General features: G+C 41.5%; 11 protein-coding genes across 12 annotated transcripts; 10 read left to right on the forward strand and 1 right to left on the reverse strand.

The window, feature by feature from the left end:
• Nucleotides 1-4,289: 4,289 nt before the first annotated feature.
• On the forward strand, nucleotides 4,290-7,698 carry cmtr2 (cap methyltransferase 2; the record flags this gene model as incomplete). The annotated part of the gene is made up of 2 exons (XM_083969301.1): nucleotides 4,290-5,567; nucleotides 6,622-7,698. The coding sequence occupies exons 1-2, from the start codon at nucleotides 4,302-4,304 to the stop codon at nucleotides 7,696-7,698; spliced, it is 2,343 nt and encodes a 780-aa protein (XP_083825427.1). The 5' UTR covers nucleotides 4,290-4,301.
• Nucleotides 7,699-31,160: 23,462 nt separating this feature from the next.
• LOC311007208 (calretinin-like) lies at nucleotides 31,161-45,478 on the forward strand (the record flags this gene model as incomplete). The annotated part of the gene is made up of 11 exons (XM_084000315.1): nucleotides 31,161-31,254; nucleotides 37,808-37,884; nucleotides 38,249-38,338; nucleotides 38,487-38,567; nucleotides 39,545-39,601; nucleotides 40,695-40,772; nucleotides 41,354-41,409; nucleotides 41,520-41,559; nucleotides 43,796-43,849; nucleotides 45,113-45,184; nucleotides 45,362-45,478. The coding sequence occupies 11 exons, from the start codon at nucleotides 31,161-31,163 to the stop codon at nucleotides 45,476-45,478; spliced, it is 816 nt and encodes a 271-aa protein (XP_083856441.1).
• Nucleotides 45,479-49,573: 4,095 nt separating this feature from the next.
• Nucleotides 49,574-61,734, forward strand: LOC311008250 (aspartate aminotransferase, mitochondrial). Its single transcript, XM_084001748.1, has 10 exons — nucleotides 49,574-49,735; nucleotides 53,342-53,498; nucleotides 54,119-54,247; nucleotides 54,339-54,398; nucleotides 54,488-54,649; nucleotides 55,604-55,708; nucleotides 55,949-56,099; nucleotides 56,743-56,908; nucleotides 57,073-57,223; nucleotides 60,369-61,734. Exons 1-10 carry the CDS (start codon nucleotides 49,653-49,655, stop codon nucleotides 60,489-60,491), a joined length of 1,287 nt encoding a protein of 428 aa, XP_083857874.1. The 5' UTR covers nucleotides 49,574-49,652; the 3' UTR covers nucleotides 60,492-61,734.
• A 1,064-nt stretch (nucleotides 61,735-62,798) lies between these two features.
• On the forward strand, nucleotides 62,799-72,034 carry slc38a7 (solute carrier family 38 member 7). Its single transcript, XM_084000345.1, has 12 exons — nucleotides 62,799-62,859; nucleotides 63,902-64,357; nucleotides 64,880-64,933; nucleotides 65,617-65,761; nucleotides 66,273-66,414; nucleotides 66,513-66,611; nucleotides 67,207-67,264; nucleotides 67,367-67,481; nucleotides 67,892-68,039; nucleotides 68,887-69,086; nucleotides 69,185-69,236; nucleotides 69,958-72,034. Exons 2-12 carry the CDS (start codon nucleotides 64,103-64,105, stop codon nucleotides 70,058-70,060), a joined length of 1,371 nt encoding a protein of 456 aa, XP_083856471.1. The 5' UTR covers nucleotides 62,799-62,859; nucleotides 63,902-64,102; the 3' UTR covers nucleotides 70,061-72,034.
• Nucleotides 72,035-74,122: 2,088 nt separating this feature from the next.
• Nucleotides 74,123-79,729, reverse strand: LOC311005765 (lysosomal protective protein). The gene is made up of 11 exons (XM_083998322.1): nucleotides 79,499-79,729; nucleotides 78,320-78,431; nucleotides 78,085-78,222; nucleotides 77,833-77,991; nucleotides 77,572-77,663; nucleotides 77,197-77,281; nucleotides 76,957-77,109; nucleotides 76,709-76,854; nucleotides 75,724-75,886; nucleotides 74,748-74,837; nucleotides 74,123-74,648 (listed from the first exon to the last, which is right to left on the reverse strand). Exons 1-11 carry the CDS (start codon nucleotides 79,663-79,665, stop codon nucleotides 74,565-74,567), a joined length of 1,389 nt encoding a protein of 462 aa, XP_083854448.1. The 5' UTR covers nucleotides 79,666-79,729; the 3' UTR covers nucleotides 74,123-74,564.
• A 2,449-nt stretch (nucleotides 79,730-82,178) lies between these two features.
• On the forward strand, nucleotides 82,179-85,491 carry LOC311007392 (transcription factor E2F4-like; the record flags this gene model as incomplete). The annotated part of the gene is made up of 7 exons (XM_084000547.1): nucleotides 82,179-82,396; nucleotides 82,853-83,013; nucleotides 83,772-83,881; nucleotides 84,024-84,179; nucleotides 84,457-84,506; nucleotides 85,109-85,173; nucleotides 85,291-85,491. Coding segments are annotated over exons 2-7 (741 nt in total), but the record flags the coding sequence as incomplete, so codon positions are not given.
• Nucleotides 85,492-86,369: 878 nt separating this feature from the next.
• On the forward strand, nucleotides 86,370-91,144 carry drc4 (dynein regulatory complex subunit 4; the record flags this gene model as incomplete). The annotated part of the gene is made up of 10 exons (XM_084001534.1): nucleotides 86,370-86,382; nucleotides 86,472-86,575; nucleotides 87,599-87,694; nucleotides 88,181-88,378; nucleotides 89,108-89,308; nucleotides 90,051-90,206; nucleotides 90,320-90,400; nucleotides 90,567-90,776; nucleotides 90,898-90,963; nucleotides 91,064-91,144. 10 exons carry the CDS (start codon nucleotides 86,370-86,372, stop codon nucleotides 91,142-91,144), a joined length of 1,206 nt encoding a protein of 401 aa, XP_083857660.1.
• A 3,896-nt stretch (nucleotides 91,145-95,040) lies between these two features.
• On the forward strand, nucleotides 95,041-110,418 carry LOC311003942 (stereocilin; the record flags this gene model as incomplete). Its single annotated transcript, XM_083995859.1, has 29 exons — nucleotides 95,041-95,140; nucleotides 95,240-96,382; nucleotides 96,946-96,970; nucleotides 97,066-97,645; nucleotides 98,389-99,279; nucleotides 99,407-99,469; nucleotides 99,567-99,692; nucleotides 99,876-100,042; nucleotides 100,441-100,627; nucleotides 100,780-100,895; nucleotides 101,114-101,246; nucleotides 101,353-101,535; nucleotides 101,805-101,843; nucleotides 101,938-102,114; nucleotides 102,296-102,442; nucleotides 103,507-103,565; nucleotides 103,704-103,827; nucleotides 103,959-104,041; nucleotides 104,137-104,272; nucleotides 104,711-104,913; nucleotides 105,766-105,856; nucleotides 105,965-106,136; nucleotides 106,259-106,428; nucleotides 107,256-107,411; nucleotides 107,526-107,668; nucleotides 108,072-108,220; nucleotides 108,482-108,579; nucleotides 109,930-110,077; nucleotides 110,297-110,418. 29 exons carry the CDS (start codon nucleotides 95,041-95,043, stop codon nucleotides 110,383-110,385), a joined length of 5,898 nt encoding a protein of 1,965 aa, XP_083851985.1. The 3' UTR covers nucleotides 110,386-110,418.
• Nucleotides 110,419-114,564: 4,146 nt separating this feature from the next.
• furina (furin (paired basic amino acid cleaving enzyme) a) lies at nucleotides 114,565-200,952 on the forward strand. 2 transcript variants are annotated; one of them, XM_083998837.1, is made up of 16 exons: nucleotides 114,565-114,920; nucleotides 122,589-122,911; nucleotides 159,208-159,306; nucleotides 165,740-165,835; nucleotides 168,932-169,060; nucleotides 169,340-169,416; nucleotides 178,478-178,566; nucleotides 183,355-183,527; nucleotides 184,715-184,927; nucleotides 187,046-187,146; nucleotides 188,209-188,312; nucleotides 188,580-188,697; nucleotides 191,796-191,975; nucleotides 192,097-192,221; nucleotides 194,069-194,191; nucleotides 195,678-200,952. In XM_083998837.1, the coding sequence occupies exons 2-16, from the start codon at nucleotides 122,702-122,704 to the stop codon at nucleotides 196,298-196,300; spliced, it is 2,460 nt and encodes an 819-aa protein (XP_083854963.1). In that variant the 5' UTR covers nucleotides 114,565-114,920; nucleotides 122,589-122,701; the 3' UTR covers nucleotides 196,301-200,952. The 2 variants fall into 2 exon arrangements, with proteins under 2 accessions (XP_083854963.1, XP_083854962.1); XM_083998836.1 differs by lacking the exon at nucleotides 114,565-114,920 and adding an exon at nucleotides 117,638-117,785.
• A 5,105-nt stretch (nucleotides 200,953-206,057) lies between these two features.
• fes (FES proto-oncogene, tyrosine kinase) lies at nucleotides 206,058-220,909 on the forward strand. The gene is made up of 18 exons (XM_084000298.1): nucleotides 206,058-206,404; nucleotides 207,390-207,563; nucleotides 208,786-208,882; nucleotides 209,079-209,262; nucleotides 209,959-210,096; nucleotides 210,247-210,366; nucleotides 210,545-210,667; nucleotides 212,279-212,474; nucleotides 213,556-213,636; nucleotides 214,580-214,786; nucleotides 215,144-215,266; nucleotides 216,107-216,160; nucleotides 217,029-217,147; nucleotides 217,244-217,338; nucleotides 217,506-217,629; nucleotides 219,779-219,936; nucleotides 220,083-220,205; nucleotides 220,315-220,909. The coding sequence occupies exons 1-18, from the start codon at nucleotides 206,180-206,182 to the stop codon at nucleotides 220,455-220,457; spliced, it is 2,484 nt and encodes an 827-aa protein (XP_083856424.1). The 5' UTR covers nucleotides 206,058-206,179; the 3' UTR covers nucleotides 220,458-220,909.
• Nucleotides 220,910-234,459: 13,550 nt separating this feature from the next.
• rhcga (Rh family, C glycoprotein a) lies at nucleotides 234,460-238,558 on the forward strand (the record flags this gene model as incomplete). The annotated part of the gene is made up of 11 exons (XM_083995351.1): nucleotides 234,460-234,685; nucleotides 235,214-235,406; nucleotides 235,855-236,005; nucleotides 236,118-236,265; nucleotides 236,519-236,685; nucleotides 236,821-236,958; nucleotides 237,457-237,593; nucleotides 237,863-237,987; nucleotides 238,156-238,229; nucleotides 238,359-238,432; nucleotides 238,525-238,558. 11 exons carry the CDS (start codon nucleotides 234,460-234,462, stop codon nucleotides 238,556-238,558), a joined length of 1,467 nt encoding a protein of 488 aa, XP_083851477.1.
• Between the last annotated feature and the right edge of the window lie 30,804 nt (nucleotides 238,559-269,362).

Below are 269,362 nucleotides of genomic sequence, written 5' to 3' on the forward strand. Positions count from 1 at the left end.
CAAGAACACTATGGTAAGACTGCAGTTTGCCAGTCAACCTATCGGCAAAGACCAGAAACCTTTTGGAATAATGGTCTTTGTACAGACGAATCAAAGATGGCGTTGTTTTGTTTGGCCACAGTAACAGTAAATATGTTTGCTGCAGACCAAAGACAGCTTTTCAGGAAAAGAACCTCATACCGGTCGTGAGACACGGTGATGGATATGTTATGGATTTGGTTGCTTTGCTGCCTCAGGGACTGGGGCAGCTTGCAGTCATTGATTCAACTATGAATTCTGCATCATATCAAAGAGAGCTGGAAGTTAATGTGAGGCAATCTGTCTGAAAGCTGAAGTCGAACTGAAGAGGACCTTTCAACAGGATAATGTTGCTGAGCACACAAGCAAATCCACCAAGAAATGGCTCAAAAAGAAGAAATGGTGTGTTATAGACTGGCCCAGTCAAAGCCCAGATTTGAATCCAATTCGAAACGGGCAAGTAAACCCACAAATATCTTGCAGCTGAAGGAATTTTGCATGGATGAGTGCATGGTTATAAAATCTCAGCCAGTCAATGCCAGAGCCTGGGCTATATGCAAACTGCCTGGCCTGCACAGTGTTAAAAAGGCCAATACAAGCTTCTGTGGCCAACAGTGTACTCATTTCTTCATTTTTTTTTGTTGAATAAATGATTTGAAAAGCTAATTTGTTGTTTGTTAGTTTGTTTAAAATAATAATGTGCCAAAAACAAGCAGAAAGAAGATCATTGCCTGCTGAGCTGAGAGGGCTACCAGATTCATTAAGAGTTAAAGTTAATCGGTCGATAAATAAAAAATAAATAGATATTGGAGTTTTGTTAATAACATAAAAGTAAAATGATGAATTAAGAATATTAATGCAAAATGAACCTTGAGGCTCACGTGTTTATTTACATAATTTATGTATGGCTAATGAATTAGTCATCTGGAGCTTGAAAATTCACATTATTCACACTAACATTGTTGTTTTCATGTCACTTATCTGATTTTGACTTGAGGCGATACAGCAGGAAATTATATGTGTGTTTACGCCTTTAAATGACGCTCCGCGCGAGCTGCCAGGACGCACGCGCAGTGTTGTTCCGAGTCACGTGCCGCTTGGTCCATTTCCTGTTATCAGCTGCTGACCGGTGAGTTTCCAATGTGCTGCTGTTTTCAGGCTGTTTGTGTTTGTGCCGTCGACTCACAGCTGCTCAGACGGAGGCACAGACACAGTGAGATTAATCTGAAGTGGTTTAATGAACCAGAGGCGCCAGCGAGTTCACACACGGGCCGGTTTTAGGAGCCGCAGCTCGGCCTCCAGCACCGCGGAGCTGCCTGGAAGTGACCCATTCAGCTGCAGCTGCAGGAAAACTTTAATTTGACTAAAGTTTGTTCATGTTTCTCCAACAACAAGAAGCAAAATTTATCATTTGGGGGAAACTTTGAGATGTAATTTACAACCACAAAAACATGCAGCTACATAGAGAGCCTGTTTTCCTTAGCATACTATATAGGCTAGGTGTTATTGATACACTGATTGTTTTCCTACTGACTGTGGTCATCAATATTGTACCTGATATCCAGTTTGACAGGGACCAGCCCAGCTGCCAGTATTAACTATAACTTAAACTTCCTTTTGAGTTGTTTTCACAAAACTTTATATGAAAATACATGTCACGATAACATCTTTTAAATGTGTCTAACATTAGGCTATAGTTATTTACTGTCCAGATTGGTTTTCACAAAACTTTATTTGAAAATACATGTCTTGTCACAATAACATTTTTTAAATGTATCTATAACATTATTTACTGTCCAGATTGAGCCAAAATGATCAAATAGTGTAAATGTGACTCTGTGTAGATGGATGCAAAGCTGTCACAACAGGAGATGCCTTAACATATCTTTGGAAAATTGCAGTGTTTTGATCATCTGAATATTGTACTGGATATTATTAATTAGATTGGATAGAAAAGGGGTTAGATTTTAGTGCAGGCAGCAAACAAATATGAACTCTTACATCAAATGATGTGGATTTTTTTTTTAAATGAATGAATTAATGCTCAACTAAATGCTTACTCAACAAAGTGCCCCAGGCTGTCATTTGCTTGTTTGTTATTTATAACAAGGGACACACTTGTGAAGCTGCTTCGTATCATTTTTTATTTGGTGTATTACGTAACACTGTTGTTATAATTTTTTTTCGACAAGTCAATTAATCAACTGTTAGATTATCACTAATTTTAATTTTCATATGTAGCTGAGTTTGAGCTCATGTTCAAGTTTCAAGTTGACTTTTATTTGAGGGCTGTATTTATTGAGCTACAGCCCAGCTCTGAGCTCTGAGAGTCTTTATAATCTTACAACACATCTGGGATTATACATGCAGATGTAATTAATTATCACTCAGTGTGAAACTGACTCTCACTGTTTTTTTTTATTGTCCCTCTGTGTCTCTTTCATGGTTTGAATAGAAACAGTGAAATCTTCTTTGCTAGTTTATGTTAACAACAGCCGAACCATTTACAAATGGCACCGAACGGACGACTTTACATAAACAGCAGCAGTGCTTGCTTATCAGAGTGATTTACGATGGATCGTTGATGAATGTGCTGTCATTACCTATATGCCGTCTATTGCCATCCATCACTGAGTCACTCCAGACTAATCAAGAAATAACCCAGAGATACGCTCCCCCCCTGCCCAGTGTAGTCATCTAAATCATGTGCACTTGAGTAGAGAATTAGCTCAGGGGTTAATATGATTCTGACTGTAAATTATTTTTATGTCATGGATTAGAAATTGCTCAATAATTACACATATTTGTTCCACATGGAGGGAAAAAAAGGCAGGAAACCATCACAGACTGGTTTGAATCTAGTTTGCGACGACTCGACTCGACCATGCGTGTTCTTGTGTCCCCTCTCATCACTGTGGGGATCAATAATGTCAAAGATGCATTGTCACTACTACTACTACTACTACTATGCTGCAAGCTCAGGCTGTTTGTGTTTCCTCAGCTCGTGTCATGAACAGCTGACGATGCCGAGAGTCAAGGTTCAGGTTTCTTTATTTGTCCATTCACACATATATACAGTAACATTTCATCACACAAACCAGAAACCATGATAAAGTGCTTCATAGCTCAAGGCTCCACCAATAGATTCACAGATTGTGGAGATTCATTGTGCAGCAACAGGAATATTTTAAAGGGGTAGTTCAACATTTTGACAAATTGGCCCATTGTCATAATCCCTATAGTCATAGCAGTAGGTTCGTTACCTTTAATTGTCGATGCAAGCTATTTTTAGAATGGCGGAGCAGAGCCGCGAGCTGCTCAGAGCTATGCTACGGAGGCTAATGGGATTTCTTAGTTTCCCTCATCAAACTCATAAAATACACAATCCAACAACTCCAAAACGCTCTGGTGGACAAGTTGTGACCTGCACATTCACCACGCTATGACATAATAACGTAAAGTTACGAGATGGAGTTGTTTTAGAGGTAAATTCATGCAAAACCGCTGATGCGCGTTCCCGTCGGGGGCAGGTTTTCAGCAAGTAGTCTCTACATTTGCCTCGAAAACAACTCTGTTCTGTTATTATCTCATAGCGTGGTGAATGTGCAGGTCACAACTTGTCCACCAGAGCGTTTTGGAGTTGTTGGATTGTGTATTTGATGAGTTTGATGAGGGAAACCAAGAAATCCCATTAGCCTCCGTAGCGTAGCTCTGAGCAGCTTGCGGCTCTGCTCCGCCGTTCTAAAAAATAGCTTGCACCGACAATTACACGTAACGAACCTACTGCTATGACTATAGGGATTATGGCAATGGGCCAATTTGTTGAAATGTTGAACTATCCCTTTAAAACAACATGTAGTCGTCATGTGGTGGTGAATGAATTCAGACGTGACTGTGTGTTTTTTAGGTGGGTGTGTGTGGGTGAAGCCTCCAGCCTGGTGGGGTAATCACCACCAGTATTTACAGCCCCGTCCTGTTGCCTGAGGGCACCACATCACAACGAGCTGACATTAGTAATTCAGCACCACTCATGCATGTAGAGAAAGTAAAGGGTTGCAGAGCTGAGCCTTGATATAATTCACTGAGAAATGTAGTGTCTGCAGATTTCCCTTCCCTTACGGATCGAGTCTGCGCTCTGTGCCATATGCTGGAAGTGGAAGCAGCAGCGCCTCACATCAACGCCACAGTCACAGCGGCCGTCTGCTGGATTAAACAGGAAATTGATTTTTTAATTGTGTGCGTGCATAAACTCCTCTCTGTTTGGTCGACAACAGGTGTGGAGGATGAGCTCGGGCAATGGGACCAGGAGGAAAGTCGGCAAACAGCAGCAGCAGCAGCAGCATTTTAACACCATGGTGGCGCCGGACGCAGAAACACTGACCGAGATCCGAGGTCAGTTTAATAAAGTTAAAACCTACGTGAAACCGAACAACGGGGAGTGGAGCGTCCCCGAGGCGAACGCCGCTCTGAAGCACCGAGCCGAGGCGCACGGCCGGCTGCAGGCCCTGAAGGCGTCGCTGAACGCCGTGAAGAACCGGCTCAGCGACAAGAACGTGCAGGTCTGGCACCAACACACCAACTCCACCAATCGAGCCGGGAAGGTGATCGCCGCCGTGCGCTCCGCCGCCAACCCCGAGATCTGCACTCAGGCCTGGTGCAAGTTCTACGAGATCTTGGGCACGTTCGACCTCCTTCTTCCGGACGAGGCGCTTCGGAGCGGCGAGCTGAACACGATCCATTTGTGCGAAGCCCCCGGCGCCTTCATAACGGCCCTGAACCACTACGTCAAAACCAGCGAGTCGACGCGCTACTGCGACTGGAGCTGGGCCGCCAACACCCTCAACCCGTACCACGAGGCCAACGGCGGCGGCACGACGATCGCGGACGACCGGCTGATCGCCAACACGCTGCCCTGGTGGTTCTTCGGCTCGGAGAACACGGGCAACATCATGATCCAGAAGCACCTGCTGGAGCTGCAGGTGTTCGTGTCCAACATGCGGCGGGTCGACCTCGTGACGGCCGACGGCAGCTTCGACTGCCAGGAGAACCCGGACGAGCAGGAGGCGCTGGTGGCGTCGCTGCACTACTGCGAGGCCGCGGCCGCTCTGCTGCTGCTGAGCCCCGGCGGGTCCTTCGTGCTGAAGATGTTCACCTTGTACGAACACTCCTCCGTGTGCCTGCTCTACCTGCTGAACTGCTGCTTCCGCTCCGTCAGCGTGGTCAAACCCGCCACCAGCAAGGCCGGCAACTCCGAGGTCTACGTCGTGTGTCTGAGCTACGACGGCAAAGAGGCGGTGAGGCCGTTGCTGTCGAAGCTCATTCGCAATTACGGACCGCGGCTGGCCGACCGAGAGGCGCTCTTCCCCAACGCGCTTCTCCCGGAGTCGTTTCTGAAGCAGCACGAGGACGTGTGCTCGTACTTCCACGCGCTGCAGGTGGAGACGATCACGGAAAACCTGCGGCTGTTCGGAGGCATGAGCTCGGAGCAGAGGCAGCGGCTCGACCGCGTCAGGGACTGTATGGCCCACGAATACCTGCAGCGATTCCAGGTAGGACGTGAGTCAAAGCTCAGTCTCTGAACTCATAAAATACTCAAATGACTTAATTAGTTCTTCGCATATTTTAGTGAATGACTTTTTAAAAAAGATCAACTTCAGCATTTTCTTCACTTAAAGGGATAGTTCACTCAAAATTGAAATTTCACTCATTATCTACTCACCCTCATGTCGACTAAGGGCTGGGAGAAGTTTCAGAATCCTGCGTGCCTTCTCTGAGTTAACAGGGGGGCTCGGCGCAGCACTGCATGTCCATATGACGGTTGCGAACGGAGCTCACTTTTCTTCGTCCAAAAAGACACACCACAAAACATCCAAATACCTCCATGCTGCTCGTCTGTAATGTCCCTCTTGTATTGAAGCCCCAACATGAGAAATTGTTCTGAAAAAAATTAAATAAGTCTATGTTTTAAGCTTGTTTGTAGCGGAAGCTCCCAGTGTCTCAGTTCACTGCTTTGCCTGTGTCGATGCAAATCTTGCGCGATTTGCATCGACACCCAGTTCACGGCTCCGCAAATCGCGCGAGATTCCGGCAGAGCAACACTGGGAGCTTCCGCTACTAACAAGCTTAAAATATAGACTTATTTAATTTTTTTCGGAACAATTTCTCATATTGGGGCTTCAATACAAGAGGGACATTACAGACGAGCACTATGGAGGTATTTGGATGTTTTGTGGTGTGTCTTTTTGGACGAAGAAAGTGAGCCCCGTTCGCTACCGTCATATGGACATGCAGTGCTGCACGGAGCCCCGCTGTAACTCAGAGAAGGCACGGAGGACTCTGAAAATTCTCCCAGCCCTTAGTCGACATGAGAGTGAGTAGATAATGAGTGAAATTTCAATTTTGACTTTTAAAAGTATAAAAAACGTTAACTCTTCCTCTGTGATGTGCAATGCAACTTTTTGCAGGTCTGAGGATTACATAACCTTTGTCTGTTCTGTTTGCAGTTTTCTTCTACTCGGCTAAAAATAACTGCATATTTGTCTCAGGTTTTCAAAAACTCTCCGTACGTTTGAACTTGATCATGTTTCTCTGTGTGCACTGCAGGTGAGCTTTCTTCCACGGAGCCGATGGATCTCCCGCAACACGGTGAGTCCCGCCTGCTGCAGCGTCTCGGCGGGCCGGCCCCTGGGACAGAAGAAGCAAACAGGCTCCTTTAACGAGCGGAGGGAGCTGCAGACGCTGACCTGGAGGGAGCGCGTCCAGAGGGGTTACCACGCCGCCTGGATACAGAGACACTGCAGCGAGGCCGAGGGGACGGGCGCCGCGCTGGAAGGCCCCTTGTCCGGCTGTCACGTGGGCTCCTGGTACGTTATTGTCGGGGCTGCGCTGCCTGCTCTCAGAAACTCTCCGTTCTGTGAGGGAGGACTGTTGAACCACCTCAACGAAGCGCTGGCGGACGCCGCCGTGGACTGGTGGGCTCGTGTGCCTCCTTGTGACTCCTGCCACGTGGCTTGCACAGCTTCCATTTTGTCCAGCGTTGCAGAATCTTTCATCCTCACAGGCGACGGGGAGAGAAAGAAGAGCCGGTGTTTGGTGTTTGGCAGCCGCTCAGTGTGGGGCGGCTGCGAGGGCCAAGTTGGGGATTTAGTCTTAACGTTTTCTGCAGAGCCTTCGTTTCCTCAAAGAGGCTGCGTCGCGCTGCACGATGGGGAGCCGCTGTACCAGCAGCAGCTCCTGGGCTGCGTTGTGTCGTCCCTGCAGACCCTGAGCTCTGGGGACGCCCTGCTGCTGCCTGTGCTCTCTGCCCTCACCCGAGTCACGGCAGCGGTCGTGCTGTGTCTGCATGTGTGTTTTCGCTCCGTCACGTTCAGGTGTCCGCCCCCCTCCGGCGTCGTCGGGACGGTGCTGGTGTGCGTCGGTTTCTGCCCCGAAGCCGCCGCTCGTATCCTCCCCGTTCTCACCGACGTCCACGACCGCATGAGTCGGCTGGGGAGAGGAGAGGAGGAGGCGGAGGAGGAGGAGGAGGAGGGTGAGAGGAGGAGGAGTGAGTCGTGCTGGGACAGACAGGTGCTGCAGTTTGTTCCCATGGAGGAGCTGCTCAGCGGAGGACTGACCGAGTTCCTGCGGACTATGAACTCTGAAATCATCCAACAGAAGCTGCACCTGCTCATGCAGTCGTAGTCGTGCAGGTGGTTGAGCTGCGACTCTCACAAGCAGCGATTTCAGAATCTGTGTCATTATGTTACAGCAGTCAATTAGTGAGAACTGAAAATCCACAGATGAACATCACACTCTTGTAACAATGTTGGACTACTAATGGGGGAAAAGGATCAACATTTATTCAGCTGAAACAAACATATCTTTATTTTTATTTGATGCATTTTTCTTCCTGGTTCCTGTATTACCCACAATGCAACTCAACTGCCGATAGCTGACAGTCTGATTGATAGTCACACTATGACACAGCGATAGCAAAAATGTTCATATAGCCCCTTTAACGGAATATGTCGATGCTTTTTTTTTTTTTTTTTTTACTTTTGTAGGATATTGTAACAAAGACGAACATTAAACAGATGCTACACCTTTTAGATTAATGTACTACTGAAAAGTTTTATGAATTAAAACCAGATGGCAAACGGAAACTGCTATGCAGTTTGTAGCAAAAATAAAATTTAACCCTAAGCCATTCAGACAATAAATAAGATTTGTTGTGGTCATAACAGCATTACTATTGGCCATCAGGGTTCAACTCTTCAGGACAAAGCATCTCCACACAAACAGATTCATTCAAACAATGTGCAAAATGTTTAGTCCACAGACTTTTGTTCGTATTTTAGTGATATACGATAACATATAACGTTATGGCATTAAAGTAACCATATACTATTGGTTATTAAAGAATTGGACTTAAAAGCAATTCAGCCTTAACTTCACAAATTAGTTCCCAATTTAGTTTCTCATTTGTACTGGTGCTACAGACACAGGAAATCGACAACCTGTTGGTGACAACATGTCTGCCTGATATTAAAAACTGACAATGCATGAAGATGCTTATTATTTCCAGCGCTGGATCAGCAGAACTCATCCGTGACTAAATTCGCTGAGGATTTTAGGGGAAGTTGAACAAACAACGGCCCAAAACCTCAGCACCAAACCAAACCTCCTGTCAGTCACAGATGGTTTGTGTTGAAATCCACATCGCACGGAGCCTCGAGTTTAGCCGCAAGTGCCTGTTGTCTTTAACAACACATTAGTTCATCCCAGGACGTTGAGGAGATTTCTCTTTATCTTTCAGCTATCGTGCAGCTTGTAGGCAGCTTCCTGTCTGCCAATTAAATTCTATATAAAAGGACAGTCTGAGGGCACTAAAGCCTTTTTTACTGCTTAGTTTATACAACTAGGGAGCTACTGAAAAAATAAATATATTAGCTTCAATAAAAACATGCTTTTTGTTTATTTGTACTTTTCATGTTTGATCTCTGGCTTTTAATGTGAGTATAAGAGTTTATTTTAATAGAAAAATAAAAAATATGCTTTGACAAATGATATGAAGTCAAAGTTTCCTGAAAGCTCCAATGTCACAATATTGTTAAAATGTTTTTAGAAACCACACAAAAAATTAAATATTCAGGTATGAGAGAACACAGATTATCATATGCTAAATTTGTTTCTTATTATGGAAGATGTCCCATGTCCCTGTTTGATAAACAAAAATGGGTGAAAACTGTCTTTGTTATTCTGAGATCCTGAGCACACGCTGTCCTCTTGCAGCTTCACTGGAGGATACTTTGTTTATTTTATTGATTCAGATCTATTTTCAAACATTTCCTATATTAATTCCACTGGTGGAACAAAAGTGTAACATTTGTCCGGAGGTAATAACGAGACTGAGGTATTTTTATTCACACGGTTTCTCCTGCAGCATGATTTCACCTTCGGCACCTGTTGATGAAAACTGACCCGATGTGCCGTATGTTGACTTCAAATATCCCAAACAAAGCAAACAGGAAATAATATACACATCAACATGAATAAAAGTGAATCAAAATCTACAATCTGCCTCTAGAACTGATGCATAAGAAGTCGGCCCAAGTTATCATCAATGTGAAACTGTTTTTATGAACCAGAAAAATCCAAACTTTGTAATAAATGCAATAGTTCGCATTAACAATTTTCCTTTTTATACATGAAACAAGAGTAAATACCGTCTAAACATAAAAACAGAAGTAAAACGCTACAAACTCTTTCTAGTCGGTCAAATCAGGGATATTTATATCTAATCTGGTCAACACCACTTGTTCCCAGCTTATTGGTTTTTGGCCTTTGGGCCGTATCTACTACAGGTTGGTATTTTGGGTCAGCCTGAAAAAAAGGGTAAAAAAGCACTCATCACCAAAGGTTACCGACAAGGTTTTCATTTTCTCAGATTAAAACCTCAGTTCTCTGCTCTTGTGATATTGTGGATTACACAGTTGAAAAATGGATTAGAGAGCAAATCATCAAGTCATATTCCACTAATATGTCTCCCTGTTTGTCTGACACCAGCTACATCATGGCCCACAAATCATACAGATTAATATTAATGACACAGATTAATACACGTTAAATATTTAAGAGACTTTCACATTCTTTACACGAAGAAAAGAGGACGAGAGGGAGAAAGAAAACTGGACACAGTGAGACTTGAAAATGTCAGTGCAGCGTGTGAGACAGAGAGAGTGAGTGTGTGTGATTGACTCAAGCGATTGGGTTGTCTTGTGTAGCAGGAATGTAATCCTTCCTCAGTGCAATATTCCTCTGTCACCGGTATGGCCTTTACAGACACACACTCATAGACACACACACACACCAGCAAAGCAATATGTGTGACACCGATATTGAATAAAGTCCAATCTGTGTGGATGAAGAGATGTGATGCTGAACTTGTGAACTCAGTTTGAATTTATTTAGGTCTGAAGCTGAATCTAAGTTGTTTAACTTTGCTTCCAGAAAAAAAGGTTGTTGACCTACAAAACTGGTCAATTATTATTATTATTAACTCTGACACCATTGATATCGATTTACTGCTCAACAGTTTTTATGATCAAACACTATATATACATAGACTGATGACAATGTGGTGAGGTCAGTTGGTATCATGGGTATTAGAGACTTAATTAATATAACTCAGATGCTAAATGTGGCCAAAAGTCAGGCCAATAATTAATCAAATCCATATCAAGAATTGTAAAGCAGTAAATTAGAGGAAAATTAAACATAATGCATTTTAACACATTTTACCGATGTCAGTATTCGTGTTATAAAATGCAGTAAAGCCCTCAGTGTTTTTGTATTCTCATCCTTTCTTGTTTGATGCAGACTCGCAGCTTGCTCTGCTGTCTACATAGAAAAGATGTTGACACACCAGGTGAAGTGAAACTCTCATTATGCAGCGAAAACAAGGCAGCAGGCATTAACTTGTGGGAGAGTGGTGTTCCCTGCAGAGCAGGATGTGTTCATCAGAGGAATTCAGCTCAGTCAGACTTTTGTCTCTGATCTTGTTCTAAGAGGAGATATCTTTCTTCTTGACTACTCTAAACTGTGTAGTGGAGAAAAACAAAGCAGGATGCAGCAGAACAGACTTTCAAAACATTATCATCGTGTTAAAATGACCAGTAAACTCAATGTTTTTCGATCCTGCCAAGGGTGAACAGTAAACCTAATAGATACAGATTTGCAAGACCTGTCCTGTGCCAATAATTTCTTCATTGCTCCAGGATTCACACAGGTCAAACCTGATCAATTCTTGTTTTCTTTGAGTCAAGTCTGAAGTCCTCAATTTTGGGATGGGAGTCGAGTCACCTCTCAAAGGAGCAGCCCTGTGGGAAACGGGCGAAAGGTGTAGTGGTCCCACTACAGATGGTACACCTGTGACCTGACAGTGTTGCAGGTTTAATTGGGCAGGAGAAGGAGCATTGTCTTAATAAATGTTTCCACTCTACTGAACCTGGAAACCAAAGTTTGTAAAGGTGCATCATTTATAAAGTTTACTTCAGATTGAAGGTGAAGCTGTGAGGGCAAAGCAAAGTGATGGTGGAATATATTCCCCAATGTAAAATCTATTGTCAAGATAGAGGAATTACCAAGAAAGAGTTAAAGCTCAGAAGAAAAAAAAGTGTTGCAGTAACAACAGAGTGTAGAATAGCCTACTACCATTGTTAAAGGTTTCCAGTGATGAGTACTGCACGTTTGGACGGGTTAAGACATTCAGGCCTGCTGCGACTGTCCTGCACCACGAACGACAGGTACATGGAGAAGGTCCTAACACAGTCTGACAAAGGTTAAAGCAGATATCAGTGGAATGTTTTTGTTAATATAAGTCCTAAATAGTCCTATTTTCCGTCAGCAATCACTTACATGAAGTATTTCAGCCTAAACACGAGTCTCTCCGTCACTCTGCTCTGCTGTAACCCGAGGAGAAAATTTTCCTTGTGGGATACAAGTGTTATCCAATGAGGAGAGAGAACGGCATGAAGGGCTGTGTGTGCAGCCAAGGGATGCGCGTGAATGTGGTGACGTAGCACGAGGACCAATTGATGCCTGACAAGGGCGGGGGCTGCTAACTCATGGTGCGTTCAAAGAAACTCGTACTTTGTGTTTTTCCTTCCTGTGAAGTCATACCAGTTCGATCTGGTACGAGTTCACGGGTCGGAAGTTACGAGTGGCCGTTATAGGGAACTTTCACAGACAACAGGATGGTAAAAACACGAGCTACGGGTTACCTGGAACGCTACCAAGTCGTAGTTGTGACTTGAAGCTGTAACTTACGGTTTCAAAAGCCTGCCTTGAACGCAGCATTAGCCGAAACGGCCGTGAAGCTGATATCTGCTTTAAAACTTTACATGAATGTTTTACTCATCATATCAATGTCTATGGTTTTAACAGTGCTCTGACCACCAGATCTGGTAGAAGCCCAATGCTGCGGTCACTATGGCCTGTCCTTGGAGAGTTGAGAGGTAGCCTACAGTATAAAGAGACGGATGTGGAGTTTGATCTGTTTCTGCTCATCAGGTGGGTAACATTAGCTTTGGCCAAAGGTTTGTTGTTGTGTCTTGATTGCTAATGTTTGTGATCATTTACCCAACTGGTTAGATAGCGAACAGGTGTAGGCCTACAGACGTGTGCTGGTGATTTTGGTTTCACAAGATATATTGTTGGTGTGTGATATTAGCTTTATTAGCAAGACGAGCTAGTTTAGCATGCCGGCTAATCCTCTGCAAACTGTAGCTACACTCGGCTATTGTATTTGATTATTTATCTGTTCCATTTGCAAAAGATTGTATAGTCACAAAAATAAACACAAGTTTGCTCAATTATTTTGATACATAGCCTAATTTAAAATGTTGTGTTAGCTCAGGAAAAGGCCATCTTGTTCTGTCATTGCAGTTGTGTAAACAAATCTCTTTAGTTTTAAACCACAGTCCTTATGGTGTTGTGTGCATGTCATTTGTTTAATGATGTTTTATATTATACAATTTGTTTGGCTTCAGTTTCTGTATGCATGAGTATTCATCCCCACGCTATAAAATGCATGGATTATAACACATGCTGTTCGGTCACAGCTGATAAGGCGGTGATGAAACTGTATCAGATCCTTGTCCCCAAGCTAAGCAGCCATAGCTAAACAAAACAAAATGTGCAATGTATGCAGCTAATTTTGTCCTATAGCACAACAGATGCAATAGTAATATCTCATTTTAGTATCTGTTGTTGCTATATTTGATTCATGGTAACTATGACAAAACTTCACCTTATGCACAAACAGCAGTAGCCTACAGTACCATTTTATTGTAACATATTTTACGAATATTATTGTTATTGTAACAAACAACTTGTTTGGTGAAATTTAATGTAAATTATGTGAGATGTATGAAATCGTTTGGGTATTTAACCAACAAATGTAACATTAATAGCCTATTAGTAGGGAGGTTAAGCCCAAAAAATAGGCCTTTGAATTCAAGTCATGATGCAAAGGTCCCCTTTGGCATGGAAGTACCTTAGGGTCATACAAATAAATCTATCCAAAGACACAAGAGAGATCACACTTTGTATCCGAAATAAACACGTTTTTAAAATGCCTTTTTTTAATTGAGAAAACCCATGTTAAAAGCACATTCCATTTAGAATGTCCATATAAACTCATGCAGATCCCCTGATGCCTTCAGCTCCTGGATGAGATCTACAGCTTCTGAGACAACATGGAGCTGCTTGTGTGACAGGATATTGGGCTTTATTAATGTAAAAACATTAATAAAACTATACTGATACTGATTTGTTGAACATCAGACGGAGTGCAACAAATATAGCCTACAAGTAGTTAAATAATAAGATGTAATTCATACCACAGTAGTGTCAGGAAAGACCAATTAGCCAAATATTGTGTTGGTCAAAATATAAGCCTACCTAGAACTAGTTCCTGCTTGTGTATGTTGATTTAAAAAAAGTTGAATTTACATGTATGACCCATTCTGGGTCATATTAGAAGTCAACTTAAAGTCAAAGGAAAAATGTTTTTTACTGTTCTCAAATGTAAAAATGGGTCACATTGGACCCTGTACATTATTTAAGGCTTATAACCTGATGCTGAAATCATTTTACATTGTGCTCCTAAAGTAAACTAACAAATTTTAGTGTAGAGCGCCCTTAATAAGCAATGTTCAGCTTTTATATACATATAGGGAAGTTTAGGTTCACAGCTCCCACATAAAGCATATGATTAGGACTGACCTATTTCACCTGCACCGTATCGGGGGCTAAGATCCTCCCTTAGAGTGATGTTGATAAACTGGTAAGCTTCATTATTTTGGTAGATTTTTACTTTTGTGAATGCTTGTTAATGCTCATCTTATCTATCTCATGATGTTACAGTATCTTTATTTCTTATTTCAAATGAGCCATAATGGAATGTCTTGGCTGGACTTTAGGCTTCCTATGTGAGTCCGCCCTAAAGATTGAAAGGCAATAGATCCCTGTTCATCATTCAAATTGAGAAACAATCCTGAAATATTGCAATCGTGTCACAAATAAGCTGTAGATAACATCCAGGAGCCTAAACATTGTAGTTTCTATGGACATTCTAAATGGAATGTGCTTTTAACATGCGTTTTCTCAATTAAAAAAAGGCATTTTAAAAACGTGTTTATTTCGGATACAAAGTGTGATCTCACTTGTGTCTTTGGATAGATTTATTTGTATGACCCTAAGGTACTTCCATGCCAAAGGGGACCTTTGCATCATGACTTGAAGTCAAAAGTCGCTTAACCTCCCTACTATATATAAAAGTTTGGTTTTTAACTCAGAGAAGTGAAAAGAGTGTTGCCCCCTAGAGCTAAAATAATTAGCTGAATGATCAATTAACCTGTTAAGAAAAATGAATTTGCTGCAATTTTGATATTTGATTAAACGTTTGAGTCAGTTTTTAAGCAAAAATATCGGAAATGAACTGCTACCATACTTGTGGTCTGAGTTTTTAAGGATATATATTTTCCAATATCTTTTTGACAAGACAAAAAGTAGTTTGAATATGTGTCTAACTATTTTGTGGACATACATGTCATAGGCTACAACGAACAATGATCATTTGATTGATACATGAAATAATGAAAACAGTTCTGAGGATAGAATAACACTGCAGTACTTTCACTATTATTTCTGTGTGTTGTTTGACAGTTTATTAAAAAGCATTTTTACACCAAACAAGCTCAATAAAAAAGTTTTTAGGACTAATTAGACCACATTGTTTTTCCACCTAGATAATTGACACAATCTGACACAATATTGATGAATCACATCACATCAGTGATCTTTTTTCTTTTCTCCGGAGTCGTCGTAACATCACGACAGACGGGTAAATACATGTACAGCTTTTAAAGGATGGGCGATTTTGAAATAGTGAGTGCTGCGAGTCTTTCTGCAGGATAAATGTGGAGGATGACAGTTATGTTTCGGCTCCAACAAGATGAGGAGCCGAGTAGAAATAAACACACCACTGAGCAATCAGAGTGAACATCTGCTCTCTGTCACAGCGACACTGCAGCGATGCAAACGAGAAAACGCTCTCTCCTGATGCAGCTGTTGTCTGACAACGAGCCCCCTTTGTCCCGCTCAGAGACGAAAGATGGATCATCTAAAAAAGCACAGAGAGGGAAAGATCAATCTCTGAATTAGAAGAGATGACATCTGGTAGACACAAACCAGACTTTTACATTATAAACAAGAGAAAATATGAAAACAACACATTTTAATTTGTGTTAATAGCCTTGGAGAGAGCGGTTCGAGAAGTTGCTGTCATGGCTGAAGGCTTTTGAAATCCAAAGCAAAGCTGCTCTGAGGTCTGCGGAGCGGTTACTGATCATCATGAAGCTCAGCTGTTTTCTGTAGTATTAGTGGAAATATGAAAATGGACGTAGATAAGGAAAAAAAAATAGAACTGGGGAGATGTAATCCAGCCAAACTATGATGGGTCGACTTCAAATACTGCGAGATAACCCACTCCTGCTTTTAGAAACTGTGACTGCTGCAGATAACGTCTGAAGTGATAAATATATACTGCTCTATATTCTTGCATTAATCCTCGAGACCTTCCTAAAGGAGAATGTACAGTCGGGGAAAAAAAATCCATGGGAGGAAGGAATTAATTAATCCAACTTTCATTTGTGTTACAGGCTACAGCAACGGCTTTGAGGTTGTAGATACAGCTTAGGACTCTGTGGGGAAAAATTAAAAACTCAGCGAAGGGGAAAAGAGAGATTTGGGGTCACAAATCTCTCCATGTGGCAGGTGTTTTCCATTCATAAACAACAGCAGCCAATTAACCTCTGACACTTGGCCAGAATTGGAGTGTCAATCTTTGTCGATTCTTGGAAAATATTGCAGTTTAGTTCCTGTTCTAATGGCTGCTTTTATGGATTGAGTATGTAAATCATGTTGGACGGTCGTAGATTTATCGCCATAGCACAATGGGGTTGTTTTTTTTTGGGGGGGTTTGTCTTTTTAAAATGCTAATCAGTTTCAGTCTCCTCCTGCTTCGTTGACAAGCGTCTTCTGTGCAGAGAGGAGCAGGAAACGCAGGTCGTGAACTGTGACTCACAACATGTGCTTTATGTTGGACGGTCTATTCAATATCAGCTATTTAGAAATCTAGATATGTAGATAGATTAATACTGCATGATTTCCATATGGTGCACTGGACAGGAACCTGGGTTAAACTGTCAACTGCTTCAATACACACAGATTAGTCAATGTCACTAAATAGGAGCCATCCAACCAGCAAAATATTATTAAATATATTTTTTACAGTGTAATATACTGTATTTTACGGAAGCTTATTGCATTCATTCAATAAAAAAAAATACAGATCCTGTTTTTCTGAGTAATTTTTTCTGTTTTTCTGAGTAATTTTTTTTAAAATCAGTTTTTCTGAGTAATTTTTTCTGTTTTTCTGAGTAATTTTTTTGGATCAGTTTTTCTGAGTAATTTTTTTCCTGTTTTTCTGAGTAATTTTTTTGGATCAGTTTTTCTGAGTAATTTTTTTCCTGTTTTTCTGAGTAATTTTTTTTGGATCAGTTTTTCTGAGTAATTATTTCTGTTTTTCTGAGTAATTTTTTTTTCCTGTTTTTCTGAGTAATTTTTTTTCCCCCTGTTTTTCTGAGTAATTTTTTCCCCTTGTTTTTCTGAGTAATTTTTTCCCCTGTTTTTTTGAGTAATTTTTTCTCTACTTCGAAATCTCGCGGGCCAAGTCCGTATACATTTTTTTATTATCGTTTTCTCGTGATAACGACTTATTATTTCGTTATCTCGAGATAACAAAGTCTGTTTTCTCGTGATAACGAATTAATTTATTTCGTTATCTCGAGATGACAAAGACCGTTTTCTCGTGATAATGAAATAATCATAGAATGTGTGGTTGACATGGTTGCCTAGCAACATGTTTCCCCGGTGCAATCGCTTCTGCTTACGGGGAAGTAGCAGCTGGTTAGCCGCTGTATGTTCGTAGCAGGGGGCTAATACGTATTAACTGACTCGCCGCTCTGTGTGTGTGTCGCGGTGATAATTTAACCGTGAAAAGTAGGCTACAACACACACAACATAACGTTACAGCCGCAGTGTTGTGAGTGAATCATGTCGGAACAACCAGGCTTCATGAACCCGCTTCACAGACCCCGGTGCTTGGCCGCCGCCGCCACCGCCGCTGCTCTAGTGGCGGCCGGGCACCGGGGTCTGTGAAGCGGGTTCATGAAGCCTGGTTGTCCCGACATGATTCACTCACAACACTGCGGCTGTAACGTTATGTTGTGTGTGTTGTAGCCTACTTTTCGGCTACAACACACACAACATAACGTTACAGCCGCAGTGTTGTGAGTGAATCATGTCGGGACCAGAGCGATTGCTGGTCTGGACAACTAGGCTTCATGAACCCGCTTCACAGACCCCGGTGCCCGGCCGCCACTAGAGCAGCGGCGGCGGCGGCGGCGGCCAAGCACCGGGGTCTGTGAAGCGGGTTCATGAAGCCTGGTTGTTCCGACATGATTCACTCACAACACTGCGGCTGTAACGTTATGTTGTGTGTGTTGTAGCCTACTTTTCACGGTTAAATTATCACCGCGACACACACACAGAGCGGCGAGTCAGTTAATACGTATTAGCCCCCTGCTACGAACATACAGCGGCTAACCAGCTGCTACTTCCCCGTAAGCAGAAGCGATTGCACCGGGGAAACATGTTGCTAGGCAACCATGTCAACCACACATTCTATGATTATTTCATTATCACGAGAAAACGGTCTTTGTCATCTCGAGATAACGAAATAATAAGTCGTTATCACGAGAAAACGATAATAAAAAAATGTATACGGACTTGGCCCTTTAGGGCTTCCGTAGTTATCGCGAGATTTCGAAGTAGAGAAAAAATTACTCAAAAAAACAGGGGAAAAAATTACTCAGAAAAACAAGGGGAAAAAATTACTCAGAAAAACAAGGGGAAAAAATTACTCAGAAAAACAGGGGGAAAAAAATTACTCAGAAAAACAGGGAAAAAAAATTACTCAGAAAAACAGAAATAATTACTCAGAAAAACTGATCCAAAAAAAATTACTCAGAAAAACAGGAAAAAAATTACTCAGAAAAACTGATCCAAAAAAATTACTCAGAAAAACAGGAAAAAAATTACTCAGAAAAACTGATCCAAAAAAAATGACTCAGAAAAACAGGAAAAAAATTACTCAGAAAAACTGATCCAAAAAAATTACTCAGAAAAACAGGAAAAAAATTACTCAGAAAAACTGATCCAAAAAAATTACTCAGAAAAACAGGAAAAAAATTACTCAGAAAAACTGATCCAAAAAAATTACTCAGAAAAACAGAAAAAATTACTCAGAAAAACTGATTTTAAAAAAAATTACTCAGAAAAACAGAAAAAATTACTCAGAAAAACTGATTTAAAAAAAATTACTCAGAAAAACAGAAAAAATTACTCAGAAAAACAGGATCTGTATTTTTTTTTATTGAATGAATGCAATAAGCTTCCGTAGTATTTACATGGGCTGCAAAAGTATTGTTTTAAATATAGATGTGAAATTTCTACAAAGTTGTTCAGACCATTTGAAAGTTAATAAGCGTGCAATGTAAGAAAAATGCAAGTATATAGTATATATTTTACAATTTTTCTTTTATGACATTATTACATGATCATTTAAAAGACAATACCAAAAACATCACCATGTAATTCACCACATAATTACATCCTCTACCGTCAGTGATGGTAATGAAAACATATTGTGCTTCCACTGCAGCCAATGATGTGAGTTCAGTTGTTGTCAGGTAATTAAACAGTCAGAGATAGAGAAGAAAAGATAGAAGTGAATTATTTTACTGAAACCTCAGAAATCTGCTAAAAATCCAGTTGTTTTGTTGTTTAAGCCCTCAAATCATATCAAACTTTATTAATGGCTTCAAATTATACGATTTGTGATTGAATTGGTATCATAGTGTGCCTTTGTCCCACTTCTCGACCTGTAGGATGAAAGACTGGAGTAAATGAGAATATGAGTTTTTTCAGCCTTCAGTCTGTCACATGGGGGCTTAGGACCAGAGTGATGGGTTCGCTGTGGATAACTTCTCTGGGTCAAATATACCTGTATAATCAAATGTTATGCAAATAACTCATGAAGCAGTGTTTGTGTGTGACAAGGTGAACATGTCCAGTCACAAATGTCTCCTGCAGGGTTCATTTACTGTATAGTTATGTATGTACACCACCAGGAAATCCTGGATTGGATGTTGGAAAGGAAAAACTGGGTGACCCTTTAATTCACAGGCCACTAATTACATGATAATGTCAAGAAATAGCCAAGAAATAACAAGTAATTGCATCATAATGTCTAGAAATAACCTAGAAATAACAGTCAGTTTCATAGTAATGTCGGGAAATATAGCCAAGAAATAACTATTGATTGCGTAGAAATAGCCCAGAAATACTGTAACAGTCAATTGCAACGACTTGGTGGAGAAAAATTCTGGCCCTTCCCAAAAAAATCAAAGCATGCCTTTATGAAAAATATGGCATTACTATGAAATTGACCGTTATTTCTAGGCTATTTCTAACATTACTACACAATTACTTGTTATTTCTTGACATTATCATGTAATTATCACGTAATAAGCGTCCTAATAAAGGGTTACCAAAGATTTTATTAACGTTGATTTGAATAATGTCAATATATCTCAATACAATATCTTTGTGTATTCATATTTACTGCATATTAAATTGAAAATTGAGCACAAAATGTAAATGCACACCTTGGTGGACAGGTACCGGACATGAAATCCTGTGTGTTTAGTTAAATCTGAAATGTTGGAACCTGTCCGGCAAAACAGATTGTGTCAAAAATAAAAACACGCCGCCACCGCCAAAGCTTTTAACTTGCAGCTGCCAGGACAGTGAGTGTGTGAAGCTGTTGTTGGGTGTGTGGTCTGTTGGGTTCACACACACGTTTGGCAGATTAGGTCCCATATGGCCTGAATTGGCTTTAGTTTAGTTTAATTTGATTAATTTGTTTCAACACTTGTAATCACAGGGAGCGATTCCACTGAATTCGTCTTCCACGCTGCGTTTGAACAGTCGTAGTCAATGTATGGCTGATAGATTACGTAGATATTTGCCAGTGCTGTTTACTACACATTGGTCTCCCTCTCTCTCTCTCTCTCTCTCTCTCTCTCTCTCTCTCTCTCTCTCTCTCTCTCTCTCTCTCTGTCCTTATCAGTCTCATAGTCTCTCGCTCTTTGCTTGAAGGCACGTCGATAGACCTCTGTTCACCCGCTGAATTCAATCGACTCAATAAAAGGGATTGCCTGGACAGAGGTGGGGGCGGAGACCACAAATCAGGCCACGGGGACACTTGTTGTTGGCATTCAATATGTAGGCTGCACACACACACACACACACACACACACACACACACACACACACACACACACACACACACACACACACACACACACACACACACACACACACATGCACACACACACATACACACACACATGCACACACACACATACAGTACACATCCATCTGAGGATATGTTTGCTCAGGTATGCATTATATGTGCGTGTGGGAGGCCTCTGTTGTGCTCCAGTGCGTTTGTTTATGGAGTCCTGTCAACACACGGTGATTCACGGCAGCGCTGAGCTCCTGTGGTCTTAAACATCTTTGTTCCTCCACGCGTGTTCGTCGTCTGCACAGATTCATATTTCTCCTCCCTGAAAAACACTGATGATGAAGAGCAGAGCAGGTCCAGGTCGGGTGTGTTGTTGGATGTTGAATGAACCTTTAACCTCAAGTCACTCACTCACATGTGATTGTGCGGCCTGCATGGGACTGTCATGGCCCGTGAAGTTTGATTTGTTGTCTTGTGTTTTCTGTTTCCCTGTGTGTATATTCCCCACTTCCTGTCTAGTTCTTCTCCCTCTCTTGATTGTTGATTATCTGCACCCTCCTCTTACCCCACTCTCCCCCCTGTGTCTTTGTCACTTCGTCTGCGTCTGTGACTGTAGCGTTACGGCTCTATTCCTCGTGAGTGACCTGTTGTTTCGTATTGACCCTCGCCTGTTTTTGACCATGCCTCTGCCTCGCGTTCTTTGTACCACACTGCAAAAACTCAAATATCTAACCAAGAATATTTGTCTTATTTCTAGTCAAAATGTAATTTCTAGTCAAAACAAATCTCATTATACTTGGAAAAAAAACTCATCATATAAAAAGTAGTTTGTTTTTTAGACACTTTTTTACTCCTTTCAAACATATTTTCACTTGAAATAAGTAGACAAATCTGATAGTGAAAGCACAAAAAAACTTGCTTTCACTGGCAGATTTTTCTACTTATTTCAAGTGAAAATTTGTTTGGAACAAGTGAAAATGATCTAAAAACAAGTTAATTTTTAGGTGATGAGTCTTATTTTAAGTGGAAAGAGATTAGTTTTGACTAGAAATGAGACATTTTGACAAGAAATAAGACAAATATTCTTGGAAAGATTTTGAGTTTTTGCAGTGCATAGCCCTTTTGACTGACTTTCCGTGTACCGACTAATAAACACCGTCTATTGGATCCGTTTGCCTCTGATCGGCTCTGTGGGTCCTCATGTCCGTCTGATTCTGACAGTGACACTTGGAGGGATCCACTGCCTGTTTGATGGATTCTGTCTCTCATCAACAGTTTTCTGAGTGAACATCAGCTCGTCATATTTCACTCTACCTCTGCTTTCAAACCTTTTATCTGCTCACTTTTCTCTTGCTTACAGTATAGTTTTTAATACAACCCATAGTTTGCAATTAAGCTCTTCTTATTTACATGATTTTCTTCTTACCGTATGTTGCACTGATTTAATTTCGAAAGAGCAAAGGCCAATCGGGACACCTCAGTCATGTGTCATTCCTCTGGCCAATGGTGGATCTATGTCACTCAGTCACTCAGACACAATCTTTAACTCTTTCGCGACCATTGACGAGTAAACTCGTCACAGCCTGCCGAACGTTCACGACCATTGACGAGCAAACTCGTCAAAACCGTTTTTTTTACAGATTACGATAATAGACACTCTGAGGTAGGCTACCCTGTGTGTGAATATGGTAGTCCTCTGATATGTAAAACTGTTTTAAACTAAAATCAAAACATAATATTTTTTATAAACTGTGTGATCTTGGTTTTGTTTGAGTAATCGTTCTCCTTGAATGCTGCTGTGGGGACGGCGTGCAGCGCTGTGCGGCTGTCGGCTACAGTGTTGCGACTTTCTCGCTGAATCTGGCGACTTTCCAAACCCTCTTTTGACAAAAGCGACCGACGACAAATGTGGCGACTTTTACCGGTGCTGTTACAAACGTTTATGGTTTGGAGACTCGGATATGAAAGCCCGTTATCACGGCTGTTTTCACGGCGCTGTGCAGCAGAGCGGGCGCTCTGCAGCGGGGGCTGTGACCGGCCGCCCCCGCCACAGAGCACTCATCGCCGGCCAGTCACACAGCAGTGTCCCGGAGCTGCTGCGCTGCAGCCAGAGACCCACACCGCTGCACCGCTGCTCTCCAGGCTGCCACACCCCCCAGATATGCCTACAAATATATTTATTTAGCCGTAGAAATGATTTGGGAGACATGCCACACTGCAGAGTAGCGGTAAAATGAGCAGATTGCCACTTGACACAAAAGTGCGTTTTTCTCTGAAACTAGAGCGGGAGCTCCGTTTTTGGAGAAACCCAGCTCTCTTCTTCTACTTCGTCCTCACGAACGAAACGGCGGAAAAACTCGCCGTTTTTTCGTGGAGCACGTTGTAAAGTCACTCTTCAATCACGTGAAGACCGTTTGTTTCTAGGTGACGTACAGAGTTCGGTTCGACGTGAGATAAAAGGTAAACAAATAGCCAAAAACATGTGGTCCTGAGCGGATGTGCTGAGGAATTAGTGTGGTCGCGAAAGAGTTAAAGAGGGTCTATGCAGGATTTTTACCTTAATTAAACAGCTTCGCAGTAATTTTGATGGCAAATGCAGAAACTGCTTGCCGAAAAACTGCCGCAGACGGTAATGGTTTTGCATGAATTTACCTCGAAAACATCTCGGTCTTGTAATGTTCTGTTATTATTTCATAGCGTGGTGGATGTGCAGGTCACAACTTGTCCATGAGAGCATTTTGTAGTTGTTAGATTGTGTATTTGATGAGTTTGATGAGGGAAACCAAGAAATCCCATTAGCCTCCGTAGCGTAGCTCTGAGCAGCTCGCGGCTCTGCTCCGCCGTTCTAAAAATAGCTTGCACCGACAATTAAAGGTAACGAACATACTGCTATAACTATAGGGATTATGACAATGGGCCAATTTGCCAAAATGTTGAACTATCCCTTTAAGCAGTCAGCAGTAAAACTGGGTTTGGGTCGTTGCTTTGTCTTCCAACACGACAATCAACAAAAACATATAGGAACGACCTCCAGAGGACCAAAGTGAATGTTGTTGATCGGCCTGCACAGAGCTCTGACTTGGATCCCATTGAAGATCTGGCTCGCACCGGCAATTAAAGGTAACGAACCTACTTCTAAAACTATAGGGATTATGGCAATGGACCAATTTGCCAAAATGTTGAACTATCCCTTTAACTATTATACATGTTTACCTTAATTAAACAGCTTAGGAGTAATTGTGATGGTTAAATAAATATTCATTGAGAACAAATGCACATGGCCAGGAGGAGAGTTAGCAAAACAGCAGAAAAGCAGCTGGACTTGCATAGTTGCCCTTTAATCATTACAGCCAGCCAGCATTATTTTTTTGTGTGTGGGGGGGTTCAGTCCTAATCTTTTACATTGTTGTCCCATAAAACACACACTAGTCAGTTGTTCAACCACCATTTATGTAATTCCTTCACTCCCAGTTTACCAGTTCCCCAGAGGGACGACTGCCGGTATAAGCGCTTTAAGGCTGAGGTAAATAAAATGAGTATGCAAATTGTGCAATCCTGCCTTCTGACCAAATGGGTAGACATGATTCATTTTTATAGAAATATATGCGCCAATTCCTCAATTTAACGGGCATAACCTGCCAAAACACAGAGGACCTGCACACAAACCTGTTCCCAACAGCCTCCTGTAGCACACACAGACGCTACTGACGCTACTGACTCATGCTACAGTTTCACCTCAGTGTTTGAGACTGATGATCCTGTGCACTCCAGGGAGTCGCTGCTCCCAGTCAAGAAATCATGCGGCTAATAACATAACACCACATGCACCACAATGTGTTGTTGTTTTTACACTTTGGATTTCACGTGGATTAAGATATTAAGACGTGAAATGTGAAACAGTGAGATTTTAACCCTCCTGTTGTCCACCTGGGTCAAGGAAGGAAGGAAGGAAGGAAGGAAGGAAGGACAAAGGAAAAGTAGGAAGGCAGGAAGGACAAAGTTAGTTAGTTAGTTTAGTTTATTTCGGACAAGTTAAAAGAAATAAAACATAATACAGAAATGGACAGACATAATAAATAAAAACTTTGCAAAGAAAACATATGAACAAAAAATAATAAAATAATTGAAAATAAAGATAATTTGATTTTTGTTTGTTTGTTTTTTTCATATCCGAAAAGGAGTGGGAAGAAGTAAAACTTATTTACTCCTACCCCTTATTCATAAATTATCTATCAAGCTATCTACAGTAGTCATTATAGTAGGAAAGGAAAAGTAGGAAGGCAGGAAGGACAAAGGGAAAGAAGGAAGGAAGGACAAAGGGAAAGATGGGAGGAAATGGGAAGGGAAACAGGAAGGAAAGATAGATAGAGGGCGGGAACAGATTGGGTCAAAAAGGACGGAAGAAGGAAGGAAGGGAAGGGAGGGAGGGAGGGGAAAAGGATTGTGGAAAGAAGGAAGGGAAAAAGGGAAGGACAGAAAGATGTAGGGAGGGAACAGATTTGTTCAAGGAAGGAAGAAGGAAGGAAAGAAAGATGGAGAGTCAATTGGATTAAAAGAGGAAGGAAGAAGAAGTAAGGATGAAGGAAGGAAGGAAAAAAGGATTGTGTAAAGAAGGAAGGGAGAAAGGAAGGAAAGAAGGAAAGATGGAGGAAGGGAACAAACAGGAGGGTTAAGGTGCTATCAGGTGGATTTGTGACAGGCTCGCTGTTGTTGTGCCGTGTATTATACACATGTATGAGAGTTGTATCGGTCTGTACATCCAACTATTCCTTCGAGATGTTTAGCCAACTTTGAAATCTTGTAAAATCGTCAATACATTCCCCATCACATTTCTTTTAGTGGATCCATGGAGTCGTTGCCTCACAGCCTCATTACTGGACTCACCGTTGCATCATGAATACAAATAATCACTTCTTGTCTCCAGTGACGTTATTACTCGTGGTAGGGTTGTTTTTGCAATTGAGAAAAATGTTCCCACAGGAGATCCAGCACCTTAATGGTTCCCTCTGGATGAGGGACAACACGTCGCTCTGCCTGCATATAGGGAGATGTCTTATCTCCTGCTTAACTGTTCAACCAAGTCAAAAGTACAGTTTCATACAGTCGACTTGGCTGTTCAGCTGTGCATCGCCGTATGTGGTGATGTGATGTTAGCATTGTGTGAATTCAGCGGGCGATTGTGGCGAACCGCTGCTCCTGTATGTGATTCTCCACATATTTGTTGCCTCATACAAATGGCACGAGGTATAGGCTAAATGATGATGCAGTTGTTCTCATTGTAAGGGTTTTTTATCTTTTCTCCAGCGTTGGGCAGAGGAATAATCACAACACAATCTGCCAAATAGACTGAAAATTGCATTCTGCTTTATCTGATTCCACCATAGGTTTTCCAGCCCCTTTAGCAAACGGTAGCAGTCTCCATCTCCGATGATCCCACTATAGTCCACAGTGTGCAGCTGATAAAAATGGCTGATTACTGCAATGAGGCACCCTGTCACTCTAATTTACACAAGTCATACACTCCCACTCTGACTGCTGCTCAACCGCATTAACACCGGAGCAAATGTCTCTGGCAGTCAAACCCTGAAAGCCTAATTTAATCTACATGCACACTTCCACACAAATAAACCCACACCCTGATATTCATCCCTACCAACAATATGCACAATTTGGTATATATTGTTCCTTTGAGCGTGTAATTATGCGGTTTTAGATGCTTGTTTTCTCAGTGACACCGCACCAGTGAGAAGGACTTTGGTGTAATTTATTACGGCGCTGATGTGTTTCAGGTGATATCTGATTGGCTGCGTGACAAGAGGCTGCGGCATCCGAGGCTGAAGACGACGATTTGCAGGTTTGGAAGTGAAGAAATGAAAGTTCAGCTTTGGCTTTGGAGATGTCCTGCTCATCACGGAGCACATTAACACGAGAGTCCCGAAAGGCTGTGCAGCAGCTAATGATGACAGGTGGGTAAGATAAACAGCCACATGGGTCACTGCTCTGTTATCCACCGAGGGCTGTGTGAGCGCCGGCGTCCCGGGCCATTCACAAGACTGATTGTCTGCTGAATTGTACAAGGCGTTGTGTGTACTGATGATGCATGTGGTGAACGCCAGGTGTAGGCGTGTTGAAAGTGCAGCGTTTAGTGCACAGTCAGTGAAGAAGCCTGCAGTTATCTGTAGTGTGTGTGAGAGTGGGAGACTGAACTAACATGGGTCGTTCCCACCTAAACAAATTCATCCAGCTCTCCCTTTTGTTTGCATTGTGGGTTATGTTTCTGTATTTCTATAGGCAGGATGGAAAGGTCCACCACTTTTAGCACTGAGCAAAATGTCTCTTGGATGCATTGTCATTCAACATGGTTTAGTACAGAGGGAAACATGGACAGTAACTATGAGAAAGATGTCATGGTGTGTGTTTTTTTGTTCAAGTCATACTTCCGGTTTTATTTTGAAATGTCCTGTGTCGCCTGTTTACCTGCTTAACCCACATGTCACACACATACACTAAGGCCAATACCATAGATACTGTATATGTAAGAAGACACTGCTGCCCAATGACACAATGTCACCACACGGCCGCCATCTTGGCTCAGTCCGCTCCCTCAGAGCATTATGGTTCATGTTCTACAGAAATAACCAGAACTTGTTTAGTTTTTGACTGATTTTCAAACAGTTTGGTTTGTTATGAACGTCAGAAATGCAGTCATGATACTGCAATAATTCTGTCAATGTACTTTTCTATTAAAGTAACACTGACGTAACATTATGCAAATAGTTAAAGTAATATACGGACAAAATTTAACAGAGTTATGAATAGTTTTTTTTAGTGCAGATGACTGGATCACCCATCTACTGCAGCCAGAGTGACAGCACGTTGACTGAACCAATATGGCCGCCTGTGAGTTACGTCTGCGCTTAGTCCGATCATCCACCCCCTTGGCCAATACAGCCACACAGGGTCAGCGTTCAGGGTTTAAAAGGGAACTACGTATGCAAGTCGGTCGCTTTTTCACTGTTTTGGTCGCTTTCCCCCCCCCCTACAGTTTTGGAGTGCATATTTCTTTAGGTATTTTTTTTATAAAACTCACTTCATACCACTGAAGCTGTTTAATTAAGGTCAAAATCTTGCATAGTTCCTCTTTAAGTCCATCTAATTTGGGCAGAGAGCTTTGTTGTAGGAGGATACATTAGAAATAAAGACGCTGCACGTTAGTATCATGCATCCTCTAAACTCTGACCAGATGGGTTGTCTGTCTAACTGGTTTGTGTGTTGCTGATGGATCAGATATAAGATGGAAGCACAAAGAGATTCAACCATGACACCACAGCAAACAACAGTGAGGGGCTCATCACACACACACACACACACACACACACACACACACACTGGAGGCTACATTAAAACACAGACCACAGTTCACTGCGTTTGATGCATCTGTGTTATTTAAAAGACACTAATGTTTGATTTAATATGTTTTGCCTTCTACGTTTTTCTCAAGCACATAACACACAATAACACAAAAAGATGTTGCATCATGTAAACCTCTCGCAGCATTACACAACACTCCTTAAAATATGAAACAAAGTCAAACAAAACCTTTGGCGGTTTCTGCCTCATTCGTCCTTCTGAGAAGTTTTGAAATAGTGATGACTCTTTGAGAAAAAACTGCTTCCTTTGGATTAACATCAGTGTTTGTAAGAAGAAAGGAAGAGGAAGCCGTTCCTCGGAGGCTGGATTACATCATGACTAAACAACTTTAGGTTTTTAGAGACGCTGGAAACACACAGCTTTATGTTAAAGCGGCCAGAGTGTACATCAGACTTTAATTAATATTCACACAGTGGCCGGAAAACTTATGACTTAAAACCCGGTGTTGAAGCTTCGGTTGTGCTTAATGTTGCCTGGTGGAGAGGGAGCAGAGAGAAGTGAGAGATGTTGGAGCAATGATTTTCATTGATTAAAGCAGGACACATCGAAACAGTGGCCGACACTGGCGGTAATAATCATCCATAACAGAAACCATTAACCCACCGTTTCAACCTGTATTCACTAACTTATCTGTCTTTGTTGAAAATGGGAACAGGCTGTTCTCAGACCTGTGCAAGTTTATCATTTTATCACATCTCAGTGTGACCGGTCATTTTCCATTATGTGCGAACACAGGATTTGTGCACTTGATCCTGCATAATTATGAAAAACTGTAAAGGCACGACAACGTCATCATCATCATCATCATCGTCTCCCTGCATTTCAGGAAATTAAATCAAAGTGAACTGAAAAGCCTCTTAAACACCTGCACGCTTGCTTTCCTCATCCCTTACCCTCTCGCTTTCATTTTAATTATCAAACGTAAACCGTTTTATCTGAATTTCACACAATGCGCATAATACAACATTAGCAGGATTGCATAATTATCCATAATCCACGACCCACGAAATATATAATGACTGGCACACACAGAAACACAGCCCCCCACTGACTGCCTGTTTTAAATTCATCCTGTCAGTGTGTGTGTGCACGTACAGTATACTCTCTGTGTGTGTGTGTGTGCGCATCACGTGTCAGTACTTAGTGAGTGCATGGATGTGGAAACTCGTATCCATATGACACTTGATCAGAGGTCCATTAACATCTTTTTCCCCTCTTCCATTATTGTCGTTGTCATATCATACAACTCTCCATTATTCATCCGTCCCCTCCGACGCTCTCAGCGGGGAGCGCTCGGGGCTCTGCAAACAAATCCTATAAATTCTCTAATTAATATTCATACAGTTTAGGCTTGTGATCAGAGTTCCTATAAATATCAGCCCCCACCCCTCCTCCCTTCCTCCCACTCTCACTCACTCCCTCCCTCCCTCCCTCCCTCATAGTACATATGCACTTATCCAACACACACATATGCACACTTTTTATCTGCCCTCTTTGACTCTCTCTGTTTTTGTTTTCCTTATTTTCTATCTGATCAGCAGCACACAGGTCTGCAGGGAGGAGATAAAGTCTCTTCGTCATCTTCCACTTCTTCTTCCACTTCTTGTTCTTGTTCTCCATCTAAACCCCTCCCCCACTGCCCACCACTACAGCACCCATCCTTCACACCACAGCTTATGGGGACCAAACTGGAGAGGGAGATGCACCAGAGTAAAGACAGTATGGAGGGGGAGATGGAAAAAAAAAAAAAAAAAAGATAGGAGCAATGTACAGCTCGTCCTGCAGAATGAACAAAGGCGTGTTGGTGATTTAGTGGCCATGCAACAGCCACTGCTGCTGCTGCTGCTGTTGCTGCTGCTGCAGCTGCTGCTTGGATTTACGCCAAATGTGCATTTCGATTGACCAAAGAGCGTGAGTGTCCCTCCATCCTGCACAGGCCGGGAATATGGAGGAGTGTGAGAGGCAGGTTGGGGAAGGAGAAGAGAGTAAAAGTATAAAAAGCATCCAGAGAAGAAGGTGTATAGTGTCTGTCATCTGTAGGAAAAACTGAGGAGAGATCTGATTCCTGTGCATCATCACTGCACATTTGTGTTGTTAAAGATTTCCTCTTTCTGAAGTGCTGTGGCCCCTGGGATGCAGATGTTTAATTTATTCAGGCTTTATATGATAATTCACAGCGCAGGGATGGGATGGGATGGGATGGGATGGGATGGGATGGGGTGGGATGGGAGGGGAGGGGAGGGGGGTGCAGGGATGGGAGAGACAGGGATGACACAGAGCCTTCAAGATCCATCTGAGCCAGCAGGGGGCTTCGCTCAAGAATAAATAGTTTGATGTCATTTTCTCCTCAGGGGAGCAGCGGGACCGGATGATGTGTGATGATCCCACTATCAAAGCTCCTGCCTGGACAGGACAGCACTTCATGGTAACTCCTATGTGCAAAATAAATAAATAAAAAAAAGAAAAGAAAGAAAAAAAGAAAAAAAAGCAGGAGAGTCCTCTTCCCACCTCCTCTGTAATTGGTCCCCTGTTGCAGCTCTGAGCTCGGTGCACGCGCCCCCGTGCGGTGGGAAGCGGAAGCGCGGGCGCCGCGGGGGGTTTAAAAGCCCCCGACTGAGCCGGAGCTGCCCACAGTAGCTGCCACGGAGCTCCGGGAAAAAGTTTTTACCTCCAACTACCACGGTCGACGACACTTCGAGGAGGACGAGGCAGCAGAGAGACAAAGAGACAGAGAGACATGGCCACTCAAGCACAGAAGCCGCCACACCTGCACCTGGCCGAGCTCACCGCGGCGCAGTTCATCGACATCTGGAAACACTTCGACGCAGACGGTCAGTGTCCAGCTGCCTGATAGTGTGTCATTCATAAATTAGTTTTTATTAGAAGATAAAGATGTAATTGTGAGAGGCATGTCAGATTCGTGTTCTCTGTGTGTTAAAACTATTTTATTTTCAGATAGAGTTAACATTTTATCCTCTTTTGCTTTTTAAACTTGAATATCATCCAATGAAGCGCTGAAATCAGCAACATATAAATATACTACGATATCATATATCACTAACTGCTGTAAGAAAATTTACATATTCAATCCTGTTGATCTGAAAAGGATATTTTAGATTCAGTATTTGTTGTTCGGTGTTTTCATTTTTCATATTTTTTCATAATCTTTTCTGCAGTAAAAAAAACCCCAAAACAAACAAAAAACCACACACACAATTATGAGATTTGATTTTAATGCTCTTACATCCGATGATATCATTTAGTCACTTAGTCAAGCTATATTCACTGTGATTACTGTAAATGTGTGAGGATCTGCAGCGTTTTATAGACCATGATGAGAAAAAACGAAATAACTCTCAGTTAAAGTTAAGTTATAGAGAAGGGGAAGATGAAAAAGAAAAAAAAGATAATGTAGGAGAGGGGGAGGGAGGATGAAAGATAAAAAAAAATGAGAGAGGGAGAGAAAAGAGGAGATGGGGGAGGGATGGATAGAAGAATGCAAGAGAGAGAGAGAGAGAGAAAAAAGGTAAGAAGGGTTTTGTTGGGAGGAGCTTCTGAATCTGAGAGCTTAGACTGGGATTGAACTGGTGTGTGTGTGTGTGTGTGTGTGTGTGTGTGAGTGTGAGAGAGAGAGAGAGAGAGAGAGAGAGAGAGAGAGAGAGAGAGAGAGAGAGAGAGAGAGAGAAGCAGTGATTGATATATAGGATATATAGTGATAGATTATTATTAATAGGCACAACAACTTAATGAATGGGCAGAACGGATTTTATATTTTTAATTAATGATGTATTGGAACTCATTTATAACAGAACTGAAACAATCAGTCGATTAATTGGTTCGTCAACTTGGCCCGCATTAATTGATCAATTTAGAAAATGATAAACACATTAATTAGATTAGATTAATAATAGAAATAAGCATTAGCTGTTGCAGCCCTGATCACATTATTTTATTATGTGATTAAAGCTGAGTTATGAGCTCATCATCTGCTGCTGTTGGATCAGTGTGGTGGATTCACTCTGAATTTGACAGAACTTTTTTCTTTTTCTTTTCTTTTTTTACTCAAATGCAAGTTATTAAAAAATGTACAGTGTGTACTGAGTTACACTGCATCACTGTCAAACAGCAGTCACGTGTGTGTGTGTGTGTGTGGCAGCCGAACTGCAGAGCAGCGCCGTCATTGTCCTGCTCCGTTTCACTACAAGCCTCTTCAGCTTTAGTGGTTTCATGATCCAACTACAACTGAAGGATTATTTTATGAGGCCATTCAAAAAAAAAAAAAAAAAAACCCAATGAAACAACAACGAAAAACCCTGTTAAACCCTTTGGAAACTCTCACTGTGTTTTCATCAACAACTGTGTCAGTGTTGGTCTGTTTTAACCACAACCACCATCTTTCTCTAAACTTAATTTAAAGGGATAGTTCAACATTTTGGCAAATTGGCCCATTGCCAAGCTATTTTTAGAACGGCGGAGCAGAGCCGCGAGCTGCTCAGAGCTACGCTACGGAGGCTAATGGGATTTCTTGGTTTCCCTCATCAAACTCATCAAATACACAATCCAACAACTCCAAAACACTCTTGTGGACAAGTTGTGACCTGCACATTCACCACGCTATGAGATAATAACAGAACGTTATGAGACAGAGTTGTTTTCGAGGTAAATGCAGAGACTGCTTGCTGAAAAACTGCCTCCGACGGGAACGCGCATCAGCGGTTTTGCATGAATTTACCTCTAAAACAACTCTGTCTTGTAACGTTTTGTTATTTTCTCATAGCGTGGTGAATGTGCAGGTCACAACTTGTCCACCAGAGCGTTTTGGAGTTGTTGGATTGTGTATTTGATGAGTTTGATGAGGGAAACCAAGAAATCCCATTAGCCTCCGTAGCTCTGAGCAGCTCACAGCTCTGCTCCGCCGTTTTAAAAATAGCTTGCACCAACAATTAAAGGTAACGAACCTACTCCTAAAACTATAGGGAACTATCTCTTTAACCCATTTTATGGTGATCAATCAAAAATAATTAATTAATTAACTAATTGATTAATTAATTGGTCATTTTTGTGACATTTTCCCAACAGTTTTGGATCAGAAAATACTTAATTGACATTTCTTCTGTCATTTCAGATGCCTTGGATTGTCAAAAACCTCTCATATTAAATCAGGTTACATTTTAAAACAATGTATTGATCAAGCAATAGATGGGAGTGTAAATATCCAGCCGATCAACAACTTATTGATCCAGAGCCTTTCAGACCTAGACAATCCAGAGGTTGAGGGTCACCACACTAGTGGAAGGTGCAGAGGAGACACCGGTTAACCAATCAGTTAATTTTCTTTGGGGCTTTTAAGCCTTTAATTGATTGGACTGCTGTAGAGAGACATGAAATGGGGAGACAGAGAGGGGGAATGACCTGCAGCAAAGGGCCGATGGAAGGTCAGCAAGGACAATAGCCTCTGCATATCGGGCACCCGCTGAGCTAAACACCCCATAAAGTGAATTTTCATAGCTGATGAGAAACGTTTTTGGAGCCCTGCAGCGATGTGAATAAAGTGAACACCTCACCCTCCAAAGTGAGACCAATTGTTTTATCTGTGACATATTATAGAAATGTCACTTTTTGAAGGCTCTCTAACACGTATTTGGGTGTTTGTCTTGCCTTCCGGCCCCCAAAATGTGAGAATTGACAAAAAAATCTGTAATTTTCCATGTGGTTCTACGAGCTGTTCCCTTGGTTGTCTGACAATGATTTAATTAGTTTTCAAATTTGCATAAAACCACCCCTACCTGTAAGTACAGGTACCAGTAGAGGGGGCGGGGCTAGTGAGCAGTGGCTCATTTGCATTTAAAGGGACAGACGCTGAATCCAGCCGTTCTGAACAGGGCTGTTTTGACCAGATGAAAAGAGCTGTGATGTTTGATCCTCGGGGTATTTTGACCGAAGCACGTCACAGAGATGTCTTGAAGACACATGAGAACTATTATAATTGTGGAAAAGGGGCATATCATGTCTCCTTTAAAGGAAAACCTTCAATAACTTTATTGATAATCAACCATTATCCTCAGCAGATGTGTCCGGATCAAAACCTGATGCTGCGAAATCGGACATAGAACAACTTTGACTTTGAGTAAACTAGGATCAGTCTAGTTTTAGTGTGTTTGAAGGACTGTTGTTGCAACTGGTCGTTTCCGCAGCGAGGCCACAGGACAGCGCCTCCTACTGGCTGCAGTGAGTCCACTTCTGCAGGGAAGCTGCTACACACTGGATGAGATACAGAGAGTTCCTCTTGATCATATAGGAATAAATCCCACTCAGCTCATCCATATTGTGGCTCCTCCTTTTTCGAAACCATTCTGTCTTTTTGGTCGTTTCCACTCGTTATGAGTCAGGCAGCTGCTGGACTGTTGTCGAGTTGCCGTTGAGCAATCGGCTGCTGAGCTGTGGTCGAAAATGTTTTGGGCGAGAGAGAGAGAGAGGGGGAGCTGCATCTGCTCAGTGTGCAGTGGTGCGCTCCATGTGGCAGCTGAGATTTGTGCTGCAGCTAAACTCGTCCCAGTGAACTGAGAACACGGGCGACGACGACGACGTATGTGGGCTTCAATACAAACCGTGGGATTTGAACACACTCATGCCTCATCACAGGTTATCTGTTGTTTGCCCACCTGAGATACTGTAGATTTGGAGTGGATTTAATCCCCTCTCTCACTTTGATTATGTAACCAACTTCATGGGAGAAACTGGACGTCTGTATGATGCAGAGCTTTACAGTTTATTTAAACACGACAATGAAGATCCCTTTGTCTTTGTCCATCTTATTTTTATTTCTCATTTACTTATTCACTTGACAGAGATAGAGCATATATAAAAAAACATTTCTGCAAATATGCCAGATTTAGCCAAAAGGCTCGTTTCCATCTGTCTGGGCAGGCCTTAAAGCAGAAGTAAGCGATCCGGTCGTTTGGCTAACTTTCTGTCAGCCGATGGAGTTAGCAGTCCCCACCCTCGTCCCTACGTCACCACATTCACGCGCATCCCTTGGCTGCACACACAGAGATGACTGCCCCTTTATGCCGTTCTCTCTCCTCATTGGATAAAGGTTGTAGGATACAAGGAAAGTTTTCTCCTCGGCTTACAGCAGAGTAGAGTGACTGACAGACCCGTGTTTCAGACCAAACACTCTATGTAAGTGATTGCTGTCGGAAGATATAACTATTTAAGACTTATATTAACACAAATATTCCGCTTACTTCTGCTTTAATTTCATACATAGGCTACATGTATAATGACAATAAAGTATCTTAAATCTTAAAGGCTGAAACAAAACAAAAACAGAAAATTTAAAAAAGACAATCTTTAAAAAGCCGATCAATAGGCTACAACTAGTCAAAAAAGGTTAAAACATCTGACCTGTAGCTATAGGTACAGACATCAGCAGTAGCTTCTCTCTATTGGGAAATAACGTATAGCCTACATGTGTATTCTCCTTTTTCTTGCGGCGCACATTTGTGTCACACTTTATCACACTTTATCACACTCTTTTCCCCTCTTTGCTGCACTTGGTTTAACTTAACCACCCTCTGCCGACCCAGCTGGAAAGACCCAGCCAAGCAAAGAGCAAAGCAGCACTCAGTAAAAAATAATTATTACTGAGTGAGTCAGTGATCACAAAGTCAAAAAGAAAAACAATCTAAACATTTTCTTTGGACGACTGAGGGAACATTTATTTGTAGCACTGGTTTTGATATCATGAGACTTTGAATTTATCTTCTGTCGTCTCCATCCATCCACCCCATTGGCTGTCCTACTGCTTATCTGTGCAGGGCTGTCAAAACCCTCCTTTAAATGAAATATCTCCACAACTAATAACACAGACATCTTGACGACTATTGTAGATGCTGGTCATTACAGACGCATAATGAGCCGTGCAGTGATGAATAACTGTAATGAAATCGAGGATGAGTGTCAGGTAATAACGAGGCCCTTTTTTTTTTTTAGTGTTTGCGTTGTCAGCGTTGTTTGGTCTCCTCCTCTCCTCACCCAGAACTTTGCGTCCCATCATCTGAAAACAGCAGCTCAGCCAAAGCACAGATGGTGACATGCATGGAGCACCTATCAAATACGACGTGGCAATGAAGCTATGCAGACTAGAGGACGGGGGGAGAGAAGAGGAGGGGGAGGTGGGGGGAGGTGAGGGAGAAAACGATCAGAAAGGAAAGGAGATGAAAGGATAAGAGATTAAGAGATAGAGATGGGGGGCAGGGTGGATCTCTGCATTTTATTCTGTACATCAGTGTTTTATTCTGAATTGAAATAACAATTTTATTAACGTCTATTTTTGTAAAGGGTTCAAACCTGGCCCCCTCCCCTCTCCCACCCACGCCCCCCCCCCCCCCCCCCCCCCCCCCCACCGTCCTCCCCGTGTCCTCGCTCGGGCTGCAGACAGATGGAGCTCATTCTTGTGATTAAAAAGAGAGTGCTGAGTGTCCTATATGTTTCTCCCTGCTGTGACTTGCAGGCAAACCAGCGGAGTAAATTATTGTATTAAATTAAATTAAATTATCCCCCCTCCCACCCAAACCCCCCCTCCCTGATCATGTGACTTGTTAGAAGAAAGTACAAATCCGGACACAGGACAAAACGCTCCAGTAAGCATAAGTCTGATTGCCCAGTTTCACCCTCTCAGGCAAGAACTCACTCGTTATAGCGCTCGCTCACTCTCCAACTGTGTGTTTTTTTGGGGGTTTTTGCTGCAGCACATCACTCAATCTCCAGAGTCTCTGCCACGGCTAAATGCAACATTTGGCAACAGAGATGTGAATATATGAATATGAATATGAGACGTTATATATGGTATACACCCTCGTTGTTGTGCAGGCTAGTGCGCCTTCACTTCATCAGAGTGGGTTTGCAATTAAAAGTTGTTGTTTTTTTAGAGGTGATGTAACGTGTTAATCGTCCTATTGACCAGCCCTGAGCCGTGTTTCGCCTCGTCTTGTGCCTCGTCAAAACTTCAGGGCTAAACGGAGCAAATACTCTAAGAAGAGCTCAAGCTGATGCAGGAACAGCTGTAAGCAGATGTGCAGTCTGGATGCAGTCCAAGTGAGCCGCTCTGCAAACTGCTGCTCACTTGGATTCAGTCACACACCACTTGACCGGACAAACACTCGAAGTTTGGCAAAAGACGCCCTCCCTCCCTCCCTCCGCCTCCTCCCTCCCCCTCTTCCCCCCTCCTCCTTCTTCTCCTTTAGTGACCTTTAATCTTTCATCCAGATCTTAACTCTTTTAATCAAACTTTTGCACAGTCAACAAAAGCTCCAGGCGACTTAAAAGCTTCACAACATAATTTGTGCCAAACTAATTTAGTTCCCTCTGCTCGCTCCGCAGGAAACGGTTACATCGAAGGGAAGGAGCTGGAGAACTTCTTCAAAGAACTGGAGACCGTCAGGCGAGGAACCAGCGTGGTGAGAGCGGCGAGCAGCACGCCACGGAAAACATGTGGTCACATTCACACAAAGTGACACGAGTCAAAACAATACAAGAGCATATTAATCACAGTTACCAAGATGCCAAAGTTTCCACTGTGTTTTTAAACCATTGGACAATAAAGTCTTCTTATCTTATCTGTTATCTAAATTACATTACAAAACAAATGAAATATATTGTTAGTGAGCGTTTGGTTGTCATGCATTACGTTTCATACATAAATGACTTGCAAACAATAAGTCTATAAATCTTATCTTTAGGGTTGATTATCTTGAATATATTTTTAAATAAAAATCTGCATTATCTTAAGTGTCTTTGAACTGTGGTTTGGTTTACATGCAGGATCCTTCACATGCAGCATTCAAAGAGAAGTTGAAGGAGTTCATGGCCAATTTTGACAAGAACACTGACGGGAGGATCGAAATGTCTGAGGTGAGAGAGAAAAAATCAAAAACAGCTTATTTAACTTCGCAATGCGACTTTTGTTTCCTGTGTTCATAGATTGTAGTTGATGTCTATCTTCATGGATAGACAACTACGATATTAATCTCTTCATGTCTCTTCATCCTCCATCCTGCAGTTGGCTCAGATTCTTCCCACAGAGGAAAATTTCCTGCTCTGTTTCCGAGAGTTTGTTGGATCCAGCTCTGAATTCATGGCAGTAAGTTGCTCTACTGTATATTCATCTGTTTATTTTTTTACCATATTATATCAATGCCTAATGATGTCATTATAGACTGTAACTATATATTAGATCTGCTAAGTAAGGCTCCCCCACACATCAAATCTGATTCAGTTTAATCATTGTAAAGAGGTTTGAGTTTTAAATAACGTTTCCCAAACAAGTTAGGGTGCACGTTTAATGTGGAAACAGCCAATAAATGTTGGATATTAAACTAAAACTGCACCATGATTGATATTAAAAGACATAACTGGTGTAAATTCTCTTCTGAGTAAGTCTTTAAGCTTTTTATTTTATCCATAAATTAGTTTTGTCAGCGGCTAACGACGGTTGTCGTTTACAGTCACTACACACATAAAGCTTTAAACTGCATTTAAACCTCAGCTGTCGGCCTGAAAGCATCTAAATATTACACACGGTGAAGGAGTTACCTTAAACTGAACGTTTTAATATTTAATACCTTTTCCAACATCAAAACACTGCCATGTTTGACACGCACATCTCGATCAGTCGCCTAAACCGCACAAAAGAGCAACTTCAGCTGCACATGTTAGAGAGGAAACTGTGAGGCATTAAACATCTGGACCTCTGTGATATAAAACAAGTGCACGTACAGTACAGTAGGTTACACTGACATGGCTGCACTGTGATTGAGCAGAGCTTTCAGTGGTGTGATGTTCGGGCGGCTCAGCGTGTTCTCAGACGTCCATACATTATGAATGGACCGCAGCTTTCTGCAGGGGAAAGGCAGGGCGAGTGCTGGAGGGTTTTAGGTATCCATCTTTGATGAGGCCTCGACAAATTCTATAATTACACAATGTCGGATGACACCGCTGTCATTTCTCTTTATTGTAGTCTTTTTTTTCTCTGACATGTATTTCTCATTTTGTCATTGTGGTTGATGTGCACGTGTTTTTTGAAAGCAACTACAACAACACAACTGTTCCCTCCCACAGGCCTGGCGGAGGTACGACACCGACCGCAGCGGCTACATCGAATCAAACGAGCTGAAGGTAAAACACGTCAAACTCTGCAATACGACTAATTAACGTGGAATGATTTAATACAGCAAACACTTACTGGTCTTCACTCCGACTCATGACCTTTAGTTTGTGACTGAGAAAGACCCAGTGATTGGTTGAAAGATTCAGATTTTAAAATGTTTTTGTCTCATCTAAATCTGTTCTCCTTTCCATAATGAGTGGGTAATTTCACACAAGAGAGATCAGTGAATACAGTTAGTGGTTAATATAGGGTGACCAACCATACTTTGATTTCCAAAAAGGAGGACACTTGGCTCTGCCTCACTTGAAGTTTACACAAAGTAGGCTATGCCTCATCTGTATGGATAGAAAATTCAGCTATACAAAAAAATAATAACTCTCTATAACCAGAGAATAGTTAATACATCTGAATGGTACAAAAATAAAATAAAAACATCTGGAATTAAATAATGATAGAATGATAGTTTTTTGTTTTGTTTTTTGTGATGAGCTCCCTGACATTTTAATTTCTCTGAGGGATGAATAAAGTTTTACTCTTCTCTACTCTCTAGAAACGATTCTGTATTAGAAAATCAACCTATAACAAATTTGTCAAGGAGTCTTTTCTGTAATTCATCAGTATAGCTACACTCAAACCTGAGGCGCTGCAGTAAGGAGTCAGCCTTAATGGTTTGTGCTTCACTGCAGCATCTTGTAATCAGAGTCAAAGCTGCTCCAGCGCTTGTTCACAGACAACAAAGTACCGTAGTCTCCTGTGCAAGATCACACTTAATGGCCTCGTGAAAAACAATGAAAAAACTGGACATTTTCACCCTAATTAATACGTTTCATGCACCGTGTGTGTGCAGCACTTGGTGGTAAACAAACCTCAGCTGAGATAATGAGAAACCTCTGTGTCATGGCGGTGATATAACAGGTGCTACAGTCTCTATTGAATCCGCATGAAAACAAACGCTTTTCCTCTTCCTCTTCCTCCTCTCACATCATGAGGTCCGTGTAATGACACCAGCTTTTTCTGTTTCACCACAACGACTGCAGACTGAGATCATCACATCATCCGAGCACTGACCGTAGTCGTTCTCTCTCTCTCCTCTCTCCTCAGGGTTTCCTGTCAGACCTGCTGAAGAAGGCAAACAGAAACTACGATGACAAGAAGCTCAATGAGTACACACAGACTATTGTGAGCATCATTAGGCACAGAAATTGTTTGTCTTTTCGCTTTGTTTTCGGACTTTAAAGGCCAAGACTTTCACCACCATGTAATATCCTCCATCTTTTCTCTGTCAGGACATATTCATTTAAACATAACATTGACGACTGCATTATCGCTTATGCAGCCCATAAACAGAGAAGAACTGTGCACTTCCTAAACCAAGAATCATTTTATTGGATGTATTACATTATATATTCATTACCGTTAACTTCGTCCACCTCTCTGTCAACAACGATGCCTTTGTGCTCATATTTTCCCGTCTGTATCTTTTGGCTGCAGCGTTTCGACACAGTGTAACTCAAGTCGCTGCCCTGAAGCTTTGAATTTTAATGTCTTGTTTAATATCTTGAGCGACATAACACACTTCACCTGTATTGCTGAAACATCACTTTTCGAGCCACCAGCATCAGTCAGCCATCCGTGGGCTGAACTCACTTAACTGCTGCCATTTAATCTCACTCCAATGGTTATGTCTTACATTTGATGTGTGTGTGTATGTGTGCAGCATTTTTGGTGACAAAATCCTTGTTCATTTTTTTTCTGCGCAGCTCAGGATGTTTGATCTGAATGGAGATGGCAAGCTGGGCCTCTCTGAGATGGCAAGGTGAGTGTTACTTCACTTCATTTGTCTGTTTTTTTAACACTTTTTTTCCGCCCCCAAGAACATTGACAATATAATACAACTAATAACATAAAACCTTTTCTTTACTCCAGGCTGTTACCGGTGCAGGAAAACTTCCTGATGAAGTTCCAGGTAAGTTTGGACTCAAACACACCAGCGTCCTTCTGTCAGGTAGTTGAAGAGACAGGACCCAAATGCAGACAATTTATTTATTTATTCACTTACTGACAAAAACTCAAGGAGCAGGAACTGAAGCAAAACGCAGGACACAGAACACAGGGTACAAGTGCAGACGATTCGACAAAGACAAAGGGAGACATTGAGGTTAAAGGGATACTTCATCCAAAATCGATAATTTACCAATTTTCTACTCTCCGTCATGCCAAGGAAGGGTTCGGAGAACTTTCAGAGTCATCAAAACGCTTTCATATAATGGTGGCGGATAGAGTTCACTTTTGAATCGTCCAAAACACACACTATGAAACATCCAAATACCTCCATACTGCTCGTCCGTACTGACCCAAGTGTCCTGAAGCCGCCACATGAAAAAGTTGTTGGAAAAATTAATTTGATCTCTGTTTTTAGCCTTGTTGTAGCAGTAGCTCCCAGTGGCTGAGTGAGATGCGTGAGATTTGCTGTGAGATGTTCTTCCGTGTTTACATCATACATCCAATGGTTTACAACGACGAACGAACATCTCGCAGCAAATCTCGCGCATGCGCACAAACATCAACAGAGCCACTGGGAGCTACTGCTACAACAAGGATAAAAACAGAGATCACTTGGGTCAGTACGAACGAGCAGTATGGAGGTATTTGGATGTTTCATAGTGTGTGTTTTGGACGATTCAAAAGTGAACTCTATCCGCCGCCATTATATGAAAACTCGTTGCCAGCCGGACCCCCCCTGAACTCCAAAAGCATTTTGATAACTCCGAAAGTTCTCCGAACCCTTCTTGGCATGACGGTGAGTAGAAAATTGGTGAATTATTGATTTTGGGTGAAGTATCCCTTTAAATAGGCAAGTACACACACGTGGTGGTGCAGTCACAAGAGGGAGAACACAGGAAGACAAGACAGGAATTTCAAAATAAAACAGGGAACAACACGTCAACGGAAGTGACACCAAGACTTTCACAATAAGACAGGACGCCGACCATGGCGCCTTCGAACCGAGTGCAACAGCGTTCATATGAAACGTTGTGTCGAAGCAGCCGAAGATTCGTCCTGCTGACAGTGACAGATTCAGAATAACACAATGACACATTATTGGATTCACTACAAGAGGATTATTTGTCATCAAAGGACTGAAGCAACATATGGGGCATTGACACAAATGCGTGTTTACTGATGTTAAGTCCTTTGGGAATTAAATATTTCAGTGTGACATTTCTTTGAAAACATCATCATGTTTTCAATCCCATTAAAAAAATCAACACTGGACACAGATATTATCTATTAAGTGATTTGGATAATTGGAGTCAAATTATTCAGATTAAAGACCGAGGACTTTAATTTGCGTCTTAAAATAAAATATCTTATTCTGCTGTTTGAGGCTACACTTCGTCACTCTGTCCGCTGTTGTTTTGATCGTTAAAGACAAGGGGGCAGTTGTGGGTCTGAGAAGTGAAGCTCACTTCCGCGTTCAAAAAACTGCAATCCCCTCGGATTCCTCTGGGGGCTGGTGTCAGAAGGGAGCATTCCCCATAGACCCCCATGTTAAAATCGCCGATTTTACATCCTCAGTAAACATGTTAAAAGCCTGGTGTCAGAACGTTTTTTTTTCTCAATCGATAGTTTCTACCCCCGCACACACTCTGAGGGGGGTGAATTTTTTTTTAACTCTACCGTTTTACTGTTATTAGGTTAAAACTCTGGCCAATTAGGGCGCGGAAACGTTGAGTGACAGGTCCGAGCAGCTCCGTGGACAGCTGCTTCGAGGCCAGTGGGCGGGTTCTCGGCCGGCCAATCCAACATGGCGCTGTTCAGGCCGCCATATTTGAGTCACAAAAACGACTCCCCAAAACCAATGGGTGACGTCACGGACGCTACGTCCATTCTTTTTACAGTCTATGGTTAAAGAGCCACAGTTTGCAGCACAGCGGCAACGTTAATCTACATAGATCTGCCGCATGCATTTTGTCATGAACTGTATGTTCCCATATGTACATCGTGGCTCCGGAGAGCAGATCAACAATTCCTTTCTGACAGAGGATTAGTCTGTCTGATCAGGATTAACTCAACTCTAGTCCCAGTTATCATAATCTCCATGGATTAATATCAGTTCTGGATCTGGTGGGGCTTTTACCGCTGTCTAGAAATATCCATCCATTTCTAATAATTTTCACCGCTCTCTCTCTCTCTCACAGGGCATCAGGCTGACCGTCAAAGAGTTCGACTCCCTCTTCACCTTTTATGATAAGGTGAATAGTGCATGGGTGTTTGTGATACTACTGTATGTGATATGTGTTGGTTATTGTGTGATAGAGTGGCTCAGTGAGGCTCAGGCTAAATGTTTAATTTAAATACATTTCATGATGGAGGAAAACTCGCTAACTTAAGGTGGATCCTCTGGGGACCATGAATGTCTTTACAAAATACATTGGTTGTCCATCAAATAGCTGTCAGGATCAGACTGGATGGCAGCAGGGAGACAGAAAAGACAGGGAGACATACATCACCAGATTTTCCACATTTCTAGACTTTATTGTCATACACCGTATGAAATATCTCAACAACTGTTCATGGAGGATGAGTCTCTGTGCAGATTTATTCTCTGTCCATCTACTGTCACTGTGAGATTTGAATTTGTGAAAGTGAAATGATTGGAGAAAGATAGATTTTCATGTTCCCCTCAGGATCATCTTCTGATTTTTTCCTGCAGCACCATCGTCAGCCTCAGTAGTATGGTGTTTAAAGGGATAGTTCAACATTTTGGCAAATTGGCCTATTGCCATAATCCTTATAGTTTTAGGAGTATATTTCATTACCTTTAATTGTCAGAGCTGTTTTTTGAGGTTTCCCTCATCAAACTCATCAAATACACAATCCAACAACTCCAAAACGCTCTTGTGGACAAGTTGTGACCTGCACATGCAAAACCGCTGATACGCGTTTCCTTCGGGGGCAGTTTTTCAACAAGCAGTTTCTGTATTTGCCTCAAAAACAACTCCATCTCATAACGTTCTGTTATTATCTCATAGCGTGGTGAATGTGCAGGTCACAACTTGTCCACCAGAGCGTTTTGGAGTTGTTGGATTGTGTATTTGATGAGTTTGATGAGGGAAACCAAGAAATCCCATTAGCCTCCGTAGCGTAGCTCTGAACAGCTCACGGCTCTGCTCCACCGTTCTAAAAATAGCTTGCACCGACAATTAAAGGTAACAAACCTACTGCTTTGACTATAGGGATTATGGCAATGGGCCAATTTGCCAAAATGTTGAACTATCCCTTTAAATAAGACATGTGGTGTGTGTGTGTTTGTTTGTGAGGTTGTTTGTCTCTATATGTCAGCCCAGTTATAAAATAGTGGCCCGTCCACGTCTGATGGGATTGGCTGCGTGGTAAACTGGTGCAGACAACGTCAGCACGGTGGCACTGTTATAGACTTAAGTCTCGTTCGTACATAAAATACTTTTAGGAAGATCTGTTGAGCTTCATCTCTCCCTCGTTGTCTCTTTCACCAGGACGGTAATGGATATATTGATGAGCAGGAGCTGGATGCGTTGCTGAAGGACCTCTGCGACAAGAACAAATTGGTAATGAATAGTTTTGCCTATTGATTGATCAGCTCAGGTTGCTTTTCTTCTTGCCAAATATAGAGCTGAGATTAAATGGCTGCCTACTGTACCATCTGTACAGTAGACGACTTTGTTCCCGCTGACTTTTGTGACTTTTCTTTGTAAAAAAAAAACCAAAAACAAACTTGTTGACAGGACGTGGACTCATCAGGAGTTGGCGGCTACAAGAAGAGCATCATGGCTCTGTCTGATGGAGGGAAGATGTACCGCACCGAGCTGGAGATCGTCCTCTGCCGCGACTCCACGCTGTGACCTCCCTGCCCGGGACCCCCCACCCCCACCGCCCCCCCTCCCTCCCTTCTACCTCCTGATGTAATCTGGTGCATGTGTGACCCTGAACCTCGCAACACGCCGCTTAAGAGTGAAAACAAAAGTCTACTACTGACCCTGCTCTTTTAGCTTTATACCCTCCGATTTTTTTTTAAAATTATTATTATTTTTATTATCATTAATAATAATACTTTTCAAGCAGTTCCATAGTGAAATAGCCACTTTCTATACTTAGAAATATATTGTGTTATTTATTATTTATTTGTTTGGATTCCTGTTTTTAATAATATGCATTTGTAATTTTTAAATTAATCTCATATCTATATGTTCTTCTCCCCCTGAATTTGAAATGGATATTTGTTCTGTAGCATCTCTTCATTTATATTATTATATTTATTTCTATTTAATTTGATATAATATTATATAATTTGATGAGGCTTTAACTGTTCAATCAAAGACATTATACTGAGAGGTGAATAAATATAACATGACAACTGTTGTCCCATTTCTTCACTGGCACAGATGTTCATCCAAATGATCTTCTGTTACAGCTCAGCCACTTCACTGCACCTACAATAAAAAGGTTTGTTTAGTGTTTTCTCTCAGTGGGATGTAAAGAAAAAATAACCCCCCACCCCTCCCTTCGCTCCCTCACTCGGATTGGTTCCGGTGAAGATTACAGCTCTAGTGCAGATGCCCAGAGCAGAAATGTTTTCTCCAGAGTGCTCCACCTTCACTCTCTAATCTCCTGGTAAAAGAAAATATGAAGTGGAAAAAGCTTGTGCTGCTCCATTTTTCATAGAGGAGGGTCTCTGAGGCTTCTGTGGCACTTTGAGATGAAGCGAGCAGAGGAGGACGAGCTGAGAGACGAGGGACAACGAAAACACACACACAGCAGAGCGATTGTCTCACTCCTGCTTGCTTGTGTATACACTATACACAACACCAGAAAACACAACATGACAACCAAAGATCTGCAGTTAATTAACTGAATCATGTGTATCTCACCCAAAATGTATCTGGACCTACAATATAATACAGAATAATATATGTAAACAACAGTATATCTTTATTATACTGTATTTTATATAATGTAGTTCATTCTCAAGACGACGTCCTTGTTTACTTTTCCGTTTCTCTCTATAGGACAAAGTGTCGACACACCCCCGTGTTTCACTCTTATGGAACAGTCTACCTTCCATAAATTAATCATCAGCTCTTTCATCTTTAATTGAACTCACTATCTTTAAAGCACATGCCTTCACACACACTCACACACACATGCACACACCATCACTGCAACTACACAGACACTCACTCATACTCAAAAACAATACAGCGCCCACACACACACACACACACTGCACACAGGAACACACAAGGGCACACAGCGAAGTCCAAGCTGTGTGAACTGCTGACAAGAAGGAAAAAGAAAGTTACATCCGCTCTGATTCCTTCACACACATCAGCCCCATTCACGAGTGAGACACAAGATCGAAAAAGACAGATGAGATTCCTTCTGTTATCTACACTCTGTACAGCTGCACACACACATACACATACACACACATACACACAGACACACACACATACACCACACAAGATGCCATCATGCTAATGTTTGTCTTTCACTCTGTCATCATTGTCTTTATCGTGGCTACTATTAAACACAACACACTGTGCTAAATGTTCCATAAAATGAATATTTTTTTTGCTGTTGATGGATCCAAATGTTTAACATAATAATAACATTGTTAATGGAGGAGAGTGTTTGTCTCTGTAAAGACATACTGTAGATGCTGTGAGGTTTTCAGGGTTTATGTTGCCCTAGAAGATCCGTGCAATTATCAGTGATATTTTTGGATCTGACTCTCGGGGGATGTTTTTTTTTTTTCCTTTTCTTTTACCATTGAAAATGCATAAACCATATTGCAGCACCCATCATACAGTATATGTAATCCACTTCTTATGTTACATTTACTATGATTCCAGTTTCTGCTCCTAGAAAAGTGCGGCTCAGGGGAATATTACAGTAATAAACACCTTCTACACATGCACAGGTGTTTTCAATTGTTGTGGTTGATTAGGTCTCTGCTCAGGTGGAAGTTGACTGGAAAGATGCTGGAATTACATGAGGTCAGTAAGCCAGTCCTTGTAATAGTAAGAATACTAAAGGTGCATTAGGTAAATTATAGATTATAGATAAATCTGCTTCAAATCCAGGTCCTGAGATGGTGAAAATGTCCAGAGAAGATTTCTACACAGCCTCTCTTATGGGTTTGAAACAGGTGTACAGCCCTCTCATTGTAAATTAAAAAAAAAAAAGGCATCCTCCTATAGTTTTATCTTTACTGTACATCTATAATTCTTCTTAAATACACATTCACCCAATTCTCTCGTCTCAGTTTTATCCATTATTCTTCGTCTCCTGCTTTCATTTTAATGCTTCTTTCAGCTCTGCTCTTTTTGCTCCACAGATCCTCAAGCTCCTGCTTCTCATGAGATATTAAACCATCATTAGTTCCCATGGTTTAAGGACAAATGGAGAAAGGGTTATCGGGTTAGGATTAGTTAGAGAATTGCAGAAAGATTTAGATCATGTTTATACTAACTTCAGCTTATACACTGACAGACATATAGCACAAACACTGAGATGTTAAACCCACTATGAGACAAAGGTAAAAAAAGAAGAAGAAAGAAACGCTGCATATTGCAAGCAAATACAAAATGTAAAACTGTAAAAGCAACATTTTTCTTCTGTTTCTCAAGATATATGAAACATTGGGTATGTGAGTGAATTCTCTTTCACATGATAGGTTTTTGGAAATAGCTATATTTCCTCCAGTCCAACAGCTGTTGTCTGCATGGTTGCAGGAAAATGTTTCTGGCTCTGTTGTGTGATGCTCTGACAATGAGGTTGTAATTCTTGTAATTTCTTAGAGACAGATCATACCTGCCATCTTCACTTACTGCAGTAGCACCTAGATAAAGGTACTTGCAAGTGGGAATTTCAGTGTGTGTCAAACATAAATCTTCACTCTTCATGTCATTTTTAAGAAAACATTTCAACACCGGTTTAAGCTGCTGCCAAAGAAGCAATAGGTGCTGGTGGTGAAGGTCTCCACCTGGTGGGAGGAAGCAGGCGCAGCACTCATGCACAGAAAAAGTAAACCGGTGATGTTTGAATGTAGTCCATACACTGTTTTCCTGAAATGTATCACAATTAATCATTAAATCTTCTTAGACCTGTAAAAATCACAATGGCCACAAACATTCAAATTTACCTGCATAGATCTAGAAAGGTCAAGACTGCTAGATTAACATACAATACATACAAAACAGCTGCAGCTCAAAAGATGGTGCCATGTTTATAGTGTTGTACTGTCCTCAACTGGACATATCGAGTAACTACACAATGCTACTGCTAAAAAAAAATATTTCTGCAATCAAAATAGTGTCACATAGTTGTGTGAAGTAGCTGTAGCCATAATGTGGTTGGGTTGTGTATTATGTAACCGACTTTGCTGGTTATAATAATCACTTGGAAAGACAACAATCGTCATGGGAGATAAATTGCTTTAAAGCTGAAACACCTCTGCAAACTTGTTTATATCTAGTTAAAGAGATTACTGTCAGGCTTAAAGGTGTTCAGAAATGGCCAAAACACACTATTCAGTATTTTTACACTTTAAGAAAGTAGACTTGTTTTAATACAATGGTCATGGCTCCTTCCTACACAGAATATAAAGTCGGACGCACCTTTTTTTTTCCTCAATGAAAATCTTATTTAACATTTGGAAATATACAGACATTCAGCATATAGAAATAGAGTCATATTTACACTGAGTAATAAAGAGTAGTCTATAAATATACAAAAAATACATGTAAATTAAAATACAAATGTTTTAAATATTCATCTTATTTCGTGGTTACTAAAAATGAGTCTTTAAAGTGCAGCAGTGCAGTGTGCGTTCACTTTTCTTGTTTGACATTAGCTCTAAAGTGGTTATAAATCGCACGCACCTAATCTCAGCAGGCGTCGGCTCTGACGTCAGCGCGTACACGTCGAAGCGTCACGCCGCGCCGCCGTAGCCGTCCCCTGCCCTTCACATCCGTCCACATCCTACCAGGCTCGACTCCCAAGTGCAGCGCAGCAATGGCCCTGCTCAAGTCCAACAAGGTGATCTACTGTCTCGGGAACATCTCCCCGTCCCTGGGAGTGCTGTCCACCCGCCACAGGTAAACAAACACTCACCTAAACCTCCACACTTGGCGCACGTTTAAAACACAGCAGCTGTCTTGGGTCATTTAGCTGCGAGGCGCGAGCTACCACCACCACCACGTTAGCTCGACCGAGGGGGCGAGGAGCCGTTATTTTAAACGTGAACGTAAACGTTGCGTCAGTTTAAATGATTCGAATGGAAGCCTCGGTGCTCCACGGTCGCTTTAGCCACATTAGCAGGCTAGCTTCCCTCACACAGGGGTCAAACGTTTTCAACAGGGCCCGACTGTCCGCTGTGTTCATGTGGGGAAAGCGGTTTATGACCGTGTAGCCTCCCACTCGGGTCAACAGCACCTGCTGCTGCTCCACACACCGCCCGTGGAGGCTACTGACGCTGACCTTAGCGGACAAGCAGGGGATGATATCAAAGAAGTGTGCGCTAGTGATGAAAGTCACGTTGTGATGTGTCAGGAAGCACAAGTTCCGGTGCAGCGTTAAAGATGCGAGTAGGAGTAGAAACAGCAGCTCGGCTCGGTTTGGTTTGTTGCATACAGATAATACGTTTATATAAAATATATATGTGCGTTTTTGTTTATGGTTGTGGGTTGTCTTGCTCTGGGTTTCGCTTTAGGATTTACACGATCGCGCTGGCTTCAGTCTTCAGATCCCCACGCACAGTTTGAGCTTAGCGACTTGTCGTAGTTGGGGGGAGCCGTGCGATCTGATTGGCTGTCGTATTCCGCCTTCGATAGCTGATTGGCTGATTTTCTAGCGGTGCTGCTCAGACGGAGGCCGACCGGTGTCCTTTCTGGCCCCACTTGGAGGACAAAGTAGTTGTGGTCTCCCCGTTGCGCCTTTTATCTGCTGAAAACCTTTTATATGGAGCTCCTTTACACAGAACAGGTGTCACTGTCTGGACCTTTCCCCTTGTTCTGCCGTCGTGTCCACAGCACGGATGTTTTATTATGTCTATACTGAACATCCATGGTGCGCATGGCCAACGTCAGGTTTCGTTTTGCTCACGTATCACATTGCAGTCAGTCAGTGTGGGTGTGTTTCTTCACCAACACTTGACTCATCTCGTCTTCTCATGTTCAAGCTCACTGGCTCGATTCCCGAGAATACATCAATGACAATAGGCTTTTCCCCCCCTCCAGTCGCAGTGTTGTAAACCCAGCTATCCTACCAAATAAAGGCCTTTGGTCTATTGATCACTGATAAGTCACCAGTCGCTGTGATGTTTATGTAAATGCTGAAGTCCAGCTGTTCAAAGGTTCTGTGTGCAAGCATTGACCGCTTGAGCCCAAATGGTCCCTTTACGCTGCCCTTAGCATTTTTGTTGCTGTGATTCTCAATTAAAAAAAGCTACAAGATGCAGCTGCAACCTCTCCTGTTTGCACAGACACATCTATCTTATTGCCATATCTATCATACGTACCATGCATTCAATTGCATCCCCTTCATCATCCATATAAATAAGAACAGGTCTCAGATTATTGACCCCACTGTACCCCCACACCCAGATACAATTTTTTACTCTACTTGAGAAATGAAAAGGTGGAAATATTATCTAATCTCACTTAATAAAACATAGTAACGACCCCTGTATATGACATAATCACACAAAGGGAGTCGAAACTACACCCAAGGATCAGAGCTTAAGGATCAGATACCGATTGTAGTCAAGTTAGCAGCTGCAATGCTGAACTCATCTGTCAGCTGCAAATAGTGTGACCTGCATTTTCATGCAGCAAACATCTGTTTGGCAGTGAACTGTATTCACTACTAAATAGACAAGTGCAGTCTTTTTTTTTTTTTTTTAAGCGATCAACAGGGGGTTGGAGACTCTTACCCTTTGCAAAGCATTCAGTCCTAAATTTAGCTGCAAAGTTGTGGGTTTACAAAGTAGAAGAAACCTGAGATGATACACGAGGAGCCAGAGCAGTGAAGGTCGCAACACACAACAATCTACATGAATCAAGCAGATGTGTGACTTAACACATTTCATATATTTATGTAAAGCATAAAATGTTCCAGCCCCAAGTCAACTATATTATTAGCAACCCGTCCAGTAGCAGAGCAGGCAGCAATGCACAGATTTTATAGGCGTTTTATACACACACAAGTGGTATCGACTTGAGCTGTCCTCTGTTACTGAGCAGAGACTTTCATTTTAAATGGTTGTTGTTGCACAAATGGCACATAATATACATATATCCTCTGATTTAATCTTATGCTGCTTTACCTTTTAATGCACACCGGCACTCATCATGCACATGACTCAGATAGTGTTTGACTCATACCGAGAAAAACGCCACCTGAAACCTCTGTTGAGCAGGATTTTTTTTTCTTGGTCTGGTCCCTCCCATTTCCACCCACATCAAGTTTCATCTGCTTTAGAGGCTGTTTTTAGGTGTGATCCATTATTGTAGATCTATATATACCACAGAGAGTGAGTGTTGGGGAATAGATCAACTGTACAATTCAGAGTAGATTCTGATCCGGTGTTTGGGTTTGTTGATTTATTTATGAGCGTCTGTTGTTCTGTGATCCTGGTCAGGTTTGTTAAGTCGGGCCAGACACAGCAGCACAGTGTGTAGTACGACATTCAGCTGGAAAGAAACTATTTTTAAAACAATTCACATCTGAAAGTAGATTTCTTAATTTCTATCAACTATGACAGTGATGTACATAAAAAAAACCTGATGAGCTCTAATCCATTTACACCGTCTGTGACACTCGTGTACAAGATAAGCTGTGGACTGTCAGACTGAGGTCAAGAGGTCAAAGTGTGTGTGACCTACTTAACATTTGATATAGCTCATGTTTGCTGCCTTTAATCCTGATCTATTGACTCGTCTGCCTTTTTACCTTTTTGTGCAGCAGCTATCACCTAAAGTTTCTGTTTCCATTGTTCATTTATCATGTGTTTTGCATGTGATTTCTTTCTCTTTTTCATTAATTGGCAGAGAGCAGCATGTCAATAAAGTTAACAACTCGTAGGAGAGAAAGACGATCTGATAATCAGCAATAAAAAAAGTAGCAGTCCTGATAATGATTAATCAGAGGTATTATGTAATTACACTGTAAGCCTGAAGTAAAGAAAACAGACATGTCAAATATAAGTAGCATTTTCTTCTGTGATACGACACAGATAGACTTACAGTCTTCTCCAAACTCAGCAGGGAGCAGTGACTCAGAGTCAACGAGGGAGGGACTTTCTGAAACTGTGTTTTTTAGCCTCAGATTAACTGTGTTTCTTGTTGTTGTTGGACTCTGGACCGACTGGACGGATTACAATGTTTGTTTCATGAAACTTGTGTCCACTGAGCATGTGGTGCTCGTGAGATCTACGTCAGCGAGGTCTCGTCGTCGGGTCACATGAGGAAATAAGCTCAAGCATTAGGTCGCCAGCGTGTCACAGGAGCACGGCTAATACGGGCGCAACATTTGTGTGGCCGGGGGTCACTTAAGGTCATGAAAACTTAAGAAGCGTCATAGTTTTTATCAGTGCCGGACGGATGGACACACAAATAAACCCTTATCAATGAACTCCTCGTGCTCTGCAGTGTTTGTACTTCTGCTCATATCGTTGTTCACCTCCTCTCCCATCTCTCCTGCAGCTCATGGTGGGGCGGAGTGCAGATGGGTCCCCCCGATCCCATCCTGGGGGTGACCGAGGCCTTCAAGAGGGACAGCAACCCCAAGAAGATGAACCTGGGAGTCGGAGCCTACAGGGATGACCAGGGAAAACCCTTTGTCCTCAGCTGTGTCCGCAAGGTACAGCTGTCACCAAACCCTCCAGGAAGACTCTAGTGTTGTTTCATGTTTATTTATTTTATTTATTCATAATGGGACTCTGCATATATTCATGAACATACAAAAAATAATTAGTTGTAAATATGCCAGATTTACCTCGAGCTAATTTCCATCTGTAGTCCCATGGTCCATAAAATTACAGTAAGACAAAAACAAAACAGATGATAAGCATAGTACAAATACAATAGGTAACACAATGGTTGCATCAGTTGGAAAGAACAAAAAGTGGTGAAATGTTAAATGTCTCACACTTTAACACACTTCTGACACAATGCAATAAGTGTTTTTGTGTATTCTGACAGCACAGAGAGGTCATAAAGTTTAATCGTTTAATCGCTGCTCGGGGTCTCGGCATCTGCAGCTCTGTGAGCATCAGCATTTCTGAGCCGTTGAGTGTATGTTGGGGTTAAAACATGTGTCGATAATTAGGAGGGTTTCTTGTTTTGCCTAGTCACCATGAGAAGGGAGTATGCATTTATCTTGAGCCTTGGAAAATAAAATAAAAAACTAAATCACATATAATTGGAGATGGTTTTAGTGGTGTTTTATACCGTTTTTTAATTTCCACGCTGTGTTCTCAGGCGGAGGCTCTGATTTCAGCCAAGCAGCTGGATAAGGAGTACCTCCCCATCGGAGGTCTGGGGGACTTCAACAAGGCCTGCGCCCAGCTGGCTTTTGGTGCTGACAACGAGGTCCTGAAGAGCGGCAGAGTAAGTCTGGATGTTAATTACTCCTCCTAACTTAATGAAGGTCAAATCGTCGCTGACAGGTTTAACTCCAGCTCTCGTCTCTCCTCGACAGAACATCACGGTCCAAACCATCTCAGGAACTGGATCTCTGCGTATTGGAGCCAACTTTTTGGTGAGGTTCTGTCATATTGGTTTTTTTAAAGCACAAACCGACACTTGGGTCAGACGATCTCACCGGGTCTTTTTCCTTTTGTCAAACAGTCTCGTTTCCACGGAGGCCCACGTGACGTGTATCTGCCCAAACCCTCCTGGGGAAACCACACACCCATCTTCAGAGACGCCGGCATGCAGCTCAAAGCGTACCGGTACTACGACCCCTCCACCTGCGGCTTCGACTTCAAAGGAGCCGTGGAAGACATCTCTGTAAGACACTGACTGAGAGACTCACACAAAATGAAGATGATAAGAAACAATTTTAAACAACATTGCTTTCCAATAATCAGCCCCATAGTGTTTTTTTTGTTATATTATTTTGTAGAATTGTGCTTAGTTTTTGGTTAAGAATTGAGGTGTTCAACATTCAAGGGGTAGTTCAACATTTTGGCAAATTCGCCTATTGCCATAATCCCTATAGTTTTAGGAGTAGGTGGCTCATTACCTTTAATTGTGGGTGCAAGCTGTTTTGAGGGCAGACGTGAGCTCTGCACGGCGTGTGGTATTTCCACATTCTCCTCATCAAACTCATCAAATACACAATCCAACAACTCCAAAACGCTTTCATGGAAAAGTTGTGACCTGCACATTCACCACGCTATGAAATAATACTGTAACATTACGAGACAGAGTTGTTTTCAAGGCGAATATGTAACCGGAACTGCATCTCGTACACAACTGCTGGGCGGAGTGACTTAAAAAGCGAAAGTAGTTCTGAGTATTTGCTTCATGTGTCGTAATGTTACATAATTATACGTGATTATTTCATAGCGCGGTGAATGTGCAGGTCACAACTTGTCCACGAGAGCGTTTTGGAGTTGTTGGATTGTGTATTTACATAGAAATCCCATTAGCCTCCGTAGCGTAGCTCTGAGCAGCTCGTGGCTCTGCTCCACCGTTCTAAAAACAGCTTGCACCGACAATTAAAGGTAACGAACCTACTACTAAGACTATAGGGATTATGGCAATAGGTGAATTTGCCAAAATGTTGAAATATCCCTTTAAGGTCACATTTAGTGGCAAAGATGTGGGTATGTGGCATCAAGTTGATCATAATTGACCTTAAAAGAAGATACAGTTTGTGTAAAAAGTAGCTAGATCCAGTCAGCCATGTACTCTCTGTTGCTGTTGGTCATTGAACCAAAACCTCCTTCCTCTTCACAGAAAATCCCAGAGCAGAGTGTGATCCTGTTGCACGCTTGTGCCCACAACCCCACCGGTGTGGACCCCAGGCCCGAGCAGTGGAAGGAGATTGCTGCGATTGCGAAGGTGAGTTATGCATCATCATTGTCTAAAGAGTGCAGCGACAGATCTTTTTGATTTCGTGCTCGATGTGCACTCGCATTTTATCTCAAAATCAAAAGATCTTTCACAGTTCAAAAGCCGCAGTAACAAGACGATAAGCTCTGTACTTTTAATTGAACTGTTATCAGTTGAAAAAATATTAACTGGTTGTCGGTGTCTGCCCCTCCCTCCTTTTGTTCTCCACCGTGCCTCGTCACCTCACAGAAAAGGAACCTGCTGGTGTTCTTCGACATGGCCTATCAGGGCTTCGCCAGCGGAGACATCGACCGCGACGCCTGGGCCGTGCGCTACTTCATCGAGCAGGGCCACAACATCGTCCTGTCCCAGTCCTTCGCCAAGAACATGGGACTTTATGGTCAGTTATAAACCAACACATGCTCTTCCTAAATAAACAGTAATAAAGATTATCTGCAGATAACAGGCGTGTAAAATAGAGGAGCTGAATGAAAAAACCTTTTACTGACCGCTGGGTGAACTTTAGTTTGTGTTTTACCACCACCCAGTGGTAAAAGTATGATAGCAAAACATTTTCTAATCAAATAAACATTTCGATTTTTGCGGTGGTGTTTTAGTGAACTATTGACAAGTCAATAGATCAGGATTAAATCTGACATTTGAGATTTACATGTCAGGCCAGCACAAAATCTATTTTGGCCAACAGTTCAATGCGTAATCTTAAACCTAATTTAAAATAATCTTGCACTTTACTAATCAAAATTGATAATGTTGTAGTGGATGTTTTTAAGACGCAGCGGTCTGTCATTTTGTTGTTCTCTGATTTAAATTTGAGCTCGAAGCCTCAGCTCAGTCTTGCTTCAACTCTCTTGTGCTCTTATTTTCCGTCCGTCCTCATAATTGAACTTGATTTAAGTAGTTAAGTCACGACTCTGAGTAGATTAACAGACTTTACGTGAATCAGTGTGTTTAACCATTTGTGTGTGTGTGTGTGTGTGTGTGTGTGTGTGTGTGTGTGTGTGTGTGTGTGTTGATATCCACAGGCGAGCGTGTGGGAGGCTTCACCGTGGTGTGTAAGGACGCTGAAGAGGCAAAGAGAGTGGAGTCTCAGCTGAAAATCCTCATCAGGCCCATTTACTCCAACCCACCGATGAACGGCGCCAGAATTGCAACAACCATCCTCAACACACCTGAGCTGCGCTCCGTGTGGTATGTTTCTATAGATCCAATTCACACTAACTGTTTATTACCTTTATCTAAACGTGTAGTTTACGCTTCAGGTTCCAGTTTGCATCTTTCATTGGCACCAAACTGGTTAAGATCAAATTCAAACTGTATTTCTTAATGTTTCTGACCCTGTCATCATCTCACAGGCTGCAGGAGGTCCACGGCATGGCGGACCGCATCATTAAGATGAGGGAACAGCTGGTGGCCGGTCTGAAGAAGGAGGGCTCCTCTCACAACTGGCAGCACGTCATCGACCAGATCGGCATGTTCTGCTTCACAGGACTCAAACCCGAACAGGTACACACACACACACACACACACTTGGCTTTGACAGCTCACACCAGACAACTAATGACACTAATGGTTAAAATCTAAAACTGAATCAACTTAAGAAAGTGATGCCATGAAAAAATTCAATTCAATAAACCGGAAATTTCCTTGTAGAGAAAAACAGTTTCTGTTGGTTTTCTGGCAATTACTGCTCTGGCACCCGTCCCTGGTAAATGGCAAATTGTTCTTTTTGACCCAGATTCATTGAAATTAATAATTCATTATACAGACAGGATATTTTTTTAAATCAAAATATCCTGCAGAAAGTGAAAACCTTCCCCCACAACACATCTCTTGGAAATGATCTTTCAGACAAAGGTTTGAAAGCTGAATCGCGCACAGAGCCTGGCTCCCTGGATCGGCAGATTTGCTCAATGAATCTTTGTCACAAATGGAAACACTTCCTCTAATGAATCGAAAATCCATCTTTAATCCATCTGTTTTCTTTCCAAATACATTGTAAATTTGTTTGATCAAGATTTGAATATTGAATCATGTGTGCTCTTTTTATATTCTTATGCAGCACTATTAATCTGTGACATGTTTCCCAAAGAGTTTGTGATCCTTTGATGTCAGTGAAAAGCTTTTATTTTAAAAGGTTAGGTGCAGTCAAACGCTCTTTTCCTTTGAGTCAGTAAGTGAAGTGTCTGAATGTTTTTTTTTTTCCTTCAGTCAACGTCTCACAGTCGGGAGTCTATGCAAATGAAAACTTAGTCACTGAAGGTTTCACAAAGTGAAGTGATGGACTGAAATAATAATTGTCATATTTGTCTCATGACGCATTGATCAAAGCAAAAACTAAACTGCTGCTGGAGAATAAACGACTTTCTTCAGTTTGTATTTGCATCACATCTTCTGGAAACAGTCGACACGACTCTCAGATTATTTCCCACAAGCCCCGAGAACTGCAGCCGTGAAGTCGCTCTCAGACCTCGCTAATGAACACCGACAGACAGTAAACATCCTGTGTCCGACTAAAATCACTGAAAGAGCTATTTTTCAACAGCGTAACACACGACTGACGCTTTCATATCATAAAACACAGGAGGTGACAAACTTTCAGTTCACTTTGGATTATCAATCATCTCTATTGGACAGATCTATCAGTGCTGTGTCAGTCGACAACGTATTACTAGACAGACTGGAAAGGTGGGTTGGCACTTTGCGGTAAACCACTAAACAGGTTTAAATCCTATTTGAGGGACAAGATCTAACTTGTGTCAGTGATGACTCTACACAATAATGTGACCATACAAAAATCACAGGGGGGTTTCCTAAAGCTCCATTCTCGGGCTTCTTCTGTTCCTGGGCTCTCAGATTGTTGAAAAATGATCATTTCTTATCATAATTATGCAGAACAATAAAACCTTAAAGCAATACTAAAGAACTTTCAGTTTTGGTTGAGTTTGGCGGCGCCAGTGGACCAAAGCGGTAGTGTTTTGCCTGAAGGAAGACTCCATTTCCCATGAACACTAGCGTGAAGCCCTGTAAATATCCTGCATTAAAATTAACAGAAGACATCAAAACTAAGTTTCTGTTTCCAGTGGATCATTTCAAAGTGAAAACACAAACATAATCGATTGCTAAAGTGCCGTTTTGCCTGTTCCCTCCTTGTTGTGACTCGCAAAAGTGAAGTGAAAGTAAGTGAGAGCAGGGTTCCTACCATGCTCCTCAAAGCTGCTTAGTGCCAGAGAAAGAGATACAGACCCCCTCAGACCATGACAGAGGTGTCATTCAACTTGTTGTAAGTCGATGTATCATCACAAAAGTTATGAAAATATTTCATGAAGGTTGAAAAGTTCCTTAGTGCTGGTTTAAAGCCTTGTTTGTGCTGCAGTCTGAACTGTTACAGTCTGTTTTACTCGTCTGTAACAACACAGATACAGATAAGAGATAAAACGAGAGCAAATCTCTGTGGAGAGGTTTGTTGAAACGTGGGTTTGTTGTGTGTTCAGGCGGGTTCGGGTCGGCTTCTGTGCTACACTTTGTGTCTTCTTAACTGTTGTGAAGCATGCGCACATGCATTGTCCAGTTTAACTCAGATTAAGGCGTATATGTAGACGGGTTTCTTGTGTACAAACAATACTAGGTGCGCACGCAACCAGGGGGCAAAAGACTGCTTCGGAGTGCACTGATATCAATGTAGATGCCGTACTGTTTGTAGGGCTGCAGCTGATATACCCCGACGAGGGGCGGATAGCAATTTGAACACATTAGCTAGCATTAGCATGTTACCATCACAACGCCACCTGCCATGTGTGTAACTGCCTGTGTGTGCGAGGAGAGAGAGAGAGAGAGAGAGAGAGAGAGAGAGGTCGCGGCCGCCGCAGACTCGTTTATTAATGGTAAATGCTGGATGCGCTGGTTGAGGTTAGTTTCATTTTTATCAGACCCATAGCTATAATATTCCCAGTGACGAATGGATTTCAGATATGTCCAAATGGCCAGCTATCATGGCCCGACAGCTATCAGTTATCTCATAGAGAAGCCCAGTGTGTACACAAACAACAATTTGCATGCATATATCTGTATGTGCAAAACTTTTTAATTTTTTAAAATTTATATTTTTTTGTTTTATGACACTGGTGCTGCACAGACTCTCGCTGCCTTTAGGACCTTGGGGACCCCAATCCGCCCTTTCAATGGCCTGGAGCCATAATCTTCTTCTTTTTTGGCAAACGGATGAGATCCCCTCGGTTTATTAAACAATTTCCATCCATCCTTTTGCCGGTTTGTGCAGTTAACAGCACAACAACTCCTTGTCCTTTTCGTTTTCTGCTTGACTCTGCTGGTAAACAATGAGAAATGTCCCGCTCTCTGCCCCCTGGCTGCGCGCGCACATCTGCAATGACGTTGCACAGAAATCGTCTATACATTCAGGAACAAATCGATTTCCAAACTTATTATCTGGGTGTCTTAGTCCGGTATTAGTCGGACTAACGCGCTTACATTCACTTCAGTTGTCCAGTTGTAGTCGGTTATGTCAATAATTAGTTTTTTCTAGCTTTCATGTAAACGTACCGTGTAGCAACACAGTTAAAACGAGAGCAAATATCAGTGGGAATGTTTGTTGACACGTGGGTTTGTTTTGTGTCTGTGTGTTTTCCTGCAGGTCGAGCGCTTGACAAAGGATTTTTCCGTGTACATGACTAAGGACGGCAGAATTTCCATGGCGGGCGTGACCTCTGGAAACGTGGGCTACCTGGCGCAGGGCATCCACGCGGTCACCAAGTAGAGAGGATCCTGCTGGGAGAGCTACGAAGTCAAAAGCAGCAGTGTCGATGAGGAGCTTTATGTGTCACTTATTCTCTCTGTCTGCTCCATTCCACCGTTAGAGAAGAGCTCAGTGTTTAGTTAGACATTTTCTTGATTGGATTTCATCATGAGTTCAACCTTGTCCCAGTTTGAGCGGTTGCTGCTGTGTTCTCATTTCTTTTCTAAACATTTCACCGATTGGGCTCCCCTTGCGAAATTATAATAGACATGATTTCTCCCTCTTCTGACTGAGCTGATGCTTCATTTCTGCTTATTTATTCTGTGAAATCATACGTTGGTGTCCTCATAGATGTGCGCTGTTTATCTGCTGTGGACCCACTCACTCACCACAAAACATTGAAGTACTAACACAGGGGTAATGTTTCGGCTGTACGTTAGTTGCCTGCGGGAAAAAAATGTGAGCTCTTATTTCTTCCTTCTTAATTTTAAAAGTTAAGTTGTAGCACTTTATAAACTGTAAGGCACTGTTTGTTTCAAGACGAGGCTGGAAATGGCTGTCTTTATCATCGGACTTTACTTTATTAACAGGTATTTGTCAACAATCGGTTAATCAGTTCATTATCAGGTTAATCTATGGCTGTTCATCTGAACTAATCAATCATCTGGTAATCCAGTCTCACCGACTCTGTCTGTCACCTTTCTCCCCTGTATTCAGTACTTTTCCAGTAGTACTTTTTTTTTTTTTTCTTTCCAGTCGCAGGGCAGCAGTTTCTCAGCCAGTCCCTCTACCAAACAAGCACACAAGCCAAAAGACTTAAACTACAGAGTACAAAGAAGCGATCAATATCAAATACACCTTCAATGAATTACACTTTTTCCATTCATATTTCACCTGAGCCCTGCTTTGTTTTTAATTTCCATCATAAAGACTTTGTATATTTTCTTGTACAAATGTCTCTGTTTGGTCGATAAGTGGGAACCCGGTTGTGGCGGACACTGGACGACTCATGGAAAACAAACAAACACATGCATTCGCTGCTCATTCACTCAGACATCATGTTTCAGTGTGTGAGTCCGTTCATCATTATGACTGTAAGACACAGATGGCATTTAGAAATGTGGGGTTTGACTCCAGTCGACTCAAACTTTCAGAAACTTCTGGCACTTCGCCTCCATGTTTTTGCATTCTGTCAAGTAACAATGGATCACTGGTCATGTACCTTATTGAACAAACAATAAATTATTATAGAGGAATGATCTACTCTAATGTGTTCGTGTGTATTGTTTTTGTCATCACTGATCTCATCACTTTGTTTCTGTATTTTTGCTTAATATTCTGATTGATGCATTATACAGTCAGAAGATATATTGTTCATTGCTTGCACTCAACTAAGAGTGTGTCTGGATTACCACACTAAAAATTCCTCTGCGCATCAATACTGAGCTGTGAGCCCTTATTATTTGACACATGGCCGGTCTCACAGTGCTAATCATTTCAGTTTATCTTGGCACATTCCTCCATGAAGCTGCAATCTACCACGTTATGATTTACACACAGTGAATCTGAGGCTTCGGGGATCCCGTGGAAAGTTCCACTATAATTTGGAGCAGTACGAGGAGTTTGTGTTTACCGCATTTTACTAATTACATCAATTACTAAAACATCACATGAGACTTCACTTAGAAAATAAACAGCGGCATGTACAAAGTTGTTTCCTTAAGTGCTGCACGTATGCTGAAATTTGAGGCACTTGTACAGTTAGAAGAAGATTTTTATATGCAAAACATGTGACAAGTCGTATAGCACATGATGCTTGATTATAAATCAAACAATGGTAGGTTATACAAAATAAAACTGTAATGATCACCTGATTAATAGAAACTGAATGGCCACCTGTTCTCGTAATCATTTAAATTTTTCACACAAACCCATTTTGGCTCCAGTTTTTCAGTTGTGAAGATTTGCTGCATTTCTTTTATAGTTACTTTGCTTTTTTTTGCTTTTTTTAAAATCATTTTTCAGGTTAGAACAGTTGGTTAGACAAAAAAAGTCTCACTATTTTCTGAATTTTACGTATTTTACAAACCTAAACACCAGATTAATTGAGAAAACACTCAATAAATAATAAAAAATATTAATTAAATACTAAATTAAAAAAAACAACCTACTCAATGATGCATAATTTAGATATTTTGAAGAAGTAGTTTCTTCTCAGAGCTCCTGAACACAGAGAAACTACAATACCCACAATTCCAAGCGGAAGCGAAGCCACGCCCAGTTCTTCGGTCACGTGACGCGGTGTCACATGTTTCTCGGCTTTCTACAAGCTGCCAAAACACAGAGGGCTCAGTCATCCTGTGTTGGCTGACAGGACAAACACTGACAGGTATCGTATCTAATTTTCTTGTCTTTTATTCTGCGATTCTTCACTTAAAAGCGACGACGTTACTCTGAGTTTAACCGACAAATACATTTTTAATCACCGGGGCCCAGTGGTTTTATGTGTTTTAACGGCTGTTACCGTTTCGCTAACAGGCTATTTATTGTAGCACAGCAGAGAAACAAAAGGGTCAACTGAACTGGTGTTATTGTTTGGTGAATGAAAAGAGAAGCGACAGATAGGTTAATCTTATCAGAAGCTCGCTTAATTAACTATTGTTTAAAGACATGGGTGTTGATTAATGTTGTTATTGCCCCCTCTCATCATCATGATACCGGTAACGTTAGCTTTACCTCTCTCTACAGTAGCCTACAGACACACACTGTGATCTAATGCTGCTGTGTTTCAGGTAGAGATTTAATAATGTTTGTGTAAAAATATGGTGCACATCTTGTATTTATCTGTGCAGCTTGACAAGTATAAAACATTTAAGGTTGATGTGTAAAACCTGTGTCTTTTGCTGGTCTCTCAGCTCAGATGTGTGACTGGTCAGGCTGTTACTGTATATTTAAGATCAGAGTCAGGCTCAAAACTAATTTTCTTCTAGACAGCATGCTGGAGAAGTGGATGTACTGTATGTAATGTATTTTTTTGCAAAATGGAAACAATTCAAGAACTAAAAAGAATCAAAACTTTATTTTAAGGAAACACAGATGATCAAAACCCCCAGAGACAACTTCTTACATGTTGACAGAGGGGCCAGTTTTGCAGGTTTTTTCCTTTTATGCCAGGCAGCCATAAACTAATTAGCCTGCTGTTGCACAATAGAGAGGGATATTTGGCTGTAACATGGCAAAAACCATAATAGTCTCACATTAAATCAGTCACCTATTTGAAGTCATCGGCACTTTCAAGAAAATAATCTGGGTTTTCCAATGATTACTTCTTTCAAGATTACAGTAATTTACAAAGTATGTTGGTATGACAATGCAGTATTTGGCTTTTCCCAGTGCAAGTATCAATAAATTCAACCAATATTTCATTACAGATCAGTCCCTGAATGGCTCCACCATCTCACTGACCCTGCTGACGACCCTGCTTCTCCTCAACATCGTGGATCTAACAACACCGGACGTAAAGTTTCAACTGCACTCGAGTGATTTCTCGTCCCTTTGGATCCAGACACTTGGAGATTTAATTTCCTGGGTTTACGTGAGGCTTCACAGGCCGAGTCACAGCCGGAGGACACATGGCGATTAACGCCGATGTGGAGGACTGGGGTGGCGTTGGCAGTAATGACTCTGGGGAACGGGCGTGGCTCCTGCAGAGCCCCAGCGTGGACTCGGTGCAGCACCTGGACGCAGACAGGAGGCGGAGCGGCGGGGTGTCGTCTCTGGGAGCGGTCTTCATCGTGGTCAACGCAGCTCTGGGAGCAGGTCTGCTCAACTTCCCCGCAGCCTTCAACATGGCAGGAGGAATAACAGCAGGAGTGATGCTGCAGATGGTGAGGACATCCCAGTGAAAACACCTCGCTATACCGGTTCTTCCAGGGCTGAGAGCCTTTAATTCAGGGGGATAAATTGGGCTGCAGCCGACTTTCATGTTCAGATGAGTTGATCCCTGTTTTGAATAAAACTGGTTTGGTCTGTAAAACCAGATATTAGTGGGGGTGGTTTGGTTTCTTAAAATGACTCTGTAAGTCTGCCCACCAGGAAAAAAAACACAATTTGACTGAGAGATGGAAATAACTCTGGGCATTAAGGTCCTTGAAATCTGAAATGTTCGTGACTGATTAAGCAACAATCGAAGTTCAAAAACAAATTCTTGGTTGTTATTCATCAAGAGTTTTGAATCATATTGGTCAGATTTAGTGGCAACATATCAAACAGACCTGATTTTATCAGACTGAGGTTTATATGTTGCCAAACTCTGATTGGTGCACAGAAAAAGCTGAGGTCTTATTTCTACTTCTCGGTGTGTATAGACATAATTTAACTTGGTGCTTTTCTCTTTTTTTGTGTTTCAGTTTATGCTGATCTTCATAATCAGTGGACTGGTGATTCTGGGCTACTGCTCCCAGGTTTGTGTCACTTCAGGACTGTTGCACTCTGACTCCTTCATCTCTTACTGTTTGACTTTGTTTCTGCTTTTCTCTCACTTCAGTATTTATCCGTCATGAGTAGTAGCAGATTCCTCATGCAACACCTTTTTTGTTCTCTTCCCTATTCCTGATCAAATGTTCACATGCATTGCACAAACTAGGACTTTCACTTCCTGAACAGCTCAGTCTTCTGCTTACATGCTAAAACACATACAATACATACAACATAATAGAATAGATTTTACACTTTATTCACATTGTACTTTACAGATGATATTCATTAGAGACAGTAACAGTATCAACTTTTGAATACAAAAATCACATTTGTGTTATAAAACAATAACTTTCTCTTAAACTGCCAGAAAGACAAGACAGATTCATCTATACTGTATAGCACCATTAAGACACAAGGCAAAAGAAACTGAAGTGCTTTATAGAAGTGACCAAGTGTGTGCTCTAATGTAGGATCAGGAACTAATGTTGCCGACCAGATAGATAGATAGATAGATAGATAGATAGATAGATAGATAGATAGATAGATAGATAGATAGATAGATAGATAGATAAATGCTTTACTTATCCTAAAGTAAATTCACGTATGAACCATGTCCGAGCCCTGGACGCCTCAGTTCACTCCGGCCTGTCCTGTCTGACGTCCTCAGGTCAGTAACGAGAGCACCTACCAGGAGGTCGTACGAGCCACTTGTGGGAAGGTCACGGGGGTAATCTGTGAAGTCGCCATCGCTATCTACACCTTTGGCACCTGCATTGCTTTCTTTATTGTCATCGGGGACCAGCTGGATCGCTGTGAGTGCAGCCGGTTGTTATTACTTACAGCACTTTTTCCATCTGTATTTCAGTGGACTTACTGCTTTTGTGTGTTGGTGGTGCTGAGTGTTAAAATGACACAGGACAGTGGCGTTATTGAAGAGTGCAAAGAGCGTCGAGGATGACACCACTCAGCTTTTTTCTGCTCAGTAAACGTTTCCCCTCATGTGATTCACTCCTACACTTCTGTGTAGGAGACGCTGACGCTGTAGAAATGTTACTCTCTGCTGCCAGTTTCTGCAAGTTGACGTGACCTCTCACCTCGTTTTTTTTTTTTGACTTTTTGAACTGAATGAATGGAGCGGCTGTGATTCATTCATTAACTACTTTACTAAATCTCTGCCATGTGTGCAGCAGTTTGGAGCTAATTCCCACTGTGGCAACTCTGTAGGATTTCTCCTGCTGCCTCCTCCTCCTCCTCCTCTGTCCATCTCATACATACATGGTTGTAATTCCTGTTTTTCATCGCGGTTTTTCTTTTTTTTTGCAGTGATAGCAGCTGTGGCTCATGACACAGACAGCACCGGTGGCTTCTGGTACACTGACCGCAAATTTACCATCGTTGTCACAGCTGTCTTGGTTATTCTTCCACTGTCCATCCCCAAAGAGATTGGCTTTCAGAAATATGCCAGGTACGGAGATTTGTCGTGTCGTCTGCTTTTTCTCACCGAAGGTTGCTCTCTCACTTTCCAAGGTGATCACGTGTCGGTTTTGTCTCTCTTCGTTGCAGTGCGCTGAGTGTGATGGGAACCTGGTACGTTACCATCGTTGTCATTGTGAAGTACATCTGGCCAGATAAAGACATGATCCCGAGCTACGGTCCCACCAGGTGAGGAGGCCTACACACACTCATCGGGACACTGCAGCTAAAAAAAGCTTTTCTGAAACGTCTTACTTGTTGTTTCAGAATCAGAATCAGAACTGTTTTATTGCCAAGAGCAGTAAAGGTCAGTTTACAGCACGAGGAACTTGTCTTGGTGTCAGATGCAAACATGAAAGTACCAAAAAATAGAATAGAATAAGAATTTAGAGAATTAAACATTTTAATAAAATAAAATAGAAGGAATTAAAATATTCTATTGCAAAAGATACGCATATACTATATACAAAAAGGAAATATGCATACCGTATACGATAAATACACATATACTATATAAAATAATAGAATAAAGGTATATACAAATACTACTAGATAAGTTATTGTGCAAAATGTTGTAGTGCAGAGTGACTGTCCATAGGTTTAGGGTTATTTAGGGGGAGCTGGGCCATTGTTCAATAGGCTGACTGCAGAGGGGAAGAAACTGTTCTTGTGGCGTGAGGTCCTCGTCTTTTGTGCCGTGTCTTCTGATTCATTTGAGCAGAAACACCTTCATCCTCGTCCTCTTCCTTTTGCTTGAGTCGCTAAGTCATTGTGTTTGTTACAGCTCGGCTTCCTGGACTGCAGTGTTCAATGCAATGCCCACCATATGCTTTGGATTCCAGGTATGGATGATGATGATGATTTGCATTTCTTACAGTATAATATGGATGGTTTTCATTTATTTCATTTTGCCTCATCTTATTTGTCCTGATGTCTCTTGTCAGTGCCACGTCAGCTGTGTGCCAGTGTTCAACAGCATGAGCAAGAAAGAGATCAAACCGTGGGGCCTCGTGGTCACTCTCAGCATGATCATCTGCCTCTTCGTTTACACAGGAACAGGTACTGTCCCCGAGTGCTCAGTGTTTACTCACTAAATAATGTCATATACTGTAATACCTATTTCAAAAAATCTACTTTTCTTAACAGGCTGCAGATCCTGTCTTCACTGTATCACAGAATCCAAATTATGTACAACAACGTTCGTTTTTTAGTTTCAGTTTGAATCTGGGCAAAGACAGCGTGGACAGCGTTTTCCTCCTTTTTATATGACGAAACAACTGTTAAAATTGTTTGTTGGGCCTTGTGGTTCTTTTCATTATGTTTCTGAGCAGAATATGGGCTTCACCAATCATGACCATTTATATTTGCTGCGTTTGTTTTTTGGGGCCCTTGCTTACCACACTTATAGCAAAAGATCAATACTGCAGGTCAGATGGTCCTTGAAACGCTTGTCTCTTGTGTTCGACCAGGTGTCTGTGGCTTCCTGACGTTCGGCTCCAACGTCAGTCAGGACGTGTTGATGTCGTATCCCTCTGACGACATCCCCGTGGCCATCGCGAGAGCTTTTATCATCGTCTGCGTGGTCACATCCTACCCCATCTTGCACTTCTGTGGCAGGTGAGAAGCACTGAAAACTGAAAACTGAAAAAGTGCTGCTGGAGCTTGACTTCCACTTCTTGAAGCCAGAGGAGCTGGTATTTATATTCACACATCCGTCCATCGGCCGTATCGCTGATGCGTGCAGGGTCGCAGGAGGCTGGAGCCGATCCCAGCTGACGTCGGCCGAGGGCGGAGTTCACCCTGGACGGCCGCCAGTGTATCACAGGGCCGGCGTAGAGTCACCAATTTAATCAACTTAAATGCACATTTTTGGACTGTGGGAGGAATTATATTAATATTTAAGAGTTAAAAAAACAGCAAACTAATCATAGATGGACTGATAGTTTATATAAAACTAATGACAATCCTCCTACTCTTTGTGATGAGACAGTTTTACTAATTGAACATTTCTGCTACTTATACAGTGATACTGATCTAATCTGAGATAAATACTGGCTGATGAATGAGCCATAATTTATTGCTCCAGTTCTTTCTTTAATCACGACTTGGTGATGCATCGACCTGAGATATTAAGACATTATAAGCATAGATAGAGACCTGAGGAATTACAATGTTTAAACTTCTTGCAGAGAAGAAAATGTGTATTTACAGGTTTATCTCACCTCACACATGAAATAATCATCCTCTTCACTATATTTACAGAGAAATTAAAAGGATAGAAAAAAGCACTGGTTTGGTTTCAGGCCGTTTAGTTTAGTTTTCAGTTTCTGCATTAGGGAGATAAAAAACAAGAGTTCTGCGTTTCCCTCGTGAGCGATACAGACGAGTTTCCATATTTAACGATGCAGTTTATGGAGAGTTTCTTCACCGCGCTCTGGTGTGATCATATCATGTGTCTTTCCAGGGCCGTTATAGAGGGACTTTGGCTGCGTTTCCAAGGCGAGCAGGTGGAGGTGTGTGTGCGTCGTGAACAGAGGAGGAGGATCCTGCAGACCCTGGTGTGGTTCGTCGTCACCCTCGTCCTCGCTCTCTTCATCCCAGACATCGGTCGGGTGATCTCTCTGATCGGAGGATTGGCAGCTTGTTTTATCTTTGTCTTCCCAGGTACAGTAACACGTCCCTCCACTGTGGAAACCAGTTCAGATTTCCTGACGAGTCCGTTTAAAAGTGTCTCATTATGATGTTTTTCCTAAACTTAACAGGTTTGTGTTTGATGCAAGCCAAACTATCGGAGACAGACAGCCGAACGGCCAGGTGAGACTCTGCTTCTGCTTGCACTTTGTCAACTTTGATGATCAAAATATTTTTTAAACATTTCCTAAATTGGGAATCTATTTTATCATCCAAACATGGAAAAAAAGATGAAGAACTGTCACTTTTTTTTTTAATTAATTGGATTTTGGACTTTTTTTCTGTGTTTTTATGATTTTTTTTTCTATAAACTAAATCTTCTATTAAAAAAAACACATTACAAACTATTAACAGTAGCCAAAGAAGTTACATATCTTAATGTAATCTTTACAAAAGATATACCAAGCCCAGGACCTACCTGAAAAAAATAATTGCATACAAATAAGTGTACTGTTGGAGGTGTCATAGCACTTATATAAACATAATGCACATAAAAGCGCTCAGTCCAATACAATCTACAGTAATGCAGCAACGACCACTTTGAGAGAAAGCATAAAAAAAAAAAAAAAGGACATATACTTTCACAAATTAAAGCATCTGAAATTTTGAACAAAATTTCATAAAATAAAATTCAGTCATTCGGATGTTGGCCTTTTATATTTTATGCTTTCCTTCTGGTTTTATTGCAGCTTTTTAGTCTGAAACTAAATCAATGCATTATGACTGAATACTCTGTGATTATGCAGCGCTGGGTGTTATTTATCTTTATCTGAATGGGGGGGTTGAGCCCTTTCACATCCGTCATCTTAGTGACACTCATTTCCTCCGTCCTTTTCTTTCACAGCTGGCATGGATTGGTAGTCTTAGGCATCGTCATGGTTACGCTGGGAGCTTTCATCTTTGGCGTCACCACAACCAACTCCATCTACCAAGACGTCAACAGCTAAGAGGAACGTTTTTTCCCCCCGAGCATGCCGTGTCCTCGTTATCGAAGACGAGGAGTGGGGGGAGAGTTTAGTCGTGTGCTGCTATTCTGAACTACTGGATCATATGGAGACGCATCTCATGACACTCATTTAAAAAAAAACAAAAAAATCAGGACCACTGTGGCGTGTCGCCTCCCTGCTCCGGTCTGGGTTAAAGCCCCTCCGCCTTTTGCCCAGTCAGGGAGCAGTCGAAGACACCGCACGCCAACGCCGAGTGACTTCAGACACTTTGCCTTTTTATTTTCTGTAAACTTTAAAGTGCATGTTTTATGTTTTTATGACGGTTTTAACTTGCAGTGAAAATAGTTTGACAGTGTCGTCAACCCACGGGGCCACAGAGAGCCCTTCCCCCATCCTCCCTCCCCCCGGTCACCTGGCCCTGGTTGGGTGACGCATCCCTGTCCTGTTTACAAGAGCTGACGGACTTTGTATAGAAAGGTCTTAAAATCAAATTGATTTTTTCTTTTATATATATATATATAATGAAATTGTACCAATTTGTGTATTTTTAACTTGCATGTCGTAAGTAAATGTTTCTTATCATTGAATCGACATGTTGTGGTTCCCAGGTCTAATTCAGGTCGCTAATTATTAAGTCTCTTGTCTCTTTTCCTACGGCAAATTGAACTGGGTGACAGGTTTGCGCAGGATTGTTTATGAGGGTTGTGTATTTAACTGCGGGCAGTCGGGACTCTAAATGACTCAGAAATGTGAGGTTTTGGACTATTAGCCAAGGTGAACTACATTTTTAGATGGACTGAGGAAACCATTTCAGTTATTTTATTTTGTTTTGTGGGCAACATACAGTTCAGAAATACTGTGTCTGTGTTTTTTTAGTTTAAACCATGTGTGCTAAGACAGAAGTACATGAAGTACAAAGCTATGATAATGTGCTGTACGCCTGCAGACCCTTTGTTTTTTTTTACTTTTATGTGCAAAACGATGACGTGTCAAATAGGCTGAAAACCTGGACAATGTACAGTACCTCCTCCCCTTGTGCTGCGCAGCACGGCAGCACCTCCACCTTCAGGACGAGGACTCAGTGTTGATCCCTACAGAAGAGGACGGTTTGAAGACGAGACTGTCTCTGTGAATGTAGACAGGAGACTGGAGTATCCTACACACAACAAGTCTGTTTGCACTTTGCTTCTGTCAGAGTGTGATGTGTGGGGGGAAAAAAGCCAAGAACTTGAACTATGAGCGTGAGGTTTGATTTTACTTGAATCAGCTGACACCACTGCAGGAACTCAAGAATGATCATTTGTAAATCATTTTTGGTTATTTCTTTGGTGGCTAAAACCAAAGTGTGAATTTTCTTTCTTTCTGTTTTTTTTTTTTTTTATGCCCCAGCATCAAAACCCAAATGTTCAACACTAAAGATGTATATGACCCAAAGTACAGTATATTTAAATGCTTTAAAATGATCAAATCTAACACGTATTTAATCCTGGTTTTGCATTTATTTAGTTGGTGTTATGATCAATAATCAAAGTGAGATTCACGACTGACAGCTTTTTGATTTTATTGTTCATCCAGGTTTTTAATCAAACTCTGCAATAAGGTGCTTTACTTTGAATAAAAAGGGACATAAGTGGTAAAAGGGATATTTTTTGAAAAGCAATTACATTGTATTGGTCACACAAGACTTTTATACAATATTTTACTTTAGTTAGAATATTAATTAACCCTATGTGGGACCAGTCCAAAAAACTAAAAAGCTGATTGTTTTTACTTTATTTACATTTTTTCTTTTTGCAATCATTTTTGGAATACAAATTTGTTTTCAGTCATTTGTGCCAGTTTTTTTTTTTTTTTTTTACTCTTTTGGTGCTGCAGATGAGTGGATGTCAGCTGCATTTCGATTTCTGTCAGTGATGTACTGTTGCTGCTGGCCGAGAAGATGTAGCCTGCACCTTTTTGTCAAGGCATTTGTTAATCACAAATCATTTGTCTTTGTTGTCGCACAGAGAACGATGACACAAAAATAATGTTCACTGGCAGGTTTTTGAAGCAACCTGCCCCATGATATGATACTCCAATAAATTAACTACAATCGGTGTCTGAATAAATGTGACAATCTGTGTCAGTGGCAGTTCAGCAGAGCATTTAATTAAGATAAATGACAAGTGAAGCAGCAGTTTATAACAAAGACAGTTTGAACATTGTTCTGAATTTACTGACAGTCACTTTATATCATTTACATTCACTGAAAATATTTATCCGACAGAGTACAATGTTTTATATGTGGTTGAGGATTTTCTGTTTTGCTTTCTGTTGTCACAACACAGTGAAACGATGATGTAAAACACACTTCTTTTTTTTTTAGAGCAGGTTTTCACATCTACATTGTGTCAACAGTGAAGGAAGTGCAACCCTTTTGCATATACCCATTTCCTCCATGTTAGGACAGTGGACGAGCAAAAAGGTCAAACCAAATGTCCTTAAATGATCAAATCAGTCAGTTAATCTCAATCCAAAATTAATAAACGTGTTTAATAAAGACTGAAGGCACAAAAAGCTATTAAACATGAATCTGTTCAGTTGGTTTTGATCCTTGTAACATCCTCAAATCTCAAAGTTGGCACTCGACTCCAATGGGAAAAGTGTATTTGTCTAAAACTTCAACAAACAGCACTGCAAAAACAACAGCAATCATAAGAATAAGAAACAGTCCTTTTCCCTCTAAATTCATCTTCCCTGAGAAAAGCGTATCATCGAACAAGTGGTCAGTGCAGGTGGCAAGAAAGTTAAGTGAATACCTGAGTTTGTCTTTTGGCTTGATATTCATCCAAGTTTCAATTTTGAACTCAATCTGCAGGTTGGGAAAAAGCGTGTGAACCTCTCGGCTAATGACGTCAACTGGAGTCAGAGGTGATCAGGAGTCCGATCAAAGAAACCAGACGGGGAGTGTGGGTTAGGGCCGCTTTTGTAAAAAGTAAAAATATTTTTAGTTTTATATTCATAGGAGACATCTGTTGTCGTGAACCCTGCTCCACAAAGAGATCTGAAGAATTGTTGATTTGCATAAAGGTGAAAGGGTTGCAGAGTCTCTTCAAAGAGTTTACATTTTCATCAGGCCACAGTCAGACAAACCGTGTGTATGGATGGAGATGATTTAGTGCAGTGATGACTCAGGCTCAGTGAGGTGATAAAGAACCTCAGAGAAACAACTAAAGGCCTAAAGGAGTCATTAGTGCTGCGTAAAAGCTCAGTTCATCAGTCTCACACACCAAAAATAATGGTGAGTGATGAAACCGGGGCTGGAAACAGGGTTGAAAAAAAAGGAGCTGCATACAAACATGAAAGTATCTCTTCCCAGAGGTCACGGTTAAAACTTTGCTACCTCCGGGCCTGGACGGGCTCAGACCTTAATCCAGTAGAGATGCTGTGAAATGATGAAACATCCTAAAAACTCCTGAGATCCTGAGACTAGACAATATAATACATGAGACTGGTCCAAACCTCTTCCTGAACAATGTGCAGGGCTGATGAGCTGCTATAGGAGGTTTGACCACTTATTAGATCAAGAGGTTCAACGTCTTTTTCCTCCACCAGCACAGTGAATCTTAAAGGGATAGTTCAGCATTTTGGCAAATTTGCCTATTGCCATAATCCCTATAGTCATAGCAGTAGGTTCATTACCTTTAATTGTCGGTGCAAGCTGTTTTTAGATCAGCGGGTCAGAGACGTGAGCTGCTCAGTGAACACAATGGAGAATGGTGAATGGTACTGGTCCCCTGCCCCTCATCAAACTCATCAAATACACAATCCAACAACTCCAAAACGCTCTCGTGGAGAAGTTGTGACCTGCACATTCACCACGCTATGAGATAATAATCTATATAATTATGTAACTTTACGACACATGAAGCAAATACTCAGAAATACTTGCGCTTTTGAAATCACTCCGCCCAGCAGCCGTGGGCTGAATGTAGTTCCAGCTACGTTTCAAAGGAGGTTATTATATGAAATACTATGAAATACTATGACCTGGGCAAATGAGAATATGCACCGGCTTAGTTCCAGCTACGCATTTGCCTCGAAAACAACTCCGTCTCATAATGTTACATTATTATCTCATAGTGTGGTGAATGTGCAGGTCACACAACTTGTCCACGAGAGCGTTTTGTTGTTGAGTTGTTAGATTGTGATTGATGAGATTGAGGGATTGTTCACCTCCATTGTGTTCTCTGAGCAGCTCGCGGCTCTGCTCCGCTGTTCTAAAAATAGCTTGCACCGACAATTAAAGGTAATGAACCTACTGCTATGACTATAGGGATTATGGCAATAGGCGAATTTGCTAAAATGTTGAACTATCCCTTTGCCATAAGAACAGAAAACATAATTTATGTGTGATATTAGTTTAAGAGCAATCAGTTTGTTTACATTATGTAACTTAGATGAAGATCAGATCAGCATTCACCTCTTCCTTCTCGACTCTGCACGCAGCGGTTTTCATCACGACTCAGTAGAAGCTATTTGTTATGAACGACTTGAACATGTGGAAAGCTGGACCTGGAGCCCACTGAGGAACCATGTGACCGGCGCCCTGAAAAACACGTTACAGAGGTATTTCACATCGTCAACCTAAAGAACAGAAAGCCACCATGCTTCTATGGTAGACAGTAAATGACACACTGGTGGTTACCTTGACTGTCAGGAAAGTTACGTTCCCGAACTGTTGGTAGAAACCAGCGATCTGGTCCTGATGAAGCCAGCTCCGATACTTGGTGGTTGCCTGAAAACATTTATTGGTGTCACTGAATTGTACCTGGTTGTGTATTTGAGATTTTGATGTTAAAGGGATACGCCAACATTATTTTTTTCGTGTCTTGCCATGACAAGCAGATAGACACCATCCTTTCGACTGTGGCTGCAGTAACAACGGAGATACGGGCAGAGCTGGCGCACCACTAATTAGCTTAGCTCAAACGCTGGAAGTGCATAGGTAGTGTTAGCCTGCCTCCACCTAAAGTCATCAGAGAAACTCTTCAGCAACTCTAAACGGAAACCGGCGGGCCGATCTTCGTCTCAGAGCTGAAACTCTCCTGTAAGGCTCTTGAGCGGTCAAATGCCGGTAACGGGACGAGATTGGTCAAAACGGAGGGTTCAAGCAAAGACGGTTTATTTTGGTTCAAGCTAGCTACGTCGAGGGTAGGTTAGCTTCCTATTTCAAAGTAAAAGCACAAATTCTATCCTCATGGTTTTCTGTATCTTAAGGGCAACGGGTGTTTTATTTTGTGAAAGTAACCGGAAGTGCGTTGGTCACAATGGCTAGCTTGAGTAGCGCCGAATTCGTCCGAAAAAAATTGTAAACAGCTGGTATTTAGACAAATTGACACACTGCTGATCTAAACCTCTAAAAGTGATATATTTACAGAGTTTAGAGCTAAAATGAAATCAGCTTCTGACTGCTGATTTCAGCTGGGGTAGGAGGCAGGCTAACACTACCTATACACTTCCAGCGTTTGAGCTAAGCTAATTACAGGCTCTATCTCCCTTGTTACTGCACGCACAGTCGAAAGGATGGTGTCTATCTGCTTGTCATGGACTCGGGAGTGAGGCAAAGACACGAAAAAAAAAATGTTGGCGTAACCCTTTAAAGATTTTGTAAGTTCCTATACCTTCAGGCCGAGTCCCTCCACAAACCACTGGTCTCCCAGGAAGTTGCAGGCCATGTCGGTGTCTCCGTTGTAGACCAGCGCCCGCACGCCCAGAGACAGCAGCTTCAGATACACATCCCTCATTGTTGCGTACACGGTGGTGTACTGCTCTCCAACAACATCACTGCAATTAAAGAGTTTGTTGTCATCATGAAAAATAGATGATTACCTGGTTAGTGTGTGACTTGCAGCAGCAGTTTTGTGAACATGCCTATGAAATTTTGAGGTGCAAGGATTTATTTTGTGTATAGATGATTCTTTTATAATCATTCCCCTAACATATTTTGCGTTATGACAGATTGTTTGAATGAGCACCCATGAACTGTTTGTAATTTTTTATCTGAGAAACAATTTTCCTCAAATGATTTCTTGTGGGACAGATACATTATTTCTTTCCCGTTGGATCACTGCGGGGCAGCTGTGGATCAGGAGGCAGAGCCGGTCGTCCACAAATCAGAGGGGCTGTAATTCAATCTCTGGCTCCTCCAGGCCCCGATGCTGCTCCATCAGTGTATGTACGAGTGTGTGTGTGTGTGTGTGTGTGTGTGTGTGTATGGTGATGTATGAATGACAGTGAAGTATCCCATGAATGTAGCAAGTATTGTGAAGCACTTTGAGCAGTCAGTAAGACTAGAAAAGTGCTACATAAGTGCAAGTCCATTTATCATTTACATAGTGTCTAAGAAAAGATGTTGTGTGCTCTCAACAAGCCGGTCATGTGCTACATTCAATTTGTACACAAACACAATGTGTTGTATAATAAAAGTCTGTATAAAAGTAATACATCTAATGGTGGTGAGAAGATGAGATCGGGTATCATGTTGTGATACAAAGAAAAAACGCAGCTCGCTGTTATTTTCCCAGTGGTGCATTAGGCTTGAGGGATGCAGCATAATGATCAGTGATGATAATAATCTGATAATTAATTATTTTAGAAATAACACACCTGCAGATGTCCCATGGTGGCAGCACATCTGGAATGTGTAAAGCCTTTCTCACATCTCCTCTGTTCAGCCAGTTCATCTGAGCCGTGCTGTTGATGCACGGAGGGACTTCGCCCAGAGACACGGACGGAGAGGCTCTGTAGAGAGACTTCATTAAAAAAAAGAAGAAAAAAAAAGATGTTAATCATTGATGCTGCAAGACAACAAGAATTTAAAACACAGGTGTTGAGTTAAAGAGGGAAATGCTCACTTTGTGTGTGTGTGGATGTTTCCTGTAGTTCTTGAACAGATGAGTCATGGTCCTCTCGTAGCCTCTGTGGGATCGTGCCTGACCCTCACAATCCAAGTAGAGGGCGTACTCATTAAGTCCGATTTCATACACAATATGAAAAGCCCTGGTCACCTGAGGCGCCGGAGACAAGAACAAAGTATTTTTTTTTTAGCACCAGGAAATCCCTGCTGAATACTGAAGAAACAGATGCATATGTACCAGCGTCTGGCAGGTCTTTGAACTGGAGTTGTAAAAATTACAGATCCCGTCCTCGCAGCAGTCTGTGTTCAGATCACGCCACAACCTGCGCAGAAAAAACAAGGCTGTAAAATGACAAATGTCCACATGAACTACAGGGACGGAGTCTTTTATTATATTACATCTGCAATTATTTTACTGCCACAAGTCACATAAGACAATTACCTCTCTTTTCTTTCCTCTGAAAACTCAGTAGCCAGCATGTGTGGGGAGAACACACTAGCATTTTGTTTTTTTGTTCGTCTTTCCTCATAGTAAAAATCGAATGAATTTCCCTTTATTTCGTATTTGTATTCGTAAAAGTCAAACAAGCTTCAGCTACAAGGCGTCACTTACTCTTCTCCAAAGAGGCCGTGATAATAACCAAAGTAAACCAGAGTCTGGTCATTGAGATCAAAGCTGCTGAGACCATTTCCCGTCGCAAAGCCCTGAGAACAAGTGAACAGTCAAATATAAACGTGTGTTAGAGCGTCTTACAGTATAATTCCCCATTAGACAGTGTGCTCACTCAGCCAAGGGCCTGTGAAGTACTGACAATGAGCAGCTGATGGTGCTGCTGAGCAAAACATCTGAGGCTGGAGACAATCAGCAGCTCACCTTGAAGTTGATTTTGGCAGCTCCTGTGGCCACCTGCAGGCTCAGGGTCGGTGCATAAATCCCACCGTAACTCTCTCCGAAGATGAAGAAATCATTCTGGGTGAAATTTGGGAACTTGACAAAGAAGCTCTGGAGGGCTTTGTAATTATCTTCAGCCACCTAAGAGAAGAACAACATGAGATGACTTTGTTCTTATCCCAGTTTGATCTCTTGTAAAAATCCCCCGTTACTCCTCTCTCAGGCCGCACCGACCTGATCATCGTTAGTTGCATATTTCTTGTCGTCGGAGTAGGAGAATCCCACTCCTGCAGGAGACTCGAGATACAGCACGTTGGCAATCTTGTTCCAGCTGAACGCGTTCTCGTACAGCGTCGCCCCGTCATCGTTCACCTGAAAATCAGAGCCCACAGTGACGAGTCAGAGTCACTTTGATCCACTGTACAGGTGAAGTTATGCACACGCACACACACACGGTGAACGTTCTCACGTGAAAAGGCCCGTTCTCCGACAGGAATCCATCCAGCGAGCTGCAGCCTGGACCTCCGTTCAGCCACAGCACCAGGGGGTCTTTGACTGGGTCGTTCTGGGAGGTCACGAACCTGCAGAGGAGACAAGAAACCAGAGGCAGACACAGCTGTGTTCACTGCACACCACCTTCTGCAAGGATTTATTCAAGGCTCATGAATAATAAAGTTACAGCACATCAACATCTGAGGACACTTTAAAGGAGACATATTATTCCCCTTTTCCACAAATTTAAACAGTTCCCAGGTGTCTTAAAGCAGAAGTAAACGGAATGTTTGTGTTAATATAAGTGTTAAATAGTTATATCTTCCGACGGCAATCACTTATATAGAGTGTTTGGTCTGAAACACGGGTCTGTCAGTCACTCTACTCTGCTCTGAGCCGAGGAGAAAACTTTCCTTGTATCCTACAACCTTTATCCAATGAGGAGAGAGAACGGCATAAAGGGGCGGTCCTCTCTGTGTGTGCAGCCAAGGGATGCGCGTGAATGTGGTGACGTAGGGACGAGGGCGGGGACTGCTAACTCCATCGGCTGACAGAAAGTTAGCCAAAACGACCGGATCGCTAACTTCTGCTTTAAAGACATGACTGTGACATGCTTCAGTCAAAATACCCCAAAGATCAAACATCACAGCTCTGTTCAGAACGGCTGGTTTCAGTGCCTGCCCCTTTAATATATTAATACTAATGCTAATGATGACATCATTGTAAGACAACTGAGGAAACAGCTCGTAATAGCACGTATTTCAACCTCAGGAGCCTGGAAATTACAGATTTGTATGTAAATTCTCACATTTTGGGGGCCGGAAGGCAAAAGAGCCTTCAAAAAGTGATATTTCCATAGTGCACTGCACTTAAATGTTTGCTTCAGTGTGTTGTAACTTCCCAACTAAAGTTAGTTTCTTTTCTGATATGGGGATATTTTACTTCAGCTGGGACTTTCAGACATAAACTAGCTAATCAAGAAAACAACCTGCCCAGTAACTGATGATCAACACGCTGAAGTGATTGTTGTGATAACACACAGAAACTTTTGATAGGCTTCTTGAACACTTTTACTTTGGTAGTTTTTCTGTGTGTGTGTGGCTGCTGTTGCATCTTTAGTAGCCTACTTCAACCTGAGTGAACCCAGTTTTCTCACCAGTAGTGGAGGAACTTCCCCGGCCGTGCCTGCAGGTAGCCGGACCACTGTCGGTAGTTGGGTTTGAACCCCATCCCCGGCAGGTGAGTCACCTCGTCCGGAGAGTACTGAGCCCGCGAGCCGAGCTGCAGCACGGACAGCAGCAGGAAACAAGCCCGGGCCAACATCACCGCGGCTCGGTCACTTCAAACCACGGAGACACAGACAACAGAGTCAGTTTGGATGACAGGAAAACAAGAGGCTCGACAGTTTACTTCCTCCACAGCCCTGAGCTCAGCAGCAGCTCCGCATGAACCAGACCAGCGGGTCATGTGACTTCTGGTCGGGTCACGTGACACGCCAGCGCCTGACTCCACCCGGAAGTCCTGAACAACAATTGAAGCAAGTAAATAAAAGAGGAGTAATGCATGTCCTCTTTTGGCGTTATGTTAAAAGATAAACAACTGGACTTATAATGATAAATGTTTTACTAATCTTAGGCAAATTCTTTATTCATAAAGCTAAATCTCTAAAGACCCCACCCGTCTTCACATGCTTCAACTAATAAGTCCCTAAAATTTTAAGTCCAAACTTGTCAAAGACCATAATGATCTGACTTTGACAACCTTCTATTTTGTTTAAGTGTATGTAGTCTACTTTATTTATTTTTTTGTCTGTTTATTTGATGTTTGTTTATTTTATTTCATGCCCTTGTGCTTTATTGGCTATGTATTTTTTAAAATCAAGTTTTCATCTCTTCAATAGGTGTCTGTACATTCATTTGTTTGCAATAAAACAAATAAATAGGCTAAATAATAATAATGTATGTCTACTCTGTTTCCTTTTCTTCTTATCCCCACGTCATTTTCTTTTATTTATTTATATACCTTTTTTTAATATTGGTAATACTGCTCGTATCACTATACAGTATATTATGCATAATATATTGAGTATTATTTATTTATGTGACATTATGTGGAGCAACTTTCTGATGTTCTCTGTACATTTGACTGTTCAAATGCTTTTCAAGTTCATAAAAAACAAACAACTGATGCAAGTCTGACATGTTGGAAACTGTTATTGTCACCGCCCAAAACTGGTATTAATGTAAACACATTTGCAGCAGAGTACAGAGTGTACTTATGCTGCAAATGTGTTTACATTAATACCAGTTTTGGTATTATACAACGTTGTATTCACAAACTATTGAATTGGTGGAAAACAAAAACTGCCACATATTTTGTTGAAGTTTGAAGTGAACATAGATACAATGCAACAAACTTACCTTTAAAAACCAGCAAGTCTTCAAAATTTTAACAAACAGTTATTTTTATTTCACAATCTGAAAAATGACATGTAAATGACATGTAAAGTTTGAGCAGCCTTTTTGAGGGACCAGTGAAACTCAAGACAAGGACAAGACTGCAACGACCCTACAAGGAGGATCTGAGTGATAGTGTATCGTTAATACACAAAGTCTACACAAAATTCTACAGACAGAAACTTTTAATCTTCAACTTAAAGTCGACATTTGAAGCAAAGCAGCATCTGGTTAACCCAGTCGTTTTGGAAACTAAATATACGTATATAGAGAGAACAAGGAAGAAGCATGGGGAAAAAAACACTTTGCCAACTCTTAAGCATGTGGGTGGAAATATTCTGCTTTGGGTTTGAGTGGCAGCCAGTGACTCAGAAAATGTTGCACGGATGAAATGAAGAATTGATTCCACTAAATATCAGCAGATTCTGGATAAAAATATCCTCCGGTCAAGAAAGTTAAATGAAAAGGAATCTGGCTCCTACAACAGGACAGTGATCCAAAGCACACCTAAACATCCACCTACTTGAAGAATGTGCAACGGCCCTCACAGTCCCTTGATATCACATCATTGAAAATCTGTGGGTGGATCTTAAACATGCTGTGCAAAAATAATCTAGGATCTAGAAGTGAGAGAAAGTTGCAAAATCTTATTATCCCACTATTTATTTATTTTTTACCAAGGTGTGTGGGGTACATGCCTCTGACTTAGTGCCCAAACTTTTCATTTCACCGTATAGTACATTTGGTGAGTGACACAGTAGTCACAGAACCAGCAGGAACAATGAAAGGACCCTGAAACTGAAACATGTCAAAATGTCATCAGTGTAAGAGGTCTATGACATTTCAATAAATCACTACTGCTAACAGCTAACAAAATGCACAACGAGGCAAGCTTAAAAAAACAAAACAAAGAAAGACAGAAACAAAGAAATACTAATTAAATCCTTACATCTTGTTTAAAAAGCCCAAAGTCACAAACAAAGCTCAGCACAGAAAGAATTGAATTTGCTGTATAGGCCTACTATCATCCTAAAATATTGTGTCTACAAAGGATCATCCTTGGATCCTTATAATCTTTGCCTTTGCTGGGTTTGACCTCTTGCTGACCAAATGAGCACAGGAGGCAGCTTCCTCAGTTTTTGCAGTGTTTCCTGAGGAGGATGCTAAAATTCATTTTCAGATTTGATATATCTGATTATTATTAGATAAAATAATGAAAATACATGAATATATAACACACGTAAAAAAAATAAAAAAAAAATAAAAAAAATCGTTTTCCTGATATCGTTATACATTATTTTAGTGGGAGATGGTTTAAAAGGAATCAGTTGCTCGTTGGGACTTTTATTGTGAAATCAGGTAAACACGCCTACCGGAAAAAAATAACGCGCGAAACTCCACAACAGTGGAGTATCAGCAGAGCTGGTACAGGGCTGAAAACACCGTGTTTAAGTAGTTATTAGGTTGAAAATAGGCTGAGCTGTCCGCAAAAACTCGCATAGCAAGTTGAAATCTTGTCGGTAAATGTCGTGAGGACTTGTAGCGGTGGTTTAACGTCCTCAGCAGCGGCTCATCGATTATTCACGACAACTAACGAGGTAAAAACTACTGATTGTTGTAATTTTCACGTTCGTCGCTCAAACCATGTAATCTACTTGACTGTGTGCTCGTGTCGGGACTCTTTTTTAAACAATGAGATAAGCAAACAAAACACTAGATGTTAACAATAGTTTAAAAACGAAAAAAGTTACACACGATGTTTGTGTTTCCGGTTGGAGCTTTTCAAAATAAACCCAACTGAGCGATAACGATTGGTGAAGGTAGAGGCCAAGAGATACTGTACATGCCCGTGTCGTTTATTCAAATATTATATATATATTTTTTTTTACACGAGCCCTGTTTATATCCTCATAAAACTGTAAAGGCAACTAAACTGAGAATATTTTGTGTCAACACTAGTAACTCTTTACGGTTTTGTGTGGCTGGCCGACGCAGTTTATTCAAACACGCAGCAGGGAGGACGAGTTCATTTGTTTTGCTTTCTTGTCCAGCAGCAATGGACCATGAAGATGTCCTGCTTGGTCCAGAGGAAGACGCTGTCACGACTGACCAGCACCCCAAATACCAGAGGAGTCTGAGGAGCCTGAACCTGCTGGCCACCAGGTTTGTCAAGTTACTACAGGAAGCTGAAGGAGGGATGCTGGACCTCAAAGAAGTGAGTAAAACTGTGACCCCTCAAACACTTACTCAGTTTTCTTTTTATAAAATGATTCTCTGATAACAGATAAGAAGATAGTCTGGATCTTCACCTGGACTGAGAGCAAACACCTACATACAGTAACACATGGATGAAAGTTCTCATAAAGTCATTAGAGTGAGGAGTATCAGTAGGTTTCTGATTGATTAGGTGATTGACAGAAAGTGAATTAGTCAATTGATGCTTTTATATATTTGCATAGTTATTTTTCAAGGATAAATGCCAAACATTGTTTGGTTACAGTTTCCTGAACGTCACAGATTTCTTTATTTTATCTTATTGTAGGCATTTAGTTTGATAAGACATTTTTCGATGAATGTTAGTTTTGAGCTGCATGAATATTTTTGCACTAAGTTGAGATATTATGTTGACAAATGACTAATGAGAACAAATTAACTAATGACAATTCGACAGTGATGAATTAAATATTTTGTTTCTGTTTTAGAAACTGAATTCGTCAGGTTTTTATGTCATGTTATATTTCAGTAAAATCTCAAAAATTACATTTATTTACCAAAAGCAGTTGTGTTAAGCGACCACAAGTGCTTAGAGCTTTGACTTGGCTTTGTCTTTTGATAATCACTGTAAGTAATTCCTTGAGACTCCAAGATCATAGACTGTGAGCACATTTGAGAAACAAAAAATCTCACAGTATGAAGCTACTAGGTAGTAGGCATCAGCTGGATAAAGTGTTGTGTTTTATTGTCGTTTTTCAGGCTGTCAACATCCTGGCTGTTGGACAGAAAAGGCGAATCTACGACATCACAAATGTGCTGGAAGGCGTTGGTCTCATCATGAAAATATCCAAGAGAATTGTAAAGTGGACGTAAGTTTGTTTGTTTGTTTTTTGAAACCCTGCTGCATTTATGTGTTTTGTTGTATATGTGTTTCAAGATTGTAGTGAGAAATATGTAAAATATACCACAGTACATATCACAATATAATCCATATGCTTTTTCCTAAACAAGAGGTGCAATGCCAGAAGACGGTGCAGCAGAGTTCAATAGCAGAGTGACACAGTTAAAGTTTGAGCTGGCGGACTTGGAGCAGCAGGAATACATGTTGGACCAGCAGAAGTTCTGGGTCGAACAGAGCATCAGGAACACAAGAGAAGACTGCAGCAAATATCCTTTTTATGATGCCCTTTTAATTTGATAATTTATTCTTTTCTACTTCAGAAATGACTTTTCCTGCTTTTGGCGGTAAAATCTTTAGTGAAAACGTGTTGTTAAATCAGGTTTAATGTGGGTTATTCCTTTATGGCTCAAATGTGGTATTATATTGCTTACAGCTGTAATCAAGTTTATTTCTAACTTTAATGAATGCCTTTTATTATTTATGTCTGTGTCATGCAGTAAGTAGCTCCTATAGATCACTACTTGAAGTTGAACCTTAACTCAGATCAACTCTGACCTATGTGAATCATGAAGATCTCTGCAACTGCTTTAGTGGTAATGTATATATTCATTCTCCTGTTGTTCAACAATTTACTCCAGGATAGAGGCAGTGAGCTATAGATAGAGCTCTGCTATTTCTTTTTTGAGAGGCACTTCATCCTTTTTTATTATTATTATATTTTTTCATATTTGATCAACAGGTTATGAAGCATACTTACATAGAACTCAAACCCCCACATCTTATCTTCCCTCACAGATGATAAATCAAATAAAACACATGATAAAACAAGCTTGACAACATAGAAAAATGTTTAGAAAAGCAAAACACTTCATATCACAATTTCCAATCCTAAATGGGAGCTGCCTGGTCCCTTTCACAGCAATCAGATAACCAACATAATATCCAAACATACAGTATATACCCCTTTTGGGTGCTCTGCTTTTTATTGTGGTTACATTTTAATTTCACAGAGGAAACCTCCTCAAAATCTCCTTGGCACATTTCCTCCTGTCTGTCTGCTGCTTTTTATTGATGTTCCTATAGGAGAGAGAATCAGTGCTTGCATCACCACAACAACACACAGTAGTTTGTTTTAAAACTGATATAGGCATCATTCATTTGTCTTTTGACTTTTCAGTGTCTCGTGTCTTTTCAGACCACACACTCTTGGCAGTACGAGCACCATCTGGCACACAGTTAGATGTTCCCATTCCCAAAGCTGTAAGTCCTGCTGCATCACTGGAACATACTGTTCTGTTTTCCCCTTTGCTGCTGCCTTTAAAATTCAGATGGGATGATTTCCTGTGTGTGTACATCTTCTTTTTTTTTTTTTTTTAGGTTCGGAACAGCCCAGCCAAGTATCAGATCCATCTGAAAAGTTTCTGTGGACCAATAGATGTTGTTCTGCTTAACAAAAGCTCTCCCAGCTCTGTTCCTGTTGTACTACCGGTCCCACCACCTGAAGAAATTTTGCGAAACGCTAAGTTGGCCACGTCCCCTTCAGATGTGACTGAAAACAGTACTGCACCATATCTGGCTTCAGCTAACACTGGACATTGCACTAAATCAAGGCAGACTCTGATGGAGGACATGCAGCCTCCTCATTCGTCATCATTAATACACGCTCAGCCCAAAAGAGCTCGTCTTCCTCAATGTGGGTATTTTATTTTGTGCAGTTTCTGTTGATAGGGAAAAGAGAAACCTAACAATCCGTTTTTAGCTTGAAATCCATATAGATCCAAAGTCTACATCAGATTATGAGTTTGAACTTTATTTGTCGAGTGTTTTTATGCAGACAGGCAATTAGACTCCCATTCTCTGTTCTTACATACATTACATAATGTCCAGGGAGATGCACATGGGCATACAGCAAAACTAAGGACTTCAAAGCTGTGCAAAGATAAATAAACATGAACATATGGCCATTATGTAGATGCATGTAGGTTAAGAAAATAAGATGAGCACATATAGCAACAGCTTCTGGCAGAACATACAATATAACCAGAGCTCCCTATCTGAGACACAAATGTCATGTTCTTCCTTCACTCGCTGATGAAATTAGTTTATTGATTATATATCACAGTGGTCAGAAGTTATGTGGTGTCTTTGTGAATTTTCATTTTATACACATATGTGTGCTCATAAAATAATGTCATAATGGCTCGTGCATGTGTCTGTCGGTGTTGAGGGCCTTTACATTAATTTAATTTACATTAAATTAATACATTTTTTGATGTTGTTTTTTAGGGCAAGATTTATCAAAGGGGCTGAAGGAACTACTAGACCCCACCAAAGGTGGTACCTTGTTGTTATTGATGTATCATTTTCTGTCATTTAATTCTACTGGATGCTAGAATGTAATTATTTATCCTCTGATTTTTGCAGAAATAACAAAGGCAAATCTAATCACAAAGCTTATGACTGCTGAAGGTAAGTTCACTTTGTTTTCTGACTTCATATTTTGTTGTTGTTGTTTGCAGTATATTTATATTAATCACATGCATACCCTTGCTCATCAGTTTTATCACCACTCTTCCGTCTATCATCGCAACCATCTGGACAAGAGTACGCCTGCAATCGGGATGAGGGCGAAGGTGCCAGTGACCTCATCCCGATGCTCAATGTCTGACCATGAGCTCCTGTGGTAACGATTCCCCTCTGAAAATGTACATACATACATACATACATACATAATCTGATTTTAAACAGATGTTTCATTATAACAAATAATAAACTAATGATTTTAAATATTGTGTCTACTTCATTCAAAGGTTTTCCACTTTTTACACACAGAGGAAGGTTTTGAATTAGTTAATATTCAGTCTAAATAACTTTAAGTGACTTTTATATTATGTAGTGTTCACCCATGTATAGTAACTGAAATACACATTTTTAGTCTGGCTATAAAGAAAAATCCAACTTTATTATATAGGCCACATAGCTTTACTATACTTCCGTTATCTGTCTATGTAACTCAAAACATACTAAAAAGTGACTTTTATTTTTTTTGGGGGGGTCAATGATTTTAGCACAGCCACATATCTCCCACCCTGGCTGCTATATAAAAGCACAAATCACCAAGGATAAAATTCAAGGATTATAACAAAAGTGGGTTATTATTTGACACAGCTACAATGACTTTTTGAAAGTTCATTAATGTTAAAACAAACTTTCTTTTTTTTTAACAGCTGTCTCATTATCTGTTCATTGCCAAGCCTCCACATACAGGTGCTCATAGGGAGTAAACATTAATAAACACATGTCCTCTTATTTCAACAGTGACATTACAATACTATGTGAGGAACGTAGTCTAGTTAGTAGAATGTCAAGTTAACAATGGTTGCTACCCAACACGTTCGTTGTTAACACACGTTGCCATGGCGACGCGTGTTGGTTTGCATTCCAAACGGACAACAATTTGCTGCTGCGCGAGCGTTCGAGGCGCTGGAGATTAGAACACTCTTCTCTTCTGACTGTTCGTACGATGGTGAGCAAATTCTGTCATGTTTGGTTCATCAGCGGGCTAATGATAGTAGCTAAAGAGCTAGAGTTAGCTCCCCAGCAGTTAACCCTGAAGCTAATTCATGGTGGATATGGGCAGCTGTTTTGTTTTTAACCCCTTCCTCTTCTGCCGACTCCTGTTCAGCCTCCTAAAAACAAAGGCACAGGTAAAAAGCCTGCAAAGGTGAGGACGCCCACTCTGATAGATGGCCTCACCAAGGATGAGATGTCCAAGGAGCAGGTCAGAAAATATGATGTGTATTTAAAGTGCATGTTTTACCACACGTGGAACAGTAAAGTACTACACACAAGAGTCAGGTCAATAATCAATAATCAGAATCTGTGGAGCTGAAAGATATCCTGATTTTGGGTTTCTAGTGTGAGTCAAGCTCTCAAAGCACTGAATGCATGTCCATTCCTTGTCCCTGTTAAGCTCCAGCCAACCAACAAGTTTATAATGCAAGTTTTTTGGTAAAAGGAAATCTGTACACAGATAGGAAAAGCTCATACACAGATATACAGCCCCATCAGTATTAATTTCACAGATTTACCTCCAGAGCTACAGAAACCATTATATAATGTTTCCACTGGCTGAGTGGCCCTTTGGGTTAAAAAATGAGGCAATAAACTCCAGCATTTGGCTGTTAATTAAAAGCTACTGGACATGAACATTGTCTGGCTGAGATAGTCCGGAACCAAATTTATATATATATCCCTTTATTTTCAGCTTGAAGAGCACATTGTGCGCCTTCGAGAGGAGCTGGATAGAGAGAGAGAGGAGAGAAACTATTTCCAGAAGGAGAGGGATAATATCCACACCTTTTGGGAGGTCACAGACAGACAGCTACAGGAAGTCAAGGCTGAACTTCAAAACCTAGAGAAGGACATTGAGGAGGATGAAGAGCGTCATCAAGTAGAGATCAAGGTAGGATTATACTGTGGCTGCACAGAGGTCAATAGATACTTCACACAATAATTGAATGGGATTTGCCAACTACGGTACTAGGACCCCAGGCCATTAGTCATTCATATAGGACTGTAAATCGTTGAAATGAAACAGTACACCAAAGCTACACTGAAGTATAAATACTCAAATCCAGCAATTTATACCACTTCTGTTTATGTGATGTGACATTTGTGTGGTGAGTCATGTCATCACAGGCTCTTACAAAGAAGTGAGAAACATTATAATATTTATCTTGTAAGGTAAACTTCACAGTACATACTGTAAACACAGGTGTGATGAAACACCACTGGTTTTGCATACATATAATCGACCAAAGAAATAGCAAGATAGTTTTCGGCCTTTCCCCCCCTGCTTGTGTAAGTGTAAGGATGACAGGTTTCTCCCTGAAGCGAGAACAAATCTCCACCTCTTTTGCTGTTAAATCTCTACAGATAATGTCACAAATATAATGTCACCCACATAAAAAGAGCCTATTAATATTATTGCTATGAGAGGTAGGCAAGCTCAGGATAAAATAAAAAATAAAAATGCAAAATCATCCTGCCTCCATGGAAATGAAGACACATACTGTATTTTGGCACATTAAAGAAAGAAAGAAAAAGATAACAGGTAATGAAAGATTGGTTGATTTACTGGCTGAATTAATTTTACTTTTGGCTACCCCCCCCCCCTCCTCCCCCACACTAGGTGTATAAGCAGAAGATGAAGCACCTCCTGTGTGAACACCAGAACACGGTCTCTGAGTTAAAAGCAGAAGGTTTAGTGTCCACTGAGGTGCTGCAGAACGAACAAGAACAACTAGAGGCTGGGCTTCATCAGGAGATGGAGGCCATCATGGTCGACATGCAGAGGCTCGACGATCACAAGATCTTCAAGGAGCTTGAAATGGTTTGTAGAGCGCAGTCAAAGACCTGCAAAGTCAGAGTTTCTGTTGACCTTGATGCATGTCAATAAGTAAGCCTTGGTTGTTATGTCAACAGAAACATGACGAGGAAATGACTAAAACAAGGGACAGCTGGGAGAAACGAATCTCTGGTAAATAACTTATCGCATTTTGAGTTGAATTTAACCCCCATGTGCTGCCGAAAGCAAACTGTCAGTTGTATTATTGTGTTGTGATTTGAATAGAAGTCGAATCTGAGTATAAGGAAAAGATGAAAGTGCAGCAAAAAGAGCTGGACAACATAAGGAAAAAGGAAACCTGTGAAAGAGAGGATCACTGGAACCGCCACATCGCCGGTCTCATAGCGGACCACAACAAAACTTTCACAGATGCTAAAGAGTTTGTTAATCTCATGAAACACGATCTGGATACAAGCAAATCACTCAAGGTATAAGTCCACACATTCAGCATCCTTGTCACAATAAACACAAATACATTTTAGTTTATGGTTATTTTCATTATAGAGGAGTTGAGTTATTGATAAATTGTTTGGTCCATAAAATAGTGAAAAAAAGGCCATTTATTCTCACCGGATCCCAAGATGATTCCTATAAATGGCTTTTCTTGACTGATAATACAAAATATGATCCAAACACAAACTTTTGAAATGTTTTCAAATTTTAGAAGGTGTGATGTGATTAACATTGTTGACAATAACTAATTTCATGTTTTACTTGCTTCTCTCAGGCACAAATTAAAGAACTGGAGATGAGACGGAAGAAGAACCAGGAGGACATGGCCCGTCTATTGCGTGATAACAAAGATCTTGCTGAGTGTCTCTTGAAAATTAAGGAGGAAATTGCTGAAAAAGAGAGAAAAACAAAATACTATGGAATGAAAAAGGTAGTGTTGGTGTCTGTGAATTACAGTTACAACTTCTTTCATTCATATTTGTTGCTGCCAGTTCAGTAACTTACATGTTGGATATAAGATTGATATGTGAAACTTTATGACAGGACACCAATGAAAGGATAAAGAAAAAGGAGTTGAATGAACTAAAATTGAGACACAAGGACCTGGAGGAGAAGTTCAACAAGGTAAAAGTTACAAATTAAACTTTATTCCAAGTGAAGCTTTTATCACCAATTGTTGCCCTTGGTATCTTGATCCATATGTGCATTGTATGTTAGCCCAATGTTTTGTGTACCTGTGCATAATTAGCTGACTTTTATTTTTCTGTTTGCATGTGTGTCTGTCACACAGCTTCAGCTGGAAAACGAGGAGCAGTACAAGACGTACTCTCAGACTATTGAGAAGGTGCAGCATAAAGCAGATCTGCAGGTCACACAGATGGAGAGGGAGCTGAAGGCCCTGACCGACAGCTTGGAGAAGACGCAGGCTCAGCTCCACTCGGTGCTGTCTGCCTCTAACTTGGACCAAATTGCCCTTAGCGGGGTCACAAAAAAAATTGAGGTACTGCCACGTGTCCTCTTTTTGTTCTCCTCTACAGTCATTTGTATTCTTGTTTGCTGATGCCATTTATTTTATGCGTGTTGTCTGTTTGTACCTGAAAGAAACACTTTTTAACTTGCAGGAAAATCTCGACTCTTACAATAAATCCATCAAGAACTTACAGTATAAGAAAGCTCAGATCTCCAAGGTGAGTAGTTCAATTCTGCATTTGATTGACTATGATATTTAAACTACAGTATTTATGTAGTTATATTCATATTTGTGTGAATTGATTTTGTGTCCAACAGGTGCAGAAGGATCTGCTGCTGAGCTTCGAGGCAAAGCAAAGGGCTTTGGGTGTCCCAGTGGAGGAACCTTGTGCCTTTTAGAGCAGCCTCACTGGGGAAAGTCTGGGACTTTCATCTTGGCTTTGCCCTAAAATGAGAGGCATTAAATCAAATACAGCAAGTCTCAATTTCTTTACATTATGTCTCATTAGGATATGACATGTTTGTAATATTTTCCTTTGATTTAAATCTCGATGTTCAACAATAAGACCAAAGATCATTGTGAAACTGGGAGATAGAGTGACATTTAGATAATGTTAATTGCATGAAATGGTTACAATGCCTCTATTTATACCCATTTAGTTTAAAGAGACCCCGAGGAGTTACCTTTTGGTTATAAAGGGTCTCATATTAATGGATAAATCTACGTTACCCACACTTGTTAATGGGTCCATTTTCACTAAATATATTGTTTTGTCTTTATAGTTATTTTGATATTATTATTTAGTGGTCGACTCGCCCAGCATTTCCTATAGTTTCGGTTTCCCGGACGCTGCCCGGCAGTTAATGGGAATAACGCCGCCGAATCGCCATTTATGGTCGTAACTACATACGATGGTATCTGATCGTCTTCGAACCTCTGACTTTCATTCTTGATTAATGAAAACATTCTTGGCAAATGTTTTCGCTTTCGTCCGTCTTGCGCCGGTCCAAGAATTTCACAGTGCGCGCAAAGGCTCATGGGAAATGTACAGTAGTGTGAAAACACTTCGCTTTCCAAAACTCCTCGTAGTCCCTTTAATTATTTCACCACAAACATTAATCCTCAAATCTATTCTCTAACAGAAAAGATACTATCTGCAGTTTCGACTTTCATGTTCATTTCAGCTAGTTTGTATTGTGTTAGTTTGTTTTAAAAAAAAATGTTAGTTATTCTTTTCCTGCAAAGTTTTCACAGATTTTAAATTGTATGACATCTTTTTTAATATGCTATAAAATGTAATTCTTCATAATGTTAAACATTTCCATGTAGATGTCAGTATGTAACTGAACTATTATGTTTTGCTTTTGTAGGAAAATGTGAGAACATCCATGTTAACCTTATTTAACTTGAATTAAATTGCAGAGAGTCTAAAGTCTAAATGAACTGAACTCAAAAATCAAAAATATTGGTGGCTCTGGTTTGGTCTGTTAATAAGTAATTTACTCTGACTGGGGAAGATTAATGGATTGTTAAAACTTTGTGAATGTGTGCAATGCTTTTTCTGTAGAGGTCAGAGGCAATAACATATTTGACCAATATACAGTATAGTGGTCCTTGGGCATCACCTTGCAGCAGTTTTTTTTTATGTGAGTTTATTCATGGTCCTTTTCAAGGGTTTGATTTTAGAGACTGGACAGATGTGTGCTTTATTACTCTAAAGTGAGACTCCATACGTCTCCTTGAAGAGCCTTTATGGTCTCAGAGGTAAAAGAAAAGTCATAACCAACTCCAAAAACAACTATGATATGAAGACAAAGACAAACAGAGAGAATTCGTCTCATTTTCTGCAGTGTTTTGGATCTCAGCAGCAGCAGCATTTGTGCTGGTTATTTGCCCTTTAAATCCCATGCTGCATCTTCAGCACTTTGTTACTGTGAGAGATAAAGAGAGGCTGTCTGGACCTTTTCCCAAACTGTCTTGCTATACCAAATCCACATACTGCACACAGCATTGTAGGACACGACCTAGAAAATAATGCAGTGGAAACCTGTGGTGCAGCAGGTTCTGTTTTCTCAAATACAAGCGAGTTGTTGTAACTTTAATATACAATATGGAACTTTTACACCGTTGAAAACAAATAAAACAGGGTTACAAGCAAGAGAGTGTGACCAGGACATCCTCATACTCGGCTCTCTGACTACCAGCTAGAGCCATAATTTATCAAGTGTCACCTATAACTGTCAGATCTAACATTAATATTTAAGTCATGATATTGTTCATATGTGTTGAGTAATTTTGAGAAATTTTTGGCTAATTATGTTGCACATCCTGTTCTATTCAGGCCATTTGTAAAACGAAACGACAGGTTTCGTCAGCAGGAAGCAAGTTATGCAAATCCTCCGGTGGGCAGTTCGCCAGCAGCTCTTTATCATCCATCTCTGCAAAGTGCACACACCGAGACAGCTAAAGGCCTTTCTCACCATGTGGAACAAATTATGGCCAAAAAACACAACCAAACAAACACAACTCACAGATTGTTAATGTTCTAGCTGAAAGTGAAATAAATTCATTATGGCTAAAACAGCAAAGATGAGAGAAAAAAACAAAACAAATTTTGACATTAAATAAAGCCAAAGACATCATATTAGTATTTGGGTAATATTGGTTATTTATGCTTGAAAATTTTCCATTGGACTGTGGGGATGAGAGTTGGCCTCGAACCAATTCTTCCAATCTGAACAGCTACTTTCACCAGCTGATTTCCCCCCGTGACATGACTGAGTTTCCAGCAGAGAGAGGAGGAATGTATGGGGTGGATCCAGTTTCTCATTGAATATTCCCGTGGTGAATCGAGCCCTGCTGCACTGAGTGATCGCTGTTCCCTGTGGTATCAATAATACAGGAGGAAGTTATTGTCCCCCGTGCAGCAGGCCACAGTATCATACAGCTAAAGCAAGTGGAGGGAGGAGGTGGTCTTTTCACTCGGCCCTCTTGGGTTTCAGGGCCTGCAGACAGTGGTCTGACTCTGGGGAGCCTGCTGCTCTGCCCTTGCACAGGGCTCAATTGTACGTCTGCCTGACCGAGGGATAAACGTGTCCAAACAGTGACAGGCGGCACAGTCCTGCTGGCCAGGCCCTGTCGGTAAGACTACACCCCCAACAAACCCACAGTCGCAAGACGAGTCCCAGCTGAGAGACAGCTCAATAGAGAATTAGCCGGGTGGGAGACATAAGACGGTTCGAGAATCGGATATATATCACGGGTGTGATTAACTTGATCCAGATTTTCACCTTGTTTGAGCACCTAGCTGAGTGCTGTGACCTTCCTGTGGCCCCAGGAAGGGCCAAAATAATGAACTGGGAAAGGAAAATAATATATTAATACACAATGACCAGCTATAAGATTGAAACAGGTGAATGGTTTTAGTGCTTTCTAAACTACAAATTATGTTTCAAAACAAATCAGAAAAGTTTCAATGTGAACTCTTAAAACAGACTCAAAGGATTGTCATATAAAATAGTCCTCCATACTAAGACTCACCATTGCTCTCCTCATGAGAAAACTCAATAAACATAAAGCCAAGTGGCAGCCTATACCCCAGAGACGAAACAAAAACAACAACCCCAAACTCAAATGCTCCAAACAGCTAAAGGAACAGGGAGCGAGAGACAGGGGACGGAGGTGGGAGGGGTGTGGAGGGAGAGTGAAAGGTAGGCTAGAGAAACACAGAGTGATGGTGAAACAGAGAGTTGCACTCAAGAAGAGGTCAGCTGTGTTGACAACACCAAGTTGGAGACGCTTGTGAGGATACGATAAGACATGAGGGGATTATAACAGCTGGTGAGTAGGGAAATTGTTTTTCTCTCTACATTCATTGTCATTATTGTGAATTGTCACGGAAAATGTACAAAATAGTTTTTTTTTTACTCATTTCACTCATGATCTCTTGTTAAACTGTCTTTAAGACTCAGAAATTAGCTTTTTATTTTTTATGAAACTGTGTTTTGAGCATCACCTTTGGACCTGCTTTCACTAGTTTCATAGGTTAATTACATTGCTGATACTTGTTTTAGTGACCATGCAGTGAAAGTGGTAAGGTGATGTCGCAGTCAGTCATTAAGCTTTAATATCCCCTCTCAAGTGGGATACTTTACTCCTTGAGTCCATCCCATCACTGCAAAGGAATAAACAGCATCCATTTAAACACAGGGGTTTTGTGAAATCAATATAGGACAAGCAGCAGCGCAGAGAGAAAGATGTGACACCGCTGGGTCACTGTGCACGCTGGCATGAGATGAAGATGGCAGATAAAGGGCCAGGGATGGCCACTCTCAGATTCACAAGCATCATCGTTTGTGCTGTTTTACTGGGACAAGGATCTCCAGAGAAGATAGGTGAGTGTGCCACGTATCACTTTACATACAACAGACGGCTGAATGTTTTATTATAACACATGCTTATGACATGATGCTCCTGTAATGGGACTCTTTCAGGAGGTGGTAAAGAGGACCAGAGAGATGAGATTATTCGGGAAATTATTTCAAAATGGAGTAAAGGAAGTGGTTGGAGTTCACAGAAAGCTCCACCAGAAACAAACGAGGACCAGTCTGTGCACCCCTGGGTGAGGAATATCATGGGGAGCCTGAAAACACTCGGTCTCCTTCCCAGCAAGAACCTGCCTTCATTAAACAAGCCAATCGACAGACACAGACTCTCCAGCTTCCTCTACAACATCTCGATGTACCTCCAGGAGATGGGGGCCGAGCTGGAGGAGGTGCCGCCGGCGGAGCCAGATGATGAGGAGCAGCTGTGGGAGAAGGTGCTGCATTTCTTCCTTCAGTCCGAGGGAAACGCTGCGATGAACCAGTGGAACGGCCGCGTGCCACCTCGACCAGGCGTCAAAGTGCAGGACTGGTTTTTGTCCCTGAGGGGCAGCCCTCACTGGGACTGGCTGCTGGGGCTGCTGCAGAGCCTCATCGCTCTGTCAGAGAACCAGCCCCTCAGGCCTCTCTTGACCTTCGTGTCCCAGAACTGGAGGACCTTGAGCGCCGTGCTGGAGGCCGCGCTGCAGGCCCTGGTCAGCGGGACCTACGGCCAGGCCAGCGCGGGCCTGCAGGGCTTCATCTGTGCTCTGAAGGGCCGTGGTGACTGCGCCTTCAGTGTGAGCTGGCTCCAGAAGCTGCTGCGCTTCTTAGAAACACGCAACTGGAAGCCGGTGGTCAGTTTGCATCCACCAGGAGAAGCAGCTGAGCACACCAAGGGCTCGAGCGCGTTTGGGCGTCTGAAACCCTTCAGCCTCCCTCCTGAGGCCTTGAGGCAGGATGGGCTGGATAGAAATGCCTCCCTGGAAGACATGATGGCCACAGAGGAAGAAGATCCAGACTCCATGCAAACTTTTCTACTTCAGGCATTGTCACGTTCAGGCGGAGGAGAGCGAGGAGGACACCTGGCTCAGAAGAATCTAGCTCTTGTCCAGAGTTTGGACGGGCTGCGGAGGGGCCTCCTGCACAGGGTGGGCAGTTCTGTTTACGGTAACCTGAGGAGGAAAGTGTCACGAGTTACCATGGCACTGCTTGATGATGTCAGCACCCTGGTGGAGGTGCCACATCCCAACGCTCAAGGCCGGTGCTCAGTTGGTGAGTTTGTGGAGTATTTGGCTTCAGAGGCTGTCTGCACAGTCCATCACAACTTGCTGTTTATTTTCATATCCTACTGTTCAAAGTGCATTATGCATTCATGCAAACAATCAATAGGTGTTTGATGAAGGTTTCTCATTTCAAACACTGTGTGGATGCACTCTCATATTTACATGGTTTGTTTTAGAGGATAATTATGAGAAACACAATCATGCTTTGAATTTTCATAATGATATGAATACATTCATTCATTCTTGTTAAAACATCTAATCCAATAATTAATAGTTGTGGCCCTCGTTTCACCTGAGAGATACTGGAGTGAATGTGACAGTGACACTGCTTTAAAATCTTTATAATCATGGTGGTCATTGAAAGCGTCTGTTGTTAGCTTGGCTAATCTCTTTATCCTCTCATTGATGTCAGTAACATTATATCTCAGGCATTGTCAGCTGAGCTGCACTGTTACATCAGACCTAGTTGTGCACTAGTCTGCAAGAGGTTTTTTCCACCACTCATTCACTTTGATTTTCAATTAATACTCGATTTCATTTGTCTTTTTGAAGGCGACCTGAGACAGCTGATCCTATGGTGAGTAATTTTAGGGATATGACTGATTGCATTTCACATGTTTTGGAACAACAACATAAAAATCACATTTCTCTCATCTTTTCATACATATCCAGGGGGATACGTCACAACGTGTCCTGGAACACCCAGGCTTTGGGCGTGAATTCCCACGGCCTGCCAAGCTCGCTCCCGTTCCTGTCCTGTCCGTCCAGAGAAGGAAGTGGAGTAAGATCACAACAATCTCCAGCCCACTCGCCTCCTGAAACAGCTGCTCCACAAGCCGCCTCTGAACGTAATGGACCCTCTGCTGCTGCTGCATCTCAACGCTCCCAGATCAGAAAGCCTCAAACGGGAAGAACAAGAGAGAGCAACGACCGGCTGAAAGTGATGAAGTTCCCCACCTCCTCAGAGATCCTGGAGGCAGCGTGTAATGAAACCATCCCAGGCTTGACAGGCGTCTCCAACTTCACTGTGTTCCTCTACTGTAAACTCTTCGAAGGGGAGAACGGGTCCGTTGATCCTGCAATGGCTCAGATGGGGCTCGACCTGCACGCCACCTGCTCCGATGCAGCCTGGTACCTGTCGGCCGCTGAGGACGACTTCCTCTGGGTTCATGTCTGCAGTGAGTTCTTTGCCCAAGAATTCAACAACACCGTCTGTGCCAACTCTTCATTCTGGCTGCAGAGAGCTCATCAGGTGATGATTAATGTTGAGCATTTGATTTGTTCTCTGGGAACTTCCCATAAATACCAGTGTCATGTCACGACAAGGCAACTGAGAACACGCTTGTTATTTTACTCAAGTTCTATTAACTCATGTTCAACATTTTGGCAAATCGGTCCGTTGCCACAATCCCTATAGTCATAGCAGTAGGTTCGTTACCTTTAATTGTCGGTGCAAGCTATTTTTAGAACCATGAGCCCTGAGCTCATGGGATTTTTTGGTTTCAAACTCATCAAATACAAAATCCAACAACTCCAAAACGCTCTTGTGGACAAGTTGTGACCTGCACATTCATCACGCTATGAGATAATAACAGAACGTTACGAGAGATGGAGTTGTTTTAGAGGCAAATGCAGAGACTGCTTGCCGAATGCGCATCAGCGGTTTTGCATGAATTAGTCTCTAAAACAACTGTGTCTCGTAATGTTTCATTATTATCTCATAGCGTGGTGAATGTGCAGGTCATAACTTGTCCACGAGAGCATTTAGGAGTTGTTGGATTGTGTGAGTTTGATGAGGGAAACCAAGAAATCCCATTAGCCTCCATAGTGTAGCTCTGAGCAGCTTGCGGCTCTGCTCTGCCGTTCTAAAAATATCTTGCAGCGACAATTAAAGGTAACGAACCTACTGCTATGACTATAAGGATTATGGCAATGGGCCAATTTGCCAAAATGTTGAACTATCCCTTTAACTTTTCACTGTTTTACTATTTGCAGGCTGCATTGACAAAGGACTACAATTTTTTTAATCAGACAAATATCGACGACTTGTGTGTGCAGCTGTCAGGTGAGGTGTTAGAAAACCCGGGACTGGATGAGGACTGTCTGGCTCAGCTGGGCAGCCGGTCCCTCAGCGCCCAGGCGTTCAGACACTGCTTCCTGCCAAACAACTCCGCCCTGATCTCAGCTTTGTGCGGCAGTGAGTCCGTCGACTCTCACCGGTCCCTGCCAGAGGGAAGCTGGGCCGCGGCCTACTGCTCCAAAATACTCAACGTCTCCCAAGCCGACAGCACCAGTGAGGAGACTTGTCAGTACAGGAAGTGGTCCGTGCACAGCTTCACCAACGCCACCCTCCTGCAGCTCTGTGGGGAGACACACGGGCTGAGGGAGTACGTTTGTCTAAACACCACCGTCTACAACCACCTGCTGAGGTCAGACCCTCAGTTTGCCGACGTCTGTGCCGATCTCCAGGCAGAACTCGAGGGCAGGAAGTGCTTCCTGCAGAGGTTTTTTGACATGCTTCCAGCGCCGTATGAGTTTGACACATCACAGCTCTGCGTGGACCCGGCGCCGCTGCTGGTCGACGTCCTTCACAAGCTGAGCGTGTGCGAGATCGAGGGAGGGGAGCGCGAAGGGTTTCTAGTGGCGCTGGGGTACGTGCTGCGAGTGCTGGACTTCGTGGTGGGCCTCTCCTCCGGTCTCGACGAGGGGGAGAGAGAGGCGAGGCAAGGTTTCGGTCAGGCCATCCTCCTCTCCAGCCTCCTCGACAACACGTCCTGGGCCACGCTGCGGCCCGAGGCCTCGATGAGCGTCCTTCACACTCTGGGGGTCTTCCTGCGCAGAGAGCAGAACGCCACTGTGAAGGAGGACCTGCTGAGCTGCTTCAGTGTAAGACAGCTTAAACACACACACACACTCACACACATACACACACGCACACACACACACACACACACTTACACACGCACACACACACAGAGATCAAAGAGTGAATAACTTTCTGCTGTCACATCAGCCCGTCTTGTGGGACCTCATCCAGCGAGACGATAACTCATCTGCTCTCAGGGTTCTGCTGCAGGTAGCTACTGGCGCGTGCCGCTACGTTCACATTTATCATTACACAACACATCACCCCACTGAACTTTATATTTTGTTTAATGGCTCTATTTCTCCAGGAGTACCTCCAGATGCCAAGGGACAGCATTCGCACTCTGGTGATGTCTGCCGAGAAAGATGCAGTCAAGAGATTTATCTCCCATATGCATCAAAGTTGGGACCAGTTACAAGTTGAGACCAGCCAGGTTTGCTCCGAAAGTCCAAACAAAAACAATGAAGATGTTATTTGTGACATTTTTCTACTGCACTCTTTTCTACTGCAATCTTGTGTTGTATGAGTTATTTGAATCTATGTCTCATCGTGGCCCATGCATAGTTAAAGAGAGCCAAACTTAGCCCGCGTCCTGCTCTTTTGTTTCCTCTGTCAGGCTTCTCAAAAAGAGTTACAGGCCATGGAGACGATGACGGCTGCTTTCATCCATAAGTTCCCCCGAGTGACCCCAGAACTGTTTGTGGACATGTCTCAGTTCATCCCCTTCATGTCCGTCTCCGACATCATGACCTTCCCCGCTTCCCTAATAGTCAACGACAGCGTGTGAGTTACTGACCCCAGAAACATTTTTACTGTGATGTAACTTCCTGTCCTGATGCAAACAGCGGTAATTACGTGATAATGTCGAGAAATAGCCAAGAAATAACAATTAATTGCGCAGTAATAACAAGAAATAGCCTAGAAATAACGGTCAATTTCATAGTTATGTCATATTTTTCATAAAGGCAAAAGATTACACATGCTTTTCATACTTTTTTGGGTAAAGGTCAGAATTTTTCTCCACCAAATCCTTGCAACTGACCGTTATTTCTGGGCTATTTCTAGACATTATGATGCAATTAATTATTATTTCTTGGCTATCTCTTGACATAATAATGTAATTAACGGGCTGTAAATTAAAAGGGTTACCCAAACAGCTTCTGTTGTTCGTTGCTCTTTAGACTGACGGCCATTCGCGACCACAGCTCAGGGATGAAGTCGCTGCAGAAGAAGGCCTTCGTCAAACGACTCTTGCAGTCGAGCGTTGTGGGTGATGTCCCTACTTGGCCGCCGTACTTTCTCAGCTCCATCCTCCCACTTCTGCCTTACCTACCAGTCAGCTCTTTTCAGCAGCTGACATCACAACAGGTTAGAGGTCATTTCAGCTCTTTTACAGTACATAATTGCTGTATATGTTCTGTCAGTGACGACAAATTAAAAGCAAAACTGAATGGAAATAAATGCTTTTTTTTTTTTTTTTTTTTTTAAATTTTTACATGAACATGTTCTCTTTCTTTCAGCTTGCTCCCCTGGTCGAGTTGCTGGGGAATGGGAGCCTTGATGGTGTGAGGGGGCGCCATGTGCTGCGGACGCTCTTCAGCAAGAAGAAAAATCTGACCGGTGATAACATACTGAGGTGGGACCTAATGTTTATACACATAAAATATGTAGCTGCATGAAAGCATATTGCTCCGTGGCATCACAGCTACTCCACAGAAAGGCTGTAATGTAGATACAGAGCTTCAGTCCTGCACTCGGTGTCACTTTAACTAGCATTGGAAAAAAAAGTGCACACTACAGCTTGTCTTTATATTTGTTTTACACTCATAAAGAGTGGGGTCATGTACTTTGCAGGTTAGGAGTCCTTTCCTGTTATTTGGATCCAGCAGAACTGGGTTCATACGTTCAGGACTCAGCTGTGTCCCCTGATTTCTGGCGGCTGCTGGCTCAGTGCATGTCCAAGGGGTTCATCAGTGCCAGCGGCAGGGTGAGAGGGGTGCATGTTCCTTCTGGCATCACTGCTGCTCTATTTTGCTGTGTTGTTATTCCATGCCGTGTCTGAAACCGACTGTTTCGTTGTGTTTCGTGGACAGTTGTCTGCTTGGTTGATACCAGCAGTTCAGGCCCTGAATGTCAGCAGCATGGCTCCTCCAGAGCTGTCGGCGCTCAGTGGTCTGCTGCCCCAGTTAGGAGCTTCCTTCCTGCTGTCTCTGCCCTCACAGCAGCTCCTGGACATCCTCTCACAACCAGGCGTACACACATATTCTCCAGCACAGGTCAGCAGGGAATGTGTTTTTTTTTTTTTCTTTCATGAGCTACTTCTTGTTATTGCCGACGTTTTTTAGTTACCAGTAGCCTAAGTTTCACTTTCGCTTCAAGTGCGGCTGTATAACCACATTTAGCTATTAAATCTCTAGAGCAATGAAGAGGATGTTCACTGGTAAAGTATGTGGCCCTGACCTAAAATACTTCACCGCTCTTATTATGTGAATGCTTGTGTGTATTTTTTATGTGCATTTCATCCATTTTTTAATACTTTCTTCAGGCATTTCAAATATTATCCAAGATTTCCAAGGACACCAATGTAAGTAAAGGAAAAAATTCTGAACATCTCTGTAGAATTTCAATCATCCACTCACACTCACTCACCTCTCTCGGTGTCTCTCTCTGCCTTCCAGCTCACAGTGGAAAAACTGTGCAGACTGAAGTCGTTACACTCTGGTCTGTCCCCTGCTGTGCTCAGAGACCTCCAGTGGTCTGAGATTGGTGAAATTGTCCACTGTCAATGCTGGAGAACATTGCTAACTGAGCTGAAGCCTGGTCATAGAGCCATGCTGTTCACTGCAATGCAGGAGGTAACAGAGCTTTCAGTCTGAAGTGCATCACTTATCACTTCTCCAATCTTTTCATAACTCCTTAAAATTTCCTGTCACTAATTCCTTTCCTCAACATGTATTACAGATTGTGCAAAAAGCCTTCAACATATTGGAATATGTCACATTAAAAAAGTGTTTTCTGGTTGTATATAATCAACAGGCTTTACACAGAGACGTGCAGAACATCACACAGCAGGTAAACTGCCTTTTACCGTTTGTCCCTCTGAGGAAACTGATAGAGGAGAATAGAGAAACAATTACGAGGGATATTAGCGCGAACAGAGACGTGCTCTGGTCGCCGCAGCAGGTGAGCATTTCACTTCAGTCTGCTTTTGTTACTGTTTAACATTGCATTGATACGACAACAATAGGTCGGGCCCCTTCTCTAAAGAAGAAAAACTAACCAGCTTTGGTCTTTGCTCCCTTTAATCTGCAACTCATTGGATATGCTTCACGTGAGCCTTTCAGGATATTAATTCTCCATACACATCAGCCACCATCAAGCTAATTAGTTTGGATGTAGTACAATGGTGTAGAGGAGTGTAGCATAAATTAATAATGGCTACCTTAAAGGGATTTTTTTGTCACAGCCAAGAGTGTATTAGCCGGCTTTCACCACCTGTTCTCTGCTCCTCAGCCTAACAAGACCAAAGTCAAATCAATAAAGATCACCTCTCTCACTTAGAAGCTAAACTGAAACACACTCTGACTCTGCACATGGAGCCTAATCTGATCCGGCCAATAAATTAGACAGTTATCAAACAGATCTTGGGTTCAGCCCAAGTGATTTCACTGCATATATTCAACAGAGCATATTTAATGTGGTGCAGTGTCATGAGTGATATAGCACCAGTGTTTCATTAAACATTCAGTCTGAGTTTTGTTTAAAAGGAAAATTAGCAGAGTTTAGGTCACTAAAGCAGGTAAACCTAATCGTTTCCTGTCGATTATATTCTACTTAGAGGATCTGTGTTTAGGCTTCTGGTCCTGGTTCGATTAATCTTTTCTAAGATATGGAAGTTTGGGTCTAATGTTGGCAGGAAGGAAGGATAGGATCATGAAGAATATGTGGACGGCATCCAATATTTGTGTGATGCCAAAAAAAACCCCAAGAATATGGAGTTGCAGTTGCACAACAATCTGTTGTAAAAAACTTATTTCTCAGAACTTGACATCCAGAAAATGACATTTTAACTCAAAATCTTGTCATCATTAAACCCACAGCAATTGTACAGTACTGTATCGACATGGGAATACTGTTAGTGTGTTTGTACCCAGGTGTTCCCATCCTCATAGTGACCTGTTCCCAGCAATCGATTGTAAACCACAGACACAATACTGACTTTCTTTACTGACTTTCTGTCTGCACAGGCCCAGTTTCTGTTCAAAAAAGCCTCTGAATTTAAAAACATCACCAGCAAGTCAATGAGGTGAGTTGAACCTACTGGACCCAAACATCCAGACCTGTGGTTTAAATCAATAAGTCATTTTTTTTTCTTGCAAACCCAAAAACAAACGGCTCAAATCTTCAGTCATTTTCAGGTCAAATGCCTCTGTCTCACCTACAGGGCTCTGGGTCAAGTTGCCGCTGGAATGAGCTGTGACTTCTTGAGGCTTCGGACCAACGACACCGATTTTGCTGAGCTGCTTCAGTTTGTTAGTGAGCTGCCTGGAGGCACGACACCTGCTCTGGTGAAACCTCGCCACGATCTCTGATATGCATTCATTAGACTGATTTACTCACACATGAATAAAATGAATATTGCCATCAGAAAATATTAAAACACTAACAGGTTCAGATGTGTTTTTGGCTGTGTTACCAGCGGAAATGTATCATAGAGGAAATAAGGAAGCGACCTGACCTCGACCTGAGTGTTTTGAGCTCTGGGTTCGCTGTGACATTACCGTAAGCGTAGCTATATTTTACTATTATCAGATGTGTGTCATGGTTAATTCAAATATTACATCAATTACAATTACATTTGCTCTCTTCTTTTCCAGAGTGACAATGATAGAGGATCTCTCCAACGCCTCCTTCAGAGCTGTTTTGGACCACATCCACGCTCACTTTGCGGATTTCCTCAGACTTCCACATTACAAGCAGGCGAATTTGGCTGAGAAGGCTTTAACAGAGCTGGTAATAAATACACAATATGTTTTAGGTAGATAAGTGTGATCAGAAACCGCAATTGCTGCATGCAATTTCCAAACATCATTAAGATAAAATAGATTTCCCAAATTAACCTGAGGGTAATTAAAATGATAAACCATAAGCATGACTACACAGAGTAAAGTGGAACTCAGAGATCCTATTTCTGGTTAAATGAAATCAGGGCTTGCGTCGGTGAGTCACGTACTTGATTTGTATTAACACATTAATGGGGACAAGGGAACAAAGTGGGTATTTTTTTTTGTGAGCTTGAGAAGCCTGAACCAACAAATGTCTGGAGAAGAAACAGATGGAAAGAGAGATCCAGGCTGTTTCATCCTCGCAACAGCTTTTCACACCAGTGAAGTCATATCAGTGTGAAATCCTTGTAATCCAGGTCCCCTATGTGCATGTGGTGCTCTGCAGGGCTCTTCTCAGGCTGAGGAGGAGATTGATGGCACCGCTCTGGACATCCTGGGGCCTTTACTGCCTTTCTTGGACCGGGACAGTTTGGCTTTGGTGGACAGAAGAGCTCTGGCTCTGCGGCTGGAGGAGCTGCGAGGTTTCTGTCTTCCCAAAGAGGCTCTGAGAGATATTAGTGCCCTGCTCACTCAGAAGGATTTACTCGGGTAAAGGATCACATCCGCTGGAGAAAACACTACAGGATCCTGGTTATGACACATTGGCTAGTCATATATATGCCACATATTATAGACAGGTTTAAAAAGTGTGTACTATGGTGTCAGTGAGAATCAAAATGTCAATTTGTATGAAAATAGTGGCGACAAGCATAGAAAAACAAACTGAAAACAAAAACAAACAACTAAAACTGAACGAACAATTGCAGACGCCAGTAATCATGAGAAATCTGCACATGAAATGCTTATTTGTTTGGCTTTTAATGGCTCTACAATAGGCTGCAATAGTTTAATCTGATGACAAATGTTGTTGATAAAGGCTGAATTCATGGCTTTTGAATTACAGGAAATGTTTCATTTTGGCTCGTATAACAAATTCAAACAGTGTTAATAGTCTACAGTCATGCTAGGGGCTATTTTACAATTAAGCTGAGGCTGGTGGGACTTTGATTACTTATTTGCGCTTACTTCAGTGCAAATGAACAAAATGCATAGAAAATGATGAAAACTGATGTTTGAGTCGAGTGATGGTGGTAGATGAAAGGATAAAAGATAAAAAAAATATCCTAGGATTCACCCTTAAGGGACATGGATGTCTGTACGTATATGCAGTTCACATAAAGAAATTTTGATTGTGAAGAAGTACTTCATAGGCTGAAACAAAACACCTTCAGCACTTGTTAGTTTAAAGTAGTAAAATAAACACAGGAGAGAAGAACAGATGTGTGTTTAGTCTATAATACATTCCCACGCCTGAAGATACTAGAGCTGTGGTTTGCAGTGAGACGAGGATTAACCTACTCCAAACAGCAGCAGTGGTGAGATTTATGATTTATTTGCCAGGGATCCTTCCAAATGGCAGGTTGGAGATGTCGAACATTTGGGCAGGTTGGTGTTTTCTCTCTCAACAAAGCAGATTAACGCCATCCCTCTGGTGAGCACCCCCCCCAACATGCAAAAACATGCAGATAATTAATTTCACTACTCTGCAGTTTTCTTGATATTAATCCAGGTTATTTGTGAATGTGTTATTCCTGTGCAGACAGTGTTGAATAAAGACACAGTGGAGCAGGTCATGGTGGGTCAACAGCGCTGGGAGGACAGTGAAGTCGGTGGGGTGTGTATCACTCGGTGCATGGACCGGCATCGCCAGAGACAGCGGACTCAGAGTCTGATCCGAGGGATTGTCAAAGCACGGAGCAGGAGGGCAAAAGGTTTCATCATTTTCCTACAAGTTATACCCACTCCAGCACATTAGTGATATATTTGTATCTGTGAGAGTTTCGAGGAAGCTTCTGTGTCACTGCGGTGAATCCACCTGTGTTTCTTTGAGCAGTTCCAGTTCCCAGCTGTGCCGACATCAGAGGGACGTTTCCCTCGGCGTGGTCGTCCACTCAGCTCAGCCGCATGTCGCAGCAGGATCTGAAGCAGTGTGTAGAGGATTTCGGTCAGGATGCTTTGCTGAGCTCTGAGCAGCGCCGCTCGCTGTGGCTCAAGCTCAGGCAGGTCAGGAAAAACTCTTCCCACTGAAGATCATGCAACATTTAAAACGTCTGGGTTTGTTCGTTTGTGGGGTTTTTTTATTCGCTCTCAAGGCATTTTGTTCTCTTCCACACAAGTATGAATACAACCTGTTCTCTCCAATGCATTATACAGACTTTAACAGTTACCTGCATCATCCTAGCAGCAGTTTTGTCGACCACCTAGTTAAGACTTTGTCCCCATCAGATCATAATGTAGTTCTGGATAAAAGTTCTTGATAAAAATGCGCCACCCCTAGTAACTTAATTGACATTTCACTATCAATGTCTGAGAATTCCTGCTTTTTTGATGGCTGTAAATGTAAATTTGAATGTAAATATAAGGCAAGTCAACAGGCTGTTGCATCCTTTATGAGTAGTATTTCAATATGTACAGGTAGCTACATCTCAATAAATTAGAATATCATGGAAAAGTTTATTTATGTCAGTAATTCAATTCAAAAAGTGAATCTAATACATTATATAGATCCTTTATACAGAATGAAACATTTCATGTCTTTATTTATTTAATTTCTTTTAATTGTAATGATTAGCTTATGGCTTGCATTTAATGAAGACCTAAAATTCAGTATCTCAAAAAATGTAAATATTACAAAAGAAAAAAAAAGGATTTTTAATATGCAAATGTTGGTCTTCTGAAAAGTCTGTCCATCTATATGTACTCAATACCTGGTTGGGGTTATTTGACTTTATTATTTGTTATTTGACAGACTACTGTATGGACTTTCCCATAATATTCTTATTTATTGAGATGCACCTGTAGTATATACTCTGGTTCTTCACTCCCTCCAGTCCTTCAGTCCCGTGAAGGAGATGAGGGCGGATCAGGTGCTGGCTCTGGGCTCAGTGGTGACTGAGATGGGAGAGAGAGAGCTGCAGGACGCAGATCTCACCGACCTGGGTGTGATGGCACATCTGGGGACGCTGACGGACTGGAGCCCTAAAAAGGTGAACTTTTGCTAATGCATCAACAGAATTTCTCCTCCTGGTGTAAAACTGCAAAGAAATGACCGGAACTCAACGTGGATACTGTGCGGTGCTAATGCTTCTTTTTCTTTTCAGATGAGAGCAGTGATTGGGGGCGTGATGCGGAAACGTAAATTGAAAGTGGAGCAGTTAACAGTCGTTGATCTGGCAGCATTTGGTCATCTGATCTGTGGTCTGTATCCTTTAGAGCTGAAGAAACTGAATCCCTACAATCTCAGGTCAGTCAAATACTGAATAGGCTATATGATCATCAACATCATCCTACTTTAATTCAACACTTAAAAAACTATTAAAAAAAACACCTTTAAACTTTTCAAAGCAACCTCAGACAACTGATAAGCCATAATAGCCAATTGAACACATTTCAAAATCATACATATTTCCAAAGTAATCACAAAAAAACGACAATATGAATCAAACACTAAGAAATACAAACAAAAATGGACACATGCAGTAAAAAGGACCCGAGTTTGTCACTTGTTAAAGTGGCCTATAGTGATTTAATTAGACATTAATTGAAATCACAGACTCCTGCTGCCATATTTAGGGCACACATTTCCTCTCATGAAAACGTTTAACACCCCCTCAGTGGGGCATTAAGTCTCTTTCTCCAACCTGCAGCATGGCCTCCCTGTTCCTGCGGGACATGTCTCTGCCGTGCACAGAGCAGCAGATGGAGGCGTTGACAAGTCGACTGTCCAGCCCTGAGGCCTTTGGTCCAGTCAGTGCTTGGGGACCAGAGGTCTTCACTGAAATTGGGACATTGGCAGGTACAGGACTAAGATAACGTCCCTGGGGGTATAAACTTCTCTGCCATCAACTTTTTCTTTATTGCTTTTCTTCCAAAGAGTGTGAGGAGGGCAGAGGAAAGAAATGACAGCTCTTGGATGGATAGGTACAATTAGAAATATCCCCAAGGGTTCAGACTAGAGGGTGAAAAGGGGGGGGAAGTTTCTTTTTTTAAAACGTTCCCTCTGATTTGATATGAGAAACATTAATTATCTGACAGCAGTGTTTGTCTCTCGGTCCAGCGGGCCTGGAGGATCTGCTGCTGTCAGCTCTGGTACAGGAACAAGTGGAAGGACTCAGCCCTGCAGCCATCGCCCTGATGTCCCCGAAGAAGCTGGCAGTGAGTTTCACCTTGGTGTTAAAGGGTTTATTTATTCAAAATAATCAACATAACAGCATTTAATGTCACAACAGATGTACAGTACTCTTTAAGTGGCTTAGATGCAAGTATTAACGAGATATTTTGATTTATGTAACAAGCAGTCGAACCATTATCTGTACAGTAAGGAAGGAAACATTATTCTCCGCAGACATTTTGAGAAGTCTCATGCAGAAGAGTCAATAAATAATAAATTATTTAAAGAACAACGGCCCAGTTCCATTTAGCTGCTTCAGTTACAGCACCTTGGTGCTGTTTGTGCCGCCTCTCTGTCACTCTGGCATGACTTTCTGGGATGCCCAAACAGAACAGTGCCATGACAACGACCAGTAACAACTCTTAACTAATCTTTTTTTCACATTATTTTAGCAACTCTCATACAGCTGTCTTTTTTTCCCTTTGATTTCATTGTGATGCCTGATTAAAAAGGATAAATTAGGTTATTATAATAACTTTTCTGTACTCATTTAATATCAAAATTGATATTTTAAAAAGTACAAGAAAAATAATCAAGATAAAATTCTATAAATACACACATACTCTTAATTTGGAAAGTTTAACAAGTGGACACAAAACATATTGCGAGTTTCACACTCTCAGCATTTAAGCACATCCGTCAGTGAGTAATAAGCAAAACACATTTCAGAGTCTCTGAAAACAACTTGAGAATCTAAACCAAGAGCAATCACAGCACCATAATACATCTGCATTTCTGGGAGTAAAAAAGGAGAACTGTAATGACTTGGAAATACAAAAAAAGAGCGCACACATATCTCAACTCAACTCAACTACAGTAAACTTTATTTATATAGTAGTAGTTGAAAACAAAGTGCTGTACATAGAGACATAAAACAATTAAAGGCAATAAAATAAACAGATACAGACAGTAGAATAGTTGTTTGATTGTTTTTAAAAGCAATTAGAAACAAAACAATAAATAAAAGCAAACCATAAAACACTAAAACAAAAGCAGAGTCTCATGCAGAGTTGAAAGCCAGGGAGTAAATATGGGTTTTAGGACTAGTTTTAAAAATGGATAGTGAGGAGGCTTGTCTGATGTGCAGCTGTAGCTCGTATCAGAAACAATAAACAAATACATGGACTTGTCAGGAATAGAGCAAGAAACAACTAAAGTCATACTTGACAAAGTGAACTCTGGACTCGTATGAAACATACATGACCAGTCGTAGTTTGGTCATTTATCCATTTGTACAGTTTCCTTTATAAATGGTTTCCCGGTATAATATCATAATGTTTGACAAAAGGATGCTGCCTCTTCACCCTGTGTGTCTGTGTGTTTGTGTCCGACAGGTGGTTTTCAGCGCGGTCCAGTTGTCGTGGCTGAGTGCGGAGCAGGCGTGGGCCGTCACCGAGGAGCAGTGGACTGAGCTGGACGTCGAGCAGAGACACGCGGTCGGACTGGCTCGATATGAAGGAGACGTCCTGCTGGAGCAGAGAGGTGCATCATCATCACCAAAAAATAAAATAAATAATTTAATGACCTCCTTCATATACAGTAGCGAGCCTCCGACTGTCATTTTTTATCTATTTGGGGAAGTTTTTGTGAGCACATAGCCGTCTTTATGATGACATTACTTTCCTGTAGTGAGCAACCAATATGATTTTTATGTTGTGTTTATGAGGTGATGATAAACGCTCTGTTCCTCTGCCTCCATAGGGAGAAACCTGGCTCCAGCAGCCCCGAACACAGACAGCCTCGCTCTCTGCTCGCTGGCTCTGTGCCTCCTGTTATGGCAACTAATGTGAAATGCTGGAACAAAATGTAACTGTCCATTGACCTCTCTTGATGGTATCATCATATTTGTACTGCGAATAAATATTTCCAACTGGTTATTGCTCCTTCTCTTGTGCTGGTCCTTAAGTTTGCATTACGACTCACTGTAGCATGTAGTTGTACTGTGTATACAACTGTTCTGTTAGACCAATCAGAGTAAACCGCCATGTTTATTTGACTAAATCTACAGGGTGTACGATCAAACAAACAAACGTAAAATGAAACATCTTCAGTCTTTTTGAATTACTGATGTTAAACTTCATCAAAACTTTCCCCTCTGTATCTATAACCTCTGTTAGATCAGGAAAACACCGACCACCTCTATGGAAATTTCCTCAGGATATAATTTGGAAATTTCATTAGCGCTCTGTTAGCATCTTTTTAATCTAATGTATATTTTATTTAATACAAACTGACATTCTGTAAACAGGCAATTATAGGCATTTATTTTTTTATTTGACAAGTGAAAAAGTCAGCCTACCAAAAGTTATGAAATGCCCTGCAGTCTTGGCTAAGTCTGTGGTCCAGTCTTCATGTGTCAAACTCTGATTCTCTCAGTTGTGTGTACAGAATGCAAATGCTTTTCCATTATTGTTTGGGCATTTTATTCCTTTATTACATGGATCCAGTGGAGAGATAACTGGTAATGGGAGGAGAAAGAGGCGGTGAGCAACATACAGAAAAGGCCACCTGCCATAGAAAGACCTAATAATGAAAACTGGGCTAAATTACCTCATCACAAACTGTCTGACTCACAGAAAACCTGAGACCAGATAGTATTATTCCAACACAGGGGTGAGCTACCAGCTGGTAATGGAGCTGTCATATACAGTTGTATCCAAAGGTTTCAGAAGCACCAGTGGGCAAATAACATATTAACACTTCCGAGAGAAGTGATAAGATGTAAAAACAAACCCTGCAGTAAACAGACATTACAATGTGCCTTTCCTCAAATGTTAATGCAGTGTTACAGTCCCCTGACATCAACGTTATTTGAAAATATAACATCTTAAACATCCACGAAAATATCTGCAAACTTTAAGTAATGGGCAGGAAGAGTTTTGTTGGAGCCACTGTTAGTTTTTCGTATCGTTTTAAACCCATCCTGCTGCACTGTTCCCCTCAACACCATCAACAAGACCAAAAAAATAAAACGCATTGCATCCAAGACCACTAACCGTCCCACACCAAAGCTCCCAGAGCTCAGCCACAGAGCCGCCACACGCCTCACATGGACAATAACAGATGACCTGGACCCCCCCTCAACCCACACTGGTGGTGGACACGGGCTCGTTTTAATAAGAGCTTCATCCACGCTGCTGCAATCGCTGCAGTTAATAACCTCCCATTGTAACCTGTTCATCCTTTCCTATATGTGTGATGTTTTTCAGTCTGGTGGTGCACATGATGGACTGTGAGAATTTATTTTCCCCTTGGGACAATAAAGGCATCTATCTATCTATCTATCTATCTATCTATCTATCTATCTATCTATCTATCTATCTATCTATCTATCTATCTATCTATCTATCTATCTATCTATCTATCTATCTATCTATCTATCTATCTATCTATCTATCTATCTATCTATCTATCTATCTATCTATCTATCTATCTATCTATCTATCTACATTCATAGCATAAAGCGGTGTCTTAATCTGTCCCAAAAAAGAAAACAGGTCTCTGTTCATGTGAACTACTGTAAGAAATACTTTATTTTTCTTGCTAGCACTGCAGTGACTGGAAATCTGAAAATTCACCACTGATATCATGGCACTGGATTATTGAGCGTGTGTCTTACAGCACAGTTGAAAATATATTGTATAAAATGAATGTTATATTTTTGGTTTGTTATTTTTCTTCTTCTGATATTCAAAATGATGTGTTTCTTCTGTAAAATATGACCGGTCTTGCTATTGCAAACTATGGGTGCATCCTATACACTATAGACATCCTGTAGGAGCTTCTGTTAGTGAACACAAATCTTAAAGCAAAGAAAAAAAGAACAAAAACAGGTGATTTTTCCTTTGTCTCTAATGTCAACACTTCTCTGCACTCCCTTCCCATGAACCAGTCTACCTTCCAGTATACTCCCATTCAGCTGCTCTCCCTGCCTTTCCTGCTCACCAGAAGCTGCCTTCATCTGCTCTTGTTAACCATTTCCATGTTTTCATGTTTTGTCTCCAATTTTTTCCCTGTTAAAATGATTTTTCTTGGGAGTTTTTCCTCAATCGATGTGAGGTTTAAGGCAGAGGATGTTGTTATGATGCTGTGTAAAGCCCTTTGAGACAAACTGTTTGTAAAAATTGACTATACAAATAAAATTGCCTTGCCCTGCCTAATGGAGCCTGTGTAATATTTTAAATGGTCTCTTTCTGTCATTATTACATTATTAGTTAATGTATTTTGTATGATTGTTGTTCAAGTATCCTCTCTTCTATCTGACTTTCCGGATCAGTTCGCTACTGCCTTCGTATACGATCAGTGGAATAGTGTGAATTTACATCGAGGGTGAATGTTTTTCAATAACACTTGAAACAACACTTATTTCACCTGGAATAAAGGGTCATAGCCTATAAAGGTGTCTTCTTTTGTTACAGGTGTTGCTGGAGCTTTTTTGTTCTGGATTCTCCACGGCACCTTGTTAACTGGTGAAGTTGTGCCAGATACCCCCACTCTACTCTACTGAATGTTTTTCAACGTCTGGTGGTGTAGCTACATGGTGGACTGATCTATCTATCTATCTATCTATCTATCTATCTATCTATCTATCTATCTATCTATCTATCTATCTATCTATCTATCTATCTATCTATCTATCTATCTATCTATCTATCTGTCTGTCTGTCTATCTATCTATCTATCTATCTATCTATCTATCTATCTATCTATCTATCTATCTATCTATCTATCTATCTATCTATCTATCTATCTATCTATCTGTCTGTCTGTCTGTCTGTCTGTCTGTCTGTCTGAATTGTGTCTTATTAGTGTCTTAATCTGTCCCCCCAAAAAAGAAAACAGGTGTTTTTTTCTTTGTCTCTAATGTCAACATTCCTCTCAATCAATCTCCATAGTGGGTCTCTATCTATCTATCTATCTATCTATCTATCTATCTATCTATCTATCTATCTATCTATCTATCTATCTATCTATCTATCTATCGAGCTATCGAGCTATCTATCGAGCTATCTATCTAGCCATCCATCCATCCACCCATCTTTCTTTCTTTCTTTCTTTCTTTCTTTCTTTCTTTCTTTCTTTCTTTCTTTCTTTCTTTCTTTCTTTCCATCCATCCATCCATCCATCCATCCATCCATCCATCTATCTCGCTGCACCGCGGCCGCTGGCCGGCAGGTGGCGGTGCAGCAGCGCCGCTGCCCGGCCGGAGGAGGTGTTGCTCTGAAACGTCTCCCTCTCCACTTTTTGTCCGCGCTGCCGTGACGTATTTCCTGGGGCTTGTAGGGACCACTCAGCTGTACACCGGAGGGGCTATCATGACTATTTATAACCAGCGATCCCCGCCGGTTGTCCGTGTTTCCTCCTGCTCCTCCTCCTCCTCGCCGCCGCCGAGCCTCCGCCGCCGCCGCCGTCGTCTTCTCCGTCGTCGCTTCTTCTAACGTCGGTCGGTCGGTGCGAGTGAGTGAGACTCAACAACAAACAACCAACGAGCCGGTGGGTTGAGCACGATGTAAAAAAAAAAAAAAAAAAAAAAACGGAAGCTGGGAAATTGAGCCGTTTGTAAGTTTCCGTCTGTATTTTTTTTTTTTTTTTTTTTTTTTTTTGGGTAGTAGGCTACTTGTTCGTCGGGGCTGGTTGTTGCGTGCGTGGCTGTGCGAGTTTGGACCCGGACATTATAGCTACACAGTAGAGGACCGGACAGGACAGGACAGGACGGGACAGGACGGGACAGGACAGCACCGTGTGTTGTCTTATTATTGATCCCAACCGGCTGTTAGTTTGTGTGTGTGTGTGTCGGCTCGGAAACGCTGCTCTCTCCCTCTCTCTCTCTCTATCCCTCCTCTCCTTCTCTCTCTCCCTCTCTCCCTCACACACACACGCGTCCAGCTGACGTCGACTGCGCTGCGTCCGGTTTCTGTGGTTGTTCCTGCGACTACACACACACACCGCTCAGGGTGGGAACTAGTAGTAAAATGTGTGAGTGAAAGAAAGAAAGAAATGAAATGTTCGTCCGGGGAGGGTGAGAAGAAGAAGAGACGAGGAGAGACGCAAAAGGGGGAGGAGGCACCTGTGTGACGGACGGACAGGTCGCAGCCTACCGCCGAGAGCCGAGGCAAGTTTGCGTTAATCGCTTTGGCGCGGTTCAGTTTCCAGACGCGTTTTATTATTTTGTCCTGCTGCATCCTGCATCGGATCGGATCGGATCAGATCTTCCTCCTCCAAGCAGCTTCTTATTCTTATCCTTCCTCCACATTATGACTACGTCTTGTTGTTGATGTCGTCTTGGTCTTCATCGTCGTCACGGACTTAACAACTTGTGAGAGAGGTGAGTCCACCGACCGTAAACTCATGGTCTTACTCCGTCCTCCTGTCAGCTGATTTATTTAAACCCCTTAACTTGAGCTCATAAAGTGTTGGTCGGCGCTGCTGCTGCTGCTGCTGCTGCTAAAGGGCCAGAGAGGGGGAGAAGTTTTTTTTTCTTCCTTTCCTTTACTCCTTTCCCCTCGAGCTGTTCTGCAGTTCATCTGTGCTGCTGCTCCCTGTAAACACTGTTGTTGACACTTTACTCCCTATTTTTTTTCTTTCGTTTTGATACCAAACTCTGGATTTACAGTCAGTGGCATAATGCAAAAGTTTGGGCAACCCTGGTCAAAAATGTATGTTAATGTGAACAAATTACGCAAATGGAAGATGAAATGATCTCCAAAAGGGCTTAAAGTTACATTACCTTTACATTTCAGACAATAATATATTCATCTTTTACATTTTAAAAAATGACAGAAAAGGAAAAGGGGCCACAGCAAAGGTTTGGGCACCCTGCATGCATAGTTAGTACTGTACCTGTACTAGCCCCCCCTTTGGAAACTAGTACTAAATATCTTGTCTGATAAACAAGTTATCTGAGAGCCCAAGTCTCCTGGGTTTCCCATTCTTCTGCAGGCTGCTGCTTTGTTTCCCTTTGTCACTCTAAAAAACTGTAGAAAACACACTGATATTGCTTAAAATATTGCAAAAAAGGAGTGTTTCATGTGTAACTTCATGCCTTTTTGGAGATCCTTTCATCCTCCACTTCACATTTACAGACATTTTTGACCAGGGGTGCCCAAACTTTTGCCTGACACTGTATCAGTGGTTGTAGGAGGCGGCGGCGGCTGTGACTCGTGGATTAATTATGAGTCAACTTTGATATCAGAGAAGCAGATCCATGAAACGCAGCTGCACCTATAAATGTGCCATTCAGGGTATAAATCTGTTGTTTGTTGGGCCTGAGGTGAAGTTATTAACCTCTGTGGCTGGCTGGCTCTGATCTGCATTTCTTTCTTTCTTCTCCACTCGTTTTTTTTTCTTTTTTTTTATCAGATGAAACATAATCTGCTCTGATATGAACGAACATTAAGTGAAAAGATAAAGTGTAACCCAACGCTGGATTTTCAGTGTCACAGCAGATGTTACATTGAGATACTATGGTACGTGACTCGCTCGACTCCTTCTGTTGTGCTGCTGATTGTTATGGACAAACACTAGTCTAGAGCAAAGTTATTGAGCCTCATACACGCAGTTACATGTTTAAAATTTTTTTTTTTCTGAAACACACAAAGCACATTGTTCAGACTGCCAGGTGCTGTGTCCATGTACATAACATGTAGCCGTGTTTTCTTCATGTCGAGCAGGAATTTCCTCGCCATACAAGCTCCGTAATGGAAATCACACATGTTCTTCTCAGTCTTATCTCTGGAAAAGTCGAATCAGAAGGGGAATTAGCTAGTTAGAGTTGCTTGTGTTGCAGAAAATATTATGACTGTTAAGTGTTTTTGGGTGAAATAGTAATAGTTATGCTGACTGTTGCAGGAAGAGTATAGTTAACAGCATTTAGGGAGGAACAAAACCAACAAATGTACCAGAGGGGGGTGGGAAAAAAAGGGGAAGAAGAGGCAAGAGAGAGGTTATGTTATTGTTTTCAAGTAGCTCTATCTAGTTAGGCTCTTTGAGAGAGACAACCCATTAAACATTAAATGGGTTTTACAATAAAAAATCCTATAAAAATATTACAGCATACTCGCAACGATTACAGCAAAGGTTCACTTTCTGTACAACTGCTCTACACCCCATGATGCTGGGTTGATTATGAAAACATATTAAGGAATTGAGTCTTTTGCAGGTGTTAACCATGATGCATTGCTGGCTGTGTATGTTTTTACTTTGCTATATATGTCAGGGACATGTTGTCTGTTTAAAGCTACAGTAATAAACCCTGGTTGCTACACACATCTTGTGACATCTGTACTACATCTGTATACTTCGGTCTATACGATCTGCCATGATGCTGCATGCGCCTCCTTATCACAGTTTTAGATCTTCTGTGGTATTTCTCTGCAGCTACTAGGCCTATATCTGGCACCAATCATCGCCGGGGAGCGTTATGAGGTTTTACTCTGGTGTTATTTTTAGTTTTGTTTATGGCACATTAATGAATTTACTCACAGTCGTCACTATTGTTAGTGTCACTTTATAGTCACAGGTTGCTACTTCCCAGACAGACGCACTCCTGAGGGCTGCGTGAGTGAGATATTGATTTCATCTGTGTCACACTGTGAGAGGCGACACTAATTATAAGACGTTAAAGTGGGAGCACAAGGGTCATATTTGATAAATGTATAGTTGCGGATGTTTTTTTTATCTCATTAAAATGTAAATAATAAACTGATGAGGCGTAAAGCGTTTCCTTTTTTAGAGCATGCTGATGAGTTTGGTAACGAGGCTGCTGCTGTTATCCTATGTGTTCAATCAAACCAGAGTTGATTATAATTTGGCGGCTGTTATAACCTCTCGTATCACAGTGTGACATGTGGTAGCGTTTAACTGATGCAACACCACCAAAAAAAACAACCACTCACTCGGTCGGGTGCAACAGTTGGCCTCTTGCTCTGTCTCGCGCCAACAGTGAAGTAGCTGGGCAGTTTGTTTTCGCCACGATGTGTGTGTGTGTGTGCATGGCGCTTCATGCTGCTGCTGCTGCTGTTGCTGACGTTTAGAAAAGTGAGTGGACGAGCGCTCGGATGAGGTCACGGGCGTCCGGGCTTAAAAATCGGAGCGAGTCTCTGGAAATCACACAGAGCCTCCTCCTCCTCCTCGCAGACGCTCTCGTTGTGTTTACTTGTTGCATCCAGGGAGAGAAGACAGACAGGCTTGAGTGAGTGATATCACCAGATTTTTCTTTATTTTTTCCCCTTGTTGGCTCATTTTCATTGTGTGCTGTATTTTTAAAAAATGTTAAGAAGATAAATACTTAAAATTGGTTTAATTTTCCAGAGTTGAAGTGTCACATTTGAGCCTGTCAAAACAGGAGAGAAGTGAGAAGTGGAAGCAATTTACTGTGGTGCGTCAGCGTTGGTAGGAATTGAGCTGATGATTATAAGAAGTAAACATGTTATTAGTGTTGGTTGTGGATCCTCAAGTCGCTACTTTTTTTTTTTTTTTCTCTATGAAATGGGTTTAACTGAGCAGGAAGGAAGGACTGGGAGGCGGCGGTGGAGCTGTTACAGTTGGTTCTCCTCCGAGAGGCTCTTTGCCTTGGCAGCTGACACGTTTTGTTTGGTTTATACGCCGCCGTACCCGTCTCTGTTATGTGAATGCAGTTTGTTCTCCAGGTATCTATCTGAATGAACAGTTCCTGTTGAAAAGCCGACCTGGATTAGCTTAGGTTGTCAGACCAGCTCACAGACGGGCTGACCTGTAAGCTCACTGATCACTGATGATGCAGTTTCCTGTACTGCGGCTTCTCAACCAAAGTCTATCCTCCTGTCTATCCTTGAGACGTTTTACCTGTCACTTCATCTTGAAAAGTTCTCAGCATCTGCTCTTAGAAACACGCCAGCATTCACATTGTGTTCACTTGCACACATCCGTCTGTTAATTACAGAGGGTGCAAGGGTTGCGGATATTGATTTGAATTGCCACTGACTAAACAAGGCTTCTTTTATAACAAACATTTCAGGGTTGTAAGCAATAAGGCCAAACATGCAGTCGCTTCATTGTCAGCCTGTTATCTGTGTTCGAGTCCGTGGCTGATGAGGAAGTTTGCATGCCCCCAAAAGGAGTTGTGACATTGTTCAGTGTGTGTGCAAAATTCACGGGAATTATGTTTTAACAATGCAAGCACCAAAGAAGAAGAAATGACATTATCGGGGGGACTTAGTCAGACGGGGAAAATTAGTCACTAAATGGATTGTTACAGTGACAAGAGCAGTTCTTCCATTTAGGGAATTTATACCAAATTAACGCATCCCTGATAAAGATGAATGTCTGGACTGTTAGTAGCTTTTCCAATATACCTGAAAGAACGAGCATTTTGTCAAAGTCTAATGTGATAAAATGTTGGTTTTATTGTTATTTACTTGTAGAAGATTAACCCTACTTCTAAAAGTGCTTCACATGTCAAGGTTAATACCTGTGAATGTGTTATTAAATAAAACAAAACTCCTTATGCGCTTTGATAACGGGCCTCTTCTAAATAGATATAGCTTCAAATCAAATCTTGATTAGAATAACAGATGTCTGTTTTGAAAAGACCTTTAAATGTTCCCTGTGAAAAGGACGAGTCCAATTAAAAAAGCCTGCAAAAATTAACATTTAAATGTTAATGAAACAACGCAGTTAATGATTGGAAACCAAGCTTATCGTTGACTTCAACTACCTCACAGCATATGGAGCGATAGCTGCAACAATTACAGAGTGAAAAGCTTCACAGTAAATGCAGTTATCTTGGCTACATGACTAATTTGTTGCTAAATGGGCTACGGGTACAACTAAGGGTTTCCCCTTGGGTTTGGGACGGTTGTTTTGCATTCCCACATAATTTGAGACCATTATCATTATACAGTATTCATAAAAATAGAACAAAGTTAATTGTTTTAAATGGCATACAGAGTGATAGTAACAGGAAAATCAATTCAAACTCATTGCTGAACTAAGCGTTATATCCTGATGAATTCCTCTGTAAGACATTTGTAAAACAAAGATTATGCTAAATCTGATAATCTAACGAAAAAACTTGTTTGTACTCATGAATTTATTTTCTATGTGGCAACAAAACCCATTACACCAGCGTCTCTGAAGACTCAGTTTTGTCCAGAATATGAAAACACGTGTTAGTTTAATTCAGTAATAAGGCAAAAAACCTATAATACAATCTAGAAACAGGACATGTTTATAAATATATTGCACTCCTACACCCACAATTCCTTATAAAACCTTATTTCTAGACAAATAAAAAATGTCTTGTAATTCGGCCAATACAATATTTCTTCTGTCCCAATCAGTGGTCACTTTATTGGGTACACATGTACAATTTTTAATGTAATCCAGCACAAATATTGTCCCATAAAGACTATTTTTATGACAGCAGTAATGTTCAATGTTTTGTGACACCGCAGAAAATATTTTGATCCAATTATATCTTTATTACTGAGGTCATAGTTAGTTAGAGGTGGTGTTGAGTTGTTTTATATTGAGAGGCTTTTATAATTTTTTGTTGTTGTTGCTGCCTGTCCTGTTTTATAGGCACGTGGGAGGCGTTTAATTAAATTTCCAACAATGTCATGAAAAATTGAGCATTATGAGCTTTGTGAAGGTAGATGTTATGGTTAGGGATGTCGTCTTAAGATTCAATTACATTACACAGGCTTAGCTAATGAAGTGGCAACTTGAGTGTATAAGCTAATTCAATATACCAGATAAAGAAACCAATGTTACAACCAAGACTGGATGCATCGTCTAATGGTGGCGAGATTTACTAAAGCAATGAATGGAGCAATAGATGGCAGCTGGCAGCAAGTCATGCAAATCATCTCCACATAAAAGTCTTCCAACAAATCAACCAGATAGTGCTCCAGTAGTTTCCTCTTTTAGCTGAAGAGATAATCAGGGAGAGACAAGTAGACAGATGTCAATCAAAACACTTGATGGATTAAACTGTTTTAAAGCCCCAGTATGTAACTTATTTGGCTTTTTATTAGCAAAAATCAAATATTGCTTTCATAAATACGTGTTTCACTGAAGTCGAATCACACCCGCATACAAATGAAAGCTTTCTCGTACCTTAGAATGAGTTGTTACAAGTCGTTACAAATACATAAGTGGGCGACGCACCGAACCGAGGCGGCCATGTTGCATCGCCATTTTTTCCGTTCAGTGGCAGCGTGACCATAGGTAACCACGGAAACTCAGGGGAGAAAGTTTTCCCGGTAGCGCCTGTTCAAACTGTCACCACTGTGTAGTGTGAGGAAGGACGGAGGCACTGATGTTGCATTCAGGTGCAGTCAGGCGGACGGCCGTCGGCAAACCAACCGGACGTCATTTTACTCGACGAGAGAAAGACGGTAAAACGTGGGTCAGGTAAACAATACAACATCACCATGACGACATATTGTCAGGCCTGTATTGTTTTGCCTCGTGCTGGTGGACCACTTGTTTACATAGACGCTTGTTTATCCTGTTACATGCAGCGTCTGTTGTCTGTCTGACATCTGCCCGATTTCACGTGAATGCAACATCAAGAATACGTTCAGATATGCAACCGCACCGCTAGATGGGGGTAATTCCTGCATACTATACCTTTAAGTAAAAAGTACATTGACTTGAAAATGAATATTGTCCATTCTTATCCGTGGTGCTTTGTGCATTGAGAAACTTACCAATATGAAACACCTCAGTGATAATATAATAAACGACTGTTTGTGTGCACAGAAGAAAGCTCCAGTCACATCTCAAAACAGGATTCATTCTCCACAACAAACTGTCCAGGGAAATTTTGAGGAGCTTGTTTGTTCATTAGGAGAGTGGCGTGATGGCGCTTTGATTTGAAATTTCAGTCATTGTTTTTTTTTTTTTTTCCATTGAGCGGCCAACCCTGGAGACGGGGGCCATTATAGGACGACTATTACACCAGCTTGGAGAAAACACTCTTCTCCTGGATCAGGAGAAGAGATGTGGCTGCATACAGTAGGAGCTCTGTATTCGGTGTGGTCCCGTCACCTCCTCAGGGTTACAATAGGCTTAGCACAGCTGACCGTCGTCCCGGCTCTGAAACAACGTCTTGGAGGCAAAAATCGTATCAGCAAGATAATTAAGCCATGAGCCCGTGCAGATCAGTGTCTGTGCTCATTCTGGGCGACTGTAGCTGTGCAGCCTCATTTGTCTGACTCATAATGAGACTGTGTTTTCTTGTGGCTTGGCACCGACCAACCAACTGCCCACACTCAAATCGGTGCATCCACCACCGTAGGTAAACATTTTTCACTTAAAGTTGTGTTTGTCTGCTGCCGTCGCGCGGCCTCAGGCATTGAGCTCCACCCTCGAGTGGCTGCTTCACCTCATAGTGCGTCTGATCCCTCAGCATCCAGGGCGTAGTCTAGCTTTCCAACCACACTCCTCCACCTCCTTTGCCAACCCTGTATACCTAAGCGTTTTCCTTTCGCAAGCTTCATGTAGTGTATCCTCCCATGGAGTATAGAAAAAAACGCCGTGCGTCTTGACCACAACATCAGGCTTTCGACGTCGACGTGCTCACTCACTACTTCCTGTGGGATTATCAAATGCCTGTACTTGGCTGGGCTCTATAGCACGACGCCACTCAAAGCTAATGTTGGGGTAGTTGTCGTTCTTCTTTCACAGAAAGAACAGATGAATACATTATTTAATGTGTCACACACCAAGCTGTTTCTGTTTCTCTTCTCTGAGCATTGATCGACTACAAAGGGAGGAACAAAACCTCGTGTGTTGACCAAGTCTTCTTCATTTGGCCTCATGTGAATAGTTTCCCTATGAATCTTGACATGTCTAGGTTGCACAGGCTTCTTTTGTGTTGCAGCTTAATGGTCATGAGGGGATCACAAGGAATGATTCACCAGGCAATGACATCATTATTACCAGGCTTTCTGCACTTTTTTTTTTCAGATATGTAAATTATTCTCGTCTCCTTTGTTTCCCCCGTCAGGTGAGCTGTGACTGTTCCCTTCCTCGTCTCCCAGTGCACCTGCATGTACCGCGGGCAGCTCGGCTTGTCGGAGAGGCGTTGTGCTCAGAGACTGTGCTGCACTAGGAGAACCCATGGCTTCTGGCCCTCCATCTCCCTCTGAAGGCCGCAAGCTCAGGCTGCTGGAGTTGTTGCTGGGGCCTCTGTTGGTCCTGCTGGTTTCTGGGCTGGAACCAGCGCTGGGTCAGAAGGTCTACACCAACACATGGGCTGTCCACATACCGGGGGGTGCGGAGGAAGCCGATCGAATCGCCAGTAAACATGGATTCATCAACCACGGACATGTGAGTAAAACTCTATGTAATAATACATGTAATTTATGATAAGGATGTCAAAGTTTCACTAGTTGCAATGTAACGGCCACAAGTTAAAATAACTTATCACTTTCCTAATATGAAGGGGTGAGCTTGCAAATTGCAGCAAATTTACATTGTGGCCCAGTTGTGTTATACACTGCCCGTCCAAACAAAGTCACCACCTGGATTTAACTAAGCTAATGGGTAAGAGCCTCCCATTGGATAATCTAACTGATGCAGTTAGTAGCTTCTCATTTCCATGTTGGAACGAAGACACATCCTGTGGTCGTGGAAAAGATGTGAATCTGTTTCAGAAGGGTCAAATTTTTTGGCATCAAGCAAATAAAACATCTAAGGAGATTGCCTAAATTACTAAAATTGGATTAAAAACTGTCCAATGTATAATTAAAAACTGGAGGGATGGTGGGGAACCATCATCTTCAAGTAAGAAACGTGGTCGGAAAAAAATCTTGAATAATCGTGTTCGGCAAACACTTATCGAAACAATGCCACAGCGAATGGTTGCCGTAATCAAAGCTAAAGTTGGTCCAACTAAATATTAGAGTGTGTGACTGTTTTTGGACGGGCAGTGTATTTTATCCACATCAAATATGCTAACTTATAATGAGTTGTTTATGAGTCTCTGTTATTATTTCAAAGTTCGTTTCATTAAGCTCTTCGGTTTGCCCAGCTGTCAGAGAATATACCTTTATATATCTTTAGAGTATATCCTTCTCTTTGTTTCTGTGTTTCTCGGTTCCCTCTTGTTTGCATTGTTCACCCACTGAAAAACAAAACACTAGTTAAAAAGGCTGCAGTGAAAACCAATATTAAGCGTCTTCTTGTCAGTCATTATTGTTCATTCATATGCATTTGTGTCGCTACGGCTGTCTTGTAAGGAGCCGAGTGTTTCTCTCCAGACTGATAATACGTGTAGGTCTGCTTCACTCAGACATAAACAGACTCTGTTCATCACCGTGTTGATGCTCTGTTTTAACTATAACAAAGGCTCACGAGTCAGACTCGGTTAAATCAGGCCTACACACAATTTTAGCAATGCAATTATTGATTTAGCAAAACAGATAATTACAGATTGAGATGTAATTTACTTTCTGGTTCTGGTGTGATTGCATATTCAGAAACAGCCACAATAATCCTTTTCAGAAAGCAGAGATACTGCAAATCTGTTGGAGCAGAAATGATGAAGTTAGAATAGTTTGTAGTTAATTGTCTCATTCATATGAAGAAAGCTTTAAATTATTAAGATCTTATTATGCCCATAGTTTTCCAGGCACAGTAGGTGTGGGCAGTGCATTTTGGATAAACATTTCCTGGATGTCTTTTTTTTCATGGCTTCCTGTTTGACCTCAGTGGAAACTAATTAGCCAAGTTATCCTGTAACATCATGTCCTCTCCTGAAGAAAAAAACTCCCACACACATTAAGACTTGTAAATTAATAGAGTCTGCAGAAGGATTACAGGCGTGTTTTTTTTTTTTTTTGTGTGACTCGTATTATTTGTCTTCGTCGTCTTGGGTACTATTCAAAAGTCAAGCAAACAAAAGGAAGGAGGAACTGAGATAAAGCATCTGAATAACACAAAGAAGTGTTTGAATTTTCTTTCAACAGTAAAGTTACAAGTTATATGGGTAGACATTTCTGCTATTTTGTTCCCAAGCACCTATCCGTCCAGTTTACCTAATCTTTGTGGGTAACCTTGCAGATGTTGACGCTGTGCAGAGACTACTCCAAATACCCTGTTATTTTCCTCTATTGGCGTTCGACAGCATTTTAGGAGCTCAGAGCTGTAATTTGTCTGTTGCACAACCCACCTTTATCTGTCAGGCTCAGTTACAGTCGGTCGGTGTGACTTGACACTTAAACTTGGTATTTCAACACAAAACATTTCGTTGGAATCAAAAATGAGTTTTTCTTCCTGCTAAACATATGTACTGAGACAAAATGAAACAAAAAAGCCTCACAGTCAGAGAACAGGCAGCTCCTCTTGCAGATGTGCAAGTCCCTCGTCTCACCGCTGTTCCAGCCAACATTGTTCTGCTTTGCTCTGTATGGTCTTTCTGGTCATGACCAGGAATGTTATTTGTGCTCTGAATCACAGCATGCAGACTAATGACTAATCCTACACACTTAAATCCTTTAACTATGTATTGGCCGCGCACAACGAGGGAATCCAGACAATTACACACATGCACTCACAAAGCCACGCACTGGAGATGATGATGAGCTGTTTGCTCCGTGTCAGCAGCTCGCTTAAGCATTTTATGATATTTCGTGGGAGAGAAAAATGACTGTTGCGTCTGACCACAGCTAAATTGACGAGCTGGTTTTGACACAGGCTCTAAGATGGAAAAACAGCAGAGCGGGGGTCCGCCTAACGAAGCAGGCCCTAATAAAGTTAGCTGGATAGATGCTGAGTAAAGCCTTCAGCTCTCTCATATCTGAAACACAGAGTAAAAACAGATGTTCCAGGTTTTTACTTTGTAGCACTGATCCCTCTTATTAAAGCAGCTTCATGGGATAGATCTCTGACCTGAGGTGCATTTTTGTGCTGGAGAGGAGGTTGATCAGAGTAACCCGGCTTTGACCCGCAGCAATCCTTAAAAAGAAAAGAGCCAAACTGACCTGGTATGTGCTCTGTGCAAATATACCCACCATGGCTACCTCTGTGTGCTGCTTGGCATTTCATCATTACCTGTGTCCCTAATGTGCACGTGTCAGGCTGCTGACACCAGATGAAAAAGTCAGTTTGAAGTATTAAACAGAAATTCATGAGACAGATACTTATCGCCATAGAGGTGAACCGCCGTGTTGCATGTGCAAGTTATTCGGGGCGGCTCCTCTTGCCTTCAAATGAACAATGAATAATCATCAAAATTCACCTGGTTGTGCTTCTCACAGTGTAATGGCGGTTAAGTTTAGATCTGCGATGAGAACTTGAAATATCACACGGTCAATAAATATGGAATTAATCGGCAGCTAATTAATGGTGGAAACGATGGTGTCACCTTCGCCATTTGAGAACTGATCAATTTCACCTTTTTTTCTGACATTTTACAAACCAAATGATTAATAAAGATGTAAATAATTGTTAGTTTTAGCTCTAGTTAAAGAGGAGCTATGTAAGTCCGGTCTCTTTTCCGCTGTTTTGCTAACCCTCGTCCTGGCCATGTGCGTGTGTTCACAACGAATCAATCAATAGAGCAGTAGATAACGTTATATATCATATACGATGTTATGACGTGTATATTTTGTATAGTTTAATCTGTCATTAACAAGAGATTACAGGTTATTGGGCGCGTTTGTGTCGAGAGCTGGGAGGCAGCGGCCCCCGATCTTGCAAAGTTGTTACTCAGCCAAGAGACGCAATAAGTGACACGCTCGTAACAAGTTAAGCCATTTAATAAACCAAATTACTCCAAAGCTGTTTAATCATAGTTAAGCTAAAGATCCTGCCTATAGTTCCTCTTTAAATTGAATGCTTCAGACAGACACTATAATGTCAGGAGGCGTTCTGCGGGGGGACGAAGAGCACGGGAGGCCACAACACGACATTGCCATGAGAAACCTTTGAATAAATGATATGGAACAGTCGCATCTGTTTCGCCCTCGGCATGTTATTGATGAATGCCCTCTGTTCATTAACTTTGAAAGGTCAGCTATAACCACAACGGTGACTGAAATAAAGATGCTGTTGTGTCATGCCACTGCCCTGACTGCGTAACGTCACTGTTCGCTGATTAAAATGAAGCCATTAGTTTAGAGCTGGGGACAAACAAATCTGTTAAGCCTTTTTTTTTTTTTGGCCTACAGCTGATAGGAAATGAGAGTTGCTTTGTGTGGCCAAGCATGGCGTGCCTGCGCTGTGGGGCTGTGCATGTAGCTGTGTCTGACTGTGTGCAGGTGTTGGAATTAGGCAGGAGAGCTTGAGGGGAGGATCAAAGACTGCAGCTGCGCAGGTTTTATAGCTCTGATGATGGTTGTTTTTATTCCCCCTTCATTCTGCTCTGTGCACTGTGGCATCCGTACAACCTCTACCCTAAATAACACGTCAGATCTCTATGTTCCTCCGTCCACATGCATTAAGCATGTTGTCGTGTGGCGACGTATTGTTGTAAACACAGCAGTTAATAGCAATAACGTGAGCTTTAGCGCTCGGCATCGTGGGTTATGTCCTGGGTTCGAGCCCCACAGCAGGAAACCCTGAATCTTAGTTAACAGAGATAACTCCGTAGCATCGGCGGCGGCAGCAGCTGTGACTCAGCAGCGGGTAATCTAATCCTTAATCACTAATCACAGGGTTGGTGGTTTGATCCCCAGTTCATCCCCAGTTCACCCGGTTCATGTGTTGAAGTGTCCTTGGGAAAGACACCAAATTGGCCTCGATGGTCGGACTAGTTAGGCTGCACCTCGGCTTGTTTCCATCTGTGCGTAAGTGAGTGAATACGAGGTTGTAAAGTCATGCTGTTCGCAACAAACCTAAAAAGCTACTTGTGTTAACAACAGACGTAGGTCCTGTTGAGTAGATCGTAATATTTGATCTAATTTTGCTCGATGAGATTACGTTTATTTTTGTAGATATAATCCTGTAGGACTCTTTAAATGCCTTAAGAGGCACTAACTCACATCAATTTCACTGCTCTGCAATGTGTAACTTTATCTCCTTGTCACAATAACAGCTGCGGCTGATGATTACGTTCGTACACTGTGGATTAATCAGCAGGTTATTTTCATGATTAATCTGTTGGTTTATAAAATGTCTATTGTGAAAAATGTCTGTTCCCAGAGCTCATGGAGATGTCTCCAGATATCTTTATTTTTTTTTGTCTGCTAATCATTTTACTGTACTGTTAAGTGGAAACAGCATACGTTCCTATTTGGCATTTTTCCTGAAAGATTGTCAGAATATTTAGATTACATTTTTTGTTGAGGGATTTATAGGGAATAATTAAAAAAAATGATTAACTCATTAACTTTATTTTGTGCCTTTATTTTGTTATTGTTTTGAATTGGTGCTATATGGATAAAATTGACTTGACTCTATTCCCAGCAAGTATATTATTTATGCATGTACTACTTATATGCATATTTATATACTGTGTGCTGGTGGTGGGGGATGCCCATGTGTTTTTGCTGATATATAATAGTAAAGTGGAGGCAGGATGAGTCATTAGTTAATATCTAGAGCGCTTGTTGTTGTTGTTGACACATCGGCTCAGATGTCTGGGCTCAGTCACATGAGTTCAACAGTTGGACGTCGGGTGCTGCTGCTGCTGCCGGCCGGCCACCTGTTGGCCTTATGTGTCACTGTGTGAATGGACTCGGCCCTCAGGACGCTTTTGTTCAGCTGAGTGTGTAAAACAAGTGACAGCTCTCTGATTTCAGACCCCCCCCCCCTCGTGATGTGACGGTTCAGTTGGATCTGCAGGAAAAAAAACAACAACACTTGGCCAGTTTATGTTGTTTGTTGTGATTTTCTGCTTCCCATTATGTTTTACAACATCAGGAACACAGACAACTGGCCGGTCATGTGGCCGACTGACTGAAGAGATGCATCTGCTCCTCTTCGTAGGTGCCACCAGCTCTTCAAGGTTGGTTTGGTTTGTCCGGGGCCAAAAGTCAGTAAAAGTAAAAGTCCATCTCCTTTTTCAGTCGGCACTAATCAGTCAAGACGAGCGAGCCGCTGTGACAGTGGTGCTGTCTGCTTGTCACTGAGGAAACTTTATGGTAACATTGCCTGACAGCAACTCATGTACAACCCTGATGCAGAGCCCCCAACTGTCTCTGCTGGCTTCGGCTTCGGCTTCGGCTTCGGCTGCTGCTTCTTCACTGCATTGTTAACAGAGATACAATAGATGATGCCAGTAAAGAATATGAATATTAATGTTCCCGAAATGACGCGGACTATCAGTTTTAAAAGGTCGTCATGACCATGTGATGTGCAATGGATTGCACCTCTCACTCCAACTGCACTTTTAGATTGCAGGGCCATTTCAGAACAAGGGGAATAATTAAAACTAAGTTAAAGTAATAAAATAAAAAAAAACGGCTGACTCACTCAGTGGTAAATGGGTGTTAACTGCCAACTTGCATCTCTGGATGGCTATTTTACATTTTAAAGACCTTTTCTTGCCCACATCATCAGACCCGGGCTTTAGTTTAAATATTTGTCTGTTTCAATTGCACCTCCATTACACCAGTATTTAAATAAATAGTGAAATGAGATTAAAGGGCCGACTATTAGGAGTAAGAAGTGATTTAAGAAGGAGCAGGACTGACACGATTTAAATAAATTGTAGAAATCATTACAGTATATTTCACTGCCACTGCAGTAAAGTGCATGAATGAGCAAGATGAAAACATTGGAAAAAAAAAAACTAATTTAATTAATAACAAATGAAATATTGATCCATGTAGGGAAAATAAAGTAGAGTTTGCGAAGGCTGCTGTGCTGCCGTTTATTTTACCAAAATTCAACATGGATCCTTTTTTTTTTCTCTCTTTTTATTCATTGCGTCGCCATCATTAACGATCAATAGGAACTATGGGGTGGGAAGGGGTGTGAACCTTTATCTGCTTCTGAAAGGAGGAATGCCAGAAGACATTAGAGAACCGCTGGCGTAACGTGTGAATAGGATCAAATGGCCACAAGATCAAAAGCGTAATTGAAAAATATATCAGTTGTGGTCGGCGCTCCAACAAAAGCGCCCCTTTTTTCCATTTGATCTGGTAAGCTTGACTGCTGGTTTAAGTACCAGTGTAGATAGAAGTCTTTTTATATTTTTTAGGTCAGTCATGTGTTTTGAAACATTGTGCCTCTCTGTCTATGGCCTCAGGCTTTCACCATCTATTCCATCTTGTATGCAGCTCATGAAAGTTTCCTTACTGATGATGCGGCAGAGCCTCAATATTTAACTTGCTCTTTGTTGCGATGTTGCGTGGCTTCATTCTGGCTGTACTTTGTGTCGCACAATTTACTGCACCCATGGCCTAGTTGACAACCCATTACTGTACAATACCACCATAACAAAGGGGCAGAGCTGCGGTGTCATAATTGCAACAACCTTTAACTTCAAAGTTGTTAGAGTGATTAGGTTTTAGTTACATAATATAATCAAGGCTAAGACTTCCTGCACAGAACTAAAGCTGTCAATAGCACCATTTCCAAGAAGGTATTTGTGTTTCCCTCTTCCTGCTCCTAGAGCATGAAACTGATTTCTGGTGTTCATTCATGGGGGAAAAAAAAAAGAAGCGTTTCTCAGAAACATGTCACTTCCCTTCTTGTGAGCAGTGGTTTCTATTAGCAGTGGTAGGTAGAAACAGCTGTGTTCGTACGGCTGGTGTGTTCAGAGACCAGAACCTATATTCACAAAGCATTTTTTATTACCACTAAGAGATTTCCTAAGTCACGCTAAAAGTTTGTAATCAAAAGTTTTCTCCTAAATCCTATTCACAAAACTTCCAATTCCAACTTTTACTCAAGGAAAAGCCAAAACTCGCAGACTAAGTGTCTTCTGTGTTGCTCTGACTGACGTCAATTTTTATGGATGAGCTTGCTCGCAGGAACCACAGTGATTAGTCGATGAAAGGCCGCAGTCCCCTAAGTGCTGTTTACAAAAGTATAGTGCATTCTCTGAAATGCATCTATATGATATGGTTTGTATCGACCTGGGGGGGGGATTTGATTTTACAGTGAAAATTTGCATTCACTTCAATGGCTACAGTGTGCTGGACCTGTACCTGTCGTATTGTATTCGAGCTGTGGCGAGAAGATCCACCGCCCATCACCGAGCTTGTGTGTTGATCCTGGCTGCTTTGCAACAATCAGTCAATCAACAACCTTTGTGTTAATGGTGTGATTTATTATTTTATTTTATCTTACGTTGTTATTTTGTTCCCTCTATATAGCACTGATCACACTGCAGGTGCACGAAGCATCTAAACATCTAAAGGAAGTTGCATGAACTGTCCTATGATGTCATTTATTGTTTGGTGAGCAGATTGACTGGTGGACAACGTCTGGAAGATCTCCAAGTTTTCAGCTTTGCATAGTTGCATTTTTTCCCCTGTTGCCAAGTACAGTAGCAGTGTTGCCAACCGCTTTTATTTCCTGCCTTGATTGGGTCGTTTCAGTTGGTGGGTAGATGTTAATGCATCCCTCACAAACCCCACGCAGTCATTATTCCCAAGCGATTGAGTCGATATCATTTACAGTAAGTTATTCAGCATAGTTTTTACATTTTCCAAAGCATTGCTGTGTGGAACGACTCCACTCGTGATCACAAAGAAGAAGAAGAAGAAGAAGAGATGCCTTTATGATTCTTTGTAATGTGGTCTTTGTGAGTTATAGGAGGAGTCTTCTCCAATCTGTCCGACTTCCCCCCGGACTTCGATGCTACTTTTAGCGCTAAATGGCTTTGTGAATAAGGACCCAGATACCTCCGCAGCTCGTTCTCCCGGTCCACCCCTGGGCTTTAATGTAAATGATTGTGTTTGGCATACTGTGCCCTCAGTGTGCTCTTCGCCGAGGACCGCCTCGACCTATTTCTGGTGTCTAATGTGCTGACTTCTTTCTCCTTTCTGAGGAGGTTAGAGCCTTTTATGAAGATTATTAATATTCTGTCAGGCACAAGATTAAAAGAGCAAAAGAGATGGATTTTATCTCGTTCTAATGAAGTACATGAAATGACACTCTCCTATCAGTAGCTCATGATACAGCGCTACACGTAAGGGAAGCCTCTGTAGAAAGTTCACTTTAATCTTTTCTTAGTAGTTCAAAAGAAATGGTGGAGGACTGAACTTTTAATCCCTTGAACATTCGGTTGGTATTCCTTTTTCTTTTTACAGCCAACTTAAAATTAAAACTCCCTCCATATGGGATTTTGCTTCATCCCATTAGTATCTTTTAGTCAAATGCCTTGATGGCGACATTATGTGACATAACTTGCAGATGCTTGTTTGGTGCTTAACAACGTTTTCAGAAGAATCGAGCAGGGAGACGCGTCTTTCACTTTTCTTTGCATACCACAGTCGGCATGCCAAGAGCGAGCGTTTCCATATATACATACTGGACTTTATTCACTCGCATTTAAATCATGTGCATTTTCTCTCTGGGCTTTGTCATATCTTTAATTGATCAATTTATTGAATTAGTTAGGTTTAACAATGTGATTCATATGTAACGTGTGTGGCGGAGGATGGAAGCGTGTTTGATCTCTTCATCATTCCTGCTTGTTAATCGAATTTTAATTGATTTAACAAAGTAAACTTTTAAAACGCTGTTCGCTCTCTGTACCTTGTTATGATGTTGTTAGTTTTTGTCTCACCTGCAGAAATTGGTAATTATCGGAGGTGTTACCCTGTCGGTCTCTCAGTCAGGACTCTGGAGATATAATTGTGTAAACTGCATCACCTCAATTTAGAGGCTCTGCTAAAGTGTTTGTCCTGCGTTGCCTGATAAGGGCTGAATTATTCCTGACCCATCTCTCAGTTGGAGCTTCACTGTGGAAGGTTCAACCACTGTGAATTGCAGAATACCACAAAACGAGATCCTGCATGTATGGAGCCCATAATTGGACTCTGGAGAAGGGAAGTAATTAACTGTTGGAGGAGGGAGGAAATCGGGCGGTTGAAGAAATTTGCTGGAAAATGATCAGACAGGATGTGATGCGGCTCTGAGATGATGGGAGAAGAAGCTTCATGCTGAGCGTTGAAAGCAGCTACTCTGCGTGAATCGTACGGTCCCACACAGGTGCTTCCTCCTCTTTGTGCCGCCGCGCCACCAAACACACACATCATCTGCCACAAACGAAGTGTCAGCACCTTCATAAAACTCTGTAGGGATTAAATCTGCTCCTCCTAGCTCCTTAGCTTCCCACTGTGGTGCAAGCACATGTTTTCATCTGACTTCTGTAACAAAGCATGAAATGAACTTTTTGAAATGTCACAAAAACTTTGCCTTATTTGTGTTTTTTTTTTCTTCTCCAGCAGCTGCTTTGAGATGAATAATAAGGTTTCTTTAACAAAAAAAAAAAAAAAAAAAAAAAGCAGCTGTGACAGTGTAACACGTCCACATGAAAAATGGAAAGAGCCTTTTAGGAATTAATTAATATTAAGAAGGGTATTGCTCATTTATGTCAGCTAAAACTTGTGATATTTTATGCTCCAAAGGCGAAAACAAAGATGTGTTTTGCGATAGTACAACGTAAACACAAAAAAAAGGAGCCATAAACCGGGGGAAGCACGGCCCAATTAATATGCGGTTGACACGTAATTGAAAGTCGGCCTTGGGTGCAAACATAAGCAAATATTTATGATTATGACAAATGCCTTTTGATCAGTATACATTAAACGCTCGCTTAATTGACAGGAGCCTAAGAATATTTTTGCAATATTAATACTTTTCTCTCCTGCTTCTGCCCGCCCCCACCAGACAGCAGTTTAATCATTCATGATCTACAATCAGCATTTAACACAAACTTGTGTGGAAACCAGCTATTGAGACAACATCGCTGTTTCTATCGCTCCAGTCCACGATGTGTGACTAACTTAAATACCCCCGAGGGCCTTTCCAGGGTCCACGAGTCAAACATGTGGCTCAAACACACCAGCTATATAGATTGCCACCTCCCTAAATATTTTATCGTGCTTAAGCATGTTTTGTAAGCTGGTTTACTTGTGCAATATCTTCATTAATCTTTAACACACCACCACTCTCTGCACTGTGGCTCTGCCCTACTTTAGCCATTCAGAGCTGATGGCTCTAACAGAGTGTGTGCAGCCTTGTACAGTCAGTGTAGCATGTCCCTTAGAGATGGTGCTGCTTTGAAGTGCTGTAATGATAACGCTGCAAACACAGTTCAGTCAGAGCTGTTGGACTGGGGCCCTTGTTTGGTATGGACCCATTAAGAGGCAGCGCTTCTCATCCCGAGAAGAATGAACCGCTTCTCATCTCAGGATGGGGTTTTTTCCAGCGTTGGAGTGGTGCATCTCTGCAGTGTCTTTGGTCCTACTGCCTTTGGTTCTTGTGTTGTTGTCGATGAGACAGCCTCTTTTTTTTTTCATTCTGCGCTCCGGCCTCTCTCACTAAGCAGACCCTGATCTCACTTCATCTCTGTGCAGGAGCTCTTTGAAAGTTAATGAACTGCAGAGATCGACTTGTCGTGTTTGCTCTGCTGGAGGCTTCTGTGTGGAGAGGAAGGACTTTGGAGCCCAGTACCTGAAATCAAATCCTCAACTATTATCTCCATAAAACAATCTCGAGTGATACAGTGAATTAGAACAACTTTGTTGAAGTATCTGAATTTTTTAAAGTGCTCTCTACATGGGAAATAAAACTTTTATGGGAGTTGATCTCAGAATGTATGAAAATTGGCAGCGAAATCGACGGCAGCCGGAAAGTAGTGTAATCTCTGTTAAATCTCTCAGCAAACCTGAATGTTGAGTTCTTTTAATGCCTTAAATCACTCTAATGTAGTTCACGGAGGAAACGTGTAAATAGTTTGAGGAAATAAAAGGATGATTGTGCACTTCAGAAATCCAATAACCACACAAGGCCGACCTGAATTGCCCATATATTAGCACAGTGCAGTTCTTACATTTACAGATATTCTACTCTCAGAGAAATGTGGTCATGATTGTGGCATCTCACTAGAATCTCAAGAGTGCATTTTTTTTTTTTTTTTTTTTAAATAATCTGTTCATAGATACTCTGCAACAGAAGGAATGCAAGCATGACAACTCTCATCGCAATTGGATGATGACAAAAAAAGACATGGAAGTGTTCCAGGAAAACATGTTGCACACGTTTAATAGGACAAGGCTAAGAGTGTGATTCAGTGGAATACTTTTCTTTCTTTCCTTTATTTTTTCTTATAAAGGCAAAATAAGAAACAAAGGGAGATATATGGGCTCTGGGCACCGAACTTCAGTCTATCTGTCGTCATTCTTCAGTAAGTGCTTCATGGAACAAAATAAAATAGGCTCCCGCCTACACACCTAACAGCTGCAAAACAAGCTGGGCAGCTAGAGAATTGCTTTTAGTTCATTTCTTCCACCTATAACTTATTTTTATTCATAGAAGGTGTTATGTCAGAATGTGGGTGAAAGTGCTGCCGTTCTTCTGATCTTAATTATTTCCAAGTAGGATTCTTCTTCATAAATTCACTCACCTTCCAGAAATGATATATAAACAATTCCTGCCCAGTCCTTCAGGTATTTTATGTTGCGAGCTTGTTCAGGAGTGGACTTTCAAAATTTTAATTACACTGATGCTAATAAAGCATATAACAACGACAGTACTACTAGCCACTGCAGCTTTTACACTATAGATAACTCTGTTTTGTTCCCAAAAGCAATTTGAAACTAATCCTCTCTGCTCAGTTTGTGAGGTCTGTCACTACATTATCTTCACCGCTGATAACATTTTAACATTTTGGAGCCCTGTATATGTATATTTTTGGATTGGGCTATTTATCAAAAAGATACTGCATCGGGTCAAACTAATAATTCCCATCATGTCAAAAAGGGAACTGATAATGTTGTGACCTGTGGTTGGTAGTGTTGAAGCCAAAACAGCACATGGGTCTGCGTTTCTGGAGACGATCTGAGGATGACATAAACGTCTGCATGAGTGACTCATTCGCCTTTTTTGAGGGCAAAGATGAAAAAAAAAAAAAAAAATAGCACACCGGTCGGTCAGCAGAAGGCCGTCTGCAGCCTGGAGCACAGGAATGAACACCCATGTTGCCAGGGGTCCTGGGAACTGCAGCAGCAACGGCCCGGCAGCACTCATCATTACTCTGCTCTCCCACAGAGGAGCGATGGGGGCTGGGACGCAGCAGAACCACACACAGGTCACAGGCGCCGTAACAAGAGCCAGATGTGCCGAGGGGACACGGAAATACACGGACAGGCACCTCTCAAGCTTTTAAATATGAGAAAGCTCACATGTGCCTACATGCACATGCACATGCACGCACACACACTCAGAAGGCTGAGGTATTTGAAGAATGTAGGTACCGAGAAGGAAAATAACTACTTTTTATGTTATATGTAACCACGATAATGACACAAGGAATAATAGTGGTAGTCTATAATTTTACATTTTTGTAAAGGAAACATATTTGGGTTTGGACTTTTAGTACAAAGCAACCCACTTAGGTAGTTGTACTTGATATTTTTCACTTTTTTTTTTAACATTTCATAGAGAGAATGATTAATTGATGCATTGAAAGAATAACAAACACATTAAATGATTTATAGCTGCTGCCCTGTTCAAAGAAAACAGGAGCATTTTAGGTTTGTAAGTGCAGACTGTAATCCACAAACTATCATTTCAGCAGCTGCATGCCTTCGACCCAGCGTCTTCAGATCTTTAGCTCCACCTTTCTTTCTGCGAGTTTCTACGCTCGTGTGCTAAAGATGGTGGTATCTAGTATATGATGCAATACTTTAAGACAGTTTAAACAGATCAAATTCAAGATTTTGAAGTAAGCTGAGGCATGTTATTAGCGTCACACTCAATAAAATTTAAAAGCACTGTCCTCATGGTAAATTCCCCCCTTGTTCAGTTCTTATCCATCTCTTCAACCTGTCGCCATATTTGCCTTTTACATTCAACCGCTTCAACAAAGAACAAACAGCCAGAATGAAAACAAGTCTAAAAGAGGCGGCCTTTTGAACGTGAGGTCATGAATCTGATCCTTGAACTAACGCTATAAATCTGGGTGGGGAAATGAACACATCACTTGAAGGAAGGAAGACAATTCATGGAGCCGTTAAAACAATGCACTTATACCCCGCCTGCTCCAGTGGCCACGACGAGCTCAGACCGCGGTTTCACTGGGCAGCCCCCAGGTGTGAATGCTTTATTGTTGCTTAGGACCGGCATCCTTCGCTTAATTACTAATTCATGCTAGGTAGGTTACAAAGTAAAATGTGTTATTTCATCATGGTTTCTTATTAAATGCTGGTTTCAGTGCAAGTCCTTCATATAAATATAAATATATATACTCCTCCTCTGTTATCCTCAATTCGGTGATAGAAAATGAAAGAAAACGTCCCAACCAATGTCCCAAACAAGTAGCTGGCGGCCGATGCGAGCCGTATTGTTCAGCGCCGTGTTAGAGGAAACAAAAGTAGTCGGTTTTGACTTGTGTCTAATTTCATGTAATAAGAACACAATGCTGTTGTCTAACCAGGCCTGGCATCCTCACACAGACGCTCACAGACGCTGACCCGACCTGAGAGGAGGGACGGTCAGTCGTTTTGTTTGCGGTGCAATTTTTAAAAAAGAAGATCTGATAAGAGGCTTACAATGAAAACAATGAGGTGGACGTTTAAAAGCCTGTAACTGGCCCTAATGGAGGCAGCAGTGTGGGAGGAATGCAGCGTTTGGGTGGAGCTTTTTCTTTTTTTATGACGGCTGCAAGTGTTTTTTTTTTTTTTTTCTTTCTTTCCCCCTCCCTTTGTAACAGGAGTCCTGCTAAGTTGTAACAGATCTGCAGTTTTGAGGTGTTTGGTGTGTGTGTGTGTGTGTTGCAGCGTAGCAGAGATGCTGGATTTAGATTGAGGATCAGGTGTCCTTATCTCTTACAGATTTTTTAGTTTGGCTACCCGGGTTCTGCCAGGGGCGGAAAAACAGGTTTCTATTTGTCACCATGAGGATCAGATTTGACATAAACTTGTGATAATTATACTGTTTCCTTTCCTTGTTGCGATGTACATGCTGTTCAGTCCCAAAAAAAACCCCAAGCACAGAGCGTTTTGTTTCCCTGCCAGTTGCACTGTTACTAAATTAGAATATAGAGGAGATCTTGTTGCTCTCATCAGTTGGAGCATTTTCCTCTTTAGCCTGAAGCACTTCAAGATGTAGTCAGTATAGTTGCTTTTTATACATACACACATGCTGCTGAGTCTGTCTTGGAAGGGATCTTGTCAGAGGACTGTTTGGCATAAAAGTGCCTGATAAAAACATTAAGGCAACAACACAAAACAACCTCTATCTATCTGCCGCTCTTGCAATTTGTTGCACCTCATATTCATTTTTCAGGGCTTTTTTTCAGAGCTTCCCATCCATCGTGCACCAGGCTGCTCTCCTCCTCACAGCGCTGCACTCTGAGTAGGTGCTTATTTGTTTTTGAATGTTTCCAGTAATGTTTTGGGAACCTGCCAACTTGGCAGAAATGGTTCCTACATGTGCTAGAGAGAGTATAGCGTTTATTTCCCCTTCCTGATAGCTTTCGCAAAAAAAAAAAAAGCCATGTTTGTTCTTTCGGGACCTTATATCATCTTGTTTTTATTGATGCGACGGCCCTCGACAGGTCTCCTCTCTGTTTTCTTCACTTTTCGTGCAAAGTGCTTAAAGTTGGCTAGTTCGAGTTTGACAGGCAAATGACACGAGCTGCTCTGAAACACAGGATTTCTTTCTAGGTCATCCATCCACGTTTCAAAGGAAGTGGGATTTATCACATCTGTTTACTGTATCAGTTGCTCGTGTTTGTGTGTGTGTGTGTGTTTGAGTGTTCATGAATATTTTATCGCTGATGTAAGCCATGCATCAATGAGTTACAGTCCCCTCCGCGCCCCTCCCCCTTCCTCATCAGGTGTTTGTGAAATTGAATCCCTGGCTGCCTGGCTGCTATTGAAGACGGAGCTCATCTTCTTTATTGTGTGTGATGATTTTGCTGACTGAAGCCACGCACACCGGATTGGACGTGTTATGTTATGTAGTCGCCTCTTCTGGGGTTTGCTGCCACTTGGCTGGCGACGCGGAAAAGATACAGTAACGATATGTAACTGGTTTGTGACTGCTTGGAGAAACGCTGTGCTGATAATGATTTATTTATTTATCTATATGTACTTCATGTACGTGTGTACATTTTTGAAAGGTCACACAGACAACCAAAAGTTTATTTTGTGAGCAAATTTGCTTGCCTGATTAATTTAGACAGAAAGTACATCATATTGTATGATTGTATCATTAAAATGAACTGAAAGTTAATTTTATATTTTTTATTTTTTTAATTGCCTCGGACATTCCTCATTGATCAAGTGGAAAGAAAAAAAAAAGGCTGTAAATACGTCAGCGTTGTCTCAGGAGGCTAATTGTTGATGATAAATGATAACGCTGAATTATTGCTCAGCTCTAATTCACAAGTCGAGTAACCAAGTGCCTCTTAATGCCCGTGTACATCATCCAGCAGTGTTTGATTTCCGTGAGTTATGGACGGTGTGTTTAAAACGCACGTCCCTTTACCTTTTACACTCATTGTCTAGATGGTTAGGATAAAGACAAGTGGCTTTGCATGATAACCACAACACAGTTCATATATCAAGCCATGTGTCTAAATCTTATTATACAGCAGGGAAAATAAGTATTGAATGCATCAACATTTTTTTCAGAAAATATGTTTCTAACAGAGCTATTGACATGAAATTTTTTACCAGATATTGGCAACAACCTAAGTAATACACACGTACAAAGAAATCCAAACATTTATGTCCATAGATTAAGTGATGTAATAATGTGAAATGACACAGGGAAGTATTGAACACATGAGGAAAATGAGGTGCAAAAAGGTTTGGAAAGCCAAGAAAGCAGAGAGTCATCCTGTCCCCTGTCAGTGCAAAGTCATATCAGCTGATTTAGTCCAAATTGATGCCAATAAAAAGGTTTCTCGTCACCAAGGTGTCACACGAAGCATCTCATGACGGGCAAAGGCAAAGAGCTTCTTATGTTGCAGAACATACTGATGCATCGGTTACAGACGTGTCTGAATGCACCGTTTTATCCGTTAGTGTCGTTATCCGGAACTAAAAAGAACAACATTTTACCATAAACTGGCAACGACCATGTGCTCCTCCCAAGATTTCTGACAGAGTCAAAAGAAAACTCAGAAGAGTCGTCCAAGAGCCAAGGATCACTGACAGAGAGCTTTAGAGAGACCTGCAATTAGCAGGTACAGTTATAAAACAAACAAACAATGAGTAATGCATTTACCCGTCATGGCCTCTATGCATGCTCACCATGCACCAAGTCTATTGATGCGTTCAATACTTATTTTCCCCGCTGTATAAACATATGAGAGCCATATGAACTGATGCTGTAAGAGGCGGTGGTGTTAAACCGGCTCTTACAGCCCCAGAATATCCAGATTCCTGCCATATTCATCATCACTTCATCATGATGTTCGAGGAACGAGCTGCATAGGAAGCTCTGAAGAGGTTGTTTTGTGAGAAGTGTCCATCTGTTTGGATCTGTTTCTCTGGAGGCTGCTTCAGCTCAGGGAATGCTACCAATGTTTTGGACAGGATACTGTGGTGGCTATAGTTGGTGAGCCTCAGTGACTCGCTCCCATTCCCAGGGCAGCAGTCCAGACGACTCCGGCCCACGTTCTCCCTCTCAGCCCCGCTCGATTTCGCAGCGCCGTAGCAGCGTATAGCAGCAGATACTGCAGCTCCCTCCCAGCCAGGTCTCCCTGCATGTGCCGCCATAACCTCGTCTTTCTAATGCAACAAAAAAACGTGAACCAGGAAGAACTGCAATTATGGTGCGGCGTTTAGAAATAGCTGATTCCTGTGCCGAGCTCAGCTCTCAGGGAGCTTTCCCAACAAGTGGGTTCAGTGTTTAGTCCACAGAAAACAGCCAGCCTCCCACTGCTCTGCAGACCTATAATACACGCTGTTTATGAAAGAATCTCTCTCTCTCTCTCTCCCCCGTCTTTCTGCCCACCCCCCCACCACCCCTCCCTCCGTAAACACACAACACAGCCTGGAACCTTTTATTATCCTTATTTTGGCACCAGGTCATCTTGTTCGTCTATTTTGAGTCTGTTCTCTATTTTCCTAGTCGTCCCAGCTTACAGTAATCTCAGAGCCTGGTGTGACTAGGTTATGGGAAACATGGTTTTGTTTTTTTGCACAGTCACAATTACACACTAAAGGAAAAATTACAGGGAGCCATAAAACTTACTCTCCTTATTCCACTAAAGCCATTTTTATGCTGATATAACACAAGATTCCTGCCCAAAATGGTAAAGTGTAAAAATAAAAATACATATCATCGACACCGCCTCGTATGTTCAGGGAGGGGAAAGTGAAGCCAAATGTGGATTAAAAAGTGAAAGGCAGCCATGTCACCACATAAATAACAGAGAACTCGGGGATCTCCGTAGAATTGAGATTCGTAACGAGGGTGTTTTCAGACTCTAGGAAATGGTTGCGGTCGGCCTTCCTGTCATTGTCCCAGGAGCTGCGTGGTTTGGGGGCAACCAGAGAGAGCTGAGTCCAGCAGTTGTGGCAGAGTCGGCTGGACAGAGACCGGACCGGACTCTTCAAGAGAGGAATGTTCCTCTTGAGTGTGACCTGAAATGGCACCGCAGGACACACATACACACACATACACACTTGTTGAGAAACAGGACACATAGAGGGGACAAAGAAAGGGGCATTAAGAGGGTCCAAGTGGCCGATCTACCGTGTTGTGGGTTCGCCAGCTGAGTTATTTATTTATTTATTTTGCACGAACATATCATTTAAAATACCATAGTATAAATAATCATTATGATTGGGATGTGCAAAGGGCAGGTATGAAACCCAAAAGGGCTGATATGAAAACCTAACCCAAGAAGAACATATTCAAAAACCAAATTTGTTACAAGCAAAGACAAGAAAATAAGGAATAATTAAATGATAACAAAAAATAAGTAGAAAAGTAAGTGATTATACAGTAAATATAGGAAAGAAAGGAAAAATACACACATGAATGAATAATGCAGACTGACTGACGAGGTGCTTGTTGTTGAGTTGTTGCTGTTGTCGTCGTATTCAAAATCAGTTTCACAAGTGAAAACATTTGTAATTGCCCCTCTCATCTACAGTACGTGGGCATCGCTGTGATTTTCTTGTGGCCGTTAACGCACCCACTTGGTTGTATCTGTTTTGTGGGTGGCTATGGCAACAGAGGAGGACTGTATGGAGGCCTTTTAGTTTCACACCAGATGCGTGGGCTGATTTTCTGTTCAAATACAAAGACGGATTTATTAACACAAACCGAACAACACACAGACAGCACTTTTTTTAAATTTATTTTTTATTTTTTTAAGATGTAGCTCCCACAAGTCTGTCGTTTTGAGATCGCTTACATGTTGTACACGGCTAATTGTACCCTGTCACGATTTGACTGGAGCTATGCTGGGAATAACGGTGATGCAACAGATCTCTGAGAACTGATAGAGACGATAACAGCAGTGTAGATTTACGCATCCTGGCAGCAGGTGCAGTAAAGCTAACAGGAGAGTGAGGGAGGACAGTACAGTACGAGCGTGTTTGTTGTAGTACACACCCACACTTCCCGGAGAAACTGTCTTATCAGGAAACATCGTTTTAAAAAGCTGTGTGGGTTGGACACTGGTGCTGCTGAGTGACCTGAGTTGCCTGCAGTGGAAACTGGATTTCACCTGTTGACATCAACACAACAATGCTAGAAACATGTATTGCACATGATCTGGCCTAATCGTGTTTTAATTAAATTTCCCCACAGAGACCTGGGTCACATTTGTTCATTTGCTTTGCATGATAATTTGAATGATTTCATTCATTGTTTTCTTTTTTTTTTATTGTTGTTTTGGTCAGACAAATATAAAGAAATACCTGTTACATACAGTTACATAAATGAGGATAACATACATTGTGTCCCTTTTCAGTATCTGCCCAGTCCCTTTTCTTTACAAACAATAAAATAAAATAAAATAAAATAAAATAAAAAGGTAACACTTTATAATAAGAATAGACTATTAAACATACTGAAATACTGAATTCTTCATTTATAAAGCATGGATACTCATTAGTATGTAGTTTATAAATACAGAGAGTGCTTAACCTTAACCCTATGAGTAAAACTGTGTTTATAAACTACATACTGAGTATTCATGTTTTAGAAATTATGAATACAGTATTCAATGCTTAACTAATGCTTAATAGTGTGTCCTTATTATAAAATTTTACCACTAAAAATATAAAGGAGTCTGCAGTCCAGCAACAACATACAAATCAAGCCAGACCTATAGGAAGTCTACACAGAATACATCCTGTATCTGAACCAAGTAAAAAGTTATGCACAGGTAGGTAGTGTCGCATCCTTCATTCACTGTAATAAATATCACCGTGCAGTCAGAAGATGAGTTTAGGATTTTGATTTTGATTTTGAATTTGACTCGTCTGTCTGAATCTTGCATCGATGCTGTGACAATCAAATCCGCCCTGTGGGAACTAGGATGAGCCGACGGTGTTGTAGGGTCACCGTCGACACCCAGCTGCCGGTGTAGCTGCATTGTTTTCCACCGTCGCCTGCTGTGAGTGAGATTGAGGAGGACTGGTGGTGGTGGGTATCGGTTGTTACGCGAGGTTGGGATCGAAAGAGGAGTGGAGTGAACAACATCCTGTTTCCAGTTGTACAGTAGTGTTTGCTGGGGCCTGCTGTTTAATGGCCGCCTTTACCAGGGCCCCATTTGAGCCTGTGTGCTAAACACCTTGTCACTTTTCTGACTTGTGAGTTCTTCTTGAGGTTTGTTCAATGCAATATCTTACAGCCAGACTGTGGTTGCATGGGGACAGAGGATGGAAAAAACGTTACCAGAGCTTTCCTTGTCGCTGTGAGCTGTAAAGCTGAGATTCACAGTAAAGGATCAAGCTGAAAAACTGAACATCTGTACATTTAAATGTATCATGCCAGGTCAAGCATTGCAGCCTCTCCCAAGCTGTAAAAATTCATTATCTGCACTCACTTCCCTGGGAAACTCAATCCCTCCAAAACAACTGGCTCCGAAAGATTGTTGGACTGAAACACACACCAACAAGCCACAAAATCTCTGAAAATGGCTCGGTTCAGAGGTGCACATGTTGGGGAAAGCTTGCGGTCTGACATTGAAGTTAGTCAATCGAGGGAGATGGATACTCTGCTGAAAATTGCTTTTGGTGATTCATCTCTTGCACGAACAACCATCTGCACTCGTGTTATCTTACTCAAACGGGGATGATGTGAACTCTTGATTATGATACTCACATATAAAATATGCAAGGCAGTACACAGCTTAATGTCTATGCACTCCTCGCTCTGGAACGAGTGTGTGATTGATATTTTTATGCTGGACCCAGTGCAGCTTTTATTTGACAGGGAGCTGAAGTAAAGGCAGCCCTGTCATATGAGTTTAATGTTCCTTGACAAGGCAGTGACTGCTTTTCATTCTCACAATGTAGATGAGACCCGAGCTGTTTCGCTCCACGCTGCTGTCTACTATGAATAATTCTGTGTTGTAACGGCATTCAGCATATCTTCCCCCCCGATTGCTGAATTATTTGGTTGGAAGAGCTCATTTGTTCATACTGCCTGGGGAATGGAAATTATGAATAATCGTGTTGATCGACATTCACCCACATAAATGAACACATCAATTTCAGATCAGGAGGAACAAAGTGTTGCGGCGGCAGTGGCGGCTGCAGCTGGACCCGGCATGCGGATGGCTTTTATGTTGAGTTGTTTTCATAAGATTAGGGAATAATAGCATTAAATAAACCATGATGGCCAATTGAAAAAACCCCATAGTCCAATTCCTTAGAAATAGAGTCGCTGCTTCCAAAAAAATTTCAGTTCTGCTTAATTGGTGCTGACAGTATTTTTACTCGCCTTCGCTCTAAATCACTTCTGCGCTGTTTTAACGTTTGCTCATTATTGTCAGGACATTACCTACATACGACGCAGCCTCGATTCAAGCTGCAGGGGCAAACTGCACCTGATGTTTTATTCACTCATCTGTTTCACTGCTGCATCCGTTTTACACACACTAACTAACTAACTAACAAACTCAAAGCTGCCCTGTGGAGTTTCCCTGTAAACAAACAAAAGTTGTGTTTTTCATCTTGGGTTTTTCACAGAAGTGCATTGTGTCTCTCACAGATGTGTTGGTTCTCTTTCCTTCCTAATTAAACATTTAAAAAGCTGATAATTTTCTTAAAACGTGGTCGCCTGCTTTATTTGCTGACAGTTTTATTCAGCACGATCGCCACCTGTCGATTAGTCGAATGGTGTGAAATGATTGAAGGGTGTGTGTGTGTGAGCGTGTACGAGAAAAACAAAGCATTGACATTTTTGAAGTAAATATCTCAGGTAATTAATATGTTTAAAAATAGATTGTACAAATTCCTCATCTGGTCCAACTGGTCATGAGGAGCTTTGGTATAACGTGCTTTTCCTGTAACACCTACTTCAGATGACTGAGATATTCAAGGAAGTGATCCTTTTCTTACAGGATGTCCTTTTGGTTTTTCTCAAAAGTGTTTTCAGAGAAGATCTGTGTGTGTTTCCTGGTACTGTTCACAGTTGTGATGCCGTTCATTGTGGGGAAGCTGATGTCAGTGCAGAGCTTAAACAATGTAATCTCTACCAGGTAGCCGGGGAAATGGGTGCGCCTGTAAGCTTCATGCACTGGCAATGAACTGTCTCTGCGATGGTCACGTCGTGTTGACTGTCCTCGATAAGACATGAGCTAGTTTTGTCGTACTGTTGGAGAAAAATATATTCATCATCATCATCAAAAAACTCCTTTTTTGTGGTTGAGTATTTTGATTTTTATGGATGTTCAGTCTTGGGATCAATTTTTGGCAACATCAATTTCTTGCCTATTGGTGCACATTTATCTGTGAAATTGATGTTGAAATGGATTCAAGCAGGAGGAGAAGCAGAGAGAGAGAGAGATATAATGTGTGTGTGGTTTTATTTAAGGCACCAGGTACCCATTAATAGATCAAATTTACCATTAAGTCTGTTGAGGAGCGACAAGGAGATTTAGTCCACAAGAACGGCTCTGAGATAACATTGTAGAAGCAGAAAACATGATACAAATAAGTAACGCATAATGAAAATACTCTACAGTTTTTGCATGGCAGCCAAGCTCTGCTGCGCAGTGCATACATACCACATCTGCATCAGTCCTTTGTTGTTGGTGTTTTGTTTTGAAAGGGCTACTGTAGTGCCAATGCAAAAGTATATACGGGGCCTGAAAAGAAAAAAAATGTTTTGCATTCCTACAGATAATCTCCTTTCACAAGAAGTCGTATTGTTTCTAGCTTAGATGTGAGCTGCAAAGATGTTATCGTTTTTGTGATTCAAATCAAATTCTTTATCACCATCTCCCGCCGTCCTCCGAGCCATCGTACGCGATAGCTTAAACTAATCTCCATAGAAACCACAGTAACAAACAGAATAACGTTGCACGCTGGATTTCGTTTTGTGATCTGTCTTTCTCTCACCAAACTTCACCTCCGGTCCAGAGAAGAGCTCAATGAAACTTAGATTTCTTGTTCTGTGTGAGAAGTGAGGATCACAGGCTGTAATGTGTGAAGCCTCAGGTGCCGGCAGCAGCAGAACAAGGTTGTGTGACTCGGTTTCATGCGAGTCGTGTTCAGCAGCAGGAGCTCGCTGTCGCTGGAGCCGCCCAGCTACGTGATAACTTGAAATTCAGTGTGTGCAGAAAAGTGTAAAGTTGACGGACGAATATAAAAACCAGTCAAAACAATAGGGATGATCTTGTTTTCACCTTGCGAGTCTGCCAGGATGTTAGACAATACAACACCCACCCACACAGCTGAGAAGATGGCCTGTATCTGACATCGCTTATGTCTCTTGAGCACTTAAAGGTCACAGACTTCGGCGCCGTCTATGCATAATTACAGGTGTGTAGTCGATAATAGAATTAAAGGTGAGCTATGTAAGTCTTGCTAACCCTCCTCCCGGCCATGTGCATTTTGCCGGCAGGAAATCAATCATTAGAGCGGTAGATAACGTTACATATCGTATGCGATGTTATGACGTGTATATTTGTCTGTCATAAACAAGAGATTACGGGTGCGCAGAGACGAGAGCTGGGATACCGGGGTGGCGGCCCTGATCTTGCAAAGCTGTTTTTCAGCCAAGAGACGCTACGTTGAAGGCAGAGAGCCTCCATTCTCCCTGTAACAAGCTACATGTCATTTATTGAACCATCACAATTACTCTGAAGCTGTTTAATTAAGGTAAAAATGTAGCAGAGTTAAGCTAAATATCCTGCAAAGTTCCTCTTTAAGGTCAAAGGTGAAGATGGATGTGATCTGACCCAAGAGTACTGAATAGTTGTACAGGTAATCATAGTAGTAATACTCCAACAAAATAAAGAGTAGCAGTACAGGTTCAAAAGTCTGAGACCACAGTGTGAAAGTGGTCTTGGCCTTTTGGACCCTGCTTTGTGTCGCACGAAAACACCGACAGCAACGTCAGCAAAGACGACAAGAAAAGGCTGTGAAAGCTTTTCTGCACTGAGGGAACTTTCAATTAAAAAGAAAACACCTGCACCTGCCAAAATGTCGGCATCACAGTGTTTTTTTTTCTTCGAGATGCTCTCAAAATGGTGCCGCTGTGTGTGTGCACCGTAGGAAACCCTCATGACAGTCCATTATGCAGACGTGCAGATAGGCCGGGTGTCTGTGGGGGGGTGCACATCCAGCGATCAGTGCTTTTGTGGAGGGAGAGGACATTGATGGGAAAGGTTTAGAAGGAGAGTTGCGAGGAAATTAAGAGTGCAGCTTCCACAAATGGTCCCAGTGGCCCTTCATTAGGGTCGGAGGAACCTGTTTGGTATTTCTATCCAGCAGCAGTGCCCTATCAGAGCTCCAAGAGTAAAGAGGAGAGATAAAATTAGATGCCAGAATTAAATCTTATTAGCTCCTGTCCCACTGGCAATCACCTTTTGCACTGTCTTCATTGTGGGTGTGAGAGTGTGACTGTGTGTGTGTGGGTAAGAAATGGAGAGGGGAGATGGGGGAGAAATGCAACAGGTTATTAATGAGATGTTATATTTGAAGTGAAGACTTTCAGGGTTACGCGTGTCCTTGCACTCTCAGCATTTACAGCCTAAGTGCTTCTTTGCCAGTTTTAACGCACTGTTAACTTTATGGTAAATGCTTTAGCTTCAGCTGTCAAACCCATTGTCAAGGACATTACCCCTGAGTATACCTACTAAACTGACTTTAGAAACCTATTTCATCATGCCTGAAATGTCTCCCGGGATTACATTTTGGAATAAAAACAGGAATGTGGTGATAAGACTAAAAGTTTCGGCCTAATCATTTAATTCGACGCTGTGATTGGCAGCGCTGCTCGCATTTTATGAGTTATCGCTAAAAAGATATCACTTGTTTGTGTTGCTCATCATCAGTGCAAATTAATTTAGTCAAATCCAGCGTTCCCATTATCCACTGTAAGTGTTTATTGCAGCACTCCTGGCTGAGGGGCTGTTTGGTCTGAGAGCCACTTAGGACCCTGTAAAACCACTACGTGTCACCTCAGGTGTAAAGATTAATTATTCAACATGGTAAACGGCGATCTTTGGAGCTGCCGCTGGCTAGACGGATGTGTCGCCTTTAGATGGAGCCAAGCGCAACCCCCCAGTCTTTCTCTGTGTCGGAGCTAAACTAAGCTAACTGCAAAAAAAAACTAATCATAAATCATTTCATTTAACTCTTGGCAAGAATACGAGCAACTAACTGTGTTTACCAAAATGTCGAGTGATTCCTTAAAAGCATTACAGGGTTGTTGCAGCAGTAACACGCTGCCAAGTAGCGTCTTGGCATCGGCAGAACGTCGGTTGTGTTAATGTGGATATTCTTAGTAAAACAGTTAGGAATAATACAAGAAGTGTGTAACAACACTGGATAAAATCAAGAAGTATATAGATGAAATGTAACAGCATTAAAAACCCAGGAGTGCAAAAATACCTTTCCAAGTATTAAAGAGATGAGATTTTTATTTCCCTTTTTAAACTGTATTTTGGGCAGTTTTACGGTGCAGTTTAATACAGATTCAAAACTTAAATTAGATTTAGTATTCCCTCCTGGTGTCAAAAGCAATCATCCAGTTTGCACTCCCAGTGACTGTACTGCCTCCCTTGTGATAAAAACCTGCTTCCTCATCGTCCCTCTCCAATTTCCTCCATCTCAGTTTAGCTGTCTCTCCTTTTTCGGCCCCTGCCTCACCCCCGTTCACACACACACACACACACACACTTGCTGACACACACACACACACACACAAATCAACTAGGTAACAAGCAATGGACGCAGTTGAATTCCTCCACTAATGAGGATGAGCTCATCAAGGCCTCTGCGTAAGAGTTGACGACTTGTGTGGAGAGATTATCTTTCATCTGTTAATATGACTCTAATGGGTCAACCTTTGATTTCCAGCAGATTGATCATCATGAGAAGTTGTTTGTTACTCCGGCTCTTACAGATTTTACTCGACAAGTGCGATCAGAGATTCATCGTGTTTGAGTTTCTGTCACGCTGATCGGGCAGCAGACTGCGGTGGATCAGTTACTCTTCTTGGTTTTTACTCTCATTAAGAGTTGATCCAACGTGAAACTCTAGATGTCAGAGAATCTATTTTCCGGTGTCTCCACCACGCTGGCGGCAGAACGTGATATCTTTAACGGTAACTTCTTGAGGTCATTTTTTTCAAAATAAAGAAATGGTCACTTGAACTAAGAAGCACTTGGGCAAAAGTCAAAGTCACTGTCGCCTCACAAAACATGTTTTTTGCTCAAACTCACAAATTCATATGTTATTTATACCACAATTTAACTCAAATGTCCAAAACTGATTGGATTATCATTGACCATAAGAACATAAAACGTCATCAACTTCACTGCGATATCATCATCATCATCGAAATGTGGAGATTGTGCCTATTAGCTGGTGATTGATTCAATGAAAACCATCTAAAATTACAACAGATTTACTTCACAAAACGTGGAATAAAACACTTAAAGAAGAATAAATTCCTAGTGAGGTCGGCCACAGTGAGTCATTGCATATACATACTTCAAGGGCTCTTTGTTGCACAATACAAAAAGGCATCTGTGAAGAATTTATACTGTAAAAATTGAATGATCTCGCATAGTAAACAGACGTCGTTTCTACATTGTGGAAATGAGCATTTTGAAATGTACCTGCTTAATGTGTCGATCTATGCCTAAAGTTGAATTGATCCCTGAATTAGTTTCTTTTGTTCTTGTCTTCTGCTCCTGAAATGTAATTAAAATGAAAAGGCATAGCTACTTTGAAATTGGGGGGGAAAAAAAGTATTGAACTTTTTCCGCAGGAGAACATTGTGTTGAATTTTAAGTTTTTCAGAATGAGAAGAGGCACCGTAGCAAAATGAGATTACAGAAGACTAAATTCAACAGTTTTAAGTATTTATGACAATAAAATATGACTAGAAGACTAATGAAAAATGCTTCGCTACTACAACTACAATCAGCCTGAAATAATTCAAAAAGAGAAATGGTGGTAGTTAAGGACACATTCATTTGTCTGCTTGACATCAAAACCCTCGGCAGCTGAAATTACAGATGCAGGAAGTAAAAGCCTGTATCCCAAATTGTGCACACAGATAACTTTATCTTTATTTTCTCCTTTTTACAGAAGAAACGTGATGAATACAAAAAGGCAGATTTAATTCTTTAAAAGCCTCATCAGGGACAGTTAAAACCTGAATAGCCTCTTTACGAAGTCACCTGTCACATTGGACCGTCACCAAATTGAATATGAAACCAGAGGAATTAATTTCTCTCCCTGGAGTCGATGTGGTGTCAACAATACTGAGTGAAACAAGCGCCCCTAAATTAATGGCTGTCAGTCTTTCTAACGGCTTCTTCCAAAGACATGTAAATGATACTTAAATTGATTTAGGCCCCAAGTTTATAGAGATGATTCAAGCACATTAGTCTACGAGTGGATTGCACCATAAGACTATGAAGACACTTAAAGGGATAGTTCAACATTTTGGCACATTGGCCCATTGCCATAATCCCTATAGTCTTAGCTGTAGGTTCGTTACCTTTAATTGTCGGTGCAAGCTATTTTTAGAACGGTGGAGCAGAGCCGTGAGCCCCTCAGAGCTACGCTACGGAGGCTAATGGGATTTCTTGGTTTCCCTCATCAAACTCATCAAATACACAATCCAACAACTCCAAAACGCTCTGGTGGACAAGTTGTGACCTGCACATTCACCACGCTATGAGATAGTAACAGGGCGTTACGAGGCGAGCAAAACCGCTGATGCGCGTTCCCGTCGGGGGCAGTTTTTCAGCAAGCAGTCCCGGAATTACCTCTAAAACAACTCCATCTTGTAACGTTCTGTTATTATCTCATAGCGTGGTGAATGTGCAGGTCACAACTTGTCCATGAGAGCGTTTTGGAGTTGTTGGATTGTGTATTTGATGAGTTTGATGAGGGAAACCAAGAAATCCCATTAGCCTCGGTAGTGTAGCTCTGAGCAGCTCGCGGCTCTGCTCCGCCGTTCTAAAAATAGCTTGCACCGACAATTAAAGCAGAAGTAAGCGATCCGGTCGTTTTGGCTAATGCTGCGTTCCAGGCAGGCTTTTGAAACCGTAAATTACAGCTTCAAGTCACGACTTACGACTTTGTAGCGTTCCAGGCAACCCACTCGTGTTTCTCCGACCTGTTGCCTGTGAAAGTCACTATAACGGCCACTCGTAACTTCCGACCCGTGAACTCGTACCAGATCGAACTGGTACGAGTTCACAGGTCGGAAAAACACGAGTTACTGGTTGCCTTGAACGCACCATAACGTCTTGTCAGCCGATGGAGTTAGCAGCCCCCGCCCTCGTCATGGATCTATTGGTCCTCGTCCCTACGTCTCCACATTCACGCGCATCCCTTGGCTGCACACACAGCCCTGCATGCCGTTCTCTCTCCTCATTGGATAAAACTTGTAGGATACAAGAAAAGTTTTCTCCTCGGCTCAGAGCAGAGCAGAGGGACTGACAGACCCGTGTTTCGGTCCAAACACTCTATGTAAGTGATTGCTGTCGGAAGATATAACTATTTAAGACTTATATTAACACAAAAATATCGCTTACTTCTGCTTTAAAGGTAACAAACCTACTGCTAAAACTATAGGGATTATGGCAATGGGTCAATTTGCCAAAATGTTGAACTATCCCTTTAAGCATTGCTGCATTCAAACCAAGTTAGTGAACTTTATTTACACCTTTTGCAAATCTGATCCAAGAAGAGCAGCTGACTCGAATGTTAAGACCTCAGACTCTTTAGCTCAGAGACACTGGGAGAGATGGAGGGGAGTGAACCGATTTTATTTTTGAAAGAGCTCCCGTCGATCTCAGTTGTCTCTCCGGTCTAAATGACGTCTGTGCTCTGAGAGGTTATTTTCAAAAAACACTTCTCAGATGGAGGTAGGGTTGGGCGGTATGACGGTATTATACCGTGTGACGGTATAAAGTGTCTACCGGTAGAGATTTTGCAATACCGTTTATACCGGAGAAAGAGCAGATGTCTGCGGCATCTCTCTGAGTCACTGTAGTTACACCGCCTAGACACACGGGGGAGCCGGCACTGCAGCAGACTGCTTGGCGTGGTTGCATCGGCACGACGAAGAAGAAACAGCTTTACCGTTACCGGAGGCTTACCGGAGTGATAACAACAACCATGGCGGAGGCAGAGAGTGAAAGCAGAAGTGGGAGCATAATATAATACATCCATGAGTGGGAGTCACGAGGAAACGGAGGCAGCCCGACCCGCCCAACAAGACGAAAAAGTGAAAAGTGAAAGTAATTCACTCCAGCCGTAATTTTGTTCGATCGATCAGCTGTGTTTACCGTTTCATGTGTCATAGTTCTGATGTTTAGACAGATGAATTAGACCTCTAACACATCCTAAAGTTTGACTTGTCAGAGTTTTTCAGAAGAGGAGTAAGTCAGGTTATAAGCAATGCTAATTTCTGTTAGCCCGTCTATGGTGTTTTACATTATACGTTAGCATTAAGCTAGCGGGCTTTTTATGCTTAGTTGTGACACTGGCTGTGTGTGTTTTAAACGTTATTTCAAACTATGTAGGTTTGATTGAACATCTTTGATGCTTAAATATATTGCCGCTTAACATATTGCTTTCTATGTGCCATTTTTACTGTAGGACAGGCTAGCCTAGGACACTGTTTATTATGGTCACTTCCGTCCCTCCCACCCACCGTTTTTCCGTCAGTTGTTGACATTTGAGCCCGTACTACCATAGACTGTAAAGGTTACTTACTACCTTAGGAACTCTAAAGTAACTTTTTTCATTTTCCCTGTTTGAACAGCCGTAGACAGCACAGACCGTAGGCATTTTTGTAAAATGCTAATTTGTGATGTTGTGATTTCTTTTTATATAATTGCACTAACTGGAGCAAGACTGCTCTGGCATTTTTCCTGTTTGTTTTTTAAATGTTTTAATAGAAATCCAAGTTAAAAAATAAAAGAGGAAAATGATCAAATGCGACAGTATGGTTATTTTAAGCACTTGAATTTACAGGGGGAAAAAAACATACCGTGATATATACCGTTACCGTGATATGAAATTACTCATACCGTGATATAAGATTTTGCTCATACCGCCCAACCCTACTCGTGACGGTCAGAAACCCTTCCAGCGCGGCACCTGCTGCTCGTAGCTCTGCTGCTCAGGACCGACTCGTTTCTTTGAGATGACGTCTGACTCTGTTGTCCTGAGGCTGAGAGTTCACGTCTCACACAGTCGGTCGGTCCCGGCCCGACGGCGGTGGGAGGGGGGGAGGTGGGGAGGAGCGAGAGCGTTCACTCACAGACCCCCAAAGGTTACGGCTGTTCATTCTTCTTACCAGGCGTGTCAATACTTTTTTTTTTTCTTTTGTCAAACATGGATGAGGAGGAGGAAATGGCCAACGGGTAAATCTCCACGAGCATGAGCACACATCCATGACTGAGCTTATCAGGTCACTGGCTGCGTTGTCTTTCCAGAGGAGCGCGAGCACCAGCAGAGCGCCGCTGAGAAGGCTGTGTGTCGACTTTTTTTCAGATTTATCGACTTTTTCTGCAATTAGTAATGATTGTTTGTCCAAACTCTACGCAACTTTGTGTTCGGTTTATAAAAAAAAATGTCAACACGACCGCCTGTGTGTGTATGTGTGTGTGTGTGTGTGCTGTCTTGTGCTTATCTGGCTGAGCCCACAAAGACCTCGCTGTGAAGGGTTAGTCATCTGAGGACAGCTCTCATCGACCCGTGAGCTAACAGCCCTGCAGCAGTTCTGCCATGACACTGTAAACTTTTTTACACGCTCACCCTCTCCATAACATCAAGGGGTGCTGCTGCTGCTGATGAACCGCCGTGTGGCTCATTTACTTTAGCGGAGAACTGAGGACGATGGACCATAAACGGATGTTTGTTTGTTTTATGTTTATTACTAATTAGATATAAGCATCTCTCCTTCTACGTCTGTTTCTATTACTGTGTCGTGATGCGTTTAAGCTCCATTTCTTTTCATTGCAACGGTGTATTTACATGTAGCCGTGTGCAGACTGTGTGTGTGTCTACCCACAAGTTAATAAGTAGGAGAAAAACCTCCTGTTGTTTACCATCGTTGCATCACATGACCCCTGATGTCCGTTGACATTAAACCTGTGAAAACACAGACTGTCGTAACACTAACAGTCCTGCAGAGATGTTTACGTCTTACCTCAACTCAACTCACCTCACCACAGCACATAAACACACACACACTCCATCATTTCGACACCATTCAGTTGGCTCTTCTCCATTATGGGATATTAAAGACTAGCCCGGAGCTTCATGTAACTTGAACTTGTAAGAACCTGTAAGGTGTATTTTTTATTTTTTTTTCATTGCCTGTTTAGTGAAACAAACTTCCTTCTATCAAAGTGCCGGTTCTGTGTTATTAATGTTGATGTTTTGAATTTCTACCTGGAACTTAGAGTTGGTATAACTTCCTGCCACACTGCTGAGATTTAGAGTTGGGGGGAACGAGCTCACAAAGTGGAGGGACACGCAGAGCTGGTGACCTGGATAAGTTACGTGTCATTAATATCCTGTAGTTGATTCGGTGTTGACACGAAGGGGGAAGGTTGTTTTGATTTGGAAGTCACAATGGTGTGGACATAGTAGCAAGAAGCTGCAGAAGTGGAAGAACAATTTATTAGATGTAAAGATCAACAAGATGGCATAAGAGTTCATATCAAAAAAAATAAAATGAAGGATTATAGTTTAGTCATTGGGGAAAGTTAGAATAAAAGAGAGAACTTTAGTTTCTGTTGATTGACATGTGAAAATTACATGAAAAATACAGAAAATAAATGATTTTTTTGTGCACTGCAACCTTCAGGCAGTTACATAACACTGGCCGAACAAAGAAGACTATAATGATGATGTCACCTGCCTGACCCCTAAAGAGGAGAAAATCTCCCATCATTGCTCACCGCCCTACACTCGGCATGACAAAGTGAAAATTAGTTTTTTTAGAAAATAAATCAGTAGAACTAAAAGAAACAGCCTTGTACTTTAATTCAACGTAATTATCCTTGAGATGTATTTTTTATTTGATCCATTAAATCATTAAACCCACAACACAAAGAGTGTGAAAAGCAATAGGGGCTGAGTTCTTTCTCTAAAGCCGCCGCGGATATTGAAGTCCTCGGGGCATTTCTCGGCTGTCCTACCTGTTCAAATGCCCCATATTTCACCATCCCATTTAATCTACTTGTTTTTGTCAAAACCATTAAATGGACTAATCTAACTTCTACAGAACAATCGAGGGCGAACGGCGGACTGTGCCAAGAGTCACAATCTGTGTTTACTGAATAAACACAACCAGAGAAATGCGGCCAGTAGCTTGTTGGGAAAAGGAGAGGCATGTTGATGAAGACGGTAGCGGGAGTTTACCTTATAAGGCTTTATAAACTTAATAGTTTATTCCAACGTGCTTTAGGTGTATTTGGACAAGTATTCTCCCCCACTACACACCTCACTAGTCACCGCCGGCCTCGCCCACATCTGTGGAGAACTACATACATTGTAATAAAGTTTGACTGTATATAACATAGAAAATAAAAATAAAAGTGAAGGTTAACGAGTAAGGAGAAGACAGAGTGACGGCTGTACGGCAAATAATGGAGTTGTGGTGGGACAATAAAAAGAGGAGATGTAATGACTAAGCATAGTTTGGCAGAAAGGACCAGCAGACCAGCTGTGCAAACCCATTTTCAGGTGTGTGGGGCAGCTCAGTCCGCCGCGCCGCCCGTGCATTAAAAGAAACTACTGGTTATGTCCAGCTGCCACTGTTGCGGCCCGTGCCCCCTCTGCTCTACCCGTTCACCACAGTGAGTAATTGAGACTCCAGCCTCATTATATAAACAAGTTGCTGAACTATTTTACGAGGCCTGTGCCTGCGCTACAGTCCCATTTTCTCAATTCATCTCGACTCAACCGATGCACAAACGAAATATGGTGGCGTCCCACAAATCAAATGCAGTTAAACGTCAAAACTGAAAGGAAATGCGTTGTGATTGATGCGTCTGCGCTTTAACTGCAATAATGGCCCCCCGCTCCTCTCGAGCAATTTTCAAAAAAATCCACGGGCTTTGTTCTCTCGACGTTCATGAGTCCATATGGAAAACAGTTTCATATCATTTTATTGCAGTCTCCTAAACCTCTCTCACAATTTGTCTCCAGACATTGTTGGGCTCTTTGTAAAACATAATTGTGTCAACAGTCACTGGAGATGAGAAACCAGACCCCTTGATAAGTGCTTTCTCCCCACAAGGTAAATCTGGCAGACGGGGAAGGGAGCAAACATGCAAACAAACCAGCAGACAGTAATTTTCCACTGTCTGTTACCGTGCATTTTAATGAGGTTGATGGATTAATGCTTCACTTCAGTAATCGGCTACTCGGCGTGCACCAGTTAAGCTTGTTCTGCTCTATCAGTGCCCGGCTTATCACATCAGCAGTGGTCACTCTCGAGCCCCGAATCCGTCTGTTTCCACATCGTTTTTCCATCTAAACGTCTTTGTCGTAAATGGGCTTTTTTTTTTTTTTTCTTCTTTCCACAAGTGGAAAACAGGTTAAACTCCACAGAAACATCGTGGTCTTGTGATTACATGGTTGAAAACATGCGCTCTTAAGTGTCGTTGCTGATTGCCAGATGATGATTGAGCTGCAGGGTAGGCGACGTTTAGCGGCACCAGAATTGGCTTCATTTTGTTCAGTGGCGGGAGTGGAGGGGGGGGGGGGGGGGGGTAGTATGTGTTTGTGCGGATGCATATGTTTGAAACAGTTGAATTGTTTTTATGTGAGGTGGCCTTTGTCCCTGTATATGTAAACGTGTGTATTTACATGCGTTTCCTTCTTCTCACGGTGAACCTGTTCAGTCTGAGGCTCAGTCTCTGTCTTGACTTGTTGTGTTGTCCATCCAACATTTTCTATCCATTCTGAGATCTAATCGCAGGCAATTTTCTCAAATTACAAATTGAATTTTGATTTATTTTTTCTTTCTTCTATTATCTACTCAATGTGATTTCATATCTGATAGATCACAGCAATGAAAACGCTTCACCAGTCGTCGTTTTTGTTTGAAACTGTGATAGATCACAACCATTGGTGCTTTTTGTTTTTGAAGACAATCAATTCATTGGTTTTAGTTTTAGTTGGAGTTTCTTAATGCCGTGCATGTCTTGGATCAGTGTCCCCCCTCTAAGGCTCCAACACAATGGACCCACTACCTGCACTTATTCGTCTTTTCTTAAAAAAAAAAGGAAAAAAAAGGGGCCGGCGGATTAGCTAATTCCTTTTGAATGTCAGCGTTTCATTCCCTTTTGTAACCTGCGCTCTTGTTCTTTAATGGATTTACACATTCACTCACTTCCCCGACTCACGCACACACACACACAAGAGGAGAGAGGTGGTTTCACGTCTGAGCTTGAATATCACTGTAAAGTGTGTCTTCCCTCTTGGTTATTGCTTCCCTATTGTCCGTCGGCTTTGTGTGCAGGGGCCCTTTGTGTCGGCCGGGCTGGAGTCGGCCTGTTTGCTGTGATTAAATGGGAGCAGAGGAGGTTGGGGGCCTGAACCGAGCCCCTTTTGCAGTGGAGGAATGTTGCAGACTAGTATTTGCTGCAGTAGCTTCGCTCCACATCCACCTTTTTCTGGGACATGAGGCATCGCTGTCTTAAGACAATTATGTGCATAATCTTTTCTCACTTTTTTTTTTTTAACACCTCATCTTCGTATGTTTATGCTTCCTGCAATTATGTTTAACTCAGGACTGTGTGGAGCTGTAATTTTGTCTCCGTTTTCCATTTGCACATTTTCTCTTTGATGAAATCATTCATTAACAATTCATAGCATATGGAGGTGTCAACACTATCTGAGTACCCACGTAGATGTTGTTGGATCGGCTGCCTGTTAAACACAGTATTTAACGCTGAATATAGAAACGTTTCTTTAACGACTCATCCTCTAATCAAGGTATCTTTAACATTTTATTTCTTAAGGACGCTCCAAATAATTCAAATTTATTGTGGCTGTGAGATGGAAAGTGTTCTGTCTTTTTACTTGATAAGTCATTTACATATTATAATAGGTTATCAAAGTGAATTCTTTGTCAATCATTACTTTGACTAATTGTTTTAGATTCACACCACCAAGTCTTTCTTTCTTCTTTTGCAAACTGTACTTATACGATGGAGTGCTTTCCTTTGCTCAGACAACATATTCTCTTCAGTAAAGTGTGTAATTGCTCAGTATTAAGGTCCTTGGTTACACAGTGGTAATAACTGGTCTGAGCACAGAGGATTATTGGTTGTGCATAAGGTTTCATCAGCCTTATTGGCCACTGTGGTGAAACCTGGACTTTAAATGCTTTTGTTTTGTGCAAAAAATGTAAATCAGCCTCTCTAATTGTGAGAAACGTCTCTTACTGGCTAATGTGTCCCAGTAGTAGCCTCATTATCTGCTGCAAATCTCTGAGAAAAAGGATTCGCAGTTGTGAAGGTGGGGAGGGATTTGTTAACCTTGGATTACCTGAGCTGAAGTTATCTGCAGAGAAAAGGGCCGAAAACAAAAGGTTGTACGCTTGGATTCCCATTTTAAATGAAGCCAAACGTTGATGCCTTTGAATATCTTTGATTTGGCTTTTGGTCAACCGGGCTCTGTGGTTAACGCTATTCAGAAATAATGGATGAACTCTGCAGTCCGTGTTTCCAATCCGAACCAGTCTGTATTTTTAGCCTTCGGGGTTTGGTGGAAGAGGAAAAAAAGTGAAGAATGTGGTTATGATCAGATTAAAATGTTCCTCATGTGATAACCGATTTGATCTGTTTGTCTTTCTAGGTATTCGGTGATTACTATCACTTCCGGCATCGTACGTTGGTGAAGAGATCGCTGTCGGATCATAGAGGCACACAAGTCCGTCTAGATAGAGATCCCAAGGTAAGACATGTGTGTTCATGGGTGTGTGTGTGTGTGTGAGGTTTGTTGATGTTTCAGAGTATGCTGCATGTGGAGAGAGGAACCTAACTCGATAAAAACTGTTTGTCCCTGTTGTTTCAGAAATTTCCATATGCTGATATAATATGAAAATACAAGTAACTCCATCGTTATAAATAAATAAATAAAAATGTGACACCACAACTTCCAAACTTCCACTTGGAGTTGGTTTTAAGGATTTGTTTCAGTTGACTTCTCATTATTATAAATCATCAATGCACCATTTTGTGATTCCTAAATAAATCAGAATTATAACCTTGGGTTTATCCATCAAGGTTTAGCATTGTGTTGTTGACATGCGAGAATATTAAAGTGCACCTTCTTTATTAAGAGAACTGCAGGGAGTCATCAGTCTACGAGAGCGGCTGCTTCTGAGATGAAACTAATTCCTTTCACTGCTAAATTTGAAAGTGATTTTTAATTAATTAGTCATTCACTCACCACTCACTGCTATTGTTTGTAGCTCTGATAATGAGGCAGAAAAGAAACAAAAGGGGGTACACAATAATCTTACCGCCACAGGGCAAAGAACAAAACCCTTCATTTGTCACCTTCGCTTTTTAAAGGCAATCTCAGGCGAGTCACTACATCCACACTCTGGCGCTTCCTTCTGCCGTGAAACTGGGTCCTACTTGCGTTGAAAAACTTCACATTTCTGTAGTTTTTTTCCCAATGTGTTTTTGAAAGTGAGTTTGAGGTTAGTTTGAAAATGAGTCTGTGTCCTATACCCCACTGGGAAGGACAAAGGGAAGACTGTGAAATTAACATTCATGGCTGTTGGAACATTGTTGGCGCGTGTGCGGCTGGGAAAGAAAGCCTTTTTAAAAAAAATACTTTTATAAAAGAGAAGGAGAAGGGGAGTTTTAAAGAACCTATGACCTTTTTGTTTTTGACTCTATACTACAATTACTAAACAGCTCACAGCAATGAATATTGAATACATTTCCTCTTCGATGGGAAAACAGTGAGGCCATTTTCATACCACAGTTTCACTTCGATGGTTTCCTATAATATTTTGCATAATGTCCCAAACTGTTTTTATTGAGACAGAGATGTGTTTGTCCATAGGTGTTTTGACTGGGGTCTGAATTTAGCCAGTGAAGTCAGAAATTCAAATATAAATTTGAATTGACGGCAGCACCTCAGAGCAGATCTGAACCCGTTAAATGCAGCTTTTTCTGGCGTCTCTCACTATAACGGTCATTTTCTGAAACTGTATCAACACGGCAACATCTAAACTGCGTCCAGTCATTTCACTTAATGGAGATTTTGAGGGACAATTACTGTAATTTAGATAAGTCTCCATATGAATCAATACAGCAGCTGTGTTTTACATGTCAAAGCCAATCTGCAGCTTTATAAAGAAGTTGCTTCAAGGTGTCCCTGGCTTTGCTGTCATGCTCTGCAGCTCCACAGTACAGTACAGGTGCACACCAGGAGTAACATGTAACAGCTTCTTCTGGGTGTTTCCACCCATGTCAGAAACGGTCCACCTCCCTCTTTGGGATTTCCTCGAACACTGCGGCTCCATTTCCTGTTGTTGAATTCCTTTTTTCCCACAGCACCTCAGAGAAAGTGGAGCATTACGGCTTCAGGTCCCTCCTGTCTGTTCACGAAGGGTCAGCTCAGCTTACGGGTATACCTACAGGAATTTACAGCCATTATTCTCATGTTTTATTTATTTATTTGTTTGTGTTAATCAAAGGAGCTTTTGCTATTGCTGCAATAACTTGCAATAATTTACCAAATCCCCTCAGCTTCCATGTGCAGACTTTCTCATATCCACACATCAACACATTTCTCTAACTGGGCGGCAATTAACAGTTTGATATAAGTTTTTTGTAAAAACAGCTTATCGTAGCAAATTTGATTCATGATTGCATCAGCCACAGCTTTTCTGAAAACATTAAAAAAATGTTTGTAAAAGGAAGAGAGACTGTCCCCACAGTTTTTAAACGGGTGGAGATGGAGCCTGAACAAAAGGCTCAGTAAACTCTCTTTGAAGAGTGTCTAATTACCGACAAAAGCACCTGGACCTCTGCCAGATCTCAGACCGGCTAACAGAGCTCTGTTAATAGGGTCTATTGAAGATTTTAAAGCTCGGGTCTATCTGCTACCTCCATGCCTTCTACTGTCTCGTGTATTTATTCTGTTGTTTGCTTTGTTTGTTGTCGCGGGCAGTTTGCTTCACTTCATTGTCTTCGTTTGGTTAGTCTATAAAACAGAGAAGTAATGCGACAGACACGGCAGAAACTTAACCTTTCTTTTATTTTCAGTTTGATGACTACGGCAGGAGAAGCCGCAGCTGTAAAGCAAACAGCTTTAGCATAAATATAAATTACATAGCTACTGATCTGCGTCGTAAGTGGGATTATGTTGCTTTATGTTAATGACGTTTTATATGAGGTTTCTATTTGCTCTCGCAGGGAGGAAGCTATGTTTCTGTAATGAAGACGGACAAAACAGTGGGTGAGCAAAATGAGTAGGGTGGGGAATCCATTTGTTGGACTGACAGCACCTAAATGCAAACCAAGCAGCCTGTGTGTGATCATTAGTTCTGCACTCGATCAGTCCGGACGTGTGAGATAGACACATTTTCTGTTTTCAAAGGCCATTTATAATGAAAATGCTGTTTGTCAGCATCTGGGGCTCTGTGTTCTGTCACAGACTTTTAAAGAATTTCAAAAGACTCTTCACATGAAAATTTCAAAATAGAAGATGGAAATGGTTGTTGTCACACTTCCTGCCAAGAGTAGAACAATCTGTCCGATATGTATTATGAATTTGGCGGCGAAAAAATGCGACTTATATTGTTTCTTGTTCTCGTTTACCCTGAATATTGAGGAGGAGGAAAACGTTTTGTTGAAAATGATGAGGACTTTGATCTGCACTTCAGTTTAATATTCACAGCATCACAGTCTATTTTACAGGACAGTCACTGACGTGCAACACTGACATTGATTTATAAGTACTATAAGGGAGTGATATATTTCTCACTTATTCTCATGCAAGCATTCAAGAAAGACAGTGGCCATTATTTGTAGGAAGATGCATCACATTACTGAGGGATATTGGTCTCTTTATAATAACTCCAGAGCGTCACTCTTCAGTGTCACTTCCTATTAATGTAAAAATACGGATGAGATGACGGTCGGTAATCAGGTCCGGAAGTTCTTTTTCTTTTTGACTGCTGCAGTATTTTCATTGTCCGAATGGTTTAGGAACACACCCAAGCCAAGAGCGCACTAATCTGTGTGTTACCCATGACTAGTGTAGGACTAATGAAGTCGTCTCAAACAGATTAGTCGCTGGTTTTCTTTGCTGTTTGTTTATGGGAGTTTCCCAGAGGAGTGTGTGATATTAATAAGAGAACTTCATGGGAAATAACTGTCGTCACTTTGGTCTCTGCAGCTGAGAGCAGCAGGAACTACAGCTACTGCTCTGACGATAATGTGCATGTTTGCAGGAAGTGTGTAGGTTTTTGAACTGAGTAATCGTGTTATTTCTTGGTATTTAAAAATCTTTAGAGCTTCAAAGAACAAATGTATTTCTAATGTTGGTTATTACCAGTGACAAAGTTTGGTCGCTGTAGCTCTCTCCATCAACACATAGTAATTATTTTTTATGTTTGTGGTCACGGCAATAAGGACTGTCAGTGAATTCACTCCCAGGTGGCATCATTTTTCTGTAAAAGTTGTTGTACTAGTCTGCCTGCATAGCTGTAGTAAGGTTTTTGTAATATTTCTTAAACAGCTCAAGTGTGAAAAGAATCTGCCACGCAGGCAGGAAGGATATGTACACGATTACAAAGTTTTTTTATACGTGATGTTTTTGTGTATATTGTGCAAAAACAAGGAATTAGAAGTTAATGAGACTCTCTGAGGAGCAGAGTTGCAATGCAACGCAATGCTCCACAAGCCTCACAGTGCAATAAACAGTCCACCGCCATGCGCATTATACATAATTTCCTGTGTTTCTTCTTAAGAATCCTGTCATGTTTGAACCGAGTCAGCATGGAAACGCTCCACCACAGAGACCAACTCTGTGTATGTGTGAAAGCAAAGATGGTAAATGTGTGATTGAAAAGCAGATGAGGAAATGGAAATACACACACACACACACACGGTCTAATGACGCAAGAGAAAAAAGATTCAATCTGACTGAAAATCACATGGAGGAGGACTGTTATGAAGTCGAATTTGGTCCTCTTCATACAACTGGCTCTTTGTCGTTCTGACTGTAGAGATGCTGTTCAGTCAATACTGCCATTTTCTTTAAAACAGAGAGCCAATTATAAAGTCTGAAAGCTCCAGCAACTGCTACGGTCTCTAAACTGTCCTGTCAATCCCCCCATGCTGTCCCAGACTAATTGGATATGTATAATAATGTCATGAAGGAATAGGCTCGTGACTCACTGGGGATTCTCCCTCTCCTCCCTCTAACTGTTTGATATGGATTAAGATACGTATTTATATTGATTTACAGTAGAGAAGATTCAGTGAAGTTTGCTGATAGGCTCTTACAGTGGCTGATATGCGGCATTCATTTTATTTAGATTTAGATTTTATTTGAGCCTGTGCTGCAAGAAGCAATACTGAGTTTATTTTCCCAGGTGTATCACACCTACAGTATGGATGGGACTTGTAATGCATATTGCACTGTTGAACAATAAAAGTGTAATTATTTGCAGAAGAATCACTATAGCTAATAACGTTTTTACTAACTTATATATATTATACTATATATATATTATATTTTCACTGGATTCTGACCTCTTGCACACTATACTGCAAGATGATGCACCACTCTGATTGATCTTTTCCTGCTGGAGAATTTGCCAAAAAAAAACCAAAGAAAAAAACTGCAGAGGTAGGAGGACATGGACATTTATTTTTGAATGTAGTAGATAAGATTACCGTACTGTTCTTCTTCCAAAAGTAAAAGTCTACAGGATGACAACTCCAGCACCGGTTTACAGTCCCGGCCTCTCTCTGTGGTTTAGGAAATATTGTTCATTTTATATTCCGAGCACATACAAACCAAGGAGATAATCATAAAGACAGTGGTTTGTGGTTTTTGTTTTGCTCCCTCTCTCTCTCTCTGCAATGATCTTCTCCACTACTGTAGTTATTTCTCATTTCCTATCACCCCGAGCTCCGAGGAGCCCATGCAAACCGGTTACACCGCTGGATCCTGGACGAAGTGTTTTCAACTTAACCTCAATCAAAAGTTTTCAGTATTATCCCTTTGTCTTTGTCAGCAATCGTTGTAGAAAAAGCAGTGTTGCGTGTGTGTGTGTGTGTGTGTGTGTGTGTACTGTAAACGGCCACAGCTGCAGCTAACGGGGCTGAGTGACCTCATCTTCCCAGCGAGGATCAGGATGAACCCTGGTGGAGATGTCTCCTCCACTTAGACTGATTGAGATCCTCACCAGCGTGGTGGAGCGACACTGACATGAACTCAGTCAGCACACAAAAAAACCCTCTCCACTTTTCTGAAGAGAAATTATTCCATTATGGTTGTTATATCATAGTAGTGTTGGACTGGCATCGTTTCAGTGTAGCAGCAGCTAACGTGACCTTCATTACTTCTTTCCGCTTTTACTCTTGTGTCTCTAGTGATCTGCAGAGGCGGATAGAGAGAAAGGGAGCGAGAGAGAGGGGGAGAGAGGTGCGCCGTGATTCGGTTGTCCTTCACATCAGGTGCTCTGTCCTTGCGGCAGGCAGTTCTCTGTCTTCCTCCGCTGACATATTTTCTCTGTTCCCCCGTCTTGCCCGGGCATTTTTTTTTTGCTGTACAGCGAGCGAGCAGCACAGTTCTGCAGAGGGAGTTAGAAGATGCAGGCTTATTTTCTACTGAATGCAATCTGCTTCTGTCAACAGTTTCTGCAGGAGCTCGCAATATTACAACAGCCTGCTGCTGCGGACCGGGGGTTGCTGCTGTCATGTTTTGTCAGACTTGGTGCTGAATTAGTTCCCCCTGTTTGTGTATTGTTAGCGTACATGCATACATGTTTAGGCGCACCCATAAGCGTAATAGATTCTGCTGCATCCCATTTTACACCCATCCAGAAATTTTAATTAGTCTCGGGTTGCTCTGGAATTCATCAGCGAGACTCATTAGTGCGGAGTCCACGATACCCCTGTGCCTCTAATCTCACTCTGTCTGCTGTCAGCCCGCTGAGAATTGGGATCTCTATTAATTCATTTGACATGGTCACCCTCATGGCCAGCATGTCATTATTTCTTGTTCTGCTTTATTTTATTTTATTGTATTTTAATAGCAGTGAGCCGTACGCTTTGCAGCAGGAGTATTTTTTTTCTTGTGCCACGACTACTAACCTCTTAATGTGTTTGTGTGTGCTCTTTGTGTTTAGGTGACTTGGGCGGAACAACAGGTGTCGAAGCGGAGGAAAAAGAGGGACGTATTCGAAGAACCCTTAGACCCCAAGTTCAGAGATCAGTGGTACCTGGTGAGTATGAAACACAAACTTCTTTGAGAAAAAAAAAAAAAGTGATTTGTGCGTGTCTGTGGGACATAATTCTGAGCTTCACACTGGTTGAGCCTTTCATCCGCCCCAAACTCAATACAGGTAATTAAATTTGATGCTGTGAGTCGAAAGACAAGCCTGTATGAATCCAATATACCATCTTTGTGTGGAAAAGCTGTTGTGTGTGTCTGTTTGCTGAGCAAGATGCTCAAGTCTGAGCGGCTTCACCTGAGGGACACTTCATTAGCAATAGCGAGCACACACATAGCTGCCTTTTTTTATTTTTTTATTTCTAAATTACATGCTTTTAGAAATTGATACTGTAGTATGTTCAGGTTCAAAGATGGCGTGACCAGAAAGGGAGAAAGCAGAGATAGAGAGAGAGGGATGTCACTGATGCATTAGCCTGTTAAAAGCAGCAGTTACAACCCCTGAGATTCTCTGTACGCCTCAAGCACCCTCACAGTAATTGAAGAAAGATTGGAGGTAGAGGAAGATTCATGCTGATGCAAAAAAGCCCGACTTGCATCACCGGGTTGTTCAGAATGTCTTTTGCCTTAACAGACTCTTTCCCTCCGCGTGTTGGAGGAGATGGTGACACCTTGACAGGCAACTAAGCAGATAAAAGCCCGCTGCCGGCTCGTATCAGTGTTGCTACATGCAACAGATTCTGCCATACGTTCACACCTGTTAATCGAAATTTCACTGAGCTAATGTGCCCTCTCCTTTCTCAAGTAGTCAAGCAAACCTAAAGATATAGTGCACTGAAAACCATCGAGAAAGAAATGACTAGTGATTAATCAAAAGAGTCTCCAAAATGTTCCTTTTAATTTATTTATAATTTAATAAATCATAAATTATGTTGTTTTAAACACAATTTCCAATAATATCAGATGAAAAAATTGCAAATCTTCACGTCATTATCGTCAGTAAAAGCTGTTTTTACAGCTAAAGTGCTGCTATTAGTGAAAATGATCCATTTTGTGGGCTTTAAAGAGTCGCTAAACCTCAGCACCAAAGTGGAAAACACAAACAAAGATTGATTTCTATTCTTAGATCTGATGGCACCTCGTGAGGTTGTAAAGCTCATTAAACACCAGAGGACTTGAAAACTGGAGCAGCACCTTTGCGATTCTCACATCCTCTCCACTAATGGGATCGCCCGAGCTTTGAACAGAATATGAAAGTCAACATGTCGGCATAGGAACAAAATAATGTGAATCTGTGAAGCTGTTAGCAGGATTTTAGCATCTTAGCACATCAGGCGAGCAGTAATCTGCGGTGGATGAAAAGTTTATCTCAGTTCATCCTCAACAATGTCTGTGCTGTGTTTAATGGCAAGTCCTCCCATTCACCTTGAGGTGTTTGACTCTGTTTGACTAAAAACCGCCGGTGCACAAGAGGCTCTGTGTGATCTGTGAGGTGGTAACTGTTTTTCTGAACAACTTTCATTGTGTTTCATTTGCAGTTATGATCATGTTACATCCGTTTAACGTCCGCCTGACTCGCCTCGTCTCTGCAGTTGAGCAAGTTTATAGATGTTTCAAGAGCAAGCTGCTGATTCAGTCCAAATTATGACATTTTTTAATGTTAAAGGGATAGTTCATCCAAAATTCAAATTTCACTCATTATCTACTCACCCTCATGTCGACTAAGGGCTGGGAGAAGTTTCAGAGTCCTCCGTGCCTTCTCTGAGTTACAGCGGGGCTCCGTGCAGCACTGTATGTCCATATGACGGTAGCGAACGGGGCTCACTTTTCTTCGTCCAAAAAGACACACCAAAAACCATCCAAATATCCATAGTGCTCGTCTGTAATGTCCCTCTTGTATTGAAGCCCCAACATGAGAAATTGTCTCATAGTCTATATTTCAAGCTTGTTTATAGCGGAAGCTCCTCTTCCTGGTAAATATAGACTTATTTAATTTTTTTTGGGACAATTTCTCATGTTGGGGCTTCAATACAAGGCGGACATTACAGACAAGCTATGTGGAGGTATTTGGATGGTTTTTGGTGTGTCTTTATGGACAAAGAAAAGTGGGGTCCGTTCTCAACCGTCATATGGACATGCAGTGCTGCACGGAGCCCCCGCTGTAACTCAGAGAAGGCACGGAGGACTCTGAAAATTCTCCCAGCCCTTAGTCGACATGAGGGTGAGTAGATAATGAGTGAAATTTGAATTTTGGGTGGACTATCCCTTTAACCAGACAAAACAGAACAGAAAAAAACATTATTATTAAAATACATTTGATATATTTTAAATAATAGGTAATAATGTTATAATAACTTTGTCTTCATAGTAATAAAACGCCTCTCTCTCGACAGTAAACAGTTCTCTACCTCATTAAAACTGAACCTGGTGTAGAGGAGAGGGTGGGTGTGTCTGGATGGTGCGACGCTAATGATCAGCATCTGCTGCTACAATAGATATTTGATATATAATCTGATGGTGTGCAGGGGGAGTTCTGACATCAAGGAAGATGGAAAAGGATTTACTTGATGAGCAATATTCAGGATGAAACCTTGTTCATGCCTCTGTCAGATTTATTATTCGCTAAGCGTGTCGGTCGGCCCACGAAAGACCTTTTTCAATCTGAATCAGCATTGCAGATCACAACTTTCAGCTTTAATTGATTTTCTTCTTGATGGTGTAAAGTGTCAATGACGTTACAAGGTTGTGGAAAACACCTCTTCCTATGCGATGGGACTGACCTCGAAAGGATGTGAAATCTTAGAGGAAACTGTGGTAGACTGAAAGATCTGACACGTTAGATTTAACCGTTGGTACACTTTAAAAAGAAGAGCTTTGAAATAGTAGATGAAAGCCAGACATAGATTTGGACCAAAGGTCAAGTTGAATGTCAAAAGCATATCAAAAGGCATACAGGGTGATAATTGTGAGGCATCATCCAGTCCACCAGTGCTCTGCTTTGCTTGGTATTAATAATAGATATAGTATATATATATATTTATAGATATATATATTTTTAAAGCACTGTCAGTCTTCCCAGCACCCAGGTGTCTGTCTGTCTCTGGGATAATTAGATTCCATCTAAGTTATTTGCTTCTTCCATCCTCAGTACAACAACAACCACCGTGACTTGAATGCCAAAGCTGCCTGGCAGTTGGGCTACACGGGTAAAGGAGTGGTGGTATCCATCCTGGATGATGGGATAGAGAAAAACCATCCGGACCTGATGCAGAACTATGTGAGTAGAGTACGACTCTGAAATGAGGTGAAACATTATTATGTTTTCCATGGTGAAGCTGTGTTACTGAGTGTAGATATAAAAACACTACCAATGCAACAGAATTTAACATAGTCTCTTCCCTCCTTTACGAATCATTTTCATGTTGACATATATTGATGTTTTTTAAGATTTGCCTGATTTTTTTTTAATTCTTGAATGCAACAAACTGAATTGACTCTCACAAAACGTTGTTTGTTTTCTGTAATCGATCCTAACAACTCGCTTATCTCATTAAAGGATCCGGATGCCAGCTACGATGTGAATGATGGCGACCCAGATCCTCAGCCCCGATACACGCAGCTTAATGATAACAGGTAGAGTTTGAAATGAGAGCAGATACCAATTTCATTTCCACTCTTGTTTGTCTTTTGGCCTGAAACCAACCATCTCACCCCTCTGTTTCTATATGGGGCGGTGGGGGGGGCGTCAGGATAAATTGCTCCTGTTCATTAATTTGTCCGGCTCCCTGTCTGATAGCAGCTAACTGATAGCTGGCCCACTGCTGTTCCCACTTCACTGTTGAGTCTGAGGTATAGGGGTGTTTAATTAAAACTGAAAAAGGTTTAGTAACACAAAATTTTTCCTCAAGCTAAAAGCTGAAATATTGGTTTAGACCTTTCTTTTTTTATTTCAAGGAAAATAAGAGCTGTAAGAAGTATTAAGAGCATATCAGAGACCCCTTTGAGAAATGTGCAACTAATGTGCTTCGATTTAGAAAAATGTAATAAATTGCAGCTTCTTTTGTTTAACCCCATTTCACATGTCAACAGTTTCATTCGCTTATTAGAGGGGTGGGATTTTATAAGCAGCTTCCTCTTCTCACTCCTTTTGAATATGTATGGTTATGCTTTTGTGTTTTTTTTTTGTTGTTTTTAGTTCTTCAACCTGTTTATGTTATTTACATATGAAGGAACAAACTGAAATTGTGCTTTATTTTGTTTAACATGTTTGAAATAAATATTTAAAAGATAATAAGTCATATTCACCCATTTCAACGATCAACATAGCCCTTCTTACATCGGGCTCCACCACTTTCCCCTCTAATTTCTCTGACTCTCCTGACTCACGTCACAGCGAGTGAGTGGTGTCACATGTCCCGTAAAGGCTGGAAAAGCTGCAGATGGAAATTTCGCAGCAGTATTTGATAATTCTTCTTTCTCAATAATAGGTTATAGGTCGGGGTGCAGAGAGGACGGCCTCTGGGTCTTGAACTGGCCGTCTTATTAGTGGCCTCCAATTAAAGGCCAAAGCCTCTTGGATTTGTTTTGTCCGAGAGATTTAAATTCCCAACCATTAAACGCTGGGTGGTTATTTCTTAAGATGAATCTTGCCCCCCAACTGGTGGATTTGTGGATTTGTTTTGGCCCCTTAAATCACACAGGTGACACCTGGGCCTTTCTAGAGCTCGGATAAGTGGAGTGAATCAACACCAGGATTACGGGTGTGTGTGTGTGTGTGTGTGTGTGTGTGTGTGTGTGTGTGTGTGTGTGTGTGTGTGTGTGTGTGTGTGTGTGTGTGTGTGTGTGTGTGTGTGTGTGTGTGTGTGTGTGTGTGTGTGTGTGTGTGTGTGTGTGTGTGTGTGTGTGTGTGTGTGTGTGTGTGTGTGTGTGTGTGTGTGTGTGTGTGTGTGTGTGTGTGTGTGTGTGTGTGAGTGTGTGAGTGAAGAAAACGCCTTTATTGCAGTGGCCTCTGCAGATGGCATTAGGAGTTGTTTACCACCACAGCGATGCCTCGCAGAGAATTGATTGAATTAAGTTCATCAGCAATAATGAAACAGGGCAAATCTCTTGGCTCTGGAGGGCCACCGCTCGTCTTCCTTCATTCCCACCGCCTGCCTCCCTTCTGACTTTAATTTCTGATTTACTTTAATCTGCTGTTTGTGGGCCACTGGCCTGAGAAGCTTTTTTATCTCGAGGCTCACCATGATTACTGGTGATAGGCAGAGAAGATTATAGTTAGGCATGGATGGAAATCAAACGTCCCCAGCTGAGGCAGGGGCCTGGAGCGGGCACCGTCAATACGGAGACCAGGGCGAAACAGAATGGCTCCAACACACTGCAACTATGCTAATGCTGTGTCAACACCTTGAAGGCTTTGTTGAGCACATACAGTAGGAGGTGGAGGCTGATTGTGGTGAAGGTGTGTGTGATTTATTTTCATCCTAAAAATAGAAAAAGAGTTGTTTGGGGGCAGAACCCCCACAAACGCACACAAATGCACACAGTTGTTAGAAGTTTGGATAAACATGGAAACAGTTCAAACAATGTGCCGTCACTCTCTTCTTATTCAGCCCGATTGAGTGTTTTTAGGATTCTGTGCCAGTGCCTGAGACCGTTTTAACCACCACCAACAAAACCCACAAAAAGATGGAATTTCTTGTGGAAGAATGTGGGAGAACATCCCTTCGGTGCATTTCCACGGATCCACAACCTATGCCAAGGCACGCTTAAGCTCTTCTGGCGGCTCACAGTGGCCCAGCGCCCAGCTAAGACACTTACTATTGATGTTTCCTTCATTTTGGCTGCACCTCTTTCCAACCCTTGCTCACCTCGCCCCTTATCTCTTACCACCCAGCTCTCCGTGTCTTCCTTGTGGCGGGACCAAATGAGAGGGAGGGGGATGAATGTGTGTGAGTGTGTGTTTGTGTGTGTCTGTTTCCCTCACTTTACAGCGGGTTGTTGCAGATGCATGTGTAAACAGCCTGTGGGCGGGCATGAAACTGCGTATGGCTGTGCGAGACTGTAAGTGTCTGTTCCCCTGCAGAAAGCACAACTCTGTTCACCTCCATAAAGCCGCCTTTCTTTGGCGCATACGGGCAGCACCGAGGATGGCTCGGCAGCAATGTGACCATTCACCCCCATGTTTATCTAAGACAGCGTGGGATCTAGATGTTTCTCTTTCCAGGGTTTCCTCCTCCTGACTTGTATCAGGACGCTTTCCAAATGTGAATTTTCTGGATTAAACCTGGCTAAACTGGCACAGACTCGTAAAGCAGAAATACCCCGCTCTTTACCTCTTGATTCAGCGCTTTGGTCCGGTTCAACATGTGCTTTAAACATGCAGGACTTAACTTGATGTTGATGATGATAAGTAGTAAAGAAAAGACATGATAGACTGTACATTACATTACAAGGCCACAGTGCAGGCGGTCTACGCATGTGAATTCAGACATATTCAACGTACAGTGATGGATGAAAGGACCTATTTAACAGTACTACAAACAGCAGGCTGATGAATTTTAAGCAGACCTTCCATTAATCTCTCTGTGGACGTTTACTTCATTTTCTTCTCTTTACCGTGCTCTATAAACATCAGCAGACCTTTTGTCCTGGAGGCCAGCTCATTAGTAAACTGGCAGAACCATTAACAGACTTAAGAATGAGCAGAGAAAAACAGTTGTTCAGATTTACCTTTAAGGTTCAGAGCAGCCCTGAGACTAATGAACAGCAAATGCCACTTTCCACAGCCGCGAGAGCCACAGAGATTTTTTTTTTTTTCTAAAAGTAATTAAGCTAATGCAAGATAGAAAACCAAATGAATGAAAGATGTTGCGAGCCAGACGACGAATGTGTGTGTGATGACAGGGACGCCATAGATAAAGAAGATCAATGCAGTGCCGAACAATTCTGTATTTCATAGTGCGTTGCAGGATTTTCTTTTTTTGACTGCGTCTTATGTTGTTGTTAAAAATAATTTGTATGTATCACAAACTGCAGGAGCCAAATTTAGAACTTGTCAGGTATTACCGATCACATGTGGCACCTTGGGGGATTATTTCTGTGTGTTTATGCAGCACAGAGGAAACCTGCAGCATCAGTGACAGATCTTTGGATAAGAAGCCACAGAAAACTGCTTGTGCATGTTTTTTTCTCGTCCTTAATGCTCTATTTGCTCTCAGTGCAGGTTAGGGTGAGTAGTACATTTCCCTCTTTCGCCATATGTTCACGCCACGGACCCATTTTTGATCCATCTGTGTGACAATAGCATGTCTCTGTAGCTGCTCTTCAGAAAGAGGCTGTTTTTTTTTTTCTTTCTCCACAGTGATAATGGCTCTACCAGCTGTGGGTATGAATTCTGATCGTGTTGTTGGTTTCAGGCCTGCAGCCAACTGTAGCTGCTGTAACCGGAGTTGTTCTGGCTGTAATCGAAACAAGACTCCACTGAAATTGCTCTTTGTTCACCCTAATCTCATGTTATCACCATTACATCTGAAGCGGGAATCCTGACTTGTTACACAATGTAGCGGAGAGTGCTTTGAATTTTCTTTGGAAAAAGATTTTCGTTTCTCTTTCCCAGAACTGAAGAGTCGTCGCTCGTCAGTCAATAAGATTCTGTGGAAAGTCTTTTAAATAAAAAAGTGCATGTTGTGGGTAATATAACTGTTGTTGTGTGTGTGTTGAGATGAAAACTGATGCTGTAAGAATGTAGCACTCAGCTTTTACAGTTTGCGTAATCTTGTCAGTGTGGGGCTGTGGGAGGAAAACATTCAATTTGACTGTTGCTTCACTGAGTTTTGTTTGCTGGAAGCTCCTCTGTAGCTGGCTGCTTGGACTGTGCATCCTGCTCAAGTTTGGCTGGAGTGTGCAAAGAAAACATTTTTATTAACTGAAAGGGCAAATGTGACGATGCATCTGATAAATCAAAAGTTTTTCATCACAGTACTTTATATTTGTAATAATAAATATCCATGCGCTTAAGTTATTACATTTGTATATCCAATAGCACCCCTCATAAACAGGCCTGAAAACGACTTTCCAAAACAGGAGGGAGCTGAAGTACATTTAACAAAAACAGACTTTATTATCATTGCATCGGCTTAAAATCAAGTAGAAGCATTCTTCTATAAATCCTGAAACATCCTCCTTTTGACTCATCTGCTGTGCTGTAATGCCTGACTCCTTGATGTGGTTTTTACAGCTTGTTTGTTTGAGTGCATGAAGTTGTTGAATGGTGGTTTAATTATCTCAGGTACAGAAGAGGTAGTGATTGTTTGCAATTCATGGAGTTGATTTTCTGAGTGCGGTTGAGAGTTAAGATCTCTCTTATCGAGTAAGTGAAGTCAGAGAGTCTGTCAGTTTGTCAGGGAATCTCTCAGGCTGATAATTAATCTTTGTGACTTGTTAACGACTGATTGAACAATGATGTACTTGTCGTGACAGACAGCTCTTTGTTGCGGCAGACAATGTCTGGGAGTGGTTTTCACTCGAGCACTTCGTGTGATGATGATCTCCTGCGCTGTCTTGTTATGTCTTTTGGCCTGTTTTTCTAAAACCCTGGTGCCTGGAGGTTGAATCCAGGTTTGGTTTCATGTGATGCCACAGTGTCATTAGTAGAAAAGTGGGCACACAGACAAAATGGGAACATTCAGTCATGCCTTGGCCTCATTGTCAGTGGACTGGTAGCCCCCTCAGGCGTCTCATCATGACTGATCATCCTGTTGACGGAAGAACTCACAGAGGCAAGGTTTCTAATTAGATATGAAATAATTCTGCATTTGGGGATTTGGGCCGTAAACTATTAAAATCTTTGCCACGGGTGCCATTTGTAATTTAGTAAATTAACAGTAACAAGTTAAATGAAGCAGTATGCCCTGCTTGTGGCATTGTGCAGGTGTAATGCTACAGTGATGATGAATACGGTCTTGCAAAGGTCAAAGCAGGTTCACGATTCAGTTTTGTATGTCACAACAACACTGCATACTGTGTAGTAATGTTGCTGCATCATCTTCATGTGGTTTCACATCCTGTTTTAGCAACACTCTTGTTGTTTACGTGTTATTATAGGTGTTGCTAAACCCACCTGTTTGCTTTACAAACCTGCAAACACAGAAATTAAATGTTAACTGGTTAGATTGAGTTTGTTTTTTAGCAAAAATGACAAAAACGCTGCAGACTTTTTAAAGGGATAGTTCAACATTTGGTAAATTGGCCCATTGCCATAATCCCTATAGTTTTAGCAGTAGGTTTGTTACCTTTAATTGTCGATGCAATCTATTTTTAGAATAGCGGAGCAGAGCCGTGAGCTGCTCAGAGCTACAGTACGGAGGCCAATGGGATTTCTTGGTTTCCCTCATCAAACTCATCAAATACACAATCCAACAACTCCAAAACGCTCTGGTGGACAAGTTGTGACCTGCACATTCACCACGCTATGAGATAATAACGGGACGTTACGAGAATGAGTTGTTTTCGAGGCAAATTCATGCAAAACCACTGATGCGCGTTCCTGTCGGGGGCAGTTTTTCGGCAAGCAGCCTCTGCATTTGCCTCAAAAACAACTCTGTCTCGTAACGTTACGTTATTATCTCATAGCGTGGTGAATGTGCAGGTCACAACTTGTCCACCAGAGCGTTTTGGAGTTGTTGGATTGTGTATTTGATGAGTTTGATGAGGGAAACCAAGAAATCCCATTAGCGTCCGTAGCGTAGCTCTGAGCAGCTTGTGGCTCTGCTCCGCCGTTCTAAAAATAACTTGCACCGACAATTAAAGGTAATGAACCTACTGCTAAAACTAAAGGGATTATGGCAATGGGCCTATTTGCAAAAATGTTGAACTATCCCTTTAAGTGTTATGGTTTTCTATAACATCGGTCTAGGCTGACTTACAAGTTGCCCTAAAAACTCTTATCATTGGGGGTTAGTGTTGAAATTGTAAATCAAGACAACTAGAAAACGACTGCTAATGCCTTTTGTTTAGACCGTTGCTTCCACATCCAAACTGTGAAAATCTTGTCTGAATGATTTAAACCAACACACCGTAAAATAAGCTTTGACCCTGAATGTCATTTGCTGCACTAAACATTGCTGATTGGATTAGCACAGAGCGGTTGTGCTCACTAACCGCAAATTGATAGTCGAATGAAAATGCCTTTATGCCGGAGAAACTCCTGGAAGTCATGTTGAACAAATGGCAGGGAGCAAGCCGCCTTCACAAGCAGAATTCATTCAAACACAAGTGGTTGACACAAAGATGTACTCTTCTTCACATTCTTATTGACCCGAACAGTGAGTGGGAGCAGTAAAAGGATATCTCCTTGTATCCACTTCATCACTCCACAGAAAATCACTCCCTCCCCCCCCCAAAAAAAACTGATTACACAAGTAGTTCTTGCATAATCAGGTTCAGAAACCGAGGGCTTCACCTCTGTAAAAGCATTTGTATGCTGTGAGTCAGTCGAGCGCGTAAATGACTGTAATGAATGTGTCAGTGGAAGATTTGAGGAAGGCTCAGGTGAGCAGTGGGGGTTATAGGCCTGTGCATGCCCGGCATCCCATCGCAAACACCTGAGCGGCTCCTTATCAACAGCTGCATCGCAAACACGGATGCTGCAGGACATAAGACTCCAAGGTCAACACACTAGCACTTCCAGGAATGCCGAGATAAGGTTAGTCGGAAAATTGTCAGATGAGATTTGTATGTGTGTGTGAGTGTGTGAGTGTGTGTTTACTTATCTGTCTATAAAGATGTTTTTTTATTATAGTAGCAGCTGACCCTCTCACCGTTACAGCCTCTGACTCCCATCTAATAGACTTCCTGTGTCGCATTAGATATGTGTTTCCAGTGTTGACGACGGTGGCATTGACACAACCTCCACCCTCTCAGCTCATCATCGTGTCTGGAGAGATGTGGTGACTGACTGGCAGACGAATTACAATGCGCTTGACCCTCGGTCGTTATATATCTGCGTCTTCAAAGAAGAAGAAGAAAAAAAAAGCAGAAGTCTTCAGAGCTGGTAGTTAGTCAAAATACAATCAGCTGCAGCAGACTGATCCGAGACCATTGTGTCAGGGAAGGATGCTCACCGGGGGATGTGGTGTTTTGATTGCCGTTGTTTTTTGTTTTGGCTGGATTACCCACAGACAGCCTTAAAGGGATAGTTCACCCAAAATTGAAATTGCTCTCATTATCTACTCACCCTCATGTCGACTAAGGGCTGGGAGAATTTTCAGAGTCCTCCATACCTCCATACTGCTCGTCTGTAATGTCCCTCTTGCATTGAAGCCCCGACATGAGAAATTGTTCCGAAAAAAATTAAATAAGTCTATATTTTAAGCTTGTTTGTAGCGGAAGCTCCCAGTGTCTCAGTTTAGTGCTCTTCCTGTGTCTGTGCAAATCTCGCGTGATTTGCACTGACCGGCGGAACAATTTCTCATGTCGTATTACAAACGAGCAGCATGGAGGTATTTGGATGTTTTTTGGTGTGTCTTTTTATTACGAAGAAAAGTGGTATCCATTTACAACCATAATATGGACAAATACTGCTGCGCGGACCCCCGTAACTCAGAGAAGCCACGGATAACTCTGAAAATTCTCACAGCTCTTAGTCGACATGAGGGTGAGTAGATAATGAGTGAAATTTGAATTTTGGGTGAACTATCCCTTTAATGGAAGCCGGTTGGTGCAGATAGGTCCTTCAGTAAGTGGACGACCACTGTTTCTGTTGTCGCTCAGTGTTACCCAGGGCCTCTGGCAGCATTCCTGTCTGGGAATGGGGCTGCAACCCAGTGGGGACTGCACCACGATCTGAAGGGCATTAGGAGTGCCATATCCATCTGGCAGATCAGGGGAACGCACCTGACTGGAATGTGATGATCATCATCCCCCGTCTGTAGCGGAGCTCTGGGATCTCGACGCCGCAGCGCTCGGAGCTTGATCTTACAACAGAGACTCAGGTTTAATGAAAGACCCGTTGTGAAGGTGGTGAATCTAATGCACGGTTTCCTCCCGTGTGTAATGGCAGAATGATGACTTGCTCAACTTTTTTCCCCTGGACTTTGTTCAGGTGTGTAACCACCAAGGTTACTAAAGTGAAAACGAAAATGCAGCAGATAATAAATGTACGTGTACAGTATGTATGTTGTTCTCTGGATGAATGGGACTTGAGATTTATTTGAAGGAGTCAAAGCCAAGATCCTGTCTCCTTGAGTTTGTTTTGTTTCAGTCTACAGCTCAATCTCCGCACTGAAGGGTGGGAGCACATTCTTTCACAAGGAACCATTGTTAGCCAAGTACTGTACCCCACCTGTGGATATATATATACGTACATATGTAGATAAATGGGAAATTATCAGGGTTTTTCATTTAAAGTGTCTCAGTGCTCCTCGGCATTGATTCTACAAGTCTCATTTGATGTTTTGATGACAGAGTGCTGTCAGTCCAAAATCTCCCTCTGGCGATCAATAGTGTCGTGACCCGGTGACTCCATTTTCATACGCGAGCCATTCACTGACCCGGGGTTCATTCTGTTTCTGTTGTTTTCGTCCCGTTTCTTCACTTGTTTTTCACATTTTCCCCATAAATTTTTCAGATGTCCCTTGCGTTGCATATATATTTCTTAAACATCCCCTCTCACTGTCTCATTATTCCTCCTCTCCAGGCACGGGACACGCTGTGCAGGAGAAGTGGCAGCAGTCGCCAACAATGGGATCTGTGGAGTCGGCGTGGCCTACGATGCCAAGATTGGAGGTATGGTCAAAGTAAAAAAAAAAAAAAAATGGATTATTGATTTGATGTCATGGGGGACAAGCAGTAGTTTCATCTCACTGTTCTTTTTTTTTTGACTGCCAGAATATCTGAAATACTTGTTCAGAGCCAGTGTTATTTTCAGTCCATTTCCCAGGCACAGCATGGCACTGAGTCTTCTCTTGACTCTGCTCCTCACTTGTGATGTGATTGTGCTGTAGTGTATTGGTTTTGCATGGAGTAACAGTATTGAAAAAGTACTGTGCAGTTATGTGCATTTCCTGTAATGCTGCAGCGGTTTAGCTTTAGGAGGATAAGTGTTAACTTTCTGTTCAACTTGAAGTGTTTGCAGCTTGTTAGACATAAACAAGAGGATCGTTATCTGATGCTATATCTCACCTCCTATATTCTGACAAAACATCATACATCTTTCAGTGTCGTTCAGTTCAGCACAAATCCATCTCAAGCCGCAGCGCCAGTAAAAATTGCATTAACACCTCTCTTACAGTGTTAACAGAAACCCTACAGTATAAGGAATCTGGTTTATTTTAGAGTTTTCGAGCTGGATGGTGTGAGATTGTGCCGTATAGATGTGTAAAACAAGCTGCTAACTCAATGTATTTAGAGACAACTATTTGTTGTGGTGGTGTCTCTAAAGATGTGACAGAGAAAAGGAGAGAGAGATAGATAGTGGGGGGCGGCTATTGCAATCTTTAAAAAGTTGTCTTTATAGTTTGTCAAAGGCAAGAAGAAGAGAAGGACATAATTTGGCAGTTCTTGTTTCCCTCCTGCTGTGTCGGTCCCACTGTTGCTGTATAGAGCTTGTTACTTGTTTATGTCACTCTGACCAACAATATTTCATCACCCAGTCTTTGTCACCACCACTACTTTGATTTAAGACAGTAACACCTACAAAGTAAAGACCAAATAAAACTTTTGGTAATTTAATGACTTGAGGTTGAGACTGTTGTTCAGAAAAAATAAACATGTCTATAAATATGTACATCTATAGGCCTCTGGGAGAATGTAATAGCCTTTTTTTCCCCGACTTTTCTCTAAACTATGCTTTTTAAAAGATAAATTGATCAATTTAGAAAATAAATGACTTATTAATAGATAACAAAATGAGTAATTTCAGTCCTAGTTATTTGCGAGAGGGACATCACAGACAGAGAGCTCATGACTAAACTAAAACATGATCTTAGGAACAAGCCTGTGTAATTTCTGACTCTCTTACTGTGCCCATTTGCCACCATTAGTGGTGCAGCACTTTTTGCAAACATAATAATGGTCTGATAAAAAGGGCTGTTTGTTTGTGTGAGAAACGCACAAACAGTGTAGAATCTGCCCATTTCTGAGAATATACGAAAGTGGTGAGTGGCAAAATATTGTGAAATATTAATTTGTTTGTTCTAAAAAAAGGATTTGCACCCTGATGAGTTGTTTTGCTCCAGCCTACAGGGAGGAACAGTTTTTGTGTTTTCCCATTCTTCAAAGAAGCTTCAGTGGCTTTTATTTTGATATATGTGTATTTAAAAAAAACAAAGCTGATTTGCATAAATTTCTCATGGTAAACAACTTATTTTATTATTTCACACTGTATTATTCTAGTTATGTCTTCCACTATGATCCCAACACTGAAGCTTCACAGTCACTGAAGGCAGTTGTTGTAATGGTCACATTGCTAGTAGAGCTGCAACAATTAATCAATTAATCGCACAATAACCGATAACTAAATTAATCGCCAACTATTTTGATAATCAAATAATGGGTTTGGGTAGTTTTTTTTAAGAAAAATAAGTCCAAATTCTCTGATTTCAGCCTCTTAAATGTGAATATTTCTTGTTTCTTTGTTCCTTTATGACAATGGAGTATCTCTTTAGTTTGTGGACAAAACAAGACATTTGGGGATGTCATATTGTGGTTTGAGAAACACTGATTGACATTTTTCAACATTCAACAAACACCCAATCGATTAATCGTTTAAATAATCAACAGATTAATCGATAATAAAAATAATGGTTTGTTGCAGCCCCGATTGCTAATACATGTGTATTCATTTTGAATTGGCGATTGCTTGTTTTCTTGTTTCTATGCTGAGTGGAGTGTTGCACTTTCAGTCTGATGATGAGGTGCATGCTCTGTCTCATTACCTGTCTGCTTATCTCCATCGCCTCCAGCTTACCTGCAGCAGTTACAAAGTTCGAACCCTGTCGGAGTAATGCTATAACTCCAGTCTTTATTATCATACCAGATGGCAAGTGGGAATGAACCACATGGCACTCGGCTTCTTTAACTCGACAAAAGGGTTGTGTGTGGTCATGTAGGTGGAGCAGGAGGAAGCTGCTGTAGTGGGATAACCTACACGTGTGTTGCATTAATGCTTAGCAGTCAGGTTTGTGGCCTGATGCTTTGCGCCGGCACGATCATCCTAGTGAACACAACCACAGCGATCACAGTTTTCTGCTCACGACTCACAACGTAACTGGCAAGAGCCTGGCATGAAATTTTGTGCATTAAAGAGCCACACGAGCTGCCTGTGCAGTGCTCAGGGGAAGATACTGTCAAGTTTGGCTGAAGCAAGAAACGGGGAAAGAAGTGCACTGTCTGTGGTCTTACATTCTTCTCGCTCATGGCAGTGCTAGTTCTCCCCCACAAAAAAAGAAATATTTCACAAACTTTTCATTCAGAAAAGTTTTTTTTTTTTTAAACAGGTGTAAGGTTCAAGTATGAGATTTTCCCTGACACAAGGTGAATAGCAAACACCTAGTGAACATTAAACCGATGCATACAGGAGAGCATAGTCTGTGCAAACGCTACAATAGCTGCACGCCCGACAGGCAGAAACACACACACACACACACACACAGTCATTTTAAATTCAAAACAGCCAGGCAAAGTATTTCATTTTGATAGGCAGGGAGCTTGTAGTGAAACAGGCAGAGTGCAGAGGGAGCGGAGTGAATGCATCGTCTGCACAAGGCCACCTGACCCTCTGCCACCTGTAAGGACTGCAGCTTATTATTCACCCAGGAGAAATATCTCCACGGTGTCTCAACACAGATTGTCTGGCTTAGATTTTACAGATTTTTTATTTTTTTATTATTTATTTTGTATTAGTTATTGTGTTAGTTATCCTCTGCTTATATCAGGGGGAAGAAAAAAAATCTCAGTTACAGCAAAAGTACAATATATTAAACACGAGTTTCCAGCAGCTGGCAGTTCAGAGCTACCGCCTCGAACAGAAATTTCATGTTCCTCATTTTACTTACGACCTCTCATTTACCTACCACAGCTTGTTTCAGCTAACTTGCTGCTAAATACTTCAGCATTTTTGGGAAAGATGTGCATTTGTGCTGTAATATATTGATACCAGAAGGTGAAGCAAACGGCACAAAGAAAACCTCCTTCTCTATTTCAGTACATAGAGGCTGAATTTGCTTTACAGCATACTGGAGCACCAGGTGTATGTGCAGGTGTTCACATTTGTCTCATTACTTCAATTGCACGACTCAATTGTCTGAAAGTTGGAGCACCTCTTAAGCCAAGACTGATGTTTATCCAGCTACGTACAGTAAAGCTGCAGCGGACCTTCACATACCGCCTGCCTCCGCCTTGTCTCTGGCTCTGGGTTTTGGTGCAGATTGATATTTTGGACAGGGGATTGGAGATACTTGAGTCTCTTCAGCAAATCACATGGTGCAGGCTGCCATGGAAACACTAGCAGCTCAGTGCCTGTTTGATGCTTTTGGAAAACTTCAAAGAGCCAGTGCTTGGTTACTTTAACCCATATATTGCAGCATGGAGTAACCTGACCTGCATGGCTTCAACGGGGGAAATTAGTTTGTTTTTAAGGTGTGTGATTTTTCACCCCTCTCTCTATCTGTCTCTCCCTCTCTGCAAGAAATACTGTAGGCTCTGAAATTAAGGCAGAAATAATTGGTTGGGACAAGCACCTCGCGTCCTGTGTATATATATATATATACCAGCCCTGCATTGTTCTGTCTGTGTGTTCGGTGCACTTTCTTTCTCTCTGGCACAACAACACTTTATCTGCAATCACTTCAAATTTACCTTCTAAATGAGCCTCATTTGAAGCCTGCCATTAAACATTGGTTGAGTTGTTCTCTTCTTCCAAAATGAGAGTGAGTCTGATTCAATTTCCATTCAGACAGCTGCACCAATTTCACCCAGACACATGGAGGAAGACAACTAATGCTTTCTTTCATCTTTCTATCTGAATTTTCACTCTCAGAAATCTGCTTCACACTTGAGGAGGCAGTTCACCCACGATGCAATTGATCTCGTTCAATTTCTTTTTTCTTTTTTTTTTTCCAAACAACTCGAGCGCCAAAGCAAATCAATACAGATGACGTCTGATTTACACTGCAGACTCTGTAATAACATCACAGTGGATGAACAAATAATGAATACCAGACTAATAACACAACACAAACGCGCACGAACAATGTGCAACAAGGGCGCGCAGCTATGCAAATCAAATATCCCCGCAGCAGCCGTGCTGTTCCTGCACATGTCAGTCATTGCTGAACGTTAACACACAGGTGTTGTTACTACAGCAACAATGTGAACCACGGCACCGAACTGCAGACGAGAGAAGCAAGATCCTGCACGACTACATCACGTACAGCGCCGACTGTGTCTCAGTGTAGTTCAACAGGCTCAGCATGAACAGATAAAAATATGAAATGCCAGTAAGTACTAAGAAAACCTGTCTTTTTTGTCATCTTCTGTCTCTGCGTGTGTGTGTGTTTGTGAACATGGCTGCAGGTGTGCGTATGCTGGACGGAGAGGTGACTGACATGGTGGAGGCCCAGTCTCTGAGTCTGAATCCCCAGCACATCGACATCTACAGCGCCAGCTGGGGCCCAGAGGACGACGGCAAGACCGTGGACGGTCCTGCCAAACTGGCCAAAGAGGCTTTTCTGCGTGGAGTTATGGAGGTGTGTGTGTGTGTGTGTGTGTGTGTGTGGTTGTGTGTGTTTGTGTGAGATGGAAATTATTTACTGCCTGTGTGTGGCTTCCTTTCAGCAGTCAGTAATTGAACTGTTCAAGCATGAGAGGACACAAGCAGCAAGAACAAAGCAGGTTTTGACCCTGACAATTATGAACGGAAAGGAATGTCCTCTAAAAAAGCCACCAGGGGAAAACATCTTGGAAAATGAATAGAAGCAGCACTCACCAAAATTATGTCTGAAAAGTTTTTATTATTATTATTATTATTTTTTTTTTTTAAATATTCATCCTTAGTTGAAGGGCACTTCTTAAACTGCCAGCTCATCTTTTATCGCTCAGCTCTTTCAGTTAGTTTGCATTTGCTTTCTTCAAGTGTGACTGAAGTGTTTAGTTTTTTTTTTTTTTAATAGCAAAAATAACAAGGTTGTTTTAAAAAAAAATCTGCAGCTTTGTCTACGTACTGTAACAAGCATTTCTAATCAAAGGCTTCCAGACACATGCAAGAATAGAGATTTCAAGGGAATATTGACCAAAAAATGCAGCACAGTCCTTGTCGTTGGTAGCAGGACTTGTTGTCCGATGCGTGTGCTACATCGGGACCATCACATACTGTATGTGAAATGAACGAATGAACAGATCAATAACCCTAAAGACTCTCACATCTGCATCATAAATAAACACATTCGTCAAGCTGAAGTCTAGTTATGGACCAATAGGATTCAAGGCATGTGCCATAAAGCTGATTGGAACTGCTGACACTCACGGCCAAGATAATTGCCACAGTGACAGCAGCACTGTCAGATGGTGTTGTGGGTGGTGCAAAGCTGGGTTTGATCAATGCAGAGGGAGACAGTGCCACTCAATACAATAAAGTGGCTCTTAGATGAAAATTATTGCACTTCAAAGGCTGAGAGGTTGGATGATTTATTACAATGAGCTGTTGTCATATAGTGCCTTTTTGTATTGCTTTGCTGTCATGCGATATTTAGCTGTTTTTAATTTACTGAGTGACCACCCTGGCCTCTCTGATGTATGCTGGCTTTTAATGGGCCCTTTTTGAAATGAGCCCTGAAATGAATTTGCCCTCCTATAATTGGGATTCCCATTAAGATTGAATGAGATTTTGTTCCATTTCTGAATGAATGAATGAATAAAAAGGGGTCTCCTTCTGCAGGGTCGTGGCGGTTTGGGCTCCATCTTTGTGTGGGCTTCGGGGAACGGAGGGAGGGAGAAGGACAGTTGTAACTGCGACGGCTACACCAACAGCATCTACACCCTGTCCATCAGCAGCTCCACCCAGAACGGCAACGTGCCCTGGTACAGCGAGGCCTGCTCCTCCACCCTCGCCACCACCTACAGTTCGGGGAACCTCAACGAGAAGCAGATAGTGAGTCGTCGTCGTCGTCACGGTCGCATCTTCCAAGTGTCTTTTCTTGCTTTTTCTGCAGCCTCACACACACACACACACACACACACACACACACGGACTGCTGGCATTCACACTGAGGTCTACTTTAATGTTCTCGGTAAAAGAAAAAATTGAGAGATGATTTATCTCACAAGTGAATTTTTTAGTCGAACCGCAGCATCTGTTTAACTGCAGCCGCTGGAATGTCGGACCCACTGGTAATAATCCAGTCAGCAAATTAAATCCATATTTTTCCTGTAGCATCGCGTTAGATTTAGAGCAACGTGACACTGTAATCAGCGCTGAAACCAGAAAACCATCAATTAAATTATAAATCAAGGGAAAATCAAACAATTTCGATACTTGATACAGTAAATCGCTGCCTTTTTTCTTTGATTAAAAAATCTGAACGTTTGTTGGTTCCAGCTTTTCAAAAAAAAAAAAAAAAGGTATAATCCTGATTTCTGCTTTCTTTCAGTGTTAATTGAATATTTTAGTGTTTAGAAGCATCTGGCAGGCAAAACAATCAATTTTAACATGTCATGGTGGAAACTGACTAGTATTAAATTATATTGAATAACTGCCTTAGCTAATTACTCGCAGTATATTTATGTTTTTATGTAACATAACAAACCGACTGCCACAGAGAAAATGACAAATGTAGTATTTTATCCTCATGGCAGCGTTTTCAATTAAACCTCTAAACCCTCAGACACCATTTGATCTTTGATCATGTTGTATATTAAATTAATTTACATTTTGTATATGGCTGCAAGTGGTGATTATCCTCTCTTTTGTTAATTTCCTCATAAATTGATTATTTTGGTCTGTAAAAAGTAAAATAACATGTCGTCAGTGGTAAAATCTCATCTCTTATGTGAAGACAAGTAGATGCAAGTATCAGTTTTGTGTTGGGTGGCTAACCAGTTAACTGAATAAGTGTTTTTGCCCTTTACTGATTAGAATAGAGAAATGTGGAGCTAATTATTTAGCTCTGCAGTCTTATTTTACACTCACATGACTTGTTCATTCTTTATCCCTTTTCTTCACTCGTCTTGTGCTCCATTCATTCAGTCATGGGCCATTAAGATGATTATGAATAGCGAACGGCTGAATGTCCATCTGGCAATCTGTAGCTGTTTAACAATCTCACACACACACACACACACACACACACACACACACACACACACGCACGCACGCACACACACACACACACACACGTAGCAGACCAACTGGATGGACAGCTTATGACATCTCCATGACATGTGGCTGGTCCCTTAATGCTTCAGTGCTGTACTGATTTAATTGTGCTGTCACTCATGGAGCCGGGAATGAAGAGCTGGAGTAACAGGGAGAGGGTTGGACCTCCGGATTGTGAAGGAGCAAATATCTGAATCTCTCCTTGAGCTTTTTTTTTTATCGAATTATACTTAAATTAACCTTCTCTTTCAATTTAAAGTAAGGGAGATATGAGACGCTCCTGAATGCATAATTGAACCATTAAAGTCAGATCTGCCCGTGCATTTATTATTCTGTTTCGTTCATGTAAAGATCATTTTCTGAAGGCTCCGCGCTGGTCAGCACATCGAGCAGATTTTCTCTGCTTTTCATTCGTATTCAGTTGCATAGATTGACCTCCCCTGTAGGACTGCACAGCGGCTGACTGGAGGCTTTTTGTGATCCAGTATTTTCTAACCTTTATCCTTCCTGAGTACAAACCCTCTGGTTCTCCAGCTCTTTTGCTTTTTTATTTTCATACATCTGCACAGCCGTTCACACTGGGGAGCTGACCAGTGAAACCACGGCCCTTCTGCTGTGGGTCACTGACGAGATCTCGGCTGAGTATCGCTCAAAGAAGCCTCACCGGTAGTCGGTGAGAGCGGGAGAGCATAAGTTATACGATTTCTCCGCTTTGATTTTCCAGCTGGTACCAGGCAGGGACGCACGCTGTCGACTTTTAGCTGAACAGTCCCCCCCCCTTTTCTTTAAATGTAACCATCTGACGGTTTCTGCCTCCACAAAATATATATGAAATATAAGAAATATAAGTCCTGTATGTTTCAATACTTCTCTTTTTGTGTTAATATTCCATAGGTTACTACAGACCTCAAATCAAAATGCACAGACTCTCACACAGGGACCTCTGCCTCCGCCCCTCTGGCTGCTGGGATCATCGCTCTTGCCCTGGAGGCCAAGTAAGTGCTTATCACAATTTTTCTATGAGCCTGACTGAGCCGTCTCCCAGCCTCCCTTACCTGCTCATTTCCTCCATTTTTGTCGATAAGAATCAGTTAATCCTGTTGAAGAGAGAAGTATTAAAAAATATAATTTGCACAGAACAAACTCAGAAATTATTATTATTATTATTGGTCATATTGAGAAGCTGCATATACTGTACACTGAAATACTCAGGGAACCCAAGTAGTCTGAATTAATGCCCCACTCTTATCAGTTTCTAGCATGTGGTTAAAGGTTCCCCAACTGCAAATTGGTCATTTATTGGAAACGGGTCTCTTTTTTTCTGCAGACTTTCTGACGTTTGATTATAACTTAAATATTCATGTATTAAATCAGGTCTTAAGTGCCAGTGCTGCATGTTTATGCATTAAGTGGGCTTGATTATCCCATTTTATGAACTGCTTTATAACTCCTCCGTCTGACAACTTCAACTGTGTCTTTACAATCAGCTCGATTTGATGTTGGCACTAATCATTCTGACGCAGTCACACGGCACTAATGGAGGGACAAGCATGAACATCAGGACAGTTTTGAAAATGAGTAATTAGTCTTGTGGTAAAAAGAAAAAGGTTTTATCATTAGGAATTCATTTAATGAGTAAATGATTGAGAAACGTAACTAAATATAATCATGTATTTTTACTGAATTCACAATAAGATGTAGAAATTTAATGACGGAGTTCATCGCAGCAGAGAAGCAAACCCAGCTGTGATCCTGTAACCCTTTCTGCCTGACTGGTTTGAACCAGGAGAACAGTCACTTTTCAGGTTTTCTCCTCACAAGACATTTTGCCAAAGGGCAGAAAACTCACTTAAAGGACACGTTGACTTGAAGATTCAGTGTAATTCAGGAAAGAATGTGACTGGTGCTTTATTGTGCTCTGTATTTAATCAGCTGTCCACCTGCAGGTTTATAGGATGTATTGACAGAAGCCTCTGTTTGATCTGTCTGAGTCTCACCGTGTGTGTCTGCCTCTCCCTGTGTGTCTCTTTGTGTGCTTGCATATACGCATTTTGCAGTAAAAACCTAACCTGGAGGGACATGCAACATCTGGTTGTGCGAACTTCTCACCCTGCCCACCTGCTCACCAACGACTGGAGAACCAATGGGGTTGGACGCAAAGGTACAGCAACTCCTTCAAAGATTTCCTCTGCCCTCTGCAGCTCCAGATGCCTTTGAGGCTCATTAATATGTTTTGCATCTAATAAACCAAATTGTCATTAGAGATGCAAGGCGCCGGATCTGGGCAGAGAGGTTGTGCAAGAGCTTCAAATGGGAATCCACACAGCGTGGTTCATCTATGAAGTCGCAGCCGGGAAAGAGCGGGTGCCGCTCACAGCAGGCCGCTATTCATGAGTCTGTTTCCTCTTTTCTCTCCGGGTCTCTGCAGTTAGCCATTCATATGGATATGGTCTACTTGATGCCAGTGCAATTGTGGCACTGGCAAAGTCATGGACCAGCGTGGGACCACAGAGGAAGTGTGTGATCACCATGGTCTGTGAGCCAAGGTTAGTACTCTACTACACAGCCACACAATGACTTCATCTGAAAACCCTGGGTTTTAAGTGTTTTCTACATATTACAGCTGTCACAGTTTTTCAAAAGGAAACTCTACTCCAAAGCTAACAAGTCATTTGTGTGGAATAATTAAATCACAGCCCACGTCGCCTGAGTGAGGCTCAGACAGACGGAGCGACAAGTTAGTTGCTGTGAGATATTAACATTTTTACAAACTCGCAATGTGTCAAGTGTCATCTGTTTGTCAAAGCCGAGATTTTTCCTCTCGGATAGTTTAGTGTCAGGCTCAGCAGGGCTACAGTAGCTGCTGCTTTTATTGATGGAGCAACAGTGGCAAATGGGGAGAGCGCCACCTGCTGGAAATCAATCAATCAAGAGCTGTATTTGGCAATTAAGAAGCAAGTAGAGCAGCAAGCTTAAGCTAAAAGCAATACCAGCTAAACAAAACAAAGGGGGAAAAAAGGATAAATATTTAAACAAATCAATGAATACATTGTGAATGGGAGTCAAAAGAAAGAGGTTGCACTCTGTAATGATGTAAAATGAGGATTTTTAATTCTTTATTGACAGAGCGGCAACAGTGTCTGTCCGGTTTTACAGTATAAAATAACCGTGACGATGTCGGGAAAGAAGCTGTTGTGTTGAGTTTCAGTTTTTTTTTTTGGAGCTTGACCCGTGTCGAGGGCTAAAAGTCTCATTTCGTATCTCATTTAACCAGATAAATGTCTTGTTGACATTAAAAAAAAAAGAAAAAATATATGTTTTACGAAAGCACAAAGAGAAACAACAACCTAAATTTACAATAAGAATATCAATAGTTGGAATAAATCAAATTGTAAAGAGTTTAATCAGGGGATCAGCAAGAGCAACGTGATCAGACGTAATCCTCTCATTGTTAAGGCTCAATATTTCTCCTCAGCCATTTTATTCCTCCTCCTCCTCTCAGTGTCACACTCCAAGCGCAGTCGGACGTCTCCTCTTCATTATGCGCTCCCTGTCTCTTCCCTCGCTGGGTATGAGGTTTCTCTCTCTTTTCACTGCAGCTATGAGATGCTCAGAGCAGATGGTTCGAGCGTATGGGAGCAGCAGTCAAGGCAGGTTATTCAATTTATTCAATTTAGGTGTTAAGCTGACTCACTTATCTGGAGTGACTCGAAATAAGTGAGCAGATAGGGGCTCGGTGCCTGTCTCGCTTACAGCCGGTCGTCCCCTCCTCTACTCCAACAGAAACATGACAGTGTTCACAAAAAAGGAGAGAAGAAATCCATATACAAGACGACGTACATGACCTGCTTCACACGCACAAACCACCGCCGCTGCTGCACCCTCAAGGCTGTTTGGACATTTGTTTAGACTGTGATATGGTGTGAATGTCAGAGCGACAGAAGTTTTTCTTTCTGTCACATGAGATGAGCCTTGTGTTTACCTCAGAAAATGGTCGGTGCCTCAAAGCAGCAGAAGTTGTTGCGAGCGTGCACCGAGCTGAATAAGTGAGCTTGACGAGGCTTTTGTTTAAAAAAACGGATGTCAGAGTTTTTTTTTTTTTTTGATGTAATAGTTTTAAAGGAAGATTCAGCAGAGTTAATGCATATTACCACCAACCAGGGCTGCAGAATTTTGTATCACTGCAAATTCAACTAACTGCTGCATCGCCTGAGCTACAAGCCCTGACGTCGGTTTTCAGAAAGTGATTTATGATTCAGAAGCACTCTCGCTCGTTTCTCTGTAATGTATTCTACCGAATGGATGTCAGCTCCTCGGGTTTGGTAGAATATTTTTTTTGGTGGTTTTGAAGCACTTTATACATCTTTGTGTCTTCCTGGGGTTATTATTGGAAATAGACTTGAATTAAAAAGCAAAATCATGAATTAAAATGTTCAAATGTGTTATAATGTTGAGATTAGTAGCTGTTAAATGCCAGTTACAATCAAATTGGAGCTAAAGGTAAAGGAATATCACAAAAATACTGCGTTGTTGCTGATGCTGAGCAGAAAAATCCTGTTTTATTTAATAGGCAACTCTATATTTCCAGATAGTGTTCACTATGACTTTTACCTGCAGCTGCTACTGAAATATTGTTGATCAACAGGGCCACATTTTTCATCTCTCGTTCTCTCTCCATCAGTTGTCCCCCATGCACTGGTTGATTTTCCACAGTGATGAGGAGCTGGTTGTTTTTTGTTAGGTTTGATATCCCCCTCCCTCTGTCTTTCTCAGCGTGTGTGTGTCTGTAAAAACAGATGCTCCGCCTGCAACGCAACAGTGCCACAAGTTTTGCCTCTCCCAGGCCTTAAATCATACACGCCTATGCCGCAGTGGTCAACTGGCAATGATAAATCAGCTTCAGCAGCCATTTGTATAAATTTACATTCCCTCCTCCTGTGTGTTCTCGCCAGAAACACCACAAGACACATATCCCAGTCGCTGAAACATGGAAATGTAAAAAAATGCTGCGTGCATTGCTCAATTTGCATCAAAATGACGTGACGACAGACAATCGCTGCGTGACTCATCGGCTTTCCGCTGTAAAATTAACATTTTAGATTGTTTCCATGTGATGCTGCATCAAACATCATTCATGTTGTTGTTTTAATCCGTCGTGAAGAGGCAGACCTGGAAGGAGAAGGAGCGTGAAACCACATCTTGTCTGTAATTTGGGCACCTCAGTGTCACTAAAACCTCGCGCCTTCCTCCTCCTCCTCCTCCTCAGAATTGTTGTGGATGCGTGTAATCTCCTAAGCGGATTTGTGGGGCCGCGGCGGTGTGGGGGTGGAGGGTGGAGGGGGTAGAAAGAGGTGGGTGCTTTATTTCCACAGACAGAGGACACTGGTGGTGCTACAGGTTGCGAGACAGACAATCATCCTGTTCAAGCAGCAAACTGTTCACAGGCTTCGCTCGCAGCTCGCACACTGGCCAGGAGCAAAACGCCACTCGTGCACCAGTCTGATAGGAGGAAGCTTTATCCAGAGCTCAGAACAAACGAACTAATGATCTCAGCCAACACACACACACACACACACAGCCTGCAACACTCCACCATGTCTGTCCTCATGTGTCTACTCTGCATTACGTGTGTCGTTTCTCACAGGAACATCGGCAGCCATCTATCGATCAACATGAGCGTGGACGCCTGCATCGGGACAGACAGTCACGTGACCTCGTTAGAGCACGTCCAGGCCCGGCTCACGCTGTCGTACAACCGGAGGGGAAACCTGGCGATCCACCTCATTAGTCCTGCCGGCACACGCTCCACTCTGCTCCACCCCAGGTACAAAACACACACAGCTGCACACAGACACAGACACACAAAAACAAAACCTACAGTAACTGGAACACAAACCACTGACTCTCATGTTTGTTGTTGTTGTTGTTTTTTTCCCCCCCCGCAGGCCTCATGACTACTCGTCGGAGGGGTTCAACGCCTGGGCTTTCATGACCACCCACTCCTGGGACGAGAACCCCAAGGGGGCGTGGACGCTGGAGATCGAGAACGTGGCCGGTGCCAGCGACTACGGTGAGGCGTCTTCCACATTGTGCTGCATTTCCCTGCATGTTTGCGCGTTCATGCCGACAAATTGTGGCTAATTTAAAGGGACTACGAGGAGTTTTGGAAACCGAAGTGTTTTCTCACTACATTTCCCATGAGCCTCTGCGCGCACGGTGAAATTCTTGGACAGGCGCAAGACGGACGAAAGCGAAAACATTTGCCAAGAATGTTTTCATTGATCAAGAATTAAAGTCGGAGGTTTGAAGACGATCAGATACCGTCGTAGTTACGACCATATACGATGCCAACTAGCGAGCCGGTGGCGTTATTCCCATGACCCACCGGGCAGCGTCCAGGAAACCGACACTGAATGCTGAGCAAGTCGACCACTAATAATAATAACAAAATAACTATAAAGACAAAACGATATATTTATTGAAAATGGACCCATTAACAAGTGTTGGTAACGTAGATTCATCCACATTAATATGAGACTCTTTTATAACCAAAAACAAACTCCTCGGGGTGTCTTTAAATAGTATTGCAAGTAATAATTATTTCTAATGATTGATTGATCTGTTAATTTCGTTTCTGATTGATTTTGTCAGTAAAAATTCAGAAAATGGAGAGGACAAAATATCCAATTGAAAATCGCTGTCAACAAAGAAAATCAGTTGATCCTCACAGATGAGGAGCTGAAAATGTCGTTTGAGCTTGATAAACAACTTGACTCATTTGAGAAAAAAATATTTTATTAATGTGTTTTTCTTAATCAGACAAAAGCATAACAAAAAGAAATAGTAACAACCACAAAATCAACTTGTCTTAACACCAAGGCAACAAGGCACCAGAGAGAAAATCTAATTGACCTAATGTTGGAAACAAATACAGGATTTCTTCAGTAATCTAAAACGACTCTACTTTATATGTACGGTATATGTTTATATTACACACATTTTAGGCTCTTTTCAACCTCTATTTGATAGTGACCATAGTGACACAGACATGAAGCAGAGGAACGAGAGGAAGAGAGATAGAGAGAGGGTGTGACACGCAACCAAAGTGGATTTAAAGGTGGATTTAAACTGCGATGTAAAGATTATGTTGTATGCTTCTTAACCAGCAGGCCACCGGGACAGCATAAAATGACCTCGCTTGTAAGAGGGATTGAAAGTTATTTAACACATGTTTTAATCTGAGTCTGGAGTTCAGATCATGTGTCAGCAGATTAGAGATTAAGTAGCTCTCGTTTCCACGGTGCCTGTGCCTCTCTCTGCGCCTCTTTTATAGGAGCTGTGAAGCCGACTTTGTAGAGCACTGACTGCTGCAGTAACACGCTTTCTCAATAAGAGAGAGCAGGATAAAGCCCCGGAGTGAATATTTCACTTTTTTTTTTTTTATGTTTGCCCTTGGATCACCCACCAGCTACCGTCTGAATCTGGATGTAGCAGGTCCACCCACGGCGTGATATTCAGAACCCGAGACGACCCCAGAAAGTACAGTACAGTAGCTGTGGATGAACGCTGCACACCACCTCCTCCCTTTAGTGAGGAGGAGAGACGTACAGTACTTCAGAGCTAAAACCCTCTCACAACGGCCCCACACTTACTGTATAGATGATTCTTGAGAGATGTGCGCACGTTGACACTCTTATTAAGCACAGTGTAATCATGACATCTTGAAGTCGCAGCTCATTTCAGCGCCATATACTGTCACTAAATGCAGAAAATCTAAAGTGTCTACAATGAGTAGAGGACACATTTACCAGATTTACCCCAGGGAACGGTGCCGCAGCTGTACTATTTTTGACAGCCTCACTTTTCCCCCCTGTTAATTTCAGATTTTTATTTCCATCTCTCTCTTTCTCCTTGCAGGCACTCTGACCCAGTTCATCCTGGTGTTGTACGGCACCGGCTCAACATCCTCCAGCTCCTCTGACAAGCCTCAGGCTGGCAACGGCAGCTGTAAGACCCTGGACCTAAGGCAGATATGCATCGGTAAGACTGGTATCTGTTTGGTCCCTGAGATGGTGATAGTATAGTATATAGTACTGTAGAAGTCTGGATAGTGTGAAGTGAGCAGGAGTGAAATATTACCCAACCGTGTGTTGTCTCAGCTGCGTCTGTTTGCATTGTGAGTCTCTGTGTGAGCCGCGGCCAGGCTCATTTGAAAGTCACATGCTGCTCGTCTTATTAAAACTCTTGCAGCTTCTTACTTCTTCTTACAACGTCTCTTTTAGTATTAATATCCATTTTATTTTAAATATAGATCTTTACTTCTGATGAGATTAAATGAAATTTTACTGCAGGTCCATTTTTAATAATCTCATTTAAATTTAATGATGACCAAACTGCTGTCGCCCTCCAAATCCACATACGGCTGTAGGCAAGGTCTAGAGAGAGACACCAACACCTACTGCTGCTGCTGTCGGAGCTGGTGACAGTCTGACACCTACAGGCCTCCAAAGGTACTGACATACTGACAGACAAGATCACATACAGGATCATTAGAGGGGGAAACACAATGTAATTATCATGTGTTTTGTGTTTTTCATCGTACAGTACACTGTGTTTTCTGGCTCGGGGCTCGCAACTACAGCTTCCTCTGTTTTGTTTTAATGTTTTTTTTCAAACAAGTTGACAAGAGCCTGCAGTAAATCAGATTTTCCTCCTCCTGCTGTTGGCTCACACTCCTGTTTGTAGCTGTGTTGCCCCCCTTACTCCCCCCCCCTCATCCGCCATCACCCCCCAACAACAGCACCCAGAGTCTGTTAATTGCCATTATAGGCAATGGTCTGCATCTGGACCTGCTGCATATGGAAATGGGTCTCCTCGCTTAAACATGCTGCTCTCAGCATATAAATTGCAAAGCTTTTCGTCATCAGTTTTCTTTTTTTAGTAAGCAAAAGAAGAACTAACAAAAAGTGGAAACGGCGACTTGGAAAGGAAAAAATAGCAAAATTGCCTTGAAAACTTTGTGCCACACCGCCACGGTAAATAAACACAGACATGTCAGACACACACACACACACGCCGTTCTCCGCCGCGTTGGCCCGGCAGTCTGGGCGAAGACTCCTGCTTCCCTTGTTTTTGGGAAGTCTGACTCATATGAAGAAGTAAAGGTGAGTCCAGCTATTTAAAGCAGAAGTAAGCAGAATGTTTGTGTTAATATAAGTCTTAAATAGTTATATCTTCCGGACAGCAATCACTTATATAGAGTGTTTGGTCTGAAACACGGGTCTGTCAGTCACTCTGCTCTGCTGTAAGCCGAGGAGAAAACTTTCCTTGTATCCTACAACCTTTATCCAATGAGGAGAGAGAACGGCATAAAGGGGCGGTCCTCTCTGTGTGTGCAGCCAAGGGATGCGCGTGAATGCGGGGACTGCTAACTCCATCTGCTGACAAGAAGTTAGCCAAAACGACCGGATCGCTTACTTCTGCTTTAATTAAACAGTTTCTTTCTTTGTGTTATTTTTTTGTACAGAGTGCGACGCCGGCTACTACCTCTTTCAGCAGGGCTGTGTGAAAGAATGTCCAGCGGGCTTCTCCGTGGGCTCCCAGCCGCTCAACTACACGGTGGGAAACTCCATCTCTCCGGCCTCCGTCCCGGCCTGCCTGCCCTGCCCGCCGCCCTGCCTGACCTGCAGCCGCCTCAGCGCTCAGGCCTGTCTGTCCTGCCCCCCCCACAGCTCGCTGGACCCCGTCTCCGGCACCTGCAACCACCTCAACCAGTACATGCGCGAGTCTCCCGGCAGCTTCATGGCGGGCCAGGGGGGGAACAACCCCGGGTTGCAGCTGCAGCTCAGCTCGCAGCTGCCCATCACCATCGCCGTGCTCAGCTGCATGGCCATCATCGCCACCTTCGCCGGCGTCTTCCTGCTGCTGCAGCTGCGCTCCGGCGCCCTCATCAAGCTGCCCTCCCTGGAGGCCGGCGGTGGCGGCGGCGGCCTCGGGGGCACCTTCAGCCTCGGGGGCAACAGGGTGGTGTCGTACCGCGGCATCCCGACAGTGTGGGGGGATGACGGCATAAACACAGACTCCGAAAACGAAGAGTTTGACGTCCAGAATGAGAGGACTGCCTTTATCAAAACACAAAGTGCTCTTTAATGCCTCCCCCACATCCCTCCTTCTCTTCTGCTTTTAAGATCCTCTCGGCCCGGTTTGTCTGATAATTCAGGGGCTGTGGTAACTGTCCTCTCACAGTCTTTTCTGGTTTTATCGCTCATCCCTTTTCCTCTTTTTCCGTCTTACTGGGGTTTCATCTGAGTCCTGCTGCGGGATCTTGTCTTCCACTCTGCTGTGGGAGACCTGGTGGGAAGCTGCTGTCTCTCAGAGCTCGGGATGGCCCAGGCTTTGCTTTGTTCACACTTCGCCGCATTTCTATTAAACTGACTCTCTCCCTCCTCTTGCCCTCAATCACTAACAGTGTCTGTCTGTGCAGAGTCCATTTCCCCTCCAGCTCCAGCTGCTTTTTGTTACAGTAAACAAATGATTATTATTTGCTTTCTTCCTCTTTTTTTTTTTTTTTCAGTCTCAGTGCAGTAGCCAGACGAGATTGCTGAATGTGAAGAGCAGAGATGTGCGTGGGTGTGTTATGCGCACATGCTTGTGTGCACGTCCGAATGAATGTGTGTGAATGAGAGCGTGTAAATCTAATGAATAGTGTAGTGGCCCTTTATAGAGAAGCTAAAGCCAGTCCTGTCACATTTAGTACTTTAACAGAAATAACTGGTAACAAAAAGCAATGTGTGATGTGGCATGAAATCTGGTTGGAGACACTGATCGCCTCCTTAGTGTTGTTGAGTGACATCCGCATCTTGAATCTGCTCTGAAAAGCCACTTATCTGTGGTGATTCACATGTCCAAGTACGTTTTAAAAACTGAAAGCTTAATAAATGACAAGTAAATGTCCAGACTTCAGTGATTTCTAATCGTCTGTCTCCAACCAGAGGAACAAAAGCAGCCTGTCTAAGAGCTCTCTGGACACGTCCTCTCTCTCGTCCTTCCTTTCAGGACGAGACAGTAATTGCATTCACTTGAAACTGAATCCATCATTCATACAGTCACTTTTTTCTTCTTTTTTTTTTATTATTGTTCTAGGTGTGATGGGGGCTTTAGTTCTCCTGTTGTACACACAATCTGGAAAGATCTCTCTCAGCTCTGGCAGAACAAACTGTGAGTCACACAACTAGCAAAGCTTCCTCCAGTCATTCGGGATTCACGATGGACTGAACTTATTCTGTTTGGGGAAACGATAAATTCTCCTCCCAACCTCCTAACCTCCCGGCGATCAAATGGAAAGATATCGAAAAAAAATAAAGATAGATTAATATGGAGGGGAAAAAATAAAATTAAATAAAACCACACACTCACATACACACTAAAGAGAGAGGCTACTCGTTCAACCCTGAGGCACAATCCCTTCCGGGGATATTTAATTTCTGTCTGATGCGCTCACATCCCGGGGCTGAGACGGAGGCGGTTGAGGTGCTGATGGGACCCAGAACAATATGTGACTGCGGAGCACAAGAGCTTCTCCTCCGAGCAGCTGACAGGTGTCGAGTTACCTGTGATTGATTTCTTGACAGCGCAGAAACAGTGACAATACATCAAGGCCTTTTTCCCCTTTTTGTCAGAGCACATTAGCACTACAAACACACACACATAATAATGCACACACACACCTCATATCATCATAGCAGAAAGTTTGTTCGTGTGTCTGGGTTTGTGTGTGAGTACGTGTGTGTGTGTGTGTGTGTGTTCGTTTGTGGCATAGAAGGTCGATAAATGTTAATCTGCCCTCTGAAGTGCCGGCGTCCTCCTCTCCCTCTGCTCTCTTTTCCAAATCTTTGAGTATAGTTTTAGAAATCCTGCGTGGACTCCACCACGTCTCTGCACTCACCCTCCAGTCTTCATCTAATCTGAATTTCAGATTATCTCTTCAGCGAACTTGCCAATTAATTATATTCTGAATGATACTGCAGCAAACTATTTATTCTGAGAGATTTTAATCATACCTTTAGGGAAGATTGTTTTAAAGTGATTTTTTTTTTTTTCCCTCCCTGGGCTGGTTATCATCAAAAATATGCACCTCATGATTTAATCCAGTGTAGCCATTTTTCTACTATGTTCAAATTATTGTTATTATTCTTTTTTTTCTCTTTCATTTCCAGTACAAAAACAGTGGCGCTTGCTGAGAGAGGTTGTCATGGTGATGACATGCATACAAAACTGCAGCTGCTCATCCATTTATCTACCTCTCATATCATTCAGCAAGGTTTCATACGCTGTTAGAGGAGCTGTTAAATGATTATAGAGGTCAAATTGTATGTAGGTCAAAAATGAAAACGCTTCTCTGGAAAGGTTTAGGAGGACAGATTTATGTTTTAGAAACAGAAACAGGCAAATGCAATTCAGAAACTGTAAAGCTGCTGTGTAAATTCAAGCCCCCTGAAACTCCTCGCTCCTAAAATTTATGGCCTGTATGATCAGCATTCATGGGCAGTCGCACGTGGGCTTTAAAAACCTGTTATTGAAAATAGAAGGATTGTCCAATAGATCGTGTCGGCCCGTGAGTTAAATGTTAAATCAGCCTAAAATAGTTAGAAGCGTGTTTTTCCTCACCTCCAACCCAGGCGGCTCCACCTGGGGGGTTAAGACCTTTTTTCTTTTCTTTCTTTCGCTGACAATCAAATCACTTCCTTGTTTTGTGGGAGAGAAAGTGCACAAGCACACAAAACAAATCCATTTTGATTTGACTCCTTCTGTTGCAAAGCTTTCTAAGAAGGTGTTACTCATAAATGCTGTATGCCGGATTGAATGTGATTTAAATTGCAAAAAGCTCCTTCAGAGAGAAAAGTTGAAGAAAAAAACTGCAAAGAGTAAAGTATGTCAAACCACAAAACCTGCCAAAAAAACCCCAGGAGAAAGAAGCTCTCAAACTTCAACACCGCACCAGGAAGCTTAATTCAGTTCAGATGGCTGGTGCAGGTGCAGCGCATTTTGGCTAAACTGAATTGGAAACCAACCCGAGAATGTGGATTCAGAGGAAACGCCTCTGAAAAGGAACAAAGCTACAGAATAATGAGAGTGTGCCGCGTGGCTTCGTGTGATGTACATTAGTGCCTACCGCCATTTAGGCTTTGATTAGCCCACCATTTACGGAGGGTTGCTAATTTAAAAATGTAATAACTACAGCCTCAGACTTGAGCCACAAAATCTTATTGACTTCCCAGCTTGGTATGAAGTGTGTAAACAACAGATATTGGGCTAAACGCAGCAACAAAATTGCTTCCATAAACTATTTTCTTAAGCTCTCCAGGCTCAGTTTGTTTTTTTGTAGTTTTTTTTTTTTTTTTCATTTTGTTTTTTTTAGAAGAACTATGTTGTGAGACTTTGATCAATTTCTTGCAATTAGTGTGGATAATTAATGTGCAGCCTAGTCAACATTGTATACTCTGCATCTTCTCTTGCAAAAAAAAAAAGATTTCTCCCTACAAACATTTTTGGGGTGTTCAGACAAGTTTCTCTGGTCCCTCGAGTACATGCACGCACACATACACACACACACAATAATTTATTCATCTTAGCTCGATGTTGTGTTCACTACAGCTCGATAGAGTCCAAAAAAACTTTAAAATGATCAACTGAGAGCTGTGTGCATTCAAGTGTCCATCTTCGTAGGAAATCACACACGCAGGCAGCATTAAGAAGCAGCTCGTGCTCCCAAAGCACCACAAGCTGCAGAAAACCATTAGCAGCCATCTTCCTCCTGTCACTGCAAGAGGGAATCTACACTCTAAAACAAAAAAAATTAAAAAAATAAAAAAAAACATAGGAGGATTTCTAGATGTGCCAGAACACGGCTCCTAATCATTAGGCAACCACTTCACAGGCATTTAAGTGTGAAGCCTTTTTAATGTTGGAAGTAACAGGACTGTTACAAAAAGTCTTCTCCTCTGATTATAAAGAAACGACTAGTAGCTCGTAGGCACGACGGAGGCTTTGTCTCTACACCGCTGATCTAAGTCACCTGCCTCAGGACGTAGTCTCAGTCTGCAGCGATTAACCAGAAGTCAGATGGAGTTTATCAATATAGGAGCAATACGTATCTTTGGCATAACCAAAGACAATCATTTCCATGTTGCTGTCTGTGTAGGAGTTCATAGACGTGTTGCTTTCAGGTCGTCACAGTCCATCGACCCCCTTCAGCTCAAAGTGTGTTCAAAGTGTTTTGTTGAAGAAGTCACCGTGTCATCTCTGCCCCCCTTTTCTTTTTTCTTTTTTTGTTTGTTTTTTGGAAGATCTGCGGCGACACCCTGTATATGTTCAGCAGCTGTGGAGGGAGGAGGTAGAATGTATCCCATTTCCATTAACTTAAGGGCTGAATCAGATCTGCGTGCGTCCGTGTGTGCACATGCTTGCTTAAGTATAAATAAAACACTTTGTGATGGGGGAGCGGTTAGTGGAGCAGCCTCAAACGACTCTGTTGACCTCCTCCCGCCTCCTCGCGAGGCTCCTGGCCTGTGGCTGCACACAGTACCTTACAGATTTGTGATCTATGAATAATGTACAAGAATGACTATCTTACATGGGACATAACTCTAAAATAAGGCCTATTTTTGTACTATATGAATGGTGCAGTGTAATTTTCTTGTAATTTAAAGATTTTTTTTTTTTTTGCTCTTGTTTTTCTCCTTTTTATTTAATTGATGTCAATTATAGATTCTACTAAAAATAAAGATCTATGCAAATTTGAATGTGTTTTTATTCACTTAGATGCACTTTGAGTAAATATACAATGATGATGTTAACCTAGGTTGACAGTGTTGGACACAAACTCAAAGAACAAGGCAGAAACACTCAAATCCTATTAGCAGGATGTTAAAGAATAAAAAAAACAAAAAACACATGGTCTTTCTTCGGTTCTTTGCAATTTTGTGAACATTTCTTCTGAGAGACTGTGATAATTTCATCACTTTTGGCTTCAAACTTTTTTTTAAGAAATAAAAACCATGTGCAAAGTTTAGAGGTGATGCATCTCATGTGGTGGAAACTTGACAAAAGGCTCTGAGTGGAAACAGCTCCCGGTGCCGCGCCAGACAATGGACGATGGCGTCAGAGCATCAGTCCACCACTTTGGTCCAGACTGAAACATCTCTGTTGGATGAACTGACATTTAATGTTGGTAGAGAGTCATGCATGTATCCATAAATCCTGCAGACTCAAATATGACATTACACCTCTACTCTGCCACATTTAAAGGATATTATTGCACTTATTTATTTTCAATGTCACTGATAATACCTTTATGTAAGTGTGATGTTTAAGACGGGACTTCAACATACAGAACATAGTATGGTTTGGTTTAGGGATCGACCGATATGGTTTTTTCAGGGTCAATACCGATACCAATTATTAGTCGGGGTGTGACGATACATCTCACGAGACAAGACGAGACACGATATTGGGTTCACGAGAATGAGACGAGACGAGATTTTAGGAAAACTACAATGACAAAATATATGACTGGACCAACAGACTTTTATTTAACCGAGTTGCATATGCATTTTGAAATGTTTTATTATAACTCTTTACATGCATGATGTAAGCATGAGCTTTTAACTTCTTCTTCCACAAATTGAAACTAAAACTAAAATTTATAAAAGTTAAAAAATAAATAATAAATAAAATTAAATATTTCTCTCTTTTTTTCAAGTGCAAACAATATTATGTGCAGTGTTTCCTCTAGGATTTTTTTTAAAGTAGTGGCAGCAAAAAAAAAACGGTGAAAAAAACAGCCTATACTGACGGGCACGCCGATAATCGGTCTATCCCTAGTGTGGTTTTATTCATTTGTTTCACTATGGCTGAGGAGTGCGCTGCAGATTTCATGAAAATCCATCCAACAGTTGTTTAGACAGTTACTTTGCTCAAACCCACACATGTGAAACTTGTGTGGGGGCAGAGAGGAAGTCAGTCGGTGGGATTCACCCTCTGGGGATGCTGAACGTCATGGTCCACCGCTCCCATCATGGTTTGCTGCTGAGACATTTCAGTTTGGATCAAAGCGCTGGAAAAGACCACCAGTGTCACATCTGAACAGCTTTTAAACAGCGCTGGCGTTCAGGTGAAGCTTCACCATGACGCTGTTACAGAAACACTGAGTGCGACTGCTGATTTTTTTTCTCTCTCTCTGTCTTTGAACTCTTCATTTCTCAGCTGTGAGACAGGAGCTGGTGATCATTATTTATTTCTGGCAACACAGAGCTTTGAACTGATGTTATTGGCTAGAAGCACTCTCTCTGTTGTGGTCAGAGTTTCAACAGAGTCTGGTCTTCATGCAGCTTCACTTTGCTCCTGCTGCTCTCCCTGCAGACCAGCTCCTCCACATCTGTCGAGGCAAAGCTGTGCAGATGTTGTCTGAGGTGAAAACACATCTCTCCTGTGTAAAGTTGTTGTCGGTTTCCGGTGCTGTTGGTCAGTCTCTTCATCTCCTTAGGACTTTATTTATTCTATCTTTATTATTCAGTCTTACACATCATTTCTCAAACACTGAACTTTGTAAAGCTTTGACTCCACAAACTCTGGAGAAAGGAGGCTCATCACTTGGTTGTTATAGGGGAGAGTGGAGTAAATTGAACATAAGGGCAAGTTGAGCCACCCCTTGTTTCTAGTAAACCATAAGAAAAATCAAGAAGTTAAGAACCACATGGGTAAAGCAGTTTGACATTCATGTAGCTATATCCAAAAAACATTTTTCACTCTCGAAAGAGAATTCAGTCGATACGTTTCCTGAGAATTGTGTTTAGACCAAAATAGATAATTATGAATTTGTTTTATACATGAGTTGTGGTATCTAGAGCTACAACATGAGGCAGTAAACCGAGCATGAAAGATTTTAACTGTGGGGAGTAAAAAAGTCAATATGGTAGCTGTGGGGTAAGTTGAGCCACCTGTCCGATACACTTAATAAATGCATTTTAATTATTAAGTCAAGATTCTGGATCTTTATGATTACCTACATTAAGTAAGTTCCTGAGAAGAGGAAAAGTTGTTTATGGTGAGCCAAGCTTTTCTTTCAAAGAGAAAGATTAAAGGGATAGTTCAACATTTTGACAAATTGACCCATTGCCATAATCCCTAGTCTTAGTTATGATGCTGTGTAAAGCCCTTTGAGACAAACTGTTTGTAAAAAAACGGGCTATACAAATAAAATTGCCTTGCCTTGTGTAGTGTAACAGAGGTCCGCGTGCGGTTGGCGGTAAATTAAACTCACTTGCCCATAAAAAAGACATGCTATTCTATTTGCCAAGTGGCCATTGGCCTCTTGTTCTGTGACCTGCCCTGAGCAAGTTTCGAACTTGGATCTCCAGCACCACGGGCAACGATGCTAACCGTTTCACCAAGAGGCCAATGACCACTTGGCAAGTGGGTTAGCACGTCTTTTATGGGTGAGTGAGTTTAACTTCAGTACCGCTAACCACCACACGCCATCACTTCTCCTTACTGGTACCTCGTGACTGTGACTATACCCGCGGACCTCCATTATATAGGAATAGGTTTATTACCTTTATTTGTCAGTGTAAGATATTTTTAGAACGGCGGAAAGCGCCGTTCTAACGCTGCAAGCTGCTCAGAGCTACGCTATGGAGGCTAACAGGATTTTTTTTTCAATTAAATAGGCTACACAATCCAACAACTCGAAAATGCTCTCATGGACAAGTTCTAACCTGCACATTCACCACGCTATGAGATAATAACAGAAAGTCGGAGGCGGTTTTTCGGCAAGCAGTCTCTGCATTTAGGCTACCTCTAAAACAACTCTGTTATTATCTCATAGCGTGGTGAATGTGCAGGTGCAAGTTTAATAACTTATTATATAACAAAATGTTTTAGTTGTAAAATTGAATTAATTTTTTAAAACTTATTTAAGTGTTTCCTTTTTAAAATTGTACTTCCCCCCCCCCAATGAAACTTGAATTCCTCCTAATTTTTCTTTCCATAACCTCTCACCTTTGAGCCTCTGTCCTTTGTCTCTTTAATAACCTCATCTATTACCAGATTTAACCAGACAATTGACTGAAGGGACAACAACAGCACAGTGATTGTAAGTATAACATAAACTCAAATAAACACGGCAGTTCAGACAGTCTGTGTATAATCTGCACTGTTCTGCATGTGAAATGTTGAATTCATGGTGCTTGAAGATGAGCCCTGTCACCTTCACTGTCCTCTAGTGCCACCATCAGATTGGCATTTGTAATTTTATGTCTCATTTTTAACAATCAGAGTAACAAATTATCAATCATATGATTTGTTAATTTATATTCATGTTATACACTAGCTACTATTGATATAAGCGGAGATAAGCAGTAGGCTACTTCCATGCCTCTATTTCTACATTACAGTGCTGGGTTGTCATGTGATATTGATCTTTTCATATCAGCATTGTGGTGACGTGGTTGAAATGTCTGTCTGTGTGGGACAGAAGAACAAAGTTGTGGAAAATGAAAACACTTGATCTTTTCAAAGCGGGACCTGTCACCTGAATAAATGCACTGAGATAGTGTGAGAAAGGTTTGTCCTCATCGTCCTCTGTCGACCACAGTGCTCTCACTAGCTACAGTCGACGACTGTAACTAAACATACACTGTAGGCTGACACTTCCTCTGTGGTGGGTGGACAAACGTGAGCAGAGCTGCTCTGGTCCGTGTTCCTTCGCCCCTTCTTCTTCTCTGCAGCTTGATGATGTATCGTTGCTCTATAATTAAGCCGATGAGTTTACAACAGAGAGGTTGCACCCAACACTAACCAAGTCATAAATACAAGTAATGAAGTGAGACTGGGTTCACACTGAGGTAATAAAAAAATAAAAAAGCTTTTCCTTTACTTCTCCTTTTTTTATTTTTTTTTATTTTATGCAACAAAGACCATCAGCCTTTTTTTTTATTACAGCCTGTGAATGGTTTACTTAAAATAAAAAATAAAAAGCACACAGAGGAAGGGTTGCAACACACTGGCCAGTGCTCAGAGTTAAACAGCCCTGGGTGTTATGTTTATTAATTCCTCCCTATTTTATGTGCAGAGGCATATTGGAGCTGAGCAGTAAACCTGCACCTGTCTGCATCTTGAGTTATAAGACTCTGTACGTGAGTGTTGAAGCCACACTGCTCCACTGACCTGTTCTCTGCTTTATTTTTTAGCACATTTTAACGCTGCATTAAAAAGACCCTCGATGGTTAAAATGAAACTTCCTGTGTTAGAAATGTAGATGTGTAGTGTTAGGATCATTTGTATGTGAAGGCAGCAACAGTGTTGGTGAGCTGATTATTATCTTAAATCGTGTGAGTGAATCATTGCTATTGATGGGTGAGTGCATTTAGGTTTTTCTTTATTTAGGCTGAAACATATTCTAGTTTATTTACCGTAGTTTTATATACAATGTCATGTTTTAGCACATTCACGTGTCTTTTTATAAACAGTGTCAGTGTTGCAACTACATCTACAAAGTAAAACCAGTGCATTGTTTGTTCATTGTAGTGACGCCGAGGTTTGATCTATAAAACTGTGAAGCTCTGTCTGTCTGGCAGCGTTTAGCTTTCATCTCTCTGTCTGTGGGTTGACTCTGCATTTTATTTGGGCATGTTATACATGTACGACGACAATAGTTTCAAGAGTTATTCCACCCTCTAACATTGTTCCTAAATTGAAAGCAAAAAATTCAATTACAGGCGTAACCACACTCAAAGACACACAAGGAAGTGCTGTCTAAACGAACCTCTGTACTTTTTTTTTTTGCATACAGGGAAGTGAAACCACTTCTATGGTCACAGAGAAATAACTTCTCTTGGTCATTAGCAGCTGCTTCAGTTCGCCACTCGGTGTCTGTCCCCAACTCTGAGGGAAAAGCAAAAGCTGCTGCACAGGATTTTTCCTTCTACAACTAAACCCCAGGACAGAGGAGAGTGTGAGAGCAGGTCAGAGATGGGTTTTGGGGAAGACCTGAGGTGTCCACAGGCACATTCAGCAGTCATGCGGCTGCTGGACTCGGAGCTTCACCTGATGGAGGTCATGAAGAAGTGGATGGGTCAGCGGGCGAAGAGCGAGCGGGAGTTTGCAGTGCAGCTGCACCACATGGCCGCCGTGGCAGAGAAGCTGGACCGACCTCAGCCCGGCGCAGGTCTGGACTACATCAGTCAGCTGAACAAGGTGAGTCCTGCAGAGCACCGTGCACTCACTCACTCACTCACTCACTGAGAGCCAGAGCAGTGAGCACAGACTGTGACTTCAGTTTATGTAAAAATAAATAGTTATAAAAGTTACAAAATGATTAAAAAATGAACTATTGACATCAGTGTTTTCATATATAGAATTAATTTAGATAGTGAAATGGATTCACAGCCTCCCTTAAACATCACTTTCCATTTCATTATTTTATTTTGACAGGACGATTTGATTTAGAGTCAAACTGTGGGAATAAATAGACATTTCCTTAATTAGTTTAGCTTGTGAATTTAATGCTGTTTTCATCAAATGGAAAAACATCCATATAGTATACTGAAGTGATGTTAATGTCTGCATTATTTGGGGGCAATGTATGAGACAAACTGTGTGTATGTGTGTGTGTGTGTGTGTGTGTGTGTGTGTGTGGTGTTTTATAGTAAATCTTTAAAAGTTAATTTTTCACATTTCTTTGCTGTGCTCATAACATTATCAGAGGCCTCGCGTTCTGCTGAAGGCTTCGTTAACAACAACCCCGAGCTAAAACCATGTTTCATCCTCCCCTAGTTGACATAGATTAAAATCACTTAAATATTTAAATATATTCTCAAATCAGAGCGCACACACAGACACACCCACACACACTGAGTTATCTCCGCTAGGGCTGCTGCACAGTCCTATAAATATTGATACTTGTCACAAACAGTGATTTTTTTATTTATAATTTTGTTGCTTCATCACCACCAAAAAATGAAAGCTCCTCAGAACGGACACCACATATATCATATATATATGTCATATGAATGTGGCAACAACCAGTGACAGGAACACATGACCAAACATGCGTGCGTGCGTCGTGTCTGTGTGAGTCCTTTTGAGCAATACACAAACACACAGGTTGAACCATGAGTATTAGTGAGTTAGAGTGAGTTTCTTGCGTCCTCTTGACCTCTGGCCTCTCGTTGTCCGTCAGTCGTGGGAGGTGCTGGTCTCTCAGACGGACTTTCTCAGCCAGGTGATGAGGAAGCGCTCCGAGGACCTGCTGGACGGTCCCATCAGCAAACTGACGCTGCTCATCAGAGACAAACAGCAGCTCCGCAAAACCTACGCAGAGCAGTGGAATCAACTGAGGCAGGAACTCAGCAAGGTGGGTGACAAACCCACACAAACACACACACACAAACTCAAATACACACACACACACACACTGGCATCACTTTGTTCCTGTCAGACGTCTGACTGCGAGAAAAGCTGCTCACTGCTGAAAATAAGACTTGATTCCTCTTCTGTCTCTGAGCTCACACACACACACACACACTCTGCTCTTTGCACAGACCCACAACACACATGCACAAAACGTCAAACTAAAAACTAAACATAAATGTTTTAGTTTATCCGCAGAGGCAGATAGACAAGCTTTGTGAAATGTTTACACAGTGTTTTACTTTGTCTCAACACTGATATATTTGAAAGCATGAAAATGAATTACCATCCACAGTTCAGAAGTTATGAGGCAATATCTGTTTTTTCTTCTTTTGCAATGTTTTCTTTTCCATCTACGTTTAGTGCTAGACCACAGAGTTTGCTGTAATTATCGCTGCATATTTCTCTTTATGATGTTCTTGTCATTTAAAAGGAAACTACAGTACAGTATGCAAATGTCCATTATGATTCTGTGATAGATAACAGTGGCGGTGGAGTTTATGTGAGAGACAGGACAGAGGTTGTTGCTTGTTTTCTCTTGTGCATCATCTTGACATGCAGATGAGCGCTGCACTGGCAGCTTTATAAACAGACAGCAGTCAAACGAATGGAGGTTCAATAGACTGGAAAGAATGTGTGCAAATGCATTTTGATGGGATCTCAAACTGGTGGCCGCTCCACACTGTTTTTTATTACCCAATTACATCAGGCAAATGATGTGTTCATTTTCAGTTATCCACTCTGGGCTGCAGTTTTGCCTTTTGGCATTCAGTTTATTTTATTTATTTCGCTACTCTGCCGTTCAGCTCCAACTACGACATCTTTGTTTTTTTATTGTGGTGGACATCACTTTGCAGTTATACCACACATTACTGTAAGTTCATACCGTGATAGCACTAGTTTCAGTGTTACTATGAGGTCTGTTGGCAGCAGCAACACAACAAAGGTCAGATCATTTCCTCATATGTATTCTCTCATGTTTCGCGTTCCTCCGCAGTGAAACGTACAGAACTCCTGTCCACTTCCTGTGTCAAGTTACGCTCTCACTCAGGAGGGCAGTTTCTAACCTCACACACACACACTCAAAAAAAAAAACTCCTTTGTATCTCAATCATCTTTGCATCTCAAGTCTTTGCTGTTGTTGTGTGTCCTGTGCGATGCTTCAGGTGACACAGACGGAGCTGGAGAGGCTGAGGAGCAGCTACAGACAGGCGGCCAAAGATGCAGCTCAGGCTAAGAGGAAGTACCAGGAGGCCAGTAAAGGTGGGGATTCCTGGCAGCTGCATCATGTAACTTACAGTTTCAGTCTGATGGTGCATGGTCAACCATCCTGACATGGTCTGAGATCAGAGGTTGTAGTGTGAAAAGTTTGTGATATGCGACTGTATAAATAACACGTACGTTCTAAATCTGACTGACAACGACGACGTGTGGTCTCCTTCCTGTTGCATGTGAACAGAAAAAGACAGAGACAAGGCCAAAGAGCGCTACATAAAGACTTCACTGAAGCTCCATGAGCTGCACAATGAGTACGTCCTGTCCGTGAGAGCTGCACAAGTTTACCACCAGCACCACTACAGCCAGATCCAGCCGGCCCTGCTCACCGCTCTGCAGACGCTGCAGCAGGAGATGGTGCTCATACTGTAAGACCCACGGCTCACTGCGTGTGTGTGTGTGTGTGTGTGTGTGTGTGTGTGTGTGTGTGTGTGTGTGTGTGTGTGTGTGTGTGTGTGTGTGTGTGCAGCCGTTTGAATATGAGCAAATGAGCAAATGTGAGATGTATTAAAACTGACAAGATCCTTTAATTTCCAGCCATTTGTTTTAATTATCATAAGAACTCTATGCAAATTCAACTTGCACAGATTCGAGCAGATGCATCACAGTCAACATTTAGCTGTTTTTATTTTCCTTTAACTTGATATGAATCACAGTTATATATTATATAACTATCAGACTGCTTTGGCAGCTATTCCTTGTTTTTGCCCTGAAGAAACCGCTCAAAAAGGTTTCAAAAGAAAAACAAGAAGTGAAACAGTGAAATGAATGACCTGAATTTGGAAGTTTTATGTATTAAATGTTTGACATCAAGCGGTCGGATCTTAAATGTCAAGAAATACCTTAACTGAAGTTTGACAAAAGGTTAAAGCATCTCAGTGTTTACTGCTTGTCTCAGGCGAGTCAAAGCAGGTTTTCACAGCGATGACATGAATAAAGCTGCAGTCGGCCGATCTGACGCTTTGGGAGAAAAAGCAGAAATGTTTTTGGCTCAAGCTTGAAACAAACAGTCCAACATCTGTGCATCATGTGTAACCCGTTGGTTTTTTTCTGCGCCCCATCAGGAAAGAGATCCTGCAGGAGTATTTTGACATCTCCACGTTCCTTCATCACGAAGTGGTGCGGATCCACCGGGAGATTTCTTCAGCTCTGACCGCCATCGATCCTCACAGAGAATATGAGAGCTTCGTCCACCAGAACAGGCAAATAAATGTTACTTCCTCTTAGATGTCCACCATGCAAATCAGTACAACCCACCTCACAGGGCACTCATGCTACAGTATGGACTCTGTGTGTGTGTGTGTGTGTGTGTGTGTGTGTGTGTGTGTGTGTGTGTGTGTGTGTGTGTGTAGGTCTGTGGGGGAGATTCCTCCTTGTGCCGAGTTTGACTGCAGCCTCCTGGAGGAAGCTGAGAAGTTAAACCCAGGGGAGATTGAACTGAACGACCTCACACTCGAGACAGTGCAGCACAAGTGAGAGCAAAACAAAGAGACACAAATTTCCTTTTTTTTTTTACATTTCAACTACTTCCTCCTCCGTTCCCTCTCCCCCCCTGTTCTGCCTTGCTGCTGCCTATTTCCTCCGACGGTTGTGCATCAATTACTTCCTCTCCGGGTGTAATTTTAACTCTGTCACTCACTCTGCCCGCAGACTGACTGCGGTAGAGGAGGAGCTGCTGGATCTGGCTCGGACTCTGGGCTCGCAGCAGACCTCGGTCGAGCAGCTGGAGCTGGATCTGGAGGCCGAGCAGGAAGGTGTCAAAAAAGGCCAGAGGTGAGAGCGAAAAACACCTCCGGCATCAACCGCTCTGATGTTGTGTTCAGAGGTTACAGAGGAGGTTTCGAGATAAAAAATAAATAAAAACATGCAACCTTTAGGAGGACAAATTACTGAAGTTTGCCTCGTGCCATCAGCAGAGTTCATGTGTGCACCTGGTTGGGCAACAGCTAATAACCAGTGTGGTCTCAGGGGGCAGTAAGTGCTTTATGAATTATATCACAGTTATGTGGTCGGAGTTAGGGAGCTCGACCCCCTCATTTGTCTTGGTTGATGAGGCTGTCTGAAGGTGTTAGAGGTGTACAGTCCTGTGGGAGTGATTGAGTCATTAACAAGCTCCTGGAGGACAACTGGAAGCAAAGTGTTCATTTGCAAAAGGGGTCGATAACATGTAAGGGGCAGCTGGGGGAGCACATATGGCGGTGCTGGGGGTGTTAGTGAGGTGAGTGGAGGTTATTCTGCCCCTTGCTCTGGATTTTGAAGAAACATTTTATAAATTAACTGTGACAGTCTGGGTTAGACCGACCAAGTGTGACCCCCTTGTAGCTGAAAATGTGATTACCTGCAGGAAAAAAAAAAAAAAAAAAAACTCAGTATAGCTAAAACTCTGTGGTTCCCAGTCACCATCGCTCTGAGTTTACCTCACCTCAGCATCACTGAAGCTTTCCTCTGTTTGACCGCTGCATGCAGAAATCTGGAGCAACAGCAATATTAGCATTTGTCCTGTTCTTTACAGCTGATAAAACAATCTCATTACCAGGTCTATTAGTAGTTTTTGTGGTTATTGTTGTGGTTCTGTTCAGCCTTCAGACGACTGAATCTCTCTGCCCCGAGGCTGGATTATAGGCAACTGCCTCGAGGACTTATAAAGCCTCCCAGAAACGCCACGCTCCACTGCAGTAATACTGGTGCCGGTCATTACTAATAGGTTGGAGAGTTAAGCTACTTAAAGTACCAAAGTATATCAAGCATTGTCATTACATTGCATTTACAGGATGTGCGTAAGACTTGCATTACAGAATTTAGGGAGCAACTAATGGGTTGTTGTTTTTTTTAAATTCTCAGTTAATCTATCATCTCTTTTTGGATGAATCATTGTGTTTACAAAATGTCATAAAATAGATAAAAGGGTCCATCATATTTCCCCAGAGACCAGATTGCTATCTTTAAACCCCTTGTTTTATAACACTGAAAAATCCAAACATCTGCACTTCACAAAAAAAGCACCAATTATTCACATTTAAGAGGCAGAAATTAGAAATCATTAGAAATTTTGATTTGATTTGTATGCAAATAGACATTAATTAAAGTATGCACATACTATAATGGAGCTGGTGTGTTTCAGAAACAACTCTTCTTGGGTCATTTGTGGTTCACTGGTGACAACGTGACGAAGCTCTTGTTAGAGATCTCTCTTATTGATTGCATCAGTCAACAGGAAACAAACCTATTTGCACAGACATTTTTTTTTTTCAAATCGACGTCTCTGTGCTCTTGTGCTGTCTCATTTTGCCACTTGTGTTGTTTTATCGACTCGCTCATCCCTTTGTGTGTCTTCTGTCGACAAGGTCCTCATACACAAATCACCTGCTTTCTCGTTCTGTCCAGGGTTTACCAGTTCAGCAAGAGACATGCGCTGGAGGAGTGTCGCCAGCAGGTCGCTCTGTCTCAGGGTGTGCGAGCCAAGCTGGAGGCTCAGAGACTTCTGCTGAAGGAGAAACTGGAGCATCTGGGCTTCAGAGAGCCGCCCCCAGCCCTGACGCTGGACCCAGACACTGTTTCAATTTCATCAATCACAAGCAACGTATGTCCACTCTGCCACAGTCGTTCCCTCCTTTGACTTTTTTTTAAAATTTATTTTTATTAGCTCCTCATCAAATCATTTAGGTCATCACCCTGACACACATAGCGTGGGGGTAGCATTTAATCTGAAAAAATAAACAAAAAACATATGATGGTATGAGGAAGGAAGATGTGGACAATCAGAAACTATTGTTGGTATGAAGTACAAAGATGTCATACCAGGTAAAAAGAACAACAAAACAAAATAAAACAAAACAAAACATATAAACAGTCTGTTGTTCTCCACTTCCTCTGTATCTTATCACACAGCGTGACAAAGCAACTTGTGCAACATGATTTATCTAGTGTTTGCACCACAGAAATGTGACAAATTCAGGTCAAGTCACAACAAATGTTTGATAGGTTTGAGGTCAAGTCCGAGTCATGAACTAGAACAAGACCTCAAACAAGTTATTACGAAATCAGCAACAGCAGCTTCATGTGATATATTATCACCTATTTATTGATATTTTAAAGTTATAAATCATTCAGAATCCGCGTTTCATTCATGCATCTTGTGGTAGCTTACTTAACACCAGCTCTTAGCAAACATTAGGTGGCAGTTTTGTTCAATAAATTGAATGGCAGGGAGTGAGGCCTGCTCATATATTTGTTCTGAATACATCAACAACTATTTCATAGATTTCCATTATATTACCTATAGGTATCTGTGGTCTCCAGGAGCTGAATCCTAATCAATTAGCTGTAGTGTCACCATCAAATTTGTGCTATAATGTGGTTTATCATCAAGTGCCTGCAAACTGTAGCCAACTTTTAGTCCAATGCTGATCAGCAAATGTTAGCATGCATCAGAGCCCCGTTGTGCCTGTAAGTGAAGTTTCACAAACTGTCAAGTTGAGACCAAAGTCACCATATTTGTGACTCAGAAAATGACTTTCAACCACACCTTTGTTTTGCACTGGCCCCTATTTCTGTTTCTTCTTCAAAGAGTGCAGAGATGCAGTGAAGTAAAGAAGCAAGGACACTTTATCCATGACATGTTTTTGATCTTTTCTTTTCTTTTCTTTTCTTTTCTTTTACAGGACCACAGTCACTCTGCCCCCAAACTCCTCATGGACGGGATCATGAACAATCTCAGTGGCCTGTTCAAACCCAAGTGTGAGGTGTGTTATTTAGTGTAATTATGATAATTACACATCAAACAATGACTAGTGTGACTAGTTCAACTGAAGCGTGTGGCATCACGTCTCTCACACACTGAACAATATCTATTTGTGTGTGTGTTGCTGAAGAGCAGTTGGACAGGAAGGACAGTTGTTCCAGCTGAAGGACACTTCCTCTCCTCAGTCTATACCGTAGCTCCCTCCTCCTCTCAACTCTGACTTCACTGCAGCACCTGTTTCTCTACACTCAGGACTTTTGCAGCTGCACAACAAACAATTCATCATGTTTTGGTGCAAGTGCCCCGAGTTTCAAAGTGAATCCTCTGTGCTGCTGAGCTCACTCAGGCACATGATCTCTCTTTGGGGTCTCCTGCTTGTGAAGGCACCGTGGGACTTATCGAGGTCGGCTTTGTCGGTCAAGTTGCTACTTTTGAAATTCTGCCTGACCTAAAACTAAGTTTACTTCTCAGGCAGCCAGTTTACATTTCACCGTTTTATCATCGCTGACAGACGATTGTACACAGGAAGCTATGACCCAGCTGTCCTGCACACAGACTCAGGAGGAACAGGCCTTGTGCAGTGTGCAGTCATTCATTCAGTTTTTGATCCGTCTGAATGATAAATCCTGCACACACACACACACACACACATGCTGTAGAAGATCACGTTGAGCAAATAATATTTTAATGTCTATAATGTGTTGGATTTCAAATCTACATTATTTGAAGTGTGAACCGCTTCCCTCTCCATCTCCCAACTCTGTAGTATCCTGGAGGCATGAAGGATGGCGCATTTAGACTTTAAAGTATTACAGCCTCTTCTTTGAAGTATCTCCATATAATCTCTGCAGAATCACCCTAAATCCCAGCTTCTATCACTTTTTTATTGTTTCATTATTCATGTCAGCTTTAAAGATTCAGCTGTTCTCCATTCCTGCCCTCAGGTGCCGGTCCTCAGCCCGGTGCAGGAGGTGGATCGTCCTCTGGGGCAGCAGGACTGGTACCACGGAGCCATTCCCAGGCTGGAGGTCCAGCAGCTGCTGAAGAATGACGGAGACTTCTTGGTGAGGAAGAGTCAGGAGAAACATGGTTATGTGCTCTCTGTGCAGTGGGAAGGAGCCTGCAAGCATTTCCTAATTCAGAACACGGACGTAAGTGAACCTGCATAAAGCCACAACAAGCTTTTGTTGAGAAAAGCTGCAGACATTTTACAGAATATGTGTTTCTGTGCACGTCACGATATAACACTTTCACATGTACTGTACATGTTTTGAGTAAGAACTACCTCTTTTACTGATGAAAGAATGAGGTGCGTTACAGTGTTTCCTTCCCAATTTAATCCGCACAAGAGGAAGTCATTGGAGGGTGTAAATTTGGTAGCGGTTATAAAGCCATGGTGTTATTTCCTGCTAATTATGCAGAAGTTACAATTAATACGACAATTTATATCTTGGTGATGTTTTAATGTGAGTTCACTTCTGTAAATGCTTTTCCATGTGTGCCAGTAGAATCTGTACCGTCTGGATGGACAGGGCTTCCACAGTGTCCCACTGCTGATCCATCATCTAGTGTCTACACGACAACACATCACCAAGAAGGCCGAGATAGTGCTGAAGAAACCTGTACTGAAGGTATACACACACGCACGCACAATATGTCAATATACTAGATAGATTGGATAGATTGCCTGTCATTGAGGAGATTTCAACAAAATTTACGTTGCTACCCCTAATAACACAGGACAAGATAAGAAAATAGTCATAAAAACATAAAAAGATATTGCACATTGAAGGGCAAGGATTGCACGACCCGTTGTTATTGCAGTAAAGTCTAGTCCTCCTTAAAGTTACTGTTGCCGCCTATCTCTATAACACATTATAACCATACTTATAGTATATGAGTTATAATGCACTGCATACAGTGTAATACATACACTGTATACACTGTATGGCAGGCTTTATAACAATAAGCACAACACATTATAGAGCATTTTATAATGGCTTATAAGGTAAAGTATTATAATAGAGTTATAATGCTCTATGATGTATTATGCTTGTTGTTATAAATCCTTATGATAATTTATGAGTATTTATAATAGTTAAACACGACAATTATAACTATATTTATAATGCATATCGATGTGGGCATTGTCAGCGAGTTACTAACAATTATAACGTATTATAATAGCTGACCTTATAAGTCATGATAAAATGCTTTATAGTGTGTTATGATTATTGTTATAAAGCATTATGATCATTTATGAGTGTTTATAACTATAGTTATACAGTGCTATAACTGCATTATAACTCATTATGAGTATGGTTATAATGCGTTCTAGAGATAGGTGTCAAAGTAAACTTTTACACAGTATACATGTTTGCCAATGTAAATTTGCTCTATAACGATCTTTCCTTCATATTATGTTTTTCCTTGTTCTCTAGTCTCTTATTGTTTTTTTTTAACCCCATTAGGATAAATGGGTCCTGGAACATGATGATATTATCTTGGGACAGCTCATTGGACGGGTGGGTAAGCTTGACATCTGGTGACAGAAACACAGAGTGAACACGTTTCTTTTTTTATTCACTGATTTTTACGATGCCATTAACAGAGTCAACCATGGGTACTGGTGTGCATGTGTTTGTAAAAGAAAAACAAATAACACATGTCTTCAAATAATGTTTCCTGGGTTGTCTGAAATAAATCCTTGGTGCATTTCTCCTCTCCATAAAGGATCTGCTCTTAAAATATTCTCAGTGTGAGTCTTGCGGTATAAAATGCAAAGCTCTTGTTTTAAAGAGAAAATTAATTATATAGTTTAGCCCAAAGCTATGAGGCTTCAGCAGAATTATTCAAATAAAATGGATGTCTTAGAAAGCCATTGTCTTTTGGTTACCATCCCTCTGTTGCGGCTCTGCAGACAAACACTGCCCTTGGAAGAAACAAAGAGGGATTTTGTACTAAAAAAAACTGTAACTGTAGAAGGTGCACATTTGATCTGTATAACGCAGACAGCTGAAGTCTCATATTTAACTACAGCTGAACTTTGGAAGTCATTTGTACACAGAGGATGTACGGCAGATGTTGTCCCCCATCACTTACATTGATATTGCTGTGGGGAGGGTATCTCTTTATGGCCCAGTATAGACAGGAGGAGCAGCTACAGCAACCATTACAAGTGATGGAGGTGTTTATCTCCCTCTTCATCTGCAGCCATAATAACTCTGCACATATGGTGATGTTTCACCATGGAAACTGTTGATTTTAGAGAAAACCAGAGTCGTATACTGAGTCCTTTGGTGCAGGATAAGATGCACACAAACCGAGACGAGTGAGTATGGAGAGTTTGAAACACTGTAGGTGAACGTGTTGGTGTGTGTCTGTCCGACGCAGGGAAACTTTGGAGAAGTGTACAGTGGTCGATTACGCTCCGACAACACTCCTGTAGCTGTGAAGTCCTGTAAAGAAAACCTGGCTCCAGAGCACAAGAGTAAGTTCCTGATGGAGGCCAGGTTAGTAGTACACACACACATACACACACATACAGTATATACACACATACAGTATGCAAACACACACACTCCTCTCTGTACTCCTTACTTCTCCAGGATCCTGAAGCAGTACGACCATCCTAACGTTGTAAAGCTGATAGGCGTGTGCACACAGAAGCAGCCGATCTACATCATCATGGAGCTTGTTCAAGGTAAAAATGATCCTGATAGACAACACATTATCTAACGTATTATCTAAAACACCTTGACAGCTTTGAGATTTATTGTTCCTCTACTGGATCCTCGCTTTGTTTCATGATCATCATCATTACTCTCTCTTTCCGTGTCTGTGTGTGTGTGTGTGTACTTGTTTCATAAGGTGGTGATTTCCTCTCCTTCTTGCGGCACGAGGGTCACAGTCTCAAGCCAAAGACATTGGTCAAAATGACAGAAAATGTAGCAGCTGGCATGGAGTACCTGGAGAAGATGAAGTGTATCCACAGGTGGGTCAGTCAGTCTGTCAGTGTTTGTATGGCCCTGTTATCACTGCATCGTTTTCATAAAGGAGTTGAACATTTATTAAAATGTTTTTTTTTAATTAGAGGCGTTATAGCCAAGTTCATCAAAGTTCATCTACCTGCATAATGCACTTAAGTAGATTTAAAAAAAATCTTTATTCTCTAAATGACATCTACATTCTTGGAGGCTTCAGTGACTGATTATTTTGCAGATTCAAATCATTAATTCAAAATATAATCAAAAATAATTTATGATCATCTATATGTATGGATCAAGGTCATTAAAAACGAGCCTCACATTTATCAGCTGCATCATGAAAAGTGCCATGCACCACCCCAAATGAAAACCTTTGAAAAATGTGCATGAGTTTCAGAATATCTTAGTATTTGGTACAGTACGGCCCTCCTTCGCTTTAATGACAACATGCTCTCAAGGTGGCATGGACTCATTGATCTTCTCTGGTCTTCAAGTAGTTCTTGCAAAGCTTTGAGGTGTGTTTGGGATCATTATCCTGCTGCGGTGCGAGTCCGTCTCTACGCAGATGCAAACCAGAGGGTGCAGCTCGTCTCTGAAGCTGGTGGAGTGGTGCTTCTTCTCGGTCAGGGTGAAGTTGGTTTGGTGCAGGTGTCCAACTCCAGGGTTGGTGAAACATCCCCCACACTTGAATATTCAATCCTACCACATATAATAGAGGCTCTAATAGCCATGTATTTAACACACAGGAAATGATTCACAAATGATCGTCTGACTAAAACCTCAGTCACTTCACCTAACTGTTGCACACTGCACTCATCCACATCCACTTATGTGCATGTAGCAGTCAAACAGTGGGTTCAAAATGAGGAATAAAGAGCTTCCTTGAATTATTGATAGCTGCGCTGCACTTGAAAGTGAGAGAAGAAACCTTCACTGTTTATCACCTAAATAAAAAAAGGCAGAACAACAGTGAGTTGATTCATTACATTCATTTACCAAACACTTTCTGTCTTTTTGGAGGCAAAGCAGCTGACAAGTCGTGCAATCAAACTCGAAAGGCAGGAGGTACATGCTGTTCAATATTAGAGCTCAATCAAATACAGATCTACCTGTTTTCAGAGAACTGCAGTTTTCTATAACACAAACACAAACAGTAGCATTTGGTGTGTAGGTGTAACACAGAGGCTAAACATGCACACATACCTCTAATTAAACACTCACTTCAGTTCACAGTGTTGTACTAAAAATATGTTAAAGTTAGCAAAGAAATACTTTAAAATACAAAACAAGAGAGTGTAAAGTAATGAAAAATAGATTAACAGAGCTGCAACTGTGCAAATACAAACCAGACAACTGAAAACAGAGCTGCAGAAATGACAGGTCAGATGTTAATGGACCCGTCAGGACCAGCACAGGAGGGATAATCAGCTCAACGTGGGGGTGCTAAACCATTAAGAGCATTGTCACTCTCTGGAAATATGATTTACAAAATCCGGTGTAAAAGACACAGAAAGCCAGCGCATGGATGCCAAACTGGGTGTGATGTATTATTTATTTATTTATTGTTTTATTTTTAACAAGCCGACCCTGACTGTAGCTGCGAAGACGCAGCCTCAAAAGACCGTGGATCTCTCAGTTTTAAAGATCAAACACGGGGCTCTGTGAGCAGCCGACAAACAATACATGTGCTGAAAGAAAAATGAGAAAAAGCTGGGAACAAAAATATTGAAAAAAAAAAAGTGAAATTGAACAGAAATGGGGTTTTTTGGTATGTGTGTGAAAATACAAGTGAATTAAAATGGTTCTTCTGTATGCAGGATTTAAAGTATGTGTTGTTGGGTTGGAGCAACTGGGAGCTGAGGGCGAGGCGTCAGTGGAGGTTGTCGGAGAGAAGACGTGAGGTTGTGACATCCGGCTCATTACAGGGCGCTGTACGATCTGCCCAGCGGGCACAGATCACAGCAGGCTGCTGGTGGCTGCATGCCTAACTGCCTCACACGCAACACCAGAGACATGACAAGAACGCCTGTTCTCCCACTCCTCTCACAGTGCTGTCGGCTGCACCACTGTGTCTGTGTCATGATGTTGGCGTGTCACTGTCTCCATTTTGCCTTTGTGTAAATCCCTTTTTAAATCTGTTTCTTTCTTTTTTTTAAGGGACTTGGCGGCCAGAAACTGTCTGGTTGCAGAGCACAATGTGGTGAAGATCAGTGACTTTGGGATGTCCCGTCAGCAAGAAGACGGTGTGTACTCTGCAGAGGGCGGCCTCAGACAGATCCCCGTCAAGTGGACAGCTCCTGAAGCCCTGAACTACGGTACGACACAACTTCCTCTGCCCTGCAGTCACAGCCAGACACACTTCTGCTGTTTCTGTCCGCCTACAGTACGACTCCTCATTTAACGACTAACAAAGGCCTGTGTTTGTGCCTTTGCTATTGCTGCCCCCTGCTGGTGCCTGCAGGTCGTTATACCACAGAAAGTGACGTGTGGAGCTTCGGCGTGTTACTGTGGGAGACTTTCTCCATGGGGATGACGCCATACTCCAGCATGAACAACCAACAGACACGAGACGAAGTTGAGAGAGGTACAGGCTCGCATCAAGTTTGTGTTCATCACATGATGCAAACACTGAGGCCTCAGAGTCTCTCAGCACCTGTTCTGACTGCTGGACTGTGTGTTGTGTTGTGTTGCAGGATACCGTATGCCTGCTCCTCACGCCTGCCCCGTGGAAATCTCCAGGATTATGAACAGCTGCTGGCAGTACGAGGCCAGAGAGAGACCGTCCTTCAAGAAGCTTCGGGCTGAGCTCAGCACCATATACCACAGAATTACATAATACAACTTTCTCATCAGGACATGTAGATTTATATATATTTTTTTCCATCTGTTTGATTGGTTGTTTGTTTCGTGGTTTGCATACAGACCAGTTGGTGGCAGCATTCTTGTTTCTTCTCCTCTCGCCCCGTTCATCTGTTTCACATTCCTCCTCCACATGAGAACAGAGGGATGTGTTCGACATGTGTGTTCTCTGGGACAGCGTACATTTGTGCTAACATAAACACACACTCTGTCCTGTAGGTTATTAACATGACTGTTGAAATGTTACACACCCATGTCTGCCTTAAAAAAAACCCAGGGATGTGTTAAACTTACACATCGTGCAGAGAAGAGACTCACATGGACTCACACAGAGACTTTAGGCCGTTTCTGTTTGGTTCGTTGGGGACTTCACTTCAGTCTTGGAGACACACGACCTCCTCAGATGCCACGAAATGAATGATAATGATGAGGATGATGAAAACCTGTTTTATTTTTCAATCTCTCTGACTGTTTTACACTGGAATTTCACTTGAAGCTTTAATAATAATTATTTTTACCTCAACAAAAGATAAAATAAGGATGCTATTTGAAATGTCAAAGGTGTCGTCCACTGTGATTCAATCAACAGAAAACATTGTTTTAGTTTTGGTAACTTCACTGTTTTAGTTCAGGCTTACTGCTGGCATCAGTTTCTAAATTCAATTCAATTCAAGTTATTTTATTTATTTATTTATTTTTCACTCAGTTCATCCAGGGTTTACTTGACATTAAATGAAACATACCAACAATGCACAACAAAGAAGACCCAACTGGTGCAAGCTAAAATGTACACATTAAGAAAAAATAGAGAAACTATGACAAAGACATGAAGAAACAACATCAATGCAAAAAAAATAAAATGAAATAAATAAAAATAAAGCTGATTTAGCAGTGGTTGGGAGGACCAGGCAGTTTTGGACAAATTTAGGCATTTCTGAGTAACAAGAGACAAAATAGGAAGATACTGTAACAGAAACATCTGCATCACAATGTCCATTCTGCCCTAGCTGGGACTTGAACCCACATCCTCTGACACCAACAACCAGCTCCTAACTCACTGCAGCAGTTTCAAAAAATTGTCAAAATGTCAAAAATTCTATTATCGAGACAAACATATGATAATACATAAATTGCATCTTAACAGCATAGAAATGTTGGTGATTTGTTTTTAACGATAAGTGTTTTGCTTCATAAGAGAAAATCTGATGTTTAAAAATGCCACTCTTACATTGACTGCAGTTGTTCCCATGAGAGCAGAATTCAAAATGTGAACAAAAATATGAAGAAGTGGAGTTGATGGAGACTTTGATTTAGATTTAACACACACCTGCCTCTCGGTAGAAACACATTTTCTTTTTATCAACAAAGGCGCAACACTATTCAAGTCAACACCTTGTGTGAAAAAAAGAGTCAAAAACATTTTGTTTTGTGCCAAGGAAAGAAGTGACGTAACCTTATCTGGCAACTTACATAATATTTCTGATACATTTGGTTTTACCTCCCATTTCTAGCATCGCATGACAACTTATTAAATGAAATGTTAGACTGACATAAATGTTAAATGAGAATTTATATCTCCTGCAATATTTATGATACTACATTCAGCACAGAGAAAACCCCCTTCAGATGTTTTAAGACACATTGGTTTGACACAGGAAGTCGCTCTCCAACCACACAGCATAGGCAGGCAGTAACATTAAATTAGTAATAAATTAAATTAGTATCAGTGTTAATCACAAACAGGACAAAAATTAAAACTGCAGCACATTATGGTGGAAAAATTGCTATCATCTGTTCATGCTGCACATTAACTTTAACATTGATATATTATATAATATATATTTTCCTTGGTAAATGATCAGAGCACATCCTGTGTGAGTGTAGTTTCGAGTAGTGGAGCATGTGTGTATTAGTGTGAGAATCTTCTTGTAGCACACACACACACACACACACACACATACACGAACCCGACAGACAACCCATCTGTTGACATTTATGTGTTTGTGTGAATTATACTGACGTCTGACAAAGTGGTGAGGATTTATGTGAACTCATAATTAACAGTTTCAAGAGCTAAAAAAAAACACACCATTGTAAATGTGTAAAAGCTCTGAATGAAGCAAACCCGCCATCATCTGAAGTGTGTTCGAGCTAACGCGCTAAAAGCTCGACATGTGACAGCCAGCATGGCACTTAAACATGATATCATACTGAAGTGAGCCAACATACCAACCACAGGCATGCAAACACTTAACAGATGCTATGTATGTCAACATGTTAACTACAGTATAGGCCTGTTGACATTTCTTTCAAAGCAAAGCTGTGCAATTATACTGATGAACCCTGACAAGTTTAAGAAGAGGGTGTGTTCACATTTCACCTGCACAAAAGATCGCAGTGAAAGATGTTTTTGAATATACTCTTTGGAGTAGTAAATAGGGCAGCACATTTTAGTGCAGATGAATAAACACTGAACAACGCTGTGAAAAAGACAGAGCTTTCTCTTACACTAACACAGTAGTTATACAGTAGTCAACACAGAAGACAAACACCATGAGATCAGTTGAGTTCAGATGCGTATCGCCCCACATGGAAAGTTATCTTGCAGCAGCTGGTAAACAGACGGAAAAACGTGAAACAAAAACTCAAGAGAAACAACAGCAACATATCTGAAGATATCAGAACTGCATGCAATCCAGAATAGACCAAAGATGGAGTAAAAACAGCACTAAAAGGTAATAAGGTAAGAAAAATAAAGGGCCATGATGAATGCTGTGAGAGGGAACAAGACCCCGAGCACGTATTACTAATTGGAAACCATTATATAAGACCAATTAGCTATACACAACTGACAACCTCTGTCATCTACAAACTCAAGAATGTACTACCTGTCCTGATGCTTGATAGTCTACAGTACTTTCTTTGTAAGTGGGAATTAATAGTAGCATGGAGGGAACTCAACCCTGTGATGAACCTGTTGAGGACAAACGCTGCTTCAACAGAGACCAATTACCCCGACTCTCTCAGGAAGTCCACAATCCATTGTCAATATTTAGATCAATTAATAAAAGACCTGCCTGAGTTTTGGTTCCTTCCGACTGCTCAGAGATAAACTCATGACTGCAGGGGCTGATGGGTCCCAACTCATACATTTAATAATAATCATAATAATAATAAATTGTATCTGTAAGCGCTTTTCAAGAGTTCAAGAGTTCAAGTTGAAGAGAGATTGTTTGTCACGTACAATAACACAAGATCATTGCAGTGAGATGATGTGTGCATACACTCCAATGACTGAGCAAGTTAAAAACGTGACAGGACAACGACATTAACCTGACTGAAAAAAGAGATAAGACCTAAGAAATGCTAAGACACACTGACATATTCTAAACTAAGCAACACACACTTACTGTACAGACAGAACAGACAACTACAAACATTCAACAATTTTTAAAAAGGCATATTGCCAAAGATACCGTGCTGTGCAAAGTGATGATAGTTAGATTGGGGAAGCAAATGTAAACAACATAAGATGATCAATAATATAATTTGGTATATCTAATATGAGAGAGTCTGATATGAGTTTTACAAATGCTCAAAGACACTTCACAAATCATAAAATAGAGCAGAAATAAGTCAGAATAACAGTATAAAACACACACACACTTGTACATTAAAAGCTGATTTAAAAAGGTGAGTTTTGAGCTTGGTCTTGAATGTTGGGAGATGTGTAAGATATGGATACGGGTTTGGGGAGTGAGTTTCCAGAGGGAGGGGGCAGCGATGGAGAAGACCATAGGTTTAGTATTGGTGGAATAATGGCACTTATGCATTTTATTTATTTACTGCTGCTCAGATAATCGATTCTCTCCAAATTCTGCTCTCTACTGCTGCGAGGACTGTTTAAAAAGATGACATGAAATGTGACAGAAGCCATGAAAAGACAAGTTGGTACCATAACAGTCATGTCTTCTAAACATATGAAACCATCTGGATCAGTTGTGGTTTTAGAGGTGGCTACAGGACTTTGCTATGTGTGATATTTCTCTGTTACTCACTGGTTTCCCGGCAGGAGTGGGTGGTGGCAGGCTGCGGTTTAGCTCTCTACCATTTTAAGAAAACAACGATGATGCTTCATGATTGCACAAACCCCCTGTGTTGCTGTAGGTGACATCTTGGCCTGTGGTCAAAGCGCGTGTGCAGCTTGTTGCTTGACACATGGCTGTTTGCATATCATTAATGCATTGACTCTAAATCCACTTTCAGCCATGTCTCTGCTGTGTGGTGGACAAACACCACTTTCTATTGTTTCCCAGGACGACGCGACAGAAAACAACAGAAAACCATCAAACCATCACCAGGCGCATCAGATTCACCCGGAGCTCCAGACGTTTTGTTGAGACAAGGCAAGTGACATTGTTGAGTGGCACTGATATGACACTTGATGGCGGCGGCAGCGTGGGTGTGTGGTGTCATGCAGAGGTTACACAGCTCTCTTTGAACAATACACAGATGTTCCTGTCTGTCTCTTGAGTCCTATCCGCGGCCCAGCGTCAGATCATTGGTGCGTTGTTGTGGTAACCCGTCCCCCTGCTTGTCCATTTGTTTCCCCTTAGAGACAACCTCACGTTTCCCACTGTGACAGGACGACGAAGGTGTTCGTCTTTTCTCTTTTCATTTCATTTCATTTCATTTGGATCTCCATTAGCTTTGGCAAAGTAATTGCTATTCTTCCTGGAGTCCATACCCAACACAATTATCTTTCCACTGCAGTAGCTACACAAACACAGAAAAAGCACATCACACAACAAAACAAAACAGAAAACAAAAAACAAACAAACAAACAACAATCTACAAAACAAAAACAACATCCACATATTACAGGACCTAATTCAAATTAACAGTACCTCCACAATGTAGCTTTTAACATAATTCTTGGTAACACTTTACAATAAGAGTCCCTTAATTAATGTTAGTTAGTACATTATTAAGCATTAATATATAAACTAATGTGTTAATTATGCTGATTAATGCATACATAATGATAACTAATTACATTATTAAACTTTTATTATTACTTAATAATATAACTAACTTTCAGTTGTAAACATGAATTAACTGATTACTAATAGGCTACATTAATTAATGTGTTTCCTAATCCTAAGTGATCCATAATAATGATTGTTACTTACTAAGGTTAATTAAGGGACCCTTATTGTAAAGTGTTACCTAATTCTTAAATAGTCCAATGGTCAGGTATATATCAACATACGTTCAACATAATTCCATTATAAAACAGAATCTGGATCACACTAATTGATTGTACCTCAGCTAAACATCGACAGAGACCGAGAGCTGTTTGCATTAACAAATGCTCTTTCAGTAGTTCTTTGAATCTATATTTGTTGTTTTCTTGATTAATATGTCCTGACAGAGCTTTCCATAAAACTGTCTTGTCCTCTGTTTGGCTCCAGCACAGAGGAGGCACCTCCTCCTCAACTCCCTGTCAATTGTTTGGACCCCCTCGAAAACGAGATGGTACATCTCAAGGGGTTTTATCCAAATAAACACATTTTCAGCTCAGCACAGTGGGATTGGAGATGGCTAATTTGCTGTGTAAAGTAACCCCGTTGGCATGGCTACCACTTGAAGCTCATGTAATGTTCATGTTTTCTCTCAGAATTGCAAACAGACAAGTCTTCAAGGCTGCTAAAAAAAAAAGACTAAATGGACTGATCACCATGTGCCACTCTCGAAAATTAAATGTATCGGAGCAGAAGCGAAAGTTCAAATCCAAAGAGTTCAGACCTGCTGAGGTGTCACACACACACACACACACACACACACACACACACACACACACACACACACACACACACACACACACACACACACACACACACACACACACACACACACACACACACACACACACACACACACACACACACACACCCAACAGACAACCGGCGGTGAGGAAGGTGTGGCAGCTGTCACAAACTAGCTACTCATCTGACTGAAGGAATGTGTGATTAATTTATTTCAGCTCCTCGAACAGACTGCTTCATCGCTTGACACCACCTCACCGGTTGAGCATGTTCTGTAACTTTCAGGTGTCACATGAGAGTCTCATGATGAGGCCTGCTTTTACAGTAATAACAAATAAAAAGAGAGAAAAAAAGAAAATAATATATTAGTCTCTAAGGAAACAAAGCACGAATCTGAGAAATGATGGAGCTCATACCTCTCTAAAAATAATCTTTCTCATTTAGACGATTTGACAGGATAATTGGTGAATTCAGAACCAATTAATAGCTTTCATTGTCTTAAACCCTCACATCATTACCCTGTGTGTGCATTTTTGTTTTAAATAAGAGGTTCTTGAATATCTGACTGAAACGTTTGATGAGTTCATTTACAGTTAAAGATGACTGTTTGTGTCAGATCAGTATTCATTAATAGAAAAAAAAATAGTAGGAAAAACATAATACAGTTTCAAAAATAAGTGTCCGACAGATTTTATTTCTATTCTATTCCATTTCTGAAGAAAATATAACTTATAGTATTTGTATAGCATGTTATACAGGAAAGGTGGAAAAACATGCACCAGAGGAAAAACAAAAAATAAAACTGTGAACCACTATTATATCTGTTTTGATCCACGAAGCTCGACATCAAACGGATGAGTAATTTGAAAAAGTCAGTTTTACAGTAAGCTACAGTTTGGTTCGTGCAGATATCGCACACACATCTTTAAACTCAGTGACAGGGACCAGGCAATGCTGCAAAAATATATATTATACACTTTATAGTTGGGGACTCCTTTTTTTCAACTGTGCAAATGTAAATATTTAACACGACTCTTGATTGTAAAAGTGTAGCATTGTTTATTGTATAAAGGTCTTTTTGTATAAAAAAATATATACAAATGTAATTCCCTGTGTCTGTTTATCATGTTGCACTGTTTTCTTTTTGCTGTAAATATCCAATTCATTATCTCTTTTATCTAAAGACATGTGCCATCATTAAAGTCAACTAAGGGTCAACAGAGCAGCAACACCACTGGACAGATGTTGATGGTGACCAGTTAGAGGTGTCACACAGCTCAATCCCAAAATGAGAACCAGCTGAAAGTAGAAAACAACTGATCAAGAGATACAATAGGCAAGATGCATTATTAAACGGAAGCAGTGAAAAATGTAGGTCTTGGATGAATTAATTAGTACCCTTACGCATGCGAGTTCAGTGGAAGCTGTTGAACAACATGTTTATTACTCATTGGGTCAGTTCACGTTTCCCTCGGGCTTATTATTCTTACAGCCTGTAATCTTCTTCATACCGCCCTCTGCATTGTTTTGTTATTGTTCACAACCTCCTCCAGTGAGAGTTTTTACTTTCCCTCTGGACACTCTTCAGTAGGTCTCCTCGTCCCCGTCCCTAAAGGCTGTCCTCTCTCTGGTCAGCAGATCCTTCAGGTCTCTGGTGATTCAGGACTTGTTGTTGTTGGAGGAATAAAAGCAGCGTCCTGGAGGGGACGGGGTTTTCATGGAGTATAGATGTCGCCTCTGTGGGGCTCAAGCACATTCCAGAAAAGTGTGTCACAAGTATAGCTTAGAGGTGATAATGATGCAAATTAGGGCGGCTTGGGATCCTTGAATGTCTTTTCAAGTGCTGATTGAAAAAAAATGAAAGAATAGAAATGTGCCAGTGGAACGCGGGCAATAAATCACCCGAGTCAGTCCTGCCAGTAGAGCAGCAGACACTGAAACCCGCAGAGCTTCAGTTCATTTTCACAGACGTGTGGTTGAGGTTTTCAGAAATATGAAATATGTCAGAAAAGATATCATGGAACGATGTGAATATTGGTTGTTAAAATTAAAATAAGTTGATTATCTATCTATGTCTCTGCTCCCTGGTGGAGAAATATAGGAATGTTTTATACTGTAAATTGTATATGTAAAATGTTGATGGAATATTGATATGTGGAATCAATAAAAAAAGGTAATTACAAAAAAATGTTTCAAAAAAGGGGATTAAAAGGTCACTGTGATGATGCATTCAAATTTCAGTAAATTATAAGAGTTGATATAAAGTTGAATAAAAATGCTGCATTTTGGCCACACTGTAACAAAAGTTGCAACTTAAAAAGTAAAAAAATAAAAAATAAATCAATATTAGCAGTTTTTCAAAGGTAGACTTTTAACCAGATATTAATGTGGCTTTAAATACTTATTTCACAAAAAAGCACAACACCAACATTTCCATCAAATTTTATGAAAGAAATAAAAAATTACAAAATCCTTGAACATTAGAGAAAGTTTGCTGGTGTAGAGACAAGAATGAGAGATGGTAACTATGCTGTCGTAACGTAGTAAAATGTGTGGCCTGTTGAGAGTCACCTGTGTGACTGACTGAAGCACATGACGCTTTGTGACACCTCATGTGCACAAACTTTGGTGTCGCATGATGAAGCATGTGAGAGACACAGATAGTGTACGACAGAGTAAAAGTTCTGTCCCCTCTGCCGACTCTAGCGCTGCGGCTGAGGGTTATCTGAGAGTCACATCATCCTCACGAGTGTGCAGCCCTTTTCTGTCACCGAGAACCTGCCGACTCCCTGACGCGCTCATATCTCTGTGGCATCTGACTCTCTGTGCTGAACTGTACTTTTACAGTTCTAGGAAATAGTTTTCAGGTTAGTCAACCCCCCCCACAAACGGATGAAAGCAAAGTGACAAACACTCAAATGACATTTTATTTCTCTATGTTTTAGTATCCGGAGATAATAGTTACTATATAAGCTCTTTGTGAATATCAATTTCACATAATGGACTTGACTTTCTTACCTGTCAAATGTTGCACAATAGATAATTATAAGGCTATGGGTAGGCTGTAGGCTATAAGATGAATGATGAGCTAAGACTGGTTCTCAATCGTACACAAAGGAAGTGCCTACAGTATTTGATGCCCTTTCGTTCTTCAAGCTTTAAAAGTTGCTGGCTTCACATTTTCCCATCAGACATTGATAACAGTGATCAGTTTCCTGTTTGAGAAGAAGCCAAGTCGTAAGCCAAGACAAACCCACAGAGCAGCTCAATAAAAACGTGTTCTAGCCTGTTGCTATTAAAAGATGAGCTGCAAGTATAAGAGTAAGGCCTGGCAAAACATTAGGGACATTACAGCAGCCTGGTCAGGCAAGATAAAGTGAAAGTGTTTGAGTAAAGTCACTAAATGATACAAAAGGACTTTAGTTTCATTTTTATGACAAGACCATGCACATCAATAAACATTTCAGTAAATGTGCCAGAGTTAATCTGTGGTCCCTGGACACACGTTATCAGTGTCCAGTATCAAATATCTGTTTTAAATTGCAGGTAAATGTGATTATCATCTGCATAACAGTGAACAAAATGTCAACTCAACTCAGTGAACTCGGAGAGGAACATTCATTCATTCATCTTCTGTACTGCTTGTTTGAAATCCTCTTCACACTTCGATTGCAACCAATTAATTGAATGCTTTTTCACAAAAATGAAGGTCAGTCACCTGTGGGACGGACAATCCTGTACAAACAGCATCCAATCATCTTTACCGTCACATAAAAATCAATTGTACGGTGTCAATCAAGCTGCTGTCTCGCTCCCTCCTCTCACGTGCGCAATCAGTCTTCACATATGTCTGCAGAAAGGTGAAGGTGTGGCTGAGTCTGAGGAAAGGGGCTGGGACTTTTGACTCGTGTATTTTCAAAATGTAGCCAGGATCTCCAACCCTACCTTGAAGGGTCACCTATGAACCTAACATACATGTCTTTGAACCCACATGCACAAGGAGAACATGCAAACTCCACACAGAAGGGCCCCAGCCGGCCGACCGGTTCGAACGCAGACCCCAGGGTCAAATTTGCTGCAAACCTATTCATCATCATTCGGACTTTTGGTCCAAAGGTCTCAATGTAATTTTATATGATAATAATTTCTCTTTAAAGAGGGGACAGGTTAAAAACAGAGGCTGTGATAGTTGTAGGAATGAGAGGTGTGCTCTGATCATCTGACTCAGGCTTGTCAACAAAAAAGTGGAGGAATTTTTCTGCGGTTTCTGAGAAGAAAGCAGTTTTAAGAATACTGGTTTAGGACAATTACTTAGCAATTTGAGATACATGTATAATGCTATACTATTATGGCATCAATATCCCATATTTAAATATACTTTTCAATAATGACAACCATTATAACTGTATTTATACAAGGCTTGAGAAAATTACATGTAATAAACATTAAAAACAACATGGTAGTTTTATTGTCATTCCATAGATGGTTTTACAAAATACACAGGCTGAAACGAAATGTTGTTTCTCACCAGCTTCTGACAGTGCAAATTAACATAAAATAAAACAAAAAATAAATTAGACAAAAACAATACAATTGAAAACACAGCATCAAGTGCTTGTACAAAGGTACTCTTTTAGGAGCAAATTCTCTCAAGGAGCGATTTAGATTTGAGGATGTGGAGGGGCACAGTTCATTGATCAATCTCACAGTTTGTGCAAAGAAGCGGTTCAGCATCCTGGTGGATCTGCAGCTGGTGCTCCTGTACAAACAGGCCATGAGAGGGACGGTGCGGGTCTACAGTATAATGATGGGGATTTCTCGGTGTGCAATCTCCTCCAGGAACGGGAGCAGGGCACCAACAATTCTGCTGCCAAGATACATATTGAAAAAGTTAATTTACATTCAAGCATAAATACACATTTACTTACGCTCTTTCTCAAAGAAGGATAACAGATCATAGTGATCGCCAACACTATCATCTGAGTGTGAAGTGCACAGTTCAACTTATTACTGTTAAACTCATATGCCATTTGTCCTTTTTCAGTAAGGAGCTGTAAACGGTGTCGGACAGCAGACCCAACTGGATGCCACACTTACTGTACTTTAAGTAACAATCCCCTCATGAGCAGAGGAAAAGGAAGAAAACTGAAAAAGCTTTGTTGTTTGAATAGCTGCTCTGCACTGATCTGTGTCTCACTTACCTGCGGATTGACAGGAGATCGTAATATCTCCAGCGGCATTGTTCCAGGGCTGTGTGTGGCCAGGGCAGAGCATACCACACCATGTGACTGAGAACATTGCTGAGATGCTTCTGTGCCGATAACATCTCAAACCTCCATACTGTCCCTGTGTCACATGCTTAACCACTCCAACCCTGAAAAATGTTAAGGTGACACTGTATCATTTTGGCATCGATAAAAGTTGACTGATCAGTGTTTCTGATGGCTAATTGTGCGAACTGTTGTGCAGTTCCTTTCATCAAAAATATGTATTTAGAAAGAATGTGAACTTCCCTGCAGTGATTTCTGCAGCATCCATCATACCAGTCTAGTTACTCAACCATTCCCCTAAAGTTGTTGCTCGAGGGGTCCCTTCATGTGACGGTGTTGTAACCTTCAGCAGCATTCCTCCTCCTTCTCCTCTGTGACACCGTGCAGCCGTCTTGAGAACTTGGCATGTCTGAAGCTTCAATGTTAAATAACTCAGCCTTTGGATGAACTTGTTTTATCTGCTAGACGATTTGTAACCCCCGTGATTAAAGGACAATTCCTCACACATCATTGTATCTTACTGTACATGAGAAGGCGTGATCGTCTTCCTTAGCCAATTGTGTTGTTTGTTTGTTTGTTTTTTATCAATAGGGATTTACTGCAAAAGCTGCCTCATCATTTCTGCTTTCTGGTCTCATTTAAGTATATTACATTACATTACATTACAATGCCATCAAACAGAATATGTTAACGTCAGCTGTGTGCTGCCAAAAGTTCATGGAAGAACTGGTTAGAGGCTGTAAAATCGTCAACACACGTCTGATTTGGCTTTGTCACATGAACCATTCAGGGGTTAAAATATAAAACTGTCAGCTTATTTAAATCTAGCAAAAATGTTAATTATTATTATTATTATTATATCAATTATTTATGTTTCAATACATTAATTAAATCTGTAATTCTATTTAATTTAAAGTGTTTATGTTTGTGCTTTTACATTTGTTTCCATTTTAATTGCTTTTGAATTGCAGATTTAATGTTTTTAATGTATTTTTATGTTTGTGTAAAGATCATTTTTTTCTGAATACTGCATTATACATAAACGTTCACTGGCTCGTGCTGCATGAAACTGTAACTAAAGTCTCTTTTTTCACATAAAGAATTTAACAGACTGCAGTAAACTCTTTTCTTTATATAAAATATTTGTGTGTGAAATTTGTTTGTGTATGCCTATATGGCACACTCTAAAAAATTCATTGGGACAAAAAAAACATGATTTAGCGACTGTAGTGCTTTGATTTGATTGGGTTAATTTGCACTGTCAGCACTGTAAAAACAACAGAAGTTGACCAAAGTGATGTACAGATCAGTAAAAAAAAATACCATTATTAAAATGGTGCAATAAAGTGCAATAAATTACAAATGTGCTATGAAAAAACAAATCAATACAACTAAAAGACAAATGTGCCAACTCAACTGAATGCCAGAGAGAAAAAGTGCGTTTTTAATCTGAAACACCCAAAGAAACTAGTGTCATAGTGGAGATAATAAATGAATCAACTGAAACTGTGAATTTTAATCAAATTAAAGTTTGGATTAAAAGTTGAATTGGAATAAATGCTGTAAATCACGGTTTGAGTCTTGAGCACATCCTGTGATTTTATCAGACCAGAGAATTAGAGATACACAGTGTGTTACACAATACGCTTGTGTTGAAGTGTGTTGAAGAGGGAAAGCAGATATCATCTGGAATGTTCTCAGTTCGACATATGATGAATCCTTAAACTGGAATCTCTATTGTCAGATTATCATCAAGATTGGAAAACATAAGCAGAACACAACGTGCACATGGCTTGTAGGTGGAGGACACAATTAAGGAGGGAGCATGTGGTGCTGATACTCTTTTATACGTTTCAGAGAAGCTCTGTTGGGTGTAACTTTAAATGCTATAAAATAACTAATAACCTGATTTAATACCTTCACGAAAAGAAAGAAAAGAAAGAGAGAGGAAGAGAGAGAGAGAAAAAGAGTGATGGGGTATCACAGCTTAGGTCTCTGTCTGGATCTGAACCCTGGACTTTGTAGATCTCTGGTGGGCGCAAAGGACCTTCAACGAGGTCCTTGACCCCCAATTGAGACAATGAAACTGTAGCTCCCCTTTAAAACTGGAAACAGGCTCTTCCTTGAAGATTATAAAAAACAAAAAACAATAAACTGTTGTTATATATTTTTCAAAATGCATGGAAAAACACTGCTATGGCCTCCAAACATGAAATTCAGTATGCAGCACTCGTGATAACTTGTGAGCCTGACTGACAGGTGTGTTCACTCAAAACAAGTTTGTCGCTCTGCTGCAGCACATAGCTGACACTCCAAATCATTTTCAAGCACAAGATCAGGTGATTATTTATTGAGGGGATTAACGCATACAAGTAGCTACAGTAGGTGCTGGATTCTATAACTGCATTTCTGTACCGTTACACTGAGGCCTGACACCTACAGTACTGTATCGACTGCCTGGCGAATCTGATCAAGTCATTATTATTGAAGTTTCTACATCATAAAGTTATTTCATATCAAGTTGCTGCTCCGTTCTCTATCTGTTCTGCACCATTTCCTTCATATGTGTATGCTGCGATTATTTTATTTCCTGCATCAGGAGGAATTTTGCAATGTGTTCTGGTAGATTAATCTGGTTATAACAGCCGGATTATATGTAAGGAGTGGTTTAACAGCCAACAGGTGAGGTGTTCCCACCCCTAGAGTGTGAATGGAGAAGCGGGGCACACGCCTCTCTGAAACCTCTATAAATACCTGCTGAGATGCTGCTGCAGGTGACAGAAGACAGAGAGGGAGGCAGAGCCCAGCTGAGGAGTGACAGGAGCATCATCATCATCACCATCATCTTCACCGCCGCCGCCGCCACCGCCAAGGCATCGACATGGGGAACTGCTGTGAGGGCGTAAAGAATTTTTTCTGCCGGCCAAAGAACACCAATGTGCGTGTTAGTCTGCCGGCAGTCTGCTTCGTCTGGCAGATCGCTATGATCGTCCTGTTTGGAGTTTTCATCCGGTATGATGAGGAGTCGGACGCACACTGGGGAGAGTTCAGGAGGGAGAACAACATTACGAGCGACATTGAAAATGACTTCTACTTCAGATATCCCAGTGAGTGCAAAAATGGAAATTGTGTTGGTTAAATGTTACTTTGGTGACCATGTGTGTTTTCAAAGGAAATATTGGACTGGTGAAAGGCTGTTGGTGGTTGTCACACTTAGTTAGTTAGTCTGATATTTTACAAATGGCAAATAGAGGAACATGTAGCTATTTTAAAAAATATGTATCTGTACATTAGATCTATTCTATCATATTATTATTATTATTATTATTATTATTATTATTATTATTATTATTATTATTATTATTATTATTATTATTATTATTTTCCTGTGTTTGCCCCTCTTTTCTGTCCACTACTAGACATCACCTAACGTGTAACTAACTTTTGCATCTATTTGATATAAATTTTTCAATTGATAAAATCTTATATTCTGATAATTAATAAGAAATCTTAATTTATCATTCATATTGATACACTTGTTTCTCAGCTGATTTGTTCCACAAATCTAACCATTTCATGCCAGCAGACCTTGACTGACATCACTCTAATGTTTTATTGCCTTTTCCTCTCTCCAGGTTTCCAGGACGTCCACGTCATGATCTTTGTTGGATTCGGTTTCCTCATGACTTTCCTCAAGCGCTACAGCTTCGGTGGAGTGGGCTTCAACTTCCTGATCGCCTCCTTCGGTCTGCAGTGGGCTCTTCTCATGCAGGGCTGGTTCCACGCCCTCGACCCGGCCACGGGGAAAATCACCATCGGAGTTGAAAGGTAAAATAAAATCTCTTCACTGGAAGCAGAGTGCATTGTTTTTTGTTTTTTTTTCTCTTCTGTACATCATCGCACGTGTTGCTGCATACTATAGAATGTAGGCAGGTGAGCGACAGACAGGTGCGTTATGTAACCCATCGTTGAAGAGTCATGGACAGGGCGTGGCGTTTGACACTGATGAGCCTCGCTGCCCTTTAGTCCTCTCAAGTTCTGCAGCCTGACTTGAGGCGCTGCAAGTACAACATACTAGAAATGTCTGTTGTGTGTTTAAGTAGCCTATGTGATGCAACAAGTGAAGAAGTGACAGCTCACTACAAAACTAATTAGCAACTCAATGTGGTGCTGTGTTTCTGAAAGCAGCTTTTCCAGATCCTGTCTTATGCATTCTTCGTTGCTAATTGCTCATTTCCACTCATTTTGACCTTGATCTTGTCCACATTCCCGACAGTCTGATCAACGCTGACTTCTGCTGTGCCGGCTCCCTGATCGCCTACGGTGCACTCCTGGGAAAAGTCAGTCCTGTCCAGCTGATGGTTGTCACCCTCTTTGGCGTCACGCTGTTCGCTGTGGAGGAATTCATCATCCTCGATCTCCTTCACGTGAGTTTCACTAAACATAATCAATCCCCTACATGGGAACTTAATTTTGGGAAATTAATTGTCCAAAGAGTGACCGTTTTCCTTCTGTGTGTGTGTGTATCTGTCTCCACAGTGCAGAGATGCTGGTGGCTCCATGGTCATCCACTGCTTCGGAGGCTACTATGGTTTGGCCATCTCCTGGGTCCTTTATCGACCGAACCTGCACCAAAGCAAGTGCCGCAATGGATCCGTCTACCACTCCGATGTGTTCGCCATGATTGGTGAGTGGCTAGTAATTAATATTTTGCACTTTAGCTCCTTTAACCTCACATGTTGTCTGTCTTTTATATACTTTTAGTCACTATGGACCTCTGGTTTGTGTCCTTTATAAAGTCTTTATCATTATTATTATAAGTGCTTTCTTTATGTTGCGTCTCATCTGGATCGTCTTAACTTCTAGACTCTGATCTGTTGTAAAAACGGTTGTAAAATGCAGCTATGGTTTCACTGACGCTCTCTCTCTCTACCTTGCAGGTACACTGTTCCTGTGGATGTTCTGGCCCAGTTTCAACTCCGCCATCACAGACCACGGCGACGGACAGCACAGAGCAGCCATTAACACTTACCTCGCCCTCGCCTCCTCTGTGCTCGTCACCGTGGCCATCTCCAGCATGTCTCAGAAGAGAGGAAAAGTCGACATGGTAATGCTACAGACAAGAAACACCCAGAAAAGCACACACAAGCACATGACAGTAACTCAAGAACTTGAAAACAAGTTTTGTAACGTTCATGTATTTCTCATTTTCTCCAGACTAACCTGCTCTTTTACCTGACAGGTGCATATTCAAAATGCCACTCTGGCTGGCGGTGTTGCGATGGGAACGGCAGCAGAGTTCATGATCACGCCTTATGGTTCGCTCATTGTGGGTTTCTGCACTGGCATCCTCTCCACCTTTGGCTACCTGTTTGTCACGGTGAGTTGGCAGCTATTTAATCATCAACCTTCTGATCTCGACGCTCTCACTGCAGGACGAAGTAGAGGAGAGAAACAGTGACATAAATATGAATGAAGCGATAAAGAAGGAAGCAGAATAAAAAAGGAGACAGATTGAAACAAGTTGTAGGTTGTTTCCGAAAAAGAAAATAATGAGCTGAAGTTCTTGAGTAGCCGATGACTCATTTTAAAAACATTCACCATGCACTTAAAATAAGATGGAAACAGTCCAGAGAAGTGAGGCGTGGTGTTCATGGTGGTGATGCAGGCTCTAAACTCAATACCAACCATTATCTCTTTGAGAGGAAGCAGGTCGACATGGTGGTTTTTGAGTTGAAACACTTAGATAAAGCTTAAAAAAAGGGCCATATAACTAGTTTGATAGGCACTGAATGGCCTTGGATGAGCTTTTATAGTATATAATTTATATTTATGGTAATTTGGTGTTTGAATGATGGCTTCTTTTTCTGATTCTTAGCCCTTCATGGAGAAATATCTCAAGATCCAGGATACGTGCGGTGTCCACAACCTGCACGCTGTGCCGGGGATGCTCGGCGGCTTCATAGGTGCCATCGTTGCTGCAGCAGCCACTGAATCCGTCTACAGCAGAGAGGGGTAGGTGACACAAACTCACCCAGCTTGAAATTCAGAAAACCTTCCCTTGCCTGTTCACTGACTCCAACATAACAAATGGAAACGCTCGGCGACTTTGTCTGTTTGTTCAAGCTATATAAGCACTGTGATGGCTTTTTGTTTCTTGCAACAAAAGAAGAGCTTCTCTAGTTTCTTCCTCTTGTTGTTCTAATGAACTGAAAGTGAACTAGCCTTGACAAGCCTTTAAATGAAAATCTGTCTGTTGTTTTTGTTTGTTTGTTCGTCTCTAGGTTGATCAGCGTATTTGACTTTGAAGGCGAATTTGCAAACAGAACAGTAGGAACGCAGGGCGGCTTCCAGGCTGCTGGCACATGTGTGGCAATTGCATTTGGAGTGGTTGGAGGCGCATGTGTTGGTGAGTTTGAAACATGTATACTATATCTTGGTGTCAGATATCTGTAGTGTTAAATCGTATATTTATCACTACAGTTTTCTAACAGGAAGCAGTTTCTTTGTGCATCAAGAAGAAGGTATTGAAATAGAGACGAATGTTGCTTAAGGCCTGTTTCTTTTCTCTTTAAAGGTCTCATCCTGAGGTTGCCGATCTGGGGCGACCCTGCTGACGACAACTGCTTTGATGATGAAGTTTACTGGGAGGTGAGAGAGCTTTTAACTGTTTTTTTTTCCTATTTTCTGTTCAAGTTCAAGTTTCATCCTTTGAAATCACTCATTGGTCAGTGAATTTCTTTGTCTAGATCTAAATTTGTGTATGTGTGTGTGTTTCAGGTCCCTGAGGAAGAGGAGTCCATCCCTCCAGTGTTGGAGTACAACAACCACATGATCCACAAGCACCAAGACATGTAAGCTCACTGACACTCACATGTTCTCATCAACTCTTCCTTCTCATTCACTTCTTAAATTAACTGTCATTTTATACTTTTCCCCACAACAGATCTGAGTCAAACTTCTCTGTGGAGCAGATTTAGTTTGCACATCAACCCATCGACCCATCGACAACTTCATATCACTTTGAACTTGATAGAGCTGTGAAACACAACCAAAGAAGGTGCAACTCTACAAGAGAGGAGCAATATTTATGACTGGCAGGGTCCTCTGCCACGTTTATCTCACACTATGTACATTTGTCGTGCACTTTTTTCTGTCTTTTGAAGTTAAAGGTTATGATGACACCGCACAAAATGGGGCCAAAATATCTCATTGATGAAGAAATAATTCTGAATGAAAAGACATTTTACTATATTTGTGTAATACACCCTGTGGATGGTTAATAAGTAGAAAATGTCAAAAACAATCTCTTTATGCTGTATAATATAATTATAAAGTGCAGAAGAGCCATTTTACTAACCGTGTGTGATACCTTTGAACTGTTGAATATTGTCTTTGATAATGCTTGCAATTTTATTTCTTTTAAAGACTCTTTCTTTTGAAGTTGTGAACGTAGAACGTATTTTGTTTTTGAATTCTATACCTTAGTAAATATTCATATCTTATTGTCTGTTATCTAAATTATGTATAGGTATTTGTAAGTTGTATGTGTAAATGATCCCACTTTTTATGTGTTGTTGCACAAATGATCTTGATCTTAAGATAAACCGTTTGAGAAACCAGAGGAACTATGATGCAGTTGTCAGCGGTTCGGTTGTTGTAGTGTTGAATACACTGTTTGTGATCGTAATGACAATCTGCTTGTTGTATTTTTGACATGATATACTGTAGTCTCAGTTTAGAGTAGTTAGTAAATTTATTGATTAGATGTAACAAAAGTGAAATAATGAAGTTATATTATCTTTAACTACTTTTAGTCACATCTTTGTGCAACAGGACAAAGGAACGTATGATGAAAAATAAAGTCATGTCATTGTTGAGTGAATGTGAATAAGTAAATAATGATGATGATGTGAGAAGTATCCTTTGTGTAAACAAGGATCCCAAATAAATGAAGAAACATGTATAAGCATATTGTCATTTCATTTGTGGCAGTTTTGACAACTTTCTTTGTGTTTCAAATATTTGATATGTTGCTATAATTTCCGTCATGTGTGTCATGCAGAATCAAAGCACAACATGAAGAGGAGATCCAGTCCACTGATCATGGCCAATACAAATAAACTAATTATCTAATACTAATTAACTGAACCAAAATCAATCAAATTAAAATCATTGGACACAATCTTAAAGTGACTCTTTCAGAAAGTCCAGATAGGGAAGACAGAAATCTGATTGTTCACTGCTTGAAATAAATGCATCTTTAACATTAGCTACTGCACTTGTTTCAATTCAATCAATTTCTGGTCGCTTTTCCACTGTTTTTCCTAACCCTCCTCCCGGCCATGCTTTTGTTTACAACAAAGCCAGTGAGAAAGCAACCAATAGAGTGGTACATAATGTTTTATATCATATATGATGTTACTGTACGACGTGTATATTTGAGACGAGAGCTGGGGGACTGGGGGCGGTGGCGCTGATCTTGCAAAGCTGGTTTTCAGCCAAGAGCTACGATGAAGGCAGAGAGCCTTCATTCTCCCACGTAACAAGTTACATGTCATTTATGAAACCATCACAATTACTCCAAAGCTGTTCAATTAAGGTAAAAATTTAGCATAATTAAGCTAGAAAATCCTGCATAGTTCCTCTTTAAAATACAATATAGGGCCTTGAGATTTGATAACACTACAGGTGTTGCCTTAAGGCCCTTCACATTTCTTTTTAAACTGAGATTCAGTGGTGCAGTTAAGTTGTAATGTTGTCATGTAATGTTAAATTTATGAAAACACCACACATTTGCCACATTGTGAAACTTCTCACACACATTGCGAGATATCAGTTTAAGTATCTCGGTTGCTTAGAGGAAGTTGAAAATATTTTTTGCTTTATATATACCTATAGGTGTGTTCCCCATGGTGCGACCTGCACAGGAGCACATGACCATGCAAATTCCACTGATCTTTTGTGAGACATTTTGTCTAGTGCTGATGCAGGACCATCATGTGATGCATCGTGTCCTTGGATAACAATCAATGACCATATAAACAAGCACAGACACAAGCATAAGACACACCTTACCAGTGAAGCCTGACATATATTATCATGGCAGTCATAAGACTCTTTGCTTGGTTGTTTGTCAAAAATAAACAAAATCTAAAATCTAATTTCAGTGACTTATTGAAGCATTACTACAGCCAGAAGGTGACTCAGCAGGAGAACAGGTGCCTACTGGAGCTAATCAAAAAGCAAGCAGCTCACAAATCTCACTGCAATTGGCAAGTATTCTCGTCGGTGTGGCAGCTCCTGCTGGTGCCAAGGCCGAGAAACAGTGAAAAGTGCTGCTGACCCTGAGGCAAGATCGCTCAAGGCTGCAGCTCTCTCTCTCTCTATGTCTCTCTCTCTCTCTCTCTCTATGTCTCTCTCTCTCACACACACACACACACACACAAATGTCCAAATATTTTTTGACATGTAGAAAACAATTGCTACCAACACAAGAAAAAAAAAACCCAGCGACAGTCAGGATCCCTGCTACCGTGGTGACAGGCACAATACAGATACCTGCTGATGCCACGGCAAAAACATATTTTTGCAACTACAGGAGCAGAAGTTACAGTCCTCTGGTTTGTCTGGAGAGCGACTGGAAAAGAAAACTGGTGTAATAGTGACAACAACAGCTGCTGAGGGACTGAAAACCAACTGTATGCTAATATGATGACAGAAGCTGCAAACCGAGAGCCAATCAGGTGAGAAAAGGCACAAATCACTAACTAGCTGTAACAGGTGAGCTGAGGGACAGCGGCGGCCTTTTATCACAGTATTACAGATGTTATTTCAGTGCTGTGACAGATGGCAGCGTCTAGACCAGAGCCTGGCCATGGCGCCGACAGTATCCTCCTCGCTTTGGGTGGTGACTTGTTTTGTGGTGCGTATTTTGTGAGTGAGGTGTTCAAGGTGTGTTTCATTTTTCTCAGGGAGAAAACTCCCAGTGTCTCACACAGTGGTTGGGTGGCTTCTTCTGCAGCACAGTTGTGTTTGCACAATTCATTTCTCACTTTTTTTCTTTATTTTTGTAGCAAAATTATTCTCATAAACAATAAAAGTTGCAGCCAGTTACCCGTCCAACACCGACTGTTTCCTCTACTAACACAACTCTCTCAAATCATTCACTTCTTTTTTATCCCTCTCCGTCATCCTACTGTGGTAACTGTGGGCATTATGTTAGTGGTTATTTACTGATTGTTAGTTGTCTCTATAATGCAGTGGTCACCAACCTTTTTAAGCCCAAGATCCCTGACCTCAGCCTTGGTGACAAGCAAGATCTACCTATTGAAGCGTTGAGAGTAAACAACGGTCCAGACTACTTATAATTTGAGGCATTTTATCAAGCTAATTGTAAATGAATGATTACATCAAACACTTCGGTCGAGCTTTCAACGATGGGTTGGCGACCACTGCTAAAATGCCATCACGACGCAGTTTCAGAAGTTTGTGCATGTTTTAAACACCATTGCCCTTTTGGATTTGATCAGCTGTAATGCAACATACTTGAGTCGTTTATTTTTAGTGAGCAATGCTGTGAGTCTACTGTGTTAATTACAGGGACTGGCAGGGATTTCCTTTGTTTCAGGGAGGAGTTGACACCTTGGCAGAGCTGCAGCGCACCTGCATAACCCGGACTCACGAGTCTATAAATCAAACCCGTCCTTCCCTGGCCTGTCACCTGACATCGCTGTTTGTTTGATCTGAACTCACAGACACTGATTACAATTCAGACCTGGTCACCCACATAACTTATTTAAATGTCATACATCTAATTAAAACATTTTGCATTATTTAGCATAGCTGGTCTCCCTATCAGGTGAAGGGTTCATTTCTGCTCATTGGATTATAATATTAAGATGAAGATGAGTTACTAACATTTTATTGTATAAAACGTTACATTTTATCAGGAAAAAAACAACAACTTTAGCTTTCAAAGCAATAAATTGGCAAAGACCAGTTAAACCAGTCTTGCAATGTGCCACATGACGGTAGGATTAGTTTTGTTTCAACAAGGAGGAAATAAAAGAAAACACAGACAATCTACTGTAGCTTCTTGAAAAACGATACTGTTGAACATGCTGGTATTTTCTCAACAAACAGCCCTGTCCATCATCCATCACCATGGCAAACAAAAACCCTGGTCGATACACAGCTCTCCTAGTTGTAGTTTCTTCTGTTCTCCACAAGGTGGAGCCATAAGGTAAGATGAAAATATGCGGGTACATTTAGAACAGCAGTCAATGTCAAAGACATGTTTTAAGATTGGAGGAAGAAATGGGATGAAGTGGTAGACTTCAGTCTACTTTTCAAAAGATAATAACAGTGATGTTTTTTAATCACAGTGTTTTTTTTAACAGATAAAAACATGATAAAAAACTGTATGAACTAGTGACAAACAACACAACTAGTGTCTCTCACTGCGACAGCCGGTTACGTAACTGGTGTGATCTTTGTGCTTGTTACCTCCCAAAACTTCACAGAGCTGTTTAATCTCCTTTAATGAGTAGAGAACTATCTTCCTCTCTTTAACAACAGTTCACTGCTTCATTTTGACTTGGCTCGGGACAGGAGTCTGGAGAGTCAGAAACTGGGACCAGTGGACGTCCAGTTGGCATCTGGCCCCTTGAGGCCATCTCGGCCCTGCTTGTTGCCCCCAGGGCTTCGTCTCTTTACTCCCTTATTGTGATGCTAATGAGGCCCGGACAGGGCAGTCAGAAGGGTCATTTCCTGACCAATCACTGTGACATTAATGAACTCTGAATACACTGGGTGGACATATGCTTTGTGCTTGTCTTGACAGGTTGGCTGGTGGCTGAAGCTTTATTGAGTGAAGAGGTCTCTAAAAAGGCCTGTTAACCAGCTGAATATGCTACCTGTTTAAACACTTTAATACCTCAGAGTCTGTGTTAGTTCAGTGGAACAACATCATTTACATGGGGTCACACTGATTGACACTTTTATATTATTAGACGCACTATTTTCCTACTAATATTAATGACCTCAGGTTTCAAGGCATTAGCTCAATATTCAAGTCATACAAGTCTAGATTATGCTTCATGTGTTTATAATGACATTATAATAGTGACCTTACTGCACTTTACCTCCCATAATTGAGATGCATATATATTTATATTTATATTTAGCATGCTCTGGTTTTTGGGCAATCATAACTTTGAGAGACATTACGCATGCTGAAGGATTTTAAGTATTGGTTATGATTATAGTGTGTCTACAATGTCTTTCTGATGACTTGTAGGAAAAACATCTGATTAAAAATGGATTTACTTACACTGACAGAAAAATTCAGCTGCTTGAATATGTTGAAAAAAAAAAAAAAAAAAACATTTTAACCTATTTATTTCTCATGCACTTTAAACCAAGACAAAAATTCAGCATGAACGACTTATAGTATGAGACACTTAAAATCAGACTGTAGGAAAAGGGAGTTCTTTATCTGTTCATCTGAAGCAATTTGAAGCAAAATGAGCTCCTTCTCAACAAACTTCTCTCTCTCTCTAATCAGAGCCAAAATCATTTCCCAAGACCACCTGCGACATTATTGACAGTGCTGAAGTCCCAGGAAAAAAAAAGAGTCTGTGTGCTCGACTGATTTTTTTTTTTTCCTTGAATCAAATCCAGTCTTCTAAGAAACTGTAGAAGTTTTCTGAGATTTTTTTTTTTTTTTTTTTAGTTGGACAGGATCTCAGAGGTGACGGACGGTGGTGTCACAGTAACATAGATATTTTTAGACGGGGCCGTGCTGGGACGTGATGCCTGAGGAGAGTGGACACAGCTCCTCTTGTGAATCATATGACCCTGGAGAGAGTGTTTGTGAACCACTTGGTCTGCCATTGTCCTCCTGGGACTGGCCTCCTCTGAAAAGCTGCAGAGAGCCTGTAATCAGATTAAAGGTTGCTGGGAAGGGGAGGAGGGATTTTTGAGGAACAGCGAAGAGGTCGTGGAAGTTCTCTAATCAGTACCTGCCATTGAAGTGCAGAAGAGAGGCTAAATAACGCAGCAGGAGGGAAGGCGGGAGGCAAGCTGGAGGGACAAATTGGCCTGTTGTTGGAGGGGGATAATGGGACAATGAGGGAGGGGAGTATAATCAGTGAGTATAGAGTGGGAGAGAATAGGTGCAATGGGAAAAGGAGGAGACTGAAGAACTCCAAAGGCGGTGGCCTTGTCCCATCCTGCCCTGGCAATTATATCACCTTTGTGAGCTGATTGGAGCAGGCTGCAGAGTCCATCTGGACTTATAGATGGACGTAACCTACATTTTCTCACTGTCCTCACCACGCTGTCTCAATGGGCCAGTGAGTGAGATATCAGGGGCCCTCGTGGTCTAATTGAAACTCATCAAAGCTCCTGTCCGTCTAGAGGACCATCACACAAAAGTGCCACAATCATCACTTATTAGTCACATGTCCATGCTTTCTCTCTGACTACTGTTGGATCCCCGGTGTTTAGCCCCTTACCAAGGCCTCCTACTGGACCAGCTCTCCGTTTAAAGGGTCCGTTCTCAAGTTATAACCGGGTCGGACCCGGTAGAACAGAGAATCAAGCTGGTGACAAGGAAACTCGCCTTGTTTCTCACTGCCTTCATCCAGATGTCTATCCCACTTCCTCAAGCCACTAACCCTGGTAGAGCAGCCCACCCATCCAGGAACAGTCACCTGATATGCCTGTTAACGACAGCTTTCCTCTTATGATCTGGGCACTTGTTATTTACTAGGTTAAAGGGATAGTTCAACATTTTGGCAAACTGGCCCATTGCCATAATCGCTATAGTCATAGCAGAAGGTTTGTTACCTTTAATTGTCGGTGCAAGCTATTTTTAGAATGGCAGAGCAGAGCCGCGAGCTGCTCAGGGCAACGCTATGGAGGCTAAAGGGATTTCTTGGTTTCCCTCATCAAACTCATCAAATACACAATCCAACAACTCCAAAACTCTCTCGTGGACAAGTTGTGACCTGCACGTTCACCACGCTATGAGATAATAACGGAACGGTACGAGACAGAGTTGTTTTCGAGATAAATGCAGAGACTGCTTGCCGAAAAACTGCCCACGACAGGAACGTGCATCAGCTGTTTTACATGAATTTACCTCGAAAACAACTGTCTCTGATGTATAATTACCATTTTTACCATTTTTGGGGAGGATACAGGCTTCAGATGGCCAGCCACACAGTTCCTGAGATCCTCCTGCCGGGGATAATGGTTGATTCATGGTTGATTCATGTTGTTGTGCCATTCGAACAAAAACACACACACACACAAAACTGAGATATTGTTGTGAGGGTCGTCCTTAATGAAATGAGCTGTGTGTGTGAGTGACGACCCTGCGACCAGTTAAAGGAAGCTCCTCACTGTCCAGGGCTTGTAATACTGATGTCATATCACAAGACGCCCCACTGAGGGCCGAGCTCCACCAGCCTGTCCGTGGGCTCCTTCCTGTCATTGTGATTACTCATCAAACATCCATTGCCTGAACACCAGGCATCACTAAAGGCCAATCACTCCTTTTTTTTATTCAGTTGACAAGAGTCCATTTGTTGGGGTCAAAGGGGAAAGTCTCAGGGGAGAAGACCTCTCAGCCAGCAGTAGTGAGGAGGAGATCCAGAGAAATCACTATTCATAGCAGGAGAGTGCTTTGATTTAAGCACAAAGGCCACTAGTTCCCTGCCTACATTGAAAGAAGAAGAAACCAGCGCTGCTTTAAAATATCTTAGAAGGATCCACTCAATTGAATAGTTTAGCTAATTCATTGCTCCACCTGCCCCTGAGTCCTAATTTGCATTAGAGATAACAAGATTAATTGATGAGTGATTTCCTGCTTTTTTACTGAAATTTAACATGTTAACATCACTATACATACATATTTTATGAAGACTTATTTACTTTAGTATGTGCACTCTTATCATTTGAAGATTCACTGAAGTTATATTTCATTCCAACTTGGATATCTTGGCACAGTTTTAATTATTTACCTTACAGTGCAGGAACACTTTAATTTCCCTGAAGATCAATAAAAACAAATCATTGTGGTATTATATAATAATAAAGAGTTGTGATGAAAATCAATGAGAGTAAAATATAAAGACACGACTGTTAGAGTAAGAGAGAAAGCAAGCTGCTCATAGAGATGAGGTTTTTTCTTGTATGTGAAAGTACAACAATTGAATCGACTTGCTTTGCTCTCCTGGATCAAACAGGCTTTAACTGTTTAACCACTTACAGTCCTCACATCAACATGTAAACTATACATTTTAACTGCACTATTCATTCATGGCACAAATTGAGAGTCAAGAAAAATAGTGTTTTTTTAAATTGTTTAAAAAAAAAATATATATATAATTTATATATATCATCCTGTAAATCATTACCCCAACACACAAAATAGCCTTGAGAACAATGTGGCAAAGGTTTGAGAATATTTTTTTCTCATTCTCAGCTGAATAATACTACTGTGATCTGAGGGATGGACTCACAACCCTGTTTTATTAGCTTTATATGTTTGAGACATTTTAAAAATGTAATGGGGAGAGCTGAAAGAGGAAAGTCATGATACAGACAGACGGAAGCTAAGGGTGATGACATGAGAGTGCGCTGGACCTCTGATCTGTGATGGATCCCTACTCCCTGCTGTCTACAGATACCCTAAAACACATGCCACATGCCTAGAGGAAAACTGATATACAGTGCAGAGGAACTGAGAGACACGGCAAAGACTGCTGACAGATACTGATCATAAAATGGCCAATAAAGCCATCTCACATATCTATTTTTGTCTTTGTCCTGAAGCTATTTCTTTTTTACTTTTTTTTTTTAAATTTACCCTAGTGCATGTGACTGAATGAGCTCTTTGCCTCTTATTTATTCTATAAATTATTATTCTGTCTTCAAAATGTTAAATTACGCCAATTTTGATGGTAAATATTTGCACTGTGTTCCTGTCCTGAGCAGTTTGCAAAGGAGACCCTTGTCAAAGATGGCCTTAGGAAAGAAAAGGCATTGAAACAATTTACTTTAGTGACATTTTAAGTACAAAGTTATTCTACACTCCTTTGTGTGACTACATTTCAGAGACTGTGCCAGTTGCACTAAAGCATCTCTGCACCAAAATCATCAGCGCTCCTAATGGGAAAACCTAAATTATTCATTCCTGAATGCCAGCTGTATGCTTCTCTTTAAGAGCATATCGTAATTCTCGCAGGTGACTTATCTTTGCAGAAGCCATCGGCTCCTGCACTGGTAATGCCAATGAGACTCACTGACAGAGAGGGGGCAGTAATCTCACAAATACAAAGGACGGAGGGAAAGTCATGGAAAAAGGGAGGGAAAGAGGGGGACAGGAAAGGAGGGGAGAGGAAGGATTCTCTTGGGAAGGGAGGGTGTTTGGGTGAAAAGCAACAGCATATGTATTGTTGGAGGCCCTGACTCGCCACCCTGGAGAGCTCCCTGTTCCCACGGTTTGCTCAACAAACAAACGCACCCCCCCCTCCCCTCACTCACACACACACACGCACCGCACCACAACACACCACACCACACACCACCATGCACCCGCACGCAGTGGTGATGTCATTAATTACCATCAAAATGAGCATGACAGCAAGCAAGTGTGCGTGCGTCTGCCAGCGAGGCTTTGTGTGTGTGTGTGTGTGAGTGTGTGTGTGTGTGTGTGTGTGTGCATGTGTGTGCAGTAGAGAGAGGGAGTTGTAGGGAGCGAGAAAGAAAGAGACCATTGTCCATTCTGAAATAAAGAAATCTCCACTGAAGCATTGTAAATGGAAAAGGCATAAAAATGGACCAAATTCGGGAATCTTTGAGTGAGAGCTGGGCTGTCACATCTCGTCAGAGCCTCACAAAACCTGATGTGCACACATTGCCCTGCCCAGCCACAGAGACACACTGTGGCCCTGTGATTGTGTGCTGTCCTGATGAAATTCAAGCCTTTTCCCTCCCAGCCTGAGAGGCTCAGGGCTCCTGTTTATGTGTATGCACATGTGTATGTGTGACACATTGTGTGAGTACTTTTTTTGGTGAATAATAAGTTAGAAATGATCCTCATTACAACGGGCGGTATGCTATGTAGGTACAACCACTGGATGAAATATTAATTTCACAATGTAATGCAACCAGCCTGTTAGGAAAAGCTGCAGCACCAGTCTTGTGCTGGTAACTGTCACTAAGCATTTCTTTTCCTATGTTGTGATATTTCCCTCTTGGCCTCCTCACCTCATGAAGTCTGACAGCTTTGGCAGCAAATGTGAGCAAATTCACCTGCTCTTGCTCGAACCACTTATTACTTTGCACACATTTGTATAAATGTACGTGCTGCTGCATAGACTGTACAACTTTTCATAATATTACTGTTTTTGAATACACTCAAACCTGTTATTTCACTCAGGGTTTAGATGCTTTATGGTTTGCCTGGATGCTTTTATGATTTATTATGTTCATCAACATATTGAGCTCCTGATCTCAATGTTATTTTCAGGTTTTTGCATATGAGATGAGAAGTAAACTTGAACTTGAAAACAAATAATAAGAACTATATTTATTAGATCTGAATGTGAAAATGATCCACTTCATGTGTAAATGATGACCCATTGCTGGCTTGCTTGCTACATGATAAAAAATAAAAAATACTGGTGTCTACAGCTAAGCCGGCAGCTTTGTGAAACTCCAGGCACTGCAATTCTTCAAGCTTAATGATAATATCAGCACAGACATGCTGATGTTTAGCAGGTAGAGTGTTTATCATGTTTATCCTTGTAGTTTAGCATCTAATCTTTTTAATTCTTTACATCTCAGTCAGTCAGTATGAAACAATGCTATTTGTTTAGCAGATTTATAATAATAAACCAAAGCAATGGGCAAACTAGAATTTTTGAACGGATGATGGCACTAGGGACCCTAAGAGATAACAATTCATTTCAAGGACTGAATTTCAATCCAACCAATAGTTGTGAAGACATTTCACTCAAGACGAGATGTGTCTATGTGCTGGTGGCACTAGAGGAAAAGTCAGAGGATGACCAAAGTTAGTAGGCCAAATTTTCTCAAGACTATGAATGTCTGTATAAAATTTCATGGCAATCCATCAAATAGTTCATGTCCAAAACATGAATACTTCCAGAATAAAGCGCAGCGATGACCTCCTGGTCGGCTTTTTCTCTGGTTTGGCTGAAACAGAGCAGAGACGTGGCTTGGTTGTTAAGATGGGAGAGCAGAGAAAGGGACAATTCAGCATTTCAGGTGTAAAACACAACCGTCCAACTCTCAGCCCGCTACTAAACAGCCTGCTGATCAGCTAGAGAGTGCAGCTTGATACAGATATCTGTTATATTTTCTAACCTCATGAATTTACAAAGATTTAAATAGGATTAACACAAAGATAAGATCATTAAATCCAAAATGATCGCATTCTGGGAAAAAAAACCATAGATGGATGCGTGTCAACGTGTATGTAAATGTGTGTGTGATTCTGACAGTGTGTGGTGTGTGTGATAGCGCCATGTCCTGCAGTTTTTTGGCACGGCACGGATCATTGTATGGACCTTCATTAGAGATCATTAGGTTTTTTTGCAGAGTGGGCCTCACTAAGCTGTGGTTGTGCAGTGAACCAGTCCGGGGACTGAGATTATTGTTGAATGTGCAGCCATGAATGCATGGGATTCCACCTCATCAAAGTTTGCACAGATAATTGCTACTATTTGATCTCCACTATCTGAGAAGAAACCGTGTTCATTAGAGGCTTTGATTGGGACGTGGAGGGAAGAGAAACAAACGTGTGCTTTGTTGTCTTGTACAAATCTCTCCTCTCAGGGGGTTTATGTATCTGCAGAGATGGAGGGGTTTTTTTGTGTCCGAAACTTTGATGAGGTCCTTGTTTCAGCACCAATCCCATGTCTGTGTTTGGGAAAATATCCATGTGTGCCCCATCCTCCAAGCTCATCAGCTATCCCAGGGAAAGAAAAAAAAAACACAATGCACTGCATTGAAGATGTGAGCTGACGGTTGAAAGTCCTTTACTTTGAGTGGTAATTTACATCTTAACCATTGTTTGTATGGTAAGCTCCTTGAGATGCGTCGTCTTGTTTTTGAAAGGGTTTGAAAAAAAAAATGTTACAAAGGGATAAAAATAAAAACATGACAAAAACGTAGTCCAAGTTTGTGCCTTTAATGTTCTGTATTATTACTACACTTCAGCCTCAGGACAAAGCTTCAGTTTTCTGATGGTGAAGCTTTTTTAGCTTGTTCACACTCACTGTGGTCCTGTCTATAATAATAATAATAATACCTTCTAATTATTTTGCATATTTATTCACAAAATGTTATTCACATTTGCAGCAAACAAAGTATTTTCATTCAGATGGACAAATGAGTCTTGGCTCTATGACTTCATTATATTACAAGTCACAACCTGATGCTGTGGGAAGATAGTTGTAAAAACAAAATCGAGGCTAGTTTACATTAATTAAGTTGCAGAGTGAAACATTTAAATTAAGTTGCAATTAAATAAATGTTTCACTCTGAGTGTGTTGGGACTGCTTTTGGTTGAATGTGGAAAAATGCTAAAGGTTTTGAGTTTATTAAGAGTTGAGGTATGGAAAGAAGATGAAAACTTAATTTCAAGCAGTGAGGCTGACGGATTGGTTGTGTTGTCATTCGGTGTGTCCGCTCAAATACTGTATGTGCATGTCTTGTCTGTTTAGGTGAATGCGGATAAGAACATTACAAAGTGTTTGTTTACTTCCAGCAGGTGGTGCCACAGTGACAATGACACAGGCCGGTTGTACAGTCTGTGCTGAGGCCTGAAAGCAGACACATACTACTGTAATGCTGAAATAATGTAACGACATGATGTCATTAAAGATGAGTGCATCCTCTCTTTTACCTCAATTAATCAGAGAAGGTGAAATATGGTCAAATATGCTTTTTTTGCTCTCCAATCTTCAAACATGATACAACCTGATTCTCTGAAATCATTAGTGACTCTCAAGTAACATTTGTGAAAGAAATATTCCCTAAATGCAACTGCAAGTGTAAAAGATATCTATTTTCTATATCATTTTAACTTTTAAAATAGTTTGTCGATACAACATCTATTGCAGATCTGGGGTGAGGGATCCCTCCTCTGTCGCTCACCCTAAGGGTTCTGTTTTTTCCCTGTTTGTTGGGCATTCATGTAAAAATGATTAATTCAATTCAGTGTTACCTGCTAAACAACTAATGAAGCTTTAATAAATACCACTAATATGTGTGGACAATCACTTTAATGGTCTATTTCAATAAATGATGAGTCAGTTAAATGGCTTTTAAATTTGTCTGCTATTTTTTAATTAGCAGACGTGGTTAATTAACACACATGCTGTAAGCCCAGACATGCATTTGGTTCTGTGATTAAAAATATTTAAGGTACAGAAACGTGTCAAAAACTATGGATCAGAAGGGGAAATGTTTAGGAAAATGTTTTTAGTCCTGCTCTTGCCTTCATCATTAGACATTAGACATCTTCTTTTGAAATTTAAACCCAAGTGTATGTGCCTGCCAGCACTACCTGCTTTAACAGCAAAGGTGTTTCTGTATGTGTCATTATGACAAGAGCAAACATTTAAAATCCTGTTGTAATCCTCACAAGCCCTTTAACATGACTGACTTAGCTACTTCCTACACATGGGAAATTTCAGTTTGGCTGATTTTGCCACATCTCTTTGCACTTTAATTAGCACCTTTTAAACTGCTCACAACCCACAAACATGCCAGGCCCAGCACCTACACGCAAAATACAACTATTCATTACCAGAGTGTGTGTGTGTATGTGTGTGCGTGCGTGCACATTTCACATTGATTATATGCAGATGTATGCGTGAAAACTATGCTAAATTCATGTTATCATTATGGTATTATTTATGCTATTAATCTATGCTGAATTAAATATTAATTCAGCACTACATTAATGTGAAATCTATTCAAATATCGTCTCGACTGTTGCAAAGGGCATGAGCAATCCACTACAGTTTCTAACCAGAGCTGAACTACTGTTATGTGCTCCTCTGTGTACACAGTAGCCTTCAGCATTGATAGGCCATTACTTGTGACATGTAACCAATCAGATGATGCTGGGGGGGTAAGACATTGCACCAGACCACAGAGGTGACTATATGCAGGGATAAGTGGCTGCATCCAAGTCCAAGTTGCCTGTTTTTATTGGGTTAAAAAAAATACTGATAAAAACTATTGCATAATAATCAATAATCTGACACATTGGTATTCAGTAAATTTCAAAGTTTTCTAATTATAAGGAACCCAGGCTTATTTAGCTGCTGCAAAGGAACTTGTTGTACCAATGCAGCCTTAAACTTGCCAATTAAGGAGAACCGCTGATGAGGTGAGAAGCAGAGAATGCCTAAAACAAACTGTAGAGAGGCTGCAAAACAGCCAGGCTTAAGATATATTAAATTACCATGATTGGGACTTAAGACATGGTTAAAGCCTGTTTGAGAGGCTGGGGAGCCTCAAAGCAGCGCTATTCATGTCTGGGGAGCTGGGTCAATAGGTTGGGGAAGTTCACAGGACCTGATTCTATTCTTATGCAAACGAAGAGTACAAGGCCTAAAACTCACTGAGTTGGAAGATATAAATGACTGGACAATCATTTGCAGCCCTCCACATGCACAACGCTGGTCTGCTCTGCATACTAGGCATTCATGAGGTTTGGAAAAGTGAAACGCACCTGATGTTACTGATACAACACTAGCACTTAACGGGTCTAATTAGCAAAAGCATGTCTTGTCTTGTGGAAAATGTTGCATCTACTCCAGATACTGAAATACAGCAGTGTAAAGAATAGGGCGTCATAATGAGTAGTAGCCTACTAGTTTATTTATTTATGTATAATAACACAACATAACAAGTGTGCTTTGTTCTCTGCAGCTCAGCCTGGAAATTAATTTCTCAGCTCTGGTGAGTAATGTGACCTCCGGTGACTCTGAACACAATAGACAACATCTATCTCTATCTGATGACAAGTAGAAAATCTGAGCAGAATGAATGAATGAAAGCACACTGAGTGCCGTGAGAAAGAGCACCTGCAGCCAACAGCTCATGAGTTCCTCTGGTCATCTCTGACACAGTTTCACATCAAGTGCACTTACAGTGGTGGGGGATTTACGCCCCCCACCACATTTTACTTATATGAAATGGCAAATGATTCACTGACTGGGTAAAGTGCTACTCTGACATGAAATGAAATTAAAGCAGTTGTAAAACACAGCCATACTTGAATAAGCCTGATAAACTGAATATGGCTGGACCAAATATAATCACTGTGCATGGCTGAGGATGTGTTACAAAAAAAAGAAAATGATATCAAGCCACTGATATAATCATTCATTCTGCTTAATATCAGCCAGTATCCGTCCTTCATCTATTTGCTTCTCTTCCATTCTCCCTGTGTCTCCATTTTGATAAAACTTGATTTTCAGTTGAACTGACCTAAGGTACGTGTTTTTGTTTATAAGTTATCAGACAATGGAGTAAACATGAAATTGTGACTGAAACATGGCCCATAACCAGCAGTCACTCCAAGGCTGCTGCACTGCACTGCCAAAATCCAGATTTCAAAACCACAACCTCCACTGTCAAAACAAAAAATCATCAGACACACAAGTTGTTATGTGACGAATTTTCTGATAGTGTATTTGTGAAAGTCGTGAAAAGGAGGATATTTGAGTCAAAGATAACAGACACTAACTCTGTGGCTGAGTTATCACAATTGCAAACAAACAACAATCACAAACCTCAGGTCATCGGTCACAATGTACCTAGCTATCATCACTCCAAACAACCAGAATAGTGAAGTAGGGGGCAAACTTCAATAACAAGCCATAACACACAGCAGTTTACAATGCGTGAATAGTTTTTTACCACTTATGAATTTACAATCTTAAAATCCAACCAACAGTGCACTCATAGAGGCAGCATACACTTCAACAAGACGAAGATGACCCAGAAGGTACAACATAAGTGAAGGGTTTGTTTCCAGGGTAACAGTAACTATGCAACAACTCCATACAAGAGTGCGGTTAGCGTAGGTGTATGTGATTAGCTAGCTTATTGTCGTCGCATAATTAGCTCCATTATCGGGTACAAACACCTCCCAAGGCATGTTAACATATTTTTCTAACACACTCACAAAAAATGAGGGGTCTATTACCTGAAAAGAATGATGAATGGACGTGTGTTTCCGGGGATACTCAAAGCCACCTGCGGCTAGCACAGCGTAGCTCCGCAAAGCTGGTACAAGCTTGGCTAGAACATCTCCCTGAACATGCCTGCCTACACATAACACACATAAACACAGACAAATGGACGTTATTACCAAGGGGACTTACCTGAAAATGAGGATATTTGAGTCAAGGATGACAGTCACATAGACTTTGTAGGCCTACTGATTAAAAGGAGGAAGCGATCTCTGTACAGTAGCCTATGTACGCGGCTCAACAGCATTACGCGACCCCTGCTGGTCGGAGACCTCCGCTCAGGGTTGGTGTTCAGATCGTGATTTGAGTAAACATGAAAAAAAAAAAGATAATAGGCTACGGTAATAATAAATAGCTAAATAATAATTAATAGATCTTATCCATCTAATTATCATTCTTAAAAGATTCAAAGACATTGATGTAAAATGCACTTCTGCTCTGGGAATAGGCTACTGAAACAGCTCATTTAGGCCTCTAGCTTTGGCACTGGCCCATTGTCCAAAGCCTGTGGATCGACATGTGTACCTTTATTGCCAAAATGTTGATAAAGGATTTGATTCTTTGACTTTAAAAAAGAAAAAGAGAAATCCATGTTATCAACCTTATCATAGCCTAGGCTACTAATTGCAATATTTCTTCATAGTCTAAGTTACACAAAGACCCTGCGCTCAAGCAGTAGGCCTAGGCCACATCGATTCTATTAAATTCTCTCAAAACCAAGAAGCGATCAAAACAATATTTGTGAACAATTTAATAGTCTACTACTGTAAACTCTTTCTTCCCTGGCATATATGCATTTTGTTGAAGCTCTGCATTTTGTAAGCTTCCTGTGAAACAAGTTCTGATAAAGGTAGCTAAAAAAAAAGGTGCTCCAGCTGAGCATAAAGGCTACATTACAAATGACATGAAGTTGCTTACTTAAACATGTGAACAGAGACTTTATTTATCTCAAATTAAGGTAACAGGCCTTTAGTTTAGACGAGGTTGATCTGATAGGCCCATCACTGGTCATACCTTGGCATTTCTGGCATGCCATTTATTTAGACCCTGATGTCTTCCTTCCCTGAGGTTCCTGAGCAGCTTGGGCAACGATAGGTGACTCCCTGTAACAAGAGTTGTAATCCCACAGCATGTGCCCATATGGTCTGTCCATTTAGTCTTGAAAAAATGTCTCTCAATGTCTCCAAATTCATAGTGACCAATGTGCTGAACTGCAGGCAGTAATTTAGTTGCATACATTTGCCATTACTGGGTTGGTCCCACGTGCTGCCAGACCCCAAATCAGGGGTTGATGCTCAAATGTGATCAAATTTTGGCCATTCAGCCACAAAAGTAGCCTACCACAGACATCAGGTATTGATGTGTGCATGGCAAGGCGTGGATCTGCTGTCTATAGGCTTAGTGAATGTTTAATGAGGCTGTCAAGGTCAGAGTTACTTCATGCCAAACCTAAAAAACAACAACAAAAGTCCTATTCTGATCAAAAGACACACAGAAGACCAAATGAAAAGGGGTTCTGGTGTCATACAAACAGGGGCAGATAAATTAAGAATTTCTTTCTTTCTTATAGGGAATAGTCTAATACAGACCCTCACACTATCAGGATTTTAAGTGATAGCCTACTCCTGGGCCAGGTAGCCGCCCTATAGGCTATAACGTGTTGGGATAGTGAAACTCCTCTAGTGAGTGAATGTGGGAGGTCAGACAGACACACGTGTCTGTCGGCTTGTGCCGGGTCACGTAGAGTCCCAGGAGAGCGAGAGGTCACGACTTCCTCTGTCTGTGTCCGGCAGCAGACTGACGCTCTCTACACACACAGTTGGACAGTTAACGCAGACAGTCTGTGTGTGTGCGGCGCGCGCGTGATGGTTGGCATTTTATTCACTTCACCACATTGCTATCGCGTTATTTCTATACATTACTATAACTCAAAACAAATCTCCCTAAGCTAATAAATGCGAGAGAGGCGCTAACTGATTTAGGATAGTAGGCTACCAAAAACTTCATTTTTGTTTTACTTTTACTTGTTGGACTGAAGTTGACTGAATTGGACATGGTAGAACCGTCACTTTATTCCTTTAAAAACACACACACACAGTCAGTCATCACTATCATTTAGGCCAGTGCACGCTCTTCTTCTCCCTAGTAGCCTATATCTGTTCACTATGTCGGCGTTTAATTCGTTTAGACTGCCTGTAGTTATCAGACATAATAGCCTACATCCCGTAATAGGAAATCATTTCACATCTCCCGCCAGTGTGTTTGTGTCGTTCCTTTATTGCGGTTGTGAAAAGCATCTCACGTCTCCATGTGGGGGAATTAAACAGCCTGATGATGCATTAAGTGCATCGCAGGCCTGATGCCTGTGTGTCTCCAAACGGGCCAGAACGAGCAGCATCTGTTTTCAGTCTTGTGCCTCTGTCCAAGGTGCTGACAGAGTAGGCCAGCCTTACATTACAGTAAGTGTTTCATACAGTAGGACTAATGTAAATAATACCACGTTTCTGGACCAATTGTTTTATTGAATACAAACAAAAACATGCCATCCATCTGTCTCTGAAGATATCAAATAGCTACAAATACAACATTTCATTTGTTTGTTTAAGGCATTCAAAAATAACATAGATACATAGATAATCAACTACAAGGACAAAAATTTAATTCCCAGGTGTATACATTTCAACAAAACCCAAGTTTTCCTCATATTCCAGAGAAAGTTCTCAAAAAGAGACAACACTTAACAAAATTAAAAATGTTTATGAACCATGTTTAAAACGGTATTCAAGTCAATTCATAGGAGGGATCGTTTTCATGTAGCTGCCGCACAGAGACAAAATTAGACAAAAGCTCATGTTTGGCTGAGGATGAAGCCAAGTGATGAACACGCTGATTCAAGCACAGAAGATCCTCCACAGCGCAGTGGGATCAGCCTCATCGGGGTCCCTTTTCTAAAAAAAAAAAAAAAAAAAGAAGCAAAAAAGACAGAACAACATAAGAAATCAAAGTCCTCAATTCAGCATTAACACAGAACAGTCTTTGTGTGCAGATATTGTCATATGAAATCACATCAAGTGAACCACTTTGAACATTTACAACGCTCTCTAACTGGTTGCATCATCTCAGCGTATGTAACTCTTGTCAGATGAAGTTCAGGTGGGAGCCTGACGTGAGATCAGGCTGAGTTCAGCCCTGTAGCCAATCTGCTGCCACATTCACCAAATTATATATAAAGAGGTTCCTGGACAATTTAATCCCACTGGGAGACGTGGTAAGACCCTTTCTTTGCCAATTTTCACCCTCTCTCTTATTTAAACCTCCTCTTTCTTCCTGCTGCCCCACAATGCTCCATCGTGCTTTCTTTTTTTTTTCATGTCCTCTCATATCTTTTCTCAGTGTGGCTGCCACCCCCAAGCCCCTCAGACAGCATGTAGTTTATGCAAATGATCAGCCTTTCATGCTCAAAGTTGAATGAGACCTCAACAAAATCTCTCTTTCTCCCCCACACTAACACACACAGACAGCGTGCACACAAACACACACACATACACACACACAGGGTGACTCAGTTTGAAGCTGCACTCAGGCATTGTCTTTGGCATCATCGTTCTTCTCTTCTCAGTTTTTGCTTTTTAAATTTGAAATCCTTCACTTGGTTATGAGATACAGATTGGCACAATGAAGTGTAGTGTAGTGGGCACTGAGAGGAGAGCGAGACGAAGCAGTGTGTGTGTGTGTGTGTGTGTGTGTGTGTGTGTGTGTGTGTGTGTGTGTGTGTGTGTGTGTGAGGAAGGTGGCGTGTGGGTGACGAGGGATGCTGAGCGGTGGACGCATGCACGGATGCATGTAAATGTTAGGTTTTGGTGATAGGGAGGAGTGTGAGAGGGGTTTGGGGAGGATGATGAATGTGAAATTCTTGGTGTTCCCAGGGTCTGGGAGATGTTTGAAAGGCCGGAGGGAGGGTGGCTGTAGGGGGGGTAGGAGGGGTAGGGGTGGGGGGTGTCTGTGCCCAGCTGTTGGGGGGAACCTGAGTCTCTCTCTCTGTCTCTCTCCCTCTCTCTCTGACAGGCTGTCCTTTTCACCAGCACATAGCCAGGCCGTCTAACCTGCTGCCATAACAACGCCACAGCCCCTCTGTCATAGTAACGCCATGCAGTCACCACAGAGCGCGGGAGGGAGGGAGGGAGGGAGGGAGGGGGAGGAACGACTGAAGTGAATGAAGAGTCGAGACATTTCTACCCCTGTGAACTTGAACTTGACTGACTTGTCTGAACGACTGGCGGGGGAGAATGGAAATCTGCTCGTGAGAGATTTTCTCAAATACTGACACAAATGTCACACATGAAAAATCTGCAAGTCATGAATTAACAAATATTTAATGATAAATGACAACTATAATAAAGATAATAACAACCATGTGAATGTTTGACATCAGAAACAGCAGTTTGGTTGAAAAGTATAGCTGGACTTATTCATTTTTGTTTTTTGGTGAAATATGTCAATTTTATTCACGTTTCCAATATTGGATTTTTAAGAAATTATATAAATGTTATAATTAAATAAATTGTCATGCACAGTAATGCTCCCACAGCTACAGCCACAACAACAACTACTAATGTTATTATTAAGAATAATTTCTACAACTTATCTTTGTACAAAGGGCTCCCTTTGATTTCTCTAATGAAGTCACACAGAATCTAAAGAGACAGCTGAGTTACAGACGGATCTTCTGAGACAGTTAAGATAAAGACTGTGAGCAGCTACAGCTCAACAATAACGCAGCTAATATTTTTTAACATTCAGCGTTTATCTCTCCATCTATCTGCCGCAGGAATCAGTGTGATATGCCTGTTTGCTTCAGCCTAAAGCTGATAAATGGCGACTGGTCCACATTGGGGGTCTTAGCTGCTCAGACCCACTCAACCATGGGAAAAAAGGAGCTGTGAAAGGTCCCCTGTTGCTGTTACAAAGCCAAGAACAAGCCATAGCAGGATAATCGCGTTTATCCCCCAGATTAAGACAGAATCGCAGCTGCGGAATCCATGTTGGGGTGGGGGTGGGGGGGTACAGGGGTCTGCAGGGACGTCCTACCTTCAGGACAGCTCACAGTCGCTCCTGTTATACACAGGTTCTGGTACTGAGACAGTTCAGGGTAATCACAGCTACACTGTGGTGAGAGCAAGGTCTCACATCCGAAAACAGAAACGCCTCTTACGATGGATGAGATCAGGCAGTGAACACATCGCTATCCATCACCTGTCCTGCTGCACCTCACAGCCTTTCAGTTTTGTTTCCAGTTTAGGTCACAATTGTATCCCATTTACAGTAAATTGTTATCTTGTGTATTGTTGGGACCATGTTTTTTTTCCAGGGTAATCAATAACAAGTAATAGATTTTATTTAGATTTGTCTTATTGGTGTTTTTCATGAAGGAAGAATTGTCCATTGAATATATTCTACTTTTATTAATGGAAAATGAATTCAGGTGAATTACAATTCACACTGAACACATTTCAGTTTTTATTATTATTTTCTTGATGAAGGATAAGATTAAATATATATTTTTCAATGATTCATCCGAAGAGTTTTCAAGTGACATGTGTTTCCATGCTGTGTCATGCTTCTTTTCTTTTTTTTGGAATAATGGCCTTGTTTGTGCTTTGTGCTATTTTTTATGTTTTTGTCTCTGCAATGTCTAGGCCCAAAGTTGAACAGTGTTTGTGCCTTTAATTTTGGTTTTCTTCCTTTGTGTGTGTGTCATGTGTGGGTTGCTGATGACAGAACAAAAAAAAACAAAACAAACCAAATGTTTAGGAGGATATACTGTAACTTTGCAAAGCCACTCAGTTCCCTCTGGTAATATGAATTGAGTAGGACACACATTTGGCATAATAGCCACGTTCTTTTTCATTAGCATTTGTCCTGTCATGAGCCCACACACTCATACACACCCATACACTCGCTGTGAGAGAGTCACTTGCAGACATAAAGAGGCAGGGAGACAAAGGGCCAACTTTTCCAGAAGACCCTCTTATGGCTGCGGTGCTAATGCAGTCATCTGCCACTGTCTGGTCTGGAGCGTCGTTCCCACCTCATTGCCCAGGGTTTACTGCAGCAGCCTCTCACATACGCAGTGTTGGGAAAAAAAAAGAGGTGGCAGACCTTTGTCAAGTGCTCCTTTCACAAAGCAGCCATTGTAGAGCGAAGCAAGGATCAGAATGATAATGTGGACTCTGGCTACTGTTTACCAACAGGTCTCGTGCAGCTGCAGTGGACAGTGCAGTGGCTGCACTGTGTTTGTGCATCAGAGGGGAAAAAATAACACTTGTATTTTGCATGTGTACAGATGCATATCAAGTGTGGGTCACTGGTGTTTGTCCATAGTCGTTTGTAAATCGGACTTAAAACCAAATGCTACTTTTCTCTCAAAAATAATGTTCATGAATTTACAACAGTCTCACTATAGAGAACGGCTGTTGTGCAGAGTGGCTGAAGGAGAAGCTAAATTGATGTCAAATGTTATTTCTCATTGAGAGAAAGAGTCGTATTTGTAACTATAGGCCATGATGCATTAATAATAATATACAGTAGCCTATATAATACCAAAACCAGGTTTAAACCTTTTTTAATGATTTCTAAATCTTAGAATAAAACACATTAAAAAAAAACATGACACCAATGAGGCTGATTTACATATCTGTGTTGTAGTCATATACCATTTTGCTGTGTGAGCTCATATTATCACTCAGCTTCACACATGGCCCCTCCCCCCCAAGCTGCCTCTAATTACAGCCTGCTTTCTAATAAAGGAACAGTTCCCCTTCAATTTTCCAAGCTTTGGCTCTCACTATTAAATGTTACCTTGCTATGTTAATAGAAATCAACTTTTAAATAAACGTATTGTTACATAAAACACATGGGCACATAGGGGACAGCCCAAAGAATTTAAAATCAATATAGCTGACTTTTACGAGAATTGAGACTAAATTCTACACTCTTATTCTACATTTTGATAACATCCATAACAGAATACATATAGAAACAGGGTCTCAAGCACTAAGGTTATGTCCTGCACGTTTTTTTCTCTGTGAATTTGGTTACATTCCTAATTTAAATCAGACCACTTTTGAGTCGGTAACAGAGGATCCAGCACATCTCCATTAGAATTTAAACCTTGGGCTTTTTAGCAACATTTACCTTGAGGCTGTAACATGAAATTAGTTAACAAATTAAACAGCAGACTGGTGGATCAGGCCCAGTTTAGATATTTGCACGTCCACACACATGAAAGAAGAAAAATAGGTGCTTAAGTTTAGTGATGTTGAGCACAGCCATTTAAAAGATGGTCTGTATTTGGTATTTATTTAAGGAAGAACTAAATTACACACACACACACACACTGCACCTTCATAAAACATATTCAGTGCCAGCTGAATTGGACCATAAATGAAATCTCCACGGTTCAAACCTTCATCCAGACCTGGGTCTTGTTGACAGCGGATGGGGCTCGTGCAGCTGGTGTTGCTGCGCCTTTAAATACTCTCTGCCCTCGTTTCTATGCAATTATGTTAATATGCGGAGCTTGTCTGTGTCCTATTCATTATCGGCTGGAGTTGCGCGATTGTTTCCTTTATTTCCCCCATTTTCGTAAGACCACCCTTTGTTTTTAGGCAGGCCTGCTGCACGCCACAGACACGCAGCCCCGGCCTGCTGCAGAGAGCCACGGAGCGCGCGCCAACGTCGAGGAAGAAGACTTTTTGTTTTGTTTTGTTTTGTTTTTTTACAAGAAGCATTTGTGTGGTATTTGTTTTTCCTGTTTGAGGCTCATTCCCTCTGTTTTTTTTTACACTGCGGATAAAACAGAACCGCCTGTATGTAAGTAGTCTCTCATCTCTAGGCGTTTAAACAGCGTGGACATGGAAAGATAAATATCCATGGGCCTTTTTTTCCATAATGCTCTAGCCTTTATTTAATTGCATTGAACTGTAAGTCCACCTGACACAGCGCATCCACATAATGGAGTTTATTCTCAACCTTCCTGTGAGTCAATAATAATCTATGTGTGTTCAACAACATCATGGTGGGAGGTCATTGCCAGAGTACTTCAAATATGAGGAGGAAGTTGTCTTCTGTGCCAGGCCACAGCTGAAGTGGCAGCGTTAATTAAAAAGAAAAAAAAAAAACAGACAAATTTACAGATAATTGAAATTCGATTTTTCTCCTCTACAAATCAGTATTAATTAGCTCTTAGCTTCGGTCCCTCTCAGAGAAAAGAAAAAGGCCTAAGACAGTTACGTCTTGAGGTCACTGACGAAAATGTGTGAACACAGTGTCCATGACATCCCTCCTGTGTTAATGTGGTTTTATTCCAAATAATAAACGAACATTTCTGATTTGTTTTCATCTTCACTGTTCATGAGATTTGTAACATGTTATGAATAATAACTGGGGGGTGGGTTGTGGGTGGGGTTAAAGGCCTGCTATTTTAGCTGTGTTTTAGTTAGTCTTTCATTCTTAATACAAAATAGATATAACGTATGCTTATTCTTTATTTATGATCAATCATCTATTTTTCTGCTAGCCTTTTTTATATTAGATAATTGCAGGCTACATGTGGAATATTTGTACATGTTGTATCTTTTTAAAGGAACAAATAAACCAGAACAAAACACAAAAGCATGAAAGTGTTATGTGTTTATTTACTAATAATTCAGAAAATAAATTACATATATATATGGATGGATAATTCTTACCATTATGTCAAGAGTTTATACATTATAATCTGGCTAATCAGATGTATTAATGTATTTGTTGGTTAATTTATTTCATCTGTCAGGCTTCAATTATTTTAATTTAGTTTTCATTTTAGGGGTAATTATCTAGGTATCAATTATCAACATTTATTTCTACTATGTATTGTGTCTGTACACTTGATTTCAGACTTGTAGGACTTTTATTTTGTCACTCATGGGATCCCAGATGTGTCACATGTACAGGAATTTACCAGCAGGTTTAATATAATCGACATGTCCTGAGATTGTCTACCACTGAATCACTCATCTATTAATTCGCTGTTCAATTACAGTAGCAGCTACAAGCACTGTAACTCACTGATCGACCTTTAAAAGGCCTTAGAAATGTGACCTCACTAATTAACCACGGGTCTAGTTAGTGAGATCACACCAGAGAGGAGATGAGCAATAAGATCTTAGACAGGAAAAGCTTAAAGAAAGCGCTGATTAGAGTCTGATAGACAGCTAACGATGGACCAATTAATGCGGCCCAGCTACAGTATGTGCCAACACAACCATTTTAGAGGCAGCAGGGTGGCTCCGGCAAGATGGCTTCCATATAGACAACATCATGTTCTGGCAGTGAGGGAGGGTGAGCTCCAACCTGCACAGCCACACATTTGCTTTCATCATGAGAGGAGGCCTCTGCACGGTCATTTTCCAGCAGGTTAGATTTAGGAAAAATGTGTTTTTTTTCTTTGTATGTGAAATGATTGTGCTTACACAACATCTGAATAATGTGCATGTGCCTGTACACTGAATAATACCTGACATAAAAAAAAAAAATCCTATTTAAACTGAAAATAGAAAGATGCATTTTATGTGACTGTGAAAGTAAAGGAAAATGTAATTATGATAATAAAGCATGCATAGGCTATGTATGCATTGTAACACCAACAAAAGGAGATGTTTTAGTGCATCTTTGAGTTTTGCACATGAGACACACACTGTGACGTTTTTACACTCTGAGCCATGGATTTGTTAAAGTTTCTTGTAACCCGTAGTTGTGGTTAGACGCCTTCCACTCACTTTGTATAATTTTCAGCATCATTGTTAAAGTGTAGCAAAAGAAAAGGGATGCCAGTGTTACAGTTTTGATACATTTAAATACTGTATCATATTTTAAGAAATTAGCAAATAAAAAGTTCAATTTATTTTTCACTTTCTATATTGGAGTTCAAGTACTGAAGCTTTTGAATTCAATTGAAGCAATAGAGACAGCGAGTAGATCTTAAGCAATTTAATAGTTTAAGGTTTGTTCAACACAGACTTCACTGAGGGCAGAAGCACTGCTATGCTGTGTAATGTGTGTGAGGTACATATCAAAAGGAAACATTAGACAGGAACACTGATATGGGGTTAACTTTCAAACTTCAAAATATATTCCTAGATATTCTCACAAACTTGAACTGGGACATTTTTTGAATGAAAAATGACTTAGACAATGATAGAAATTGTTAATTATTCAGATATTCTCCCTGGTTTTATCAAAGAAGTGAACAGGAGCATTTCAGAAACTCAAATAACTCTGATCAGTTTCATTATTCATTAATCAGTTAAAAAAAATGTAAATGCCTAACACAGTTTCCTTAAGTCTGACATGATCTCGTCAAGTAGCTTATTTGTCCAATGTCTATTTCAAAATACAAAGATATTCAATTTCTGACCATGTGAGATTCAGAGCAGCAGAAAATCATCACAAATGAGAAGTAATATGAATTGAGAACAGTTTGGCAAGTTTGACTGAAAAATAATTCAAACAACTGATAAATGAATGCTATAAGTCCAGTTGTGATGATAAAGTCTTTGACAAAAGGTTAAATCCATTTGCACGTTCAGATTGATCAAACTGTTGAGTGTGTTATCATCACCCACCTGGAAAGACTTGTCGTCCTCTTGCAGTGGAATCTGTGGTTTTCTTTTGGCTTCATTTCTCTGACGCAGAAAGTCGAGAGGGTTTGGAGGTCATTCCTACTTTCGGTTATCTAGCTTTATGATGGGTGATTAAGACTCATACAGCTAGATAACCAAAGATAGAAACAGGCTCCGTTGTTGGCTTGACCAGCAGCAAAAAGTAAGTCTGAAGCTTCCTGGAAACAAAGAAAGTGATTGTGCTGTTAATTCACGCCTAATGACAGGCTTCATTTTACAACTTGGGGTTTTGATTTAAAATTTGTGATACCTCCACTTAAAGATTTCACCTATAACTTTTTAAAAAATCTTTTCAAAGAAACATGAATAGTCAATCTAAAAAAAATTAAAATCCTTTATTTATTTTTGAAAGGTAAATATGAAGACTTTCTCACCCACAGTAAGTTTATGTAGATTGATTAATTGTAATTAATTCCAGGAAAATAAAGAAAGCTGTGGCAACATATACAGCACAGTGTGTGAAAGCTCTTATTATTCTTCCTCCACAAGTGCAACCTATTATCACATTTAACACCTGTTTTCTGTCTCCACAGCACATTTTTTAAATTCACCTCCAAACATGATATTTTTTCCATCAAAGCCCAATAATGAAAATGACTGTATGTATAAAACTTTACACCTCCTTGGTGTGAGGACATGTCAGGTGGTATGTGGGCCTATTTAAGACATTTTCTGTACACTGATGATATTGCTCCATTCATTGTGCTGCTGATGTTGGTTTACTCACCATTAAACTAATTTTCCCTCCAAATAAATTTAAACCATTCAATAATGTAATCCAATCCACGGCCTTTTCTGTATAATGTTTTAATGTTAACTCAAAATCACCTCATGATGAACTCACGCTTTTCTTTGTCAGTGCGTCTGACGTCAGTCGTTTTTAATTGGGAAAAAGATGCGCTGACATAGATGCGTCACTTTCTTTGTACATAAGAGAGAAAACTCTCACAATTATTAATGCAATTATCATGTAAATGGATGTATTGTGAAGACAGCCGTGTTGGGGCTGTGTTTACACTGGGCCTGCTGGGTCAATTTTAGTCAAACAGGACTCATTGATAAACCTCATACTGTAGGTGTGAAGTTGCCCTTATTGCCCCAGTAGGCTATATTGGTGGGGATGTGAGGGGCTGTTATGGAACAGGCCCCGTCTATGTCTTGGCTTCGTTGCCACAATACATAGTGTAACGTTGTCTTTGTCAAATAGCTTAAACCAGAGCTTGAAATGCGAATTTGCTTGTTGTAATGGGACTTGGCTTCGGCTTTAAGCGAAACCATCATTACAAAAAACCAGAACTGAATATAACAGAGCTCAATGGATGAAGACAGTCTCCAACATCCTGCTCCTAAAATGTGTGTAATATCAGGCCAGTGCATCTGCAGGCTGAGATTCAGATACATTCAAACATGTCGGGGAATCATATGAGCATATTTCATCTGTGGAAAACTAAATGAATCCAAAACACTCACTTTGCATCGTGCAAGATGACTCGTGCATCCATGAAGACTCTAAAAAAAAAAAAAAAAACATCCACATGTGGCAACGAGTCGAGGACGGTCGGTGTAGCAGCATTCAGGCTCCAGCTGTGCAGCAGGACACGAGTTTCTGTGCAGCCTGTGGTTTTTTGACAAACAGGTGAGCGCGTGGATGGGATCGATAAATCCACTCCAGCAGCATCCGCCGAGGCTGCGTGTGTCCACACACAAGGCGGCGGGCTGTGCTGTGGGTGTCAGATCCTGGCTCAATTGTGGTGTCTGTCTGTTCGTCTCTCCTCCGCGCGCTCGTTTCCCGTCAGACGAGCAGGGATGGTGTGTGGTGCCGTGCCACACAAACGAGCCTTTTATCCGCTGCTGTGTGTAAATGTGTGTTTTCCTTCCTTCAGTCCGCGCTCCCGAGGCTGCGTTGTGTTGTGTTGCTCCCTGACTGACTGACGGAGCCTCCGGTGATCTCCTCTCACCTCCTCTCTGCCTTTTTTTTTTTTTCTAAACGCTTCCTCCTCCCGGTTGCGATGACGTCACGGAGACGGCAAGTTGCTTGTAACCAATCGCATATGAGTGTCTGAGTGTGTGTGTGTGTGTCCTGTCATTAAATGGCTGGAGTTGTGGTATTGCATTGATAGGACATCAAGTACCAATTAATGAATGAAGTTATTCGATGTGCTGCATTGCCATTCTTAGTTGTAGTAGCCTATAGTGACATGTGTAACACAAAAATTCACAAAAATGTGAATGATGGGTAGTTAGTTAGTTTTTAACCCAACTGGACAACTTAAAGGTCCCATTTTGTTGTCTCTATCATTATTATCATTGTTACATATACTAGTGGGTCTTATAAATACAGTGAAAGTATCAAAACACTCACTCCATGCAGGAATGCACATTGGCCTGTTATAAAACTGTTCCATAAAACAAGCCATCAGGACTTCTGTAACTTTGTGATGTCACAACCACCCACCATCAGCCATGCTCTCATATCCCAAATCCACCATATCTTTTATTTTTTTTTAAGTTCTACTAAGGACTCTTATTCATGTTTTGTTTCAGCTTTTAACAATCTTGTTGCCCTTTAATCTTTAGATATTATTCTTGTACCGATTGTTGGATTACAATCCTGCTTCCTGACAGTTTAAGGGATGATATCCACCGCCTGGAGTGGGAGCTCTAAAAAAAAAAAGAAAAAAAAAAGGTTAAGCTGCTTGAAAGCTTTGTCAGAATAGCTGCCATCCAGAGCATATTTCTTATTGCCAGTTGACATCCCTCCCATGCACTCACCTTACTCCCAGTCTTCTCCTCTTCTTCTTTTTCGTCTTCTTCTCCTGATATTCCTCCCTGATGGTCTGAGATTTTTTGCTATCATGCATGCTCCCCTGGGCTGGCCTCATCACACACTTGCATTGGATCCAACAGGTGAGGAGAATGAGCTGGAGACAGGGGTAGCAGGCTCCACTGCTCCTGGATGATGCAACACCATGGATGGTCACCACGATTGTATGATTTTACAGTCATACAGCACAGATGCCAGTACGTGTGTCTGGCCTGGTAGAAAACAAATTATATTGTCTGGGAACCCTATCATAAGGACTTTGCTCTCCAGCACCAATACTGATCAAAAACTCTGTTATTGAAGGCAGAAAAAACTAAAGTATTTTCTCTATAGGCCACGGGAAACAATGGTCCATTATAGACACTCTGAATCATTATTCCTGAATCCTGATAAAGAAAATGTTTTTGCTTCATTCATCTTCTCCTGTTGCACAACCTTTAACTTTACAACTGCCACTGAAAGCGTATGGATTTATTTGTACTTTTACCATTTTTAATTTTCCTCTACTGCTCCAGTCTATTAGCTACTTTAAAATTCTGGTGGTGTTAATTACTCCTGAGCAGGGAAGTGAACTCAGATTGGCACAGCTTTACTTGAGCTTTGTTGAGTTGAAAGGTTCTAGTTTCTTGGACAACTGTGCGAAGCAGTTTGTACTTTTTTGTCCTTGCATCCTGCTCCATTTCCCAGTAGTCCTGACACCAGCTCTTCCCCCGATACACACACACACACACAGGAGTTGTGTCATTTCTGTCCCAGGGTGTCGTGCTGCTTTGCAGAGCTCTCTGAATGACTTTGAGCCTCTTTATCCTCCAAGCAGCTCTGCTGGCCCCACCAGGCCTGTTTGGGAGCTGCAAAGACCATGAGGAATTAATGTTGAGTTACACCACTAATGCATTTATCCATCGCAAAATATACTTGTATATG

The sequence above is a fragment of the Trachurus trachurus genome, assembly GCF_905171665.1.
Source record: "Trachurus trachurus genome assembly, chromosome: 3".
Lineage (NCBI taxonomy): Eukaryota > Metazoa > Chordata > Actinopteri > Carangiformes > Carangidae > Trachurus > Trachurus trachurus.

Bases quoted from the DNA above. Each gene is read 5' to 3' on its own strand.
- LOC311008250 (XM_084001748.1), top strand. From the start codon at position 49,653: ATGGCCCTGCTCAAGTCCAACAAGGTGATCTACTGTCTCGGGAACATC. The intron at 55,709-55,948 runs GTGAGTTATGCA...GTCACCTCACAG, and splicing joins AGATTGCTGCGATTGCGAAG to AAAAGGAACCTGCTGGTGTT. The intron at 57,224-60,368 runs GTACACACACAC...GTTTTCCTGCAG, and splicing joins CAGGACTCAAACCCGAACAG to GTCGAGCGCTTGACAAAGGA.
- furina (XM_083998837.1), top strand. From the start codon at position 122,702: ATGGCTTCTGGCCCTCCATCTCCCTCTGAAGGCCGCAAGCTCAGGCTG. The intron at 159,307-165,739 runs GTAAGACATGTG...CTTTGTGTTTAG, and splicing joins GTCTAGATAGAGATCCCAAG to GTGACTTGGGCGGAACAACA. The intron at 169,061-169,339 runs GTGAGTAGAGTA...ATCTCATTAAAG, and splicing joins CGGACCTGATGCAGAACTAT to GATCCGGATGCCAGCTACGA.
- slc38a7 (XM_084000345.1), top strand. From the start codon at position 64,103: ATGGCGATTAACGCCGATGTGGAGGACTGGGGTGGCGTTGGCAGTAAT. The intron at 64,934-65,616 runs GTTTGTGTCACT...TGACGTCCTCAG, and splicing joins TTCTGGGCTACTGCTCCCAG to GTCAGTAACGAGAGCACCTA. The intron at 69,237-69,957 runs GTGAGACTCTGC...TTTCTTTCACAG, and splicing joins ACAGACAGCCGAACGGCCAG to CTGGCATGGATTGGTAGTCT.
- fes (XM_084000298.1), top strand. From the start codon at position 206,180: ATGGGTTTTGGGGAAGACCTGAGGTGTCCACAGGCACATTCAGCAGTC. The intron at 210,097-210,246 runs GCAAATAAATGT...GTGTGTGTGTAG, and splicing joins AGCTTCGTCCACCAGAACAG to GTCTGTGGGGGAGATTCCTC. The intron at 220,206-220,314 runs GTACAGGCTCGC...GTTGTGTTGCAG, and splicing joins ACGAGACGAAGTTGAGAGAG to GATACCGTATGCCTGCTCCT.
- LOC311005765 (XM_083998322.1), bottom strand. From the start codon at position 79,665: ATGTTGGCCCGGGCTTGTTTCCTGCTGCTGTCCGTGCTGCAGCTCGGC. The intron at 78,432-79,498 runs GTGAGAAAACTG...TCTCCTCTGCAG, and splicing joins GGGAAGTTCCTCCACTACTG to GTTCGTGACCTCCCAGAACG. The intron at 77,664-77,832 runs GTGAGCTGCTGA...ACTTGTTCTCAG, and splicing joins CTGCCAAAATCAACTTCAAG to GGCTTTGCGACGGGAAATGG.